This window comes from Mustela lutreola, chromosome 7 (genome assembly GCF_030435805.1).
Source record: "Mustela lutreola isolate mMusLut2 chromosome 7, mMusLut2.pri, whole genome shotgun sequence".
NCBI classification, from domain to species: Eukaryota; Metazoa; Chordata; class Mammalia; order Carnivora; family Mustelidae; genus Mustela; species Mustela lutreola.
In genome coordinates, this window is record NC_081296.1 from 29,462,140 (window position 1) to 29,705,932 (window position 243,793).

Genomic DNA, 243,793 nt, shown 5'->3' on the forward strand with positions numbered 1-243,793 from the left:
CTATTTCCACCTGAAGCTGCTCTTTTGGAGCTTTTTTTTATTTTGCACCACACCCAGTGCTCCATGCAATCCGTGTCCTCTATAATACCCACCACCTGGTACCCCGAACTCCCACCCCCCCCCGCCACTTCAAACCCCTCAGATTGTCCATAGTCTCTCATGATTCACCTCCCATTCCAATTTCCCCCAACTCCCTTCTCCTCTATAACTCCCCATGTCCTCCATGCTATTTGTTATGCTCCACAAATAAGTGAAACCATATGATAATTGACTTATTTCACTCAGCATAATCTCTTCCAGTCCCTTCCATGTTGCTACAAAAGTTGGGTATTCGTCCTTTCTGATGGAAGCATAATACTCCATAGTGTATATGGACCACACTTTCCTTATCCATTCGTCCGTTGAAGGGCATCTTGGTTCTCTCCATAGTTTGGCGACCGTGGCCATTGCTGCTATAAACACTGGGGTACAGATGGCCCTTCTTTTCACGACATATGTATCTGTGGGGCCAATACCCAGGAGTGCAATGGCAGGGTCATAGGGAAGTTCTATTTTTAATTTCTTGAGGAATCTCCACACTGTTCTCCAAAGAGGCTGCACCAACTTGCATTCCCACCAACAGTGGAAGAGGGTTCCCCTTTCTCCACATCCCCTCCAACACATGTTGTTCCCTGTCTTGTTAAATTTTGGCCATTCTAACTGGTGGTTTTAATTTGAATCTCCCTGATGGCTAGTAATGATGAACATTTTTTCATGTGTCTGATAGCCATTTGTATGTCTATTCATTGGAGAAGTGTCTGTTCATATCTTCTACCCATCTTTTGATATGATTGCCTGTTTTGTGTATGTTGAGTTTGAGGAGTTTATTATAGATCCTGGATATCAACCTTTTGTCAGTACTGTCATTTGCAAATATCTTCTCCCATTCCATGGGTTGCCTTTTGGAGCTTTTTTAAAGCAGTAGACTTGGTAGATGCAGAGGCCTGTGTTGGTCTTCTGAAGGAGAGGTCTGCTTGGTTAGTTTCCAAGCTGTCTTTCCCTTATAAAGATCACCCTGCCAGGCACAGGAGTCAGGGTTTATTCTAGGGGACTACAGCATCCACTGGAACTGTTCCATTTCTCTCTGAATTCTGTGCTGGTGGGTGGGAGGAGGGAGCTGTAATGGAGGAAGAAAAATACGGTGTCACATCACCCTCTTACCCATGGAAAGAGGATGGCCTCCGCCGGTCAGGAGACCCTCTTAGAAAAGTGAATACCCTGCCATGTCCTGGCCTATTGTCAGTTACCTTCCCTTACCTCTCTATGCCTGGGCCATTAGTGCACCCAAAGCTGCAGATCTCATATATTTTATCTCTGGACTGTGGCTGGTATTCAAACCTCCAAGTTGTTTTTTTGTTTGTTTATTTGTTTGTTTATGTTATGTTAGTTACCATACAGTACATCATTGGCAAAACTCCAAGTTTTAAAGGGCATGGTAAGGTGAAGGCTCACCCCGTCTCCTGAAAGAGAGGCTCAGGGTGTGCACAGCAGTGGCCAACCTGAAAAGCAGTTGTGAAGTGCCCACCCAGAGTTTAGAGTTAATTGATGCTCAGTTAAAAGCTGGAACCAGGTTATCAGCTGTCTGCACATGACTCAATTCCTTACTCCATTCTGTCCCAGAAAAGCAGTTGCAGAGGCTTAAATTTATTGTGACAGACAGTAAAAAATGGTGGTCCAGTTATTTTCAATCTGGTACTATCTCTGCTTTCTGCTCAGTTCTATCACAGAAAAGCAACCACAGGCATGCACACAGAGTTTTAAGCCCACTGTTGCTCACAGTGAAAAAGTTAGGAGGTTTTCTGGTCTCTGTGTGCACCTCTGACCTGCTTTTGAACACTGCTCAATTGCCCCCAGCTAGCCTTTTATCCTTGAAGTGGCAAAATACCCTCCTCCAAATGTCCTCCAGGAAAGGGAGCAATCTCTTGTGTACAACCCCAGGGGTCTTATCACCACGGTTTATTGTGTAGTTCCTACCTGCTGGTATCTCTTCCATTTTCTCCCTCTCCTCGACTTTGCTCCACAAAAAGTGTTCCCCCTTCCTTTTGGCCATGAAGCTTCCTCACCTGCAGTTCACTGCTCCAAATCACACACCTGCCATTGCCATGTTCTCTCTCCTATTTTGCAGATTGTTTCCTTAATCCTCAGATCTTCTTCCTAGTTGTTCAAAATAGTTGAATGTTGACCTAGCTGCATTTGGAGAATGAGGCAAGTTCAGTGCCACACTACTACTCTAACCATCTGGTTTTATTTTATTTGGGGATTTTTTTTTTTTTTTTTTTTTTTTTTTTGCTTCTTGGACTTGAATATCTGTTTCCATCACCAAATTCGAGTAGTTTTCACCCATTATTTTTCTAATAGGCTTTCCATTCTTCTCTTTCTTTCTCCCTTCTGGGACTCCTATAATGTAAATGTTAGTAAATTTGATGTTTTTCCAGTTTTTTTTTTAATTCTTTTTCTTTTCCCTCTTTCAGGGGGGTGATTTCTGCTACTCTGTCCTTAAGATTGTTGATCCACTCTTCTGCATCATCTAATATGCCCTTGATTCTCTGCGGTGCTTTTTGTTTGGTTTTGTTTTATTTTCAGTTACTATATTCTACAGCTCTGGTTGTTCTATATATAGAGCTGTAGATACACTTTTTTCCCTATCTAAATTCTCCTTATTTCCATTCATTTTCTTGAGTTTGGTGAGAATCCTTATGATTACTACTCTATGTTATTTATCTGATAAATTATTTTCAACCACTTTATTTAGTTATTCCCTGAGTTTTTACCTTATTCATTCATTTGGAACAAATACTTCTGTAGCCTCATTTTGCCTAATTCGCTGTTTTCTTTTTCTATGTAAATCAGTAATCTCTCTTTTTTTCATTAAAAATATTTTTTTATTTAAAAGAATTTTTTAATTTGCTTTAGTGAATTTGAATTTCCTTCAGTGAAATTTATGTGAAATTTGTGACTTAAATTTTAACACATCAGGATGTCATTTACTTTTGTTTGTATTGTGCTAAGTTTGTTTTCAAACATACAATTTTTAAAGTGTTTCTTTTTTTTTTTTTAATTTCTTTTCAGCATAACAGAATTCATTGTTTTTGCACCACACCCAGTGCTCCATGCAATACATGCCCATTTTAATACCCACCACTGGCTCCCCCAACCTCCCACCCCCAATCTCTTCAAAACCCTCAGGTTATTTCTCAGAGTCCATAGTCTCTCATGGTTCACCTCTCCTTCCAATTTCCCTCAACCCCCTTCTCCTCTCCATATCCCCTTGTCCTCCATGTTATTTGTTATGCTCCACAAATAAGTGAAACCATATGATAATTGGCTTTCTCTGCTTGACTTATTTCACTCAGCATAATCTCTTCTATTCCCGTCCATGTTGCTACAAAAGTTGGGTATTCATTCTTTCTCATGGAGGCATAATACTCCATAGTATATATGGACCACATCTTCCTTGTCCATTCATCCGTTGAAGGGCATCTTGGCCATGGTCACCAAACTGTGGAAAGAACGAAGATGCCCTTCAGTAATGTCTCTTTGTCTTAAAGGAGTTAATCTATGCAGAAGGTGTCTTGTGGGACCCAGTAGCACAAATCACCCAGGTCACCCAAAGATGTCCTATGAGCCTCCCCTGTATGACCTACATGAATCCTCCAGTTGTGATTAGATCATAATAGGTGTGGATTCAGGTATACAGGATTGTCAATCACAGCTGTCTATGAGGTCAGGCCATGACTGTTGTGGGAGTAATGATGAGTGAGACTGGCCCTGGCGCATCTTGCTGAAAAGAACTTAATAGCTGTTGTAGGCATCCTGGTGTGTGGGACATCACTGGGCATAGCTGGATGCAAGGCCCAGCTACAACATCTGTGAGTGTGCTTGTGGGCAGAGCAGGTTTCCTGCATGTTTTACAATGAGGTTTAGCTGTAACCATTATAGACATTCTAATATTTTAGTCTGTTCCCTCAAGGTGTGATACTTGGGAGAGGCTCCAGTGATGGCTGACAGTGTCCATAGGGACACGAGAGGGTCCACAGGGCCAGCTGAGAGTGCCTTCTGAAACTGCTGGTGTAGATAACTGTCTGGGAAGGCTCTGGGCCAGCTGAGCATGACCACAAGAAATGCCAGGATATAGAGCCATCTAAAAGGGCTCCACTTAGCTGAGGATGTCCAATAGGAGTGTAGAGGTGGGGAGTCACCTGGGAGGGGCTCAGGGACCGCTTAGGGTGTCAGCTGGGTAACAGTGTGGGGATCCACCCTGAAACCACCCTCAATCCACCAATACCAGTGTGGGGAAACCCCTGAAAGGTTTCAAGGCTAGGAAGGCAAGTTGGGTGGTGTAAATCCACAAAGGAATGTTGGGGTAAAGTGAGCAGTACTATCACTATACATGAAAAGTGTCAGAAATTGCATTTATCAGTTGGACCAGCTAGGTAGAAGAGGGCAAGAAACACGGCAAATGGCTATGGTTCCATCCCCAGAGAACTCTCAAAACAGCTCCCATTCCCTGCCTCACGTACCCTAAAATTAGTCAGGAAATCTCCTTTATGTGTAATTCAGACACTTCTCAAACTGCTTTCTTTGCTCTATGATTCCTAGTAAGTGAGATTGTTTTTAAGCCTTTAAGAGCATAATTTTGGTTTATAACTGCTCTCCCACCATCCCAGACATAAACCATGTTGGTTTTCAAAGCTGGGTATTGTGAATGTTCATTTTCTTTGGTTCATATCCCCTGGCTTGTAGAGCTCAATGGGGGGTTTGAATCTCGTGTTCTTCAAGGAGGATTTCTAAGCTTGTGCTATCTTTCCACTTAAGGTTCACTATACTAGGGGTGTGGGTCCTAAGTTAAACATGTCTGCACTCCTCCTACCTATCAAAATGTGGGTTTTTCTTTTTATCTTTAGCTATATATGAGTTTTTCTGCTAGTTTCAAGTTAATTCTTAAATACAGTTGTTCTGATGTACTTATATTTTGCTGTGCCTGTGAAAGGTGAGTTCAGGTTCTTTCTACTCCACTTTGATTCCACTCAAAACTTTTGGTCATTTTTGACAACCTCCCATAATCAAATTATAATTATAGCATTTTTTCACATTAAAAATGAACTTTTAATGGGATAAACATACAGCTATTTCTTCTTTTTCTTTTGTTTTCTTTTAAATCCAAAACTTTTTTTTTATTATGTTCAATTAGCCAACAATATAGTACACCATTAGGTTTTTTTTTGTTTGTTTGTTTTTGTTTTTTAAAGATTTTATTTATTTATTTGACAGAGAGAGATCACAAGTAGGCAGAGAGGCAGGCAGAGAGAGAGGAGGAAGCAGGCACCCTGCTGAGCAGAGAGCCCGATGTGGGACTCAATCCCAGGACCCTGAGATCATGACCTGAGCCGAAGGCAGCGGCCCAACCCACTGAGCCACTCAGGCGCCCCACCATTAGGTTTTGAGGTAGTATTCAATGATTCATTAGTTGCATGTAATACCCAGTGCTCATCCCAACACATGCCCTCCTTAAACCATGACCCATTTATCCCAGCCTCTCCAAAATCTTTCCACCAGTAACCCGAGTCCACTTCCTGGTTTACCTCTCTCTCTCTTTTTAATATGTTAATCTCTTTTCTTTCATAAATTCCACATGAATGAAATCAGATAGTACTCCTGTTTCTGACACACTTATTTTGCTTAGCATAGTAATCTAACTCTATCCACATCATTGCAAATGACAAGATTTCTTTTTTTTTTTTAAATGGCTGAGTAAAATTCAATTGTGTGTGTGTGTTTGTGTGTGTATAACACTTCTTTATCCATTCATAGGTTGATGGACATTTGGGTTCCTTCCCTAATTTAGCTGTTGTTGATAATGCAGCTATAAACTGGAGATTGAATGATAAAATGTTGTTATGCAAAATCTATAAAGAGCATGAATCCATTTGAATCAGTACTTTTGAATCATTTATGTAAATATACCTAGTAGTGTTACCATTTGATTTAGACTGTTCTACTTTTAGCTATTTGAGGAATCTTCATGCCATTTTCTCCAGCAGTGAACCAGTTTGCATTCTCACCAATGGTGTAAGAGGGTTCCCCATTCTCTACATCATGGCCAACACTTGTTTTTGTTTTTATTTTCCTGTAGGAAATTGCTAATTTTTGCCATTTTGACTGGTGTAAAGTGGTATCTCATTGTAATTGTAATTTGTACCTCCATGATTATGAGTGATGGTGAGCATCTTTTCATTTGTATGTTATCCATATGTCTTCCTTGGGAAAAGTTCTAAACATATTTTCTGTCCATTTTTTCCACTTAAATTTAATTTAATTAACATTTATGTATTAGTTTCAGAGGTGGAATTTAGTTATCATTAGTTGCATACAACACCCAGTGCTCATTACTTCAAGTGCCTTGTTAATGTCCATTACCCAATTACTACATCCCCCCGACCCACCTCCCCTTCAACAATATTCAGTTTCTTCCCTATAGTTAAGAGTCTCTTATGGTTTACCTCCCTCTCTGTTTTCATATCATTTTACTTTTCCTTACCTTTGCCTATGCTTATCTGTTTGTTTTCATAAACTCCACGTAAGAGTGAAATCATATCATATGTGTCTTTCTCTGACTGACTTATATCGCTGAGCATAATACCACCTAGTTCCATCCACATCAAAAGTTAAAAGTTTATTCTTTTTGATGGCTGAGTAATATTCCTGTGTGTGCGTGCATGTGTGTGTGTGAGTATACCACTTCTTCTCTATTGATTCACCTGTCGGTAGACAGGTGAATGGCCTCTTTCCATAGTTTGGTGATTATGGGCATTGCTGTTATAAACATTGGGATTCATGTGTCCCTTTTAATCACTATATTTGTACCATTTGTGTAAATACCTAGTAGTACAATTGCTGGGTCTTTGGGTAGTTCTATTATTAACTTGTTGAGAAATCCACATATTGTTCTCCAGAATGGCAGCACCATTTTATGTTCTCACCAAAAGTGTAAGATGGTTCCCCTTTCTCCAAATGCATGCCAACATCTATTATACCTTGACTTGTTAATTTTAGCCACTTTTTTTTTTTCAGTCTTCCAAGATCCATTGTTTATGTGCAACACCCAGTGATCCATACAATACGTGCCATTCTGAAAGTTGTGAGATGGTATCTCATTGTGGGTTTGATTTGTATTTCCCTGATACCAAGTAATGTTTAGCATTTTTCTCATGTGTCTGTCATTTGTATGTCTTGTTTGGAGAAATGCCTATTCATGTTTTCTGCCCATTTCCTAACTAGACTTTCTGTTTCTTCTTTTTAATTTAATTTAATTTTTTCAGTGTTCCAAGATTATTGTTCATGCACCACACCCAGTGTTTCATGCAATACATGTCCTCCTTAATACCCACAATCAGGTTCGCCCATACCTCCACTTTGCTCCCTTCAAAAATGCTCAGTTTGTTTCTCTGAGTCCATAGTCTCTCATGGTTTGTCTCCCCCTCCAATTTCCCCCAATTGACTTTTCCTTTCCCTCTCCTAATGTCCTTCATGTTATGTTCTATGCTCCACATGTAAGTGAAACCCTATGATAATTGACTGTCTGTGCTTGACTTATTTCACTCAGCATAATCTCTTCCATTCCCATCCGTGTTCACACAAAAGTTGGGTATTCATCCTTCTGATGAAGGCATAATACTTCATTGTATATATGGACGATATCTTCTTTAGCTATTCGTCCATTGAAGGGCATCTTGGCTCTTTCCACAGTTTAGCGATTGTGGCCATTGCAGCTATGAACATTGGGATACATTTTCTTCTTTTCACGGCATCTGTATCTTTGGGGTAAATACCCAGTAGTGCAATTGCAGGGTCATAGGGAAGCTCTATTTTCAATTTCTTAAGGAAACTCCACACTGTTTTCAAATGTGACTGCACCAACTTGTATTCCCACCAACAGTGTAAAAGTGTTCCCCTTTCTACATATCCTCTCCAACACTTGTTGTTTCCTGTCCTGATGATTTGGGTCATTCTAACTGACATAAGATGGTATCTCAGTGTGGTTTTGATTTGAATCTCCCTAATGGCTAGTGATGATAAACATTTCTTCATGTATCTTTTAGCCATTTGTATGTCTTCTTTGAAGAAGTGTCTCCTCATGTCTTCTATTTTTTGAAGTGATTATCTGTTTTTTTTTGGGTGTTGAGTTAGAGGAGTTCTTTAGAGATCTTGGATAGCAGCCCTTTGTTTGTAGTGTCATTTGCAAAAATCTCCCATTATGTGTGTTGCCTCTTTGTTTTGTTGACTGTTTCCTTTGCTGTACAGAAGCTTTTGATCCTGATTAAGTCCCAAAAGTTCATTTTTGCTTTCATGTCCTTTGCTTTTGGAGATATGTCTTGAAAGAAGTTGCTGTGGCTGATGCCAAAGTAGTTACTGCCTATGTTCTTCTCTAGGATTTTGATAGATTCCTGCCTCACACTGAGGTTTCTCATCCATTTCAAGTTTATCTTGGTGTATGGTGTTAGAGAATGGTCAACCTTCATTCTTCTATACAAAGCTGTACCATTTTCACAGCACCATTTTTTGAAGAGACTGTCTTCGTTCCACTGGATATTTTTTTCTTGCTTTGTTGAAGATATATGACCATACAGTTGTGGGTCCATATCTGGACTCTACTCTGTTCCTCTGGTCTATGTGTCTGTTTTTGTTCCAGTACCATGCTGTCCTGGTGATCACAGCTTTGTAGTAAAGCTTAAAATCAGGCAACATGATGCACTCTGCTTTGTTTTTCCTTATCAATATTTCCTTAATAATTCAGGGTCTTTTCTGGTTCCATACAAGTTTTAGGATTGTTTGTTCCAGAACTTTGAAAAATGCTGGTGGAAATTGGATCAGGATGGCATTCAAAGAACAGATTGCTCTAGGCAGTATAGACATTTTAACAATGTTTATTCTTCTAATCCATGATCATGGAATACTATTCCATCTTTGTGTGTCTTCATCAATTTCTTTCATGAGTGTTCTGTAGCTCCTCAAATACAGATCTTTACCTCTTTTGTTATGCTTGGTCCAAGGTATTTTATGGTTCTTGGTGCTATAGTAAAGGGAATGGATTCTCTAATTTCCCTTTCTATATTTTCATTGTTAGTGTTTAAGAAAGTAATTGATTTATGTGCATTGATTTTACCTAGATAATTGTTAGCCTGAATTCCCTTTCCAACATACTATTTATGTCCATATCCAAAAGCTCTGATGGAAAGGGCCCAGGCTCTGAAGTTTTCCTCTGTCGGACATTCCTCCTCCTAGTGAGAGGTGAGAGATGGCTGAAGGGATGTGTAGCTGTAACTATCAGCTGTGATGCAGACAAGGTGCACTCTGGAATGCTTCTGAGCAATCAGGAGTCCCCACCAATAAGAAAGAAAAAAATAAAAAAGGGAGAGAGAGTGATAGAGAGACAGAGATAGAGAGGGAAAAAAAAAAAGAAAAGAGAAAAGAGAAGATCCAGCCTGAATGGGCCTCAAAGGTAAGATTTATAAAGTATACAAAAAAAAAAAAAAAAAAAAAAAACACAGACAGACAAAAAGACCAACAAAAGTAAATGACAATTTACTAGAACCACGTTTTTCACTCTGCACGTGTGCTGTGTAACTGGGGGTCTGAGTTGCACTCTACACCCTCTCCTGAGAGAGGTCTGTGAAGGCACTAGCAGGTGCTCTCTAGGACCAGGAGAGTCTCAACACTCCCAGCTTGGCCAAGCTTGAAAATCTCAGTGTTCTATCTCTTATTGGGACCTCTCTGGATGTCTGGACCTGCCCAGACAGCTACCACAGAGGCAGCCACTGGAAGTGAGCTCTCTGGACTAGATCTTCTTGTGGTTTGGGGTAAAAGCAGGAGTTCCTATTAACCCTGAGGCCATGACTGGGGACAAGCTCTGCCAGTGGCAGAGCAGGGAATATATGTGCTCTGGAGCACCCAGAGGGGAACAGACTGAGGCTTCTCTCTGAGACAGAGGTCTGGGTGCATTTTGCTTTCCTCTAAACCTCCAAAGAACCACCAAAAGCTTCCAGGGGGAGAAAACAAAATAAAACAAAACAAAAATCCTCCAGAGAACAAAAGCCTGAAAAACCAATTTCCTCAGAGCCCAGCCCCTTAATAGGGGCAGGAGGACTCAACTCTATCAAGACTCCCTGAAAAACCACGTGGCAGACCCCTGCCTTAGAAAGCCAGCCAAAACAATACAAAACAAAACAAAACAAACAAACAAACAAAATACCCACAAGAGGACAACCACCACTACTTCATAGATTCAACTTTTATTTTTAATTCTTCCCCACTATTCTGGTTCTTTTCATTTTTTTAAATATAACTTTTTAACTTATTTACCATCACAATGAGATGTTCAGTACAACAAATTCCATAATAACCTTTTAACCTGAACTTTTTTGATATATATAGCTATGTTTTACTTTTGCTTTTCTATTTTTTAAAAATTTTTAATTTTATTTTTTAATATTTATATAGAGATAAGCTTCAAGGTAATCCCCTTTCCCCAATCAATGCTACCCCTATATGTAAACCAGCTTTAATCCCCCTTTATCTCAGGAAAGTTGAGTCCTTTAACAAAGATATCAATATATATCCAGGAAGAATCAAAATAACCTTCTTTGCCCACACTGACAATTTATAACCACCCTCCCATATTTTTCTTCTGTCAGTGTTTCTGTGTATTTTTTTGTTGTTGTTCTAGTAGTATATAAATCTTATACTTGGGGTTCATTAGGCTGGGTTCTTTTTTTGTTTTTTTTTTTTTGTTTTTTTTTTTTACAATTATCCACGCAATGGCTAGAATGGAGAAAGCCTTTGATGACAAAATGGAATTGATTAGGGCAGAAGTGAAAGCCACCAGGGATGATGTTAACAATGCTCTAAATGAGTTCCAATCCAATCTAAATTCTCTAATAGCTAGGGTAACTGAGGCAGAAGATAGAATTAGTGATCTAGAGGATAATAGATAGAGAAAAAGGATCAGGAGGAAGCCTGGATGAAACAGCTTAGAAGCCATGAAAACAGAATTAGGGAAATAAATGATGCCATGAAACGTTCCAATGTGCTAATTATTGGAATCCCTGAGGGGGGAGAAGAAATAAAGAAGACTAGAAGATATAGTTGAACAAATTCTCCATGAAAATTTTCCCAATCTGGTGAATAGAACCAGTGTTTTTGTTCTAGAGGTAGAAAGGTTTTCCCCCTGATCATACAATATAGAAAGACCTCAAGAAACCTGAATTCATTGCTTATGCACCACACCCAGTGGTCCACAGAATACATGCCCTCCATAATACCCACCACCAGGATCACCCAACCTCCCACCCTCTTCCCCTTCAAAACCCTTAGAGTTTCTCAGAGTCCACAGTCTCTCATGGTTCATCTCCCTCTCCAATTTTCACCAACTCTCTTCTCTCCAGCTCCCCATGTCCTCCGTGTTATTCCTTATGCTCCACAAATTAACAAAACCATATGATAATTGACACTTTCTGCTTAACTTATTTCACTCAGCATAATCTCTTCTGTCCTGCCCATGTTGATACAAAAGTTGGGCATTAATTCTTTCTGATGGAGGCATAAATTCTCCTTTTTGATGGGGTCTTTTACTAGTTTTCCTAGTTTGGCTTTATATAAAGAGTCTGGAAGTTTTCTTTCTGTTTTTATTTTTTGAAACAGCTTCAGGAGAAGAGGTATAATTTCTTCTTTGAATGTTTGGTGGAATTCCCCAGGGAATCAGTGAGGTCCTGGTGTCCTGTGTTTTTGGGAGGTTTTTGATGACTGCTTCAATCTCATTACTTGTTATTGGTCTATTCAGGTTTTCAATTTCATACAGTTTTATGGGGACCCTGTGGTGGTTTTATTCTTGTTCTTTTCCCTTGTCTTCTGGGAGAAGGTCCTGCTGTGTTGTTTTTCAGTTAGTCCTGCTTGGGCTGAGTCTCCCCGCCCCCTACCAAGGGGCTTGGCTCTGTGGAAACTGGTTTTTAAGTCTTTAATTCTCTGGAAGGTTTTGTTTTTTGGTTGCTTTTTGTGGCATTTCAGAGGTTTAGTAGAAATTAAACTGTCTGCACCCAGACCTCTGCCTCGGAAAGAAGCCTCAGTTTGTTCCCCTCTGGGTGGTCCAAAACACACAGACTCCCCATCTGCAAACTCCGCTGAACACTGCAACCTCCCATAGGCAGCTCACACCTCTAACCACCAACTCAGTGTTCATCCAGGATCCGGCTTGTCTTTGCACCACCATGTCACTAAAACTGTGAGCGATATTGGTCTGGGTGAGCACGAACCTGGGTGACCACCACTGCCAGGACTGCTGTCTGGGGTCCACACCCATGCCAGATGCAGACCCCAGAAGTTTGCAGGCTGAGGGACCCCAAGCGGAGTCTAAGCTGGGTTCCCTCTCACACATGCTACATGCACTCAGGCCCTGTGGTCATGCAGGTCACAGAAGACTGCAGTCTGAGGGACCCCAAACAGAGACTACTCTGGGTTCTCTCAGGTGTGGTCTGGGTGTACACAGACCCAGCAGACAGTTACAGAAGGCTGCAGACCTAGAGACCACCAGCTGATCCCACACCAGGCTCTCCCAGCCCTAGTGGTGGTGCAAGCAGCAGAAAGTCACGGACTCAGGGACCACAAACAGCAGGCCCTGCTGGGCTCTCTTTGGCATGCTTGGTCTCCAGGAGTGACCATCCTGGGAATGTGGGCTTAGGCCATGCCCATGACCACCTGATCCACCAGTTGCCCCTTAAGATCTTTTCCTCTTTTTGAGTGCTTTTGACCAGTCTCCAAGTTAATGCTTGTCCCCAATCACAGGGCACTTTCGTATTGGGGTATTACTTTCGAATAGGTCACTTCTGGTGGCTCTTTCCCTCTTCTGTTTATCCTCCAATATAATTCCGAGCATTTCCACTCTGCTTTATATGTCCACTGGTGTCTTGTGCCCCGCTAGAGATCCAAAAGTGTATAATCTTACATCTCAGACTGATTTCATGCGTGTTTGGAGTATTCTGGTAGGTATTTAGCTCACTGTAGTGGACCAGTTGAAACAGAGTCTCCTGTTTCTCCACCATCTGGCCCCTCTTCCCTGGCTTTTTTTCCCCCCTTAATTAGACTATTTGTTTTTTGGGTGTTGAGTTAGAGAAATTCTTTATAGATTTTGAATACCAACTCTTTAGCAGATATATCGTCCCAGAATGTCTCCCATTCCATAGATTGCTTTTTAGTTTTGTTGATCATTTCCTTCACTGCGGAGAAGCTTTTTGTCTTGATGATGTCTCCATAGATTATTTTTGCTTTTGTTTCCCTTGCTTTAGCACACATATCTAGTAAGAAGGTATTCCAATTGATGTAAAAAGAGATTACTGCTCATGTTCTCTTCTAGGATTTTATGGTTTCCTATCTCACATTTATGTTTCTGATCCATTTTGAATTTATTTTTGTTTACTGTGTAAGAAAGTCATCCAGTTACGTTCTTTTGCATGTTGCTGTCCAGTTTTCCCAACACCATTTTTTTTTTAATTTTTTTTTTAATTTTTTTTTATTTTTTATAAACATATATTTTTATCCCCAGGGGTACAGGTCTGTGAATCACCAGGTTTACACACTTCACAGCACTCACCAAATCACATACCCTCCCCAATGTCCATAATCCCACCCCCTTCTCCCAAACCCCCTCCCCCCGGCAACCCTCAGTTTGTTTTGTGAGATTAAGAGTCACTTATGGTTTGTCTCCCTCCCAATCCCATCTTGTTTCATTTATTCTTCTTCTACCCACTTAAGCCTCCATGTTGCATCACCACTTCCTCATATCAGGGAGATCATATGATAGTTGTCTTTCTCTGCTTGACTTATTTCGCTAAGCATGATACGCTCTAGTTTGAAGCTAATCTTTTTCCCCATTGGATACCCATGCCTAATTTGTCAAAGATTAATTGAATGTACAGTTATGAGTTCATTTTTGGGTTTTCTATTTTATTACTTTGATCTACATATCTGTTTTTGTGCCAGTACCACACTGTCTTGATCACTAGATCTTTGTAATAAAACTTGAAGTTTGGATTTGTGAGGCCTCCAGCCTTGCTCTTCATTTTCAAGTTTGCTTTGTCTGTTCAGAGTCTTTTGTGGTTCCATACAAATTAAAGGATTGTTTTAGCTCGTGAAAAATGCTTGTGGTATTTTGACAAGGATTTCATTAAATGTATAGATTACTTCAGAGAGTATAGATATTTAAACAATATTTGCTCTTCCAATCCATGAGTATAGTTTTTTTTTTTCATTTTTTCTGTGTCATCTTCAATTTCTTTTATCACTGTTTTATCATGGGGTACATGTCTTTTACGACTTTGGTTAGGTTTCTTCCTAGATATCTTATTAAGTTTTCATTCAATTGTAATTAGAATTGATTTCTTGATTTTTCTTTCTGCTGCTTCATTATTGGTGTTTAGAAATTCAACAGATTTCTGTACAGTGATTTTTGTATCCTATGATATTACTGAATTTGTATATTATCTCTAGCAACTTTCTGATAGAGTTTTTAAGGCTTTCTGTATTGAGTATCATGTCAATTGCAAATAGTGAAAGTTTGACCTCCTTTTTAATTTAGATGACTTTTATTTCTTGTTGTGGGTAGTACTTCCAGTACTGTGTTTAAATATCAGTGGTGAGAGTGGATATCTCTGTCATGTTTCTGACTTTAGGGGAAAAGCTCTGTTTTTCCCTATTGACAATTATATTAGTTATGGGTTTTTCATATAGAACCTTTATTATGTTGAGGTGTGTTCCCTCTTAACCTACTTTATTGAGGGTTTGTATCATGAATGGATATTGTACTTTGTTAAATGCTTTTTCTGCATCTATTGACAGGAACATGTGATTCTTTGCTTTTCTTCTATTCAGGTGGTGTATCAGGTTGATTGATTTGTGTATACTGAATCACATTTGAAGCTCAAGAATAAATCTTACCTGACTATGGTGAATACTTCTTTCATGTATTCTTTTTTATTTTCTTTTAATTTCATATTTTTTATTATGTTCAATTAGCCAGCATATATTACATTATAGTTTTTGTTGTAGTGTTCAACGATTCATTAGTTGCATATAACACCCAGTGCTCATCCCAACATGTGCCTTCCTTAATACCCATCACCCAGTTACCCTATCCCCCACCCCTCTCCCTTCTTTAACCCTCAGTTTGTTTCACAGGGTCCAGCGCTTCTTATGGTTTGTAATGTACTGTTGGATTCCATTTGTTTGTATTTTGTTGAGAATTTTGCAATCCATGTTCATCAGGGATATTGGTCCATAGTTCTGCTTTTTTAACAGAGTATTTACCTGGTTTTGATATATGGGTAATGAGGGACTCATAGAATGAATGAGGAGGTTTTCCTTCCTTTTCTAACTTGTGGAATAGTTTGGGAAGAATATATATTAATACTTTTGTAAATTCTTGGTAGAATACTGCTGGGAAGCCACCTGGCCCTGGACTTTTGTTTGTTGGGAGATTTTGGAATGATTCAATTTATTTGCTGGTTATCACTCTGTTCAGGTTTTCTATTTTTTCCTGTTTCAGTTTTGGCAGTGTATAGGTTTCCAGGAATTTATCCATTTCTTCCAGAATGCCCAATTTTTTGCCATATATTTTTTCATAATATTGTTATAATTGTTTATATTCTGTGGCATTGGTTGATATTTCTCCTTTCTCATTTTTGCTTCACCTATTTGACTATTTGATTCCATTCTCTTTTCTTTTTGTAAGTCTGGTTAGGGGGTTATTAATTTTATTATTTTTTTTCCTTAGAAGCAACTCCTGGTTTAATTGATCTGATCTATTGTTTTGTTTTGCTTAGTTTTTGTTTCTGTTTCTATATGAATTATTTTGGTTCTAATCATTATTTTTTCTGTTTTCCTGATTTTAATCTATGCCACTCTTTTTCTAGCTCCTATAGATGTAAGGTTAGGTTGTTTATTTGAGGGTTTTTTTTTTTTTTTGGTTTGTTTGTTAATTTTTCAGATAGAGCTGTATTCCTATATATTTCCTTCTTAGGACAGCTTTTGCTGCATCCCTAGGTTTGGGGCCATTCTGTTTTCATTTTAATTTGTTTACTTATACTTTTATTTTTTATTAAACATTTTAAATTTATTTGCTCAAGAATGAATTAGGATTGGGAAGAATCCTTGTACTTTTAAGTGCATTCTTTGATTTCCTGATTCACACATTTATTCCTCAGTAGCATGTTGTTTAACCTGCATGTATTTGTGGCCTTTCCATATTTTTTTCTTGTGGTTGAGTTTATGTTCCACAACATTGTGATCAGAAAATATGTGTTATATTATATCAATAACTTTATGCCTTTGAGGACTGATTTGTGACCTAATGTGTGACATATTCTGAAGAATGACCTATGTGCACTTGAAAATAATGTGCATTCTGCTGCCTTATGATGAATTGTTCTGAATATATGTTAACTCCATCTGGTCCATTGTGTCATCCAAAGCCATTGTTGCCTTGTTGATTTTCTGCTCACTTTATCTGACCATTGATGTAAGTGGGGTGTGAAAGTCCTCTACTATTTTTGTATTATCATCAATTAGTTCCTTAATGTTTGTTATTAATTGTTTTATGTATTGGGTATTCTCAAGTTGAGGACATAAATATTTGCAATTATTAGATCTTCTTGTTTGATAGTCCCCTTTATTATAGTATAGTTCCCTTCTTCAACTCTTGTTACAGTTTTTGGTATAAAATCTAGTTTGTCTGACATAAGTATTGCTACTTTGTCTTTCTTTTCATATCCAATTGCATAACAAATATTTATTCATCTCATTACTTTGAACCTTCAGGTGTCATTAGGTCTAAAATGAGTCTCTTATAGGCAGCATAGAGATAGGTGTTGTGTGTGTGTGTGTGTGTGTGTGTGTTTATTTTTTTAATCTATTCTGATAAACTTTGTCTTTTTTTAAAGATTTTATTTATTTATTTGACAGAGATCACAAGTAGGCAGAGAGGCAGGCAGAGAGAGAGAAAGGAGGAAGCAGGCTCCCTGCTGAGCAGAGAGCCAGACACGGGGCTGGATTCCAAGACCCTGGGATCATGGCCTGAGCCGAAGGCAGAGGCTTTAACCCACTGAGCCACCCAGGTGCCCCAACCTTTGTCTTTTGATTGGAGCATTCAGTCCATTTACAGTTAGAGTACTTACTGATAGATATGTATTGAGTGCTGTTTTATTACTTGCTTTGTTTTTGCTCCTGGAGATATTTTTTTAAAAGATTTTATTTATTTATCTGACAGACAGAGATCACAAGTAGGCGGAGGCAGGCAGGGGGTGGGGTGGGGAAGCAGCCTCCCCACTGAGCAGAGAGCTCCATGTGGGGCTCAATCCCAGGACCCCACAATTGTGACCTGAGCTGAAGGCAGAAGCTTTAACCCACTGAGCCACCCAGGCACCCCCCCCCCCTTAATAATTCTTGCAGGGCTGGTTTAGTGGTCACAAACTCCTTTCATTTTTGTTTGTTGGGAAACTTTATTTCTCCTTCAATTCTGAATGACAGTCTTGCTGGATAGAGTATTCTGTGTTGCATATTTTCCCCATTCAGCACCTAATTATATCATGCCACTGTTTTCTGGCTTGCCAAGTTTCTGTGGAGCCATCTGCAGCTACCCTAATGGGTCTTTTCTTGTGTGATAGGAACTTCTTTTGTTTTGTTACTTTTACAATTTTTTTCACTTTTTTTTCTTTTTCACTTTATTGTGCAAATTTAATGACAATATGTCTTGGTGTTGGCTTTCTTTTGTTGATTTTGATGGGAGTTCTCTGTGTCTTCTGGATTTGGATGTCTTTTCTCCTTCCCTAGATTAGGGACCTTTTGAGCTATTATTTAATCCTTCTGAGCCTTTTTGTCTCTTCTTTTTCTGGGACTCTGATGATTCAAATGTTATTACATTTGATCAAGTCACTGTGTTCCTATGTTGAGTTTCATGATTCATACTTTTTCTTTTTCTGTTTTGTTCAGCTTCATTATTTTCCATAATTCTATCTTCTATACCATGTATATGGTCCTTTGTTTCTTCCATCATTGTGGTCATTACATCCAGTCAGTTTCAAATTTTTCAGTTTCCATTATTGAATTTTTCATTCCTGCCTGATTGTTTTTTACTTCTTTTTTCTCTGAAGTAAAGATCTCTCTGGTTGTTTATGCTTTACTCATGCCCAGCTAGTATCCTTATGACAGTTGCCTTAAATTCTCCATCGGCAGAATTACTTCTTTCTGTTTCAATTTGATCTCTGGCTGTGACATTTTCTTGTTCTTTCTTTTGGGATGAATTCCTCCTTGGCATTTTTCTAGTCCTCTGTCTTCTTCTGTGTGTTACAAAAGACTTACTTTTCCTGCTCTTGAAAATAATGGCTTTATGAAGAAGATGCAATATTGTGTTCAGGGTCTCACACTTTAGGGAGTGCCTCTAGTGTTTTCTGCATGCACACTGCTGCTCTTTTTTGGCTGTTCTTTTAGGTCAGTCATCTGCAGAATCTCTCCTTGCCTGCAGTAGGCAGGGCTGGGACCTTGGACAGAGTGTGTTGAGTTCTAACTAAGTGTGCTCCAGGCCACTGTTAAATAAAACCTAATGCTACTTTCACTAGAACTGAAGTCTTCCAGAATAGTATGGCTGGTGGATATGGTGTGTGATGATGAGGTTTCTTCTGGATTTCTGGGGATGAAGCCTACTGCTGTTGTCCTTAGACTCACTTGCCCAAGAAAAGTACCAGCAGGGCACAGGGAACTGGACTTGGTAAAAGCATTTTAGGAAGCCCATGTTGATGCTTTGTTGTTTACTGAAGTTGGTTTATGTTGAGGAGTGGAGGATGGAAATGGTGCCAGTAGGTCCCCTTTTTCCCAGAGAGGGGACTCTGCTTGCTGCTTTCAGGGAAGCACTACCAAAAGAAGTAATAATCTCCCACTTATGTATTGAAGGCATTTCTCAGATAATTGATCCACGCTATCTCTCTCCAGGTTGCTTGCCTGCCTGTAGCAGGAGAGTGAATATTTAGTTCTATACCAGCCAAGCCTACTGACTTTTAGAACTCCAAACTCAAGGAGCCTGGCATGGGGATCTGTCCTGGTCTTCTGGTAAGGGTTTCACCATGCTGGAACTGATACAGGTTTGCCCAAGAAGGGTAGTCATGCCAGAGTTTGGAGGCATGGGATTTGGAACAAAGCAGGCTATAGAGTCATTGTCAGATTTAGTCACCCTCAACAGGTACTGAGGGGTGGGGTTGGGAAATGACAATTGCCAAGTTTTTTGTCCCCTGAAAGATGACTCTGGAGACTGCTACATATCATAGATGTGAACCAAAAAGAGCACTGTCTCTCACTGTGCACTTTAAGTGATCCTCGGATCACTTAATCTGTCCCTGGGTTGTTTTTCTGCCTTCACTCTAGGAGTATGGTAGCACCCTCAGTGTTCTATCTCAGCCACACCTGAGGACCTCTAAAACTCCAGTCTTTGAGTTCCACTAGTTACAAAAACTCATGAAAATCAACCCCTCTTGTTTTCCCATTCACTGGATTTGGGGGAAGTGGTCTTCTTGTGCATAAACCCCTGTGTGGTCCACTCTTTTTCACCTTTCTCCATGACCAAGCCTCTCCTCTACAGCACCACAATTCCTTCATCAAAGCACATCTCTGCACTTCTTACCTTCTTCAGCATGGCCTCTTCACTCCCTCTAGTTGTGACGTTTATTCTATCAGTCCTCAGGTCAATTTCTTGAGTATTTGTAATGATTTTATAGTTATCAGGCTGTGTTCAGGGACAAGGCAAGCCTGAGGTCTTCCTACCATGCAGCCATATTTGCTTTCCCCATAATTGCAGTCTTTTTGACCTCAAACTAACAATCACATTTCCTAGAAAATCACAAATAATTTCTCACCTACATTATAAAAAGGAAATGGTAAACTAATTAGATATATTTACATGTTAAATTATGTAGGACATATTGTGAAAGATATGAAAATAAACCTTCATAGTTTATATGTGGCATAATATATGTTACTAATGTAGCTATTGCAGAAATAGTATAAAGTTCATAGACATTTGTCAATGTACTCATTGGTTATTATAGTAAAATGTTGCAAGTGCAAAATAACTAATTTTTTTTCATCTAAAAAAACTCTTATCAGACTTTAACTCTGGTTATTTGCCATTCACAATTAATTACTTTTTTAGATTTCATATCTTTCTGCAAGTGTTCAAAATCAGCCAAAAGCATCAAGGATCCATAATTACATTACTTGAAAGTTTGAAAATGTCCCTTTGAACTGAATATGAATTTCCAGATATAATAAAAAAGTTGATATATTAATAAAACAATAAGAATTTAATCCATGAACCTGAAGAAGCTGATGGAGATGGTTAAAATTTTATGTGTTTCTATTTGAAACACTACATTTCCTTACTAGTTTTCCAAAATTAAGAAAACTTTCTTATCTTAAGGTACAGCAACTTACAGCTATTTATAAAGTACACATTTGTGACTTAAAATGGAACAATTAGTTTTTTCTTCCTATATAATCCCTCAAGAACTTGAAAACTTTATGGAGTATTCTTAACTTATGACACTATAGTTATTTATATAAGCTCAATAAGAATCCATTAACCTTATAACATGACATAATTGGAGATAGGGTTTATATTAGAAAAGCTTTCACTAGAGTCTCATATTTGAGAATAAAGTGTATCAAATCATATATGACCACACAGCTTCAGGAAATGTATATTGACTTTAGGGAGCCAATGCCTATAAGGCCACTTTTAGAATAACTCATCTATAATGGTATAATGCAGTTTCCTCTTATAATTAACAAAGAAATAAAGCATCTTGGCATGTCCAAAAACCTCAGAATACTATGGGGACCTTAAGAACAGAAGAATTTACTCAAATATGTAAATATTAAAAGCAAAAGCTGGTGGCAAATTATTGACTTGGCTTCATAGTCTTGAGTGGCTTTGGACAATATGATCTGAGTTTACTTAATAAAATTTCCAGCAAAGAAAACTCAAGAAAGTAATGTGGCTAATCACTAATATTGCTGTGCTATTTAAGTTATCAGATCAAATTTGATGATACTTGACTTATTTTGTAAATTAATCAGGCTGATTTTATTCTCTGATAGAAATATTGCTGATTAAAGAAAGAAACATATTTCTGTGGAAAATTGCAGCATACCCTTTTGTTCCTCCCTACATATTTTGCCAGTTTTTGACAAAATCTAAATTCTTCCAGACAACTTAATATAAGGCTAAAACTGTCTAAATTAACATTCCCTGTTTCTCTTCTTCTACAAAATACTGTTGAAACTATATCTTTCCTGTTCCCAAAGCCCAACATGTTGAAACTGGATGACTTGCTATTAATGTCAAAGAAATCATTACAACAGAATATGGATGAGAAACCCTTTTTTCCACTGTTGTATTAGTTACTCAGAAGGTTCCCTAGAATCCCTGATGCCATCACCAGAGACATTCAAATTGGAAACAAGGAAATCCACTTGGAGATGGCAGAGTAAGAGGAACCTAAGCTCATCCTACCTCATGTTTATAACTAGATATCACTCACATATGAGTCAAGTAAAGTGGAGAACAAACTCCACAACTAAATGTAAAAAGCCACATCTGAGGGGCGCCTGGGTGGCTCAGTGAGTTAAAGCCTCTGCCTTTGGCTTAGGTCATGATCCCAGCATCCTAGGATCAAGCCCTGCATCTGGATCTCTGCTCAGCAGGAAGCCTGCTTCCCCCTCTCTCTCTGACTGCCTCTCTGCCTACTTGTGGTCTCTCACTGTCAATTAAGTAAATACAATCTTAAAAAATAAGCCACATCTGAAAGGTTATGAAAGGTAGAAAGGGTGATCAGAAGCTGCCCCAAAGGAAGGGGAGGTGTGGTCACAGAAAGAGAGAAAAACCAAAAAACAAATGAACAGGGATCCCATACAGGGGGAAAGGAATCCTCATAACTTCTGGTCTTGTAAACCAGAGAGACTGAATTCCATGACATTCTATAACCAGCAGAACTTTCAGCCTTGGGCCCTAATGTTACCTGATTCATCATTGGGAACCCCTGGAGAGCTAATGATAGCTGGGTCCCATACTTAAAGAGACAACAGCTGGAAGAGAGGCAATATACAAGTGACAATTTACACAACTGGAAGAAATATGTTTATACTGATTTCAGGGTGTGTTGGGTGATTTGTCTAGAAACAAAGGAGCTTGCTGGTGCCATTTCTTCTCCACCTCCCAATATACACTCAGAGCCATATATGGGAGACAGTGCTGTACAAACACTTGCTACCTAACCTGCTAGCTGTGCATCCCACCCACAAGTTCTCCTGAAAAATTGCCCATCCAAGCCTATTGGCCTTGGCCCTAGACTTACTGCAAATTTTGTCACAGTTGCTGTCTCAATGTACCATGCTGCTGCAGCCACCATGCTTCAAGCAATCTGGCCAGGCCTAGTGTCTTAGTGTAAATTTTGCTAATGCGGCATGCACCACCTCTGAATAGCTACTCACATACACCATGTGTCCCAGTCACCTTACTCAGTGTCCAGTTACTGCACACAGATGTAGGGGTCCGTTATCAAAGGAGTGAGACTGATACAAACTGAAAGTAAGGCAAAGCTTTATTTTTATGCCAGGCATCAGAAGTCAGACCTGCCATGGCCACCTCCAAAGAGAGCGACCCCCTCCTGATCTCACAGTCTGGTTTTATAGGGCATAACCACAGACCCAAGGTACGTGGCTTCTATTGTTAAGGCATTTACTCCCAGAATCGATACCCAGAACCATACCGGGAACTACAAGGGCATTTATTCCCAGAATGAAGTCCATGGATGTAAACAACAATATTAGCCATAGGCAATATGGAGTTGCTCTGGCTAAGCAGGCCCTAATAGTTAAACAAGTTTTAACATTAAATTGGCCTCAACATCCTCCCCCCCTTTTCTTTGGATATTAGTCAATTCTTTGACTCTTCAGCCAGTTCTTGAGGGTGAAAACAGGCTGACCTGAGGTGTCATTAACCTTGAGTGTTGTTCCATCTGCTGTTTTTCTGATTTTCTACTGGGCTGTTTTAGGCCGATGAGGTGTCCCCTGGCTGCTACTGAGTAGGAGCAAGGTTAAAAGTGACCAAGTTATGAAACCCTTTTGAGTCTTAGTTTTAGTCAACAGTGGGGTCCACTGGCTGTGGCTCCCATTTCTGCAGGGTGTCCTTGTTTTCAGCTCATTTGACGTGACACACATGAATCCAAGCCGTGATGCCTTCTACTTTTACTGCTGTGGAGGTGGTCAGGATGACAGTGAATGGTTCCTTTCAGCAAGGCTGCAAGTTTTTCATTTAGTGGCGATGTATCCAAACCAAGTCCTCGGGTTGGTAAGGATGCGGTTTTATTTCCATCTCTGTCTCACTGTAGGCAGCTCAGATCCCTGTGTGGGCTCTTTTAAAGACAGACTATAGTGCCTACAGTGACTGGAGTACAAACTGATCAGTCATTTGTGTTAGGGCAACCTCTTGTAGCCATGGGCAGAGTGGAGGGGGTCTTCAAACATTATTTTAAATGGGGTAACCTTGTTTAAGTAGGGTGTATATCATGCCCTAAGGAGGGCAAAGTGAAGAAGGTCCACATCTCCATCGCCAGTCTCCAGAATTAACTTTGTCAAGGTCTCTTTAAGAGTCCAGTTCATTTTTTATTTGCCCAGAGTTCTGGGGCTGGTAGGCACAGTGTAGTTTCCAATTAGTGCTCATGGCCTTGGCCAATGCCTATGAGACTGAACTCACAAATGCAGGGCTGTTGTCTGACCCAATTGTGAGAAGCAACACAAACCTAGGGATTATTTCCTCTAGTAGCTTTTTGGCTATCATTCCTGCCATTTTATGTTTGTCTGAAAAAGCCTCTACCCAGCCTGAAAATGTATCCACAAAAACTAACTTGTGCCCATACTTTCCCTGTTTCATCGCTGTAAAATCTACTTCCCAATAACTGGTTCCCTTCCTCTTTCTCTTTTTCCTCTTCCCATCCGAGTTCCTCCTGCATTTACCACCTGACATTGAGCACATCTATCAACCACATCCTGAGCCATATGCCCTAATTTAGAAACCTGGAACTGTTTACCCATGAGCTCTTTAAGCTTGCGTGTCCCTAAATGAGTGCCCTCATGTATTTGGCTTAATATTTTTTTTTCTAGTCTTTGAGGAAGAATTAACTTTCCTGCCCTAGTCTTAACCCAATCCCCTTCATAGTCTAATTTAGTCCACTTTTGTAAATATTTTAAAACTTCCTCCGAATAATCTGTTTTTTTCTGGTAGGGCTGAAGCCGGGAGTGTAACCAGTTCTTGAGCCATTTCCCTGTCTGCTTGCTTTGCTGATCCATCTGCTAATTGGTTTCCTGTTGAAACTGGATTAGTACCCTTTTGGTGCCCCAGGCAAGGCATAACAGCCACCTCTTTTGGGTTCCAAATAGACTGGAGGAGAGCCAATATTTCTTTTCTGTTTTTAATTTATTTTCCTTCTGCTATTAATAGGTCCCTTTCTTTTTTTTTAATTTTTTATTTTTTATAAACATATATTTTTATCCCCAGGGGTACAGCTCTGTGAATCACCAGGTTTACACACTTCACAGCACTCACCAAAGCACATACCCTCCCCAATGTCTATAATCCCACCACCTTCTCCCAAACCCCCTCCCCCCACCAACCCTCAGTTTGTTTTGTGAGATTAAGAGTCACTTATGGTTTGTCTCCCTCCCAATTCCATCTTGTTTCATTGATTCTTCTTCTACCCACTTAAGCCCCCATGTTGCATCACCACTTCCTCATATCAGGGAGATCATATGATAGTTGTCTTTCTCTGATTGACTTATTTCACTAAGCATGATACGCTCTAGTTCCATCCATGTTGTCGCAAACGGCAAGATTTCATTTATTTTGATGGCTGCATAGTATTCCATTGTGTATATATACCACACCTTCTTGATCCATTCATCTGTTGATGGACATCTAGGTTCTTTCCATAGTTTGGCTATTGTGGACATTGCTGCTATAAACATTCGGGTGCACGTGCCCCCTAGGATCACTACGTTTGTATCTTTAGGGTAAATACCCAGTAGTGCAATTGCTGGGTCATAGGGCAGTTCTATTTTCAACATTTTGAGGAACCTCCATGCTGTTTTCCAGAGTAGCTGCACCAGCTTACATTCCCACCAACAGTGTAGGAGGGTTCCCCTTTCTCTGTATCCTCACCAGCATCTGTCATTTCCTGACTTGTTGATTTTAGCCATTCTTACTGGTGTGAGGTGATATCTCATTGTGGTTTTGATTTGTATTTCCCTGATGCCAAGTGATATGGAGCACTTTTTCATGTGTATGTTGGCCATCTGGATGTCTTCTTTGCAGAAATGTCTGTTTCATGTCCTCTGCCCATTTCTTGATTGGATTATTTGTTCTTTGGGTGTTGAGTTTGCTAAGTTCTTTATAGATTCTGGACACTAGTCCTTTATCTGATATGTCGTTTGCAAATATCTTCTCCCATTCTGTCAGTTGTCTTTTGATTTTGTTAACTGTTTCCTTTGCTGTGCAAAAGCTTTTGATCTTGATGAAATCCCAATAGTTCAATTTTGCCCTTGCTTCCCTTGCCTTTGGCGTTGTTCCTAGGAAGATGTTGCTGCAGCTGAGGTCGAAGAGGTTGCTGCCTGTGTTCTCCTCAAGGATTTTGATGGATTCCTTTCGCACATTGAGGTCCTTCATCCATTTTGAGTCTATTTTCGTGTGTGGTGTAAGGAAATGGTCCAATTTCATTTTTCTGCATGTGGCTGTCAAATTTTCCCAGCACCATTTATTGAAGAGGCTGTCTTTTTTCCATTGGACATTCTTTCCTGCTTTATCGAAGATTAGTTGACTGTAGAGTTGAGAGTCTATTTCTGGGCTCTCTATTCTGTTCCATTGATCTATGTGTCTGTTTTTGTGCCAGTACCATGCTGTCTTGATGATGACAGCTTTGTAATAGAGCTTGAAGTCCGGAATTGTGATGCCACCAACGTTGGCTTTCTTTCTCAATATCCCTTTGGCTATTCAAGGTCTTTTCTGGTTCCATATAAATTTTAGAATTATTTGTTCCATTTCTTTGAAAAATATGGATGGAACTTTGATACGAATTGCATTAAATGTGTAGATTGCTTTAGGTATCATAGGCATTTTCACAATATTTATTCTTCCAATCCAGGAGCATGGAACATTTTTCCATTTCTTTGTGTCTTCCTCAATTTCTTTCATGAGTACTTTATAGTTTTCTGAGTATAGATTCTGTGCCTCTTTGGTTAGGTTTATTCCTAGGTATCTTATGGTTTTGGGTGCAATTGTAAATGGGATTGACACCTTAATTTCTCTTTCTTCTGTCTTGTTGCTGGTGTAGAGAAATGCAACTGATTTCTGTGCATTGATTTTATATCCTGACACATTACTGAATTCCTGTACAAGTTCTAGCAGTTTTGGAGTGGAGTCTTTTGGGTTTTCCACATATAGTATCATATCATCTGCAAAGAGTGATAATTTGACTTCTTCTTTGCTGATTTGGATGCCTTTAATTTCCTTTTGTTGTCTGATTGCTGAGGCTAGGACCTCTAGTACTATGTTGAATAGTAGTGGTGATAATGGACATCCCTGCCGTGTTCCTGACCTTAGCGGAAAAGCTTTCAGTTTTTCTCCATTGAGAATGATATTTGCGGTGGGTTTTTCATAGATGGCTTTGATGATATTGAGGTATGTGCCCTCTATCCCTACACTTTGAAGAGTTTTGATCAGCAAGGGATGCTGTACTTTGTCAAATGCTTTTTCAGCATCTATTGAGAGTATCATATGGTTCTTGTTCTTTCTTTTATTGATGTGTTGTATCACATTGACTGATTTGAGGATGTTGAACCAACCTTGCAGCCCTGGAATAAATCCCACTTGGTCGTGGTGAATAATCCTTTTAATGTACTGTTGAATCCTATTAGCTAGTATTTTGTTGAGTATTTTCGCATCTGTGTTCATCAAGGATATTGGTCTATAGCTCTCTTTTTTGATGGGATCCTTGTCTGGTTTTGGGATCAAGGTGATGCTGGCCTCATAAAATGAGTTTGGAAGTTTTCCTTCCATTTCTATTTTTTGGAACAGTTTCAGGAGAATAGGAATTAGTTCTTCTTTAAATGTTTGGAGGAATTCCCCTGGGAAGCCGTCTGGCCCTGGGCTTTTGTTTGTTTGGAGATTTTTAATGACTGTTTCAATCTCCTTACTGTTATGGGTCTGTTCAGGCTTTCTATTTCTTCCTGGTTCAGTTGTGGTAGTTTATATGTTTCTAGGAATGCATCCATTTCTTCCAGATTGTCAAATTTATTGGCGTAGAGTTGCTCATAGTATGTTCTTATAATAGTTTGTATTTCTTTGGTGTTAATTGTGATCTCTCCTCTTTCATTCATGATTTTATTTATTTGGGTCCTTTCTCTTTTCTTTTTGATAAGTCGGGCCAAGGGTTTATCAATTTTATTAATTCTTTCAAAGAACCAGCTCCTAGTTTCGTTGATATGTTCTATTGTTTTTTTGGTTTCTATTTCATTGATTTCTGCTCTGATCTTTATGATTTCTCTTCTCCTGATGGGCTTAGGGTTTCTTTCTTGTTCTTTCTCCAGCTGCTTTAGGTGTAGGGTTAGGTTGTGTACCTGAGACCTTTCTTGTTTCTTGAGAAAGGCTTGTACCGCTATATATTTTCCTCTCAGGACTGCCTTTGTTGTGTCCCACAGATTTTTTTTTTAAAGATTTTATTTATTTGTCAGAGACAGAGGGAGAGAGAGCGAGCGAGCACAGGCAGACAGAGAGGCAGGCAGAGGCAGAGGGAGAAGCAGGCTCTCTGCCGAGCAAGGAGCCTGATGTGGGACTCGATCCCAGGACCCTGGGATCATGAGCAGAGCCGAAGGCAGCTGCTTAACCAACTGAGCCACCCAGGCGTCCCTGTCCCACAGATTTTGAACTGTTATATTTTCATTATCATTTGTTTCCATGATTTTTTTCAATTCTTCTTTAATTTCTTGGTTGACCCATTCATTCTTTAGAAGGATGCTGTTTAGTCTCCATGTATTTGGGTTCTTTCCAAACTTCCTTTTGTGGTTGAGTTCTAGCTTTAGAGCATTGTGGTCTGAAAATATGCAGGGAATGATCCCAATCTTTTGATACTGGTTGAGTCCTGATTTAGGACCGAGGATGTGATCTATTCTGGAGAATGTTCCATGTGCACTAGAGAAGAATGTGTATTCTGTTGCCTTGGGATGAAATGTTCTGAATATATCTGTGATGTCCATCTGGTCCAGTGTGTCGTTTAAGGCCTTTATTTCCTTGCTGATCTTTTGCTTGGATGATCTGTCCATTTTAGTGAGGGGAGTGTTAAAGTCCCCTACTATTATTGTATTATTGTTTATGTGTTCCTTTGATTTTCTTATTATTTGGTTTATATAGTTGGCTGCTCCCACGTTGGGGGCATAGATATTTAAAATTGTTAAATCTTCTTGTTGGACAGACCCTTTGAGTATGATATAGTGTCCTTCCACATCTCTTATTATAGTCTTTGGCTTAAAATCTAATTGACCTGATATAAGGATTGCCACTCCTGCTTTCTTCTGATGTCCATTAGCATGGTAAATTCTTTTCCACCCCCTCACTTTAAATCTGGAGGTGTCTTCGGGCTTAAAATGAGTTTCTTGGAGGCAACTTATAGATGGGTTTTGCTTTTTTATCCATTCTGATACCCTGTGTCTTTTGACAGGGGCATTTAGCCCATTAACATTCAGGGTAACTATTGAGAGATATGAATTTAGTGCCATTGTATTGCCTGTAAGGTGACTGTTACTGTATATGGTCTCTGTTCCTTTCTGATCTACCACTTGTAGGCTCTCTCATTGCTTAGAGGACCCCTTTCAAGATTTCCTGTAGAGCTGGTTTGGTGTTTGCAAATTCTTTCAGTTTTTGTATATCCTGGAAGCTTTTAATCTCTCCTTCTATTTTCAATGATACCCTAGCTGGATATAGTATTCTTGGCTGCATGTTTTTCTCATTTAGTGCTCTGAAAATATCATGCCAGCTCTTTCAGGCCTGCCAGGTCTCTGTGGATAAGTCAGCTGCCAATCTAATATTTTTACCATTGTATGTTACAGACTTCTTTTCCCGGGCTGCTTTCAGGATTTTCTCTTTGTCACTGAGACTTGTAAATTTTACTATTAGGTGACGGGGTGTGGGCCTATTCTTATTGATTTTGAGGGGCGTTCTCTGAACCTCCTGAATTTTGATGCTCATTCCCTTTGCCATTTTGGGGAAATTCTCCCCAATAATTCTCTCCAGTATACCTTCTGCTCCCCTCTCTCTTTATTCTTCTTCTGGAATCCCAATTATTCTAATGTTGTTTCGTCTTATGGTGTCACTTATCTCTCGAATTCTCCCCTTGTGGTCCAGTAGCTGTTTGTCCCTCTTTTGCTCAGCTTCTTTATTCTCTGTCATTTGGTCTTCTATATCACTAATTCTTTCTTCTGCCTCATTTATCCTAGCAGTGAGAGCCTCCATTTTTTATTGCACCTCATTAATAGCTTTTTTGATTGCAACTTGGTTAGAATTTAGTTCTTTTATTTCTCCAGAAAGGTCTTTTATATCTCTCAAGAGGGTTTCTCTAATATCTTCCATGCCTTTTTCGAGCCCGGCTAGAACCTTGAGAATTGTCATTCTGAACTCTAGATCTGACATATTACCAATGTCTGTATTGATTAGGTCCCTAGCCTTCGGTACTGCCTCTTGTTCTTTTTTTTGTGTTGAATTTTTCCGTCTTGTCATTTTGTCCAGATAAGAGTATATGAAGGAGCAAGGAAAATACTAAAAGTGTGGCAACAACCCCAGGAAAATATGCTTTAACCAAATTAGAAGAGATCCCAAATCGTGAGGAGGGAGAAAGGGGATAAAAAGAGGTTCAAAAAGGAAGAAAGAAAAAAAAAGAAAAAAGAAAAAAAAGAAAAGAAAAGAATTTAAAAAAAGAAAACACATAAGAAAAATATAAAAAAGAAAAAATATATATATTAGATAAACTAGTTAAAAAACGTTAAAAAAGAAAAAGGTAAAAGTTAAAAAAAAAAATTTTACCCGAAGGCGAGAAAAAAAAACAAAAAATGAAAAAGAAAAAAATTAAATTAACTGCAAGACTAAAAAAAATCACAGGGAAAAAGCCATGAGTTCCGTGCTTGGCTTTCTCCTCCTCTGGAATTCTGCTGCTCTCCTTGGTATTGAAACCGCACTCCTTGGTAGGTGAACTTGGTCTCGGCTGGATTTCTTGTTGATCTTCTGGGGGAGGGGCCTGTTGTAGTGATTCTCAAGTGTCTTTGCCCCAGGCGGAATTGTACCGCCCTTACCAGGGGCCGGGGTGAGTAATCCGCTCGGGTTTGCTTTTAGGAGCTTTTGTTCCCTGAGCGCTTTCTGTAGAGTTCCAGAGGATGGGGAATATAAATGGCGGCCTCCTGGTCTCCGGCCCGGAGGAGCCAGCCGAGAGCCCAGGGCCGCACTCCTCAGTGCGCCCTCAGAGAATAGCTCCCAGTTACTCCCGTCTGCCTGACCTCCATCCGCCCTCCGAGCTCACCGCGCCTGCGACCAGTTCAAGGTAACACCGAGCTGTGAGCTTACTGTTGGCTCTGTCTCTGAAGCCGGCTTTCCCGTTCCAATACCCACAAGCTCTGTGACACTCAGACACCCCCGATCCTTCTGTGACCCTGCGGGACCTGAGGCCACGCTGACCCCGCGTGTGCTTCGCCCCGGGTAGCCTCTGAAGCGATGTCCCTCAGCGGAACAGACTTTTAAAAGTCCTGATTTTGTGCGTGGTTGCTTCACCGCTTGCCGGGAGCCAGCCCCTCCCCCCGGGGTCTATCTTCCTGTCGCTTCTCCTCCAGTCCTACCTTTCAGAAAGTGGTTGTTTTTCTGTTTCCAGAATTGCTGTTCTTCTCTTCAATCTGCCGATGGATTTGCAGGTGTTTGCAATCTTTAGATAAGCTATCTAGCTGATCTCCGGCTAGCTGAAGTAGTCTCAGTCTGCTACTTCTCCGCCATCTTGACTCCTCCTCCTAGCTATTTTATTCTTTTAGAGACAATTGAAAATGGATTTTTTTTAATTTTCCTATCTGTTACTTCGTTATTAGTGTAGAAATGAAACATTTCTCTAATTAATATTGTAGTCTTACTTTACTGAATTTATTTATTAGTTCAATAGTTTTAAAAATTATTTTAAAATATTTATTTATTCACTCTAGTAGTTTATTGGTGGAGTCATGTATATATAGTATCTATTATCTCTCTCTCTATATATATATATATATATAGTATTATGTCATCTGCATATAGTGGTTTTACTTCTTCCTTACCAATTCAAGTGCCTTTTATTTCTTTTTCTTTTCTGACTGCTATAGCTGGAACTTCCACTACTAATGTTAAGTAAATGTTTTGAAAGTGGACATCCTTTTTCCTTTTAGTGCTTTGAATATATCATGCCACTTTCTTCTAGTCTATAAATTTTCTGCTGAAAAATCAGCTGATATCTTATAGGATTTCCTTTGTATGTAATTTTCTGTTCTCTTGATACTTCTAAAATTCAACTCCTTATCATCACTTTTTTGTCATTTTTTTTTAATTTTAGGTACAAATAAATGCACAGTTCCTTTAATTTGGAAGGTCACTCATGCCAACCAATATTTGTATGTAAACTTAATTTACCATCAAATCAGAAAAGGTTTAAAAAATCTAATATTTTTCAAAGAATTTTAGCAGCAATGTAACTCGTGATTTTTTTAATTACATTTAAGTATTCTATTATTTTCTTTCTCATACAAGTGATTAACCATCTGTTCCTTGTGTTTATCCAACTTTTTTGGAAATTCAAAAGGGCTCCACATGATCTTATCTCATTATCAATGGTTCTATGAAAGAGAAAATATTATCCCTATTTTGTAATAATAATATTATTACCACTTTATATTTCCTTATAACGTTGAAGGTACTTTTTTTTTCTAATATAGGTGAAGAGTATAAAATGTAGTAAAGCTGTGGCTACATAAGACTTACAGGAAACCTCAATTTCTGACTGTAACTTTGGAAAGATTAAATAAGTTTTTACATTTTAAATATTAAATGTCTTCATGTAGTCCTCCTTAGCTTTATCTTGTTAGGGGCTCCCTGTACTTCCAGTACTGGGGTGTTTGTTTCCTTCCCCAAATCTGGGAAGTTTTCAGCTATGATTTCTAAAAAAAAAAAAAAAAAAAAAAAAGTTTTCTGCTCCCTTTTCTCTCTTATCTTTCTGGAACCTCTATAATGCAAATGTTATGTTTGTTGATATCATAGAGGTCTCTTAACCTATTCTCCATTATTATTATTATTATTATTATTATTAATTTTACTACTACTACTACTACTACTACTCCTACTACATGATATACAGGTTGTTGGTTGCTTTTATTTACACTGTGTTCCTGATTGCTGATTCATTCTTCTGCATTCTCTAATCTGCTGTTGATTCTCTCTAGTGTATTTTCTTTTCATTTCAGTTATTGAATTCTTCAGCTCTGCCTGATTCTTTATATATATATATATATATATATATATATATATATGCATTTCTCTATTGAAGGTTTCACTGAGTTTCTCCACTCAAAAGAGTGGACTCAAGTCCAGTGAGTATCTTTATGACCATTACTTTAAACTTTTTATCAGACTTATTGGTTATTTCTGTTTCATTTGGCCCTTTTACTGGGATTTTTTCCTAATTCTTTCATTTAGGACATTTTCTTCTGTCGCCTCATTAAGTCTAATTCTGTGTGTGTTTCTATATATTAGGTACTTTACCTATGTCTCCTGGTCTTCAAAGTAGTGACTTTGTGTAGAAGATATCATGTGGTGCCTTATAGTACAGTAGCCTCTAGCGCCAGGACCAGGTGCTCCAGGAGTGTCCCCTGTGTGGACTGTGTATGCCTTTCTGTTATAGCTGAGCCACTCTTCCATTTGACTTAGTTGGCTGCAATGACCTGCATTTGCCTGCTATGGGAGAGGGTCAGGGTTTGCCCCCTTGCACTTTTGAGAGACTTGTCTGCTGCTGCCATGGGCCATTTGTTGGGCAGGTTCACATTCAGTATGGCTATAAGCAATTACCTTCTCTGCTACAGCTGCAGGTGCACTTAAGGCCAGAACTTGCTTCCTGCATAACCAGTTAAGAAGTATGGCTATAGGAATTGCAGTGTGCTGGCATGTATGGTTAACCCACATACACAAGGTGGAAGTCAGTTCACAGTGGTGTTGGTCCAGGGTAAGACTGCCTGCTGACTGGTGAGAACTGAGAAGAAAATTGGAGGAATGATGTCAAGGCAGGCAGTTTGGGTGAGGTGGGTCTGCAGGGTAACACTGGAGCGTGGCATGTGGTTCTACAAAGTTAGATGCAGAATGTTAGAACTGGTTCTCACAAACCTCTGGCTATCTAAACTGGGGGAGGCAGGAAAAATGATGTCCAGCATCACTTTTGTTCTAAAACAAATCTCCTGCAGATTCCTGATCCTCCAGCACACATTCTGAGATTAGCCAATAAACTTCCTGTATACCCCAGGCACATGTCAAACTGCTTCTATTTTGCTGTGTCTTAGGCTGTTATTTAGTTTGCTATCTCAATAATGACATGTACTTGGTTTCCTATCTATCAGCCTCAGATTCTCCTGGAGATGATGCGAATTTTTAAAGCTCCCTGAGTCAAGCTCCACATCAATGCCAGACATTACAGAAACTCATATTCCCAGTGTAGACCCTTAGTGCTGGGAGTGCCCTATAGAGGGTCCAATTTCCTTGCTTACTTGTGCATGTGTTGTTCCCATTTGTGATTAATCATGGTGATGAGTTGGTTCCCAAATGTCCTTTTGATGTGGTCTATCCTTCACCCCTTCTATCCTTTTGATGTGGTCTTCTCTCTGTAACTAGCTGTGGGTTATCTGTTCTGCCAGTATTTAGGTCATTTTCAGAACTAGTTGTATAAATTCAGCTGTTGCCTTGGTATGCCCATAGAACAAGGGGAGCTCAGAATCTTCCTACTCTGCCGTCTTCAAAATATCTGACTTGTGGTGTTTTTTTCTGCTTTTCTTAGAATTAGGACATGATTTTTTTTTCTTTTAATCTATTTGTAAGTTACAGAATTTGTAAAATGTATTTCTGTTACCTAAGATTAAACCATCCCCCCCAACTAAACCCTCCAGAATATGAAAACTCCTAATATTCTTGGATTTATGACACTACAATTAATATATGACCAGAAATTTTTAAATGACTAAGGTTGATTTTAAGGAGCCAATGCTAACTAGGCTACTCTTAGAGGGGGGAAAACAGCCCATAATAGTCATAAAGGGTTCCCTGATATGTAAGGCACAAATAAATGTCACTGCTTGCCACACTCATGAACATCAGGATATTTGGGAACTTCAAGAGAGGAATTTATCCAAATAGGTTTTGTGGGCAAAATCTAATGGTAAGTTCTAGGTGTGACTTCCTATCCTCAAGAAACTATAAAATCCAATTTTTTAAACTTTATTTTATTTTTGTGTTCCAAGATTCATTGTTTATGCATTATACCTAGGGCTCCATACAATATGTGCTATAAAATCCAGTTTTATGAAAAGTTCCATCAAAAAATAAAACCCTCAAGAGACCTACAAGTGTTGTCACTACTCTTACTGCACTTCTCTGAATAATCAGACCAACTTTAATAACTGGATTTATTTTGCAAATAAATTAGTCAGATTTTTATTCTCTTTGATGGAAAATGAGAAGCAAAGAAAAATTCATTTATATTTTTCAAAGAAAAGGGTAATATCTCTCTTCTTTTCTTGCATAAGGGAGGGGCTGAAGAAGATTCTTTGTTTGACAAAACTTATTTTTCCTTTCAAGATTTTATTTAAATTCAAGTTAGTTCACATAGAGTATAGTATTCATTTCAGGGGTGGAGTTTAGTGATTCATCAGTTCCATATGAACACCAGTGCTCATTACAACATGTGTCCTCCTTAATATTCATCACCCACTTACGCCATTCCCCCACCTCCTGCACAACAAACCTGTTTGTTCCCTATAGTTAGGAGTCTTATGATTTGCCTCCCTCTCAGTTTTCCTCTTATTTTATTTATCCTTTACTTCCCCTATGTTCATCTGTTTGGTTTCTTAAATTCCACATATGAGTGAAATCATATGGCATATTTCTTTCTCTGGATAACTTCTTTCACTTAGTATAACACCCTAATACCATTCTTATCATGGCAAATGGGAAAATTTCACTCTTTTTGATGGCCAATATACATATATATATGTATAAATATTAATGAATATATAATATAATGAATATATAAAATGAAATATATGATATATAATATATAGTTAATGTATGTGGAATATTATATATATATATATATATATATATATATATATATATATATAACTTGTTCTTTATCCACATTTGTTGATGAATATCTGGGTTATTTCCATATTTTGGCTATTGTGGAGATTGCTGCTATAAAAATTGGGGTGCCAGTGCCCCTTCAAATTAATATGTTTGTATACCTTGGATAAATACCCATTAGTCTCGATTGCTATGTCATAAGCTAGCTCTATTTGTAACATTTTAAGGTACCTCTATACTGTTTTCCTGAATGGCCGTAACAGTTTGCATTCCAATCAACAATGTAAGAGAGTTCCCCTTTCTCCACGTCATTGTCACCATCTGTTGTTTCCTGACTTGTTAATTTTAGCCATTCTGACAAGTGTGAGGGGGAATCCCATTGTGATTTTCATTCGTATTTCCCTGGTGATGAGTGATGCTGAACATTTTTCCATGTGTCTGTTAGATATTTGTGTCTTCTTTGGAAAAAGTGTCTATTTATGTCTTCTGCTAATTTCTTAACTGGATTTTAAATTTAAATTAAAAATTTTAAGTCAACTGGTGTGTTGACTTTGACATGATCTTTATAGATCTTGGATACTAACCTTTATTAAATATATCATGTGGAAATATCTTCTCCCAATCCATGGGTTGCCTTTTAGTTTTGTTGATTTTTCCTTATGAAGTGAAGAAAAATATTATATTAATGAAATCCCTATAGTTCAGCTTTGCATTTGTTTCACTTGCCTCCTGAGATTTGTCTAATAGGGAATTGTTAGAGCCAATGTCAAAGAGATTGCTACCTGAGTTCTACTTTAGTATTTTGATTATTTCCCTTCTCACACTTAGGTATTATATCCATTTTTAGTTTATTTTTGTGTATGCTGTAAGAAAGTGGTCCAGTTTCATTTTTCTGCGTCTTTGTTGTCCAGTTTTTCACAGAGCATTTGTTGAAGAGATTATCTTTTTTCAATAGGATATTCTTTACAACTTTGTCAAATATTAGTTAACTGTATAGTTGTGAGTAAATTATTGGTTCTTTATTCTATTTCATTGATCTATATTTCTGTATCTGTGCTGATACCATACAGTCTAGATGATTACATATTTTTAATAGAGCTTGAAGTCTGGAATTGTGATACCTCCAGATTTGGTTTTCTCTTTCAACTTTACTCGGGCTGCTCAGGGTCATTTTTGGTTCCATATAAATTTTGAAATTGTTTGTTCCAGTTCTGTGAAAAATACTCATGTTATTTTTTTACATGCATTTTTTAAATTAATTAATTAATTTTTTCAGCATAACAGTATTCATTGTTTTTGCACCACACCCAGTGCTCCATGCAATCCGTGCCCTCTCCAATACCCACCACCTGGTTCCCCCAACATCTGAATCCCATCCCTTCAAAACCCTCAGATTGATTTTCAGAGTCCATAGTCTCTCATGGTTCACCTCCCCTTCCAATTTCCAACAACTCCCTTCTCCTCTCCATCTCCCCTTGTCCTCCATGCTATTGGTTATGCTCCACAAATAAGTGAAACCATATGACAATTGACTCTCTCTGCTTTACTTATTTCACTCAGCACAGTCTCTTCCAGTCCTGTCTCTATTGCTGCAAAAGTTGGGTATTCATCCTTTCTGATGGAGGCATAATACTCCATAATGTATATGGACCACATCTTCCTTATCCATTCGTCCGTTGAAGGGCATCTTGGTTCTTTCTACAGTTTGCAACTGTGGCCATTGTTGCTATAAGCTTTGGGGTACAGATGGCCCTTCTTCTCACGACATCTGTATCTTTGGGGTAAATACTCAGTAGTGCAATTGCAGGATCATAGGGAAGCTCTATTTTTAATTTCTTGAGGAATCTCCACATTGTTCTCCAAAGTGGCTGCACCAACTTGCATTCCCAACAGCAGTGTAAGAGGGTTACCATTTCTCCACATCCCCTCCAACACATGTTTTTTCCTGTCTTGCTAATTTTGGCTATTCTAACTGGTATAAAATGGTATCCCAACGTGGTTTTTTAAAAGATTTCATTTATTTATTTATTTATTTATTATTTATTTATTTGACAGACACGGATCACAAGTAGGCAGAGAGGTAGGCAGAGAGAGAGGAGAAAGCAGGCCCCCTGCTGAGCAGAAAGCCTGATGTGGAGCTCTATCCCAGGACCCTGGGATCATGACCTGAGCTGAAGGCAGAAGCTTTAACCCACTGAGCCACCCAGGCACCCCTTCAATTTGGTTTTGATTTGAATTTCCCTGAGGGCTAGTGATGATGAACATTTTTTCATGTTTCTATTAGACATTTATATGTCTTCATTGGAGAAGTGTCTGTTCATATCTTCTGCCCATTTTTTGAGATGAGTATCTGTTTTTTGTGTGTTGAGTTTGAGAAGTTCTTTATAGATCTGAATATCAGATCTTTGTCTGTATTTGTCATTTGTGAATATCTTCTCCCATTCTGTGGGTTGTCTCTTTGTTTTGTTGATGGTTTCCATTGATCTTGATGAAGTCCCAAAAATTCATTTTCACTCTTGTTTCCCTTGCCTTTGGAGAAATATCTTGAAAGAAGTTGCTGTGGCTGTTGAAGAGGTTACTATCTGTATTTTCCTCTAGGATTCTCATGGATTCTTGTCTCACGTTGAGTCTTTTATCCATTTCGAGTTTATCTTTGTGTATGGTGTAAGAGAATGGTCAAGTTTCATTCTTCTACACATTGTTGTCCAATTTCCCAGCACCATTTATTGAAGAGACTGTCTTTTTTCCACTGCATATTTTTTCCTGCTTTGTCGAAGACAAAGAGTTAAGGGTCCATGTCTGGGCTGTCTACTCTGTTCCACTGGTCTATGTGTCTGTTTTGTGCAAGTACTATGCTGTCTTGGCGATCACAGCTTTGCAGTAAAGTTTGAAATCAGGCAAAGTTATGCTCCCAAATTTATTTGTTTCTTCAACATTTCCTTAGCAATCTGGGATCTCTTCTGATTCCATACAAATTTTAGGATCATTTGCCCCACCTCTTTGAAAAATGCCAGTGGAATTTTTATTGGAATGGCATTGAAAGTATAGATTGCTATAGGCAGTGTAGACATTTTAACAATGTTTATTTTTCTGATCCATAAGCATGGAATGGACTTCCATCTTTTTGTGTCTTCTTCAATTTCTTTCATGAGTGTTCTGTAGTTTGTCGAGTACCAATCCTTTACCTCTTTGGTTAGGTTTATTCCCAGGTATCTTATGGTTCTTGGTGTTATTGTAAATGTAATTGGTTCTCTAATTTCCCTTTCTGTATTTTCATTGTTAGTGTATAAGAAAGCCACTGATTTCTGTACATTGATTTTGTATCCTACCACATTGCTGAATTGCTGTATGAGTTCTAGTAGTTTGGGGGTAGAATCTTTTGGGTTTCCTGTATAACGAATCATGTCATCTGTGAAGAGAGAGTTTGACTTCTTCATTGCCAGTTAGAATAACTTTTTTTCTCTTTGTTGTCTGAAAGCTGTTGCTAGGACTTCTAATACTATGTTAAACAAGAGTGGTGAGAGTGGACATCCTTGTCGTGTTCCTGATCTCAAAGGATAGGCTGTGAGCTTTTTCCCATTGAGGATGATATTCGCTGTGCGTTTTTCATAGATAGACTTTATGAAGTCAAGGAATCTTCCCTCTACTTGAAGCATTTTAATCAGGAACAGAGGCTGGATTTTGTCAAATGCCTTTTCTGCATCAATTGAGAGGACCCTGTGGCTCTTCTCTCTTCTCATATTAATTTGTTGTATCACATTGATTGATTTGCAAATGTTGAACCATCCTTGTAGCCCAGGGATGAATCCCACCTGGTCATGGTGGATAATCTTTTCACTGTACTTTTGGAACTATTAGCTAGGATCTTGTTGAGGAATCTTAGCATCCATATTCATCAGGGATACTGATCTGAAATTCTCCTTTGTGGTGGGGGAACAGGTTTGCCTGGTTTGGGGATCAGGGTAATTCTGGCTTCATAAAAGTAGCCTGGATGTTTTCCTTCTGTTTTGATTTTTTGAAACAGCTTCAGGAAAATGGGTTTGTGATCACTGCTTCAATCTGGTTACCAGATATTAATCTATTCAGGTTGTCAGTCTCTTCTTGATTCAGTTTTGGAAAGTTATAGTTTTCCAGGGATGCATCCATTTCATCTAGGTTGCTTAAACTGTTGATAATGATTTCAGATATTGTTTCTATTTCCCTGGTGTTAGTTGTGTTCTCTCCCTTTTCATTCATAATTTTATTAATTTGAATCTTCTCTCTTTTCTTTTGGATTAGTTTGGCCAATGGTTTAACTATCTTATTGATTCTTTCAAAAAACCAGCTTCTAGTTTTGTTGATGTGTTCTACTATATCTCTAGTTTCTATCTCATTGATTTCTCCTCTAATCTTTACTATTTCCCTTCTTGTGTGCAGAGTTGGCTTAATTTGTTGTGATTGTCCTGTTCTTTCAGGTGTAAAGACAGCTGGTGTATTCCAGATTTTTCAATTTTTTGAGGGATGCTTGGATGGCTATGTATTTCCCTTAGGATCACCTTTGCTGTATCCCATAGGTTTTGACTGAAGTGTTTTCAATCTCATTGGTTTCCATGAATTGTTTAAGTTCTACTTTGATTTCCTGGTTGATCCAAACATTCTTAAGCAAGGTGATCTTAACTTCCAAGTGTTTAAATTCCTCCCAAACTTTTTTCTTGCAGTTGAGCTCCAGTTTCAAAGCACTGTGATCTGAGAATATATAGGGAATAGTCTCAAGTTTTTGGTATCAGTTGAGCTCTGACTTGTGACCTAGTATGTGTTCTATTCTGGAAAAGGCTCCATGTACATTTGAGAAGAATGTGTATTCTTTTGTTTTGGGGTGGAATGTTTTATATATATATATGAGGTCCATCTGGTCCAATGTCATTCAATGCTCTTGTTTCTTTATTGATTTTCTGCTTGAATGATCTATTACTGAGATTGGTGTGTTAAGATCTCCTACTATTAATGTATTCATATCAATATGACCCTTTATCTTGAACAGTTTTCTTATGTAGTTGGCTGCTACTGTACTGGGGGCATAAATATTTGCAATTGTTAGATCTTATTGGTAGATAGACCCTTTAAGAATAGTGTCCTTCTGCATCTAGTGTCCTTCTGTATCTCTGACTACAGTCTTCAGTTTAAAATCTAATTTATCTGATATGAGAACCACTACCCCAGCCTCCTTTTGAGGCCCATTGGCATGAAAGATACTTCCCCATCCTTTCACTTTTAGTCTGGGTGTATCCTTAGGTTCTAAATAGGTCTCTTTTAGACAACATGTGAATAGGTTCTGTTATTTTATCCAATCTGCAATCCTGTGCCATTTTATGGGCACATTTAGTCCATTCACGTTGAGAGTGATAATTGAGAGATACGTTTTTATTGACATCGTGTTACCTGTAAAAGCTTTGTTTCTATAGATTGTCTCCATAAATTTCTGTTCAATGATACTCTTGGGTTTTTTCCTCTTTTATAGAACCACCCTTAATATTTCTTGCAGTGCCAGCTTGGTGGTCACATACTCTTTTAAACCTTGTCTTTCTTGGAAGCTCTCTATTTCTCCATCCACGTTGGATGTCAGTCTTGCTGGATAAAGTGTTTTTGGCTGCATGTTCTTCTCATTTAGTGTCCTGAATACACCTTACCAGCCCTTTCTGGATTGCTAGATTTCTGTGGACAGGTCTGATGTTATTCTGGTGGGCCTTCTTCTGTACCTAAGGAATCTCTTCTCCCCAGCTGCTTTCAAGAGCTCCTTTCTAAAATTATGATTTATTGGGGCACCTGTGTGGCTCAGTGGGTTAAAGCCTCTGCCTTCAGCTCAGGTCATGATACTGGGGTCCTAGGATCTAGCCCCACATCAGGCTTTCTGCTCAACAGGGAGCCTGCATCCCCCTCTCTCTCTGCCTGCCTCTCTGCCTACTTGTGATCTCTCTCTGCCAAATAAATAAATAAAAATATTTTTTAAATAAATAAATAAAATTACAATTTATCATTCTCACAATCAGGTGTCTCGTGGTCTTTCTAGATTGTATGATCTTGGGGGAAACCTTTCTGCCTCTGGGACACAAACGCTGGTTCTATTCACTAGATTGGGAAAATTTTCATGGAGAATTTGTTCAACTATATCTTCTAGTCTTCTTTATTTTTTCTCCCCCTGAGGGATTCCAATAATTCTGACATTGGAATGTTTCATGGCCTTCCATCTTTTTGTCTTCCATCTTTGGAATGTTTCATGGCATCATTTATTTTCCTAATTCTGTTTTCATGGCTTCTAAGCTGTTTCTTCCAGGCTTCCTCCTGATCCTTTTTCTCTGTTATCCTCTAGATCACTAATTCTATCTTCTGCCTCAGTTACCCTAGCTGGTAGAGAATATAGATTAGATTGGAACTCATTGAGAGCATTGTTAACATCATCCCTGGTGGCTTTCACTTCTGCCTAATCAATTCCATTTTGTCATCAAAGGCTTTCTCCAACCTAGCTATTGCCTGGATAATTGTTAACTTGAATTCCCTTTCCAACATACTGTTTATGTCTATATCCAGAAGCTCTGATGGAGAGGGCCCAGGCTGTGAATTTTTCCTCTGTTGGGAATTCCTCCTCCTAGTCATTAATGTGAGAGATGGCTGAAGGGATGTGTAGTTGTAAGTATCAACAGTGGTTCAGGCAAGGTGCACTCTGGCAAGCTTCTGAGCAATCGGGAGTCCCCACCAATAGGAAAGGAAAAAAAGAAAAGAAAAGGGAAAGGGAGTGAGAGGGAAAAAAAAAAGAAAAGAAAAGAGAAGACCCAGCCCGAATGGGCCCCAAAGGTAAGATTTATAAAGTATACAAACAAAAACAGACAAACAAAAGAACGGGCAAAAGTAAATGACAAGAGTAGAGGGAAGGACAAGATGGTGAGGAAGTAGGAGGAGGCGCCTTTTAAACCTGTACCCTAAAGTGAGCGGATTACCAACCAAAGAACTCCAATCACCCATGAAATCAGCCTGAGATCAGAATTATACACATTTGGATCTCTACAGGAGCAGAAAATGCCAGTGGGCAGGTAAAGCGGAGTGGGAACAGCAAACTGATATTGGAAGATAAACAAAAGGGGGAGGGACCCACCAGAAGTGACCAGTTGGAAAGTAATACCCCTAATACAAGCGAGAGCACCCTGCTTCTGGGGCCAGCATTCACTTGAAGACTGGTTGAAAGCACTTCAAAAGAGCAAAAGATCGCAGGGGGAAAATTGTGGCAATTGGGGCGGCTAGAGACAGGGGCTTAAGTCCCTGGTCTCAGGACAGCCTCCCCTGGCGCTAAGCCAGGGAGAGTGCAGCGGAGAAGCCAGGTCTTGGGCCTTAAGCCAGTGCACCCCAGAATGCATGGGGTCCATCTCCTGTGAGGGGCTGGGAGCCTTGCCAGAGGACAGAACGCACAAGCCCTGCTATACAGCCTGAGATGCGCGTGCCCCTCATTCTCCCCTGATAGAGGTACACAAAGGCCCAGCCAGTGCTCTTTGACCTGTGCCATTGCTTCAGAGCCTAAGACGTGTGCCCCAAACTCTCCCCTGAAAGAGGTGCGCGAAGGCCCAGCCTGGTGCTTTCAGGCCTGCGCCCCATTCTCAGAGCCTGAAATGTGTGCGCGACCCACAGCCTCCCCTGAAAGAGGTGAGCACAAGCTGAGTGCTTTTAGACCCAGAAAGACCAGGCACTCCCAGCCCGGGCCAGCGGGAAAATCTTAGTGTGCAATCGCTGCTTGGAACCTCTCTGGCAGCCTGGAGCTGCCGAAACAGCCGCCGCTGCCGCTGTCGTGGTTTTGGGTACAAGAAAAAGATCCTGTGTCCTCAGGGACTGTGACATGGAACCTCCTCTGCAAGTGGCCAAGGGGGAACTTATGTGGGCTCTGCAGCCAGACTGAGGCTTCTTTCTGAGAGGCAGGTCAGAATGCAGTTTTTCATCTAAAACTACAAAAACCATCAAAAGCGGTCAAGGTGAGAAAAAAAAAAAAAAAAGAACAAACATAAAAACCGCCAAAGAACAAAAGCATGAAAAAAACCAGTTTCCTCAGAGCCCACCCCTTTGAGGGTGATGGGGGGACTTAACTCAGGGAACATCATTGACTGAAAACCCACGTGGCAGAAAACCAACCCCAGAAAACCAACCAAGAAAGGAAGAAAAAAAAAGAAAAAAGACTACAAGAGAACAACCACTACTTCATAGGACAACTTTTATTTATTTTATTTTTTTAATTAAATTAATTTATTTATTTTCAGAAAAACAGTATTCATTATTTTTTCACCACACCCAGTGCTCCATGCAATCTGTGCCCTCTATAATACCCACCACCTGGTACCCCAACCTCCCACACCCCCGCCTCTTCAAACCCCTCAGTTGTTTTTCAGAGTCCATAGTCTCTCATGAATCACCCCCCCTTCCAAATTACCCCAACTCCCTTCTCCTCTCTAAGACCCCTTGTCCTCCATGATATTTGTTATGCTCCACAAATAAGTGAAACCATATGATAGTTGACTCTCTCTGCTTGACTTATTTTACTCAACATAATCTCTTCCAGTCCCGTCCATGTTGCTACAAAAGTTGGGTATTCATCCTTTCTGATGGAGGCATCATACTCCATAGTGTATATGGACCACATCTTCCTTATCAATTCGTCCATTGAAGGGCATCTTGGTTCTTCCCATAGTTTGGCGACCATGGCCATTGCTGCTATAAACATTGAGGTACAGATGGCCATTCTTTTCACGACATCTGTATCTGTGGGATAAATACACAGGAGTGCAATTGTAGGGTCAAAGGGAAGTTCTATTTTTAATTTCTTGAGGAATCTCCACACTGTTCTCCAAAGAGGCTGCGCCAACTTTCATTCCCACCAACAGTGGAAGAGGGTTCCCCTTTCTCCACATCCCCTCCAACACATGTTGTTTCCTGTTTTGTTAATTTTAGCCATTCTAACTGGTGTAAAGTGATATCTCAATGTGGTTTTAATTTGAATCTCCCTGAGGGCTAGAGATGATGAACATGTTTTCATGTGTCTGATAGCCATTTGTATGTCTTCATTGGAGAAGAGTCTGTTTATATCTTCTGCCCAATTTTTGATATCTTTGCCTGTTTCGTGTGTGCTGAGTTTGAGGAGTTTTTATAGATCCTGGATATCAACCTTTTGTCTATACTGTCATTTGCAAATATCTTCTCCCATTCCATGGGTTGCCTGTTTGTTTTTTTGACTGTTTCCTTTGCTGTGCAGAAGCTTTTGATTTTGATGAAGTCCCAAATGGTTATTTTCACTTTTGTTTCCTTTGCCTTTGGAGACATATCTTGAAAGAAGTTGCTGTGGCTGATATCAAAGAGATTACTGCCTATGTTCTCCTCTAGGATTCTGATGGATTCCTGTCTCATGTTGAGGTCTTTTATCCATTTTGAGTTTATCTTTCTGTACGGTGTAAGAGAATGTTGCAGTTTCATTCTTCTACTTATAGCTGTCCAGTTATCCCAGCACCATTTATTGAAGAGACTGTCTTTTTTCCACTGTATATTTTTTCCTGTTTTCTCGAAGATTAATTGACCATAGAGTTGAGGGTCCATATCTGGGCTCTCTACTCTGTTCTACTGGTCTTTGTGTCTGTTTTTATGCCAGTGCCATTCTGTATTGGTGATCACAGCTTTGTAATAAAGCTTGAAATCAGGTAACGTGATGCTCCCAGCTTTATTTTTGTTTTTCAACATTTCCTTAGCGATTTGGGGTCTCTTCTGATTCCATACAAATTTTTGGATTATTTGCTCCAGCTCTTTGAAGAATACCGGTGGAATTTTGATCGGAATGGCATTAAAAGTATATATTGCTCTAGGCAGTATTGACATTTTAACAATGTTTATTCTTCCGATCCTTTCAAAGAAGAAATAACACCTATTCTCCTGAAGCTGTTTCAAAAAATTGAAGCAGAAGGAAAACTTCCAGACTCTTTCTATGAAGCCAACATTACCCTGATCCCCAAACCAGGCAAACACCCTACCAAAAAGGAGAATTTCAGACCAATATCACTGAAGAATATGAATTCTAAGATTCTCAACAAGATCCTAGCAAAAAGGATCCAACAGCACATTAAAAAGATTATCCACCAAAAAAAAAAAAAAAAAAAAGATTATCCACCATGATCAGGTGGGACTCATCCCTGGGCTACAAGGATGGTTCAACATTTGCAAATCAATCAATGTGATAAAACAAATTAATGTGAGAAGAGAGAAGAACCACATGGTCCTCTCAATTGATGCAGAAAAAAGCATTTGACAAAATCCAGTATCTGTTCCTGATTAAAACGCTTCAAAGTATAGGGATGGAGGGAACATTCCTGAACTTCATCAAATCTATTTATGAAAGACCCACAGAAAATATCATCCTTAATGGGAAAAAGCTTGCAGCCTTCCCGTTGGGATCAGGAACAAGACAAGGATGCCCACTCTCACCATTCTTGTTCAACATAGTATTAGAACTCCTAGCAATAGCAATCAGACAACAAAGAGAAATAAAAGGTATCCAAATTGTCAATGAAGAAGTCAAACTTTCTCTATTCGCAGATGACATGATTCTTTATATGGAAAACTCAAAAGACTCCACCCCCAAACTACTAGAACTCATATAGCAATTCAGCAACATGGTAGGATACAAAGTCAATGTGCAGAAATCAGTGGATTTCATATACACTAACAATGAAAATACAGAAAGGGAAATTAGAGAATCAATTCAATTTACTATAGCACCAAGAGCCATAAGATACCTGGGAATAAACCTAACAAAAGAGGTAAAGGATCTTTACTTGAGGAACTACAGAATACTCATGAAAGAAATTGAAGAAGGCACAAAAAGATGGAAGACAACTTTTATTTTTAACTTGTTCCCACTATTCTGGTTCATTTTTTTTATATAGATAATTTTTTTAAAGATTTTATTTATTTATTTGACAGAGAGAAATCACAAGTAGATAGAGAAGCAGGCAGAGAGAGAGGGGGGGAAGCAGGCTCACTGCTGAGCAGAGAGCCTGATGCGGGACTCGATCCCAGGACCCTGAGATCATGACCTGAGCCGAAGGCAGCTGCTTAACCCACTGAGCCACCCAGGCGCCCTATATAGATAATTTTTAACCTATTTACCATCACAATGAGATGTCCAGTAGTAAATCAAATTCCATAATAACCTTCTAACCTGAACTTTTTGGTACATACACCTGTGTGTTTATTTGGATTTCTATTTTTTGAATTTTTTTTTAAATTTTAGTTTAGTTTAGTCTATTTTATGCCTTTTTATTTTTATTTTCTAATATTCAAATAGAATTAAACTTCAAAGTAATCCCCTTTCCCCAATCAATACTAACTCTATAGGTAAACCAATTTTTAATCCCCCTTTATTTTAGAAAAATTGAGTCATTTAACAAAGATACCAAGATACATCCAGGAAGAATCAAAACAACCTTCTTCACACACACTGATAATTTATAACCACTCTCCCATCTTTTGCTTCCACCATTGTTTCTGTGTTTTTGTGTTTGTCCTGATAGTATATAAACCTAACACTTGGGGTTCTTTTTGATGATGTTGTTCCTTTATTTGCATATATATATATTTTTTCTCTTCTCATATACTTTTATCAGTCTTTGTGTTTGTCTGTTTTTGTTTGTATACTTCATAAATCTTACCTTGGGATCATTTTGGGCTGAACATTCTCTTTCATCTTCCCTTTCTTTCCTGTATCTCTCTCTGTCTCTCTGTCTCTCTCTCTTTTTCTTTTTTTCTTTTTCTTTTCTTTGTCTCTCATATGGGTGAGGAATTACTCAGACCACGGTGCACCTTGACTGCACCACAATCAATAGATACATCCAGCTACATCTAGCTACATCTGTTCAGTCATCTCTCACCAAAATGACTAGGAGGAGAAATGCCCAACAGAAGAAAAATACAGAGGATGGACCTTCAGCAACAGAGCTAATGGCTATAAACATAGACAATATGAAAGAGAATTCAGGCTAACGATTATACAGGTAATAGCTAGGTTGGAGAAAGCCATGGATGCCCAAACAAAATTGATTATGGCTGAGCTGAAAGCAGCCAGAGAAGATGTTCAAAATGTTAGGGTGGAGTTAAAAGCTACCAGGGCTGAGGTTCACAATGCTCTCAATGAATTCCAATCAAATCTAAATTCTCTCAAAGCTAGGGTAACTGAAGCAGAAGATAGAATTAGTGATCTGGAGGAAAAACAGATAGAGAGAAAGGATCAGGAGGAATCCTGGAAGAAACAGCTTAGAAACCATGAAAACAGAATCAGGGAACTAAATGATGCCATGAAACGTTCCAATGTCAGAACTATTGGAAACCCAGAAAGGGAGGAGAAAGGAAGATGTCTAGAAGATATAGTGGAACAAGTTCTTCATGAAAATTTTCCCAATCTCACGAATAGAACCAGCGTTCATGTACTAGAGGCCAAAAGGTCTCCACCCAAGATTATACATTCCAAAAGAATGTCAAGGCACCTGATAGTCAAATTGAGGAATCATAATTGTAGATATAATCTCTTGAAAGCAACTAAGACAAAGAGGCTCCTTACCTACAGAGGAAAGCCCATCAGAATAACATCAGACCTGTCCACAGAGACCTGGCAAGCCAGAAAGGGCTGGCAAGATATAGTCAGGGAATTAAATGAGAAGAACATGCAACCAAGAATACTTTATCCAGCAAGACTGACATTCAAAATGGATGGAGAGATAAAGAGTTTCCAAGACCTGCAAAGCTTAAAAGAATACACAACCATCAAGCTGACACTGCAGGAAATATTAAGGGTGGTTCTATAAAACAGGAAAAATAATAAGAATAGCATTGAACAGAAATAAAGAGACAATCTACAGAAAGAAAAGACTTCAATGGTAACACAATGTCAATAAAAACGTATCTATCAATAATCACTCTCAATGTGAATGGCCTAAATGTGCCCATAAAATGGCACAGGGTTGCAGATTGGATAAAATGGCAGGAATCATCCATATGTTGTCTACAAGAGACCCATTTTGAACCTAAAGATACACCCAGACTGAAAAGAAAGCTGGGGTAGCAATTGTAATATCAGATAAATTAGACTTTAAACTAAAGACTGTAAACAGAGATACAGAAGGACACTACATCATTCTTAAAGGTACTGTCCACCAAGATTATCTAACAATTGTAAATATCTATGTCTCCAATATGGGAGCAGCCAATTACATAAGAAAACTGATAATCAAGATAAAGAGTCATATTGATATGAATGCACTAATAGTAGGAGATCTTCACATGTCTTTCTCAGAAATAGATAATCAAAGCAGAAAATTAATAAAGAAACAAGAGCATTGAATGACACATTGGACCAGATGGACCTCATAGATATATACAGAACATTCAACCCTAAAACAACAGAATACTCATTCTTCTCCAGAGCACATGGAACCTTCTACAGAATAGACTACATACTGGGTCACAAATCAGGACTCAACCAATACCAAAAGACTGAGATTATTCCCTGCATATTCTCAGATCACAATGCTTTGAAACTGGAGCTCAATCACAAGGAAAAGTTCCAAAGGAACTCAAACTCCTGGAAGCTAAAGACCACCTTGCTTAAGAATGCTTGGATCAACCAGGGGATCAAAGAAAAACTGAAACAATTCATGGAAACCAATGAGAATGAAAACACTTCGATCCAAAACATATGGGATACAGCAAAGGCGGTCCTAAGGGGGAAATACATAGCCATCCAAGCCTCCCTCAAAAAAAAATTAAAAATTTAAAAATCCAGAACTCAGCAGCTGTCTCTATCCCTTAAAGAACTGGAGGATCAACTACAAATCCAACTAACTCAACAGATAAGAAGGGAAATCATCAAGATTAGAGCTGAGATCAATGAGGTAGAAACCAGAGATACAGTAGAACGTATCAATGAAACTAAAGCTGGTTTTTTGAAAGACTCAATAAGATCAATAAACCATTGGCCACACTAAACAAAAAGAAAAGAGAGAAAGCCCAAATTAATAAAATTATGAATGAAAAGGGAGAGATCACGACTAACACCAAGGAAGTAGAAATAATCATCAGAAGTTATTATCAACAGTTATATGCCAATAAGCTTAGCAACCTTGATGAAATGAATGCATTCCTGGAAAACTATAAACTCGCAAAATTGAACCAGGAAGAAATTGACAACCTGAATAGACTGATATCTAGTAACGAGATTGAAGCAGTGATCAAAAACCTCCCAAAAAACAAGAGCCCAGGACCTGACGGATTCCCTGGGGAATTCTACCAAACATTCAAAGAAGAAATAACGCCTATTCTCTTGAAGCTGTTTCAAAAAATTACAGCAGAAGAAAAACTTTCAGACTCTTTCTATGAATTCAGCATTACACTGATCCCAAAACCAGGCAAAGACCCCACCAAAAAGGAGAATTTCAGACCAATATCACTGATGAACATGGATGCTAAGATTCTCAACAAGATCCTAGCAAAAAGGATCCAACAACACATTAAAAAGATTATCAAAAAATAAAAAATTTAAAAAAAAAAAAAAAAGATTATCCACCATGGCCAGGTGGGATTTATCCCTGGGCTACAAGGATGGTTCAACATTCATAAATCAATGTGATAGAACAAATTAATATGAGGAGAGAGAAGAACCACATGCTCCTCTCAATTGATGCAGAAAAAGCATTTGACAAAATCCAGCATCCGTTCCTGATTAAAATGCTTCAAAGAATAGGGATAGAGGGAACATTCCTGAACTTCATCAAATCTATCTATGAAAGACCCACAGCAAATATCATCTTCAATGGGAAAAAGCTTGCAACCTTCCTGTTGAGATCAGGAACAAAACAAGGATGCCCACTCTCACCACTCTTGTTCAACATAGTATTAGAAGTCCTAGCAACAGCAATCAGACAACAAAGAGAAATAAAAGGTATCCAAATTGCCAATGAAGAAGTCAAACCCTCTCTCTCACAGATGACATGATTCTTTATATTGAAAACCCAAAAGACTCCACCTCCAAAATACTAGAACTCATACAGCAATTCAGCGACATGGCAGGATACAAAATCAGTGTTCAGAAATCAGTGGCTTTCTTATACACTAATAATGAAAATACAGAAAGGGAAATTAGAGAATTGTTTCCATTTATCATAGCACCAAGAACCATAAGATACCTGGGAATAAACCTAACCAAAAAGATAAAGGATCTGTACTCGAGGAACTACAGAAGACCCATGAAATAAATTGAAGAAAACACAAAAAGATGGAAGACCATTCCATGCTCTTGGATCGGAAGAATAAACATTGTTAAAATGTCTATACTGCCTAGATAGATCTATACTTTTAATGCCATTCTGATCAAAATTCCACGGGTATTCTTCAAAGATCTGGAGCAAATAATCCAAAAATTCGTGTGGAATCAGAAGAGACCCCTAATCTCTAAGGAAATGTTGAAAAACAAAAATAAAACGGGGGGGGGGGGGCATCACGTTACCTGATTTCAAGTTTTACTACAAAGCTGTGATCACCAAGACAGCATGGTACTGGCATAAAAACAGACACATAGACCAGTGGAACAGAGTAGAGAGTCCAGATATGGACCCTCAACTCTATGGGCAAATAATCTTCGACAAAACAGGAAAAAATATACAGTGGAAAAAAGACAGTCTCTTCAATAAATGGTGCTGGGAAAACTGGACAGCTATATGTAGAAGAATGAAACTCGACCATTCTCATACACCATACACAAAGATAAACACAAAATGGATAAAAGACCTAAACGTGAGACAGGAATCCATCAGAATCCTAGAGGAGAACATAGGCAGTAATCTCTTCGATATCAGCCATAGCAACATCTTTCAATATATGTCTCCAAAGGCAAAGGAAACAAAAGTGAAAATAAACTTCTGGGACTTCATCAAAATCAAAAGCTTCTGCACAGCCAAGGAAACAGTCAAGAAAACAAAGAGGCAACCCACGGAATGGGAGAAGGTATTTGCAAATGACAGTACAGACAAAAGGTTCATCTCCAGGATCTATAAAGAACCCCTCAAATTCAACACACACAAAGCAGACAATCATATCAAAATTGGGCAGAAGACATGAACAGAGACTTCTCCAATGAAAACATACAAATGGCTATCAGACACATGAAAACATGTTCATCATCACTAGGCACCAGAGAGATTCAAATTAAAACCACATTGAGATATCACCTTACACCAATTAGAATGGCCAAAATTAGCAAGACAGGAAACAACATGTGTTGGAGGGGATGTGGAGAATGGGGAAACCTCTTCCACTGTTGGTGGGAATGCAAGTTGGTGCAGCCTCTTTGGAGAACAGTGTGGAGATTCCTCAAGAAATTAAAAATAGAACTTCCCTATGACCCTGCCATTGCACTCCTGGGTATTTACCCCCACAGATACAGATGTCGTGAAAAGAAGGGCCATCTGTACCCCAATGATTATAGCAGCAATGGCCATGATCACCAAACTGTGGAAAGAACCAAGATGCCCTTCAACGGACGAATGGGTAAGGAAGATGTGGTTCATATATACTATGGAGTATTATGCCTCCATCAGAAAGGACGAATACCCAACATTTGTAGCAACATGGACGAGACTGGAAGATATTATGGTGAGTGAAATAAGTCAAGCAGAGAGAGTCTATTATCATATGGTTTCACTTATTTGTGGAGCATAACAAATAGTATGGAGGACATGGGGAGAAAGGAGAAAGGAGTTGGGGGAAATTGGAAAGGGAGTTGAACCATGAGAGACTATGAACTCTGGAAAACAATCTGAGTGTTTTGAAGTGGCGGGGGGATGGGAGGTTAGGGTACCAGGTGGTGAGTATTATAGAGGGCACGGATTGCATGGAGCACTGGGTGTGGTGAAAAAATAATGAATACTGTTATGCTGAGAATAAACAAATTTAATTAAAAAATTAAAAAATAATTAAAAGAATAAAATTTAAAATAAAATAAAATAAAATAAAATACCATGGCAGTAGAAAACTCATTCCATAAGTATGAAGATGGTAGTATTGATTGAAGTATCACATGCATTAAAAATATGTTTATATCCAAATGAAGGATGTGCTCAAGTAAGGACAAAAGCTGCCCCTTCCTTCATGGAAGCATAGGAATATAATTATTCTGCCAAAAGGCAGCAAGTTAAACACCTCAGGTGTTATATCAGGAAATTAATGCTATGTCCATTGCTGGCAGATTGGTCATTCAGACTTGGTAAGTGTATAATACTGCTTTTGAGTCCATGCATAATGTCTGTTGCTTACCATGGCCTCTTTGTTCATGAGCATGTTGGGCAATGACAGAGGTAGCTGGGGAAAGAATCTCACTGATATCTACAGTAATATTTCATCTTACCCACTTGGTTGTTGAAATCTTCCTATCCCAAAGTCTTCATTTAGTAACCTTTCACATAGGACACAAATATTTTCATGTCTCTTTGCCCAATAGAAATGCTCTGTCCGTATTTTTACCCAAATGTCATTATCAACAATTTTACATTTATTTTTCCTTCAAAACTCTGACCATTCGCCAGAGCTCATAAATTAATATATAATGACATATTTAGTCATTTCTCCTTCTAAATTAAGAGAACAATCATGTGAACTTCTTGATGTCCTGTCAATGGATGGATTTCCTTTTACCATTGTGCTTCAGAGATGTCCCAGAGATGGGTAGTAGCATACTTTGGGGTGGTATATGCATCTGGTGCAGAACTATCTATAATCCAGCCCCACATTTTTTCTTTTGTGAGTTGTCACAGGAAAATCTCCATGATGGACTAAGTATAAGCTAGGAGAGAAAAGGATGTACAGGAGGACTAAGAATCAGATGCATACCGCCATTTAATGAAATTATTTGTGAGGAATATAGAGTATTCAAAATCTTAAAAAGCCCACCAGCAGTGTGCCTTTTCTGATGTAGGTGGGGTATGATGCAAAAAAAAAAAAAAAAAATTTTTTTTTTAAATTTAAAAAATCATTTACCTTTAAAGGGTTATCTGGACATGTATTACAACACTGCACTGGACTCAGAAATTTCACTGAGGTAGAGGGCCTCTGAATTTTTTTTTTTAAATATTTTTTTTTTAAAGATTTTTTATTTATTAATTTGACAGAGAGAAATCACAAGTAGATGGAGAGGCAGCCAGAGAGAGAGAGAGAGGGAAGCAGGCTCCCTGCTGAGCAGAGGGCCCGATGCGGGACTCGATCCCAGGACCCTGAGATCATGACCTGAGCCGAAGGCAGTGGCTCAACCCACTGAGCCACCCAGGCGCCCAGGGCCTCTGAATTTTAATCAGACTTATTCCATACTCTCTGACATGTAAATATGTTGTCAGTAAGTGTGGAGAAGTTGAAAATCATGTTCTAGACGTTCTATCAGCATATCATTAATGTGATAATTTTGCAATGTATATTGTGGGGAAAAAAAAAGTAATCAAGATCCCTAATATCAGGATGCCTGAGTGGCTCAGTCAGTTAAGCATCTGCCTTCAGCTCAGGTCATGATCCCAGGGTCCTGGGATTGAGTACTACATTGGGTTCTTTGTTCAGCAAGGAGACAGCTTAGCCCTCTGCCTGCTGCTACCCCTGCTTGTTCTCTCTCTCCCTCCCTTTCTTGATCTCTCTCTAAATAATAAATAACTAAAATCTTTTTTTTAAGATTCCTAATATTTAAATTGATACATAAGGATGAACGTTTACACACCACTGAGGTAAGACTGTACAGGTATGTTGCTGGTCTTCCAGCTGTAATAAAAATTCTTCCAGTGGGCCTCATGGAAATGTATAAATAAAAAGCACTAGTCATATCAATAAATGCACACCAGTGCAGGGATATGTGAATTTGCTCAAGCAAAATAACTACATCTAGTATAACAGCTAGAGGTGGAATAACAAGTTTGTGCTGAGCTACTGATATAATCTTGGCTAAATTTATGGTATAATCCACTGCCCTTTTCCATCTATCTTCTATCTCAGGCAAATTGAAGACTTGAATGAGGATGTGGGTAAGAATTAATATCTCTGCATCTCAAAAGTTCTTGTTTGTGGTGCAAATCTCTGAAATACCACCAAGAAAGCAGTATTACTCTGTATTCACTATATTCTTACATTACTATATTCTTACATACAATTATAATAGCTTATATGTGGCATTTCCTACCATTATAGTCCTCACTCTTCAGGTCAGAAACCAATATGAAGATTGTTTCAGCTGCAAAATATTTTTTATTCCAATTATACATTCTAAAACTGGGGGAAGAACCATAGCATGTGTTCATAAACCAACTGGACACAATGTGAGATAGATCTGTGCTAAAACTCTATTGATACTCTGAATACCATGAGCTCCTAATCTGACTAGAGGGCTATAATGATGTTTTATTTACCCTGGAAAGAGTGTGCATTCAGAGCAGCATCCAATAGTCCGTGAAGGGTCTGATTATTTCCTTTCCTACAATGCACGGTTATCCTGGTATAAAGCCATAGGTTACTTTAGGGAAAACTCAAAGAGAAATTAACAGTATACATTTTGATAGTATTCCAGGGTCTTTTATCAAGGCCTCCCATTCATTCAGGAGTTCAAGGTCTGTAAACTGGTTCAAGTTGAATAATTGATTGAAAGGTGGTGACTCGCAAGCAGTTGTGCCTCTTTCTAGATTGTAGGAAGACCCAGGCGCAAACTTATTCTAAAATTTAAAAGAGATGTCTGGATATACCCCAAAATCAGTGGACTCCTATAATTTTCATTTAGGTAGAATTCCCTAGGTTTTATTTGCATTAATTATACATCCATTCACATCCATTAAACGTCTTGCTATTAAGTCCAGAGTACTTGTTACTCTCATTATTTCCATTTAGCATAATGTCATCAATGTAATGAGGAGTATAATATCTTATGGGAGGGAAAATTGATCAACATTCCTACAAACTAAACATGCAAATGGAGTGTTGATATACCCTATACTTAAGATATTCTTTAGTTCATTCATGACCTGTGACCTTTTGGTATTGTCTCATCAAGCTTGCTAATCTTTAGCAAGACTTTGTACAACTGTAAATGTCAACTACAGCATTACTGTGTCTTTGTAGAATAGTAGTATTAAATAAATGGTTTAAGCTATGTTTCCGTTCAGGCAATTGCACTTTCCATTTATGACTGCTCAGTGCCTGCCACAGGTAGAGTGAATTTAGTCCAAATAATGTCGAAACAACCAAATGATTCAGCAGTTTTCACAGGATAAAATATATTAGGTGTATGTGCCTACTTTAATATTTGAGGACTTTTGTTGCATTAAAAATATAGGATGTTACTCAACCACCAGAAAGGATGAATACCACTCAAAGAACAAATAATCCAATCAAGAAACGGGCAGAAGACATGAACAAACATTTCTGCAAAGAAGACATCCAAATGGCCAACAGACACATGAAAAAGTACTCAACATCCCTCACCACCAGGGAAATACAAATCAAAATCACAATGAGATACCACCTCACACCAGTCAGAAGCACTAAAATTAACAAATCAGGAAAGGACAGATGTTGGCGAGGATAAAGAGAAAGGGGAGCTCTCCTACACTTTTGGTGGGAATGAAAGCTGGTAGAGTGACTCTGGAAAACAGTATGGAGTTTCCTCAAAAAGTTGAAAATAGAGCTACCCTATGACTCACCAATTGTACTACTGGGTATTTACCCAAAAATTACAAATGTAGTGATCTGAAGGGGCACATGTACCCCAATGTTTATAGAAGCAATATCCACAGTAGCCAAACTATGGAAGAGCCTAGATGTCTTTCAACAGATTAATGGATAAAGAAGATGTGGTGTATATATACACTGGGATATTAAGCAGCCATCACAAAAAAATCTTGCCGTTTACAATGATGTGGATGGAATAAGAGGGTATTATTTTGGCATAATAAATCAATCAGAGAAAGACAATTATATGGTATCACTGATAGGTGGAATTTAAGAAACAAGGCAGAGAATCATAGGGGAAGACAGAAAAAAATGAAACCAGAGAAGGGGACAAACCATAAGAGATTCTTAGTCATAGGAAACAAACAGGATTTCTGGAGTGGAGAGGAGGTGGGATGGATGGTGTGGCTGGGTGATTGACATTGGGAGGGGTATGTGTAGTGGTGACAACTGGGTATTGTGTATGACTGATGAATCACAGACCTGTACCCTTGAAACAAATAATACATTATATGCTAATTTTTAAAAAAGCATAAATACCTACATTTACATTGACAGAGATGGAACTGAAGGGTGTTGTTAAATGAAATAAATCAATCAGAGAAAGACAATTATCATATGGTTTCATTCATATATGGAACATAAGAAACAGGGAAGAGAGGGAAAACTGAATGGGAAGAAATCAGAGAGGAGACAAACAATGAGAGACTCTTAACTCTGGGAAGCAAACTGAGGGTTGCTGAAGGGGATGTATGTGGATGGCTGGGGTAGCTGGGTAATGAGCATTAAGGAAGACATGTGATATGATGAACACTGGGTGTTATACACAACTGATAAATTTTAAACTCTACACCTGAAACTAATGATATTCTATATGTTGGCTGATTGAATTTATGAATTAATTATTAATAATAAATAAATACAGGATTAAGCATTTCAAATGTTTGCTAACCTACATATCATGTAATATCTCTCCTAAAATTTGTTTTTCCTTTAGATTGAATTATTAAATGTCTTACAGGTTATCTTGATCTATAGATTAGTTAGTATGTCTATCATCTGGACATGGTTTTGCTATGTAGTTCTGATAATAAAAATTCTAATTCCTCAAATTTTAACTTTAAGTTACACATAAAGAACATTAATGAACTATCTATAATGTACTCAGTTCTGCAAACCAGTATTTTAATAAGCGTATTACCTAATTATCTTTGGAAATGTGACAAGCCTTTTAAACTAGAAATTTTTGACTTTAATAGAGTATTCAAAGTAGAGTAATTTATATGTTGAAATGAATGTATGCTCTGGAGACAATGATGAGTAAAGTTCTTACAAAGTACCTGGAATATCTCATCTAAAAATCAAAACTTTTCTGTTAAAAAAAAAAGGCAGTGAAGGTATATTGCTACTATGGCACCTAAAAAGGGATTTTGGTGGCCCTGTAGACCATTTGCATAAGTGGGAAAAAAAAAGACTAAAATTTACAAGCTCCAAGGAGGGGCAAGATGGGGAGAAGTAGGAGATCCTGTTTCAACTGGTCCCTTGAATTGAGCTACATATCTACCATATCTACATATCATGGTTTCTGAAAAAACATGAAATCTGCCTGAGATATAAGATTATACACTTCTGGACCTCTACAGAAGCAGAAGATCATCACTGGAATAAGGTGTACCTCTCCTGGATCATGGTTGATATTTTCAGGTATACAACTCTCAACCACCTCTTACCAGAATGACTAGGAGGAGAAACACCAAACACAGGAAAAATCCAGAGACTATGGCCTCTGCCAAAGAACTATTGGATATGTTTATGGACATAAACAATATGTCAGAAATAGAATTCAGGGTAACAATTATCCAGGCAATGGCTAGGTTGGAGAAGACCATTAGGGCCAACATAGAATCTCTAAGGGCAGAAGTGAGAGCTTATCTGAACGAATTTTAAAATGCTATCAATGAGATCCAATCTAATCTAAATACTGTAAAAGTTAGGGTAAATGAGGCAGAAGATCGAGTTAGTGATTTAAAAGACAAACTGATAGAAAAGAAGGACCAGGAAGAGGCCTGGAATAAATGGCTTAGAAGCCATGAAAACAGAATTAGAGAAATAAGTGACGCCATGAGATGTCCCAATGTCAGAATTATTGGGATCCTTGAGGGGGTGGTGGGAGAGAGAGGACAAGAAGATATAGTTGAACAAATCCTAGATGAGAATTTCCTTGATCTGAGGAATGTAAAAGTGTTCATGTCCTAGAGGCATAGAGGGCACCCCCCCCCCAATATCAATGAAGGTAGAAAGACGACCAGACATGTAATTGTAAAATTTGCAATCATAAATTCAGAGAAAATGTCTTAAGGGCAGCTAGGGGGGAAAGATCCCTTACATACAGAGGGAGGAACATGAGAATAATGATAGACCTATCCACAGAAACCTGACAATCCAGAAAGGGCTGGCAAGACATATTCAGGGCACTAAATGAGAAGAACATACAGCCAAGAATACTCTATCCAACAAGGCTGATATTCCAAATAGATGGAGAGAAAAAGAACTTCCAAGATTGGCAAAAACTAAAAGATTATGTGACTACCAAACCAGAACTACAAGAAATATTAAGAGGGTTCTATGAAAGAAGAAAGAACCCACAAGTGCTATAGAACAGGAATTTATAGAGACAAGCTATGGAAACAAGGACTTCACAAGCAACATGATGACTATAAAAACTTACCTTTCAATAATCACTCTCAGTGTGAATGGCCCAACTGCTCCCATAAAACAGAACAGGGCTTCATACTGGATAAAATTATGGTACCCATCCATATGCTGTCTACAAGAGACCCATTTTGAACTTAAAGATACATCCAGGCTGAAAGTGAAATGAATGGGAACCATCTTTCATGTCAATGGGCCTCAAAAGCGTTTCTCATATCAATAAATTAGATTTTAAACTAAGACTGTAGTCAGAGATACAGAAGGTCACTACATCATTCCTAAACAGAAAGAAGATCTAACAATTGTAAATGTTTATGCCCCCAACATGGGAGTGGTCAACTACATAAGCCAACTGTTAATCAAAATAGTCATATTGATGAGTATGTTAATTGTAGGGGATTTTAATATGTCACTCTCAGCAACAGACAGATCATCCAAGCAGAAAATCTACAAAGAAACAAGAGCTTTGAATGACACATGGGGCTAGATGGGCCTCACAGGTAGATACAGAACATTCCGTCCTACAACAACAGAATACTCATTCTTCTCAAGCGCACATGGAGCTTTCTCCAGGATAGGCCACATACTAGGTCATGAATTGGGGCTCAACTGATACCAAAATACTGAGATTATTCCCTGCATATTCTCAGACCACAATGCTTTGAAACTGGGAACCAACCACAAGAAAGTTTGGAAGGAATTCAAACACCTGGAAGCTAAAGACCACCCTGCTCAAGAGCATTGACATAAACCAGGAAATCAAAGAAGAACTTAAACAATTCATGGAAACTAAAGAAAATGAAGACACATTGGAAATGAAGACACATTAGGCAAAGGAAGAAAAAGCAAAAATGAATTTTTGGGACTTCATCAAGATCAAAATCTTCTGTACAACAAAGGAAACAGTCAACAAAACAAAGAGGCAACCCACGGAATGGAAGAAGATATTTGCAAATGACACTACAGACAAAGGGCTGATATCAAAGATCTCTAAAGAACTTCTTTTCAATTGCATCCTGTCATAAGACCAGATTCTTATTGAAATTATGCAAATAAATATATTGCCATGAAAACATAAGAATCTTAAATTTACCAGAGACCATACTTGTCATAACAATGCAATTGAAAATGAAATTTTGTTTATCATAACTTATTTGACAATGTTTCCCAAATTATTTGACATACCAAGTAAACAAGCCTAAATAGTTAAAAAGACTTTATTTAAAAGTTATATTTTGGAACATTGGTAAAATCAGAAAGTTTTAAAACACATGTTTAAATTATATTAAAGATTATTATAAAACTCTGCCTTCAGCTCGGGTCATGATCCTACGGTCCTGGGATCGAGCCCCACATTGGGCTCTCTGCTCAGCATGGAGCCTGCTTCCCCTTCTCTCTCTGCCTGCCTCTCTGCCTATTTGTGATCTCTCTCTCTGTCAAATAAATAAATACAATCTTTTTAAAAACCTGTGTGTGTGTGTGTATGTGTGTATGTATATATACATATACACATATATATATACATATATATATACATATACACACACACACATATATATATATGTATATATATATATATAAACATATACATATGGGTATATACATATTATGTACATATATATACATACATATATGGGTAGAACTGACTAGGGAATAAGGACTACCTTGAAGCTTATAGCTATACATATTTTTAAAAAGGATAAAGAAACAAAGTTATATGTATGAAAAAAGTTCAAGTTTAAAAGTTACCTTGAAATATGTTGTATTAAACATTGAGTTGAAGTAGTAAGTAGGTTAAAAAAATTATAAGAATAATGAGAATGAATTTTTTAAAAAGAGAGAGAAAATGTTTATCTATGAACAGGCTGTAGACTGTTCATAGCAGGAACTTAATATTTTGTTTTCCCCTGGTGTTGGGGTTTTACAGTTTTATGGGAACCCTGTCATTGTTGTCCTCTTGTTCTTTTGGTTTGTATTCTTGGGGAGAACCTTCTGCATTTTTTTTGGTTGATCTTGCTTCAGCTGAGTTGCCCTGCCCCCTGTGAAGGGACTGGGCTCTGTGGAAACCGGTTTTTCAGGCTTCTGCTCTCTGGAGGTTTTATTCTTTGGCATCTTTTTGCACCTTTTTGGAGAGTCAGAGCAAAGTAAATTGTCCACACCCAGACCTCCACCTCAGAAAGAAGACATAGTCTGCTCCCCTCTGAATGGTCCAGAACATACAGACACCCCCTCTGCAAACTCTGTTGAATACTGCAACGTCCTACAGGTGGTGCACAGCCATGATCACCATCTCCATGGTTTCCCAAGGCCCCTGCTTGTCTCTGTACTCCCATACCACCAAAAGCATGAACAATAGCAGTCTAAGAGAACGTGGTCATTGTGGCTGCCACTCCAGGGACAGCTCTCTGGAGCCCATAGCCATGCAGGATGCACTTAGCCCCAACTGGGGTGGAGGCAGTGAATGGCTGCAGACCCAAGGACTGCCAAATGGAGCCTGCATCAGTCTCTGTCAGGCATGCGTGGGGATGCATTCAGCCTGGGTAGTGGTGGATGGACACAGCAGAGGTGGCTATGGTGGCTACAAACCCAAGAACCAGGGCTGCAGCTCATGCCAAGCTCTCTCAGGTGCAGCTGGCACTGGCTGTGGCCATCCTGGGACTGTGGGCTTAGGTCTGTGCCTGCAGCCATCCCATCCCTACAATTGTCCCTTAAGTCCCTTTGGGTTTTTTGAGTGTTGTTATTAATCCCTTCCTGTCTTGCATCCACCAGTCTCCAAGCTAATGCTTGTCCCTAAGTGCAGGACACTTTTATATTAGGGTATTATGTCCCAATGGATTGCTTCTGGTGGTTCTCTCCCTCTTTTGTTTATCCTCCAATATCAGTCCATGAACTCCCAACTCTTCTGTACCTCTCCACTGCCCCTGTAGAGTTCCAGAAGTGTATAATCTTACATCTCAGGCTGCTTTCGTGGGTGCTCACAGTGCCTTGGAAGATATTTAGCTCAACTTAGGGGACCAGCTGAAATAGGGTTTCCTACTCCTCTTACATCCTGACCCGCCTCCTGGAAAGAAAAATTGTAAATAGCAATTATCCCCAAAACTCTTTGCAATGAAAACTTGCATCCTTTCTCTGTCCCTTAAATTACCAATCTTATCATGTCTTGGAAATATGAACAACTCAAGAAAAAAGTATTGCACACAGAGACAGAAGGGGAAAAAATGATGGTGTGGACTGTTAAAAATGAAGACTGCTGGGTGCCTTGCTGCTCAGTTGGAGGAGCATGCAACTCTTGATCTTGGGGTTGTGAGTTCGAGCATCACATTGGGTGTAGAGATTACTTAAAAATTAAATCTGGGGTCACCTGGGTGGCTCAGTCAGTTGAGTGTCTTCTTTCAGCTCAGGTCATGATCCCAGAGTTCTGGGATGAAGCCCTGGGTCAGGCTCCCTGGTCAGTAGGGAATCTGCTTCTCCCTCTCCCTTTGCCTGTCGCTATACTTTTTCCTGCTCTCACATATGCTCTTGCTCCTTCTCTAATAAATAAAGTCTTTTAAAAAGAAAAATATACAATCATATCAAAAAATGGGCAGAAGATATGGACAGACACTTCTCCAATAAAGACATACAAATGGCTATCAGACACATGAAAAAATGTTCATCATCACTAGCCATCATGGAGATTCAAATTAAAACTACATTGAGGGGCGCCTGGGTGGCTCAGTGGGTTAAAGCCTCTGCCTTCGGCTCGGGTCATGATCCCGGGGTGCTGGGATCGAGCCCCGCATTGGGCTCTCTGCTCAGCAGGGTGCCTGCTTCCCTTCCTTTCTCTCTGCCTGCCTCTCTGCCTACTTTTGATCTCTCTCTCTCTCTGTCCAATAAATGAATAAAATCTTTTAAAAAAATAAAATAAAAAAATAAAACTACATTGAGATATCACCTTGTACCAGTTAGAATGGCCAGAATTAGCAAGACAGGAAACAACATGTGTTGGAGAGGATGTGGAGAAAAGGGAACCCTCTTCCACTGCTGGTGGGAATGCAAGTTGGTGCAGCCTCTTTGGAGAACAGTGTGGAGATTCCTCAAGAAATTAAAAATAGAACTTCCCTATGACCCTGCTATTGCACTCCTGGGTATTTACCCCAAAGATACAGATGTCATGAAAAGAAGGGCCATCTGTACCCCCAATGTTTATAGCAGCAATGGCCATGGTCGCCAAACTGTGGAAAGAACCAAGATGCCCTTCAACACATGAATGGATAAGGAAGATGTGGTCCATATACACTATGGAGTATTATGCCTCCATCAGAAAGGACGAATACCCAACTTTTGTAGCAACATGGACTGGACTGGAAGAGATTAAGCTGAGTGAAATAAGTCAAGCAGAGAGAGTCAATTATTATATGGTTTCACTTATTTGTGGAGCATAACAAATATCACGGAGGACATGGGGTCTTAGAGAGGAGAAGGGAGTTGGAGGAAATTGGAAGGGGAGGTGAACCGTGAGAGACTATGGACTCTGAAAAACAATCTGAGGGTTTTGAAGGGGCGGGGGGGGTGGGAGGTCGGGGTACCAGGTGGTGGGTATTATAGAGGGCACGGATTGCATGGAGCACTGGGTATGGTTCAAAAATAATGAATACTGTTATGCTGAAAATAAAAAATAAATTTTTAAAAAAAGCAAAAAATATGCTGATATAAGATTGAATTCTCTATATTAAAAAGACAAACTTTTGTGTGCACCTGGGTGGCTCAGTCATTAAACATCTGCCTTCGGCTCAGGTTATGATTCCAGGGCCCTGGAATAGAGTCCCATGCCCATCTCCCTGCTCTGCAGATAGCCGTCTTCTCCATATCCCTCTGCTGCTCCCCTGGTTAGACTCTCTCTCTCTCTCTGTGTCAAAGAAATAAATGAAATCTTTTTAAAAAGACAAAATTTTCTTGGATGATTGGTCTGCTCTTGATGAGAAATTATTAACAAAGAGGTTTTGTTTTTCTTTATTTACCCAGAAAAATTAAGTTTCTGTTTTACCAGGTGTATAAGAAACTCTCACCATATCTTTAACCATGGGCATTCTTTTTCTTTTAAGATTTTATTTATTTATTTGATAGACAGAGAGAGAGATCACAAGATGGCATAGAGGCAGGCAGAGAAAAAGGGGAAAGCAGGCTCCCTGCCAAACAGAGAGCCTGATATTGGGCTCTATCCCAGATCCCTGAGATCATGACCTGAGCCAAAGGCAGAGGTTCAACCCACTGAGCTACCCAGGGCCCCCTAACCATGGCTATTCTTGTCTTTTATTACTTACAGAGTATTATTTTCTCTAATGCTTTCACAAAAAGTGTTCTTGTAAAATTACTTCATATTCCAGAAGACTCATGGGAGACAGGTCATAACTAATAACTAAGGTCACTTTGCTTTCATGTGGAAGGGACAATGATAAATATTTCAAGTGCTCCCCCCAAAACTACCTGCATACCCACAGTATGTCGTGGGATGATAGTCTGGGATTTATCCCTGTTCTCCTTCCACACATCAGTGATATGAACCCATTATATTGAAAATATAATGTTGGGGCACCTGGGTGTCTCAGCTTCAGCTGAGGTCATTATCCCAGGGTCCTGGGATTGAGCCCCGCTTTGAGCTCTCTGCTCAACAGGAAGCCTGCTTCCCCCTCTCTCTCTGCCTGCCTCTCTGCCTACTTATATTCTCTGTCTGTCAAATAAATAAATAAAATCTTTAAAAAAATAAAGAAAATATACTGTTAACATGTAAAGAATTGCCTTTACTGCAGAACATTGTAGGCTTTCCTGGAGCATCTTCCAGGAAGAGAATTGGAAATGAACCCACAGAAAACTCAAAATACAGACACTGCTGTAAGGCTTTGGGTGTTGTCTGGTTGGATATGACTCATATTGTCCCCAAAGCTATGGTTAATAATCTGCCAGCCTATCCAACCCCTAAGAATGTGAAAGAGATGCAAACCTTTGTAGGAATTTTAGAGTATTGAAGGACTTTCATTCCCCACCTGGCACAATACATCCATCCCTTATGCTACCCTCTAAAGAAGGAGTAAAGGGGTTCAGGACAGAACCCCCAGAATTTACCACAGAATGTGGGTTATTTTGAGCTGAAGATACTTGACATCATATGGGCCAAAGAGAAACTTGTCTCTCCCTTAATCACACAGAAAAATATAAATTTGATTTTTTTCCTCAGAATAGAGTTATTAAAAGAGATACATTTTATGTGAATCTGCATAATAGAACAAACATCTAATGACCAAAAATATGTTCTTCTTATTTTCCTGTAAAGTGTGTTTTTTCTTCTGAAATCCCAGACCCTACCCCATTCTCCTTGGTTCAGAATGGCATATTTGCCTCATTTTTTTGACTGTTTTGGAATTTCCATGTCTATGTGAATTTCTCATACATATGCCTATTAAATTCCATTTTCTCCTATTAATCTGTCTCATGTCAGTTTTATTCTTAGGCCATCTAGATGGACCTTTGAGGAGACAGAGGTTGTCATTCCCCAACAGATGGTGTAGTCAGTAGGACATTTTGACTCACTGAACATCATTTGCTGGACACTGCTGCAGCTGAGAGATCCTGGGACATCTGACACCTGCTGTAATCTCTATCTGCAGAGAGAGTCCAATGGAGAAAGAATGTAGAGAGTCCCTTTTCTATCTTTCTAAATTTAGATTTGCAAAAGAAAATATGTGTGGAACTAGATCCTTGGGCCTGGTGATTCTTTGGTTGAATTTGGTACCAATGTTTTGATTACTGATCCATTTCTTCCATGAGACAGTCTTTGTTTTCCTTTCTTTTGTCCTTCATGTGGTATGTCTTTTTATTGCTAAGGGATATCTTGGAAACCAAAGCTACAAAGCTATATGGGTAAAGCACTTAAAAGTAGTTAGAGCACTTGCCACCTCAAGAAGACTACTGTGATAAGTTGGTCATGGAATGGTTTAGATTGACACTAGCTCTCCCACCAACCTCAAAAATACTTCTGTGTATTTAAGTACCTTGTAAAACTACAAACAGTCCCCAACCTGCAGCATATCTTTTTAGGTATTAGTGTGGCTCCAAGAGACGCAAGGCTTAGATAAAACTGTTATTTTTTTTTTTCCATTTGTCTCATTCTGTGTCATAAGAGCTTGGTTTTGTGACCAGTGAGAACATTCTTTTTGGTCTCTACAAGGTTACACCATGGTGGGCAATAATATAGACAGGGGATCTGAGTTTCATTCTCTGTCTGGCTATGCTAGCCCTCAGAGATGTTTGTCATGAGAGGTTCCAACTCATAGGCACTTTTGTCATTTCAACCTCTGTTGCTTATTAGTGTTTAAAATCCATTCTAGAACTCCCTGTCAAGTATCACTGAATAGCAGGCTTGTGGTTGGAAGTATGCCACAGTTTCATGGAAGCCTGGGGATACCATGTTCACTATACCATCTTTACCACCTGTACAACAAAGATTTTTGCTTTTTAGACTAATTTCAGGAATAAACTTTGGGATCATAGACACTGTGTCATCTCTGTGATCCCTGGACACCTCTTGCATCTTTTGTTAAGCCATTAAAAGATTTTTGGTTTTTTTGTTGTTCGTTTTTGACAGAAAGAATTTTTTAAATATTTTTTAGCTTTTGACAATTTTATTTTTATTTTTTATTTTGCTTATTAAATTTTATTTTGCTTTTTTAATGTTCCAAGATTCATTGTTTATGCACCACACTCAGTGGTCCAGGCCCTATGTGCCCTCCCTAATACCTACCAACAGACTCACCCATTCCTCCCCTACTCTGCATTAAAACCCTCAGTTTGTTTCTCAGAGTCTGAAGTCTTTCATGCTTCATCATCCCCTCCAATTGACCCCAATTCACTTGTCTTTCCTTCTCCTAATTTCCTCCATGTTATCCCTTATGTTCCACAAGTAAGTGAAACCGTATGATAGTTGACTCTCTCTACTTGACTTTTTTCACTCAGCATAATCAATCTCCTCCAGTCCTGTCCATGTTGTTACAAAAGTTGGGTATTCATCCTTTCTGATGGCTGAGTAATATTCCATTATATAAGTGGACCATGTCTTCTGTATCTATTTGTCGGTTGAAGGGCATCTTGGGTCTTTTCACAGTTTGGCAAATGTGGCCACTGCTCCTATGAACATTAGGTATATGTGGCCCTTCTTTTCAATACATCTGTATCATTGGGGTAAACACCAATAGTGCAATTTCAGGGTCATAAGGAAACACTATTTTTAATTTCTTAAGAAGTCCCCACACTGACCACCCCTGAAATTACTAGAACTCATGCAACAATTCAGTAATGTGTACAAAATCAATGTACAGAAATCAATTGCTTTCTTATACACTAACAATGAAAATATAGAAAGAGAAATTAGAGAATCAATTCCATTTACTATAGCACCAAGAACAATAAGATATCTTGGAGTAAACTTAACCAAAGAGATAAAAGATCTATACTGGAGGAACTACAGAGCACTCATGAAAGAAATAGAAGAAAACACAAAAAGTTGGGAAAACATTCCATTCTCAGGGATTGGAAAAATAAACATTGTCAAAATGTCTATACTACCCAGAGCAATCTATATTTTCAATATCATCCTGATCCAAATTCCACTGGCATTTTTCAAAGTCCTGGAACAAACAATCCTAAAATTTGTATGGAACCAGAAAATACCCCAAACTGCTAAGGAAATGTTGAAAAAGAAAAACAAAACTGGGGGCACCTCTTTGCCTGATTTCAAGCTTTCTTACAAAGCTGTGATCATTAAGACAACATGGTACTGACATGACATATAAACTAATGGAACATAGTAGAGTCCAGATATGGACCCTCAACTCTATGGTCAAATAATCTTCAACAAAGCAGGAAAAAATATCCAGTGGGAAAAATAAAGTCCATCTATTCAATAAATGGTGTTGGTAGAATTGGACAACTATGTATAGAAGAATGAAAGAATGAAATTCGACCATTCTCTTACACCATACACAAAGATAAACTCAAAGTGGATGTAAGACAGAAATCTTTCAAAATCCTAGAGGAGAACAAAGTCAGAATCTTTTTTGACATCAGCCCCAGCAACTTTTTTCAAGACATGTCTCCAAAAGCAAAGGAAACACAACTGAAACTGAAATTTTGGGACTTCATCAAGATAAAAATCTTCTGCACAGTAAAGGAAATAGTCAACAAAACAAAGAGAAAACACACGGAATGGGAAAAGATATTCACATGACACTATAGAAAAACCAGAGAAGATTCCAGATTGCTATGGAAATGTTTTAAAATGTTGAAAAAGAAAAACAGGGATGCTTTGGTGGTTCAGTGGGTCAAGCCTCTACCTTCAGCCCAGGTCATGATCTCAGGGTCCTGGGATGGAGCTCCGTATCAGGCTCTCTGCTCAGTGGGGAGCCTGCTTCCCCCTCTCACTCTGCCTGCCTCTCTGCCTACTTGTGATCTCTCTCTCTCTCTCTCTCTCTCTGCCAAATAAATAAATATAATTTTATTTTAAAAAAAAAGAGAAACAAAGCTGTAAAAAGTATCAGGCATCATTTACCTGATTTCTAGCTTTACCACAAGCTGTGATCACCAAGACAGCATGGTACTGGTACAAAAATGGATACATAGACCAATGGAACAGAGCAGAGAGTCCAGATGTAAACCCTCAACTCAATGGTCAAATAATCTTCAACAAAGCAGGAAAAAGCCATTAAATGTCTTACTGGTTTGAGTCACTATTAAGAGATTCTACTTCTCAATGACTGGATGACGGATCCTTTAAATTGCCTGTATTAAAATATATATTAGGGGTGGCTAAGTGGGTTAAAGCTTCTGCCTTCCGCTCAGGTCATGATCCCAGGGTCCTGGAATCGAGCCCCACATTGGGCTCTCTGCTCCGCAGGGAGCCTGCTTCCTCCTCTCTCTCTCTGCCTGCCTCTCTGCCTGCTTGTGATCTCTGTCTGTCAAGTAAATAAATAAAATCTTTAAATATATAAATATATATATATATATATACATATATATGTGTATATATATATATATATATATATATATATATATATATAAACTCTCAATTGTTCTATTGGTACAACAGCTAGTCTTAGGTATTGCTTTGACAAGATAAAAGAATAGACTTTATTTATTTTTTTAAAGTTTATTACTTGGGGCACCTGTGTGGCTCAGTCAGATGAACAGCTGCCTTTGGATCGGGTCATGATCCCAGGGTCCTGGGATCAAGCCTTGAATCAGGCTCCCTGGTCAATGGGGAGCCTGCTTCTCCCTCTCCCTCTGTCTCCTGACTCATGCTCTCACTCTCTCTATATCTCAAATAAATAAATAAAATCTTTAAAAATTCTTCTTTTAAATCTTTTTTTAAAATGATTTTATTTATTTATTTATTTGACAGGGAGAGAGGAGAGAGAGAGAGAGAACACCAAGGCAGAGTGGCAGTGGCAGGCAGAGGGAGAGAGAGAAGCAGGCTCCCTGATAAGCAGAAATTCCCAGTGCTGGCCTCAATCACAGGACCCTGGGATCATGACCCGAGGTGAAGGCAGACTTAACTTAACAGACTGAGCAAACCATGTTCCCCAAAAGAACATAATTTAGACAGAAAATAAAAAGAAATGCCCATAACCAATGTAAATTTGCTTCCTAAAATCTGACCCCATCTGCCAGTTTTTACTCTCTTTCTCAATAAAATTTACAAAATCATTTTGGCCTAATCTTTGGTTCAAGGTATACAGATTGCTAGTGTAAATGCTGAAGCCAGAAAACAAATTTAACAATAGCTTCCAAGACTGCCAATAAGGGTAACTTTGCTCCTATCTTCCAGGGCTCTGTAATCACACTCTTTCTAACCTTAGGCAAACCTATACATGTCTTTTGCAGTAGTATCTTAGACCCCTACAATGCTAAAAACAAAATAAAAAACAAACAAGAGAGTATCCCCTGGGAACAGTAGGGGTTTTAAATTTTAAGGCCCCTCTACCTCTACTTTCAGAGTCTCTAACTTAATTTAGAGAATTAGAAAGATTATTCAGCTATATTCACAACCTTCCCTTCTGTGGAAATAGATAACCAAAATTTCTCCTAGGAACTTGTACAAATGATTTGCAAAAGGCCAAATATTCACAGATTAATAAAAACCAAGGTTAAATTGTGTATCCAGAAAAAAAGGTTTTTGATAAAATGCTTTATACATATTTTACTAAGGCATAAATTATTTGCATCCCATTTTATTTAAAACTCTCTGATTTAAAAAATCAAATTTAGTTAAAAAGATGGGCAAGTCCCTTGATATTCAGGCTACAATACTGGTGTTTAGGGTATTAGGAAAAATTAAAGCCGGACTGTCTTTGCCAGTCTATAAACATCAGTTTTTCTTCTCAAAGTGTTTACAGATACTATTTTTAAAATCAGGATATTGTAACAAAATCATTCTATACTTTAAATAAAAGTAAATTTTATTTTATTTTGATTTTATTTATTTATTTGACAGTCAGAGATCACAAGTAGGCAGAGAGGCAGGAGAGAGAGAGGGAGAAGCAGGCTCCCTGCTGAGCAGAAAGCTTGATGCAGGGCTCGATCCCATGACTCTGGGATCATGACCTGAGCCAAAGGCAGAGGCTTTAACCCACTGAGCCACCCAGGCACCTCTAAAAGTAAATTTTAAATGGCAATTATCCTGCAACTCTAGAAAGACTTTCTTATTTTCCTTTTTTTCATTTTTTATCATTTTATTTTTTGTCATAATAAATGTACTCTTTTTTTTTGAAGATTTTATTTATTTATTTGACAGATCACAAGTAGCCAGAGAGGCAGGCAGAGAGAGAGGAGGAATCAAGCTCCTGCTGAGCAGAGAGCCTGATGCAGGGATCAATTCCAGGTCCCTGAGATCATGACCTGAGCTGAAGGCAGACGCTTAACCCACTGAGCCACCCAGGCACCCCTAAATGTACTCTTTAATCCCCATCCCCCATAACCAACCCACCTCCTCTCTGGAAACCATCAGTTTGTTTTCTGTAGTTAAGAGGTTAATTGTTTTGTTTTGCTTTTTATCCTTGGGGTACCTGGGTGGCTGAATCATTAGGTATCTGCCTTCTGTTCAGGTCATGATCCTAGGGTCCTAGAATTGAATCCCTCATCCATCTCCCTGCTCAGCAGGAGGCCTGCTTCTCCCTCTCCTACTCCCCTTGCTTGTATTCTCTCTCTCTCTCTCTCTCCGTTAAATAAATAAAATATTTGAAAAAAAAAAATTTTTTTTCTTGGTTACTCACTCTCTTTTTTTTTTTCCTGTTGCACAATTTTTTTTTTTTTTTTTTTTTGGTTTCTTAGATTCCACATATGGGTGAAAACATATACTATTTATCTTTCTTTAGCAGATTTATTTCACCTAACATTATAATATCTAGCTCCAGCCATATCATTGCAAATAAGTTTTTTTTTTTTTTTTTGCTTGATAGCATTTTGGTTTTCTTTTTAATTTTTTAGTTATTGTTATGTTCATCACCATACAGTTCATCATTAGTTTTTGATGTAGTGTTCCAAGATTCATTGTTTATGTATAACACCCAGCACTCCATGCAATACATGCCCTCCTTAATACCCATCACCAGCTTCACATATCCCCCACCCGTCTCCCCTCTTAAACCTTCAGTTTGTTTCTCAGAGTCCATAGTCTCTCATGGTTCATCTCCCCCTCTTCTCTCTCCCCTTTCACTTTTCCCTTCCTTCTCCTAATATCCTCCATGTTATTCCTATGTTCTGCAGATGATAATTGACGTTCTCTCCTTGACTTATTTCACTCAGCATAATCTCCTCCAGTCCCATCCAAGCTGATGCAAAAGTCAGGTATTCATCCTTTCTGATAGAGACGTAATATTCCATTATATATCTGGACAACATCTTCTTTATCCATTTGTCTGTTGAAGGGCATCTCAGCTCTTTTCACAGTTTGGCTATTGTGAACATTGCTGCTATGAACTTTGGGGTACATATGACCCTTAATTTCACCACATCTGTATATTGGGATAAATACCCAGTAGTGCAATTTTCAGGTTATAGGGTAGCTCTTTTTTTGAGGCATCTCCACAGTTTTCCAAAGTGGATGCACTTGTACTTACTTGCATTCCTACCAACAGTGTAAGAGGGTTCCCCTTTCTCCACATTCTCTCCAACATTTGTTGCTTTTTCCTTGTTAGTTTTTGTCATTCTAACTGGCATAAGGTGGGGATTTCATTCTTTTTCATAGTTGAATAATATATATATATAGCCATTATGACAGGCAAGAGGTGATATCTCGTTGAGGTTTTGATTTATATTTTCCAGAGATAAATAATCTTGAGCGTTTTGGGGTTTTTTGTTTGTTTGTTTGTTTTTAGGATTTTATTTATTTGTGAGAAAGAAAGATCATGAGCTGAGAAAGCTCACTGGAAGAAGCAGACTCCCTGCTGAGCAAGGAGCCTGATGTGGGACTTGATCCCAGAACTCCAGGATCATGACCTGAGCTGAAAGCAGTTTTTTTAACCAACTAAGCCACCCAAGCCCCCAATCCTGAGCATTTTGTACGTGGCTGTTTGTCATCGGAATGTCTTTTTTGGAGAAGTGTCTGTCCACGTGTTCTGCCCATTTTTAAATTGGATTAGTTGGCTTTGGGGTATTGAGTTGAATCAGTTCCTTATATATTTTGGATACCCTTTATCAAGTAGATCACTTCCAAATACCTTTTCCCATTCTGTAGATTGACTTTTCACCTGTAGATTGCCTTTTCACTTTTTTTTTAAATTGTTTCCTTCACTGTACAAAAGCCTTTTGGTTTGAAGTAGTCCAAGTAGTTTATTGATGCTTTTATTTTCCTTGCCTCAGGGGCCCTTTCTAGAGAAATATCACTACAGTTGATGTCACAGAGCTTATTGTCCCTGCTATCTCCTAGGATTTCCATAGCTTCAGGTCTCACATCTAGGTCTTTAAGGAATTTTGAGTTTATTTTCATGTATGGTCAAAGAAGGTGGACCCGTTTCATTCTTTTGCATGTTGTTGTTCTGTTTTCTCAATACTATTTGTTGAAGAGACTCTCTTTTTCCCATTGAATATTCATTCCTCTCTTTTCAAAGATTAATTGACCATATAATTGTGGGCTTATATCTCAGTTTTCTGTTCTATTTTTGTGCCAATATGATACTGTTTTGATTATTACAATTTTATAAAATAACTTAAAGTCTAGAAGTGTAATGCCTCCAGTTTTGTTTTTCTTTTTCAATATTACTTTGGCAATCTGAAATATTTAGAAAAAAAATCTTTACATTATTTTTCTTTCCCTTGAAATTTTAAATTTATCATGTCTTTGAAATGCAAACACAGCCCAAAATCTCCTGAGACTGAAGAAAAAAGAAGAAGGAGAAGAAGAAGGAGGAGGACGGCGAGGAGGAGGAGAAGAAGGAAAGCTGCAAGGAGGCCTTTTTAAAATATGAACTGTGGAAGAGCTTTTAGTCAAGAATCTAATGCCTCTAATAACAGGAAGATATGTGGCCAATATTTAACTTCAGAAAAGCATAGATAATATCACTCTGACTTTGATATACATTTTCTACTCCTATTTTCTCTGGGACCTAAGCACCAATTCTTGTCATTCAAATTTTAGAAAAAGGTGGGGGTTTTTTGTTGTTAAATAAATACATACATACATTTTTAAATTGTGTTTATAATATCCTCTCCAAAAACTTTAGTGGAAACAAAGTTAATATTTGTTAATGTCTCATTTATACTTGTGTGTGTGTGTCTATGTGTATCCATGAATACTATAAATTTGAGATATTTTCTCTACCTCTGCATTATACTGCTAAAATTATTATGTAAAAGAGTTCCATTCAGTTGTTTTGAAGGCAAGTGCTTGCAAGGATTGGACATTCTAAAATTCAAAGAAAGGGGGGCACCTGGGTGGGTCAGTGGGTTAAAGCCTCTGCCTTCAGCTCAGGTCATGATCCCAGGGTCCTGGGATCAAGTCCCACGCAGGCTCTCTCCTCAGCAGGGAGCCTGCCTCCTTCTCTCTCTGCCTGCTTCTCTACCTACTTGTGATCTCTCTCTCTCTCTCTCTCTCTCTCTCTCTCTCGCTGTCTGTTAAATAAATAAATAATATCTTTGAAAAAAAATTCACAGACAGGAACTAACCTAAATGATTTTCAAGTTCGTATATCTGGGATAACATTTGTTATTAAAGGTAATTTAAGGTTGTTGATTTGAAAGACCCTGGAGCCGCACCCAAGAATCAAACAGCACGCCTCCACTGGATGCAAATTGCAAGAGGTTTCTTGGTTACACAGGCACCTGCGGACTCATCAGCCTTTGTGGGCTGAGCGCGCCAGGCTAAGTTGGGGAGCAGATTATATAGGGCAAGGTTGGGGTGGCGGGAAGCGAGTTTACAGAAGCAGATGCTTGGTTACAGGGATCTGATTGGTTAACTTAAATCAAGCATTGTCAGGCACTGAGTTTAAGGCAAGGACACAATGGTTTGTTCTGGTGGGCCTTGGCTCAGCACTCTGGAAAGTCCCAGGTACACTCTATTCCTCATTTGTCTTTTCTCTTGACAGACTGGGTGATTACAAACAATAGACATCCTGGTATGTGTTGCCATCCGGCTATGGGGACAATCAAGCCTTCAGCAAGGGGAGAGGGGGTGCTGTGGGGACATCAGGTTGCTAAAACAAGCCTTTACCAAGGAGGAAGGGGGTCTTTCATTCCCCCCTTTTTCTTTATCATGGATAGAATCCTATATCCATTCACTTTGTTCATGAAGTAAGTCAGTTTGAGAGCCGGTCTATTTAATTAGTTGATACTGCTGTGTCAGCACCATTGTCTGGATTACTGACAAGCGATCTTTTACAAACTGTATGAGTTTATTTAAGATACAAGGGCCGATTGAAAATTGGGTTATTGATAAGGTAACTTCTTTGTTGTATTCTCAAGGACATTTGCAAACCAAGGGAGGCTCCTGTCTTGCAGGATTGTGATCTCAGCAAGTCAACTATTTATCATTTTATGGCAGTCAGGGGTGCCTGAGGAATGCTACACATATGGAGGGGAGCGGATGAAGGGGGGGGTGCAAGGCGCCAGCTTTTGCTTTGTCCTCAGCCAGCCTCCTGCTTCTTTATTCCCCCCTGAACAACCTTGACCCTTAAATTTTCAAGGTGGTTGAAGGTGGAAGGTCTCATCTTCTATAACTTCTGCATGCTGAATAGGGGCGTAGAGCTGTCCCTACCTACTGGGGTCAATATTGATCGAGGTAGGAATGTATAAGGGAGTTTTGAAAGGTGGAGGCAGTTGAATCCAGCGCTGACAGTAAAGAGGTGTCCTTGCGCGCAACAAGGATCGTCTGTCATGGTGTAGTCATTGTAGCAATGGAGTCTCGGCACCAAGTAGAGAAACATGGAACAAAGCAACATATTAAGGTTAATAAAGCGATAAGAATGAGAAGCCCGAAAAGGAGATTCGGCCTTAGTCCTCCTTTAAACCAGGAACTTAACCATTTACTGAGAGAGAGAGAAGGATCTTGTAGGGCCTTAATTTGGGTATTCATATCTTCTATTAGTCCTGTGACATTTTTGTGATAGTCTGGGATGGACACATAACATTCTGTCTTGATAATTGCACATGTGCTACCCTGGGCTGCTGTCAGGACATCTAAGGCCATCCTATTTTGTAGGACTGTCTTGCGTATCTGTGACACTTTGGTATTAAGCTGGGAGATGCTATTTAGAGAATCATTGAGTGCCTTTGTAGTATATTTATTAAGGACTTCTACATGCCACATGACATCCCCTAGTTCTGCAGATGGAACAAAAATGGATGCTAAGTGATTATACCATTTAAAAACAGATCGTGTTCATCTTTGTTTTAAGTTGGGGAGATTAACAGGAGTTGTAATGGTTTTAGTAATGCGCCCATGATTCCAGGAAAATCCCCTTTCCTTCCAAATAGCTCCATGGGCATGTGGTACCAGGAAGACATATTTGGAGTCAGTATAAATGTTAATTCTTAGGCTTTGGCAATTGCAAAGTGCTAGTGAGCACTATGGCACACCTAACTTTTCTTCTTCTTTCTATGAAAACTATTTTCATCAGAAAACCAACTGTCATTCGTAATTTTAACAGGGGCATCTTAAACCTGGCCATATAGAATAAGCTAGATTAATAATCTCTGAACATTTTTGCTCTATAGAGAAAGAAGTACAGTGGTCAGGTTCAGGCATACAGGTAACTAGGTTTAAAGTTTGACAAATTTTAAGTTTTATTTCTGGCATCTCTGTTAGTGTAGCCCAGTATTTAATAAGTCGGCCTCCATCATCCATTGGTGGCCTTTGGCTACTAAGACAAATCTGGACCTGATGTGACATTATTACAGTTAGGGACTGTCCCATAGTGAGCTTTGAGGCTCTTTTATGAGGGCTGTTTTAGGTTTGCTAAAGCATCTGTTTGCAATTGCACCTCAACGGAGGTGGCCTCTAGATAAATATGACTAAGGGATGAAACCAATAAGAAGACCTTTGAGTGGTCCAACCTTAACAATATCCTGATTACAGAGGATCATTGTCAAGTGGGAGAAGAGTCCGGTATGCTGGCTTTTAGGCAATTTCATTATTCCAGTTGTTTAACCATGTGCCGTGGGGTCTGCTAATATCCCCACAAAATAATAAGATTGACTAAAGAAGCTATTGTACAACTTCTCTGAAGTTTACCTCAAATTGTTTAGCTTAGGTAAATAAACATTTAAAGACGATCAAATCTAGAATTTAACATCCATAAAGGTGTGTTATTATAACAGAATTTTTCTCTCTAAAATAACCCTCATTTACAGAGATAGCCAAATCAGGACTAATTCACTTGTGAAACAAGTTCAGTTTTAACAAACTTGGCCTATTATTTACATAAGCTCAGCAAGAACAATGAGTGTGATCAATAGATCTTTTAGCATCTGCTTTGCTGGAAATTTTAATAAGGAATCTTTAGGTTGAACTTTTAGTAGCCTTTCCAGGCCAGAAGCCAAGCCCTGTACTGGCCATCAGGCATGCCTGCAATACCTGTCGATTTGGGCAAATTCCTCTTCTGAGACTACACCTACCAAGGAGTGACATTCTTTACTCACCTGGTGAGGCTGATGGGAACTCTATAAGCAAGGTATCAGGCCAACAGTCTCAAGGGGCTTTATGGCTCCAGGTTTTATAAAGTCAACCTTAGTTCCTTTAAACTGTCTGGTTATATCCGAGTCTTTTCAAATATGACATTCCAGTCAAAGCCTTGGTAAAATAACCCGTGTTTCCAATTCTTTCCTGTTACAAGGAGAACAGATTCTTATTGGACTTATGCAAATGACTGATTGCCATGGAAGAATGCTTACTTACTGAGACCTTTTGGTTTCAGAGGGTTCAGATAGAGAGAAAAGCTTGAATGCTTTGAGCTCTTTTATAAATGAGCACTTTTACATCTCTATAAGTTACAGATAACTAGGAGGAAGTATCTCTAGTCTGGAAGAGCAAACATTAGAGAGAACCAGCAATGTTTAAAGTAAGACAAAACATTAAGAGATATAACATTATAATTTTTTTAGTTCATTTAGTCCCATGTTACTAAATCTGGTGAATGCAGCTTTAGTCAGTTTTGGAAATTTTTACCCATTTAAGTTTTAGGATTTTCAAGTATATCAAATATCTGTATTTGTCCTGAAAGTCCTTTATAGGAATCTCTTTGAAAATAAAACTCATTTTACAAGAGAATTAAAACAATTATAAATGACAAAAACTCAGAATGGATATGGTTAAAGCTAAAGAGACACAGGAGTTTACAATTTAGCTGCAAGGAAATCAGGTTATTTTTGTGATACATAACATTTCCATAATTACAGTATCAAGCGATGATCTCTCAAAACATTAAAACTTTAGGAAGTGCGTAGAATCTCTAGAATAGTTATAGTATTTTCCCAAATGTAATCCAAGGTTTATCATCGGTTCAGTAGTATTTTATGAGCAACTTCATATATCAAGGAAAAGCCTGAGTTAAAGATATTTTACAATTTAAATCTTGTCAACATTTGTTAAGATCTTAGAAAGTTTTGAAGCACATGCCTAAATATAATTAGGGATGTTAAACACCTAATAAAATAAAACATAGAAACTGGTTTTTCTGGGCAGGCAAAGAGAAAATCACTTACATTATCGTAACAGGAGATCAATTAATCTAAGAAAACTTTATCCTTTGAACAGAGAATTTCAGAAAGACCCTTCATAAACCTTTTATAACTTTTCTTTGCATTCAGGTCTTGTCCTAAGCCATTTCTTTCCAAGCAACCATCTCATTTAGGATAAAATTACCTTCCTTTACCTTCAACAAAATGTATTCCCATTCCTTAAATCTTTCTTACTTATCATCTATTTTTCTATAGAGTTTCCCTTATTTCCATCAGTCTTAGTTACACTAAGCAGAATTTGATACTCTTAGAAACCCCTTAATCTCTAGTGAAGACTAAGTATTAACCAATTGTGAACTGTTACAACAGAATTCTTCAGGGGGCACATTTATGAATCAGTTAAGTGGCAAACAAGTTTACCAACAAATTTAAATACTCTTAGTTTCTTTGCAGTAAGAAGTCAAAAGTACAAACCTACAACCAGTAATTAATGACTTAGCATTTTATCCTGTTTGGTTAAGACCTAGATGTTCATAATTTAATTCCATTTGTCATCCAAGCAAAACTTTAAAGCTTTCAGATTATCAAAGACTTTGAAAGCTACTTCAGCAATTACCCATTAGAACTTTGAGACAGACAATTAACCATCAGTTTAGTTATTTCTTTGCTAACAAATTTTAATAAATAACATGAGTTTATTTGACCTTCAGTAAACTTCGAAGTTTCACATTTACTGCTGATAACTTAAAGACAGGTCTTATTTTAATTAAACCAACAAACTTAACTTAGTTCCAACATTGATTTACGTTCCACCTGAACCCATTCCACTTTGAATGTTTACCTGAGACATGGTTGGGAAGATCCAGAGTGTGGGGGGGGTGTTAGGTCAAGGGGATGCTCTTCTTGCTCCTTGACAGTGAAGAGAGAAGGAGCTGTGGTGCATGATCTAGAGGCCAGTCATGCAGGCTGCACACACGTTGGTACAGAAACACGTAAGGGGGAAACAGAAGAAACAAAGTGCTGCCAGGAGGCAGAGAAAGGATTCCCAGTTTTGGAGCTCCTAAGCTCCAACAGAGGAGCAGATGCCATGCTTTCCCATTAGCCAGGGGGGAGGGGTTAGGCAGTCTAAGTCAGGCCAGAGAACACAGGGAAACCTCCCCAAAACAAAGTGTTTTGGCAGCTGCTTGGGAATATTCCCTATAGTCTCTGTCCTGAGTCAGACCAACCCCAGTTGGCTCCAGTTAAAGCCATCAACACAGGAAGTGAGTAAGGGAGAAGCTCCCACATCTATTGGAGAAACGGAGAGAAATAAAGTTAGAGTCCCCTTTGCTAGAGATGGCCCAGCAACCTGGGTTTACTAGAAGAAGGCTTATTTACATAATTATCATCCAATATATCAGGAGGAAATTTACTAGCTGACTCACTGAATCTGGTTTTAGCTCTTAATACCTATCTTTTATATTTCCTTCTGATATGTACGATGTTGTAGACAAGGGGAGGGGGACCTTTCAGGTGCTGACCTGCTTGCGTCCCTCACGGGAACTTAGGAGCGTCTTAGCTAAGGTCTATCCGTATAAACCCCGGACCAGGCTACTCCATGGAGTAGATAACCGTTATGACGTATGACGCTCTGTGAGACTCAGGGTGCAGCCCACTCAGACTCTGTAGCCAAAGGCGGTGGAGGCACATAAACATTCATACAGTCAGGCATTCCTCAGATTCAAACGGATCAGACATTTTTTTTTTTCCTAAACAGAATGTTACCTTCATAACTGATACAAAGAACATATAGACACTTAGGATGTCGACAGGAAGCCTGGACACAAGAGACAAAAATAGAAATTGCTGTGCGGGTTCGGTTCAGAAACCGAGACTACGGGTTACGGTCAGGAGGAACGTGAGATCCTCTCTGACTGACAGGTGGCCCAAGATAAGGGACCTCTTCAGACACCCCGAGGTGTCCCCCTGGGTGTTACAGATCCCCGAGGCATCCCTCGGGGTGGCAGGGGAGAAGTCGAGTTCATCAACTCCTTCTCAATCCTTCCCCTACTACAGATCAACAACGTTGTTGTACAGTCGTGGTGCAAGAACACAAAGACAGGAACATACAAACAGACAAATAGAGAGATAGAGAGACAAGAAAAAGATGCTGGCCAGCTTACCTCCAGGTGGAGACCGGTTAGAGTCCTGGGTGGGACTTCAAGAGATCTCGATGGAACCTCCAAATGAAAGACCCTGGAGCTGCACCCAAGAATCAAACAGCACGCCTCCACTGGATGCAAATTGCAAGAGGTTTCTTGGTTACACAGGCACCTGCGGACACATCAGCCTTTGTGGACTGAGCGTGCCAGGCTAAGTTGGGGAGCAGATTATATAGGGCAAGGTTGGGGTGGCGGGAAGCGAGTTTACAGAAGCAGATGCTTGGTTACAGGGATCTGATTGGTTAACTTAAATCAAGCATTGTCAGGCACTGAGTTTAAGGCAAGGACACAACGGCTTGTTCTGGTGGGCCTTGGCTCAGCACTCTGGAAAGTCCCAGGTACACTCTATTCCTCATTTGTCTTTTCTCTTGACAGACCGGGTGATCACAAACAATAGACATCCTGGTATGTGTTGCCATCCGGCTATGAGGACAATCAAGCCTTCAGCAAGGGGAGAGGGGGTGCTGTGGGGACATCAGGTTGCTAAAACAAGCCTTTACCAAGGAGGAAGGGGGTCTTTTAGATTGAACAAAAATATATATGTATTTAGAGCTATCAGCATTAAGTATAAAACATTTATTGTGCTTGCTCAATAACCTAAACTTACACCTAAAGATAATAGAAAATGAACAACAAACAAAGCCTAAAACCAGAAGAAGGGAAGGAATAATAAAAGTTACAGCAGAAATAAATAACATAGCTTTTTAAAAAGATTTTATTTATTTATTTGACAGAGAGAGAGAGATCACAAGTAGGCAGAGAGGCAGGCAGAGAGAGAAAAGGAAGCAGGCTCTCTGCTGAGCAGAGAGCCTGACAAGGGGCTTGATCCCAAGATCCTGAGATCATGACCTGAGCCAAAGGCAGAGGCTTAATCCACTGAGCCACCCAGGCACCCCAAAAATATAGACTCTTAATAAACAATAAAGCATACCACTGAAACTCAGAGCTGATCCTGTGAAAAAATATTTAAAATTGATTCAACCTCTAGTCATATTTATCAAGAGAAAAAGAGACAGGACTTAATTTTACAAGTGAAAGAGGAAAAATAAAAACTAACATCACAGAGGGTGCCTGGGTGGCTCAGTTGGTTGAGCAACTACCTTCGACTCAGATCATGATCCTGGGCTTCCAGGACTGAGTCTGGCATTAGGCTCCCAGCTCCTTGGGGAATCTGCTTCTCCCTCTGACCTTCTCCTCTCTAATGCTCTCTCTCACTCATTCTCTCTCAAATAAATTAATTATATATATATTTTTAAAAAACTAACATCACAGAAATACAAACAAATTATAAATAATATTATGAAAAATATATATGCCAACAAATTGGAAAACCCAGAAGTGGATACATTTCTAGGATTGTATATACTATCAAAACTGAAACAGGGGGCGCCTGGGTGGCTCAGTGGGTTAAGCCGCTGCCTTCGGCTCAGGTCATGATCTCAGGGTCCTGGGATCGAGGCCCGTATCGGGCTCTCTGCTCAGCAGGGAGCCTGCTTCCCTCTCTCTCTCTCTGCCTGCCTCTCCATCTACTTGTGATTTCTCTCTGTCAAATAAATAAATAAAATCTTAAAAAAAAAAAAAAACTGAAACAGGAAGGAATAGACATTTGAATTGACCAGTTAGCAACAAAGAAATTGAATCAGTAACCAAAAACCTCCCAACAAATGAAAGTCCATGACCAGATGGCTTCATGGTGATTTTAACAAGCAGGATTTTTTTTTAAGATTTTATTTATTTATTTGACAGAGAGAGAGATCACAAGTAGGTAGGGGGGCAGGGAGAGAAGCACGCTCCCCCCTGAGTAGAGAGCCTGATGCAGTGTTCAGTCCCAAGACCCTGAGATCATGACCTGAGCCAAAGACAGAGGCTTAATCCACTGAGCCACCCAGATGCCCCTCTAACAAATGTTTAAAGAACAGTATATGCTTATTTTTTCTCAAAGTGTTCCAACCAATAGAAATGGAAGGAAAAAATATGAATTCATTCTATGAGGTTAGCATTAATCTGATACCAAAACCAGATTAAGACATCACAAAAAGAAAGTAATATAGGCCAATATCTCTGATGAACATAGGTGCAAAAATCCTCAACAAAATACTAGCAAACTTAATCCAAGCATATATTTGTAAAAATCATTCAGCACAATCAGTAGGACTTCTTCCAGGGTTGCAAAATGATTCAATATTCATAAATCAATCAATGTGATACACCACATTAATAAAAGAAAGAATAAGAACAATATGATCCTTTCAATAGATGAATAAAAAACATTGGACAAAGCACAACATCCATTCATGATTAAAAACCTACAACAAGGGCGCCTGAGTGGCTCAGTGGGTTAAGCCTCCGCCTTCGGCTCGGGTCATGATCCCAGGGTCCTGGGATCGAGTCCTGGGTCAGGCTCTCTGCTCAGCAGGGAGCCTGCTTCCTCCTCTCTCTCTCTCTGCCTGCTTCTCTGCCTACTTGTGATCTCTGTCAAATAAATAAATAAATAAAATCTTAAAAAAAAAAAAAACCTACAACAAAGTAGATTTAGAGGGAACATATCTCAACAAATTAAAGGCTACAATATGAAAAACACATTGCTCACATCATACAAAGATGGATAGCAGAAAGCTTCCCTTGAAGGTCAGGAACAAGACAAAGATCTGTACACTCTCATCACTTTAATTCAACATAGTACTGGAAGTCCTAGTCACAGCATTCATACACAAAAATAAATAAAAAACATCCAAATTGATATGGAAGAAGTAAAAGTTTTGCTATTTACAGATGACTTGATGCCATATATAGAAACCCAAAAAGACTCCACAAGAAAACTGCTAGAACTGACCAACAAGTTTAGTCAAGTCACAGGATACAAAATCAATATTCAGAAATCTGTTTATTTCTATACACCAATAACAAAGCAGCGGAAAGAGAAATTACAAAAACAATCCCATTTACAACTTCACCAAAATAATAAGGTATGTAAGAATAAACCTAATTAAAGAGGTGAAGGGTCTGTACTTTGAAAACTATAAAACACTGAAGAAATTGAAGAGGACACAAAGAAATGGGAAGACATTCCATACACACGGATTGGAAGAACAAATATTGTTAAAATGTCTTTACTCCTCAAAGCAATCTACACATTCAATGCAATCCTTATCAAAATACCAATAACAGGGCCACCTGGGTGGCTCAGTGGGTTAAAGCCTCTGCCTTTGGCTCAGGTCATGATCCCAGGGTCCTGGGATGGAGCCCCACATCAAGTTCTCTCCTCAGTGGGGGGGGGCTGCTTCCTCCTCCTCCTTCTCTCTCTCTCTTTATCTCTCTCTGCCTACTTATGATCTCTGTCTGTCAAATAAATAAACAAAAATTTTAAAAATACCAATAACATTTTTTACAGAACTAGAACAAAGAATGCTAAAATTTATATGTAACCAACCACAAAAGACTCCAAGGAACCATAGCAATGTTGAAAAAGAAAGGAAAAGCTAAATACATCACAATTTTAGACTTCAAATTATATTATAAAGCTATAATGATTAAAAGAGTATGGTACTTGTACAAAAATACACATACAGAGGTGCCTGGGTGGTTCAGTGGGTTGAGCCTCTGTCTTCAGCTAAGGTCATGATCTCAGGGTCCTGGGAGTGAGCTGCAAGTTGTTTCTCTGCTGAGCAGGGAGCCTGCTTCCACATCCTCTATCTGCCTGCCTCTCTGCCTACTTGTGATTGCTGTCAAATAAATAAATAAAAAATTTTTTAAAATACATGTACAGATAAATGAAATGAAATAGAAAACCCAAAAATGACTATATGGTCAATTAATCTTTGACAAAGTAGGAAAGAATATCCAATACAGAAAAGATTGTCTCTTCAACAAATGGTGTTGGCAAAGAGCAATGTGGAAAAGAATGAAACTGGACCACTTTCTTACTCCATAGACAAAAATAAACTCAAAATGGATTAAAGACCTATGTGTGACTTGAAACCATGAAAATCCTAGAAGAGAGCACAGTTAGTAATTTCCCTGACATCAACCACAATCATAAACAACATTTTTCTACAAAGACCCCTGAAGCAAAGGAAACAAAAGTTAAAATTAACAAAAGCCTCTTCACAGTGAATGAAACAACAAGAAATGAAAAGGCAACCTACAGAATGTGAGAAGATATTTGCAAATGACATATCAGATAAAGAATTAGTATCCAAATTATATAAAGTACTTATAAAACTCAATCCCTGCAGAGCAAGTAATCCAATTTAAAAATGGGCAGAAGACATGAACAGATGCTTTTTTAAAGAAGACACCCAGACAGGCAACACATATAAAAATATGCTCAACATCACTCATTATTAGGGAAATATAAATCAAAATTACAATGAGATGTCACCTGGTGCCTGTCCGAAGCTAAAATAAACAACATAGGAAACAAGAAATGATAGTGAGGATGTGGAGTAAAAGGAACCTTCTTGCACTGTTGGTGAGAGTAGAAACTGGTGCAGCTACAGTGGAAAACAGGATGGAGGTATCTCAAAAAATTAATTCAAGGGGATATATATACCCGTATGTTTATAGCAGCATTATCTACAATGGCCAAGATGTGGAAGTGGCCCAAGTGTTCATCCATAGATGCATAGATAAAGATTATATATATATATACACACAAACCACATTGTATGTGGGAACATTATTCCAACATAAAAAATAATGAAAATAATGAAATCTGCCATTTACAATGACATTAATGGAGCTAGAGAGTATAATGCTATGTGAAATAAGTCAGCTAGGGAAAGACAAATACCGCATGATTTCATTTATATGTGAAGTTTAAGAAACTAAAACAAATAATAAAAGGTTGAGAAGAGAGAGTGATAAACCAAGAAACAGATTCGTAACTATATAGAATAAACTAATGATTCCCGGGGGGAGGTGGGGGAGTTAAGGAGTGTACTTCTCATGATTAGCATAGGTGTTGTAGGGAATTGTTGAATCAATATATTGTACACCCCAAACTAATATAACACTGCATGTTCTCCATGTTATTCATTATGCTCCACAAGTAAGTGAACATGGAGCCCATTAGGAGAAGGAAAGGAAAAATGAATTGGGGGAAATCACAGAGGGAGATGAACCACGAGAGACTGACTCTGAGAAACAAACTGAGGGTTTTGGAGGGGAGGGGAGGGGTGGGTGTTAGGTGAGCCTGCTAGGTATTAAGGAGGGCACATTTTGCATGGAGCACTGGGTGTAGTGCATAAACAATGAATCTTGGAACACTGAAAAAGCAAATAAAATAAAAATAAAATAAAATAATTAAAATAAAATAAAATACTGTATGTTAACTAGAATTTAAAAAAAAAAAAAACTTTCCAAAAAACCTTTTTTTTTCCTGCTTCTGTTTATCAGAACTTAAATAAGTGTATTATATTCCTGTTTCAAAATTGGTAAATAAGAAATCTTAGGACAATTTTTTACTTTGTCTATATGCCCCATGGAGTTTTGTGGGTAGTCTAAGCACAAGTTTCAAGAAAAAGTAAATGAAATAGATGTAAATAAAATAAAAAAGATTTGTAGGTAAACTTTTATAAAGTTTCCTCTGTCTTTGGTAAGCTAAAGTTCGAAAGTTTTGCTAAGTTAAAAGATGAGTAAAATTGTTTGTTGATAATCTAGATTTTTTTCAAAACAAGATAAAGTAATAAAACATTAAGTACTAAACATGATTTATCTATTTTTGTCTTATTATAGAAAAACTAAAGATGAGTGTGTGTCTGTTAGTAAACATATTTTGTGCTTTATTTAATACTGTGCTATAAAATGTTTCTAAAAATTATGAAATATATTCATAAATTTGCCAATATAAATAAATATGGTGTAACATATAATTCACAATTGTTTACTACTTAGTTTACATTAAAAATCAAGGTTTTGGGGTACCTGGGTGGCTCAGTCAATTGGGCATCTGCCTTTGGTTCAGATCAAGTCCCGCATCAGACTCCCCGCTAAGACTCCTCACTTAGTGGGGTGTCTGATGCGGGGCTGACTCCTCACTTAGCAGGGAGTCTGATGCGGGGCTAAGACTCCTCACTTAGCGGGGAGTCTGATGCGGGGCTTGATCTGAACCAAAGGCAGATGCCCAATTGACTGAGCCACCCAGGTACCCCAAAACCTTGATTTTTAATGTAAACTAAGTAGTAAACAATTGTGAATTATATGTTACACCAGATTTCTTTATATTGGCAAATTTATGAATATATTTCATAATTTTTGGTTGCTTGTGCTCTCTCTCTCTCTCTGAAATGAATGAATGAATAAAATCTTTGATAAGAAAAAAATGAAGGTTTATAAGCATTAAAAATTCTTTTTTTAAGATTGTATTTATTTAGAGGCACCTGGGTTAAGCATCTGACTTAAGCTAAGGCCATGGGGAGGTTGAGAAGGAGAGGGAGAGAATCTCAAGCAGACTCCCTGCTGAGCATGGAACCCAATGCAAGGCTCTATCTCACAGCCCTAAGATCTGGACCTGAGCTGAAACCAAGAGTCAATGGCTCAACTGACAGAGCCACCCAGGCCCCTGTAAGGATTGAGGATTTTAATAAATATATAAGATTACTAGAAATAATAAGGGAAACAACTCTGTATGTGAGGAAAGTAAGATCTGTGTTTGGGGGGAAAAGATAAGGAACAAAATACCTATTTGTTAAGGGAAAAGAAAATAATGTCCTAAAGTAAGACGTTATTTATAGGGAAAAATTTTGGTCAAAAACTGAATATAAAAAAGAAAGTTGTAGAAGTTTTATGAAGATAGAACCTTTGGAAAGATTTCTTTTTTTAAGATTTATTTATTTGAGAGAGAGAGCATGTGTGTGAAATGGGGAGGAGAAGAGAGAGAGGAAGAGTGAGAAACCAGCAGACTCCACACTCAGCACAGAGCCCAGTGCAGGCCTCTATCTCACAGCCCTGAGATCAATTATGACCTGAGCTGAAACCAAGAGTGGGATGCTTAATTGACTAAATCATCCAGGTGTCTCCGGAAAGAAATTTTATGTGTCATCAGTACTAGCTAAAATTAGGATAAATTTAAATAATTGCATGAGTTTGACTATCAAAAGTACACTGGTGCAAATTTTCGTTTTCTCTTTGTTAAAAAGTTTTCTTAAACTTTTAGTGGCTTTCCTTAAGAAATCGTAAGCAAAAGTTTTTTTATATTTTTTTAAGATTTATTTATTTATTTGAGAGAGAGAGAGAGAAAATGGGGACAGAGGGAGAGGGAAAGAGAATAATTTTTTTTCCTAATGATTTTTCAAACTTATCTGTCAGAGAGAGTATGAGAGAGCAAAAGCAGGCAGAGGGAGAAGCAGGCTGCCTGGTGAGCAATGCCCACTGATGTGGGACTCGATCCCAGATCCTGGGATCATGACATGAGCTTAAGGCAGATGCTCAACAGACTGAGACACCAGGTATCTCCTAAAGTTTTTATCTTTTAAATTAAATGCCTGAAAAAAAAGAATAATTTATGTTTGTCAAAATAATTTACCATATTTGTCAGATCTCTGATTAAGGGATCTAAGACCTAATATTAAAAGAGCTAAATTTTTCTCACAATCATGTAACTTACATATTTGCTTTTGATACCTTACACTGGATAAGTAGAGAAATTTTATTTCATAATCAAATATTTGAAACTTTTAATATTTTTAAACATATTTCCCAAAATCGAATTCTCCCATCCAAGTACTAACCAGGCCCGACCCTGCTTAGCTTCTGAGATCAGACAGGCTAAAATCGAATTCTAAAATGAAGGTTGTGTTGTTGTTGTTGGGGGTTTGTTTTTGCTTTTTGTTTTTACCACAATCTAAATGAAATTCCTATCAAGTCCCTGGAACACTTCAAAAAAAAATTTGTGGAGCTACCTGGGTGGCTCATTTGGTCAATCATCCACCTTCAGCTCAGGTATTGATCCTAGAGTCTTGGGGTAGAGTCCAGCATTGGGATCCCTGCACTGGAATCTTTGCTCAGCGGGGAGCCTGCTTCTTCTTCTGCTTGCTGTGACCCCTGCTTGCTCTCTCTCTCTTTCTCTCTGACAAACAAAAAATAAAATAAAAAAAAAAAAACGTTGTGCATGTGGCTGTCCAATTTTCCCAACACCATTTATTGAAGAGGCTGTCCGTTTTCATTTGGGATTTTATCAAGATCAAAAGCTTTTGCACAGCAAAGGAAACAGTTAACAAAACCAAAAGACAACTGACAGAATGGGAGAAGATATTTGCAAACGAAATATCAGATAAAGGGCTAGTGTCCAAAATCTATAAAAAACTTAGCAAACTCATCACCCAAAGAAGAAATAATCCAGTCAAGAAATGGGCAGAAGACATGAACAGACATTTCTGCAAAGAAGACATCCAGATGGCCAACAGACACATGAAAAAGTGTTCCATATCACTCGGCATCAGGGAAATACAAATCAAAACCACAATGAGATATCCCTCACACCAGTCAGAATGGCTAAAACTAACAAGTCTGGAAATGACAGATGCTGGCGAGGCTGTGGAGAAAGAGGAGCTCTCCTACACTGTTGGTGGGAATGCAAGCTGGAGCAACCACTCTGGAAAACAGCATGGAGGTTCCTCAAAATGTTGAAAATAGAACTACCCTATGACCCAGCAATTGCACTACTGGGTATTTACCCTAAAGATACAAAGATACAAATGTAGTGATCCGGAGGGGCATGTGCACCCGAATGTTTGTAGCAGCAATGTGTACAATAGCCAAACTATGGAAAGAACCTAGATGTCCATCAACAGATGAATGGGTAAAGAAGGTGTGGTATATATACACAATGGAATACTATGCAGCCATCAAAAGAAATGAAATCTTGCCATTTGCGACGATGTGGATGGAACTAGAGGGTATCATGCTTAACAAAATAAGTCAATCGGAGAAAGACAACTATCATATGATCTCCATGATATGAGGAAGTGGAGATGCAACATGGGGGGTTAAGGGGGAGGAGAAGAATAAATGAAACAAGACAGGATTGGGAGGGAGACAAACCCTAAGTAACGCTTAATCTCACAAACTGAGGGTTGCTGGGGGAGGGGGATTGGGAGAAGGGGGTTGGGGTAATGGACATTGGGGAGGTATGTGCTATGGTGAGTGCTATGAAGTGTGTAAACCTGGTGATTCACAGACCTGTACCCCTGGGGATAAAAATATATTATATGTTTATAAAAATAAAAAAAAAAAAAGTTGTGTGTGTGAAAAATTAAACTAATTAAGCTTATTTGGCATATTGAATTACATGGAAAATGTTGTCAAAATGTGATATTAAACCTTCTTAGATTTTATTTATGTAGTTATGTTATTAAAATAAATATTCTAGGGATGCCTGGGTGGCTCAGTTGGTTAAGCAGCTGCCTTCAGCTCAGGTCATGATCCCAGCATCCTGGGATCGAGTCCCACATCGGACTCCTTGCTCCGCAGGGAGCCTGCTTCTCCCTCTGACTCTGCCTGCCACTCTATCTGCCTGTGCTCGCTCTCTCTCTCTCTGACAAATAAATAAATAAATAAAATCTTTAAAAAAATTAAAAAATTATTCTAAATTATATGAGACTCCTAGAAATCCAATGTTCCATTATGTAATTATCTGGAAGTGTTGCATGTCACAAAAATGGCCTAATTTCCTTATCAATTGCATTGTAATGAAGTCTAATCAGATCTTTAACCATGCCATTTTTAAGTCTTTTACCATTTATAAAAAGTTGTACTTTTATTAAATGCCTCTAAAAAAATTTTGCAAATATGCTTAATCTTCATTTAGGATTCATGGATAAGGAGCGCCTGGGTGGCTCAGCTAGTTAAGAATCTGCCTTTGGAAAATGAATTTTGGGGACTTCATGAAAATCAAAAGCTTCTGCACAGCAAAGGAAACAGTCAATAAGAGACAGCCCACGAAATGGGAGAAGATAGTCGCAAATGACAATAGAGATAAAGGGCTGGTATCCAAGATCTATAAAGAACTCCTCAAACTCAACGCACACAAAAGAGATAATCATGTCAAAAAATGGGCAGAAGACATAAACAGGTACTTCTCCAATGAAGACATACAGATGGCTAACAGACATATGAAAAAATGTTCATCATCATCAGCCCTCAGGGAGATTCAAATTAAAACCACATCAAGATACGACCTTACACCAGTTAGAATGGCCAAAATTAACAAGACAGTAAACAACGTATGTTGGAGGGGATGTGGAGAAAAGGAACCCTCTTACACTCTTATTGGGAATGCAAGTTGGTGCAGCCACTTTGGAAAACAGTATAGAGATTCCTTAAGAAATTAAAAATAGAGCTTCCCTATGACCCTGCTATTGCACTACTGGGTATTTACCCCGAAGATACAGATGTAGTGAAAAGAAGGGCCATCTGTACCCCAATGTTCACAGCAGCAATGACCACGGTCGCCAAACTGTGGAAAGAACCAAGATGCCCTTCAACAGATGAATAGATATGGAAGATGTGGTCCATATACACTATGGAGTATTATGCCTCCATCAGAAAGGATGAATACCCAACTTTTGTAGCAACAGGGACAGGACTGGAAGAGATTATGCTGAGTGAAATAAGTCAAGCAGAAAGAGTCAATTATCATAACATTTTTCTTATTTGTGGAGCATAAGAAATAACATGGGGGACATGGGGAGAGGGAGAGAAGAAGGGAGTTGGGGGAAACTGGAGGGGGAGATAAACCATGAGAGTCTGTGGACTCTGAAAAACAATTTGAGGGTTTTGGAGGGGCAGAGGGTTGGAGGTTGTGTGAGCCTGGTGGTGGGTATTGTGAAGGTCACGTATTGCATGGAGCACTGGGTGTGATGCATAAGCAATGAATTCTGGAACACTGAAAAGAAACTTAAAAAATAAATATTTTTTAATTGAAAAAAAATCTGCCTTTGGAGAGCAGAGAAGTAGGAGACCCTCTTTCAACCGGTCCCCTAAAGTAAGTTAATTATCTACCAGAACATTCTGAACACCCATGATATAATACAGAAGTGCCCCGTGATTGGGGACCAGCATTAACTTGGAGTCTGACTAAAAGCACTCAAAAAAAGCAAAAGATCTTAAGGGGCAACTGGTGGAATCGGGTGGTCATGGGCAAAGCCTAAGCCCACGGTCCCAGGTTGGCCACCACCAGTAGCCACCACCCATGACAGAGAGAGTACAGGGGAGCAACTGGGGTTGTGCAGCTTGCACCATGGCTTGGCCTGGGCACACTGACACCCCTGCATGAGAGAGTCTGGTGGCAGCACCAGCTTGCGCTGCCTAGAACTTTTGCATACTGTGCGACTGGGGTCTGACCCACTCCCCGTCAAAGACTGAGAACACTCCATGCAGGTGTCGACTTGTAGTCTCTAGGACTGGCTGAGTCCTGTAATGGTAATCTGAGGTCTAGACTCTAGACAGCAGTCCCGGCAAAGGCAGCCACCAGAAGTGGGCTCCCTGGACCAATATCACTCATGGTTTTAGTGGCACGGGGGTGGAGAGACAAGTGGGCTCTTCAGACAACCACTGAGATGGTGGCTGGGGACATGCTTTGCCTATGCGAGGTTGCACGGCTCAGCAGATTTTGCAGAGGGGGAGTCTGTGTATTCAGGACCATCCAGAGGGGAGCAGACTGAAGCTTCTCTCTGAGATGGAGATCTGGGTGCAGTTTGCTTTCCACTAAACCTCAAAAAAACCGAAAACACAACAACAACAACAACAAAGAAGAAGAAGAAAACAAAACAAAACAACCCTCCAGAGAACAAAAGCCTGAAAACCCAGTTTCCACAGAGCCCCACTGCCCCTTGATATGGGGCAGGAAGACACAACCAAAGCAATGCTGCCTGAAAAATAATGTGGCAGACCCCTCCCCCAGAAAGCCAGCCAGAAGAATGAGAGGACAACCACCACAGAGTTCCCATACAACTGTAAAATCACAAGCTCAGGGGAAAACAATATATTAAGCTCCTGGTATTGCCCTAAAACCTGTATATTTCATAGATACAACTTTTATTTTTAATTCATTCTCACTACTCCTGTTTTTTTTTTTAATTTTTAAACCTACTTACCATTACAACTAGAGGTTTAATATAACATATCCCATAATAACCCATTAACTTGAACTTTTTCCATACATCCAACTGTGTTTTTCTTTTTCTTTTCTATTTTTAATATACATATAGATATAAGCTTCAAGGTAATCTTCTTTTCCTAATCAACACTACCCATATATATATAATCCAGTTTTAATCTCCATTTTGTCTGGAAAGTTTAGTCCTTTTTTTTTAAGATTTTATTTATTTATTTGACAGACAGAGATCACAAGTAGGCAGAGATGCAGGCAGAGAGAGAGAGAGGAGGAGGAGGAAGCAGGATCCCCGCTGAGCAGAAAGCCTGGTGCAGGGATTAATTCCAGGACTTTGGAATCATGACCTGAGCTGAAAGCACAGGATTTAATCCACTGAGCCCTCTGGGTGCCCCAGAAAGTTGAGTCCTTTAACAAAGATATCAGGATACATCCAGGAAAATCAAATTAACCTTCCTTGCCCACATGGAGGATTTATAACCACCCTCCCATCTTATTCATCTGTCAGTGTTTATGTGTATTTGTTTTTGTTCTGGCATTATATAATCTTATCCTTCAAGTTCATTTTGGATGGGTTCTTTCTTTTTTTTCTTGTCATTTACTTTTGTGGGTCTTTTTGTTTCTCCATTTTTATTTATCTACTTTATAAACCCTACCTTTGGGGCCCATTCTGGTTGGGTCTTCCCTTTTTTTCTCTCTCTCTCTCCCTTTCTCTCTCTCTCTCTCTTATGCTCTTTTCTCTTTCTTTTATTGGTGACTTCTGATTGCTCAGAAGCATTCCAGCGTGCACCTTGCCTGGATCCTGGTTGATATATTCAGTTATAAATCCCCTGAACCACATCTCACAAAAATAACTAGGAGGAGAAACACCTAACAGAGGAAAAATTCAGAGACTATGCCCTCTCCATTAGAACTATTGGATATGGACATAAACAGTGTGTTGGAAAAGCAATTCAGGGTGACAATTACCCAGGCAATGGCTGGCTAGGTTGGAGAAAACCATTGGTGACAACATGGAACCCCTAAAGGCAGAAGTAAAAACCACCCAGGAAGAAGTTAAAAATGCTATCAATGAGATCCAATCTAATCTAAATACTCTAACATCTAGGATAACTGAGGCAGAAGATAGAATTAGTGATCTAGAGGACAAACTGATAGAGAAAAAGTATCAGGAGGAGGCCTGGAGCAAACAGCTAGAAGCCATGAAAAGAGAATTAAGGAAATAAATGATGCCATGAAACATTCCAAAGTCAGAATTATTGGGATCTCTAGGGGGAGGAGAAAGAAAGAAGACTAGAGAATATTGTTGAACAAATTCTCCATGAAAATTTTCCCAATCTGAGGAATGAAACCAGCATTAGTGTCCTAGAGCCAGAAAGAATACCCTTCAAGATCAACAAACCTAGAAAGATTTGGAGGTACTTCATTGTGAGACTGATGAATCATAATTTTAGACAAGAGCTTTGGAGAGCAGCTAGGGGAAAGAGACTCCTTATGTACAGAGGAAGGTCCATCAGAATAACATCAGAACTGTCCACAGAAACCTGGAAAGCCAGAAAGGGCTGGCAAGGTATATTCAGGGCACTAAATGAGAGGAACATGCAGTCAAGAATACTTTATCCAGGAAGGTTGACATTCAAAAGGGATGGAGAGATAAAGAGCTTCCAAACTGGCTAGGTTTAAAAGAGTATGTGACCACCAAGCTGGCACTATGAGAAATATTAACAGGGGTATTCTAAAAAGGAAGAGATAACCCAAGAGTATCATAAAATAGAAAATTACAGAGACAATATATAGAAACAAGGGCTTCACAGGCAACATGTTGTCAATAAAAACGTGTCTTTCAATAATCACTCTCAATGTGAACGACCTAAAGACCCCCATAAAATGGGACAGGGTTGCAGATTGGATAAAACGACAGGACCTGTTCATATGTTGTCTACAAGAGACCCATTTGGAACCTAAAGATACATTCAGACAGAAAGTTAGGGGATGGAGAACCATCTTTCATGCCAATGGGCCTCAAAAGAAAGCTGGGGTAGAGTTTCTCATGTCAGATAAATTAGATTTTAAACTAAAGACTGTAGCCAGAGATACAGAAGGACACTACCTCATTCTTAAAGGGTCTATCCACCAGGAAAATCTAAAAATTGTAAACGTTTCTGCCCCTAACATGGAAACAGTCAACAACATAAGCCAGGTGTTAATCAAAATGAAGAGTCATACTGATATGAATATATTAATAGCAGAGAATCTTAACACACTACTCTCAGTAATAGATTATCCAAGCAGAAAATCAATTAAGAAACAAGAGCTTTGAATGACACATTGGACTAGATGGACTTCATAGACAGATACAGAACATTCCACCCTAAAACAACAGAATACTCACTCTTCTCGAGCACACATGGAACTTCCTCCAGAAGAGACCACACACTGGGTCATGAATCAGGGCTCAACTCATACCAAAAGACGGAGATTATTCTCTGCATATTCTCAGACCACAATGTTTTGAAACTAGAATTCAACCACAAGAAAATGTTTGGAAGGAATTCAAACACCTGGAGGGTAAAGACCACCCTGCTTAAGAATGTTCACATCAACCAGGAAATCAAAGAACTTAAATAATTCATGGAAACCAATGAGAATGAAGACACATTGGTCCAAAACCTATGGGATATGACAAAGGCAGTCCTAAGAGGGAAATACATAGCTATCCAAGCCTCACTCAAAAAAACTGAAAAGTCCCAAATACACAAATTCTCTTTACACCTAAAAGAACTGGAAAATCAACAACAAACTAAACCAATCCCATGCACAGAAAGGGACATAATTAAGGTTAGAGCAGAGATCAATGAGTTAGAAACCAGAGATACAGTAGAACACATCAAGAAAACTACAAGCTTATTCTTTGAAAGAATAAATAAGTCCAATAAACCACTGGCCAAACTAATCCAAAAGAAAAGATAGAGGACCCAAATTAATAAAATTATGAATGACAGGGGAGAGATCATGACTAACAGCAAGGAAGTAGAAACAACATCAGAAATTATTATCAACCATTATATGCCAATAAGTTAAGCAACACAAAAGAAATGAATACATTCATGGAAACCTATAAACTTCCAAAACTGAATCAGGAAGAAATTGACAACCTCAATAGACCAATATCTAGTAACAAGATTGATGCAGTGATCAAAAGCCTCCCAAAAAACAAAAGCCCAAGTCCTGATGGATTCCCTTGAGAATTCTACCTACATACAAAGAAGAAATAATACCTATTATCCTGAAGCTGTTTCAAAAAATAGAAACAGGAGGAAAACCCCCAGGCTATTTCTATGAAGTCATCATTACCTTGATCCCCAAATCAGACAAAGACCCCATCAAAAAGGAGAAATTCAGACCAATATCCCCATGAATATGAATATCAAGATTCTTTTTCTCTTTTTTTTTTTTTTTTGGTTTTTCTTTTTTGAATATCAAGATTCTTAACAAGATCCTAGCTAATAGGATCCAGCAGTACATTAAAAAGATTATCCACCATGACCAGGTGGAATTTATCCCTGGTATGCAAGGGTAGTTCAACATTCACAAATCAATCAATATGATATAACAAATCAATAAGAGAAAAGAGAAGAACCACATGGTCCTCTCAATTGATGCAGAAAAACATTTGACAAGATACAGCATCCTCTCCTGATTAAAATTCTTCAAAGTATATGGATAGAGGGAATATTTCTCAACTTTATAAAATTTACCTATGAAAAACTGACTGCAAATATCATCCTCAATGGGGAAAAGCTGACAGCCTTCCCTTTGAGATCAGGAACAAAACAAGTATGTCCACTATCACCATTGTTATAGAACATAGTACCATAAGTCCTAGCAACAGCAATCAGACAATAAAACAAAATAGAACATATTCAAATTGGCAAAGAAATATCAAATTCTCTGTTCACAGATGATGTGATACTTTATATGGAAAACCCAAAAGACTCCACCCCCAAACTACTAGAACTCATAGAGCAATTCAGAAATGTGGCAGGATACAAAATCAATGTACAGATTTCAGTTACATTCTTATATACCAACAATGAAAATATGGAAAGGGAAATTAAAGAATCAATTCCATTTACTATAGCACCAAGAACCATAAGATACCTGGGAATAAACCTAACCAAAGAGGTAAAGGATCTGTACTTGAGGAACTACAGAACATTCATGAAAAAAATTGAAGAAGACACAAAAAGATGGAAGAGCATTTCATGCTCATGGATTAAAAGAATAAACATTGTTAAAATGTCTATACTGCCTAGAGAAAACTATACTTTCAACGTCATTGTGATCAAAATTCCACCAGCATTTTTCAAAGAGCTGGAACAAACAATCCTAAAATTTGTATGGAACCAGAAGTGACCCCGAATTGCTAAGGAAATGTTGAACAAGAAAAAACAAAACTGGGGACATTACATTGCTTGATTTCAAGCTTTACTATAAAGCTGTGATTACCAAGACAGCATGGTACTAGCACAAAAACAGACACATAGACCAGGGGAACAGAGTAGAGAGTCCAGATATGGACCCTCAACTCGATGGTCAAATAATCTTCAACAAAGCAGAAAAAAAATATACAGTGGGAAAAAAACAGTCTCTTCAATAAATGGTGCTGGGAAAATTGGACAGCTATCTGTAGAAGAAGGAAACTAGAACATTCTCTTACACCATACACAAAGATAAACTCAAAATGGATAAAAGACCTCAATTGAGGCAGGAATCTATCAAAATTCTAGAGGATAACATAGGCGGTAGGGGCGCCTGGGTGGCTCAGTGGGTTAAAGCCTCTGCCTTCAGCTTGGGTCATGATCCCAGGGTCCTGGGATGGAGCCCCACATCGGGCTCTCTGCTCATCAGGGAGCCTGTTCCCTCCTCCTCTCTCTCTCTCTCTCTCTCTCTCTCTCTGCCTGCCTCTCTGCCTACTTGTGATCTCTACCTGTCAAATAAAATAAATAAAATCTTTAAAAAAGATTAAACCAAAAAACATTAAAAAAAAAAAAAAAAGAACATAGGCAGTAACATCTTGGTCATTGGCCACAGCAACTTCTTTCAAGATATGTCTCCAAAGGCAAAGGAAACAAAAGTGAAATAAACTTTTGGAACTTCATCAAGATCAAAAGCTTCTTCATAGCAAAGAAAACAGTCAACAAAACAAGGAGGCAAACCACTGAATGGGAGAAGATATTTGCAAATGACACTACAGACTAAGGGCTTATATCCAAGAACTATAAAGAACTCCTAAATTCAACACACACAAAACAGATAATCATGTCAAAAAATGGGCAGAAGACATGAAGAGACAGTTCTCCAAAGAAAACATGCAAATGGCTAACAGACACGTGAAAAAATGTTCATCATCATTAGCCATGAGGGAGATTCAAGTCAAAACCACATTGAGATATCACTTTTCACCAGTTACAATGGCCAAAATTAACAAAACAGTAAACAAGTGTTGGAGAAGATGTGGAGAAAGGGGAACCCTCTTACACCATTGGTGGGAATGCAAGTTGGTGCAGCTACTTTGGAAAACAGTGTGGAGTTTCCTTAAGAAATTAAAAAATAGAGCTACTCTGTGGCCCTGCAATTGCACTACTGGGTATTTACCCCCAAAATACCGATGTAGTGAAAAGAAGGGCCATTTGTACTCCAATGTTCATAGCAGCAATGGCCACAGTCGCCAAACTGTGAAAAGAACCAAAATGCCTTTCAATGGATGAATAGATAAAGAAGATACGGTCCATACATGCAATGGAGTTATTATGCCTCCATCAGAAAGGATGAATACCCAACTTTTCTATCAACATGGATGGGACTGGAAGAGATTATGCTGAGTGAAATAAGTCAGTCAGAGGGAGTCAATTATCATATGGTTTCCCTTACTGTGGAGCATAAGTAGTAACACGGAGGACATTGAGAGAGGAGGAAACCAGAGGGCGGAGGCAAACCATGGCAAACTGTGGACTCTGAGAAACAAACTGAGGGTTTTGGAGGGGAGGGGGTGAGGCTTGAGTGGGTCAGGCTTGGGTGAGCCTGGTGGTGGGTATTATGAAGGGCACATATTGCATGGAACACTGGGTGTGGTGCATAAACAATGAATTTTGGAACACTGAAAATAAAATAAAATAAAGTAAAATTAAAAATAAATAAGAGACTGCCTTCTCCTGGAGTCATGATCTTGGGGTCCTGAGATCAAATCCTGCATCCTGCACCCTGTTCTTCAAGGTGGGGTGGGGGGGTTATTTCTCCCTCTCTCCCTCTCCCTCTGTCTGCCACTCCTCCTGCTTGTGCTCTCTCTATAATAAATAAATATTTTTTAAAGGATTCATGGGGACCCCTAAGTGGCTCAGTCAGTTAATCATCTGCCTTCAGTTCTAGTCATGTTTCCAGGTTCCTGGGGTCAAGTCTAGCATTAGCCTCCTTGCTCAGCAGGGAGCCTGCTTCTCCCTCTGCCTGCCACTCTCCCTGCTTGAAAACCTTCTCTCTATATATCTGACAAATAAATAAAGAAAGAATCTTAAGAAAAAGCACTCATGGATAAAACTATTGATTACAGGTTTCTGATGACCTTAAGATCATAAATGATCTTGGCAAAAATTTCTGCAACTATTGAAAAACTGTATTCAAGCAGAATCAGAAGTAATACTATAGAACTGAATAAAATTAAGGACGATAATTATACTTTTTTTATTTTTGTTTGAAGTATTGATGACTTTTTAAATATTTTATTTATTTATTTGAGAGAGAGAGAGAGAGCACAAACAGGGGGGAGCGCAGAAAGACAGAGCAGTAGATTCCCTGTCCAGCAGGCAGCCCAATCAGGGCTTGATGACCTGAACCAAAGGCAGACATTTAACTGACTGAGCCACCCAGGCATCCCCCAAAATTGATTACATTTTAAAATGTTTGCCTTTTTCCAAATTTAAGAAAATTTTTTCTCTGACTTGCAGCAATTTAACAAAATATACCTTTGTGAACAAATTGAATCATTGTTCTTTCTCTTTACCTTAACCTTCCAGAATTTGTAAAATCTCAATGCATATTCTTATATTTTACTATATAAGTTCAATAAGAATATATTCTCCTTGTAACAGGATACAATTAGAAACACTGGTTATAAACATTGGGGTACAGATGGCTCTTCTTTTCACTATATCTGTATCTTTGGGGTAAATACCCAGTAGTGCAATTGCAGGATCATAGGGAAGCTCTATTTTTAATTTCCTGAGGAATCTCCACACTGTTCTCCAAAGGGGCCTCTCCAACTTGCATTTCCACCAACAGTGGAAGAGCGTTCCCCTTTCTCCACATCCTCTCCAACACATGTTGTTTCCTCTCTTGCTAATTTTGGCCATTCTAACTGGTGTAAGGTGATATCTCAATGTAGTTTTGATTTGAATCTCCCTGATAGCTAGTGATGAGGAACATTTTTTCATGTGTCTGATAGCCATTTGTATGTCTTCATTGGAGAAGTGTCTGTTCATATCTTCTGCCCATTTTTTGACATGATTATCTGTTCTGTGTGTATTGAGTTTGAGGAGTTCTTTATAGATCCTGGATATCAACCTTTTGTCTGTACTGTCATTTGCAAATATCTTCTCCCATTCCATGGGTTGCCTCTTTGTTTTGTTGACTGTTTCCTTTGCTGTGCAGAAGCTTTTGATCTTGATGAAGTCCCAAAAGTTCATTTTCACTTTTGTTTCCTTTGGTTGCCAAACTGTGGAAAGAACCAAGATGCCCTTCAACATTCGAATGGATAAGGAAGATGTGGTCCATATACACGATGGAGTATTATGCCTCCATCAAAAAGGATGAATACCCGACTTTTGTAGCAACATGGACAGGACTGGAAGAGATTATGCTGAGCAAAGTAAGTCAAGTAGAGAAAGTCAAGTATCATATGGTTTCACTTATTTGTGGAGCATAACAAATAACATGGAGGACATAGGGAGATGGAGAGGAGATGGGAGTTGAGGGAAATTGGAAGGGGAGGTGAACCATGAGAGACTATGGACTCTGAAAAACAATCTGAGGGTTTTGAAGGGGTGTGGTGGGAGGTTGGGGGAGCAAGGTGGAAGGTATTAAGGAGGGCACCTATTGCATGGAGCACTGGGTGTGGTGCAAAAACAATGAATACTGTTACACTGAAAAGAAATGGACATTTCCAGGGGCGCCTGGGTGGCTTAGTGGGTTAAAGCCTCTGCCTTCGGCTCGGGTCATGATCCCAGGGTCCTGGGATCGAGCCCCACATCAGGCTCTCTGCTCGGCAGGGAGCCTGCTTCTCCGTCTCTCTCTCTGCCTGCCTCTCTCCCTACTTGTGATCTCTGTCTGTCAAATAAATAAATAAAATCTTAAAAAAAAAAGAAATGGACATTTCCATATTAATGTCCCTTACTTAATGCCTGGTTACTTGAACCATAGGCCTAACATTGAAAAGACACCTACATCCCTGCCTCTTGTAGTGAGTTTAATTAAGTTGACCTATTGTCAGAACCAAGAGACTGGATTGATAACATAAAATAACCTACTAGCTCAACTTTTAAGATGTAAAATTCCCAAGAAAGTTTCAGGCAATGAAACTGAGGGTTCTGTATAGGACCACCCCCCAGAATGTGCCACTCAGACATGTAGATTATTTTGAGCTAAAAGTCCTTGAAATCCTGTGGGCTCAAGAAAAAATTTTGTTTCTCCCTTAATCACACAGAAGAATCTAAATAGAGTGCCTTTCCCAGAATAGGGTATTTAACAGAGATAAATTTTATCTGAGTAAACCATATGTGTGGTAGAGCAAACATCTGATGCCTAAACATCTACTCCTTATCACCCTTTGAAATGCATTCCTTTCCTCTGAAATTCCAGACCCCTACTTCCTTCTCCTTAGTTCAGAATGACATATTTACATCAGTTTGCCTGTCTCTGCAATCTCCATGCCTATGTGGATTCCTCATATATACGACTATTAAATTTTATTTTCTCCTGTTAATCTGTCTCATGTCAATTTGATTCTTAGTCTAGCTAGAAGGACCCTTAAGGGGAGAGAAATTCTTGCAAAACAATAAGGACACATGGGACTGGGGATCAGGGTAGCAAGCCATCTTTGAGAAAGCAAAAATACTACTGAAATAGATGAAAGACCTGGGTAGTTCCCAAATACGGTTAACATTTTAATTAAATATGTCTTTGACTCCAAAAATCATGAATAGGCACCACAGTAGAAACAACAGAAGGGAAGAATGCCCTTAGGTTTTTGGTCCCAGTTCTGAAATGAGACAACTGATATGCCATCATAGAGCAACAGCTCCTCTCAGTGGACACAATATTTCTCCAGGTAGGGCCTCTCCCACAGCAGACAGTGTATCAGCTGAAGGGCTGAGCTCAGAGCAGTGGGGCTGGTGATTATTATGAGCCCTGGAAGTTAACCATTTGCATTGGCAGCCAGGATGCTCTAATGAGATTAATTCTATTGCTCAAACAGTAGAAAGCTAACTGATGGATGATTATGAATAAACCCATGTGGGGTCAAGACATGAGAGATATTTGGGTCCATATGCAAGAGCCTATATGACAGCCCTCACTGTTTTCCATGTCTCAGTTCATAAGGCATTGATGCCTCCTATCAGGAAACTGATGCCTTAGCTTGGGCATAAGCCTTAGTTAGCTACTGACCCAGCAGGTTGAGTACAGAGAAAGAATGGCTGTTGAAATGCCCTAGTCAATTGGCATGTTCTCAAGGATGTCAGATTGCCCTTAAAATACAGTGACTTGGTTAGTTCAGTAATAACTGTGGGTTTGTTTGTTTGTTTGTTTGTTTTTCTGTCCTGTGTGTTCTAAACAAGACCTAAAGTAACTGCCAAAAGAATCTGGGGCCATTCATTAGAGTTCCAGACCAGAGAGGAATAAACAAATTTATTATATTTGCCCTGTCCCTTGAGTGAAGGTTCTAAATATGTTCTGATTTGTATGGACACAACATCTGGCCTAACACAAGCTTTCCCCTACTGTCAGGCAAACCATGCTGCCACCATTGGGGATTTGAGAAATTAAGTACTATGCATGGATATCCTCATCAAATAGATAGTAATTGGGGGTCACATTTAAAAGGTCAATCTATGTAATACTGGAAGAAAAAAAAATTGACATTAAATAGAGGTTTCATCTCCCCTCTAATCCACAAGTGACAAGGTTAATAAAAGGAAAAAATATAACAAAATGTTAAAACATCAGATTAAATTGTTAGCAAGTAAAACCACTTTGGTCAGGGGAGAAGAGTTAAGATGGAGGAGAAGGGGGACCCTAGGTTTGTCTCATCTCTCAAATACAACTAGAGAGCTATCAAATCAATCTCAACATCTGAGAAATCAATAAGAGATCTGAGAAAACCAATGCTGCAAGTCTTTAAGTAGAAAAATGAACACTGTTTCAAAGGTATAAGGTGCAAAGACTTCAATGTCCTGTGATATAGCTGCAGATATGTGGACATGGCAGAGGGAGGAAGCCTGCTTGGGAGGCTACTGCAAAGTATTATAAGCAGAGGAGCACAAAATCTGAACTTTCAGTAGTCTTCTACATTAAATGTTAATTAAGCTAATTTAAGTAAAAAAAAAAAAAAAGAAAAAAGGAGAAGAAAGGTGCTTAGATGCTAAAGTGGGGATGTGTGACAGCATGGTCTCAGGATCCCTGGGGTCACAAGAAGAACCAGTGGAGCCTGACTGCAACAGACTTCTCAGGCATAGGAGTGGGGAAGCCAGGTGAAAATAGAATCTAGGTGTTGGTTTTCTACTGTGTTGACATAAATTGCAAACTGCCACATAGTCAGGTGACCACTTTCCTGGGAGGGGTCCATCAAAAAGCAGAAGCATGGCAAGACCCTCATGTCCACCACTGAGCAGAACAGTGTGGGTGTGTGCCACAGGAGTCCATTAAATTTGGAGTTGTAATTCAGTCACGTGTCTGAGATAAAAATGCTCACTCACAGACTGGGTGAACAAAGAGTTTAGAGGGAAACCAGGGAGACAAGAGTGATTGATCACTTTTCTGGGAAGGCTCACTGAAGAGCAGGAGGCTCTAATTTTCAGCTCTGGGGCTAGAGAGGAAGGTACAGCCATACTCATCCCACCCATAAGTGCTGAAAGTCTCTAGAGAGACAAAGATCATTACACACTGGAAACTGGAGCTCTTTACTCTGAGACCTACCTCTGTACATGGGAGACACATCTGCACTAGGGCAAGTATACATAAGAATCAGAGCAATAGACCCCACCCACAGAAGAACAACACAAAAAACTCCCTGGCCAGGTTTACTGATCATAGACAGCTGCAAAAGCTTAGCTCTTGGGAAAAACTGTATTGCATTGTTTGTATTTTTATTCTTTATTATGTTAGTATTATTTTCTCAGTTATTTTCTTATATTTTCACTTTTTATTGTTTTCTTATTGTACATTATGTACTTTTTAAAATTTTTGTCTCCTTTCATTGTATTTTATTTTCTTCTCCTTTTTTCTTTTTTTTTACTTAAATTAGTTTAATTAACATTTAATGTATTATTAGTTTCAGGGGTAGAATTTAGTGATTCATCAGTTGTATTTACCACCCAGTGTTCATTATATCAAGTGCTCTCCTTAATTCCCATCACCCAGTTATCCCATCCCTTCACAAGCAACCCTCAGTTTGTTTCCTGTAGTCAAGATATCTTATTCTATTTTTATACACATAAGTTTTTCTTTCTTTTTTATTTTGGTATCTAGTCTCTTTTAACAAGCAGAACAAAGCACATCCAGGATCTAGATTTTTGTTTTAATCTTGTTTTTTTGTTTTGTTTTGTTTTGTTTTGTTCCTCTGTTGTTGTTGTTGTTGTTGTTATTCTCTCTCTCTCTCTCTCTCTCTTCTTTTCTTTTCTGAACAAATGACAAGAGAGAGAAATTCACATGAAAAATGGAACAGGAGATAGTACTAACTTCCAAGGATTTAAATAATACAGATATAGTAAGATATCTAAACTAGAATTTAAAACAATGATTATAAAAATACTAGCTGGGCTTGAAAATAAACATACAAGACATTAGAGAATTCCTTACTGTAGAGCTAAAATAACTAATATCTAATCAGGCCAAAATTAAAAATATAACTGAGATGCAGTTCCAGGTAGAGGCCATAAAAAATGTGAAAGTATGAAGTGGAAGAGTGAATGAGTGATATATAAAATAAACTGAAGATGGACAGCCACATGCAGAAAAATGAAATTGGACCATTTCCTTACACCACACACGAAAATAGACTCAAAATGGATGAAGGACCTCAATGTGCGAAAGGAATCCATCAAAATCCTTGAGGAGAACACAAGCAGCAACCTCTTCGACCTCAGCCGCAGCAACATCTTCCTAGGAACATCGCCAAAGGCAAGGGAAACAAGGGCAAAAATGAACTATTGGGATTTAATCAAGATCAAAAGCTTTTGCACAGCGAAGGAAATAGTTAACAAAATCAAAAGACAACTGACAGAATGGGAGAAGATATTTGCAAACGACATATCGGATAAAGGACTAGTGTCCAAAATCTATAAAGAACTTAGCAAACTCAACACCCAAAGAACAAATAATCCAATCAAGAAGTGGCCAGAGGACATGAACAGACATTTCTGCAAAGAAGACATCCAGATGGCCAACAGACACAAAAAGTGCTCCATATCACTCGGCATCAGGGAAATACAAATCAAAACCACAATGAGATATCACCTCACACCAGTAAGAATGGCTAAAATCAACAAGTCAGGAAATGACAGATGCTGGCGAGGATGCGGAGAAAGGGGAACCCTCCTACACTGTTGGTGGGAATGCAAGCTGGTGCAGCCACTCTGGAAAACAGCATGGAGGTTCCTCAAAATGTTGAAAATAGAACTGCCCTATGACCCAGCAATTGCACTACTGGGTATTTACCCTAAAGATACAAACGTAGTGATCCAAAGGGGCACGTGCACCCGAATGTTTATAGCAGCAATGTCCACAATAGCCAAACTATGGAAAGAACCTAGATGTCCATCAACAGATGAATGGATCCAGAAGATGTGGTATATATACACAATGGAATACTATGCAGCCATCAAAATAAATGAAATCTTGCCATTTGCAACAACATGGATGGAACTAGAGCGTATCATGCTTAGCGAAATAAGTCAAGCAGAGAAAGACAACTATCATATGATCTCCCTGATATGAGGAAGTGGTGATGCAACATGGGGGCTTAAGTGGGTAGAAGAAGAATCAATGAAACAAGATGGAATTGGGAGGGAGACAAACCATAAGTGACTCTTTTTTTTTTTTTAAGATTTTATTTATTTATTTGACAGAGAGAGATCACAAGTAAGCAGAGAGGCAGGCAGAGAGAGAGGAAGGGAAGCAGGCTCCCTGCTGAGCAGAGATTCCTATGCAGGACTCGATCCCAGGACCCCGAGATCATGACCTGAGCCGAAGGCAGCGGCTTAACCCACTGAGCCACCCAGGCGCCCCCATAAGTGACTCTTAATCTCACAAAACAAACTGAGGGTTGCTGGGGGGAGGGGGGTTGGGAGAAGGGGGTGGGATTATGGACATTGGGGAGGGTATATGCTTTGGTGAGTGCTGTGAAGTGTGTAAACCCTGTGATTCACAGACCTGTACCCCTGGGGATAAAAATATATGTTTATAAAAAATAAAAAATTTTTTAAAAAAAGAAAATAAACTGAAGAAAGACAAGGTATCTGAAAAAAGGAGAGAAATAAAACTATTAGATCATGAAGAAATACTTAAAGAACTCCGTGAGTCCATAAAGCAAAATAATATCTGTATTATAGAGATCCCAGAAGATGAGGAGTGAGAGAAAGGGGCAGAAGGTTTATTTGAACAAATTATAGCTGAGAGCTTCCCTAATCTTCTGGGGAAGGAAACAGGCATTCAAGTCCAAGAGGCACAGAGAACAACCTTAAAGTCAACAAAAATAGGTTAGCACCTCAACATATTACACCGAAATTTACACATTTCAAAGATAAAGAGAAAATCCTGAAAGCATCTTGGGACAAGAAGTCCTTAACCTAAAGGGTAGATACAAAAGGCTGACAGCAGAACTGTCCACAGAGACCTGGCAAGACAGAAAAGACTGACATGATATATTCAACATGCTAAATGGGAAAGACATGCAGGTAAGAATAATTTATCCAGCAAGGCTGTCAATAAGAATACAAGGAAAGATAGTTTACAGGAAACCAAAACTAAAGGAATTTGTGGACACTAAACCCTTCACTAAGCCCTGTATGAAATATTAAAGGGAATTCTTTGAGTGCAAAGGGAATCCAAAAGTAACAAATTCCAGAAAGGAAGAGAGAATCTATAAGAACAGTGAATTTACGAGTAATACAGTGCACTAAATTCACATCTTTCAATAAATACTCTGAATCTAAATGGACTAAATGCTCCAATAAAAATACTTAGGTTATTAGAATAGATTTTTCAAAAGACATTAATATGTTGTTTAAAAGAGACTCATTTTAGACCTAAAGACATCTTCAGATTAAAAGTGAGGGGGTGTAGAACCATTCATCATGCTAACAGACATCCAAAGGAGTAGTAATACTTATATCTTACACCAGACAAACTAGATTTTAAATGAAAGACTGTGATAAAAGATGAGGAAGGGTACTATATCATAATAAAAGTGTCTATTCAACAAGAAGATCTAATAATTATAAATATTCATGCCCCTCCCTAATTTGGGAGCAGCTGAATATATAGACCAATTAAACAAACATAGAGAAACTCACTGATAATAATACAATAATAGTAGGGAACTTTGACACCCCACTCACAGCAATGGACAGATCATATAAGCAGAAGATCAACAAGGAATTAAGAGCTTTGGATGACACATTGGACCAGATGGACTTAGACTTATTCAGAGCATTGCATCCAAAATCAGCAGAATAAACAGTCTTTTTTGAGTTCACATGGAACATTCTCCAGAATAGATTACATACTGGTCACAAATGAGGTTTCAATCAGTACAAAAGATTGAGATTATACCATTAATATTGTTCAGACCACAGGGCTATGAAACTTGAAGTCAACCACAAGAAAAAACTTGGAAGAAAACAAATACATGGTTAAAGATTAAAAATGAAAGGGTTAATCAGGAAATTTAAGAAGAATTTTTTTAAAGATTTTATTTGTTTATTTGACAGAGAGAGATCACAAGCAGGCAGAGAGGCAGGAAGAGAGAAAGAGGAGAAACAGGCTCCCTGTTGAACAGAGAGCCCAATGTGGGACTCAATCCCAGGACCATGAGATCATGACCTGAGCCAAATGCAGAGGCCTAACCCACTGAGCCAAACAGACACCCTAAGAATTTTCCTTAAAAATACATAGAGGAGGAATGCCTGGAGGGCTTAGTTGGTTAAGTGGCTGCCCTTGGCTCAGGTCATGATCCCAGCATCCTGGGATCCAGTCCCACATCGGGCTGTCTGCTCAGCAGGGAGCCTCCTTCTCTCTCTGCCTCTTCCTGCCTCTGCCAGTCTGTGCTCGCTCTTTCGCTCGCTCTCTCTCTCTCTCTCTCTCTCTCTGACAAATAAATAAATAAAATCTTTAAAAATACATAGAGGCGAGAGCCAAGACAGCAGGGAAGTAGGAGGAGGCGCCTTTTCAACCTGTACCCTAAAGTGAGCTGATTACCTATCAAAGAACTCTGATCACCCATGAAATCAGCCTGAGATCAGAATTATACACGTCTGGATCTCTACAGGGACAGAAGATGCAAGAGCAGAAGTGTTCCAGGGTGCACCTTGACTGCACCACGGTCGATACATCCAGCTACATCCATTCAGTCATCTCTCAGCAAAATGACTAGGAGGAGGAATGCTCAGTAGAAGAAAAATACAGAGGATAGACCTTCTGCAACAGAAATAACAGCTATCAACATAGACATTACGTCAGAAGGAGAATTCAGGCTAACAATTATCTAGGCAATAGCTAGATTGGAGAAAGCCATGGATGACCAAACAGAATTGATTAGGGCCAAACTGAAAGCGACCAGAGATGATGCTCAGCATGTTAGGGCAGAGCTGAAAGCTAACAGGGATGAGGTTCACAATGCTCTCAATGAATTCCAATCAAATCTAAATTATCTCAAAGCTAGGGTAACTGAGACAGAAGATAGAATTAGTGATCTGGAGGACAAACATAGAGAGAGAAAGGATCAGGAGGAAGCCTGGGACAAACGGCTTAGAAGCCACAAAAACAGAATCAGGAAAATAAATGATGCCATAAAATGTTCCAAAATCAGAATTATTGGAATCCCTGAAGGGGAGGGGAAAGAAAGAAGTCTAGAAGATATAGTGGAACAAGTTCTTCATGAAAATATTCCCAACCTCATGAATGGAACCAGCGTTCATGTACTAGAGGCTGAAAGATCTCCACCCAAGATTATAGATTCCAAAAAAAATGGCACCTGATAGTCAAATTGAGGAATCATAATTATAGATATAATTTCTTGAAAGCCACTAGGAGAAAGAGGCTCCTTATTTACAGAGGAAAGCCCATCAGAATAATGTCAGACCTGTCCACAGAGACCTGGCAAGCCAGAAAGGGCTGGCAAGATATATCCATGGCACTAAATAAGAAGAACATGCAGCTAAGAATACTTTATCCAGCAAGACTGACATTCAAAATGGATGGAGAGATAAAGAGTTTCCAAGACTGGCAAGGCTTAAAAGACTATGCAACCACCAAGCCGACACAGCAAGAAATATTAAGGGGGGTTCTATTAAAAAGGAAAAATCCCAAGAATAGCATTGAACAAAAATATAGAGACAATCTACAGAAAGAAAGACTTCAAAGGTAACATGATGTCAATAAAAACGTATCTATCAGTAATCACTCTCAATGTGAATGGCCTAAATGTGCCCGTAAAATGGCACAAGGTTGCAGATTAGATAAAATGACAGGACCGTCCATAAGTTGTCTACAAGAGACCCATTTTGAACCTAAAGATACACCCAGACTGAAAGTGAAGGGATGGAGAAGCATCTTTCATGCCAATGGACCTCAAAGGAAGGCCAGGGTAGTGATTCTCATATCAGACAATTTAGATTTTAAATTAAAGACTGTAGTCAGAGATACAGAAGAGCACTATGTCATTCATAAAGGGACTATCCACCAAGATGATCTAACAATTGTAAATATCTTTGCCCCCAATATGGGAGCAGCCAATTACATAAAAAAAAAAAAAACTGTTAATCAAGATAAAGAGTCATATTGATATGAATACATTAATAGTAGGAGATCCTAACACGCCTCTCTCAGAAATAGACAGATCATTGAATCAGAATATCAATAAAGAAACAAGAGCATTGAATGACACATTGGACCAGATGGACCTCATAGATATATACAGAACATTTCACCCTAAAACAACAGAATACTCATTCTTCTCAAGTGCACATGGAACCTTTTCCAGAATAGACCACATAATGGGTCACAAATCAGGACTCAACCGATACCAAAAGACTGAGATTATTCCCTGCATATTCTCAGATCACAATGCTTTGAAACTGGAGCTCAATCACAAGAAAAAGTTCAGAAGGAACTCAAACACCTGGAATCTAAAGACCACCTTGCTGAAGAATGCTTGGATTAACCAGGAGATCAAAGAAGAACTGCAACAATTCATGGAAACCAATGAGAATGAAGACACATTGGTCCAAAACCTATGTGATACAGGAAAGGCAGTCCTGAGGGGAAAATACATAGCCATCCAAGCATCCCTCAAAAATAAAAATGAAAAATCCAGAACACAGCAGCTGTCTCTACACCTTAAAGAACTGGACAATCAACAACAAATCAAACCAACTCCACACGTTGGTTTTTTGAAAGAATCAATAAGATCGATAAACCATTGGCCACACTTATCCAAAAGAAAAGAGAGAAAGCCCAAATTCATAAAATTATGAATGAAAAGGGAGATATCACAATGAACACCGAGGAAGTAGAAATAATCATCAGAAATTATTATCAACAGTTATATGCCAATAAACCAAGCAACTTAGATGAAATGGATGCATTCCTGGAAAACTAAAACTCCCAAAATTGAATCAGGAAGAAATTGTCAATCTGAATAGACCGATATCTAGTAACAAGATTGAAGCAGTGATGAAAAACCTCCCAAGAAACAAGAGCCCAGGACATGATGGATTCCCTGGGGAATTCTACCAAACTTTCAAAGAAGAAATAACACCTATTCTCCTGAACTGTTTCAAAAAATTGAAGAAGAAGGAAAACTTCCAGACTCTTTCTATGAAGCCAGCATCACCCTGATCCCCAAACCAGGCAAAGACCCTACCAAAAAGAAGAATTTCAGACAAATATCACTGATGAATATGGATGCTAAGATTCTCAACAAGATCCTAGCCAACAGGATCCAACAGCACATTAAAAAGATTATGCACCATGACCAAGTGGGATTCATCCCTGGGCTACAAGGATGGTTCAACATTCGCAAATCAATCAATGTGATAGAACAAATTAATATGAGGAGAGAGAAGAACCACATGGTCCTCTCAATTAATGCAGAAAAAGCATTTGACAAAATGCAGCCTCCATTCCTGATTAAAACGCTCCAAAGTACAGAGATGAGGGAACATTCCTGAGCTTCATCAAATCTATGAAAGACCCCCAGCAAATATCATCCTCAATGGGAAAAAGCTTGCAGCCTTCCCATTGAGATCAGGAACACGACAAGGATGTTCACTCTCAACACTCTTGTTCAACATAGTATTAGAAGTCCTAGCATCACCAATAAGACAACAGAGAAATAAAATGTATCCAAATTGGCAATGAAAAAGTCAAACACTCTCTCTTCACAGATGACATGATTCTTTATATGGAAAACCCAAAAGACTCCACCCCCAAACTACTAGAACTCATACAGCAATTCAGTAATGTGGCAGGATACAAAGTCAATGTACAGAAATGAGTGGCTTTCTTATACACTAACAATAAAAATACAGAAAGAGAAAGTAGAGAATCGATTCCATTTACTGTAGTACCAAGAACCATAAGATACCTGGGAATAAACCTAACCAAAGAGGTAAAGGATCTGTACTTGAGGAACTATACAGAACACTCATGAAGGAAATTGAAAAAGACACTAAAAGATGGAAGACCATTCCATGCTCTTGGATCGGAAGAATAAATATTGTTAAAATGTCTATACTGCCTAAAGCAATCTATACTTTTAATGCCATTCCAATCAAAATTCCACCGGTATTCTTCAAAGAGCTGGAGCAAATAATCCAAAAATTTGTATGGAATCAGAAGAGACTCCAAGGGGCACCTGGGTGGCTCAGTGGGTTAAAGCCTCTGCCTTCAGCTCAGGTCATGATCCCAGGGTCCTGGGATCGAGCCCCGCATCAGGCTCTCTGCTCAGCAGGGAGCCTGCTTCCTCCTCTCTTTCTCTGCCTGCCTCTCTGCCTACATGTGATCTCTATCTGTCAAATAAATAAATAAAATCTTTAAAAAAAAAAAAAGAAGAAGAAGAAGAAGAAGAGACTCCAAATCGCTAAGGAAATGTTGAAAAACAGCAAAAAAAAAAAAAAAACTGGTGGTGTCACGTTACCTGATTTCAGGCTTTACTACAAAGCTGTGATCACCAAGACAGCATGGTACTGGCATAAAACCAGACACATAGACCAGCGGAACAGAGTAGAGAGCCCAGATATGGACTCTCAACTCTATGGTCAAATAATCTTCGACAAAACAGGAAAAAATATACAGTGGAATAAAGACAGTCTCTTCAATAAATGGTGCTGGGAAAACTGGACAGCTATATGTAGAAGAATGAAACTCAATCATTCTCTTACACCATACACAAAGATAAACTCGAAATGGATAAAAGACCTAAATGTGAGACAGGAATCCATCAGAATCCTAGAGGTGAACATAGGCAATAATCTCTTCAATATCAGTCATAGCAACTTCTTTCAAGATATGTCTCCAAAGGCAAAGGAAACAAAAGCGAAAATGAATTTTTGGGACTTCATCAAGATCAAAAGCTTCTGCACAGCAAAGGAAACAGTCAACAAAACAAAGAGGAAACCCACGGAATGGGAGAAGATATTTGCAAATAAAAGAACAGACAAAAGGTTGATATCCAGGATCTCTAATGAACTCCTCAAACTCAACTCACACGAAACAGGCAAAATATCAAAAAATGGGCAGAAGATATGAACAGACACTTCTCCAATGAAGACATACAAATGGCTATAAGACACATGAAAAAATGTTCCTCATCACTAGCTATCAGGGAGATTCAAATCAAAACTACATTGAGATATCACCTTACACCAGTTAGAATGGCCAAAATTAGCAAGAGAGGAAACAACTTGTGTTGGAGAGAATGTGGAGAAAGGGGAACCCTCTTACACTGTTGTTAGGAATGCAAGTTGGTGCAGCCACTTTGGAGAACAGTGTGGAAATTCCTCAAGAAATTAAAAATAGAGCTTCCTTAGGACCCTGCAATTGCACTCCTGGGTATTTACCCCAAAGATACAGATGTAATGAAAAGAAGGGCCATCTGTACCCCAATGTTTATAGTAGCAATGGTCACGTTCACCAAACTGTGGAAAGAATCAAGATGCCCTTCAATGGACGAATGGATAAGGAAGATGTGGTCCATATACACTATGAAGTATTATTATGCCTCCATCAGAAAGGATGAATACCCAATTTTTGTAGCAACATGGTCGGGACTAGAAGAGATTATGCTGAGTGAAATAAGTCAAGCAGAGACAGTCAATTATCATATGGTTTCACTTATTTGTGGAGCATAACAAATAGCATGGCAGACAAGGGGAGTTAGAGAGGAGAAGTGAGTTGAGGGAAATTGGAAGGGGAGGTGAACCATGAGAAACTATGGACTCTGAATAACAATCTGAGGGTTTTGAAAGAGCAGCGTGTGGGAGGTTGGGGAAAACGGGTGGTGGGCATTAGAGAGGGCATGGATTGCTTGGAGCACTGGCTGTTGTGCAAAAACAATGAATACTGTTACACTGAAAATAAATTTAAAAAATTAAAAAAAATACATAGAGGTTAGTGAAAATGAAAGCACTACAGTTCAAAGCCTTTCAGATGCAGCAAAGTCAGTCCTAAGGGAGAAGTATATATGACACACTTTCCGCAAGAAAGAAAAAAAATTCTCAAATATACAGTTAACCTTACACCTAAAATATATAGACAAAGTACATCAAATGAAGCCATATCAAGCAGAAGAAGGAAAATCATAAATATTAGAACAGAAACCAATGAAATAGAAATCAAAAGAACAGTAGAACAGATCATGAAACTAGGAGAGTGTTCTTTGAAAGAATTAATAAGTTGGATAAACCTCTAGCCATACTTATCAAAAAGAAAAGAAAATGGACCCAGATAAACAAAATTATGAGTGAAGGAGGGGAGATCACAACTAACACCACAGATATATAAACAATTATAGAGAATATTATGAGTAATAATATGCCAACAAATTAGGCAATCTAGAAGAAATGGATACATTCCTAGAAACATACAAACTACCAAAACTGAAAAAGGAATAAATAGAAAACCTGAACACACCCAAAATGAGCAAGGAAACTGAATTGGTAATCAAAAATCTCCCAAAAAACAAGGAAATTCTACTAAAGATTTAAAGAAGAATTAATATCTATTCCTTGGAAACTGTTCCAAAAAAAAAAAAAAAAACAGAAATGGAGAGAAAATTTTCAAACTCATTCTTTTTTTAATTTTTTTTTTTTTTTGGTCAGAGAGAGAGAAAAAGGAAGCACATGCAGAGGGAGTGGCGGGCAGAGGGAGAAGCAGGCTCCCCACTGAGGAAGGAGCCTGATGTGGGACTTGATGTCAGCACCCTGGGATCATGACCTATGCCAAAGGCAGATGCCTAACTGATTGAGCCACCCAAGTGCCCCTCTAAACTCATTCTGTGAACCCAGAATTACCTTGATCACCTTGATTCCAAACCTAGACAACGACCCACTAAAAATGAAAATTACAGACCAATATCCCTGATGAACATGGATGCAGAAATTCTCACCAAGATACCATCTACTAGGATTCAACAGTAAATTGATAGGATTATGTACCACAACCAAGTGAGATTTATTCCTGGGCTCTAGAAGTGGTTCACCATCCACAAATCAGTCAACATGATATACCTAAATGGGTGAAAGAATAAAATGGTACAAACTTCCAGTTATAAAATAAATAATTCAGGGGGATATAATGTACAGCATAGTGATTATAGTTAGTTATACCATATTGCATATTTGGAAGTTGCTAAGAGAGTAGATCTTACAACTTTTCATCACAAGAAAAGATTTTGTAACTATGTATGTTATAGATGTTAACTAGACATTGCAGTGATCATTTAATAATATATACAAATATTGGCTCAATATTGTACAACTGAAACTAATTAAATGTTATGTGTCAAAAATAAATAAATTAAAGGCAAGAACCATATGATCCTCTCAATTAGTGCAGAAAAAGCATTTGACAAAATACAGCATCATTTCTAGATAAAAGCCTTCTGCAGTGTAGGAACAGAGGAAATACACCTCAATATCATAAAAGCCATATGCAAAAGACCCACAGCAAATATCATCCTTAATGGGGAAAAACTGAGAGCCTTTCCCTAAGGTCAGGAACACAACAGGGATGTTCACTCTTGCCACTATTGTTCAACATAATACTAGAAGTTGCAGCCTCAGGATTCAGACAACAAAAAAATATAAATGGTATCCAAATCAGCAAAGAAGAAGTCAAACTTGTACTATTCACAGACAGCATGACACTCTATGTAGAAAACCCAAAAGACTTCACCAAAAAAATTGTTAGAACTAATACAGGAAGTCAACAAAGTAGCAGGATATAAAATCAATGCACAGAAGTCAGTTGCATTTCTATACACTAACAATGAAGCAGAAGAAAAAGAAATCAAGGAGTCAGTGCCATGTAAATTTGCAACAAAAACCATATGATGCCTAGGAATAAATATAACCAAAGAAGCAAAGGATCTGTATTCTGAAAGCTATATAACACATGAAAGAAATTGAGGAAAACACAAAAAATTGAAAAACATTCTATGCTTATGGACTGGAATAAAAATATTTTTAAATGTCTATGCTAACTAAAGAAATCTACAAATTCAATGAAACCCCTATCAAAATACCATCATCATTTTTTACAGACCTGGAATACATAATCCTAAAATTTTTATGGAACCAAAAAAGACTCCAAATAGCCAAATTAGTGTTGAAAAGTAAAACCAAAGCTGGAGGCATCACAATTCCACTCTTAAAGTCATATTATAAGGCTATAATCATTAAGACAGTATGGTACTTGCACAAAAACAGACACATAGATCAATGGAACAAAATAAAGAACCCAGAAATGGTCCCTCAACTCTATGATAAACTACTCCTTGACAAAGCAGGAAAGAATATCCAATGGAAAAAAAAGAAAAAAAATCTTTGACAAAGCAAAAACAAATATCAAATTGAAGAATATCTTCAAAAAATGGAGCTGGGAAAATTGGACAGCCATATGTAGAAGAATGAAACTGGACCACTTTCTTACATCAAACACAAAAATAAACTCAAAATGGATGAAAGACCTAAAAGCAAGATAAGAATCCATCAAAATCCTAGAGGAGAAAACAGGCAGCACTTCTTTGACCTCTGCTGTAAGAAGTTCTTGCTAGACATGTCTCCAAAAACAAGGGAAACAAGAGCAAAAATGAACTATTGGGACTTCATTAGAATAAAAAGATTTCGTACAGCAAAGGAAATGGCCAACAAAAATAAAAAGTAATCTACAGAATGAGAGAAGATATTTGCATTTATCAAATAAAGGGCTAGTATCCAAAATGTTTGAAGAATTTATCAAAGTCAACACCCCAAAATTTTAAAAATCTAGTTAGGAAATGGGCAGAAGACATGAACAGACATTTCTCCAAAGAGGACATACAAAGGGTTGACAGACACATGAGAAAATATTCAACAACACTCAGCATCAGGGAAATTCAAATCAAAACCACAATGAGGGGCACCTGGGTGGGTCAGTTGGGTTAAAGCCTCTGCTTCCAGCTCAGGTCATGATCTCGGGGTGCTGGTATTGAGCCCCACATTGAGCTCTCTGCTCAGTTGGAAGCCTGCTTCTCCCTCTTTCTCTCCCTGACTGTCTGCCTGCTTGTGATCTTTCTCTGTCAAATAAATAAATCAAATCTTAAAAAAAAAATACACACACACACAATGAGTTAGTACCTCACCCCAGTCATAATGGCTAAAATTAACAAGTGCTTCATGCCCCCTGGGTGGCTCAATGGGTTAAAGCCTCTGCCTTTGGCTCAAGTCATGATCCCAGGGTCCTGGGATCAAGCCCCACATCGGGCCCTCTGTTCAACAGGAAGCCTGTCCCACCCCCCCACCACCCCCCCGCCACCTGCTTCTCTGCCTACTTGTGATCTGTCACATAAATAAATAAAATCTTTAAATAAGTAAATAAATAAAATTAACAACACAGCATATGTTGGCAAGGATGCAGGAAAAAAAGGGGTAACCCTGTTACACTGTTGGTGGGAACGCAAACTGGTACAGCCATTCTGGAAAACAGTATGGAGGTACCTCAAAAATTAAAAATAGAAGTACTCTACAACCTAATAATTACACTACTATGTATTTATCCAAAGGACACAAACATAATAAACTGAAGGGGTACCTGTACCCCAGTGTTTATAGCAGCAATATTCACAATAGCCAAACTATGAAAAGAGCACAGATGTCCCTTGACAGTTGAATAGATAAAAAAAGATGTGGTATATATATGCAATGAAATATTATTTAGCCATCATAAAGACTAAAATCTTGCCATTTGCAGGGATGTGGATGGAACTAGAGGGTATTATGTTAAAGAAATTAGTCAGAGCAAGACAAATACCATGTGATCTCACTTACATGTGGAATTTAAGAAAGAAAACAGATGAACACAAGAGAAGGGAAGGAAAAATAAAATAATATGAAAAGAGAGAGGGAGGCAAACTGAGGGTTGCTGGATGAGAGGTGAGTGGGGGCATGGAGTGAGTGGGTGATGGACATTTAAGGAGGGTATTTGATTTGTATGCAACCAATGAATTACTAAATTCTAAACCCCTGAAAGTGATAATACAGTATATATTAACTAAATTGAATTTAAGTAAAACATTAAAATAAATAAAATAGCCCAATTCGGTCAGGGGGATTAAAGTACTGTCCCAGGCTTTCCTACATTTGCATAATCCACCAGTAGGGCCTGTTGACCCATATGGCGGTCTGGGAACCCCTGTCAATGTAACCAAGAGTGAAAAGGTGTAGAAGTCATGGGAAACAGTACTTTCCCCAGTTCACACCATGGATCAACATGCTATAATGCACCAAACTCCAAGCCCCATAATACTTCATAAAGGCATTATTAACTGGAATTTTCAAATGGACAGCTCAGCAGGATTGGTAAGTTACTTTACCAAGTTCCTATGTAAGGGGAAACTACTCAGTCTTCACTGGGACCCCATTGTCTTGCCTCAAAGCTGGACTTATGAAAATAAATTATGCCCGAGATAGAACATCCACCCTGAGAGAGGGGAGAATATGGGTCTCCTACTCTAGCACAGCCCATCCCCAGTTCATCTTCTCATGCCTGATAATGCTTCCTCCCCTGGACAATATGCATGGTATTTACAACCAAGTCAAGTTTTTAAGCTGCTGAACTTGCTTTCCTTACACCCTTGTAGATAGTTTTTTTCACTGGTAAGATCATTTGGTCACTGCCTTTGTTCCCTCCATAGGCCTAGAAAATGCCATAGCACACATAGAAGCCCTTACTAAATTCATTCAGCAAGCCCTGTATGATAACCAACAAAGCCTGGTCTGACTAAACACTGAAATAACTCTAACAGCCTCCTAAATAGGATCACCTTAGACTTATTGCTGCCTCACAAGAAGGCACCTGTACCATTATCCAAACAGAATGATGTATGTTAATATCTGATGTGTCTGTTAATGGATCATCTTTATTGAATCACATGAAGACACAAATAAATGTCCTGAGTGACCCAACCCCCAGCCTAGTAAATTTAATAAACTAATGATTTGGAGCTTTGGCTCTTGGTAGAAAAAGTTTTTACTAATTATAAAAAATATTGTCTTTAGCTATATTTTCTCATGCATGTGCCTATGTTATTGTTGTGGCATCTGTTTCCAATGCAGCCAGATAACCACCACAAGAGCTACCTCTATGCTAATGAAATGCCTTGCTGACCACTCAGGTCCATTGCAGAAAAGAGAGGTACCTGGGTTACTCAGATGGTTAAGCATCTGCCTTTGGCTTAGATCAAGATCCCAGGGTACTGGAATCAAGCCCCATATTGGGCTCCCTGCTCAGCGCGGACCTACTTCTCCCTCTCACTTTACCCACCACTCTCCTTGCTCGTACACTCTCTGTCAAATAAATAAATTAAATCTTTTTTTTTAAAAAGAGGGTCACATGATATTGTAAGAGCCAGCCACAAGGGGTAGAATGTTGGGGAATGTGATCAAAAAAGATATGACCACTAATTGAACAATGAGCTGGACCCAGGAACTTAGAGGTTCCTCCCTACCCCTTCTCCCCTGTTCTCAGAATATAGATTCCACTTGCCTTTTTTGCTCCAAAGGCTGTTACAAGAACATGGGCTTTGAATTGGTGATATAATGTTGAAAACACCTTCATCTTTAAAAAATATATATATATTGATTTACTAGACAGAGAGAGATACAGTGAGAAAGGGAACAGAAGCAGGGGAGGAGGGAGAGGGAGAAGCAGTCTTCCCACCAAGCAGGGAGCCTGATGGAGGACTCCATCCCAGAACTGAGCTGCATCCCAATGACTAAGCCACCCAGGTTCCTTGAAAACACTTTCACCTTAAAAGCGACTGTGCCCTTATGAAAAAGATACTCAATGTCACTCATCATCAGGGAAATACAAATCAAAACCATGATGAGATATGTCCTGACACCTGTCAGAATGGCTAAAGTCAACAACACAAGAAACAACAGGTATTAGGGAGCATGTAAAGAAAGGGTAACCTTCTTGCAGTGTTGGTGGGAATGCAAACTGGTGAAGTCACTCTAGAAAAGTTTGGAGGTTCCTCAAAAAGTTAAAAATTGGGGCACCTGGGTGGTTCAGTCAGTTAAGTGTCTTTCTTTGGCTCAGGTCAAGATCTCAACATCCTGGGATCAAGGCCCACATTGAACTCCCTGCTCAGCAGAAATTATGCTTCTCCCTCTCTCTCTCTCTTCCCCCTACTTCTCCCTCTCCCTCTGCCGGCCATTCCCCCTTCTTGTGCTCTCTCTCTCTCTCTCTCTCCCTCTAATAAATAAAGTCAAAAGAAAAAAAAGTTGAAAAATAGAACTACCCTATGATCCAGCAATTACAATACTAAATATTTCCCAAAAAACACAAAAATACAGATCCAAAGAAGTACATGCACCCTGATGTTTAAAACACAATTGTCAACAATAGCCAAACTATGGAAAGAGCCCAGATGTCCACCAACTGATGAATGGATAAAGAAACTGTGGTATTTATATATAATACTCAACCATCAAAAAAAGTGAAATCTTGCCATTTGCAACAAGGTAGATGGAGTGAGAGTGTATTATGCTAAGTAAAATAATGCAGTCAGAGAAAGAAAAATACCATATCTCATAAATGGAATTCAATAAAGAAAACAAATGAACATATGGGAAGGGGGAATATAACAAAAGGGAGAGAGGGAAACAAACTATAAGAAGTTTTAACAATAGAGAACAGAGTGTTGAGGGAAGGACAGAGGTCGGTGATGGGCTAGATGGGAGATGGGTATTAAAGAGGTATTAAATAAATAAAATAAGGAGGTATTAATAAATAATGAAGTATTAAATAAATTAATTAATAATTAAATAAAGAGGTATTAAATAAATAAAATCTTTTTAAAAATGGGCACCTGGGTGACTCCGTGGGTTAAGCCTCTGCCTTCGGGTCAGGTCATGATCTTGGGGTCCTGGGATCGAGCCCCACATCGGGCTCTCTGCTCAGCAGAGATCCTGCTTCCCCCTCTCTCTCTGCCTCCCTCTCTGCCTAGTTGTGATCTCTTTCTCTCTGTCAAATAAATAAATAAAATATTTTTTAAAAAGAGTCACTGGTATACTGTAAGTGCTCAACAAATGCTACCATTATAACATAAAATAAATAAAACGGAGTATCATCTGAACAGATGAACAGATGAACCCTTTAAAGGGGTACTAGGCCATCTCTGAAACTCCTGCATGCTTGGATGTGGAATCTAAGGTCATCATCAAAGAGGGGAAAATATAGCAACTTATTGATTAAATTCATGATATCAGTGCAATTACAAAAGGTTCAAGATTTATCATGTTGTCTTTTTTTAAGATTTTATTTATTTATTTGATAGAGACATCACAAGTAGGCAGGCAGAGAGAAAGGGGGAAACAGAGTCCCTGTGGAGTATCTCTGATGCAGTGTTGGATCCCAGGACCCTGAGATCATGACCCAAGCCAAAGGCAGCAGCTTAATCCACTGAGCCATCTAGGCACCCCAAAATTTATCATATTATCTTATGCAGCTGGTGAAGGCTTGAACAGTTTGCTCCTGTGAGAGTTTAACTGCCAGAGATATGGTGTTATGATTTACCATAAAATGGGGATGTCCCAGAAACAGAACATTTCAGCACACGGGGATCTATGATAGCAGCTAACTGATCAGAGAGATCAGATCTAGAACAAGATGGGAAACCTACTGGAGTATTTTTTGATCTATCTTAGAGGAAAAGTAAAAAATGTAACAGATTTCTACCTAGCTTCCAAACGTAAGTCAATTACAAACTCAAAATGGCATTAGATATACCATGAAAAGAACACTTTTTTAAAAACAGTATCAAAGCTGAAATAAAAAGACAAGTCATCTTGTTTGATCTTAGCTGGGAACATGCTCTCAAAGAATGACCCAAATTTTTCATCACACTTCTGTTTTCTGCAAAGGACCCTAAAAGTGCCACGAATACTGACTTTGGTGTTACAAATAAAATTTAGTAAGTAGATTTGCAAATACTGAATCCACAAATAATGAGGATCAACTTGTACCTTAAAATAAAGTGAGATGTGAACATTGGTTTCTGGAGTAAAATAATGAGTGACTTCATTCTTAGAGGGTGCACAGAACTTAGAAAAGGACACACAAGCAGAAAGGAAAATTTGCAAGTATAAGGAGGCAAGAAGAAGCAAGGCACACCGACAAATTATAAAACAAACAAACAAAAAACAGAATGACCTGTTCCTAGAGTTGTTAATGGAGGTTTGGAGAAAGAGATGGGACAGAACAGCCAAGGAGGACTGGTATCATTTTTACCTCTCCACAATTAGAAGAAACCGAGAAATTTTCATGTGGGAGAAGCTCTAATCATATTTTTGGACTTTAGGGTGGTACTATTTAAGTGCTAAATTATGCTTAAATTGGGGAAAGGTAGACGGATATAAGGAAACTGCTGCATGTATGCAAACAAGTTTAGAGTGGCAACCGCATGGCATCCACTTTGTCACCTGTAGTGGACGAACAGATGAATGAAAAACATAGTTCTCCTTGGGTATTCAGCAACAAAGGAGTGGGGATTCAAATAAATTAACAGGCAATTAAGTTGTGAATAGTGACAGGGCTGGGGATACCACCCCAAAATATGATATATTGGCATATTATTTTAAGCTGAAGGAATTTGAGAAAGAGTAGTTACTGAAAGGACTTGCTAACCTTCTTCCTTGAAGCAAGTGCTAAGACCCTTTGGTGACAGGTGCCCTCCCCAACCTTGGAGAGGAAAGGAACATCCTCATCTCCTAGGAGAGAGAGACACCAAGAGGAATATGAATGAATAGACCTTGTGAAATTTCCTTCAGTTTACTATATTTAGCCCTTACCTTTCCATCCTATCACATTTTTCTATGACTTTATGCTCTTATCAAACCTTATGTAAAAACATTTAGGTTTAATGTTCCTCTGAGTCCCCTCATTTCATTATGAAAGCTCCCATATCATGTAAAACCTAAATAAATGTTTATACTTTTCTCTTAATCTGGCTTTTGTTACAGTCCCAGTGGAGAATCTAGAACTGTAAAAAGAATTTTTTTTTCCTCTCCTACAGTAGAAAAGCTATGATTTCGGCTGTGCACAGTACTGGAGGATTTCAGAGGAAATATGAGCCTGTAGTTGAGATTTAAGTGGTCAGGGAAGGCTCACTCCCTGGAGGAAGCATGACTAGAGACACATACAGGGTAAGTAGTAGAAAGTCAAGGAAAATAGAACAGGGAAGACAAAATTAAGATTTTTGTTCCAGGAAGGAAATAGGGTGTGACAAATAGGGTATGACAAAATATTTGAGGTACCACAAGTAGAAAACATTTCATCTACTTGAATCAAGCAAATAGATCAATCATGCAGGGGCTAAATTTTGAAAATGGTGAATGACACTTCGATTACTTGATTGTATGCTGTTCTTATATTCATTAGCTACACTTGACATCTCAATAGGGAAGTTTCCGGTGTGCCTATAAATTAGGAATTTTGGTTTCTTGCTATCCAAAAACACTAATTCAAACCCTTGGTTTTAGAGAGAGTCTATGAAGACAAAAGGATAAAGGGTTTAGAAGAGAGAGAAAAAAATTCCAAAATCCAAGGAGAAGCTTATGAAGAATTATGGTTTATGACTCACACCATTCTCTTCACCTACTTAGAATTTCCTGTGTTAGATTCCAAATCAGTCTGTGAATATTCCATGCACAAGTTATTTGGATGCCTTTATTGCTCATGTTTCAGGAATAGAAACTTTGTTTCATGTATAGGATTCAGGATTGCAGCACCATCTGGCATCAAGACAATGAGAGGACAAAATCATTCTCGTTGAAAAGCTCACAGTATGTTGTTTATCAGCAGCTGCTGGGGATAATGCAGAGTTGTGATGGGAGGGATCAAGTCTCACAAAGCTGAAAGAAGAAAAAGTCCTAAGAAGGAAAAGATGGGCCCAAGAATCAAAGATAACTGCATTCACTTGAGTAGGAATCTGTTTTTAAATCCTTATTTCAAAACTGAAACATAATGGTATGTTTTGCCTCCAGGGAAACAATACAAGTCAGAATTATTTAACGACTAAAAACACAGGGAAGCCTGGCTCCATATCGACTTTTTTTTTTTAAGGTTTTATTTATTCATTTGACAGACAGAGATCACAAGCAGGCAGAGAGGCAGGCAGAGAGAGAGAGAGAGAAAAGGAAGCAGGCTCCCTGCCAAGCAGAGAGTCCAACATGGGGCTCGATTCCAGGACCCCGGGATCATGACCTGAGCCGAAGGCAGAGGCTTAACCCACTGAGCCACCCAGGAGCCCCATGCCTACTTTTTAACACCACTTTCTGTAGTTAACTATTGTTCAGGTTGGTGTGAAGCCCTATTAGGCTGATGGATTTCATTTATATATTTGGATTTCAGGAGTGTGCTTCCATGGACACACATACACAGTTCGTGTTTTATTGTAAAACTTGTTCACAGTTGTGTTTGTCCTGTGTCAAACTCATCCTTCCCTAAATGTGTGTGTGTCATTTTCCTCATTAATTGCAAGGTGGTTTAGAAGATAAATGTAATCCCAAAGCCTAAAGCCTTGGTAGGTTTTTTTTTTTTTTTAAGTATTCCAATATGATTGAGAAAAAATTATCACTTTATATCTACCTTGTTGGAGTTTCTTTTACCATACTTGTGCATTCCTTGATTTGCTAATTTTTCATTTGAAGAAGTCCACTTATTAATTTAGATTTTTCCTATTCTTCTAACAACTAAAGTTTTGTTAGCATTTTTCTCCTAAGTACCTGATGTCTTTATTTTATCCATTTGTTTTCTATAGTTCTTTGAAATCATTGTCATATAGTCAAAATTATATAGCAATATAATTGTTAACTTACAGAGCATTTAAAATTTTAAAACAGGATAAAACTGTCTTGAAACCTGTGGTTTCCTGATAGCATGTTGTTACATATTGAGTTTTGGTTTATAATACCTTTACAGAAAATTGAATTTTATGTTATGCAAATTTTGAATTTTCTGCATTAAACTGAGAATCTTATTTTTGGACTCACTGTAGGGTCGTGGGAAACCAGAAACAAATACAGCTGTTGTCCCAAAGCCTAGAGGCTGCGAGTTTTCACTCCAGGTTCCATCATCGTGCCAGACCTGGCACTATGTCCAGCAAAAAATTGCACAACTATTCTGTCCTGCTGGGTCTCCCCAACACACCAGGAAAGGTCAAGTGGATGGCCTGGAGGACAGTGGCCCACATGGGATGATCCAGTGAGCCTTTGCACTGCATGGGGGTGCAGCACCCCTTGTGACTTCCTTCTGGCTCCTGGTGTCTGTTTTCCTGACTCCTGTGGGATTCTTCCTTTAGGGGAATTTCCAACAGTAGTTTGCTCCAGGGAGAAAAAGACCACCTAGGAAGGTGGGGGAAAGGAGGTGGACACTCTTGTACTTTCAGATTTATGCATATACAGTAATAACCATTTACTTAGAAAAATAAAGTGGTATTTTTATGTCCATAGACTTTTTGTTTTATAATTATTGTCTGTAAAACATCACATAAGCATTTATAATACTTTTATTTCTCTTTAAGTTCATTGGTCTGAATTTTCAAATACTTTTAAAATTATATGGATACTATTATTCTTCATTTGTTTATGTAAATAGAATGCCATTTTAATAAAGTAAAATTTTAGATTTTGCTTTACATTTTTTGACACTTTCCTTAAAAAAAAAATTAGCTGATGAACATTTGCTTGACTGGGACAAAATTTCAGCCAAGTTTCAAGATTTACGTAAAAATAACGAAATTTTGACTTTTAAAAACATCCTTACTTTGACATTTTTTGTGTTTTGCCGAGTTTTGAATAAATAACTCAAAATTATTTTCAAAGTAGCTATGAACTTTGATTATTTTCGCCCCTATTGAATGCATCCTTTCTCCCTTTCTTTCTTCTCACCAGCTTGCACTGGGATTCATTTTTCTCCCTCAACTTTATTGTCCAATGGACCCATTTCCCCAGTGCTGGGCTCCACTTTCTGGTTTCAATGTATATTACAAAAATATAGCATAAATTTATATCTGTTGCATTCCACAATTTAGCGAGTCAATACTCCAAACTACTCCAAAAAAAAAAAAAAATAGGATTCCTTACTTCCTTTATTCTTATTTGGAAGCTGACATATTTTTAAATTATATTAATTTTTTATTATGTATTTTTAACATAATGATAGGAAATATTAGGACCACAGAAAAGGTAAGGGGGAGGCAGGGAATAATTTCAACAAATTAACACTCAGCTATGTCCAGTTTTTTTTTTAATAATCAATTTTTATTAAGTAAATATTTTAAAAATTAAATTATAAACATAAATATGGTGACTGTTTCAACGTGTTTCATTTTGACTACATATATATTTTAATGTTATTTTTTTCGGTGTTTCAATATTCAGTGTTTTTATATATATGTGTGTATATATATATATATATTTTTTTTTTTTTTTTTAAGGAGGGATGTGTGCTAACGTAATTGAAAGAATAATCAAAAATTAGGAAATAAAAAGTCTACCTCGGCCTTCTGAGTTGTGTGGCTACACAACAATGCAGTTTGGTTTCTTTCTATTCAGTTATCCACTTAAGAAATACCACCATTGTATTCTTCTACATGTGTTCTATTGTATACGTGTATGTGTATTACATAGATTGTGTTAATATTAAATATGCATTTGTTCAGTACATAATATATGCCAAGTACGAACTTTTAAGAATTTTTGAAGGTCACAAATTTCTGAAAAATGGGAACTTTATTGCTGAAAAATGAAATAAAGGAAAACTTCCTTTGAAATAATATGTAGTCTTTTTTTTTAATGATACAATTTTCTAAATCAAACACTTTTTTTTTTACATTTATTTATTTATTTATTTATTTGACAGAGAGAGAGTGAGATCACAAGTAGGCAGGGAGGCAAGCAGAGAGAGGAGGAAGCAGGCTTTCCATGGAGCAGAGAGCCCGATGTGGGGCTCGATCCAAGGACCCTGGGATCATGACCTAAGCCGAAGGCAGAGGCTTTAACCCACTGAGCCATCCAGGCGCCCCTGAATCAAACACTTTTTAAATGGACTTTTTTTTTTTTTTATCACAGTGTTATGTGGTCCTTATTATTTAAAACTCACGCCTTTGGAGCATCACTGAATGAACTGAAGTAGTGATTTTGAAGTACTTTTTTCTCAAATCAATGTTGACTATCTTGAAAACTAAAATCGTTAAACAAAGAGGCAACCCACGGAATGGGAGAAGATATTTGCAAATGACAGTACAGACAAAAGGTTGATATCCAGGATCTCTAATGAACTCCTCAAACTCAACACACACAAAACAGACAATCATATCAAAAAAATGGGCAGAAGACATGAACAGACACTTCTCCAATGAAGACATACAAATGGCTATAAGACACATGAAAAAATGTTCATCATCACTAGCCATCAGGGAGATTCAAATTAAAACCACATTGAGATATCACCTTACACCAGTTAGAATGGCCAAAATTAACAAGACAGGAAACAACATATGTTGGAGGGGATGTGGAGAAAGGGGAACCCTCTTCCACTGTTGGTGGGAATGCAAGTTGGTGCAGCCTCTTTGGAGAACAGTGGAGATTCCTCAAAAAATTAAAAATAGAACTTCCCTATGACCCTGCTATTGCACTCCTGGGTATTTACCCCAAAGATACAGATGTAATGAAAAGAAGGGCCATCTGTACCCCAATGTTTATAGCAGCAATGGCCACCGTCGCCAAACTGTGGAAAGAACCAAGATGCCCTTCAACGGATGAATGGATAAGGAAGATGTGGTCCATATACACTATGGAGTATTATGCCTCCATCAGAAAGGATAAATACCCAACTTTTGTAGCAACATGGACGGGACTGGAAGAGATTATGCTGAGTGAAATAAGTCAAGCAGAGAGAGAGTCAACTATCATATGGTTTCACTTATTTGTGGAGCATAACAAATATCATGGAGGACATGGGGAGTTAGAGAGGAGAAGGGAGTTGCGGGGAATTGGAAGGGGAGGTGAATCATGAGAGACTATGGACTCCAAAAAACAATCTGAGGGGTTTGAAGTGGGGGGGGGGGGATGGGGGTGGGGGGGGTGGGAGGTTGGGGTACCAGGTGGTGGGTATTATAGAGGGCATGGATTGCATGGAGCACTGGGTGTGGTGCAAAAATAATGAATACTGTTATGCTGAAAATAAATAAATAAATTTAAAAAATAATAAACTTCAAAGCAGATGAAAAGGATCTCTGCAAACACACACACACACACATACAAAACCATAAAAGTCACTTCTAGATGAACTACAGACATAATTGTGAAAGGTAAAACAATTATGTCCCCAGAAGATACCTTAAGAGATTATCTTCATGACTTTTAAGCGAGTATTCTTCAATGGGATGGAAAAAGTACCACCATGAAGGAAAAGAATGATAGGCTGGACTTTATTAAACAAAGACTTCTGTTCATTAGAGGACAGGATTAAGACAGTGAAGAGTCAAGCAGTCAGCAGAATGTATTTACAACACACAGAGCTGACAGAGCACTCATGCAGAATACAGAGAACACGTGTGCAAATAGATTAAAAACAAATGAAATCACGTACTTGAAAAATGAGCTTCATGTACTTGGAAAAGAACTTCACAAGTTAAAACCACAGTGGGATACTATTATACACCATAGGGGGAAAAAAAATTAAAGACAACGACAACAGTACCATCAAATGTATGCAAGGACATGGAGCAATTGTGATTTCCTAGTCTGGAGGAACCAGCCCCAGCAGGACTCTCCTCACTGGTCTGAGTGTCAGTTCGATGGGGCTCCCTGCTGCGGGCACTCATCCTTATCTCAGGGGGTCCTTTTTTGCCTGTTTAATCCTTTAATACCTGCTCAATGAATTCCCTCTATTAAATTCTTTTTTCTTTCTTTAAAAGAACCTATAATTATTATTAAAAATTATTATATTATAAGATACAGTATCTCTAGAGTTTCCGCGCCTACCAGTCCCTTCCCGCGCCAGCCCTTCTCCGCAAACCACCCCAGGGGAAGTGAACCCAGGCCGCCAGCGTGGCTCCGACCCCATCACGCCCTGCTGGAGGGCGACTTAGCCCATGGAGACCTGCAAGGATCAATCCTCCTGCTTCTGCGCTTTTTCCCCTATGGTTTTCTTTTCTGCCGCTGTGGAAAACCTACCTGTTTCATATTTGAGTTCTTGGGTTCTTTCATTATTTTGTTTAAGATTTAGGTTTTTAAAACATGAATTTGAGCAGCAGCAGTCTTAGAAATGTATCCTATATAATACACACTTTAATCTAATTTTCACCATTTATATTTTACTTTCTTCCTTTAGTTCTGGCTTTACAAATGTGCCCTGAAGAGAGCTTTGGATTTTATAGAGAATAATATAAAACTATTTTTGCATTAATTCTATGGCTACAGAAATCATCTGTGAGAAAATTTGCTTATGTGCCTTTCTTTCAAAACAATTATATTGTGTTGTTTTTAACATGTTTGTCAAAACATTTGAGGTATTTTTGAGGAAGTAATGGTAAAGTTAATTTTGTTTTTATTTTCATGAGACTCCTATTATTAAAAATACTCGGAGTTTTCTTTTAATTCCGTCACTCTATTACTTTTCTCTAAGGTCTCTCTGTTCACAGAGGACAGAGACGACAACAACAGCTTCTTAAGCAAATTTGCCACAGTTGCACTTACTTTATCTTAAAAGATTATGTGTGTTTGTATATCAGTATATAGTTTTTTATTTTGGTTTTGTGCATGCAGGGAATCAAGTGTGGTGGTGTAGTTTTATTATTGTTGTTTAATAATCTCTATACAGCAACATGAGACTTAATTTTATGGCCCCAAGATCAAAAGTTGCACACTCTAGACTGAGCCAGACAGACACCCTGGAAATCAAGTGGTTTGTTTTTGGTTTTTTTGTTTTGTTTTTTTTGTTTTTTTAAATAAAATGTTCCCTCTCTTTCTTCTGTATCTCCCCTTTCCAAGGGATACAAAGCATATGATCACATTATTTTTAGACTAATATACTTGTGAACAATGTGATACAGCTTTTCTCTTTGTAATTCTCAACTTCAGTGCATGTGAAGCTGTCTTAGAATTTTCTGCCCCTTTAACCAGTCACCAAAGGTACTTTCCCTTATGTGAGTAGAAATCTTATATATCTCTAACTTCTCACTCCTTACTCTCTACTTGCATATATGTCCTGTCAAGTTCTCCACCTCCTCTCTCTGTTAGAGATGCTTAGAAATTTTATCTTAACTTAGTATCAGAAATATTTGGGGGACACCTGGGTGGCACACCCAGTTAATTGGCCAACTCTTGGTTTCAGCTCATGTTGTGATCTCAGGGTTGTAAGTTCAAGCCCCATGTGAGGCTCTGTACTCAGTATGAAGGGTGTTCGAGTTCTTTTTCTCCTTCTCCCTCTGCTCCTCCCACCCACGCTCTCGGTCTCCTTCTCAAATAAATGAATGAATCTTTTTTAAAGATCTTATTTATTTTTTTGACTGAGATAGAGAGAGATCACAAGTAGGCAGAGAGAGAGGGAGACACAGGCTCCCTGCTGAGCAGAGAGCTGATAAGGGGCTCACTTCCAGGATCCTGAGATCAGGATCCTGAGATCATGACCTGAGCCAAAAGCAGAGGTCTAACCCACTGAGCCATCCAGGTGTTCCAAATAAATGAATCTTTAGGGGTGCCTGGGTGGTTCAGTGGGTTAAAGCCTCTGCCTTCTGCTCAGGTCATGATCTCAGGGTCCTGGGATCAAGCCCCGCATCAGGTTCTCTGCTCAGCAGGGAGCCTGCTTCCCTTCCTCTCTCTCTGCCTGCCTCTCTACCTACTTGTGATCTCTGTGAAATAAATAAATAAAAATCTTAAAAAAAATAAATGAACCTTTAAAAAAAGAAATACTTTTTCATATCAATAAATCAATTACCATTTCAATTTTAATATTGTGCAATTATGAATATAACGTTTGGATATTTTATTTTTTCCAGTGGTTCTGCTTGACTCTGCTATATCACCTTGGCAAAGGCAATTGTCTTCCTACTTGAGTGTGTATCAGCATAATCTGAAAGCTTATTAAGACACAGAGTGGGAGCACCTGGGGGCTCAGCCATTAAGCATCTGTCTTTGGCTCAGGTCATGATCTCAGGGTTCTGGGATCAAGCCCTGCATAGGGCTCCCTGCTCAGCAGGAAGCCTGCTTCTCCCTCTCCCCGTGCTTGTGTCCCCTGTCTCACTGTGTCTCTCTCTGTCAAATACATAAATAAAATCTTAAAAAAAAAAAAAAAGACATAGAGTGAAACCCTCCACCCAGGTTTCTAATCCACTAGGTCTGGTTTGGGTTCTGAGAATTTGTTTCTAATAAATGCCAGGGTTGATCTAAGGACCACACTCAGAATAACGCAACCAGTGACTGAGACTGGGGTTCACTAACAAGGACAGAGAAAATCACTGAAACGTACTAAATCTGGGAGTACAGAACTAAAGCTTAATTTAATATGTAAATGAGTGTTTTACATACTCAAACTCCATGAAGGCAGACATGGGAGGGGGTTAATCATAAACCCAACTCTGAAGGGAAAGGACTTGTTCAAGACCCTACAGCAGTTCAGTTAAAATTAGGATTCTATCTAGATATGTCTCCCTGACAAGTACAACCTTAAGCAGGATGCTTAATCTTTGTTACTCTGAGGTTTGTGAACAAGCACAACTGGCATCAGCTGGAGTCTTGTTAGAAATACAAATCTCAGCTCTCACCTCAGACCTACTGAATTAGAATCCATATGGTCTCTAGTGATTCCAAAGCTCCTTATACTTTGAAAAGCACTGGGTTAGGCTCCCCTCCAAATCTTAAATCCCTGAAGCAGAGCTCAGCTCAGAGAGCATTTGGATAGCTAATGCTTTGGGGCGATGTAAGTCAGTTGCTGTTTGAAATTTGTTTGTGAGGGGCACCTGGGTGGCTCAGTGGGTGAAAGCCTCTGCTTTCCGCTCAGGTCATGATCCCAGGGTCCTGGGACCTGGGATTGAGCCCCGAGTCAGGCTGTCTGCTCGGCAGGGAGCCTGCTTCCTCCCCTCTCTGCCTGCCCCTCTGCCTACTTGTAATCTGTCAAATAAATAAATAAAATCTTAAAAAAAAAAAAAAAGATTTGTTTGGGAGAGTTACCCAGGTGTGGCACCCTTCCAAGTAGGGATTTAATGAGCATGCCCTAGAAATACATTATCAGCCTTAACATCTCAGAACAGCTTCTAATTGACAGAGCAGAGATTATCCACAAATTGCCTGGTGGGGAAACTCACAAATTCTGTCATTAGCATAGATCCAAATACAGTTAACATATTCCAACTGTAATACTCTCCTGAAAGGATTGCCTTAGTGCAAGACTGGATGTGATCCAAAGTCAATGGAACTGGAACTACAAGTTCAGCTTGGAGTGGAGATTTCTGATGCAGCTGTAGAAGATTGATATTAGCAGGTGAACAGAGTTTGCCCTGAGGCTTATTTGGGGGAATTAATAAGGAAACAGGTGCATGCATTTATGCACTTGAAAAACAATGTTCCTGGAGGAGTTGTAGCCACTTCGGGGACATATTGCTGCAGGGTTAGCTGGGAATCAAGTCTATTTGCACTCAAGAATAAGTCTTTCTTCTATTAGTCTATGGATATCCCAACTAATTTTCCAGGTAAGGGAGTGGAAGTAACAGTGATATAGAATCTCAAGGGAAAATCCCTAGGTTTCTCATGACCATTGGGTATCCTTTCTCAATCCTGTTTTTTGCAGGGTGGGGAGGGGTAGTTACAGCATTTATTGAAGATCTTCATATACTATTAAACAGGGAAAAAAAGGAAATAAATACAAAGCAAGAATTTTCAGCAAAACTTCTTTGATATTTTTTTTATTTTAAGGACTGAATAGTTTTCAAGCCTACTGAGGACACATTTGTTAAAGGATTAACAACTGTGATACAGGAAGGGAAATTTTCCCCCCGTAAAAAGATTTATCACCTTCTTTCTCCATCCTAATCTTTTTTTTTTTAAAGATTTTATTCATTTATTTGTCAGAGAGACAGAACACAAGCAGGGGGAGCAGCAAGCAGAGGGATAAGCAAGCTCCCCATTGAGCAGAGGACCAGATGCGGTGACCTTAGCCCAGGACCCTGGGAATATGACCTGAAGGCAGATGCTTAACCAATTGAGCCATCCAGACATCCCCATCCCTTCCCAATCTTGATATCCTCTTCCAGTGGAGATGGATCTGTCATGGATCTTTATAGTTTTATCCCTTGAGATTACATATTTAAGTTACAGAGTTTATGGAGTTTACTTGCTCTTAACTGAATATTTTTTGTTTTCTCCCCCACTTACAATAGGCATACCTCATTTTAATGTGCTTCACAGACATTGCATTTTTTAGGTTTATTTTATTTCTTTTAGTAATCTCTACATCCAACATGGGGAAACTGGAACTCACAACCCCAAGATCAAGAGTTTCATGCTCTTCCCCTGAGCTAGCCAGGAGCCCCAAACATTGCATTTTTTACAATATGAAGATTTGTGACACCCTGCATCAAGCAACTGTAACTGTGCCATTTTTCCAACAGCACTTGCTTACTCCATGTCTCTGTATCACACCCATAAAATTTTAAAACTTTATCTTTGTTATGATGATCTATGACAGTAATTATGACTCACCAAAAGCTAAGATGATGGTTAGCATTTTTTAGCAATATTTTTAAATTAAGGTATGTACTTTTTTTTAGACATAATGTTACTGCATACTTAAACTATAGTATGGTGTAAACATAACTTCTTTTTTCCTTTTTTTTTTTAATTTATTTACTTGACAGACCGAGATCATAAGTAGGCAGAGAGGCAGGCAGAGATAGAGGAGGAAGCAGGCTCCCCACAGAGCAGAGAGCCCGATGTGGGGCTCGATCCCAGGACCCTGGGATCATGACCTGAGCCAAAGGCAGAGGCTTTAACCCACTGAGCCACCCAGGCACCCCTGTAAACATAACTTTTATATGTACTGGAAAACCAAAAAAATTCATTTGACTCACTTTATTGTGATAGTCACTTTGTTGCAGTAGTCTGGAACTGATCCCACAATATTTCCAAAGTAAGGCTATTATGTTTTCAATATTTATCTATGTTGCATGTAGCACCAATTGTTCATTTTCATCTCTAGACAATATTCTATCATTATCAGTATCTATTACCACTATATATCAAGTACCAATAATTACGCATATCTATGTATATAGTGATATTAAATATATCTGTATATGTATGAATAATACCATTTTATATGATATATGAATAAATACCTTCTATACCTGATGATTATTTGGGTCCAGTATAGTGTACAATTATTACCAACACTGCTGCCATGAACTTCTAAGTGTGTGCATCCTTAGACCCTTATACTTAAAAGCAAGACTAGATGAGACCCAACCATTATACTCTGCAATGTGAAAACTGATAAATGACTATTGTCTGTAGATCTGTTCATGGCTAGCAGGAGGCTTGGGTGCAGATTGAGGGAGAGACCTGTGGTTTACCTGTAGTTATTTTCTCACTATTTAAATTCAAATTTTATTAACTAGTTCTAATTCTTCATTGGACTGTGAATACAGTAAGGGAAAAATCCACATGATTATTTTCTTTGTTGACTTCAATAGAATTGTGTTTGAAGGCTTGTGCTGAAGTTATTCAGGTTGAGGCAGGAAAAGCTAAAATTTCAGCTTTTTTTTTTTTTTTTTTTTTGCCTATGCCACTTAGTGCATGGTACATGCATTATTAAGTTTATAAAAGGCTCTGGAGAAAGGATATTTTCAGTGTTTTATATCAATCATGGGTAAAGCATCTATATATACCTACTGATTATGTAATTATTTGATTCTCAAAATTAGAATTCCAGGGCTTTCTTATGCACCCCCCACTCTCTGCCACCTCAATAGTCACCTTTCACTGCTATCATTTCTGCCAGGCCATGATGTTTTCAATATTGTCCTCTTGGAGTCTTCCTTTGTGTATTAATTTTCCCACATCATTTAGGAGGAGGGCTGACAGAGGGAGGGGCTGGAAACTGCAATCCAGGTGAAAGTTAGGTGGCTTAAAACATGAAAAACCAAATGTTTAGAATTAGTGAGTCTAGGTGAATTCTTTTTAATATTCTTATAATTTCTATATATGTAAGCTTGATTCAAAGTAAAGGTAATAATAGCATGTATATACCAGTTTCTTTCAAATAAAATAAGTAAATAAATAAACAAACAAACAAACAGGTGATGCCTGGATGGCTCAGTTGGTTAACCATCTGCCTTCAGCTTGGGTCATGGTTCCAGGCTCCTGGGATCTGAATTCCCCATCAGGATCCTTGTTCAGGAGCTTCTTCCTCTGTCTGCTGCTCCCTCTTCTTGTGCTCTCTCTCTCTTTCCCTCACTCTCTCTCTCCCTTTGACAAATAAATAAAATCTTTAAAAAAAAAGGGGGGTGCCTAAGTGGCTCTGTGGGTTAAAGTCTCTACCTTGGCTCAGGTCATGATCCCAGGATCCTGGGATCGAGCCCTTTATGGGGCTCTTTGCTCAGCGGGGAGCCTGCTTCCTCCTCTCTCTCTCTCTGCCTGCCTCTTTGCCTACCTGTGATCTGTCAAACAAATAAATAAATAAATAAAATCTTTAATTAAAAAAAAAAAGAAAAGGATACTGGGTGGCTCAGTCAGTTAAAACTTAAAAAAATTATATATGTATTTACTTGTATACATATGTATATATGTATTTACTTATATATAACACAGGTGACTCTTGTGTCTTGAGGTGACAACATGGTGAAGGAGGAGAGTTCCAAGTAGAGTATCTGTATAATTTATCATCCAAAATAGCACACTTCTGAGAGAAAGAAGGGGGTATTCCTTAGTATCTCAGAACAGTGGTTGTAAAATGAGTCTTCAGGAAAATGGGGATATATGGTCATCAGGTGTGGAATACAGGCTTTACATGGTATGTCATTTTGTACATTTTGATGTTTTAACATGTGACTGTGTTAGACACTCAAATTCATAAATTAAAAAATAGGCATAGAGTAAAAAGTGTTTAGAAAATAAGGTATCAGTGCTACTAATACTGCTTTTATGCCCTTTCAGATAAAGATATATAGATATAGCTATGTACATAACTATATGTGTATAATTATATGTAGTTGTATATAAATACAATAGTCCCCAATTTTCAATAGTTTGATTTATGATTTTTCAGCTTTACAGTGGCATAAATACAGTACTCATTTAGTAGAAATCATACTCAAAAATTTTTTATAGTATAATTTCCATCTTGCTTTTTTTCCTAGAATAGTTTTTCTTCAGATCTGAAGGACTTAGCTCCTTAAATGGACTTTGGTGGAGATGGTGGGGTAGCACCTATGAATCTAAATCAGAATGGGCGTGTTCAGTCCTTCCATGCTTCACCAGAGCAATTCCTGACCACCTTGCTGTGAATGGCACAGCTCACACAGTAATGGACTTTCACACACAGCTTGGGAAGCACATAGACATTGAAGACACTCGCTTTGGAAATGTTCCTGATGGCAGTGGCCTCTACTATGTTCCCAATAATGCACTTCTCAATGGCCTTGTCCTCCTTAGGCTTGCAATGGTTAGTTGCCGATGGTATGGATAATGGGCTGTATGTGGCCCTTTTTGGCATGATAACGATTCCTTCTTTCCTTGGGTGTCTTGGAAGCAAGAACCTGAGAAATTACTTTAAATTTTAATTTTTGATCTTTTCTCAGTCTAGTGATACGAGGCATGATACTCTCTCATAATGCAGGACAGTGGCTGGGAGTCACAGCTACCAGTTAGCCATGCAGTCTGAACCCATGCAACCATTCTGTTTTTCACTTTCACTATAGTACTTAACACATTACATGGAATAGTCAACACTTTGTAAAATAATTTTTGCATTAGGGGATTTTGCCTAACTATAGACTATGTAAATGTTCTGAGCATGTTTAAGGTAAGCTTGGTTAAGCTATGATGTTGGTAGATTAGGGGTCTTAAAGATCACAATATTTTCAACTCAGCTTTATAAGGACATAACCCCAATATAAGGTGAGGAAGATTTGTGTATAGAAATATAGACATATAAAACTGTGTGTATGCATGTATTTTTTCCATGTATTTATAATGATACTTTCAATCCCAATCTAGTCGCACAGGTTTTGGTTTGCCTTCCTGCATTCCCTATTTACATACTGAGAACCCTCTTTTCCAGAGTCATCTTCCCTGTTTTGGCTTCTCTTGTCCTCTCTTTTCTCCCTCCCTTCTCATCTCCTGTTCTCCTTTCTTCTCTTTGGTTGACACACCAGAGGAGCACAATACAGGCATCATAGGTTTAATATCAAACTTTAAGAAAATGTCAGAAAATGAAAGCGCTTTTCTGGAAAGTGAAAGGTGCTTGGTCTAGGGCAATGAGGAATATTTGCAAACACCCAGGGCCTGAAGTGACCCTGGCTTAGGGAAGCTGCAGAAATCCTGTCACGTGGCTGTCCCTTCATGAGGGTGACAACTTTAGTGCTTGAGATTTGTCTTACAGAATAATCCCAGAGCCCTATGCCAAGGCCCTGACAACCTTCCATGGAGCTGCCACACAGTTTTCTATAAAAGGCATATATGTATTTTTTTTTTTCCAAGCTGGGTCCAACATTTCTTTTCCTGTGGAAGAGTGAAAATGAGGTCAGGGTCCATGTGATAAATTTTTATGTCAGCAACCAGTCTCTGCAACAGGAGAAAAATACATATTTTTCAAGTAAAATGATTAAAGGAGGTAATAAATTATATTGTTATATTGTTTTATTTAAGAGGGAAAAGTATATTTTATAAATAGATATGTTTCTTTCATTCTCCCTATGTCCTTAGTTTAAATTCTCAGAAGACAGATCACCAATTCCAGAAATTTCTGAGTTGTCCTATTTATCTACACATTATCAGAAATGAATTTTTGTCAAGATCTTATTTATTTGAGAGAGAGAGAGAGCATGAGCACAGCTTAAGGGAGGGGTAAAGGGAGAAGAAGAAGCAGACTCCACTGAGTAGGGAGCTGGAAGGACACGGGGCTCCATCCCGGGACCCCAAGAGCATGACCTGAGCAGAAGGCAGCCACTTAACTGACTGAGCCACACAGGCACCGAAGAAATAAAATATTTTTTAAAAGATTTATTTATTTTGAGAGAGAAGAGAGATCACAAGCAGGAGGACAAAAGGAGAAGGAGAGAGAATCCTAAGGAGACTCTGTGCTGATTGTGGAGCCTAACACAGAGCTCGATGTCATGAACCTGAGATTAGGACCTGGCCTGAAACCAAGAGTTGAACACCAAACCAGTTGTGCCAACCAAGTGCTCCAGAAATGAAGTGTGGTTTTTTTTTTTGTTTGTTTTATTTTGTTTTTTGTTTTTTAAGTGTTCATTTAAATTCCAGTTAACATAGTGTGATATTAGTTTTAGGTGTACAGTATAGTGATTAAATATTTCAATATAACACCTGGTGTTCATTAACAAGGGGGTACATGTATCCCTTTGAATTAGTATTTTTGAATCCTTTGGGTAAATGCCTAGTAGTACAATTGTTGGATCATAGGGTATTTCTATTTTTAACATTTTGAGGAATCTCTGTACTGTCTTCTAGAGTGGCTGTACCAGTTTGCATTCGCACCAGGAGTGCAAGAGGGCTCCTCTTTCTCTGCATCCTTGCCAAAACCTGTTGTTCCTTGCATTTTTTATGTTAGTCATTCTGACAGGTGTGAGCTGATCTCATTGTAGTTTTTTTTTTTTTTTTTAAATATTCATTTTCATTTTCTTTTTCTTATGATTTTTATTTATTTATTTGACAGACAGAGATCACAAGTAGGCAGAGGCAGGCAGAGAGAGAGAGAGGAGGAAGCAGGCTCCTCGCTGAGCAGAGAGCCCGATGCGGGGCTCGATCCCAGGACCCTGGGATCATGACCTGTGCGGAAGGCAGAGGCTTTAACCCACTGAGCCACCCAGGCGCCCCTCATTGTAGTTTTGATGTGCATTTTCCTCATGATGAGTGATGTTGAGCATCTTTTTATCTGTTGGAGGTATAAATATAAATATCTATATATATAAAATATTTCATCTGTTGGAGGTATATATATATATATATATATATATATATATATAATATTTATATTTATATTTCCTAAATGTAAGAGTTGATTACTAAATGGAACTTAAATACATTAAAAACTGTTGAAATTTAAATGGAAAATATTACATTAGCAACATCATAAATTAAAGAATTTCAAAAAATATTGCATGAAGGTAAATTAAGTATCTTATAATGATTAAGACTAGAATATTTTTACTTTCATTCTTGTCCATATCGTTTAAAATTCTAAAGCGCTAACTGAATGAGAGAGAACCATTTCAAAATAATTTAAAATAAATAATAGTTGTGGCAATACGTTTTATTTAAGGTTTATTTATTTATATTTTATTTATAGGGTGCCTGGATGGCTCAGTCATTAAACATCTGCCTTCTGCTCAGGTCATGATCCCAGGGTCCCTGCTCAGTGGGAAGTCTGCTTTTCCTTCTCCCACTATCCCACTTAGGTTCTCTCTTTTGCTATGTCTCTCTCTGTCAAATACATAAATAAAATTAATAATATTTTAAAGAAAAAATTTTACTTATTTATTTGACAGAGAGAGAAAGTGCACACAAGCAGAGAGAGAGAAGCTGGTTCTCTGCTGAACGGGGACTCTGATGCAGGGCTGGATCTTAGGACTCTGGAACCATGACCTGACCCAAATTAGACTTTTAATCAACTAAGCCACCCAGGCGCCCCTAAGATTTCACTTTTCTGTAACGTGTCCACCCAAAATAGTGCTTGAATTTACAACCCAGCAATCAAGAGTCACATGCTCTACTGTCTGAGCCAGCCAGGTGCCTCTGTGGCACATTTCATTTTAATGATAAAAGGAATATTGCGTATGTGCTTTGATTTACAAATATGTTCTTTATCCAAGTAGTTCAGGACTTCCATTATCCTTGAATGATAGGATTCTTTAAGTACTTTGTGAAAAAGAGACCATCCTTTCACTGCTGGAATGTTTCCAATCTTATCTGGGTTGGCTCTTCTGCATGTCTCCAGGCAATTCCATTAAGTAAGGGCAGTTCAATATAAGACAGCCAAATGGAATCACAAATTTTGATGCAGATAATGTGGAACATCTATTTATATGAATCTGTAACATTTCACAGTGCTGTCAACTGTGCAGTTGATTTTTTTTTAAGTTTATTTATTTCTTAGTAATCTCTACACCTACCATAGGACTTAAACCCCTGACCCCAAGATCAAGAGTTTCACACTCCATATGAGCCAGCCAGGTGCTCCTATGCAGTTGATTCTTGAATTTTTTTTTCTTTTTAACATTTCTGTTGGGTAGAGGAAAATGGTCTTCTATACACTCAAAGTAATCAAGAGTATCTCCTATTCTTGTAATCATTTTTAAAATTTTTTTTAGTTTTTTAAAATTTAATTTATTTAATTGACAGAGACAGTGAGAGAGGGAGCACAAGCAGAGGGAGTTGGAAAGAGAGAAGCAGGCTTCCCTCTGAACAGGAAGCTGGATTTAGGGATCAATCCCAGGATCCTGCTGGGATCATGACTTGAGGCAAAGGCAGAACCTTAATGACTGAGCCACCCAAGGCAGAACCTTAATGACTGAGCCACCCAAGGCAGAACCTTAATGACTGAGCCACCCAAAGGCCCCCTAATCATTTTTTAAAATTAGGCTCTACTTCCAACATGGGGCTTGAAGTGATGGAAAATAAAAGTCACGTTCTCTACTGATTAAGCCAGCTAGACGACCCTCTTTTAAATATTTTTATCATCAACTTATTGAAAGTTCTCAATTCAGAAAATGTCACTATATGATGCTTCAATTTGTTTTGTAGTACATTAAGAGATTGCAGTATCTGTTGCTATTTATCCAACACTTTTTTCCAAATCTTCCATAATTTTTTATTTGTTTATTCAAAATAATATATTATTTTATTTATTTATCCAAGTCTTCCTTTAATTTTTCCTTCTTTGACTAAATGGTAGACAGTACCATTTCAAGATCATGTCTCAATTTTTGGAACTCTTCCTTATGTTATCAGAACATCTTCATTCAGTGGAATTATTTCAGGAGTTTCTGTCATTAACTGAGCTCAGTGGTCAAAGATTTCACCTGCATAACTAATAATAATGATTGAGCCTTTGAATCAGTGACCCTCCCTATAAACAAGTGATAAGTTATTCTAACATTCCTTCCTATCATTTCATGTTCTTTCATCTTCCTTTTTTAATTTTTTTTAAGTGGGACTTGAACTCACAACCCCAAGATCAAGAGTCATGTGCTCCACTAACTGAGCCAGTCAGGTGCCCCTCTTCACAATCTTCAGTAATTTCTTCTTTTTTTTTTTTAAGATTTTATTTATTTGACAGAGAGAGAGTAGGCAAAGAGGTAGACAGAGAGAGAGAGGAGGAAGCAGGCTGCCGGCTGAGCAGAGAGCCCAATGTGGGGCTTGATACCAGGACTGTGGGATCATGACCTGAGCTGAAGTCAGAGAGTTTAACCCACTGAGCCACCCAGGTGTCCCAAAAGTTAACAGCTTCTAAAACTTCTAAGACTAAATAAGCAACAAGTTTGAAGACAATTTTGAGAAAGACCAAAGTGGATGCAGAAGTTTGCATCTTAATATCTTCCACATTTGTAGTACCATCTGGATCTAAACCTTGATGATTCACTAGCATGTGCTTGTGATTTTCTTAACTTTATGATAATAATGGAGAAAAAAGTGTGGGAACACAGGTAAGTCACTTAAATTGGCTGTGATTCTGTTTCCTTACTCTTTTCAGAGAATGTATTAGAAAATAAGCTCAGACAAAAAAAAATGTTTGAAGTACTTGAAGGGAAGCCCACAAGTTCACCAGCTCTTTCCCCACCTCTTTGTCTTTCTCTCCTAACCAGTGGAGTTCTGAAGTTGTTGTTGGTGTGGGAGCTGGAAGAGAATGGTACTCATGCTTGCTGAATGTTGAGTATTACATTCTCTGCATTCATTTTTACTGTGTGGGGAGTTTTGCCCCATACCTTGAACAAATCTCGGGCATGAGCTGGGCAACCTATAATACAACTACATTCTGACACCATCTCTGCAGATATAGGATCAGATTCCACAGGTTATGGATTCTGACCCACAAGACTGTGCTCTAATTCATATGCTGATTGCCATCTCCAGGTTGTCACCTGTGCTTCTTACCAACTGGCTATACATCAGAGATTCCTATGACCTCCTCCCTGGGTTGGATTCATTTGCTAGACTGACTCACAAGACTCAAGAAATCAGTTTATTGGGGCGCCTGGGTGGCTCAGTGGGTTAAGCCACTGCCTTTGGCTCAGGTCATGATCTCGGGGTCCTGGGATCGAGTCTCGCATCAGGCTCTCTGCTCAGCGGGGAGCCTGCTTCCCTCTCTCTCTCTGCCTACTTGTGATCTTTCTCTGTCAAATAAATAAATAAAATCTTTTAAAAAATTGGTTTATTCACTAAATTTCCATTTTATTACAAAGGATATAAAGAATAGAAATCAACAGCCAGATGAAAAGACCCATACCGTGAGGTCCCAAACACAGAAGTTTATTTGCCCATGGAGTTTGGGCCCAGCACAGTGGCACATGGAAGCATTGTTTCAACAGCCTGGAGGCTCTCCTAACACTATCTTTGTGGGGTTTTATGGAGGTTTTATTATATAAGAGTGATTTATTAAGTCATTGGATATTGGAAATTGATTCTATTTCCAGACTGTCTCTCCTCCCACAACATTAGGAAGATGGGACTGAAAAATCTAACCTTCTAATCACATGATCCTCCTGGCAACCAAACCAGCCCCCATCCTTCCTGGCCTTCCAATGTTACCTCTTTAACATCACAGACAATATTTTTATCAATCTCATTACAGAAATTCTAAGGAATTTAGGAGCTCTGTGCCAGAAAGGGGGATGAAGAGCAACTATATATTTCTTTACTTTTTTAAAAAAGATTTTATTTATTTATTTAACAGAGAGAACACAAGTAGACAGAGAGGCAGTCATAAAGAGAGGGGGAAGCATGCTCCCTGCTAAGCAGAGAGCCCCATGGGGGGGGCTTGATCCCAGGACCCTGAGACCATGACCTGAGCCAAAGGCAGAGACTTAACCCACTGAGCAACCCAGGTACCCTTATTTCTTTATTTTTTTAAGATTTTATCTATTTATTTGGCAGAGAGAGTGTAAGTGGTGGGGGTGGGGAGCAGACTCCCTGTGGAGCGGGGAGCACAATGCAGGTCTCTATCCCAGGACCACCATGGGATCATAACCTGAGCTGGAGGGCAGATGCTTAACCATCTAGAGCCACCCAGGTGCCCCCTGGGTGGCTCTAGATGGTTTCTGGTGGATTTCTTGTTCCAAATCGTAGTATCATAGGTAGCTAGTTCCCTAGAGGTAAGGCTCTCACCTTTGGGGTTGGAGCTCCATATTCTGTGAGCCAGGAGCCAGCCCTGCTAACAAGGTTCAGTTATTATGGCACTCTTCCCAGCCCATCTGTTAACAACACAGAGCCACTGCTGCTTCTATCCCTTAGTTTTGCCAAGTGATACCCTCTCCTAAGTGTACTTACTATATTATACTTAGTCCTGGTCTTATTAGCAATGATGTCACATATACCAAATGATTTCCAGTGTATTTCAGTTTTCTTCTACTTTTTTAAAGTATATTGTGTTTCCCAGCAGTGAGAATCATTGGTTATATAATGGTAATTGAACCTTCACTTTTTGCCAGCCCATTTGTGGAATTGTTGGTACAATATCTATGCTCTGGTGGGGAGCAGATTCAGAAAAGAGAGAAGGTAAGCAATCAGACAGCCTGCTACAGGACAGTGAGCAAAGTACAGCATATTTGGGAATGTAGTGTTTGTGACCCTAGCAGAGGGTAGCCAGGTTGGGATTCTTAGGGAAGACATTGATTGGGTTAGAGTTCCAGGGTACAGAAAGTGTTGGCTTTGATGGAAGTTCCACAGAAAATTGAAATACACTGAACCTTCCTCCTCCTTCCCACTGAAAATTTTCATGAGTATCCTGTGAATTGTGTAATAATGAATCTCTTGCTTAAACATGTACTTATTTTTTTTCTTATTAATTTTGTTTAAAATTTGTCTCTAAGAATCAGGGATAGCTTAACATGCCCTTTATCATCAGAAGTTGGAAGGCCAAGTTTGATACCATATTAACTTTCAGGGAGCCCAGATTCCTGATATCTGGTAAGAATAGTGAGGGTGTTAGGAACCAGAATCTCAGTGGGAGGGGAGTCAGATTTGAATATAGTATAGGTATGGATCAATGGACTAATAATGGTTGAGGCCAGGGGAGTGGGAACCAAAAAAAAAAAAAAATTACTTATTTTTAGTAATCAACGGAATTGTTGATAAAAGATAAATATGTTTAAGTAGTAATTTATAAAGTATTTAGTAAAACCAAAACAGTTTTCCTTGGACATGTATAATATACTGATATTTTTTAGTACTTTTAAAATTTGGATCTGGACTTGATTTTCAGGAATCTAATAATTTGGGATGCCTTGGTGGCTCCGTTGTTGAGCATCTGCCTCTGGTTCAGGTCATGATCCCAGAGTCCTGGGGGTCCTTGGATCGAGCCCTGCATTGGGCTCCTTGCTCAGCAGAAAGCCTGCTTCTCCCTCTCCCACTTCGGCTGCTTGTGTTCCCTCTCTCACTGTATCCCTCTTTGTCAAATAAATAAATAAAATCTTTATATAGGACGCCTATGTGGCTCAGTGGGTTAAGCCTCTGCCTTCTGCTCAGGTCGTGGTCTCAGGATCCTTGAATCTAGGCCTGCTTCGGGCTCTCTCCTCAGTGGGGAGCCTGCTTCCCATCTCTCTGCCTGCCTCTCTGCCTACTTGTGATTTCTCTCTCTGTCAAATAAATAAATATTTATAAATTTAAAAATTAATTAAATAAAATCTTTACATAAAAAAGGAATCTAGTAATTTATTTGTGTTTTTTTCAATATTATTTATTTTTATTTATTTATTTATTTGACAGAGAGAGAGAGAGTGAGAGAAAGATCACAAATAGGCAGACAGGCAGGCAGAGAGAGAGTGGTGGGGGAAGCAGGCTCCCGCTGAACAGAGCCTGATGCGGGGCTTGATCCCAGGACCCTGAGATCATGACCTGAGCTGAAGGCATAGGTTTAACCCACTGAGCCTCCAGGTGCCCCCATTCTTTTTGATTGTTGAGGAATATTCCATTGTATATATGTATATATCACATCTTCTTTATCCATTTATTAGTCGATGGACATTTGGGCTCTTTCCATAATGTGACTATTATTGATAGTGCTGCTTCAAACATTGGGTTGCATGTGACCCTTGGAATCAACATTTTTGTACCCATTAGACTAATACCTAGTAGGGCAGTTGCTGAATTGTAGAGTAGCTCTATTTTCAACTTTTTGAGGAATCTCCATGCTGTATTACAGAGTGGCTGCAGCAGTTTGCATTTCCACCAATAGTGTAGGAGGGTTCCCCTTTCTCGGTATCCTCACCAACATCTGTTGTTTCCTGACTTGTTAATTTTAGCCGTTCTGATAGGGTGGTTTCTCACTGTGGTTTTGATTTGTATTTTCCTAATACCAAGCAATGTTCAGCATTTTTTCATGTGTCTGTTGGCCATTTGGATGTTTTCTTTGGAAAAGCATCTATTCATGACTTTTGCCCATTTCTTTTTCTGTTTTTAAGTTTCTTTTCAGCGTAACAGTATTCATTGTTTTTGCACCACACCCAGTGCTCCATCCAATCTGTGCCCTCTCTAATACCCACCACCTGGCTCCCCCAACCTCCCACCCCCTGACCCTTCGAAACCCTCAGATTGTTTTTCAGAGTCCATAGTCTCTCATGATTCACCTCCCCTTCCAATTTCCCTCAATTCCTTTCTCCTCTCCATCTCCCCTTGTCCTCCATGCTATTCGTTATGCTCCACAAATAAGTGAAACCATATGATAATTGACTCTCTCTGCTTGACTTATTTCACTCAGCATAATCTCTTCCAGTCCCGTCCATGTTGCTACAAAAGTTGGGTATTCATCCTTTCTGATGGAGGCATAATACTCCATAGTGTATATGGACCACATCTTCCTTATCCATTCATCCGTTGAAGGGCATCTGGGTTCTTTCCACAGTTTGGAGACTGTGGCCATTGCTGCTATAAACATTGGGGTACAGATGGCCCTTCTTTTCACGACTTCTGTATCTTTGAAGTAAATACCCAGGAGTGCAATTGCAGGGTCATAGGGAAGCTCTATTTTTTAATTTCTTGAGGAATCTCCACACTGTTTTCAAAAGTGGCTGCACCAACTTGCAACAAAAAAACTGAATAACATTCTGTTGCATGTATATACTACATATATATGCCACATCTGGTAATTCTGTCCTTTTGTTTTTAGGAAACACTGTTTCCCATAGCAGATGTACCATTTTACCTTTCTTTTTTTTTTTTTTTTTTTTTAAAGATTTTATTTATTTATTTGACAGAGAGAGATCACAAGTAGGCAGAGAGGCAGGCAGAGAGAGAGGAAGGGAAGCAGGCTCCCTGCTGAGCAGAGAGCCCGATGCGGGACTCGATCCCAGGACCCTGAGATCATGACCTGAGCCGAAGGCAGCGGCTTAACCCACTGAGCCACCCAGGCGCCCCCCATTTTACCTTTCTAACTGCAAAGTGCAAGGGTTCTAATTTCTCTATATCCTTGCCAATACTTGTTATTCTGTTTTTGTTATTGTTTTTTAATTCAATAATCACTCAAAAGGGTGTAAAGTGGTATCTTGTATGCTGATCTTTTACTGATTGGTTTATCTTCATCTTCTTTGGAGAAATGTTTATTCCAGTCTTTTTACCATTTCTTAACCAGGGTAATTTGGTGGTGGTGGTTGCTGAGTTGTAGGAATTCTTATATATTGTAGATATTAACCATATATCAGATATAGGATTTGAAAATATTCCCCCATCGTGAAGCTTGTTTTTGTTTCATATTACTGATACACAGAGGTTTTAAAATTTGATGTACTCCCATTTAATCTATTTTTTGTTTGTTTCCTGTGCTTTTGGTGTCATCAAAGAAATCTTTGACAAATCAAATGTCATGAAGATTTTATCTATGAGATTTATAATTTTAGCTCTTAAGTTTAGGTCTTTTATACAAATTATTGTTTTGCATATGGATATTCAATTTTCCCAGCACTGTGTGTTGAATAGATTATCTTTTCCCCCATTGAATGGCCTTTGTATTCCTGTTGAAATCATTTGAGCTGTAGGCAAGTTTATTTCTGGGTTCTATTCCATTTGTCTATGTGTTTTGCATTTTCAAAAAATATTTCTTAGGGTTTACATTTCAAAGTTAGCATTCCTAGTAGATCTTGTAAGAATAAATACGATGAGGAAGATTTTAAATCACACTATTCTGACTAGGAATCTCTGACAATTTTCATGATATAGGCCATGTGACCAGGATACAGATCAGCAAACCTTTTTTCTAAAGGGCCAGTTTATTAAGGACAGAGAGATTTACTTTTAGAAATTGACTCATGTAATTATGAAGATTGACAAGTCCAAAATCTGCAGGGTAGGCTGGTATATTAGAGACAAAGAAGAGTTGCAGATTTTAATCCAACACCAGGCTGGAGACAGAATTTCCTTCCCACCTTCCCTCCCTCCCTCTCTCCCTCCTTTCCTTCTTTCCTTTTTTCAAGATTTTATGTATTTATTTGACAGAGAGAGACATAACAGAGAGAACAAAGGAGGGGGAGTGGGAGAAGCAGGCTTCCCACTGAGCAGGAAGCCTGTTGTGGGGTTCAATACCAAGATCCTGGGATCATGTCCTGAGTTGAAGGCAAAGACTTAAAGACTGAACCACCCAGGTGCCCCAAATTTCCTCTTAAGAAACCTCACTCTAGTCTCTCTCAAAACTTTCAACTAATTGGATAAGACCCACCCACAAAAGAAGTTAATCCACATAACTAATGGTATATTTAGTTGTTGATCTCCTCCAAAAAACACCTTCACAATTGCATCCAGGCTGATGCTTGACCAAATATATGGGTGCTGTGGCTCAGCCAATTTGACACATAAAATTAACATCATAAATTCATCTCCTGTCAACTTGGCATTCATATATATTTCCTTAAACCATCCTAATCTCCAGGGGCGTCTGGGTGGCTCAGTCAGTTAAGTGTCCTGAGATCAAGCCCCCATTGGGGGTATTCCCTGCTCAGCAGGGATTCTGCTTCTTTTATCTATCCCTCGACTCATGTTCTCACTCTCACTTGCACTCTCTTTCAAATAATCTTGGGACCCCTGGGTAGCTCAGTCGGTTAAGTGTCTGCTTTCAGCTCAGGTCATGAACTCAGGGTCCTGGGATCAAGCCCCATATCAGACTCCCTGCTCAGCAGGGAGTATGCTTCTCTCTCTCCCTCTGCCCTTATTCCCTGCTTGTGCTCTCTATCTCAAATAAATAAATAAATTTTAAAAAATTAATTTTAAAATTAAAATAATTGAGCCTGGGTGACTTAGTGGGTTGGACCTCTGCCTTCAGCTCAGGTCATGATCTCAAGGTCCTGGGGTCGAGCCCCACGCCAGGCTCTCTGCTCAATGGGGGACCTGCTCCCCCCCCACCCGCCGTCTGCCTCTCTACATACTTGTGATCTCTGTCAAATAAATAAATAAAAATTTTTAAGAATATACTTTTTAAAAAATCAAATAAATAATAAATATAATCTTAAGAAAGAAAGATTTTTTTTCTCTCCTTCTGTCCCTCCCTCTCAAAAAAACCCAAACAAGCAGGGGGAGAGGCAGAATCAGAGGGAGAAGCATACTGCCAGCTGAGCAGGGAGCCCTACATGGGGCTCAACTGCAGGACTCCAGGATCATGACCTGAGCTGAAGGCAGATGCTTAACTGACCTAGCCACCCAGGTGCCCTAGTATCCTTCCCTTTGGAACAAAAATCTCTAGGCCAGAAAAGCATAGGTCATAGGGACAAGAAGTAAAGCTTTGCTTGTAGGTTGCTAGGATTAATAAGTAAAAGGGCCACTCCCATTTCTACCCTTTAATTCCTGAATCCAAGAATCTTGACTACCTGAGAAACTGTATCATATTGAATGCAGATTCATGGCATATGCATCCTCCTTGCCTCAGCTATACGAGATATTACCACTAGCTGATACTGCATCTGAGTCTTTCAAAGCCCATTTTACCATTCTATAAGCCAGCAACTTTAGGATGGTGGGAAACATGGTAAGATGAGTGAATTCCCACCAGTGCTGTACCAGTGCTGTACTTCATTTCCTGTTATTGGGGAGAAAAAAGTTTTCCTTGACCCTTGTAGGGCCTCTGGCTGGATCTGAATATTTTTTTAAGATTTTATTTATTAGAGAGAGAAAGATCATGAGTATCAGGGAGGAGCCAAAGGAGAGGGAGAAGCAGACTCTCCACTGATGGGCCCCAGGGAGCCCAGTGGTTATGAGGCTCAATCTCAAGACCCTGACATCATGACCTGAGCTGAAGGCAGACTGACTGAGTCACCCAGGTGCCCCTGGATCTGAATATTCTAAAGGAAGATTAACAGGAGAAAATCATGCAAATTACTTAATGTAAATTTTATGTAACCTGGGAGCCTTAAAGAAATGAAGACCCAGAGAAACAGACCTGAGTATATTGATGATAGGTTTTTGAAAAGTGGGCAGTCATGGAGAAATATGCTAAGGAGTAGGAGTAATTGTAGTAAATGTGGGGAAACATAAAAGGTCTTGTTTGCTCAGATTTTTCTCAGTATCCCTTTTTGTTCAGAGATAAATATGTTTACTTTTTCTGGATATTGGGAGGGTATCTTTCATATGAGGTTTTATGGCCTGTTTTAGGGTGAGGTGGAGGGTAGAGTATGAGTGAACTTCCTGATTCTGTTTTTTTTTTTTTTTTTCCCTCAAACTCCTTTATTCTCAAATATCCAATATGTTAAAGTGACACACTTGGGGGTAGCTGGTCCTAGACCCTATCACTCTGAAGTGAGTTCCTTGATGAGAAGGATACATGTCAGTGGATATGATATGCTGTAAGACCATGGGTGGTACTTTGACAGTGTGGGCAGAAGTACTGCACTCAGGGAAGGCAAATACATATCCAGAGTAGGTAAGTAAGTTTATTTCAGTAAGAACAAAATGTTGTCTTTTCTAAGATGGAACGGTCTAATGTGATCAGCCTTCCACCAAGTAGCTAGCTGAATACCCCAAGGAATTGTGCCATATCAGAGACTCAGTGTTGATCTCTGCTTCTGCCAGATTGGGTTCTCAGCAGTGGCTGCATTCAGGTTTACCATGGTGAGTGGACGTCCATGTTGCTGAGATCATGCATAACCTCTGTCCCTGCCACCATCGTCTCTCTGTTCATGGGTCTGTTGAGTGGTGATGGGTAGCTGGGGAAATGGGGTGACTGGTGTCCACAGAATAGGTCATACTATTCACTTGATTATTAAAATCCTTCCCTTCTGAGTTCATCCTTTGCTTAATATCCACAGGGAAAAAAATGTCTTCACAATGTTTGCCCATTCAGAATAGTCTATCTGTATACCTCTTTACCAGACCTCCTTATTGCCAATTTCCCAATCATGTTCTTTCTAAATCCCTGGCCAAGCCATTGGCTATAGCATAACAATCAACAAATAATCACATGTCTGGCCATTTCTCCAAAGCAAAATAAACAATTAGGTGTACTGCTAGAAGTTCTGCCCACTGGAAAAGAATTTACCACTTTTTTGTGTTCTTTCAGGAATATCCCAGAAAAGGAACATAGTGCTGCAATTATGTATTTTTGGGTGATGTCTGCATATTCTGCAGGCTTGTTTTTTCTTACTCTCTCATATGACCATAGGAAACCTATAATTAGGCAATATAAATTTATTTGTTTGTTTAAGAAACAAATTGAGAGCCTTATGTACACAGTCACCCACAGTCTTGCCTCCTGTAAGTGTGTGATTAGGGTGCCCAAAGTTTGTATTTTGCATATCTCCATTGCTACATCATACCATAGACTATCCATGTTCTCTTTACTAATATATATGGGATCCCTTTAAGCCTAATCAGCTAAAAGAACCAACTGCACAGGGCACCTGTGTGGCTCAGTTGGTTGGGCATCTGCCTTTTCACAGTTCATTATCCTAGGGTCCTCAGATCTAGGATCCTGAGAGTCTTGTATCAGGCTCCCTACTTGGTGGGAGTTGGCTTCTCCCTCTACCTCCCTCTTTCTCTCTCTGTCTCTCATGAATAAATAAATAAAATCTTAAAAAGAACCAATTACAGAAACCCTAGAACGAATTCCAAAAATTCATCCTTAATATTTTGTTCCTCTAGAGCCACTCTATGTACCAAAATCTGTATTAGCATTCTCCTGAGAAGCAGAACCAATAGGGTATGTATATTGGTCCGTCAGTCTGTGTGTGTATGTGCATATGCGTGTGTGTGTGTGTGTGTCTCCCCTTTATTTTGAAAGGGAGAAAGACATTGATTTTTTAAAATATTTTATTTATTTACTTGACAAATAGAGATTACAAGTAGGCAGAGAGGTAGGCAGAGAAAGAGGAGGAGGCAGGCTCCCTGCTGAACAGAGAGCCTGATGTGGGGTTTGATCCCAGGACCCTGGGGGATTGTGACCTGAGCCGAAGGCAGAGGCTTTTTAACACACTGAGCCACCCAGGTGCCCAAGACATTGATTTTAAGAAATTGACTCACATGGGGTACTTGGCTGGCTCAGTCAGAAGAGCATGTGAACCTTAATCTCAGGGTTGTGAGTTGGAACCCCACATTGGGTGTAGAGATTACTTAAAAATAAAAAATCCGGGGTGCCTGGGTGGCTCAGTGGGTTAAAGCCTCTGCCTTCAGCTCGGGTCATGATCTCAGGGTCCTGGGATCCAGCCCCACAACGGGATCTCTGCTCAGCGGGGAGCCTGCTTCCTCCTCTCTCTCTCTGCCTACCTCTCTGCCTACTTGTGATCTCTCTCTGTCAAATAAATAAATAAATCTTTAAAAAAAAATCTTTTTTTTTTAAATTTGACTCATGTGGTTATGAAGGCTGGCAAGTCCAAAATCTACAGGGTGGGCTAGGAAGCTGGAGGTCCAGTGAAGAGTTGATTTGCAGCTTGAGTCCAAAGTCAGTCTACTGGCAAAATACCCACTTAGGGAACCTCTGTTTTCTCATAAGACCTTCAAATGGGGGTGCCTGGTTGGCTCAGTTGGTTAGGCTTCTGACTTGATTTTGGTTCAGATCACGATCTCACGGTCATGAGATTGAGCCCCAAATCAGGTTCTGCTGAGAGTGGAGCCTGCTAGACATTCTCTGTCTTTCTGTCCCTCCCCTTCCCCCCACCCAGCTTTTGCACATTTTCTCTACCCCCTCTCATAAAAAACAACAAACAAACAAACAAACAAAAAAAACATGACAACAACAACAACAAAAACCCTTCAGTTGATTAAGTGAGGCTAACCTACATTATGGAATGTAATCTGCTTTATTCTAAAACTATTTAAATATTAATCCCATAAAAAATATGTTCACAGAAACACACAGGTTGATGTTTGATCAAATATCTGAGTATTATGGCCTATTCAATTGACACACAAAATTACCATCATTATCAGATAGTAAATATTTTTGTTTTGTGAACCATCTGGTTTCTGCTATGTAGGGAAGGAAAAGTTTTCCTCAAGCCTCTTTAGGGCTCTGGCTGGGTCTGAAAATTAATGTAAGTTTGATTTTATTCTATTTTAAATTGTTTATTTATTTATTTGATGTAAGTTTTATGTGACCCAGAAGCTTTTATTGCTAAGGAAATGAAGCCCCAAAGAAACAGAGATGATTATTTTTTGCCAGGTTTGTTGAAATGTGAGTAACCATGGAAGAATGTTAGGTCAGAAAATTTGAGGTTAGTGTAGCAAACTGGGAGAAATTTAGCAAGAGCTGTTTTTTTCAATTCTTGGCATCTCTTTGTCTTTAGAGATAAGGATACATCTTTCTAGGCATAGGGAAAGTACTTCTCAAAGGAGGAGTCTATGTCCTATTTCAGAGGAGAAGGGTGGGGAGGGAGATCAAAGTGAACTTTTGTTTCAGAGAGCCTGGTAGAGTGGGGAGGAACAGAGGGAGAGGAAAGAGAAAATATTAAACAGGCTCCAGGCCTAGTGCTCAACTCAGTGTGGGGCTGTATCTCACAACTCTGAGATCATGAACAGAGATGAAATCAAGAGAGGCACTTAACCAACTGAGCAACCCAGGTGCCCCCAAAGTGATTTTTTTTTTCTTTTATAATTTTCTCAAACTCCGTTGTCTTAAATATTCAATATGCCAAGGTGCCATATTCTGGCTTAGTGTGGACTGAACCCCATCAACTGTAACTATTCAGCTGTGAAGTTGTAGCCATAGATAAATATATAAACAAATGGGCATGGCTGTATGAGATAATAGAAAAAATATATATGTATCAGCAGCTATAATTTAATAAAATTTATATATATATATGTATATATTTATATATATATACATATACATATACATACACACTCACAGTTCCTGGCACAGAGTTCCTAAAATCCTTGTGATTTTTTTGATTGATAAGAACACTAAGAGCAACTCTTATTTTAACTGTTGGTCTTCAACCCCATCCCTGACACAGAACTCCTAAAACACTTGTAAATTCCTTAGTGGTAAGAACACTAGGAGGATCTCTTGTTCTGAGTAGGTAACTCTGGTTGGGTTCCTGGATGGCTCCTGGATGGGAGCTGACCACCAGAAAGGTGAAGTCATGATTAGAAGCTTGGAGTTTTTCAGACCCACCCCCACTTATGTAGAGAGGAGAGAGGGACTATAAATGGAGCTAATAATTGATCATGTCATCCTAGTAAAGTCTCCACAAAAAAAAAACAATGTATGGTACTAAGCTTCCAGGATGGTGAAAACATCCATTACTCGGAGGATGTAATGGGACAAATGCTTCTGCTCTTTGGAGCCTCTCAGACTTTGCCTGGGTCTCTCCTCATATGGTTGTTCATCTATATCCTTTTAGCATGTCCTTAATTAAACCGGATTAAACTGGTCCAGTTGACCTTCAAACAATGTGGGGATTAGGGGTGCCAATTCTCACACTGTTGAAAATCTATGTATAATTTTTTACTTCCCCCCAAATTAACTACTAATCGCTTACAATTAACCAGAAGCCTTACTGTTAACAAATAGTTGATTAACACCTATTTTGTATGTTACATGTATTATATACTATTTTCTTTTTTTTCCTTTTTTTTTTATGTCGGTTACCATACAGTACATCATTAGTTTTTGATGTAGTGTTCCATGACTCATTGTTTGCATTATAATACCCAGTGCTCCATGCAATCCGTACCCTCTTTAATACCCATCACCAGGCTCTTACAATACTTTTTCTTTCTTTCATTTTTTAAACACTTTATTTATTTATTTGATAGAGAGATCACAATTAGACAGAGAAGCAGGCTGAGAGAGAGGGAGAGAGGCAAGCTGAGAGGGAGAGAAAAGCAGGCTCCCCGCTGAGCAGAGAGCCTGAGGCAGGGCTTGATCCCAGGACCCTGAGATCATGACCTGAGCAGAAGGCACAGGCTTAACCTACTGAGCCATCCAGGTGCCCCTCAACAATACTTTTTCTTTTCTTTTTTTGATTAGAAAGCATTGAAATACATTTATTTAGTTAGTTAGTTCAATTAGCCAACATGTAGTACATCATTTGTTTTTGATATAGTGTTCAAGGATTCATCTGATGTGTATAACACCCAGTGATCATCATATCACACACCCACCTTAATAACCACCCCCCATGGGTTACCCCATATCCCCACCGCCTCCCTTCTATAACCCTCGTTTTGTTTCTTAATTTTTTCAATATTTCTAGGCTACATAGTTCACCTGCAAAATTTTTCAAATTGTTACAAATCTCCAAAAATCTTTCTAATTTATTTATTGGAAAAATTTGACCTTTAAAGTGGACCCATGCATTTCAAATTTTTGTTGTTCAAGGGTCAACTGTGAATGTTTCCCCAAGTTTAGTGAGCCTTAATTAAACCAAAAGGCGTAGAAGGTCACATAAGCCTCTGATTTGTAGCCACTCCAGACAGATGTTATGGGGAACCTCTGGACCTACTACTTGCAATTGGCATCTGAAGTGGGTAGGAGCAATCTTCTGAGACTGAGCCTTAACTTTAGGATCTGACACTACCTCCAGGTAACATATTATCAGAATTGAGGTAAATTTACAAACCCAGCTGGTGTTGTGGAGAATTATTTGGTCTTATTACTACTCATAAATTTGGTGACAAAAGTATCAGAAGTGAAGTATTCCAACTGAATGGGGTAATAGTGTGAGAAGGAGAAACATACAGGAGTGGAGAGCTGGATTTTTCCCATTTAGGAAGGAAAGACTGGGATTTTTCTATTCAGCTGTGTTCTAATTACATTTTATGTATGGATACTGAAATTTGAACTTTATGTAATTTTCATGTGTTACAAAATTGCCTTTCTTTTGATTCCCTCCCAACTACTTAAAACATAGGCAGTACGTGAGATTTAGTGTCATTTTCTGACCACCTAGAGGGTTTTTGCCCAAAGCCTGGATATGGTGAGAATGTATACAAAAGCCATGGGTGAAAGACTCTCTTTTTCATTACTTGTGACCTGCTGGAGTATTCTCAAGAGGAGTAGGCATTTCCTCCCCCTGCTCAGCCTCTTCTGGAGCTAGTCTTGGGATTTTCAAGAATGTGGTTCCCCAGATAGGGGGAAGGGAGCCTAAGGCAAAAATATCTCCTAGTCAGTTCTCCTGTGAATGGATTTTGCCTGTAGGGAAAGGCTGCCACCCAGTGCCTTGAGCAAATTGCCTGTAGGCACTGTCTTGGGCTTTTGTGCTCAAAGTGTGTGTTCTGTTTTGTCTTTTCACCCAGTTTACTCCTTGGGCTTTAGGTTTGTGGAATCAGAATTATAAAGAGAGTCATTGCCCATAATAGTTACTGCAGGGTAGAGTAGTGGTTAAGAGCAAGGGCAAAGTAAACAGAGAGCTGGGCTTGAATCTGGGTTCAACTGGTTGTGAGCTGTGTGACTTTGGGTATGGTTCTGGACTTCTCTGGGGCTCAGTTTCCTAATATGTGAGAGGGTTGGAAATATAAAGAAACTCAAGGGGTAGTTATTTGGATTAATGGTAAAGTACCTGGAAAAATTATCTGACACATTGTAAGCAGAATATATGTCTGCAAAATAAATAAATGAATAATGAAAAATAGCTGCTCTGCATAGAATGCAGACTTCAAACCATGCAGTCTTTATTGCCTTGAACTTCTGCTTCTGAATTTTAAATTTTGTCATAAAAAGGACTCTAGCCTCTCTGCTAGAGAGTATTTTACCTGTATCTCAAAATGTTTGCCTCTTATTTTATAATTTTATCTTTTGTATTTGTTTTAGTTCTGATACATTGGAATAAAATTCCAAAAAAGTGGTTTTAGTGGGTATGGCTTTCCTTTTCATATTAACAAAAATGTTTTTACAAAAAAGATAAGTAATCATGTTTTAAAGACTCCTCCACAGAAGTCCTCCTAGTGGCAGAAAAGAAGACTGGAGATTGTCTAATTGTCCCACATATAAAACTTTATAATATTTTATGTTTAAACATTTTATAACTTGTTCTGTTATATAGTTATATTTATTTTATTTTAAAGTTTTTTGTTTTTTGTTTTTTTTTTTTTAACTCCCTACAAGAGGAATTTTACTCAAGTAGAAGGACATCTTATTTTCAAACCTGGGCAGGATTTTTTACTTCCCTCACATTCAGCAAATACAAAACAATTTATATGAGTCAAAACCATCACAGTCTATCACTCACTTAAAAAAAAAATAATTAATTTGTTTGAGAGTGATCGTGAGAGAGAGAGAAAAAAGAATGAGCAGAGGGAGTAGCAGAGGGAGAGGGTGAAGCAGTTTCCCCGCTGAGCAAGGAGCCAGATGTGGGGTTTGATCCATGAGCCCCGGGATCATGACCTGAGCTGAGGGCAGATGCTCAACCGACTAAGCCACCCAGGCATGTCCATCATTCGTTGTTCTAAGAAAATTTATTAGCGTTGTATTAATTATATACATTTTCGCCACATAATAATTTCACAATATAACAAATTCAAAACCAGAAATCCACTTTCAAAACACTTTTTCTTTGCTTCGTCCTGTCCTCAAGCTTTTTTCCTAATGTGACTGGTTTACTTTAGAAAACATCAAGGGGTACTTGGGTGGCTCAGTCATTTAGCATCTGCCTTTTGCTCCGGTCCTGATCCCAGGTCCTCAGATGGAGCCCCACATCAGGCTCCCTGCTCTGCGGGAAACCTCCTTCTCCCTCTCCCACTCCTGCTTATGTGCCTGCTCTCACTATCTTTCTCTTTGTCAAATAAATAAATAAAATCTTTAGAAAAAAAAAAAGGAAAAGTAAAGAAAACATTAAATCTGTATATTTTAATTTTTCACTGTCTATTTGGATTATTTCAAAATGGAAGATAATTCAAAATAATGCTGTTGGGATTTATGTAGAACTTGCCCAAGGAGCAGAACACCTGTGTGTAAATTGGAAGACCTCATGAATAGAATCCAACCGTTGTCTTTCGGCTGGCTGCCTTTTGACTTCTTCCTATTTACCTGCTTGGGCCCTACTCCTCCGGAGGGTATTCTTGGGTTTTGTAATGGCTTGGGGGAGAGGGGTGGGCTCCATTGCTAGGAAGGGAGCCTATATTCTTTGTTCTTCACCTGCCAGAGGAATTAGAAGGGCCAGAGTGGGGAATCTGTGTGCTTTGTAGGTTTGATTGTGGCCAAAGCAGAAGGTAAGAAGGACCGCCTAGGTAGAGAGAGATCCGCCACAGTTGCAAAGTAGAGAGATCACAAAGAACAAATACTTTTTAATGACTAACATCTTTGCCCTTTTTTCTTGGAAATTCTCTCTTCCTTATTGATTTCTGTGAGTTCTTGATGTAATGGGTATGTATTAAGTGTATTCCAAAGGTATTCTCCTCTCTTTTAACCTTGTTTATTATATACTTTTGCCATACACGTGTCCTTAAACAACTTTTTCTGTTTTATTTGATTGTTTGCTTTTGATTTGGTACAGTTCATAAATTCAAATGATAATTTAAAAAAATATGCTTACGGGGACGCCTAGGTGGCTCAGTTGGTTAAGCGGCTGCCTTCGGCTCAGGTCATGATCCCAGCATCCTGGGATCGAGTCCCACATCGGGATCCTTGCTTGGCAGGGAGCCTGCTTCTCCCTCTGCCTCTGCCTGCCACTCTGTCTGCCTGTGCTTGCTCTTGCTTCTCTCTCTATGACAATTAAATAAATAAAATCTTTTAAAAAAAATATGCTTACAGAGATGCTTCAGTGGTACCTCTCCTTTCTGCCCTGTCCACCAACCTGCTCCCTTTGTAGGTGACCATGTCAGGACACTTCTGTATATAATTTCTGATCAGTTTATTCTCTTAACTTTTTATCTCAGAACAGCTTTATACTTACATAATTACTTCAAAGATAGTGCAGTTATTGTATATTTCACACATATATTCCTCAACATTTTACATTAGTATGGTGCATTGGTTATAATTAATAAACCAAACTGATGTTTAGACTTTATTTAGATGTTCTCATCTCTTCATAATGTCCTTTCTCTGTTCTGGATCTCATCCAGGATAACATTACATTTAGTACTCCTCTCTCAAGGCTCTTCTGGGTTGTAACAAAACTCAGAAAGTTTCTCAGACTTTCTTTGTTTTTGACAGTTTTTGGATTACTATTCAGGTATTTATAAAATGGCCCTCAATTGGAATTAAAAAAATTAAAATGTACACACTGTAATATCCACCTTTTAAAAATTGTACAATTCAGTGATTTTTAGCATATTCACAATGTTTTATAAACATCCCTACTATTTAATTTCAAACATTTTATCATCCTATAAAGAAACCCAATAACCAGTAGCAGTCAATCCCTACTCATCCTTCCCCCATTCTCTGACTACCGCTGTCTGGCTTTCTGTATCTATGAATTTGACTATTTTGAACATTTTGTATAAGTGGACTCATATCAAATGTGGCCCTTTATGTTTGAATCTTTTCATTTAGCATAACATTTTTCAAGCTTTATCCATTTTATAGCATGAATCAATACTTCATTCCTTTTTATGGCTAAATGATATTTTAATATAGATATGCCATACCACATATTTTGTTTATCCATTCATCAGTTGATAGACATTTGAGTTATTTTCTCTATTATAATAAGATTTCTATGAAAATTCATGTACATATTTTTGCATACATGTGTGTTTTCATTTCTTTATGGTTATATACTTAAGAGTAGAGTTTAGATCATAGGATAACTTTATTGTTAAAGTTTTAGGTATTCAAATTTTTTTTTCTAAAGTGGTTGCACTAATTTACATTTCTATAAGCAAGGTATGAATGTTCCAATTTGTCCACATCCTCCATAACACTTGTTATTGTCTTTTTGATTATAGCCCTCCTACTGAGTGTGAAGTGGCACCTCATTGAGATAATCTTTTGCATTTCCCTAATGACTAATGGTGTTGAACATCTTTTCATGTGCTGATTGGCCGTTTGTTTATATCGTTTTTTTGGGGGTGAATTATTTATTCAAATCTTTCATACTTTATTCTATCTTTTGTTGAGTTGTAAGACTTTCTTTATAGGATATTTGCAAATAGTTTCCACCATTCTGCTGGTTGTCATTTTATTTTCTTAATGGTGTCCTTTGAAGCAAAAATTTTAATGTAATTGTGGTAAAGTCTACTTTATTTTTTTTGTATCCTTTCTAAGAAAATGTTGCTTACTTAAGTCAATGTCACACAGATTTACACCCATATTTTCATCTGAGAGTTTTATATTTTAAACTCTTATATTGAATCTTTAATCCATTTTGACTTAATTTTTATATATGATGGAGGAGTTCTGATCAGTTTTGCAGATTCTTTAGCTTCAGTTGTATACAGAATTTTTTTAAAAAAAATTTTGAGGATAGTTTTACTCCAGATTTGTTGTCCCATAGGTGTATAACTATGAGTATATGGCTTGGGGATAGGTCTAGACTTTGGGAAAAATGGAATTGTTGGGAGACATATGTGGGTCTAGCAACACAGTCCTTATAACAAAGTGTATTGGTAAAGTCCCTCTCTCACTCTCTCTCTCTCTTTTTTTTTGTATGTTTACTTCCCAATTGCAGGGAATGCTCAATCAGACTTATAAACTGATATAAATTATACTCTTTAAGTATATGAATGATCCAATATGTCAGCTTTCTTTGGAGTGTGTATAAGGCTCAGGGAACTTATCACGCCTTCTTTGGCATCTAAAGCCAGTTTCTTAAGGTGGTAGAACAGCCAGAAAACTATCAGGAGTGTGGTCAGAGTTGTCAAAAAGAGCAGGCTGGAAAAGGATTTGGAAGCTGGGTCAGTAACTAGACAATCAAGTATATTAGAGCTGCGAATTAAGTATAATTTTATCTTAATATTTATTTTTTAATTCTAAAAGTAATTAATTAACATTGTACAAAGTATAAACATGGTAAAAACATTAAAAAAAATGCACCCAAATTTTTACAGACAACAGGAGCCTAAAGGGACATGACTCCTGAAAAACACATATGGTATCTTGCAACAAGAAAAATGACATAAAGAAAAATCTGAGGAAATATGAATAAGGTACAAATTTTAATTAACAACAATAACACATATACCAAATTTTTATTTTCTAGTAGAAGTTATCACTGTAGTATTTGGGGCTGTTTGAAGAGCTAACACTTTTATAGAGTTTTTGGTCTGAAACAAACTCTACTCTATATAGGCATATAAACTCATTTAGCTGTCAGATCATTGTGTAAGGTAAGTACAATTCCTCCGTATTTTACATATTTAAAAAAATTAGGCACAGATGGGGCGCCTGGGTGGCTCAGTGGTTAAGTCGCTGCCTTCGGCTCAGGTCATGATCTCAGGGTCCTGGGATCGAGTCCCGCATGGGGCTCTCTGCTCAGCAGGGAGCCTGCTTCCTCCTCTCTCTCTCTCTCTGCCTGCCTCTCTGCCTACTTGTGATTTCTCTCTGTCAAATAAACAAATAAAATCTTAAAAAAAAAATTAGGCACAGAAAGTTAGATAATTGCCTCAAGTAACGTTGCTGTCAAGTTTCAAAACTAGAATTTGAATCAAATGATTCTGAGTCCAATGATAGTTTTCAACAGTATAGTGGTATGTATTCGTTCATACATTTTTTTTAATGTGCAGGTAACATATATTTACATAAAATATTCACATAGCATTAATTTTACATAATATTTTACTATTTGCTCCATGATCAGGGTTGACTTTCTATTTATAGGGGAGTAACTAAAAATAGTCAGTATGCCAGGGTGGCATATTTTAGGGTAGTATATTATGAACTCCTTCATATGTTTCTCCACAAGAATGTGTCAAAATGATCTATTAGTGAAATTTTGTAGATTAAAAATCTGTTTAATATTGATAATTTCAAATGATTCTTTATATGAGCTGTATTATATTTCTATATATCAGCCTAATATTATTGTTTGTATACATAGGTAAAATTTACTTAGCCTATATATCTTTCATGAGGCACATTACATAGTTTTCAAGATTTTATTATGATAGATGTCTGCATTGACACGTCTCTTCACACTTATTTGTAAAGTATAAAATGATTGGGAACAAAGCACTAGCTAAAGGGAATGGGGAGGGGATTTTGGCTATTTAGTCACCATTAGCCCACCTTCCCCCTCAGTTCATTGACATGGAGAATAGAGAAATTACAAAGCTATGTAAAATTCTATGCAAATACAGCTTCAGGATTATTCCCTTAGCTTTCTGTCCTTAGCATTGTTTTTCTCCATGTTCATGTATGCAACAGTTTTGGAGTTAACCAAAGTGTCTCTTAAATCTGTAAAGGGTATTATAAAGAAAAAAAAAAAAAGGAAATCATTCTATCTACTTGCTCATCCCTGTTGTATGAAAGTATGATTTTCCCCACTCTAGCTATCACTGATTATTGGTAAAAATTTCAATATACCCATGTAAACGTTTTGTTTTTTGTAGGAATCCAAGTTCATTTTTCGTTTTATAGAAATTGAGTAGACAACTTTTCCAACTTAATTACTGATACATTCTGTGTTTGAGAGGTTAATTACATTATGATGGTTTTAGCATAATTTTCAAAATTTGCAAAGAAAAACAAACCAAAACAAAACAAAACAAAACCCAAAACTGTAGAAAGCATAAAAAGAGGGAAAGAAATCTAACCAAATTCAAATAATGGAGTATCTTTTTTTTTTTTTTTTTAGGATTTTATTTATTTATCTGACAGAGAGAGCATAGCAAGAGAAGTAACACAAGCATGGGGAGTGGGAGAGGGAGAGCCCAATGTGGGGCAGGATCCTAGGACCTTGGGATCATTATCTGAGCCAAACGCAGATGCTTAATGACTGAACCACACAGGCATTCTAATACAGTATCTTTTAAAAGGGATTTTCTCCTAGATTGGGTTTCAATGATCTAGCAATACTGCACTGACTGCGGTTTTGCATCAATTTAGCTTTTCCAAATCAACATTTTTTTCTTTTCTTTCTTTTTTTAAAGATTTTATTTATTTATTTATTTGACAGAGAAACACAGCTAAAGAGGGAACACAGCAGGGGGAGGGGCAGAGGGAGAAGCAGGCCTCCTGTGGAGCAGGAAGCCCCATGCGGGGCTCCATCTCGGACCCTGGGATTGTGACCTGAGCCGGAGGCAGATGCTCAAGGATTGAGCCATTCAGGCGCCCCCCAAATCAGCATATCTGACATGGTATAGGAAAACACGAAGATGACTGTAAATCAGGATTTTTGGCCCACGGTGCCTGCAAAGATTTGTTGGGGAACCAAGAATTATTTCCTCAAAATTTTATATATATTTAAGAAAGAGAAACGTTGCCATTGAACCCCAGGGTGGTGGTGCCGTCCTTGGAGTCCCCCTCCTAGGGCGCTAATACTTTGGGTACTTGGAGTCAAGCAAACATCACACCCTGGTAATGCCAGTTAGCAGAGGCGCTGGCACGCCTGCAGTGCGGCAGGACCTCAGCACTGCGGCAAACTGTTGCGGATGCGCAGCCAAAGACGGAGAGGCGGTTTGCTGCGCATGCGCAGGTGGAACTGGCGTGATTAGTTGGTGTTGCTGCAGTGACTCAAGCGCAGAGTGGAGCGGTCGCTGGAGATGCCTGACGGTCTGTTCTGAGGAGCGGGTAGCAGCGCGATGGAGCGGGCCAGGTTAGCTGTATGGATTTCTTCCCTTAGAGACAGCCTGGGGAACAGTCCTTGTTGTTTGTTCAGTGTTCCAGATTTGCAGAACTTAAAGTATTGTTGTATACAGTGGAAATCCGGGCTCTAAAGTTCTTTGTTCTGGAGAACTGAACGAGATACTTTTGAAGGTTTGGGGATTGGTTGTACCTCCCTGGATGGTGCTCTGACCGTGTCGTGTCGTATTGCAGCTGGTATATGCCACCGTATCGTGTCCTGTCAGATCCTTTCTAAAGTGGCCTTTTGTCCTTGAGATCTGAGGCCATGACTGTGGTTGAGGAAGGTATATTGTGATGACTGTGGTGCAAAAGACAGGGGTGGAATCCCTGGGGAGCCCGCAGTACCAAGGAGGGGTTGACAGGGTAGGGCATCTGGTTTTGGTGACAGTGGTATCTCACGGGTAGCCGCGTGCTTGCAGTGGTGATAAGGAAGGATCATTAGGGTGAGATATTCACTATGTGTGATAGTGGTGTAGCAATGGTGGCCACCATGGTGGTCGTCATGGTGGTGGTGGGAGGGAGTAGAGGATAGGCTGTTCTTGGTGATGGTAGTGAGGGGGAGATACGGTGGTTGTGCTGGTGGTTTGGGGGATCAGTGAGGTGGACACAGCAGCAGTGATACAGAGATGGCGGGGTGACTAGCAGGGTGATCATGGTTGCCACGGAGGGGGCAGTGAAGTGACTGTCATGGTGGTGGTAGGGAGGGGCGGAGTTGGTAAGCTGGGGTGGCTGTCATGGCGGTGTTTGGGAGGTGGTGGCAGGGAGGCCACTGTGAGGGTGCTACAAAGTGGGCGGCCCTGTGAAAGGGGTGATCCACCTTGGATATGCTATGTGTGGGGGTGGCGAGGCAGCCATGATGGTGGTGACGGGAGGGGCGATAGGGTGGCGGTGGGTACCTTGACAGAGTGGCCGCCATGGCAGTGGTTGAATGAGCGCGTTAAGAGGGGCGGGAGCAGTGGACCACGAATCTGGTGGTGGGCTGAGGGAAGAGGCGAGGGGTCCACACCTTTAGTTTGAGGAAAAGGGGAGAACGTTCAGTTGTTCTCTGCAGTCTTAAGAGTCTGCATCAGGGCGAACCTACTCTCCATTGCTCACCTAAAGGAATAGCTGCAGAAAAGTTTGTCTTCAGATAGTTAACCCCTGTATAATTCCTTGCTTTTGAGGTTTTGGTATAAGATTAGGGGTATGGTGTGCAGAGCTTGTCTTATGAACTTGTGAGAGTTGTGCCAGGTTCTGGGATGTAACACTGCAGAGGCGTGTCTTGTTTGTATGGATCTTTCCTTGCCTTCGGAGTGAGGTTTACAGGGGTCCACTGCCGCGTCACTACCATTGTGAGCCTCGCCAAGATGGCTGCCGTTGCAGATGTGCCGATCTGCGCAGGCGTGACAGGGTGGGGGGCAGCCTACCCCTCGCCCGTGCCGCAGTGGGGGAAGGGTAATGCATGAGGTTTCTCCCAGGCAGCAATTTCCGCGGCACCTTCAAACCGCAGCGCTGAGGGGAGGAGTTTGGCAAAGTGGGCAGCTGCCCCCTCCCCAAAGTGCCGCAGTGGGGAAGGGTGCGGGATTTGGGGTGCGCAGGCGCAACTGGGAAGACAGCGTCTCCGCCCCGCAGTGGGGCGGGCACTAGAGGAGGGGGTTTGCGCAGTATCCACTTGGTGGGGCTGGTAGCTACCCCCTTCACCTGTATGCTGTAATGACTGCTCCTTTCCTCTTGACTGCCATGGGTAGGCAGAAGGAAGACATGGATTTGTTGAGCTGGTACCTTGGGCCGCCCCTTACCCATAAAGCCACACTGGAGTGGAGATGGCAACGGGGCAATGGATTTGTACATTCTAGGCCTGCGTAGACTGGCAGCCATGCTGTGCCCCTGCATTTCTGTTGCACCATAGAGGAGGGAAATGGGGGCCTGCAGGCAGGGAAGGAAAGGCGAAGTTACCCATGATCTGCAGTGCTACTACTTGAGGCCATCTTTATCAGTGGTACTGATTTTAAATGTTTTCTCACTTAAAGAGAGCCCCACCTTTTCACTTTTGTATTTTATTTGTATTTATTTGTATTGTATTATGACCAGTCTAATTATTTTTAATATTCAAATGGGATTCGTGACCCTTTAGAAAATCCCTTACTACATTTGATTTCCCCTTTATAGATTTGATAATTGTACGACTGCATCACCTTTAAGAGTCTCATATTTCTTAATCTGTGGATGTTCGTTTTGTGACGCAACCTTTATATACAGTTTCATTAAATTGGGGGTCAGGGCTCCTCCAGGGTTCTTAGGAGCTGAGACCTGTAAGTATTGTTTGCTGAAGAGGAACAGAGCAGAGAATCAGAAAAGTAGAATGCTACACGGCTGTAAGTACAGGTTGGATAAGGGAATTCTTGCCCCAGTTTGGTTTTTAAAGTGATGCTTTTGATCCATCATTTTTGGAATGGCAGCTACTGTGAAAATTTGGTGAGAATATATAATTAACAAAGTAACTATTCTGTATTCTGTATTCCACCTTTGGAGGGGAGCATTTTAAAGGACTTCATTTTTTGCAGAATGCTGGTGGGCAGGCTTTTCTCTTTCCCCGCCCAACATCACAAACAAATATGGTTGTGCTAAGTTGGAATGTAATTAGGGAAAACAAACCCAGAAGTCTTGGAAAACTTTGTTATGGAAATTGTTTCTTTTTGAGTAGTTTTTAAAAATAGCAGGAGTTTGGAATTCTGCCATAAGTACAGTTTGCTCATTTTTTCCTACTCATATACACTTACTATTTCAAATATACTTTGCTTAACTTCTGATCATTTTGGATATTTAGAAAAGGAGCGTGTATTACCTTGGTCAGCCATTTTGTAGTTTTACAGGCAGGCTCAGGATGTCAATATGGTGGATCTCTTTGGAAAGACCTCTGAAATTTCAAGGTCTCTGCCCTGCCCACTGAATATTTGGCTTAGTATCAGGACTTTTAGAAAATGATGAGGCCTTGTGAACCCTTTCTGTGATCTAGTGAAAGGAAACAGTTCAGGGATGGTTGTATTGCTACTTAAGGCAAGGTAGTATTTAGTTTGGACTTATTCAGATTATTTTGTATTATCTTCATTTGCCCAGTGCATCTGTCCCGTTTCATTGCTGAAATCCTTTCCTCATATGTGGTGATGCAACATCTTTATTCCTGTCCTTTCCTCTGAATGTGCTCAGATTTTTTTTTTAACTCCACACTTAAGATGTCAAAGTCTCAAAGTTAATCTTTTTATTTTTTTATTGGAGTTTAGTTGATACGCAGTGCTTCATTAGTTTCAAGTGTACAATGTAGTGATTCAGCGACTCTGTTCTGAAGTATTCATAAGTGTAGTTACCTCTGTCATCATTCAGTGCTGTTAAAATACATATCATTGACTATATATTCCCTATTGCATCCCCAGCCTGTACCTCCCACTTCCCTTCACCATTTTGTCCATCTACACCTTCTCTTTGCTGGTAAAAACCACTTTCATCTCTACTTTTGGGTGCCTGTTTCTGTTTTGTTGTTGTTGTTGTTGTTGTTGTTGTTCTTTTTTTTATTCCCCACGTAAGTGAAATGGTAAGGTATTTGAATTTCTCTTACTTATTTCACTTAACATAGTACTCTCTTGGTCCATCCATCTTGTAAAAACTGGCAAAATTTTCTTTATAGCTGATTAATATTTATTTATATACTGCATCTTTATCCATTTATCTATTGACAGACACTTGGATGGTTGCTTTAATGCCTTGGCTATTTTACATAATTCTACAGTCAAACCCAGGAGTGCATGTATGTTTTTGAATCAGTGCTTTTGTTTTCTTTGTGTAAATACTCAGAAGTAGAATTACTGGATCATGTGCTATTTCTATTTTTAATTTTTTGAGGAACATATATACAGTTTTCCATAGTGATTGAAAAAGTTTACATTCCTACCAAGAGTGCGTGAGTTTCTTTTTTCCACATCCTTACCAAGACTTATTTCTTGTATTTTTTAAAGGTTTTATTTATTTGACACACACACAGAGAAAAGGAACACAAGCAGGGGGGAGTGGGAGGAAGAGAAGCAGTCTTCTGTCACCAGGGAACTGAATGTGGGCCATAGTCCCAGGACCCTGGGATCATGACCTGATCCGAAGGCAGATGCCTAACGACTGAGCCACCCAAGGCGCCCAGTTGTCTTTTTTATACTAGGCATTCTGACTGGTTTGAGGTGATGTCTCGGCACGTTAATGATTTGCATTTTCCTGATGATGAGTGATGTTGAGCATCTTATGAGTATGTTGGCTCTCTCTATATCTTTTGAATAAAAAAAAAAAAAATGTCCGCTAAGTTACTCTGCCCATTTTTAATGGGATTTGTTGATTTGGGTGTTTTTGTACATTCATGTGTTGGGTTTTATGTTATTTATATATTAACCCCTTATCAGATACACTATATTACATAAACACCTTATCAAATATATCATTGGCAAATAAATACCTTTTCCTGTTCAGTAGGTTGCCTGTTTGTTTTGTTGATGTTATCCATTGCTTGCAAAAGCTTTTTTTTTATGGTTTTTATTTATTTGACTGAGAGAAAGATCACAAGTAGGCAGAGAGGCAGGCAGAGAAAGAGGGGGAAGCAGCCTCCTTGCTGAGCAGAGAGACCAATGCGAGGCTCGATCCCAGGACCCTGAGATCATGACCTCAGCCAAAGGCAGCGGCTTAACCCACTGAGCCACCCAGGCACCCCACAAAAGCTTTTTATTTTCATGTAGACCGTATAGTTTAGTTTTGTTTTTGTTTCTCTTGCTAGAGGAGACATATATATATATATAGGAAAATGTTGCTAAGGCCAATGTCCCAAGAAATTACTTTTTATATCTTATTTAAGGAGTTTTATGGTTTCAGGTTTCACATTTAGGTCTTTGCATTTTGAGTTTAATCTCTTACTTTGACACTGTACTATACTACTTAGCTATGTATAGAAAGAATCCTTTAATTAATAAGCAGGGTATGGATATTTTCTCAATATGACAGGGATAATGAGACTTGTTTCTTTCTTCAGTATACATTAGGATTTTATTGCTTGTATCCTTTTCCTCTTCTTTTGTGGCCCAGAGCTGTAAAGCTTAAGAGTTGTTGATGGTTAAGGTTGCCTCTCTCTCTAGCAATGGTTTTGTAAGGGAGTCCATTATTTTGTCTTCTAGTTCCTGAATGCTGGCTGGCTTAGGATTTTCTTTTTGATGGTTCAGAGGTTTTGGCTTAGAGACACTGATTTTCTCATGATTATGGGAAGATCTGTAGACTAAGATTACCTCACATTTTCTTTTTTAAATTTTTTGTTCTTGAGATCTTAGTAATTGAATTTTTATTAGTTTATTTGGGCAGAACGTAAGGCATATTATATATTTGAAAGAATGTTAGGTTATTTGGCAAAACATTGTGTTGATCTCATCACTTGTTTCTCAGTGTATTTCCAAATTAGTATTTTTTTTTAATGGAAAGCAATTTTGGAGCAAAAAAATTAACATTGTGCCCATAGAATTTTTTCCATTTTTTCATTAACTTTTTAAAAAAGTTTTATTTATTTATTTATTCATCTATTTATTTATTTATTTGACAGAGAGAGAGAGAGATAGCACAAGTAGGCAGAGAGGCAGGCAGAGAGAGAGGAAAGCAGGTTCCCTGCCGAGCAGAGAGCCCGATACGGGGCTCGATCCCAGGACCCTGGGATCATGACCCGAGCCGAAGGCAGAGGCTTTAACCCACTGAGCCACTCAGGCGCCCCTTCATTAACATTTAAAAGTGTATTCTCTGTCACATGTGGGGCTTGAACTCACAACCCTGAAACTGAGTCACATGCTCTACCAACTGAGCCAACAAACACATCACTTTTTCCTTTATTGTTTACTTATTTATTTAAGATTTCATTATTAAGTAAGTTCTTCACCCAGTGTAGGTCTTGAACTCAAGAGTTGCATGTTTCACTGACTGAGTCAGCCAGGCACCTCTCTGTTTTTCCTTTAAATGCTTATTTTCCCTTTAAATGCTTATTTTCTGAAAGCTGGTTACTAGATTAGGAATGCAGTAGAAGATTGTAAATGCATTCATATGTGTGTATATTTAGAACACACTTTCTATATTGTGAAAACGATGCTGCTCTTTGATTATTTTACATGTAGCTTTAAAAATGGATTTAGGGGTGCCTAGGTGGCTCCGTCAGTTGAGCGTCTGCCTTCGGCTCTGGTCATGATCTCAGGGTCCTGGGATAGAGTCCCGCATTGGGCTCCCTGCTCAGTGGGGATCCTGCTTCCTCCTCTCCCTCTGCCTGCCTCTCTGCCTACTTGTGATCTCTGTTAAATGAATAAATAAAATCTTCAAAAAAATAAAAATAAAAATGGATTTAGAAAATTGAATAATTCCATGTGCTGTTTCATTTATCCCATGAACTCAGACCTTTTCATACTGAGCAACTGCTATGAAGGAATAAAAGAACTGAAGATTTTTATTTCTTTAATTTTTTGGTAATGTAATATTTTCAATTATACGATTTGATCAATCATAATTGATGGCCTGTGAGCCATAAAGGTTTATGATGGTTCTTTTTATTACATAATTTTATTATATTAACACATACATTTGTGAAGTTATGTTTAATCAATAAATACTTCATTCCTTTTTGGCACTGAATGACGTTTCCATTGTATTGACTTTACCATACCACACCATATTTGGTTTATCCATTTTTTTAGTGGTTATACTTTGGGTGGTTTACACTTCTTGGCTTTTATTATAAATGTTGCTAGGAACATTCACACTCAAGCATGCATATATATATATAAATATATAAATATAAATATATATATATATATATATATATATATATATATATTTACTCCCTCTTATGTTCATTTTGGCAGTACATAATTTTACTCCCTCTAGGAGTGGGATTAGTGTCATATGCTAACTCCATGGTACACATTTTTAGGAAGTGCCAGAAGCTCCACCATTTCACATTCCCACTACCTGTTTCTCCACCTCCTCCACTCTGGAGATATGAAATGGTATGTTTGTAGTGTTTATTTGCATTTCCCTAATAACTGTAATGATGTAAAGTATTTTTTTAGTGCTCATATAAATGTCTGTTCCAATCTTTTCATCCATTTTTAAGTGGAGTGTTTTTTTTCATTGTAAGAGTCCTCAAGCTGTGTGAATTACAAGTATTTTCTCCCATTTGTCTGGCCAGCTGTACATAAAGTGTCCTTGAAGCAAATACATTTTTTACTTCAGATGAAATCCAACTTATAGATTCCTTTCTCAGGTACTTCAGATATCTTAAGAAAACCATTGCCTAATCAAAGGTAAGGAGAATAGTAAATTATATACTTTTATCATTTAAAAAATCTGATATGTACATATATGTTTTTTAAATGATTTCTATTGCTTGATTGAAACAGTAAAGCTTTTTTTTTTTAAAGATTTTATTTATTTATTTGACAGACAGAGATCACAAGTAGGCAGAGAGGCAGGCAGAGAGCGAGAGAGAGAGAGGGAAGCAGGCTTCCTGCAGAGCAGAGAGCCCGATGCGGGGCTCGATCCCAGGACCCTGAGATCATGACCCAAGCCGAAGGCAGCAGCCCAAACCACTGAGCCACCCAGGTGCCCCAAAACAGTAAAGCTTTTTTAAGCAGTAAAACAACTTGGGCTTATTGGAAAGCTATTTGATTGGGTTACTTTGCATAATCTAATATGAATTTGAAAATAACAAGGGTTCAAAGAATTAGTTTGTGAGATGCTTCTTTTGAATTCTGCCATGGAAATATTACATTGCATGACTTTTGTAAAATCCTGTTTCTGCTATCCTCTCTGATTAGCATTGTTAAATTGCAGTTTTAAGAGTAGTTCCTGTAGTTTCTAACATGGATGGATGACCTGGGTGGGAAATTTACATGCTCACTTCCTTTGAGCAGCCATTTTGTGAGCTGTTCTGTCGATCATCAGACAGTGGTAGATATGTTGGTTTTATGTATTTATTTTTTACTTAAGCATCCTTTTTATTTCTTGTTTTATAAATCCTAGGAAAATAGCATTTGCACAGGGGGTTGCTTAAGTAGAAATTTTATAATTTAAATGTGACGCTTTTTCCGTTTTACTAAAAGATCTGTCCCAATTAAATATTTTCAGACCAGGGGCACCTGGGTGGCTTGTCAAAGTGTCTGCCTTTAGCTCAGATCATGACCTCAGGGTCCTGGGATCAAGTCCTTCTTCTGACTCCCTACTCAGGGAATATGCTTCTTCCTTTTTGTCCCCCTTTTCCTACTTCTCTCTCTCTCTCTAAAATAAATAAATTCAAAGTATCTTTAAAATATTTTCAAGCCAGTTTTGGAATCAACATTGCTGTTTTTTTTTTTTTTTTTTTCAGATGATGTAGGTATGGGTAGGAGGTTAGTGCATATCTCTGTAAATGTATAGCTTTATATCTGCATATATAAAAATACGTGAAAATAAATATTTTCCTTTTGCTTATTTTTCTGATATATCCAAGCCCCCAGTTTTCTGATATCTCATGCTGTCAGGGTTTTTTTTTTTTTTTTAAGATTTTGTTTATTTATTTGACACACAGAGAGAGAGAGAGAGACAACAGAAGCAGCAGCAGAGGGAGAAGCAGACTCCCCACAGAGCCAGATAATGGGTGGGACCTGATCCCAGGACCTGAGATCTTACCTGAGCCAAAGGCAGACGCTTAATTGACTAAGCCGTCCAGCCTCTTGCACCTCGGAGGGCTTTTTTTTTTTTTTTTTTTTTTTTTTTAACACAGATTTATTTATTTGAGAGAGAGTGAAGGGGAAAGAGACAGGGTGCTTGTGAGTGAGGGTAGGGACGGAGGGAGAGAAACCAAGCTGACAGCCTGCTGAGCACAGAGCCTGACAAGAGGTTCCGCTCCATCTACCCACCTGAGATCATGACCTGAGCTGAAATCAAGAGTCAGATGCTCAACTAAGATACTCAGGCATCTAGGACGTTAAGGGGCTTCTAAAGGAGGGAGGAAGTGACTAGGGTAGATCCTGACTACTGGAGGATATAGTCATTAAATTTTGCCTCCTTTCTTTTCCACCATTTTTATTGAGATATAGTTGGCATACATTATTACTGTACCTTGTTTTAATGGATTATAAGCACTTTTTTTTCTTTTTAAGATTTTATTTGTTTATTTGACAGACAGAGACCACAAGTAGGCAGAGAGGCAGGCAGAGAGGAAGAATCAGGCTCCCTCCCGAGCAGGAACCCAGGACCCTGGAATTATGACTTGAGCCGAAGGCAGAGGCTTTAACCCACTGAGCCACCCAGGTGCCCCAATTATAAGCACTTTAAAAACTCTGTCCTATTAAATAGAGTTTTTAAATACAGCCTTTAGAGGCTCAGTCGGTGCTCTGGTCTTCAGCTAGGTCATGGTCCTGGAGATCTGGGATCAAGTCCCACATTGGGGTCCCTGCCAAGTGGGGAGTCTGCATCTTCCTCTGCCCTTGCTTGTGCTCTCTCTCACTTGCTTGCTCTCTCAAATAAAACACTTTAAAAATAAATATAGCCTTTAAGTAAGTGTGGTTATTTTAAAATTGATGAAGTCTTATCAAATAAATTATTCTTTCTGCTTTAGGGACCGCTTACACCTGAGACGGACTACAGAACAGCACGTGCCAGAGGTGGAAGTCCAAGTCAAACGTAGGAGGACAGCCTCACTGAGCAACCAAGAGTGAGTAGTCTCGTTTGAGAACCAATTTATAGAAGATACAGCAAAGCAGTCGAATCAATCTTAACCAGGTAGTACTAACTTATGTTAATAATTTCAATAAAAATGCATTTTTTCCTAAATGTGTAGGTGGTTTTATCAATAAAATTCTAAATCCTTCAACTTTGAAATTAAAATTATTTAATTTATGTTGTTACTAAATTCACTTCTATGTTTGCAATTTTTTTTATTCATTGACCAAATGTTAATTTATGTATTCATGCATGTGCTGCATTATTCAGATTTTTATTTTTCATTAGTACATTTATCCAATTAAAAACTTGAAATGTGGGGTGCCTGGGTGGCTCAGTGGGTTAAGCCTCTGCCTTCTGCTCAGGTCATGATCTCAGGGTCCTGGGATCGAGCCCCGCATCAGGCTGTCTGCTCAGCAGGAAGCCTGCTTCCCCCTCTCTCTTTGCCTGCCTCTCTGCCTACCTGTGATCTTTCTCTCTGTTAAATAAATAAAATATTAAAAAAAAAAAACTTGAAATGTAAGGAACCTGGGTGGCTCAGTCAGTTAAGCAACTGCCTTGGGCTCAGGTCATGTCCTGAGATCTAACCCTGCATTGGGCTCCCTGCTCAGCAGGGAACCTGCTTCTCTCTCTCCCTCTGTTTCTCCTGCTTCTGCTCTCTCAGTCGTGCTCTCTCTCTCAAATAAAATCTTTTTTTTAAAGATTTATTTACTTTTTTATTTGACAGAGAGAGAGAGAGAGCACAAGCAGGCAGAGGGAGAGAGGAGAAGGAGGCTCTCCATTGAGCAGGGAGCCTGATGCAAGGTTCGATCCCTGGACCTTGGAATCATGACCTGAGCTGAAGGCAGCTGCTTAACCGACTGAGCTACCGAGGCACCCCTCAAATAAATAAAATCTTAAAAAAAGATTGAAGTGTATACATCTGTTCCTCTTTTTTTTTTATTTAAAGATTTTATTTATTTGACAGAGAGAGATCACAAGTTGGAAGAGAGGCAGATAGAGAAAGAGGGGGAAGCAGGCTCCTTGCTGAACAGAGAGCCCAACATTGGGTTCAATCCCAGGACCCTGAGATCATGACCTCAGCCAAAGGCAGAGGCTTAACCCACTGAGCCACCCAGGCAGCCCCATTTGTTCCTCTTCTTACATAGGAAATCTACATAGGATATACACACTTTTATTTTTTAATTTTTTCAAAAGATTTAATTATTCATTTTAGGAAGAAAAAATGTGAGACGGAGCTGGGGGAGGATCAGAGAGAGAGAGAGAGAAAATCCAGGACCCCAGATCATGACCCAAGCCAAAATCAAGAGTTAGACACCTGACCAACTGAACCACCCTGATACCCTTCGACACTTTTCAATTTAGTTTCCAAAAGGGGGATTTTAACAAAATATACCAACATTTTGAATCACCTGATACATAATACTTATTGGATCTTCCATTTTGTTATCACAAATCTTGACAGAATCAGTGTGTAGCATTCTTTTTTATTTTCCTAAAGCTATTTTAGTTATTATCCAAAATTACACATATTAAAAGTACAAGAATATTGTCTCTTTATAAAACAGGTAACTTTGAGATAGAAAGTATCTACTTCAACTTGCCATCTGTCCTTTCCCCTTCCCTCCCTAGAGAGTATCCATAGATATGTAGATGTCCATACTTTCATACCTTTTCCTGTTTGTTCATGTGTATGCACACATGGAAGGAGGGAGAAGAATGGTGGCATACTTGTGATCTCTGTACATATGCAATATTTATTGTTCTGCAACAATAGGTCTTAGGGATCTTGCTTGTCAGTACATATAAATATTTTAGAAATTGTAGAATATGGGGCGTCTGGGTGGCTCAGTGGGTTAAGCCGCTGCCTTCGGCTCAGGTCATGATCTCAGGGTCCTGGGATCGAGTCCTGCATGGGGCTCTCTGCTCAGCAGGGAGCCTGCTTCCTCCTCTCTCTCTCTCTGCCTGCCTCTCTGCCTACTCGTGATCTCTGTCTGTCGAATAGATAAATAAAATCTTTAAAAAAAAAATTATGTTTCAAAAAAAAAAAAGAAATTGTAGATTATGGGTGGTTTAATAATTTCATTTATCATTAGCTTACTGATAGGTTTGCATTTCTTAGCTATTATCAACAAAGATAAGGGCAGTCAATTTGAAAGTTAATATTCTTTAATATTATTTACATTTTATTTCAGTTCCTCAAATACAAAGCTTTTTTTAAAAAAAAAAGGCTCTTATAAAATGGAGGTAAGGGCACCTGGGTGGCTCAGTGGGCTGAGCCTCTGCCTTCGGCTCAGGTCGTGATCTCAGGGTTCTGAGATCGAGTCCCACATAGGGCTCTCTGCTCAGCAGGGAGCCTGCTTCCTCCTCTCTCTCTCTCTCTGCCTGCCTCTCTGCCTACTTGTGATCTCTCTCTCTGTCAAATAAATAAATAAATAACATCTTTAAAAATAAATAAATAAAATGGAGGTAAAATTTTGTCTTCTATTTCTGTTATTTTCTTATTTTATATGGGAAAATTGCAATATATTCACTTGCACATTTTGAATTACTGGTGAGGCTATTCTTCTGAGCTCATTATTCTTTTATTACATTTTTAGTTTGGGAACTTCTTTAAAAGAAGTATCTTCTGAATGGATATTCTATATAATTTGTTCTATTTTTTAAAAGATGTATTGGTGATGGATATTAAGGAAGGCAGAGATTGCATGGAGCAGTGGGTGTTCTACACAAACAATGAATCATGGAACACTACATCAAAAATCAATGATGTACTGTATGGTGACTAACATAACATAATAAAAGTAAAGTAAAATAAAATAGGTTCTAACCAACAACAAAAAAATAAATTAAAAGATTTATTGAACAAGGGAGAGATCATGAGCCATGCGCAAGTGAGAGGGGATGGGACAAAGGGAGAAAGAATTCTCAGGGAGATTCCCTGCTGAGCGTGGAACAGAGCTCAACCCCACAACCCTGAGATCCTCACCTGAGCCAAAATCAGAGTTTGGCCACTTAACCAACTGAGTCATCCAGTTGCCCCTATAATTTGCCCTTTATAATAGCCTTTTGCCATATTAATTTTCTCTTGTATGGTAATATCTTTTGTAACTTAAAAGCCTTTTTAAAAAATATTTTATTTATTTATTTGACAGAGAGAGGCACAGTGAGAGAGGGAACACAAGCAGGGTGAGTGGGAGAGGGAGAAGCAGGCTTCCCACTGAGCTGAGAGCTCAATGCAGGACTCAGTCCCAGGACTCTGGGGTCATGACCTGAGCCAAAAGCAGATGCTTAATGACCGAGCAGGCCAAGCATCCCATATAACTTCAGAGCTTTAAAAAGTGCCATTTTTGGGGCACCTGGAAGGCTCAGTGAGTTAAAGCCTCTGCCTTTGGCTCAGGTCATGATCCGAGGATCCTGGGATGGAGACCCACATCTGGCTCTGCTCAGCAGGAAGCCTGCTTCCCCTGCCCCCTCTCTCTCTCTCTCTCTGCTTGCCTCTCTGCCTACTTGTGATCTGTCTGTTAAATAAGTAAATAAAATCTTTTTTTTTTTTAAAGTGCTATTTTTACCCAGATCCTTTGGAATTATCTTAAGGTTGTTTAGAGATTGCAGTTGAGGGGTGCCTGGGTGGCTCATATGGTTAAGTCATGATGTCTAGGTCCTGGGATGGAAACCTGAGCTCTGCATCAGGCTCAAGCTCAGTGGAAAGACTGCTGCTCTCTCTCCTGCCTCTCTCCCTCTTTGTGCTCTGTCTCTCTCTTAAATGACTAAATATAACCTTTAAAAAAAAAAAAAAAGATTGTAGTTGAGGTATGGGGGATTCTTTTGAAGGGAGACTCTTTTGTTAGTGGATAATGGTTTTATCGTAGTTAAATTTTGTTAGAGCCTTTATCTTGCGCAGGACTAGTGTGAACCAGCATAACAAAATCTCATAACTATCTCTAAGCCCTCTTGTGTCATTTTCTTTTCCAAATCTATGGAAACATTTTATTGCTTTCAAAGAAGAAAAAAGTTCATTTCCAAACCTCTGCTGTTTATATCATGTATAAGTACTCTAGGGTGCTAAATGGGGAAGGGGAGTTTCAAATTAGGAAAATAATGTAATTTCCCCAGTCATTTCTCTCATTTTGAGAGTAAGTGTATTATAAAATGGGGAAGCAGTATTGTTACTTGCTAAGCTTTGCATACTGATACGTATGCTCAGAATTCTCTCAGTATTTTGGATAGTTAATAGCTGTAGTCTGTTTATTTTAATGATAACTCATCAATATCCCACATTTTACCAGACCATAGTGCTAAAAGTCAGTATTCCAGAGAAATTGTGTGGTACTGGTTCTAATGCTAGTAAAGATTTGCTATTCATGTTCCATCTAAGATACAAAGCAAAATGAATAAAAGCCAAAACGAGGCAGACAAAACCTCTCGTAGACCAACAGTTATTATTAATAGAAGCTTATTGGTTTTTATTCTTGGAATTTATGGTTATACCATCTTCCAATAAATCTGTCAAGTAAATCAGGTTTTGATCTTTGGGGCTGGTGAATGTCTTAACCATTTCTTGATGTATTATAAATTTGAGAGAATTTGGAGATGGGGGCTGGAGAGTCTCCTGGAGAGTATATTTTATGCATCCTTTTCAGTGTCTTTCTAAATTATATTTGCATTTTTTGAAATGAAATCTGTATTGCATTTTATTTTCTCAATTCTAATTACAGCTGGGTTTCAGGTTAACCAAGAGGAACACTCTAACAGGAGTTTTAAAATTCCAAAGAATATATTTTTTTTCTCTGAAACACTTTTAGAATCATATTAGGTGAGACTCTTAGTTGCCTTTTGGAAATAAATAAGTAAATAAGTAAGTAAATTAGGTGAGACTCTTAGTTGCCTTGTGGAAATAAATAAGTAAATGGGACAATAAAAATGGGACAGTTTAAAAGCATGAGCAGTGTAATTCCGATTCTTAATGGAGCTAGTGCAGATCTGACATGTTAAGGGTACAGTTCCCTCCCTAAGATTACCTTCAGTGCAGTTACCAATTGCAAATCCTCGAGTTTCCAGGCCGTTTGCACTTCTGAATGTCCAGATAGAGATTCAGGGTTTCCATTGTTTCTTCAGGTTCCATAGTTCGTTGGATTGATTCACAGCACAAAAGAAAAGCTTACGTTTACTATTAAGGTTCCTATAGAAGATAAAAATCAGGATAAGCCAAACGTAGAGACTCCTAGGACACGATCCATAACTTCATGACCTTAGGTTGTAATTCTCTCAGCTTCATCAGTGTATCTATATCACCAACCAGGAAGTTCACCAGAACTTTGGGTACCTTCTAGAGGCTTTTTTTTTTTTTTAAAGTATTCATCATCACTAGCCATCAGGGAGATTCAAATTAAAACCACATTGAGATACCACCTTTCACCAGTTAGAATGGCCAAAATTAGCAAGACAGTAAACAACCTGTGTTGGAGAGGATATGGAGAAAGGGGAACCCTCTTCCACTGTTGTTGGGAATGCAAGTTGGTGCAGCCACTGTGGAGAACAGTGTGGAAATTCCTCAAGAAATTAAAAATAGAGCTTCCCTTTGACCCTGCAATTGCACTACTGGGTATTTACCCCAAAGATACAGATGTAGTGAAAAGAAGGGCTGTCTGTACCCCAATATTCATAGCAGCAATGGCCATAGTCGCCAAACTGTGGAAAGAACCAAGATGCCTTTCATTGGATGAATAGATAAGGAAGATGTGGTCCATATATACTATGGAGTATTATACCTTCATCAGAAAGGATGAATACCCAACTTTTTTTTTTAAAAGATTTTATTTATTTGACAGAGAGAGATCACAAGTAGACAGACAGGCAGGCAGAGAGAGGGAGGGAAGCAGGCTCCCTGCTGAGCAGAGAGCCTGATGCGGGACTTGATCCCAGGACCCTGAGATCATGACCTGAGCCGAAGGCAGCAGCTTAACCCACTGAGCCACCCAGGTGCCCTGAATACCCAACTTTTATATCAACAGACGGGACTGGAAGAGCTTATGCTGAGTGAAATAAGTCAAGCAGAGAGAGTAAATTATCATATCCTTTCACTTATTTGGGGAGCATAAGGAATAACATGGAGGACATGGGGAGATGGAGAGGAGAAGTGAGTTGGGGAAAATTGGAGGGGGAGATGAACCATGAGAGACTGTGGACTCTGAAAAACAATCTGAAGGTTTTGGAGGGGCAGGAAGTGGGAGGTTGGGTGAGCCTGGTGGTGGGTATTATGGAGGGCATATATTGCATGGAATATTGGGTGTGGTACATAAACAATGAATTCTGGAACACTTAAAAGAAAAAAAATAAAAATTGAAAAAGAAAAGAAAATTTCATGTATTTATTTGAGAGAGAGAGAGACAGCATGGGTTGTGGGTGGAGGGAGTGGCAGAGTGAGATGCAGACTCCCTACTAAGCAGGGATCCTGACGAGGGGCTTGGGGCTTGATACCAGGACCACCAGGACCCTGGGATCATGACCTTAGTTGAAGGCAGATGCTTAACCAACTGAGCCACCCAGGCACCCTGTCTTCTAGAGTTTTTATTAAAGTTTCATTATTTAAACATGATTGAATCATTCAGCATGGGGTTGAACTCCATCTTCCTTGAAGCCATCCCTTCATCCATGGCCCTACACTCTAATCACATACTTGCTCATTGTGGCTTGACCAGTGCCTATCCTGAATCCTCTTGTTAGCATTAGCTCAGGTGTGATCCAAGGGGCCCATCAAGAATAATGAAGATATTTTTATCACTTGGTAAATTTGAGAAATTAAGAGAGCACCTCCCACGAGCCATGGACAAAGTCCAACCTAATTCGTTATTATATAACAGAATGTTTAAAGTGTATTTAAAAACTAAAAAATAGTGGAATACCTTTTTTCAGGCCTATTTCCAAATGTGACTACTATTGAGTAGTTTCATAAATAGACACATATATATAATGCACATGTGCGTGATACATACATACACACTTAACAGGAGCAGAATAGCTGGTGATTTATTTTTACGCTTGACTTGTTAGCCAGCAATACTTCTGAATCATTATTCATAGAATCAGATTCACAGCCAAATAACTGATCCATAGAGATATGTTGAGAACTTTTGTCTGGAATTCCCTTCCAACTAATAGGTAGGTAGTTTATATAGTTTGAGAACCTAAAAGATTGGGCTCTGGTATTTCCTTGTTTTAGATGGTTACTCCTTGGAGTATTCAGTATGGCTAACAGCATTAATGTCTTGCTGGAAATTCTTTAGCAAATGCCTCCTTCTTGCTAAGGGTTAAAGAATTGTTTTCAGATTGAAAAGTGAGTGATTCATAGGGTTTTTTTAAAACAAAAGAACTTTTTTTTTATTTTAAAGTTTCTTTGTATAGTATCCCCAAAGTAGTAAGTGTCCTTCTGTTCCTTGCATGTTCTATGTACAGAGACTCCTGTTTCTTCTTATAATATCTTTATAAGAGAATGGGAAGCTCTGACCCCAATTGAGGCTCTCCTTAAATGTAAGGATCTACACATTTTCTTTCATATTGTTATCCTTTTAATTTTCTCTTTCCATTTATATTCATTTTAATGTATTGTGCTCTGTTCATAGGTGTCAGCTGTACCCAAGGAGATCTCAGCAGCAGCAAGTACTTGTGGTGGATTTCCAGGCGGAACTGAGACAGGCATTCTTAGCTGAGACACCGAGAGGTGGTTAAAGCAGTTATTGGAACATCCAGGTAGCTGATTTCCAAGTGAAAAACCAGGTTAGAATTAATTGAGTAATGGTTAAAAATAAATAAATAATGTGTTTGGAGGTCACTTAATTATTTGGGATGTGTTGAAATAAGATTTTTTCTTAAAAATTTCCTAATTAAAATTAAATTAAAAAGTTCTTATTGTAGGCACATTGAGGAAAGATCAAAAAAGTAAAATCAAGCAATAGGACCTTGGTCGTCTTAATCCAACCTTAGTTTCCCAGTCATTCTAGTTCATGCTTTTTAGGTAGTTCTATTTGTGTCTAATTTCTGTTCATTTTCCAATTAATATTATATAAACATACTGCATTATAAATAGCTGCTGAATGTCCTGCTAGTGAATGCTTTGTAATTATCATTTGTGAAAAACTTAATCTTTTTCCTGGTAGATTAGAAAAAGATTCAGTGAACTGCTGAGCATAACATATTAGGATCATCTCAGATATGCAGATGTGAAAATAAACTAAATAAGAAATACAAGCTTAGGTACATTTTCTAATTTTATTATGAATTATTAGTCACTGTTACCCTGAAAAAAGGGAATACTAGTTACGATATACTTTTGCCTGCATTGATTATTTTAATTACATTATCAGTTTGCCTGCTGAATTATAAATACATACCACATTCATAATCAAGTAAGTTAAATAACTTCCCATGCATATTTACTAATTATTCCTTTTTTGTTTTGTCTTTTTCACTTTTTTAAACAATGTATTTGAATCAGCTGACAGTGTGTCAATGTATTTGATTCAGCTGACAATGTAATAAATATCCATGATATTTTCAATGTGATATAGATTTATTTACAGTCTGTCTTTTTTGTTTTATGTGACCTTTTTTAAATTTTAAATTTTAAAATTGAAATACTATCTTTTCCCTTAAAAGAAAGTTCTCGGGCATCTTTCTTAGAGAATCACATTTAAAGATGAAACACCAAATTGGGACAAGAGGGGATCTAGTGATACTATAGAAGGTGGTGAAGAGAAAGGGTTTATTAGGAAGGAAGGTATATGAAAGTAAACATTAAAGGGTAGGGAACCAGATAAATTTCTAGGATGAGGGTCAAGTCTAAGAATCATGTTAAAGAATTATATCTAAAGAGTAAATGTAGATTGGGTAGTTTTTAAAGATGTTTTGACAATTGTTATGTTTCCTTTTTTACAATATAAATCTAAAGCTTCCAAGTGATAGACAAGAAAAATGGGGAGGTAAACCAAAGATTTTAAAACCCATGTATAAACCATAGCATAAGGTTGAATTGAAAAAGAAAAAAATTATTGAATTTTCTTTAATTTTGCCCATTTGCTTTTTTTAGTTGGAATCATGCTTTTAAATAAATTTATTTTGTATTTATTTCACTTAAATGTATATCACTAATATTTTTTCATTTTATTATAGTTACATAATTATCATTTGTAATTAATAAATGATAGTTCATTCATGATTTACTTTTCCCTTGTACTTGTTTTTTTTTTTCTAGTTTGCTATGCTTTATAAATACTCTATATTTTAAAGATACATTTGGTATCCTAAATTTATTAGGATAAGGATCCAGTTGTGCAGTGCAGGATATGCGTATTAGTATGACTCTTAAATGTTTTGTGACATTGCTTTGTGACAGAAGCATAAGCATTGTTGCTTGTTATCAAGGATAATTACTACTAGTGCTAGTTTCTCAGTACCATATTTGTGTGTCTTTTTCTTTAATAAACAGTTACAAAAATTGAAAATCTGTGTGTGTGTGTGTGTGTGTGTGTGTGTGTGGTTTTAATTGGCATTGCTTTGTGGGTGAGTACTTTCCCATTTATGTGTGTTTTCTCCTTTTAATTGTTTAACTTCTATGCACATTTTCTGTGAGGGGTGATACTTTACCAGTTTTGAGTGAGCACTAATACATTACCATTATTATATGATTTCTCATTTGTTGTATGTATCTTGGCCAAGTTTGAGCATCTTATCTTTTCACTTATATTTTTCACTTATATTTTTATAAAGTTTAATCATTTGAAAGTCCAGACTTTCTAAAAATTTAAGAATTTTTCCTATGAGGAACCTGTGGGCCCCAGTCAGGGACCTGGGGCCATTTATTTGCTTACATGGCTTTTTGATATAAGGAGATTTATCATAACTGCTAATTCATCAGTGCGGTGTTATGTTGCTGCTCTTATGCTCTATTTCATGAAGGATTTTACTGTCATTTGTTAGGGAGATAAATTTGATCAATCTCTTCAGTGAAACATCCTTTCCCTTATAAGGGTTCAGGATTATGGTTTGCTAAGTTTAGGGAACTTCTAAATCACTTCAGTCAACCTTTAATCTGAGTTGTGTGTAAAATGTGTATCTCTTATATAGAATATTTTATTTTATATTACACATCGTGTACCCAGTTCTTTAGGTTATGACTCACATCTCTAGGTACATTTTTATACTTGGTAACTGGCTAACAACATCTAGTAGGAATGTGGGAAGGGTTTGGAAACTCAAACAGTTTAGGTGATGAACAGAAACAGCACTGACCGGCCTTTCGATTTTACTCTTATACTATATAAGGAAATTTTTTTTTAAGATTTTATTTATTTATTTATTTGACAGAGAGATCACAAGTAGGCAGAGAGGCAGGCAGAGTGAGAGGAAGGGAAGCAGGCTCCCTACTGAGCAGAGAGCCTGATTCGGGAATCCATTCCAGGACCCTGAGATCATGACCTGAGCCGAAGGCAGCGGCTTAACCCACTGAGCCACCCAGGCGCCCGGAAATGTTTTTTGAATTTGTTGGTTTCTTATAGTTAAACTATGAATTAGGTCTGATGGTTATGTGTTCACTGAAAAGCCAGTTGGGACAGAACATTTAAACTGAAGCTGATAGGGAAATCTGTACTCAAATTTTTTTGGCATTTGAAGGTAAAAGTCTTGTTTCTGAATTTTAAATTTTCATTGGAAAGGTGACTGACTACAAATTTTACCTTAAATTCGCACATTTCATGCTGGGTCCCATTGCATAAGAAACTTATATTTACATAAGAAACTTTTTAGTGATTACATTTTTTCCCTTAAATGAAATCTTAAAATCTAAACCTACATTTTTTTTCTTTTGTTGTAATAATCATGGTCTTGTGGCTTAGTGTCTGGTAGCATGTCTCCATTGTTGATGGTAGAGGGGATGTACTCCAGTAATAGTGTCTTGTTGAATGGTTAGCATTTTTTGTTTTTGTTTTATTTTTTCAATAATGACGATGTAAAAAGTAATGTTACAGACTTTGTATATTATGTGAAGGTTTTCACTTTTTACATTTTAAGAACAGCTCTATTGATATATATTTTATATGCTTTAAAATGTACCTAATTTTTTCATAAATTTACTGACTTTTGCAACTATTGCCAGGTAGTTTTAGGATGCTGCATTACCAAAGTAAGATCCTTCATGCTCATTTACATACATTCTCTGTTTCCACACCCAACTTCAGGTTACCATTTAATTTACTTTCTGTTTCAGTGTTTATTTTTTTTCCATTTCTGTAGATAATTTACTTTCTTCTATAATAGATTGCTGAAGACTTTATATCGTAATAGATACATATTATAAAAATGAAAATTGCTAAAAGAGTTGCTAACTTAAACAAGTATATGATTGTAGACTCTGCTTCCTAGATAATGCCCTCAGGATTAAGAACATCTATATTATAGGCCTTAAACTACTCCTATGTTGGCTAATTGAATTTAAATTAAAAAGAAACTACAATTATTTGGGGAGGGGAGCATGCATTAGTATGATGATTTGAATAGATCTTTTGAGATCTTTACATGCGAGTTTTATGCAAAATGTTAATTCATATACAAATACTGGATGCTACAAAATGGGTTATCACTGATGTCATTGTATCTTTAAAGATGTAAATTAGGTAGATGGGAGAAGAAAAAAGTGTATAGCTATTATTGTCAGTTAAGATAAATGTTAAGAGGCATTGTTGGGTGGCTCAGTCTGTTGAGCATCTAACTGGCTCAGCTGGCATCAGGCTCCCTGCTCAGTTGGGAGTCTGATTCTCCCTCTGCCCTTCTCTACCCCCCTCACCCTGCTTATGCACGTGCATGTGCACAGTTTCTTTCAAATAAATAAATCTATTTTAAGAAAGAGAAGCATGGACAGTGTTGAGGATATAGGTAGATTGTCTTTCAGAAAAAAGGCACAAATGGTGCATGGCAGTTTGCACTTGGAGAACAAAGTTTAGGAGATATTCTGAGTAATGATGAATTTATTTTTTAGACAATATGGTACTCCAAATTTTCATAGAAATGTATTTAACTACCATCACATTTTTGTAATTATGGAGAAACATCTACATCTTACCACTTTAACGGAGTTACTTCTTTCATACCATTCTGTTACCTTCTGATCTAGTGTCCTATAGTTCCACATGGAAAACTGTATCCTCAAAACATTTCTTTAACTTTACTGTTTTGATGTTACAGTTCACACTATATTTTTTTCATATTCTGAAATAGATAATTCATAATTTACTTAAGCAGTGTACATTGTTGTTTGAAAAGTGCCTTAATTGGAAACCGAACAGTTTTACTAGAAATGTCTGTATTGTTAAAAGTAAAATTATATCAGATTCTGTTTATGATATGGGGTTGCTTCTATGCATAAAACCAAATTCCTATTCAAGTCTAATTTGTGTATTCACTTTTCAGATAAGTATAATTAGTAGTCTGAGGCCTTTTCCAGTTTTGACTCTCTTGGTTGCCAGACTTAAGAGCATTTTCATTAGTATATTGGGAAAAACAATTTTTATCATAATGCATATTTTTGACTGCTAAGAAAGTTGCCCAGATAGGCGTATAAACAAACGGGGGAATTAAGGTGTGGGAATAGTGAAATTTGGTATTCACTTGGTGGGTGTAAGAACATGGGAAGTGTTTTGAACATGTCTGTTATGATTTTCATGAAAAATTATCTGCCTGTTTTTAAACATGGTATATTGCAATGCAGCTAGATCATGCTTTCCTCTGCAGGCTCCATCTCCTGTTTGAAGCTTCTGCCCCAAGCTTGCATTGTTTATAGGAGAACCTGCGTCATACCTTTATCTGTAGCCTTCCTTAGGTCTTAAGGATCCTGAAACCTTCCTGTGGACATTGGATTTGGTGGAACAGCAACCATGGTAAGGTGTATATTAAGACAGGAGGGTGAAAAGCTACTGGAAAGACCTAGTATAATGGTTTACCAGAGTGTGGGGTATCTTTGGGTTCTTAATGTTAGAAATAAGAAATCAGTCTTTAAGAGATGGTATCTCATTGTATGAAGTATCAACTGAAGAACAGTTATGTCTGTCATCCTATAGTAGTGATAAAGTGGTTGAAAATATCCTAAGGAGGGATATTACATGTGAGAAAATACAGAAGAGTTTTCCTTATGACCTAAAATAGTAAGGGACCATCCAGTGGATAGAAGACTCAGGTTATAATAGACATAAATTCTACATTAAAGATGGAGGGGTTTAGCAATTCAGGGCATGAGAAATGCATAATAATAAACAGTTTTATATCTTTAATAAAATACCCTAATAATCTGTTTTGTGGTTCTGTTAAATTTTAGGTTACTTATAGTATGTATTCCCAGCAGTAAAGATACCTTAAGGCAGCAAAAGTTGATTTGGAAAGTAGAAGGAATATTAGATTTTATGATAGCTTGTGGTCTTCTTAAGGACTACAGTATATAAATAGAGATACAGTATTATCAGCATATTGAAATTTCAGTAGAGTGAATGATTTAAGGTAAAAATATTTTTAGAAGTGACTTAGTAGGTTAAATCAAACTGAAAAAGGTTTGAGAAACAACTGTTCCAAACTCTGAAGGGGAGGGGATGTGGGGTGTGATATAACTAGGATAAAGGTCTTTGGGGAACTAAATAATAGTTTGTGTTTGCATTGGGTCAATGGGAATTGGAAAGTTTCTGATGGAGGTAGAAATTTCCTACTGTTTGGCTACAGGTCTAGGAGAAAAGAAGTAATCCATAGTGTTGAGTGTTCTGAAAGAGAGTGGGATTTGGGAACAAAATTGGGAAAGGAGACTAATTAGAATGATAGAATACTAACATGAAACTGGGTTTGTGACTCTGTTGGGGAAGAAATGTAGTTAGGGAAATATAATTAGGATGATGGGAGACTACACTTAATACATTCTGAGAAGTAGAGGGTTCCATAGAAGAGCATAGTTGCTCTGGGCCTAAATTGGGTCCAGTATCTTGAGACTGAAGGGATTTTTGGAGAAAATAAGGGAGGCAGGATGTGTTAAGGAAACAAAGTTTGGATTGACAAAGGAATAGGGAAGACATGGTGGGAAGGTTATAACATAATTACAAACTGGCTTATGAGTGACTGACAACTTTCTTACTTCTTTCAGACTGTGGGAAAGAGCAGCAAGATGCTGCAGCACATTGACTATAGAATGAGATGTATCTTGCAAGATGGCCGAATCTTCATTGGCACCTTTAAGGCTTTTGACAAACATATGAACTTGATCCTCTGTGATTGTGATGAATTCAGAAAGATCAAGTAAGACTATTTTGGGTTTGGTTGGTGGGAGAATGAGGGAGAGGGTAATAGGTATAAGGAGTTATAGAGGGTAACTGTTAAGAGAGGAGGAAAAATGTGGTAGGGCTAGTCTATTGCCTTACAACCTAAACCATTACTGAATTGGATTAGGGTCTCCCAGTCATAAAGTCGCTGTATTTACACTACTGTTTTAAGTTTGCAAACATACATGAACTTAATTTGAAATAGAACTCACAGTATGAACAGAGTATCTGCATTTATTTAAAAAGTTATGAGATGGGGCATCTGGGTGACTTAGTGGGTTAAGCCTCTGCCTTCAGCTTAGGTCATGATCCCAGGGCCCTGGGATCTAGCCCTGCATCAGGCTCTGCTCCACAGGGAGCCTGCTTTCCCCCTCTCTATGCCTGTCTCTCTGCCTACTTGTGAGCTCTCTGTCAAATAAATAAAATCTTAAAAAAATAGTTAGAAGATGTTATTAATAGGTTTGGTTCTGCAGCATTCCTGAGGGAATAACATTTTTCGGTTTTAGTGGTAGAGGAGTTGGGATATGATTAGAATACTCCAGGCTAAGTTCAACATTTGGTTCTACTAGCCTCTTTGCATGTTCCTTGTGTTGGCCAAATTCATCATGTCCAGTGTTGATTTGGTGTCCATTCTTAATCCTTTTTGCTTATTGTATTTATCATTTGCCCACTTCATTTCTTCAGGAATGACCTTTATGTTTATGCCTTACCACATTAGGCTACCATCTTTATACCTGTGACCAGGGAGCTTGCTTTCATAGGGCGCTGTTGACTATCTGCAGCAAGATCACAGAAATTGGTGGATCTTAGTGGCATCCTACTTCCACTCAGTTGACTTTTCATTCAGAGGAGTTGAGTTGGTGCTTGTAATACCTCTGGACATTCAAGATGGCTTTGTTTTAGGCTTTTATCTTGGGGTAGAACTTGTGAGGCATCACCCTGGATTCTTGGCTTGATTTACTTTATTTCCACAGTTGGTGATATCCAGAAGTTTAAATTGCCTATTTCATATAAGTTTTATTAAATATGCAGAAAAGATAATTTTTTTAAAGCTTTTATTTATTTATTTGACAGACAGAGATCCCAAGTAGGTAGAGAGGCAGGCAGAGAGAGAGAGAAGAGGAAGCAGGCTCCCTGCTGAGCAGAGAGCCTGATGCGGGGCTCGATCCGAGGACCCTGAGATCATGACCTGAGCTGAAGGCAGAGGCTCAACCCACTGAGCCACCCAGGCGCCCAGAAAAAGATAATTTTCAGCATGAGTTGTCTGCTGTACTCTTTAAAGTCTTTTCCTCTCAGGCAAAAAACATATTCAAAAACATATTCCACATCTTTCCCTTTTCATGTATTCTCCATCTCCCTGCACACCAAGTAGGATTATTTCAGATATTCTAGGATGATGGCATGTTTCAGTGCTTTTTCTTGTGTGTAAATAATGTAGATTTTTCCCTAAAATACAAATTCTAAAGGTATTTGAGAGTTTTAGGCATATTAATTTCTCTGTTTCACTTTTCTCACTAAGATACAAGGATAATTTCACATGCATAATGCTTTAAACTGTGCATTATTCTCTGATAATATTTAATGAGGATTGTTCAGTGACATTGTCAGTTGCTTTTACCCATATTACATAGTATATATATGCCTCATGAATTTATGATTTTTTGCTGTTGACAGTTGTGACTACACAAGTTTTTTTTAAATTTTGTTTTTATTTATAGTTATTTTACTTTATTTTATTATGTAAGTGGTAATGCCAATAATGCATAGTCATGCCTTATTCAAATCCTTTTTTTTTTTTTTTTGCCTTTATCTTTTGGAATAAAAAGACTGCCTCTTATTATTACTATTTTAGTTGTCTGTCATCCAGATTTACTTAAAATATGATTTAAAAAATGTTACTTCCCATGTTAACATGAAAACACATTACAATTAACTTGTCTTAAAAGTTTCAGCTGCATAATTTGCATTTTGTTTAACAAAGCAGAAATTAATCTTGCTGAATAAAACATTGAGGTAACATTCTTAAAAATTTTGATAGGAAAGGGGTTTACCATTTTTCCTTATATGTCAGTGAGTCTAGTGTTTTTGTATTGGTCTTTGTTTTGTTATAACTTAGTAATAACTTAGTAACTGAGCATGAATATTTTCATCAATTATTGTCCTAGTTGATACCTAACTTAAATTTTAGTGAGTGACCACTAATTTAATCTCAACAATGTTTACTTTTGATTTATAGGCCAAAGAATGCTAAGCAGCCAGAGCGTGAAGAAAAGCGGGTTTTAGGTCTGGTATTACTACGTGGGGAGAACTTGGTATCCATGACTGTGGAAGGACCACCCCCCAAAGATGTAAGGAAGCTGTAGGGTAGGACAGAACATTAATGTGGAAGGACATTAGATTATTTGAGATGTTTGCTAAATGAAGGTACAATAAGGCATAATAATAATATACATTTGTCAAGTAAAATATGCCCAGCACTTAATGTCCGTGCTTACTTGTCCATATATGGTGATAAAGGACTTTTCAGTGAATTATTCTATGTGCTGGAACTACCTATATAAGGGTGGGAGTGGTAGATTTCTGTGTACTAAAAATTCTATGTACTTGTAATGTGTTGAATGCCTCCATGGTGTACTTGCTTATTCCTTAGAGTATGGAACTAATACAAACTAGATGATGTAAGAAAATAGTGGGAGGTAGTGATATTTTAGGAATAAGATTATTCGTGACATTGGTAAATAATTTGATTTCAAATAATTTTTCTTGTTTCAGACTGGAATTGCTCGGGTACCACTTGCTGGAGCTGCAGGAGGTCCTGGGGTTGGCAGGGCAGCTGGCAGAGGAGTGCCAGCTGGTGTTCCAATTCCCCAGGCTCCTGCTGGATTAGCAGGCCCTGTCCGAGGGGTTGGGGGGCCATCCCAACAGGTGAGGAGATAGGAGAAGGTTTTATATTATTTAGAGAATATGTCTAGAAGCTGAATAGATTTAAAAGCCTGAGTGCACATCCTATAACTATGTAAGCAGCATATGTTGTAGAAGGTAATGAAAGACAAATACACATCAGGAGGGGAAAGGATTAAAGCCACCTTGATAAGAGGAACTTATCAGAATGGGTGAGTAAAGAGAAATATGGATTGGTAAACCAGAGTTGATGGATGCCTGGGTGGCTTAGTGGGTTAAATCTCTGTCTTCAGCTCAGGTAATGATCTCAGGGTACTGGGATCGAGGCCTGCATCAAGCTCTCTGCTCAGTGGGGAGGCTACTTGCCCTCTCTCTCTGCCTGCGTCTCTGCCTACTTGTGATGTTTCTCTGTCAAATAAACAAAATCTTCAAAAAAAAAAAGTTGAAAAAATGTGAAAGGACTTAGTAGGTTAAAATAGGGAATGTATTTGGAGAACAGTGTGGAGATTCCTTAAGAAATTAAAAACAGCAACGCTATGACCTTGCAATTGCACTATTGGGTATTTACCACAATTATACAGACGTACTGAAAAGAAGGGCCATCTGCACCCCAATGATCATAGCAGCAATGGCCATAGTCACCAAACTAGAAAGAACCAAGACGCCCTTCAACAGAAATGGATAAAGAAGATATGGTCCACCTCAATGTGAGAAAGGAATCCATCAAAATCCTTGAGGAGACCACAGGCAGCAACCTCTTCGACCTCAGCCGCAGCAGCTTCTTCCTAGGAACATCACCAAAGGCAAGGGAGGCAAGGGCAAAAATGAACTATTGGGATTTCATCAAGATCAAAAGCTTTTGCACAGCGAAGGAAACAGTTAACAAAACTAAAAGACAGCTGACAGAATGGGAGAAGATATTTGCAAATGACTTATCAGATAAAGGGCTACTGTCCAAAATCTATAAAGAACTTAGCAAACTCAACACCCAAAGAACAAATAATCCAATCAAGAAATGGGCAGAGGACATGAACAGACATTTCTGCAAAGAAGACATCCAGATGGCCAACAGACACATGAAAAAGTGCTCCATATCACTCGGCATCAGGGAAATACAAATCAAAACCACAATGAGATATCACCTCACACCAGTCAGAATGGCTAAAATTAACAAGTCAGAAAATGACAGATAATGGCGAGGCTGCGGAGAAAGAGGAGCTCTCCTACACTGTTGGTGGGAATGCAAGCTGGAGCAACCACTCTGGAAAACAGCATGGAGGTTCCTCAAAATGTTGAAAATAGAACTACCCTATGACCCAGCAATTGCACTACTGGGTATTTACCCTAAAGATACAAACGTAGTGATCCGGAGGGGCACGTGCATTCGAATGTTTGTAGCAGCAATGTGTACAATAGCCAAACTATGGGAAGAACCTAGATGTCCATCAACAGATGAATGGGTAAAGAAGGTGTGGTATATATACACAATGGAATACTATGCAGCCATCAAAAGAAATGAAATCTTGCCATTTGCGACGACATGGATGGAACTAGAGGGTATCAGGCTTAGTGAAATAAGCCAATCAGAGAAAGACAACTATCATATGATCTCCCTGATATGAGGAAGTGGAGATGAAACATGGGGGTTAAGGGGGTAGGAGAAGAATAAATGAAACAAGACAGGATTGGGAGGGAGACAAACCCTAAGTAACGCTTAATCTCACAAACTGAGGGTTGCTGGGGGGAGGGGGGTGGGGTTATGGACATTGGGGAGGTATGTGCTGTGAAGTGTGTCAACCTGGTGATTCACAGACCTGTACCCCTGGGGATAAAAATATATGTTTATAAAAATTAAAAAATTAATTAAATTAAAAAAAGAAGATATGGTCCTTATATACAATGGAATACTATGCCTCCATCAGAAACGGTGAATACCCAACTTCTCTATCACTGTATAAACATGGATGGGACTGGAGGAGATTTTGCTGAGTGAAATAAGTCAAGTAGAGACAGTCAATTATCATATGGTTTTGCTTATTTGTGGAGCATAAGGAATAATAGGGAGGACATGGGAGATGGAGAGAAGTTAGTTGGGGGAAATTGGGAGGGGGAGATGAACCATGAGAGACTGGACTCTGAGAAACAAACTGAGGGTTTTGGAGGGGAGGGTGGTAGGAGGTTGGGTGAGCCTGGTGGTGGGTATTAAGGAGGGCACGTATTGCATGGAGCACTGGGTGTTGTGCATAAACAATGAATTCTGGAACACTGAAAAGAAATGAAAAATAACAGTAAAAGAAAATAAGGAACATGGGGTTTTAGGAGGATGTATGAGTGTGTTAAGATTTTTGAAATGAAAATGGGAGAAATACAAAATTATTATATCATATTTAATAGGCCATGGTATCCACTGATTACTTTGTTTGAATAATGTGAGAATATGCCTTACCTTTACATATCTGACCATGCCTTGTCAGGTAATGACTCCACAGGGGAGAGGCACTGTAGCAGCTGCTGCAGTTGCTGCTACTGCCAGCATTGCCGGAGCCCCAACTCAATACCCACCGGGACGGGGGACCCCACCCACTCCTGTGGGCCGAGCAACACCACCTCCAGGTAAGAAAATGATAATAGAAAGTAAGAATTTGTTATTTATCTATATAGATATTAAATACATATGTGTGTGGGGTGTGTGTGTGTGTGTGTGTGTATGTGTGATGTTACGTGAAAAATTTGTATTTTCTGGAGGAAGTGACGACAAAAAATATTCTAAAAACATACTGAACTAAGAAACAGCCCAATTATCTAACTAGTTGCTTAGATTATGGTTCCCACTTTTAAACCTCTTTTTAAGTAGTTTTTAATGGAAAGCTGTGGACTCTTATTAATGAAGTTGGGGATGGGCTTACATGGTAATGGTCCAGGAGAAATTGTTCAACCCTCTACTTAGTATCTGGGCACATTTCCTTAAATATTATCTTGTATTTTATTCTATCATCTTAGCTGAGCTTAATTATGAGGTCTTTATTTCTACCATTTTTTCTTCTCTAGGCATTATGGCTCCTCCACCTGGTATGAGACCCCCCATGGGACCACCAATTGGGCTTCCCCCTGCTCGAGGGACGCCAATAGGCATGCCCCCACCAGGAATGAGACCCCCTCCACCAGGAATTAGAGGTGAGTGGCTACACTTTTGTGCATTGGTGCCAGCTGGGCCCTTTAATATTTATGTGACGTTTTTCTAATGGTCCCATGGAATTTTGCTTTTTTTCCTCCCCAGGTCCACCTCCCCCAGGAATGCGTCCACCAAGACCCTAGGATACTGTTGATCATTCTTAAAAAGTCACTTTTTCCCCTGCGATGTGTCTTGTGAAATTGTGTAGAGTGTTTGTGAGCTGTTGTTCCCTCCTTGCTGCATTAATACTAGCTAATAAATGCACAGAGCAATTAAACTGCGAGGTACTGTTGTATGTTGTACTTTTTTGCCTGTTGATTTTGTTGTTTTCAAAGTGAAGACTGGGATTTTTCTGGTTTTGAAGTTATTATGGATAAGGTGAATTCTGTTAAGCAATGCATTTAAATAATTTTCTCTCTGATTCTTAAGATAAAATTGTTCTGATACTTGATGAAGCTTCCTAACTTCCACTTTGTGCATTGACTGGTATTAGTTTGCAACCATGACACCAAAGAAAACCCTTAACCAGGGGGTTAAGTAGATAGGTTGAAACTTACATATGGCATCTTCCTCTTTGCTATGTCATACATACCCAAAAGGAAGGAGGGGTGGGATGAAAGGCCATGTAAGGCCACCTATGGAAAGAAACTGGTACTGAAACAAACTTTGTTCATTAAATCAAAGCATTTGGAATTGGATATACTCCTTTTCATGGAAGTTTGTATCAGGTGATGAGCTTTTACAGTGCCCTTGGGCCTTGTGTGATCAGAATAGATGATACAATACTGGAATAATCATCACTGTCTACCAGTAAGTATTTACTTATACATTTTTTTTACTTAGTTTATTATTTTTAAAGATTTTATTTCTTTTCAGAGAGAGAGAATGAGAGAGAGAGAGAGCAGGAAAGGGGAGAGGTCAAAGGAAGAAGCAGAATCCCTGCCTAGCAGGGAGCCTAATGTGGGACTCCATCCCAGGATTCCAGGATTATGACCTGAGCAGAAGGCAGTCGCTTAACCAACTGAGCCACCCAGGCGCCCCTTACTTACATTTTTTTTTTAAATGAATGGAAAAGGCTGGGTACGGAACCAGGGAGAGTTCATTATTTGGGCTAAGTTGTGTTATTAGTTGATAACTCTTGAGTACAAATTATCCAATCACATCACTTAGTGGTGTACTGGAAATGTTTAGAGGAATGGGAAATATCTTCTAGTTAAATAGCTGAGGGATGCCCACATATCTGGGTCTATTTGTGATGGTTATGCAACAATGGTGAACTCACTTTTAAAAGGGAAATAGTAGAATTTTTTAGGTTTTACTGCTAAGCTTTCAACTGGGCAATGAGTCAGTCCTTATCGATTTTAATTGTGGCTTATAAAATATGAGTTAAAGATGGTTTTAATTCCTTAGTAACTTCAAACTTCAGTAGATCGATCATGTCTTTTCCATTGATTTTACAAAAAAATGTGTGTATATCACCATTTCCATCTTTTAGTTTTAATTTTTTTAAAGATATATTTTTTAAATAATCTATGCACCCAAAGTGGAGCTCCAGCTCATAGCACTGAGAGCAAGAGTCATATGCTCTACTGAATGAGATAGCCGGGTGCTCCTTCAATTTCCATCTTTTAAATCATGGCCTTTCAATTAATAGTCTCCCAAGGAAAAGGGACCCTTAAAATTACTGCAGTTGTTGTCACCAAATCTGTGTGGTCTCTCCCAAAGTAGTTTTTTTTTTTTTTTAATTTTCTTTTTTTTCTTTAATGCTTTTTTTAAAAATTAATTAATTTTTTATTTTTTATAAACATATTTTTATCCCTAGGGGTACAGGTCTGTGAATCACCAGGTTTACACACTTCACAGCACTCACCAAAGCACATACCCTCCCCAATGTCCATAATCCCACCCCCTTCTCCCAAACCCCCTCCCCCCAGCAACCCTCAGTTTGTTTTGTGAGATTAAGGTCACTTATGGTTTGTCTCCCTCCCAATCCCATCTTGTTTCATTTATTCTTCTCCTACCCACTTAAGCCGCCATGTTGTTTTTAATACTGATGGCCGCTATTAGGAAGGGAACGTAAAGTAGCCAGGTCCACCTCTGTTTAGTTAGTTTATATAAGGCAGGTGTAATACTTTAGAGATTGTAAATGTTACAGTGGAACTTCTTGGTTACTAGAGCACCAGGCAAAGTACTTGATGGGCTGGATCTCTGAAGGCAAAGCAATTCTGTTAAGATAAAATTGACTGATATATATGACTTAGAACTTCTTAAAATTGTGTGTGTGATATGCAAAGAGCATTGTTTTCTATGCAGATGGCCTTTCTGGACCAACTTTTGAATAATTTATGGTACTTTTTCCTGTTTTGAAAGGAAAACTTTCCTACTTGCATAGACCTGCTAATGTGGATGATCCTTAGATTTTGGCATGAGTGATTGTGCATCATATTCAAAGAAAACCTGTTCTCTCATATTTCCTTAAATAAAAGTTGATGGCTACTTTTGCAAGGTAGAGGTAAGTGACAAGAACTCTAGATTCTGCAAGATGCTTACTTCTAAATCGTGTTTTGATTTGGTGGTAATATTCTTTTCCTAGAACTTCTCTAATTGTTCGATAACCTTGATTGTGGGAACACATATTGAAAAAGATACTTGGTACAGATACTCCTGTAATTGCATGTGGAGTGTAAGATGAATGTGGGTCTTTTGTTATGGATTGCTAGATCTGAGCTGCTACAGAGTTCCGTTGTAAACACATAATAACAGTTTTCAAACATTCATGGCAGTAATACTTGTCCCTTATGGTTTTATCCCATTCTGTATTCACATGAAGTACACATTATATCTAAAGCACAGTTGGGCAATGACTTCTTGATTTCCTGATCACATTTATTAGCAGTAATTTCATAAATATATACACATAGCACATCAGTACAGATTTTTCATTGTGGTTTAAATAATAATTTTAAATAGAATTCTGGGATTTAATAGTTAATGTTACCTTAAATCTTCATGATTTTGAGTTATTTGTGGTATTTGTGTTTATATGATAGGTACACTGGACTTCATATAAAAATGATGTGGCTTCTTGCCCTCATACACTCATTACTCTTCTGTCATGTAAAATTTTATAAGTCTTGTAATTTTCTTCAGCTTTATCAATATATAATTGATAAATTATACTATGTAATTTTTAGGTATGATACATGATGATTTACTATACACCACTATTGTGAAAAGATTTCTACAACAAGGTTATTTAACACATCCATCACCTTGCATAGTTCCATTTTTTCTTTTTTTTTTTTAATTTTATTTATTTGACAGAGATCACAAGTAGGCAGAGAGGCAGTCAGAGAGAGAGAGTGGGACAAAGCAAGCTCCCTGCTGAACAGAGAGCCCAATTGGGGGCTCGATCCCAGGAGCCTGAGGTCATGACCTGAGCTGAAGGCAAAGGCTTTAACCCACTGAGTCACCTGGGTGCCCCTTCCATTTTTTTTTTCTTGTGATGAGAACATTTAAGATTTACTCTTGGCAAATTTCGAATATTATAATACTGTTAACTATAGCTCCCATGCTGTGTATTAGATCCTTTGAACTTAGTCATTTTATAATTAAAATTCTATACCCTTTGATCAGCATCTCCATTTTACACACCCCATCAGCCCCAGGCAACCACCATTATAGTCTGTTTCAGTGAGTTTAACTTTTTCAGAATTCACATGCAGGTGATACCAGAAGTCTTTTTTTTTTCTTTTTTGGGCAACAATACAAGGTTTATTGAGTGATAACAAATGGTAATACAAAGCTCCTAAGGAGGGAGGGGACCCAAGGGGGTTGCCCAGAAGTCTTGTAATTTTTTTTTAAAGATTTTATTTATTTATTTGACAGAGAGAGATCACAAGTAGGCAGAGAGGCAGAGAGAGAGAGAGGAGGAAGCAGACTCCCTACTGAGCAGAGAGCCCGATGCGGCACTTTGTCCCAGGACCCTGAGATCATGACCCGAGCCTAAGGCAGTGGCCCAACCCACTGAGCCACCCTGGCGCCCCGAAGTCTTGTAATTTTTTTAAACCTAACCGGTGTTTTATTTCTTGTAGATCTTAACTTGCATTATAATAATAACGTAGTAGAAACTAACTTACAGAGTTATGTGATAATAATAATACTTGTCTGGAACTTATATAATCTGATTTCAGTGATCAGGAAAACAATTTATTGTGTTCATTTCCAATAAAACTTAATTGATTTCAGCCAGTAGTCAGTTATACCCTCTGTAAGATTATATGAAGTTTTCAAATACATGTTATCCAATTGATAATACATTGCCAGATTCTTACTCATCTTTACATTCCAGTTCCCTGCGACTGGCCATTCATATAATAAAGCTCAATATTTGAATTATAGTAAATAAGTAAAGCAAGATACATTTTTTAAAAAATTTAATTTAATTTTTTATTTCTTCGGGGTCATATTCTAATCATTTTTCTTTGTATTACAGTTTTTTTGGTCTTAATAAGGTCTTTTTGCCCACATAGTTGATGACTCTGAAACGAGGAGAGAATTTAACCACTCAGTTTTCTGACATGTCACTGGATCCTACCCAGTAGTATCGGAAGGAAGCTGAAAATGGTGTTAGCTGCACTTAGGACAAACAAAAATCATTCCAGGTAAAATAACCTTGTAAAGAAAAGTTATAGTGTATTATAGAGGCCTTGGCTAGGTTCATGATGACAAAGGACCTTGTCTGAACATAATGATTTCAAAACTTGAGCTTAAATGACACTCTGAAATCTAGTCAATGTGCCTCAGTAGACTTTTCATAGAACATTATTTTCAACAGCTATTTTGACTTACTGTGGAACTTTGAATACTTAGAAATGTCAGGTGTAAATTGGCAGTATACATTGCCAATTCTTCAGACATCTTTTTTTAAGTTTTCATAAGATATTCTGAGCTCATTATTTTTCCCTTCTTTTTAAACATGTATGCTGTTGAAAGCAAAAAAGGAAACTCAGCCTTAAATCCCAGAAGGTACACACACATGCTGAGATGGAAGCAAGGACATGTAAAAGGGAGACGACCACCTCTTCGATAAAACATAGAATGCCAGAATTAGTGATGTCCAGGAAAGAGGGGAACTCATATTTATGGAACATGTATTATAAAATGCAGTGAGTATGGTAAGTGTCCTTACATGGACACCACTGGTGTTTGAAAACAATTTATTTTGGTTTTGTTTTTCTTCAATTGTCTGCAGTGAACAGTGGGCATAGACCCTATCACATGGAGGGAGACAAACCATAAGAGACTCTTAATCTCACAAAACAAACTGAAGGTTGCTGGGGGAATGGGGGTTATCGAGAGGGAGTTTGGGTTATGGACATTGGGGAGGGTATGTGATATGGTGAGAACTGTGAAGTGTGTAAGCCTGACAATTCACAGACCTGCACCCCTGGGGCAAGTAATACATTATATGTTAATAAAAATAATTTTAAAAAATGTGTCAGCATTACCAATTTTTAAAAAAATGTTAGGGTGCAAGTTCTTAAGATTTATTATAGTTCCTTCCATGTAGTGGAATGTCTGTGATTAGAATCTATGCCTAACTAATAACTAGCTCCGTATTTTTTTTAAGATTTTATTTAATTATTTGACAGACAGAGATAACAAGTAGGCAGAGAGGCAGGCAGAGAGTAGGAAGTAGGCTCTCCTCAGAGTCATTTTTGGTCAAAGAGTGGAAATAAGAAAATTCTATTTGATTTTACAGGGGTGAGAGGATCTCTCCTGCTTAATTGAGATGATGAAGGACCAATAAGAGAGCAGTTTTTGAAATCCAGTTCCAAGGATATATTTGTTTTAGATGTGAATGTTGATTAATGACTTCAGGTGTTAAATGCAGCAAGTCCATCTATGCCAAAAGTGAGTAGAATGTGAAGGGAAGCAGCTGGGTGTTGGCTCCAGTATACTTCATTCGACTTCTTAAATGATCGATGAGGAAACCTCAAGGGACTTTCCTTGTATTAAAAGTGATGTGCCGTTTGCCCCTGGTATCCTCTGTTGGCAGGGGTGCAGACCAAAAAAAAAAAAAAAAAATAGTCCCAGTGGGTCTTCTGCATTCAATGTCACCTCAGTTTTGCTCTGGAGTCCATGTTGCTAACATCAATGGTTTTTTTTCCTCTAATTTAGGAAGTTCTAATGTAGAATAGAATTGGTTAGTAGAAGTCTGGACTGGATTAATTTTCTTTGGTGGGCAAAATAATTTAAAAATGAGGTGAGGTAGCCAAGATGTAATAAAAAGCCTCAAAGACCAGCCAGATATTTGATGATTATGAATCATTTGTATTAGATTTACTGTTAACAAGGGTAACACATTGACCCATGCGTGAGATATTTGTACATCTGCAATAATTGGACTGTCTGTTCCCATATGTTTAAGTTAAATTTAATTAGACAAGCTATAGTACATCATCAGTTTCAGAGGTAGAGTTCAGTAATTCATCAGTTCCGTATAATACCTAGTGTTCATCATATCACATGCCCTCCTTAATGCCCAGCACCCAGTTACATTCCCCTGCCCATGTCCCCTCCAGAAAACCCCAGTTTGTTTACTGTAGTTAATTTGAGCCTCTCTTGGTTTTTCTCCTCCTTTGATAAGTTCCAGTCCAGTTTCCCTCCCTTCCACTATGATCCTGTGCAGTTTTTCTTATATTCCACATGGTGAGTGAAACCATATGATAATTGTCTTTGTCAGATTGACTTATTTCGCTTAGCATAATACTCTCCAATTCCACCCATTTCAATGTAAATGGTAATATCTGTTCTTATATAAAATTTATTTGTACCCCTAGTTACATTTTTTTTCTATTTAAAAAAAAAGTTTTTATTTAAATGGTATTTGGTTAACATATAGTACACTTCTATATAATACCTGGTACACTCATTAATCGTCCATCACATATTTAACCCAACAAAGAAAGAAAGTTAAAAAGTACAGTTCTTGATAGGAATAATTTATTGTCTATTAGGAGATCTGTATCAGGAAAAGCAGTGTGTGCTCTCTTCGTCCCATGATAATTTCGATTGTATTATCATCTCACTGTGTTCTTTGTATTAGAAATGTTAGACCTCCTTCAGAATCCTCAACACCATGTATCAGTGGACTTGTTGGACTTTGTGTTTTATTTATTTGATTTTCCTTAATTTTATTTCACCATTTACATGGATTCTAATTTAATTCGAATATTTTTGTAGGTGTTTTCAATGTAATCTAGATCCTTAATATATTCGAATATTTCATTTTTTTAAATTTGTTAGGTGATTTGCTTGTAGAAGCAGATTATAAACTATTATATTTAGTTCTAAGACAGCAAAGATCTTAATATTGTTATGTCACATTGCTGTCTTTTAATTTTTTTCCCATACTTTTACCTTTATTCTGTGTCAGTTGAATGATATTGCTGGCATTTAATTTACCTCATTACATGAAGACGATCGTTTGTTTTCCTAAGCTAGAAGATTTTGCATTAGTAGAGATATACTGTCTGCAGATATCAGTTCCTTTACAGAGTTGTAGTAGTTGTTGGAAAAGACATTAACTGGGTTTGTGATGAGTTATGGAAACTGAGCATGATGAAATGAGGCTGAACATGATTACTCTGAAGTACAGCCTTAGTCAGTCCCCAGCTACTTGGGACACACATATCCTGACCGTAAGTTCTTAGCCTGTAAATTTCATAAGGTATTGCAGCAATATTGTACAGGTTAGGGAATATGGAAGTGTAGGTTTTCCCAGAGATGTAAAGGGAAGTGAATCCTAAATTCCACTACTGCAGTTTCCTTTTATAGAATGTCTTCTATGTTTGTAACATTTGTATATCTGATCTTTTTAATTAGGAATTTCAAGTGAGTAATGATGTGGTAGATATTTTGCTGTTTTTTTTATATTACTATCATCATTCAGTTCGACCTTTACATCTGTTTCCCAAGAGCATGTCCCCAAACTATGAGGCAGCTCCAGTTAACATATGAGTAAGAAATTTCTAGTTTGTTGTTGAGATACTGCTTTGGTTTGAAATGAGTTTGAAATTAGAGTTACACCTTAAGCAGAATGCTAAAGATACATCAGGTGGATTACTCTAATTCTCTTAATAAACTACTACTTTCTGCATCTTTATTAAGTCCTAAATGGAGATGTAGAAGTTTGGACTGTGATTTAAGGAGATGAAGGTGACATTTCGTAGTTGTTAATATTGAGCTCTAGAGAGGAACTGATTTGCTAAGTACCATACGTTTTCTTTTGAATCAGGACCTTAATCTCCCATTACTCTTTGTTATTTATGTTTACTTGAGTGAGTAATGGACCTTTTGTTATCTGTGATTGGCATTCTATGATAGATCCTTCTGATTTGCTTATTTTAGTTATGAGGGAATTGAGTAATTAAACAGGTAATTGGGAAAAGCCTTTATAGAAATGTACTATGGATAGTTGAATATACCTGGATATAATTCTTAAATAGCTATCTTAATTTTTTAAGGAGTGTGTGTGTGTGTGTGTGTGTGTGTAAATAACATGGGTATTGATACTATGACAAGTGGTAGTTTATAGGGAAAAGCTTTTTAGGTTCAGAAAAATTACATTCCTTTTTTTTTTTTTTTTTTTTTTAAAGGAGCAGGGAGGGTAAGTCTTTTCACAGATATTTCTCTTAAGTTCTTGTTTCCCTGCCAGAAATTTTAGAATATTCATAACCTCATATTTTGTTTGGTTACTTTCAGTGTTCTGATTGTGCCACCTGGGTGCCTGCAAATAACCACACTGTTGTGTTGTCTGCCTATTGTCTGCTTTTGGCTCAAGTCATCATCCCAGGGTCCCAGGATCAAGCCCTGACTCAAGTCAGGCTTCCTGCTCAGCAGGGAGTCCACTTCTCCCTCTGCCTCCCACACCCCTTTGCAGCATGTACATACTTACTCACTCACTGTACCCCAAATAAATAAATAAAAATCTTTAAAAAATTTACAAAATGAATTACGAGGAGGGCTTGTGTAGTTTGAGTGAGGGATTCTGGATCAGCAGTAGGTCTAGGTCTGAGAAGCTGACAGATGCTGATTTTAGTACCACATGTAGAAAACAGTTGGATTTTCTTCAGAGAACAAATAGTATACATTTAAATTATGTACATCATTTGAAGAAGTGAATTTCTTTCTTTTTTTTTTTTTAAAGATTTTATTTATTTATTTGACAGAGAGAGAGATCACAAATAGGCAGAGAGACAGACAGAGAGAGAGATGAGGAGAAGCAGGCTCCCTGCTGAGCAGAGAGCCCCATGCGGGACTCAATCCCAGGCCCCTGGGATCATGACCTGAGCCGAAGGTAGAGGCCCAACCCACTGAGCCACCCAGGCACCCCTAAATTTCTTTTTTTTATGATTTTATTTATTTATTTGACAGATCACAAGTAGAAAAGAGAAGCAGGCAGAGAGAAAGGAGGAAGCAGGCTCCACGCTAAGCAGAGAGCCTGACGTCCGACTCAATCCCAGGACCCTGGGATCATGACCAGAGCTGAAAGCAGAGGGTTTAACGCACTGAGCCACCCAGGCGCCCCATATTTCTTTTTGATAATGAATTAACTATACAAATTTTCACCTAACTATACAAATGTAAATGATCAATAAACAAAAATCTAAAAAAAACCCGAACAAACATATTTTTTTTTTTTAACTAGACATAATCTCAGTGAATTGTGTGATTTCCAGGACATGGTAATTTCTGTATAATAATTCTACTTCTGGGACAAGGTTTATCTGGTTTGTGTTCTGTTAATCACACAACATCATAATTTGAATTACTTTGCATTTGGGCATTTTTTTAAGATTTTATTTTCAGGTAATCTCTACACCCAGTGTGAAGCTCAGACTTAACAGTTATCCCCCAAATCAGGAGTTGCACATTCTAATGACTAAGACAGCCAGGTGCCCTTGTTTTGTTTTAAGCAGCCACTTGGGGATCATCTTAAGTAGGCCAGAAACTGGCAATACCAATGGATTTCTGGGTGTTGATATTGGGATTGAGTTTGTTTTTCTGGGGAAATTTCAACCACTGTGCTATAGCTTGGCTGTAAATACTCTGGTGGCTCTATATGGTTATTAAAATCTAGGGCTGTTTTCTAATAGTGCTTCTTAATGGGAATAATGTTAAAATGGACTGTCTACTTCTACTTAGAAACAATGAAAATTAGCCAAGGATTTCACTAGGATATAAAGTCTGGAGAATATAGATGTAGGTCAAATCAGAGCCATTCCTCCATGCGATAGGAAATAAGGAACCCACAATTGAAATGAGGGGACTTATTTTCTGTGGCTTGGAGTAAGTAAAATAAATTACAGAGGATTTTTTAATATTATAACTTACGACTTCTGAAAATAAATTATTGCAGTGAAACTGGTTTTCTTATTTTTGAAGAACGGCAGAATTTTTTTTAGATTTTTTGAAAAATTTATTTGACAGAGAGAGAGGGATCAAAAGTAGGCACAAAGGCAGGAAAAGAGGCGGGGGGCAGAAGGCTCCCAGCTAAGCAGAGAGCCCGATGGGGGGCTCGATCCCATGACCCTGAGATCATGACTTGAGCCAAAGCCTGAGGCTTAATCCATTGAGCCGCTCAGGAGCCCCATGGAAGAACATTTTGCACATTGTATTTTTCTTACTTATGTTTTGTATAATGTATAATCTGCTTTGGTGAGCTTCTCTAGACAATGGCTTTGTATTCTAGATAGATGGGGTATTTTATCCCTCTCTTTTTTTTCAAGCTTTTGTTTATTTGCCAGAGACCAAGAGAGACAGAATGAGCACAGAGCTCAGGCACAAGGAGAAGCAGAGTTCCTGCTAAGCAGGGAGCCTAGTGGGAGATTGGATCCCAGGACACTGGGATCATGAACTGAGCCAAAGGCAGACACTTAACTGACTGAGAACCCAGGCATCCCAGATGGGGTGTTTTCTCAACTCAATGACTCATGTTATCAAAGTAACAATAGAAATATTCATTTCCTCTAAGATTGGTGAAGTCACAGTGGAGAAATAATGCATAAAAGCCGTGACTTACCAAACAATATTTGTATGTCTAAGGTTACAATATGGAAGATTCATTAAAATAGTTGCATGGGGACGCCTGGGTGGCTCAGTTGGTTAAGCGGCTGCCTTCGGCTCAGGTCATGATCTCAGCGTCCTGGGATCGAGTCCCACATCAGGCTCCTTGCTCCACAGGGAGCCTGCTTCTCCCTCTGACTCTGCCTTCCACTCTGTCTGCCTGTGCTCGCTCTCGCTCGCTCTCTCTCTGACAAATAAATAAATAAAATCTTAAAAAAAAAATAAAATAAAATAGTTGCATGAAGCCATAGATTTAACCCTTCCCTTATAAGGAGAACAAAACATTAATAATTGGAATCTTGTAGGAGTTTGGAAAGGTAGCAATTTTTGTTATATTGATATTAACACAGGTATTGGTGGAATTAATACATAAATGAGCAAATGGCACAAGAAATTTTCTTTATGTATAGACAAAACTTGGCTTCAGTTTAAAACTCAGATTTCTCATTCTTTATAATTTTTTTGAGTCATGAAATGTGGACATATTATTATGCACAAATTAAGTGATAATATCTTTTTAAAAATTTTTGTTCTATTTTTTCAGTGTCTCAAGATTCATTATATATGCACCACACCCAGTGATCTGTGCAGTATGTGCCCTCCTTAATACCTACACTACACTAACCCATCCTTCCAACCCCCTCCCTTCCAAATCACTCAGTTTATTTCTCAGAAATCACAGTCTCTTACGGTTTGTATCCCCTGCTGATTTCCCCCAATTCACTTTTCCTTTCTTTTTCCTAATGTCCTCCATGTTATTTCTTATGCTCCATGAATAAGTGAAACCCTAAGATACTTGATTTTCTCTGCTTGACTTCTGTCACTCAGCATAATCTCCTCCAGTCCTATCCATGTTGATGCAAAAGTTGGGTATTCATCCTTTCTGATGGAGGCGTAATACTCCATTGTATTTATGGACCATGTCTTCCTTATCCATTCATCTGTTGAAGGGCATCTTGGCTCTTGGCACAGTTTGACTAGTGTGGCCGTTGTTGCTATGAACATTGTGGTACATATGGCCCCTTTTTTCAAATGTCTGTATCTTTGGGGTAAGTACCCAGTAGTGCAATTGTCAGGTCATAAGGTAGCTCTATTTTTAATTTTTTGAGGAATCTGCACACTGTTTCCCAAAGTGGCTGTACCAACTTGCATTCACACTAGCAGTGTAAGAGAGTTCTTCTTTCTCAATATCCTCTGCAACATTTCTCATTTCCTGCCCTGTTTATTTTTTCTGTTCTAACTGGTGTAAGGTGGTATCTTAGTGTGGTTTTGATTTGAATGTCCCTGATGGCTAATGATGATGAACAATTTTTCATATGTCTACTAGCCATTTGTATGTCTTCATTAGTGAAGCTGTTCATGACTTCTGCCCATTTTTGACATGATTATCTCTTTTGGGTGTTTAGGTTGAGGAGTTCTTTATAGATCTTGGGTATCAGTCCTTCATCTATAGTGTCATTTATGAATATCTTCTCCCATTCCTTGGGTTGCCTCCTGGTTTTGTTGACTGTTTCCTTTGCTGTGCAGAAGGTTTTAATCTAGATGACTTTCCTGAAGTTCATTTTTGCTTTTGTTTCCTTTGCCTTTGGAGACATGTCTTGAAAGAAGTTGCTGTGGCTGATGTTGAAGTTCTCCTCTATGTTCTCCGGGATTTTGATAGATTCCTGCCTAATGGGGAGGTCTTTTATCTATTTCAAGTTTGTTTCTGTGTATGGTGTAAGAAAATGGTTGAGTTTCATTCTTCTATATATAGCTGTCCAATTTTTCCAGCACCATGTATTGAAGAGGCTCTTTTCCACTAGATCTTTTTTTCCTGCTTTCTCAAAGTTTATTTGACCATAGAGTTGTGAGTCCATTTATTATCTTAAAATCAACTTGTCCATTTTGTCATTTAGAGAGTGCCACATTTTAATTTGTGACCTTGGTAGAAATGGAAAATGATGTTCCTTAAGGTTGTCTTCTCATATTGGATATTTCTTCCTGTTTCAGTACAACTGAAAGGAGAATAAATCTTCCAAGTTTATATATTTTAAAAAGTCTGCATTCTGTTGAACTTAGCCCTTTGTGCATATCTCTTAGAAATCAAGAGAGCATTGTTTTTGAGTATATGACTTGTTAGTAGGTAATAGAGTAGTTGGGCACATAAAAACATGTGAAAATGTGTCATCATTTCAGTTGGCAAAATATATCAGTTATTTATTTTCTTGGTTTTTGTAATGTACATAAACATTTGTACAACTCTTAAAGACTTGGAATGATTGTATTCAAAATGACAAAAACATGTACAGATAATTCAAAGAAGAAAGTATTGGCAAGTAAAATGAAATGTCTGAAAATCACTCATAAACATCCTTTAGATATCATCATATGATATATTTGTTTATCAATTTTACATAGACATAAAAAGGTGATGCCAGCTAGGTTAGGAAGTGGCTCTCATTCATTGATGTGAATGGAGGCTAAGAAACAAGGACAAGTATTTCATCCGGAAGCTTAGAAAACTTATTGGACAGTAGATGCTGTATAAATTCCATTAGATGGTTGTTCTGGAGCTGCCTTCTAGATTAGTTTTGTTGTTACTGCTGTCTTTTATCTGTATTAAAACTTCTAATTGATCCCCTTACTTCTAGCTTCAGATTCTCTAATTCATCTGTCTGCCAGAGCAGTCTTTTGGAAAGATAATGACAAATATCATCATGTTGCTTCAAAAATCTGCAGTTGACATGTTTCAAGAGTGATAGAAATAAGCAATAATCAGAGAAGAGGACAAAGATTATATAAATTGATAATATTTAGAGCATCTTTTGACTCTGACAGAACTGGAAGTTCTACTTTCACTCCCTGAATAAGATGCCCCTGATAAGAATCTGGAGAAATTTTTGCAGCAAGAAACAATGTGATTAAAATCCAGAATGATAGAGGATAATGTGCAAACCTTTTTTTCCATTAACATGGACAGGGAAGGATAGTTTGAGTGCCTCTGCATTGATAAAATTGTAGTTCTCAAGTTATTCTGGGGTATCCTGTGCAATTTTACTTATGGACTGCTATGGAAGTCTAAATCTGATGTTGATTTAAGGGGTCACTGACCAGGACCTTCCTGTAGAGACAGTCTAGATCTTCTGCTCTATTTCATTGTCCAACATGATCAGCACAGCATCTCTCCTTCCAAATTATTCCCCAAAATGCAAGTGTGTGAAGGTGTCTACTGAATTGAAAATTATTTCAAGTGGTCTAGTGTTGACAATCTCAAGTACATTTATGCCAGCCTTCTAGGAAAATATGAAAAGAAGGGGAAGGACAATACATCATGAATTAATCTAGAAGCTTCATCAACTACAAATAATCACAGACAAATAAAGATGCACACAGTCCTGAGATTCATCTTGCCCTTCAAATATTTATATTTCATTGATAGTCTTTGAATTTGGAAAAAAAAATCTCACTATTTTGCTTTTTATGGAGTATCAACTTGCCATCGAAATATTTACTAGTGAGAGCCTTGCATATGTGATATTGATTGCATATGTGATAAACACAAGTAGTAGTTTTCTTTTTTTCTTTTCTTCCACTGCCTGCCATTTTAAAAGAGCTAGGAACCTCATCTATTAACTATTTTATTGGATATAGATAGCTTAAGAATTTATCTAAATACTTATAAAAATTGTGATTGGGTAATGGTATTGAAATGGAAATATAAAGAACTCAGTAAATGATGAATATGCATGAACTGTTCATTAGATATTTGGTGGTAAAGGGAATGAAATTAAACATGTAGTAATTTTCTATGTATTTTATTTGTACTTTGTTTAACCTTTTTTGGAATCTAATGCTGAAATGCAGAGGCCCACATTTATAAACAAATCTATTGTTTTTAGGTACTTTTAAAAATGGTTGCTGTGATAATAGAGGTTTCCTAGGGAAGTTTATAAAAACAAGTTTGGTAAAACTGCCTTCTGGAAAATATTTTAGAAAGAAATGGGCCATTTTGTTAAGATGTACTGAATTCTATATTGGTTGTTCAAGTGCTTATGTTAAAGCAAAGAGGAAATGGGCATGGGAGCGTATACTACATTAATCAGGAAAAAAAGTAAGGCAGTGGTTATTTATGTGCATTTTGAGACTGTTGTATATGAAATAACCAAATATAATTGCTTTGTGACCTTAAGGCACTGTGATTGCTAAGAAGGTAGTTGCTAACATATGTAGAAGAAATATTTTTTAGTAACATGACTATAGAAATAGGAGTTACCTCTGAATGATGGATATTTAATATCATATGATGGGATTGCTGTGGCTTTTTTGGGGGTTGGGGTAGGGATTATTCTGTATGCAGTGGTCATAATAAGAAATTTTTTTAAAGCTGCTATATATATATGGCTGTGGATGTTATCCTCTAAATGCTCTTTATGTTAATATTTGTATGGTACAGGATTTAATTCTCATGATGGAATTGCTGCATAAGAGGCCAGTCTCTATGCATGTTTGATGGACCAGGATATAATGGACTTTTTTATTTCTCTGTATATAATAGAAAAAAAGTACTGTTAAAACACCCTTTTAAGAACGGTGATGGCTGACATTTCGTCATTTAAATTGTTCGAATGTAGTTTCGTTGGATTACAGAGAGGAGTTTCTAGATTGCCTTGTTTGTTTTAAACAAATAAAAGCAGAATTTAGAAGATAGAGAATAAGAAATTTTTGAGGGCTATATGAGTATGCATATGTACAGAGACAGTTCTGGATCAGCCAGGCTTTACTCCATGTTCAGATGTTGGGAATCTTACATGTATTTTACTAATATTATAATGTTAAACTGGTGTGTGTTTTTGTTACTCTTTTAACCAGTAACAAAATGGAATTGTGGAATTGCCTCTCAGTTCCAAAAGTTAATTCCTTTTCAGTTGATAATGTTACATATTTTATTACAGTGTTATATATAATGTAACTTTTTTTAACATCTAATTTTTTACATGTATAGACCTAACTGTAAATATTACAGGACAGACATTTTTATTTCCCAAAAGTGATATTATATCTAGCCTCTTCAGATATTTAGTCTCAATTTTTAGGTGTGGTAAATGTATAATATCTCATTGTTTTATGTAAGGTTCATCATGGTGGAAATGTCATATCTATTGGTCTGACTCTGTTCATGGTTTTGAGATGTTTATTTTCTGTTTATATCAACAGAAAATACAGTTATTAGATAAATCCTACATGTGATTAAATGTAACAGGTTAGAAAAGTTTTCATGTCAGTGGAATTCCACATTTAATAATAACCAAATTGCTCTTGTTTTAATATATTTACATCTAATTATATAGGTATAGGTAATTGTAAGTTTTTTGGGGGGATGTTCACAATTATCTATCAAACCTATGGTCATTAAAGGATGGGATGATCCAAGAAATATTTTATATAATGTGTATATAATAGACACAGTTACTACGTTTTATTAAAGCCAAGGAACTATTATATCAGCATGTTTTGTAAATATATTAATTATAAATAGAGTGAAAAATTATTGTAACAGTTTTTAGATTATCTCTTAGTAAATACTTAGGCAGGTTAGGCAGGTGAAGTTCATGGGATTTTGTTACATTGTTCTGTGTGAAATAGTTAGGATATATAATAGTTTTTGCTTTAAACTTTTAATCCTTGATTTTACAGGGTTTCTTTCATGTACACCTGTGTAATATACACACAGCTGTATAGTAAACAGATCTATAAAATAAGTGTTTATTAAAAATCATAGCAAAGAAACGTTATCACTCAGGTTTAGTCTGTTCTTCAAGTCATTTTGTGGTTCATAAAGGAGAGTGATAAAGGGAGTTGCAGTTTGAGCTTTAGTTGCTGAATATATTGTTAGATTGCTAGCTAAGTCAATAGACCAGTGCTAGTTTTTGTTTCAGAACATCTGCATAAGATTTGCTGATAGGCACTTATTTTTTTAATACAAATCTGAGAGACATTTTATTTTGGCAAGTTGAATCACTATACCATGTCTGTTTAGGATGTATTTGGTACTGGAGATTGTATTACTATTTTTTTTTTTTTGGCATATAGAAGATCAGTGTCATTTTCAAAAACATTGCTGGATATATAATTTCTGTCAATAATTTTAGAAATATATTTTCATTGAAACATTAGAGGTAGAACATTGAGTGTAGATAGAGTGAGCATCTTCATGAGTTAGGCTTGATTTTGATTTTTTTAAAATATTTGTGTATTTTATGAAGTTTTTATTTAAATTTCAGATAGTTAACATACAGCATAGTAATAATTTCAGGTGTACAATATAGTGATTCAGCACTTCATACAACACCTAGTCCTCATCACAAGTGCACTCCTTAATCCACATCACTTAGTTAATCTATGCCCTCACCCACCTTCCGCCTCTGGTAACACTATTTCTTTATAGTTAAGAGTGTTTTCTTGGTTTGCCTCTCTCTTTTTCTCTCTCTTTGTGTTACTGAGATTTTTTTCAACAATTTTTGTTAAAGTACAGAAACTGTCATTCATATTTTTAAATGTGAAACTTGAATAGTATCAATAAAAATTTTGGATGTTAAATGTTGAGAACAGTGCAGGGAATCCTCTCACTACCTTATATAACATCTTAATTTCTAGCTATATAGAAATAACCTCTCCACACATAAACACACAGCATGCATACACGTGCATAGCAAACCTATTAATGTTGAACAACTAGGGCAAAAACAGAACTGTTACAAGACCACTTCTGTGTTTTTACCTGGTGTCTGTTGGGTTGTTACTAAGTAGTTATGCACATGTGATCAGATGTTTTTTTTTTTATACCATAATTTTATAGATGTTCAGATATTGCTGTTCTATATTTGAATATATTTCACCTAAAATTAGAGCACATAAACTTTATTAAATGCTTGTAGACATGATAAAATAACCTTCTGTTGTTAAGAATAATGTCTAGAATGCTGTGTATGTAATTATTTATAAAACACTTGTTATTTCTAGATATATAACTATTGCTGCCAGAAATACTTTTAAATATCATACTTTTAAAAATCAGTATAGTAATTAGATTTTCTGCATGTTCAGTGGTTTGTTGTGAGGGATATGGGTGGAGGGGTGAATGTTTTCCAATCTCATCTATAATGTATGATTTTTTGATTGTTAACTATTCCTTTTGGTTTAAAGAGATGGTGAACATCTCATATATGTTGCAGTCATGCTATTGATAAAATGTAAGTTTGACATGGTTAGCATTTTCACATTATTCTAAGAATTCTGTATGGGTAGCTTTTTGGTTTGTTAAAGAATGGTATTTATAGTGGCTACTTTATAACATTTGACTAAGGAAGTACATAGAATTGCTGATAAATATGATAGTGGAAGAAACAGTTTTCTTTTGATACTGTTACTTTTGTGTAGAATTGCCTGGATTGAGATTTTTAAAGACAGATTATTTAAAAATTGAGTTAAAGGATTATGAGTCCTATTTTTGTTAACATTAGTGTTCTTATACACATGCACACGAATGTATACAGTCAGAGAGGACAGAGTGGTCAAAATTTTTTTGTCTCCAGTTTTATTTAGAAGAAAAGTTAGACTGCAGTAATTAAATTGTACCCATTTTATATAAAAATATTTCTGTCAGTTTAAGGGACATGCAGATATATCTTATTTTCTCAGATGTACTGAGGTTCTTGATGAAATTCATTTTGCTAAAGAACATTTTGTAGAATCTAAATTAGAAAATTCTGTGTATATCTGTTGAGTGGCAATAGGACAACTTTGTAAATAATGAGCAAGTGAAATATTTATTTTAAAGATGTAATATTTCTAGATGTATTGAGTATCACAGTATAATTTAAATGTTTTCATTGTAAATGTGTTAGGATTATTGTCCTTTAAAATCAGCATAGCAAAGAAATTGATCATTTATGTATAGGCTCTTAGAGCTGTAAAACATTTATCTATTTATTTGGTTGTTAAGAGGAGAAATAGATTGTACTTTATTCCACTCTTATAGTAAAATAGTGTGCCATTAAACTTACACCATGTAAATTCATTTGACGTTTCTGAATGTATTGTGATGTATTTTATTAGGATTTTCCTGAATATATATATATCTTATTTTTTTGTTAAGACTTTTTTATAGCAGATTTAGGTTCACAGCAAAATTGAGGGCAAGGTACAAAGATTTGCCAAATAGCCCCAGCCCAACACTTGCATAATCTCCATCATTAACCATTCTGCACAAGCATAATAACCCCCCATTATCAACATCCCTTATCAGACTGGTACATCTGTTAATACTGATGAATATTCATTGACATAATCATTATAAGCCAAGGTCCATGTTTTGTTATGGCTAACTCTTGGTGTTGTACATTTTGTGAGTTTGGACAAATGTATAATGCCCTGCATCCTTCATGGTATTATACAGACTATTCTGTTTGTCCTAAAAATTCTCTATGCTCCACCTATTCATCCCTCTCCCATATTTGTTTTATTGTTATTTAGATTGGATATATAAATGACTTTCTTAAGGAGATTTTTATACTACCTCATGGAACAATATACAGTTCTGTATGTGTTCCTTTGGTTGCATGACAATATTCAAGACAATTGTAAATAATGGGCAGATACAGATTTTTTTTTTTTTACTTTTTAACATCTAGTCTTTCTAGATGTGTAGAGTCTCACAAAGTATAATTTTGTAAATAATTCATTGTAAAATTTCATAGTCGTTATCAAAGGTTATAATAGCATTGCAACTGATAACAATTTTAGATTTCTTGAGCTATACATATTTTGGTATCTGTTTATGGAGTTGTTAGGGGAGGAAGAAAGTTAGAAGGGTTTACTACCACTCGAATTCTCTCAGAGAAAATTTTACATTTTAATCACTGTTTAGTCCTTGTATTTATTAAACATTAAGAATCCAAAGTCATAATTTTATAGGTATATTGCTGAAAGGGCATTATGTATTTAATCATAGAAAATATGCGACATAAGAAATTTTATTCCCTGTCTTAGAACTATTCAGTTTTGTATTTAACTGGACAGTATGACAGCATTCAAGACAACTTTGTAAATAGCAGATGACTATATTATTTATAAATACCTAGTTTTTCCAGACATGAAATTTCACAATGTATACATTTATAAATATTAAATTGTCAAGTACCATAAATTTTTTTATAAATATTTTCTCAGTGTAATAAGTAATAATTGTTCTATAACATTTGATTTTTGTTAGGTAGGTTTTTGAGCAGAGGGATAGATAGATCATCAAATCCTCAGACTGCTTCCTTTTTCTTCAGATTGTTAGCTTCTCATATAGAAGAAAAGATTAACTTTTATACTTAAAAAACAAAGAAGGGGTGCCTGGGTGGCTCAGTGGATTAAGCCTCTGCCTTTAGCTCATGTCCCGATCTCAGGGCCCTGGGATTGAGCCCAGCATCGCATCAGGCTCTCTGCTCAGTGGGGAAGCTGCTTCCCCCACTCTCTCTGCCTGCCTCTCTGCCTACTTGTGATTTCTCTCTCTGTCAAATAAATAAGTAAAATCTTAAAAAAAAAATAAAAAACTCAGAATGTATGTTATCCTTAGAAAAAGGAAGGCATGAGAAAGGGAATTGTTTAAAATCACAGGTCTGTTCATAGTTAAATGATACTTTTATTGCTAAGTAATTGTTTTTTTACTGTGTTATATAGATCTACTATGGCAAATTTATATGTATATATACATACACATGCATAATATAAATGTTAAGCACCTGTATACAGAAAAACTACTTTTAGGAGTATAAACCTGATATTATTCTCTTTCTCATTTATTACCATATTGCTTTGCATTTTATTTTTTGTGAAATTTATGGAAATATTTCAAATCTAAGCTTAAACATTTCTATAATTCCACTTCATGATATATCTAAATGTATATTATTTTTAATATAAAATGGTTAGCTCTTGTGTATGTTTTCTGTTACCATGTATATATACATCTAAATGAAAATAATTACTTTAATTATGAATATTTTATTATTCTAAGAACTTATCAAAAATATCTAGTGTGTAGTTATATTTGTATGTTATGCATAGTCAAACAAATGTAAAAAGTATTACATCTTGGTAGTCTTTTAAGAAATAAAGAATATAAATGAAAATATAAATTAATATATTTTTTGAACAGCAGTTTGGCAATAATAGTTGAAATTAAAGTATGTAAACATTTGAAGTGGTATAACTTGTTGCTGGGATTTTATCTATTCCAAAGTCTCAAATTTATAAAGAAGAAAATATGTTATATATTAAGTATTAAATAATTGGACCATCTGAAATAATACATCCCTAAAAGATCATAATGGTTATATCTTATTCATCATATGAATACAATTTAAGCACTGGAGGATATTCTGATATGAATGGGTGTTTTAAGTGAATATTTTTAAATTATGTTATTTTTCAAACAAACATCAGTAGTATGTTTACAGAGGTGTATCCATGTGCTTCTAGCTGTTCTGACGAAAGTGTTAATGTTTACTATTCCCAAGGAATCTAATTATTCTGCCATGATGTATAGAGTTAAGTAACGCTTAGTCATTAGAGTTGATATAATGGTGATTATTTAAGCATTTTTTATAAGATTTTTGTACATGTTTAAGTTAAATGGTAAAACATTGTTAATCTGTATATTGCTGCTTGACAATCTGAAATATATGAATTGTTGAATAGAAAGTTGTCTAGAAGATCATATGGCAAAAATTTTACATTACTGTATAGAGAGTTGGGAATGGAAGGGCTGCTTCTGCTTTTGGCATTTGAAATTGTGAAGATACTTCAAAAGGAACATTTAAACAACAAAAGGGGATTTAAAAGATAAAACCAACTTGTGCCTTTCTGTATCCTTGCCTGTTGACATCTTGAGAGTATTGGGCTGTTATATCGAATTTTGTATTCCCAGTGGCCATTATGAATAGTTTGTGAGTGATCATGAAGAACGTGTGATTTAGAGACTAGTACAGCAGAGTTTTACACACTGAAACAGTATTGTGGGATACACGAAAAGAATATGGGAGAAGATGGGATATGAGGTAGGTGCTAAAAAATTGTATTTGGGTTTACAAACACATGAATGATTAAAATTAACTGAAGTTTTTATTGTATTATATTAGTCACTACAACATTACATCATTAGTTTTTATATAGTGTTCCACTATTCATAGCGTGTAACACCCGGTGCTCCATGCAATACATGCCCTCCTTAATACTCACCACCAGGCACACACTTCTTCCCTCCCTGCTACACTCTGAAAACCTGTTTGTTTCTCAGAGTCCACAGTCTCTCATGGTTCATCTCCCCTGCTGATTCCCACAATTCACTTTTCCTTTCCTTCTCCTAATGTCCTCCACGTTATTCCTCAAGTTCCACAAGTAAGTGAAACCTTATAATAATTGACTTTCTCTGCTTGACTTATAACAGTCATCATAATCTCCTTCAGTCACAACTGTGGTGATAAAATTTTCGGTATTCAGCCTTTCTGATGGCTGAGTAATATTCCATTGTATATATGGACCACATCTTCTGTATCCATTCATCTGTTGAAAGCCATCTTAGCTCTTGGCACAGTTTGGCTATTGTGGCCATTGCTGCTGTGAACACTGGGGTATATATGGCCCTTCTTTTCACTACATCTGTATCTTTGGGGTAAATACCCAGGAGTGCAGTGTCAGGGTCATAGAGTAGCTCTATTTTTAATTTTTTGAGTAATCTCCACACTGTTGTCTGAAGTGGCTGCACCAGCTTGCATTCCCATCAACAATGTAAGAGAGTTCCCCTTTATCCACATCCTCTCCAACATTTGTCATTTCCTGTCTTGTTAATCTTTGCCATTATAACTGGTGTAAGGAGGTATCTCAATGTGGTTTTGATTTGAATTTCCCTGATGGCTAATAATGATGAACATTTTTTCATATGTCTGCTAGCCATTTGTAGGTCTATATTGGAGAAGTTTCTGCTCATTAGGGTAAATTTTCATAATTCACTGCTGTATTTGTGGTTACTCTCTAGATCACGTTGTTTGAGGGAGAGGTTATTGGAATAAGTTGGAAGTTACTCTTAATTAATGGGAGTAATTAGAGAATGGTTTCATCACTTTCTTTTGTGCTAGTGACAGGCTTCCAGAAGGTTTTCAAGTAGAATTTCACATTTTTTAATATTATTCAGAATAAACATGAGAAACATTTCAATAAATTTGTGTTAAAATTTCACTGATAAGGTGAGAAAATTTTTAAAAAGTTACTGTGCTATTAATTGCTTATTTATCTCCCTTCATTATACCTGATAATTTTGTAGTCCTCCTAACTTGTGTGTACTTGTGTCTCACTTGTAACTGTCTATATTGTATCCTTACTTATCAGAAGTACATGATGAAAAGAAGAGATTTATAGATAACCTGAGGACAACTGACATCAGGAATATTCCTCATGCTATGGACTTCTTTAATGTAAAAGTGTTAACTGGGAATAATAGGTAAGAAGTTCTGGACCAATAAGTAGTGTTTTAATACAAGGCTTTGGCAAGACTCAGGAAAATATCATTGAGGCAGACTTTGGAATATTGAATGGTGTCTGAGAATTGGTGAGAAAACCAATTCTTTCCAAAGATAATTTTTGCTGAAATAGAGATGTGGATTAGATGTAGAATGTAGGAGATTATTTGTGTATTCTTTCAATTAATGACCTTATTTATAATATATCATGACATAATATTATAAAGGTAATGAGCAATTGTTCATTAGTTGGACATAATTTTTGCAGGTAAATTTTGTAGTGTGTTAAAGGGAGAAGTTCATGGAAACCAAATAAAGGGGAAACCTCTTGCACTATTGGTGGGAATGCCAACTGGTTCAGTCACTGTGTAAGCGTGTGGAAGTTCCTCAGAAAGTTAAAAATATGATAATAGCTATTGAATCATGAGGCATTTACCTATAGAATACAAAAATACTAATCGAAAGGGATGCATACACCCCAGTGTTTATGAAAGTGTTGTCTATAATAGCCAAACTATGGAAATAGACTAAGTGTCCATCAGCTGGTGAATGGATAAGGAAGAAGTGATAAATAAACAATGGAATGCTATTCAGCTATAAAATAACAATGAAACTATGCCATTTGCAGTGAGGTGGATTGCAGTCATATAGTTGTCAGTAAAGAAAGACAAATACCATATATTTCATGCATGTGAAATTTAAGAAAAAAACTAGCAAAGGAATGAAAAAGGCCGAGGCAAACCAAGAAACATTCTTAACTACAGAGAACAAACTGATGGTTATCAGAGGGAAGCAAGTAGGAGGCATGGAGAAAATAGGTGATGGAGATTAAGGATGGCACTTGTGAAGAGCAAGGGTTATTGTATGAACGTGTTGAATCACTAAATTGTACATCTGAAACTAGTACATACAGTGTATGTAACTAGAATTTAAAAACTTAAAAGTATGGGTAAAGTAATGGCCGATGCTGAAGAGTTGCATCAACTATGGGATTAATCATCATTAATCATAATGATGAATTGTTTCTAAGAATTTAAGGAGTTCTAAAAAAGTTTAAGATGAGTATCCACTTAACCTGCTGCTTTAGCTATTCTATAAGAATGTTCTATACCTTATCTTACTGTGTTTCTTTTTTTCCTATCAGGAGGTGATAGTTTCATGAAAACACACTTCCGCCCTCCTGGTTTGTAATTCCAAGAATTGGTATCATCAGACCTCTCTCTGGCAGTATTATTCATTCAACGTTTCTTCATCTCTGATCTCTGTTTCCACAAATACCCCTTGGAGAAATTACTGTAAGAACAGATAAGTGCTCATTTGATTCAGGAAGGGACACTTTGGTTAGACAGGAGCTAATATTATGCTTTTATTTTTTATTTTTTAAAAATTTATTTGTTAGAGAGCACGAACACAGGCAGACAGAGTGGTAGGCAGAGGGAGAAGGAGAAGCAGGCTCCCTGCCGAGCAAGGAGCCTGATGCGGGACTCAATCCCAGGATGCTGGAATCAATCCCAGGATGCTGGAATCATGACCTGAGCCAAAGGCAGCCGCTTAACTAACTGAGCCACCCGCGTGTCCCAATATTATGCTTTTACTAAGATTAATGAATTTATGGTGATAGCTAGTGGGAACTGAGGTCTATTCAGGTTACATAATGTACTTCCTCGAAGAAGTCCTTAATCTTCTATTTAGTAATGATTAATACTAAGAAAAAAATACTTTATGATTAACGTCTTCACCTTTAAGGTTATTCTGGGTTAGGGTTAAGACTTCTTGGAGGAAGTGTCTACTCAACAATTTTTTGATAGCTTGAATAATGGGTTAGGATATAAATTGAAGGATTTATTTCTAAGTTAGATCTAAGTTAGACCTAAGGATTTAAGATCTAAGTGCCATTATCTCTATATCTTACAGATACCATTATTCTCCCCAAACGTATTGAGGTCCATTTGTTATTTTGGGGGGAATTTTTTGGCGTTGTTACCCTGTGTACAGAAATGCATGTAGATTATGTCAAATAATTATGTATGTGAATGAACAATCTAGGGATATAGGCAATCCTTCAAATACATAGCTGAACAGAAACATAACATGAGAACTAGAAAGGTATGAGAAGAAAGAATACCAGTAATTGGCTTTTTTTTTTTTTTTTAAGATTTTATTTATTTATTTGACAGAGAGAAATCACAAGTAGGCAGAGAGGCAGGCAGAGAGAGAGAGGAGGAAGCAGGCTCCCCGCTGAGCAGAGAGCCTGATGCGGGACTCAATCCCAGGACCCTGAGATCATGACCTGAGCCGAAGGCAGCGGCTTAACCCACTGAGCCACCCAGGCGCCCAGTAATTGGCTTTTTTAAGTTGACAATGTTAACATCAGCTTCACGTGTATCAGTAGTGAATAGTGATAGTGAATAGATAATTCTGTGCATTATGTAATGGTCAACACAGTGAGTATAGTTACCATCTTCAGCCTTATTAGAAAATTCCAAAAGTAATTTTTATCCATCTGTTTTTTCTTCACAATTTAATGGATGTTGCATTTCATTGTACATAATTTTATTAGCTCCTAGTGATAATTACATAAAAGTATGTTTCTGATTTTTAACCATTCCCCAATATGTCTCTCAGGTGGTGACTAAACAGAAAAACTGATGCTATTGCTTCTGCCACCATCTTCAAATCCAAAAAACAGTCTTAATAATGTATGGAGACTTCTGTTTCATGTGTTAGAGTGGATACTCCTCGCAGATCAGAAAAAATGGACTGAGAAAACTCAAGTTTGAAAATTACTAGAGTGTCATTGGAGGGAATTGTAACCAGGCATGTTGACTGTTTTCATAATGACATTGGACTAAATCTCAGGAGCTTGAATGGTGGAGATGTTATTACCTAGAGAGGTTCAGTATGATCTTAAATAGTACAAACATTACATTTCGGAATTTTAATCTTTGACAATGTGGTGTTACAAAAAACTGCTTTTATTCTCTTAAACTGTTCAGTTCAGTCATCTTCATATATCCTTAAAACTTACTAGTCACTTGTTTTTTCATTTTCCTCTGTTGTTGTTTTTTTTTTTTTCATTTCCCTCAGAATATTAGTGTTTTTGTAATGGTTTCTAAGATGATTTATGACTAAGTATGTTAGTATGTTAACCATTTGTCATGCATTGCAAATTTCATACTGTATGTTCTCATCACCATTTTACTGTGATGTTTTGGTTGTACAAAAGTTGTTTTCAAATATAATGCTCTGCTTTATGCCTTTTGAGTTCTGTGTTTTTATTCAGATATGTGTCCATCACTCTCATGCATTCTTTGTATTCTGTTTTTTGTCACTCTGTCATTTCATTTTTTCCGTTAATTGTTACTGTGGTTTTAAACCATTACCCAGTGAAATTATTTACCTTGATTTAAGAAGTTATCACTTAGCTAAATGCTACCATAGTTACTTAAAAATTCCCACATAGAATCATCTGCATCTCTATTTGTTTGCCTTACTGTCCTTTGATACTTTAAAGTTACTGATGATTTTGTCTATTCCATTGAGATCTATCTCATTTCTCTTTTTTTTCCAGAATATTCCCTTTCTATAGTCGCATTTTTTTCTCTCAATTGATGCTTAAAATTATTTTGCAAGTTGGAAAAAAATGCAGTTTTAATTTCATTTGCACCAAATTTAATAGATTAATTAGGAGAGAATAGATGTCTTTCAAAGTGAGTCTTCCTATCAATCTGCAAGGTATGTCTGTCTTTTTTTTTTTTTAATCAAATTGTTGGGAAACTGCTGGTGTGGTTTTTTAAAATCATTCCCAGTCATTTCATAATTTTGTTACTGTAGTTACGGGAATAGTACTACTAGTTTATTTTCATAAAGAGCCATTTTTGTTTACTTTCCTAGTGACATTTCATTAAAATTCCAGAATTTTGCCTTTCTTTCCTAATTCATGGTTCTTATAGAAATATGGAAGCAGAAACAGCTCTAGCTTATTTGACAGTGAATATTAGTCTTACTATTTTAAGGTTCATTTACTTATGGGTCATTTTAGGTAACTTTCCTATCCTGGGCATTTATGCAAAATTTGATGACAGTTTAATAAAATGCTTTATATTTGTCACATATTATAGGTAATTATAGGTGATCACACATGCCATTATAATTATTGATAATGCTAAAAATTAACTTCCTAAAAATGAACATTCTTGAGCTATACTTTGTGTATGTATGAACGTGGAGGTCTATTTGTTGTGCATATATATCCGTAAATATTTCCCTATTGTTAGAATTTTTCTTTGCAATTTCTGAAAATATCCTACATAAATAGCTTATATTCTGCTTTTGTCAGGTTTTTGTATTTGGTTTACCTGTTCTATCTATATATTTGTAGTATTATTTTTTTATCAACTGAAAACCAGAAGTATTAGCAATAATTTTTTAATTTTTATTTTCAATTAGCAATAATCGTGCCTCGGATAAACCTCATTGGCTATGATACTGCCACTGCGCAAAGCTTAATTTTTATTTTCAAATAACTTTCAGCTTACAAAAATGTATATTGTTCTCTACCCTCCTCTTGTATTAAATCTTTCATATGTGTTACACAGTTACCTATACTAGGAAATTGGTATAGTTCTGTTAACTGATATTTTTATAATCCATGACTGAAAGTGGAATCCTGCACTGCAGATAGTTGTCATAGTCTCCTTAATGCCACTTTGCTTGGGGCAGATGCCCAGTTTTCTTTTATTTTCACAATGTTGATGTTTTTGAAGAGTCTACAGAATATTTATTAACATAACTCCATATGGGTTTGTGTGATTTTTGTCATTGAAATTGAGGTTGTGCATAAGATTACTACAGAAATGGTACTCCCTTCTCAGATCATCACTAGAGATCACATAATGCTGATACGCCTTGTGACTAGTGATGTAACTTTGATTACAGTGTTACGTAGCAAGTATGTTGGAGAAGATACTATAAATACTGTTATACTTATCTGCAAATTTTAGACTATTGTTGCTTGTAATAATTAATACACAATGGTGTTTGACAAATTGTGATTTCTTTTGACAAAACACTTTTTTTCCTTTTAGTTTCAGAGGCAGAATTTAGTTTAGTGGTTTGTCAATTACATGTAATACCCAGTGCTCATTACATCTTGTGCCCTCCTTAATGCCCATCACCCAGGTACCCCATTCTCCTACCCAACTCCCCTCCAGCAACACTCAGTTCATCTCTTAGAGTTAAGAGTCTCTTAGAGTTTGTCTCACACCATGATTTTGTCTTATTTTAATTTTCCCTAACTTCCTCTATGATCATGTTTTATTTCTTAAGTTACACATACAAGTGAAATCATGATATTTGTGTTTCTTTGACTTTTACTTGGCTTAGCATAACACTTTTTAGTTATATCCACATTGTTGTCAATCATGAAATTTTAATTTTTATTATGGCTGAATAATGTTCCATTGTATATATGTACCACATCTTTATCTGTTTACTTGTTGATGGACATTTGGGCACTTTCCAAGTTTTGGATTTTGTGGACATTGTTACTATAAACATTGCAGTGTTGGTGTACTTTCAAATCTCTCTGTTTGTATCAATTGTATAAATACCTAATAGTCCTAATAGTCCCATTGCTGGGTCATAGTTCTATTTTTAACTTTTTGAGGCACATCCATACTGTTTTCCAGAGTAGCTGCAACAGCTTAGATTCTCATCAACAGTAGGAACCCTTTTCTCCCCATCCTTGGGAACATCTATCACTTTCTGACTTGTTAATTTTAGCCATTGTGGTGGGAGGTGGTATCTCATTGTGATTTGGATTTGTATTTCCCTGATGCAGAGGGATGCTGGGCATTTTTTTCATGTTGGCCACTTATATATCTTCTTTGGAAAAATTCTGCCCATTTCTTGACTGGATTTTTTTGTTTTGGGTGTTGAGTTTGATAAGTTTTTTACTTTTAAGATTTTATTTATTTATTTGACAGAGGGAGATCACAAGTAGGCAGAGAAGCAGGCAGAGAGAGAGGAGGAAGCAGGCTCCCTGCTGAGCAGAGCAGAGAGCCCTACTCAGGGCTCGAACCCAGGACTCTAGGATCATGACCTGAGCCAAAAGCAGGTGCCCCTGATAAAGATTTTAATCTATTTATATGACAGACAAAGAGATCACAAATAGGCGGAGAGACAGGCAGAGAAGAGGAAGCAGGCTCCCGCAGAGCAGAGAGCCCCATAGAGGGCTCAATCCCAGTACACCAGGATCATGAACTGAGCTGAAGGCAGGCTTTAACGCACTGAGCCACCCATGTGCCCCAAGTTTGAGAAGTTCTTTATAGGTTTTAGATACTAGCCCTTTATCTGATAAGTAATTGGCTAAGAGGACCTAACAGTATCTTAAAAGGATTATTCTCCACAACCGCGTGGGATTTATTCTGGGGCTTCAAGGGTGGTTCAACATCTGCAAATTAGTCAATGTGATAAAAACCACATTGATAAAGAACAAGAACCCTATAATCCTCTCAATAGTTGTAGAGAAAGCATTTGACACAATACAGCATCTTCTCTTGATTAAAACTCTATAGTGTAGGGATAGAGGGATCATACCTCATTATCACAAAAGCCATATAGTTAAATTCCATGATCTATGCAATTACCATCCTCAATGGAAAAAACTGAGAGTTTTTCTCCTGAGGTCAGGAACACAACAGGGATGTCTACATTCACCACTATTGTTCATCACGGTATTGGAAGTTCTAACCTCAGGAATCGGACAACAAAAACAGTTACATCCAAATCGGCAAAGAAAAAGTCAAACTTTCACTCCTCTAAGATGACATGATACTATGTTGAAAATGCAAATTTCGATTTTTAAAAATTTGTCAGTCCTACATTTTATTAATTAGAATTGAAATTTTGTACTATAATTAAGAGTTAATCCTTGTCCCCCATTTAAGTTTGGATTATTCAATTCAGTGTGGACACATGGACATTTCTCACTCGTCATTTGGGTTAAATTCATTACTCTTGAATCAAATTTTCCCTCATTTGGCAAGTCAGGTCTCTCTTTAGTTGGCCTCGGTCTTAATTTGGCTTCTGGATCTATATGTCCTTTTCTGAGGACCATATACTTTCTGGCCATCTAACAGTATCCGGGTTTATTTTTTCTCTTGTTCTAGTTATGGGAACAGTAATTTCTCTGAGGATACCTGGTTCCTTATAGGGAATGGTAGTTAGGAAATAAGTTATGCCTCAGAACTTCATTTATTGTTGTGGCCCAGTAATATTCCAAAGTATATATATGTCCAGTTTTACTAGTTTTTTTTTTTTTTTTAACACTTAGATAATAGTTCGGCTTATGGTTGTCCACTTTGAATAATGCTGATAGGAATATTAGTGTGAAAATGTCTTGAGTCCCTGTTTTCATTTCCTTTGGGTATATATTTAAGGAATTTGCTAGGAGTCATGGGTATTATCATGTTGAACTCTTTGAAGTTTGGGTTCTTTTTATTATAAAAATTTTCATATTCATGGGCAGCTGGGTGGCTCAGTTGGTTAACCTTCTGCCTTCAGCTCAGGTCATGATCCAAGGGTTCCGGGATTCAGTCCTCCATTGGGCTCCTGCTCAGCAGAGAGCCTGCTGCTCCCTCTCCCTCTCCCTACCACTTTGCCTGCTTGTGCTCTCTTTGTGTCTCCTTCTACCTCTGCCTGCTATTGCATCCGCTCCTGTTCTCTCTCTCTGTTCATAAAATAGATATGATCTTGGAAGAAAAAATTACATATATATATAAAATCATAATAATGAACTTAAACATGCTGAGCAACTAAAATGAATAATTTTCAATATTTTGCCATATTTTGAAAGTTACAAATTCCAAGAAATTTCAATCTTGAATTTGCTGCATGCAATTAGAAAAGAATTTTAAATAACTATAATATAATATGTCTATTATTGTGTTATTAAGTAGAATCCCTTAATGAGTTTAAAAATAAATTCTCATGTAAATGTGTGAGTGGGTCCCAAGATACCATAAGAATTGGAAAATCTGGATCCAAGCTGGGACTGTGCATTTTTATCTAGGCCATTTTTATCTTATATTTGGTTATTTATAGTAATCTAGTCTTCATATTAAATCTTTTTCTCTCTTTTAATATAGGACATTTTCTCTTGCTTTTTTGTTTCATGTGTTAAATATGTTAAAGATACTTGATATTTTGTAATTCATTTCATTCAGAAGTGAAGACTTAAGACAGGAACTTAATATTTCTGTTTCTTTTATATTCCTATTGATTTTATCCACTATTTCTAGTGTATTAAGTTCATTGTTATGACTAATACACATGTTATTTCTACCTTGAGGTATTCTCTGTCTCTTTCCTGTATTCTCTGGCACATACCTATGTAACTATCTATAAACATTACAGAATTATATAGACTATATATAGAATATTATATACATTTTTATATTGTATATAGAATATAGACATATTATATATATAGAATATATATATGTATATATATGTATATGTATATATAGTATACCTTAGATATATATATCTGTGTTAGACCATAGCAAAAGTATAGCTCAGACTTTTAAATACATGACAGGTACATGGAAAGAGGAGTCTCCTATGTACAAAGCACTATAAGTAATTGTGACAGGTTCACTATGGTTATAGGTCTGTATCTCTATCTCTAATAGGGACCATCTTAGTCTTATTAATATGACTTGCTATTGGTGTCCTAACCTCAATTTTCTTCTTGTTTCTTTTCATGTTGAATATTTGACCATTCTGTCAATGTTTCATGATCATTTCTTAACTATGTCGAAAATAGAAGGTGAATATGTACTTAGATTTTCTCATGTCTTATACTAGAAATAATAATTAAGGCTTACATCGCTTTTATAATGTCTTCTCAATGTATTTTGTTGGGTTTCCTCATTTGGAGGTCCCATTACTTCTAAAGGATGATCATTATGCTACCTGGTGAAGAATATATAGTAAAATCATTATAGTGTATCACAGGGGGATATAAAGTACTTTGAGGTATTTATAGATAAAAAAAAATACTATTCAGGGATGTCTGCGTGGCTCAGTATGTTAAAGCCTCTGCCTTCTGGTATTGAGCCCTGAATCTCTGCATTGGCAGGGAGGCTGCTTCCCACTCTCTCTCTGCCTACTTGATCTCTGTCAAATAAAATAAAATCTTAAAAAAAATACTATTCCTATGTAATGTGTTTTTATTTTTTTTTTATATTTTTTCTTTATTTATCTGACAGAGATCACAAGTAGGCAGAGAGGCAGGCAGAGAGAGAGGAGGAAGCAGGCTACCTGCAGAGCAGAAAGCCCGACGCGGGGCTCGATCCCAGGACCCTGGGATCATGACCTGAGCCGAAGGCAGAGGCCTAACCCACTGAGCCACCCAGGTGCCCCTGTAATGTGTTTTTAAAATAGTTACATTCAAATCAGCACTTGAATAATGATGCATTCCATTCCACGTGGCTTGTAATGTGTAATTCCTTATAAAAATAATCTGTTCTATTTATATTTGGAAAATATCAGGATACTTGCCTTTTGAAACTATTACATTCCTAGATTATTCAACTAGTATATGACATCCTTGTAATAGGCTATAATGTCCTCCATTTGCTATGATAGCTAGGTGTAAATGACATACCATATTGGATTTATTAATTCTTTTGTCATTTTTGACAATGTTTTTTGATAATATTTTATTTATATATTAATTTATTTGAGAGAGAGGTGGAGAGAGGGAGAACAAACACAATCAGGGGGAGTGGGAGAGGGAAAAGCAAGCTTTTTGCTGAGAAGGAGACTGAGATCAGGACCTGAGCTGAAGGCAGATGCTTAATGACCGAGTCATCCTGGTGCCCCTCATTGGTTATTTATTGCAGGAATATTTTCTATGGTAGTACAATATAATTCATTTACTATAAGAACAGTACAAATTTTTATTTTTTTATTTTTTTTAAAGATTTCATTTTATTTACTTGACAGGGACACAGTGAGAGAGGAAACACCAACAGGAAGTGTGGGAGAGGGAGAAGCAGAGGGAGAAGTTCCCCACTGAGCAGGGATCCTGATTTGGGACTCAATTCCAGGGCTCTAGGATGATGACCTGAGCTAAAGGCAGACACTTAACCACTGAGCTACCCAGGGGCCTGAACATAAGAATTTTTAAATTTGGATTCCTGTATAGTTAAGGTACAGTGTTAAATTAGTTTCAAGTATCCATATAGTGATTCAAGAATTCCAAGTATCCCCTAGCATTCATCACAAGTACACTCAATTCCTATCCCCCCCACATCATTTATAATAACCATTGGGTTTTTTTTTTTTCTCTAGAGTTAAGAGTTTTGGTTTCTCTCTTTCTTCTGTTTGCTAGTTTGTTTCTTAAATTCCACCTTCCACCTACGAGCGAAAGAATATGGTATTTGTCTTTTTATGACTGACTTATTTCACTTAATACAGTACTCTCAACCTCAATCTGTGTGGTTGCAAATGACAGTTTGATTATTTTTTTATAACTTAGTAACATTCTGTCATATATATGATATAAACACAAACTAGTTAAGTATCCATTCATCAGTCAGTGGACACATGGCTGCTTACATAACCTGCCTGTTGTAAATAATGCTGCAATAAACTTAGGGGTGGATGTACTACTTTTAGTTAGTGATTTTGTAATATTTAGGTAGATTTACAGTATGTGATTCATAGGTCATAAGGTAGTTCTATTTTTTTAATTTAAATTTTTTTTTTGTATTTCATATATGACAGATAGCCTTCCAGAAAGGGAACATAAGCAGGGGGAGTCAGAGAGGGAGAAGCAGACTTCCCACTGAGCAGGAAGCCCAATTCAGTACCCTGGGATCATGACCTGAGCCAAAGGCAGATGCTTAACAACTGAGCCTCCCAAGGACCCCTATTTTTTAACTTCTTGAGGAATCTTCATACTGTTTTCCAGAGTGTCTGCACCACTTTGCATTTCACCAAAAGGGCAAGAATATTCTGTTTTCCCCATATCTTCCCCAACCCTGCTGCTTCTTTTGTTGTTTATTTTAGCCATTGTGACCCCTTTGAAGTGATGCATTATTGTAATTTTGATTTGCATTATCCTGATGATGAGTGAAAAGCATCTTTTCATGTGTTCTTTGGCCATCTGTATTCTTTTTTAGAGAAATGTCTGTTCATATATTTGCTATTTATTATGATTTTTGAGTGTTTAGTTATATGACTATATATTTAGAGTAATGAATTCTTCATCAGATGTGTCATTTGCAAATATCTTTTTCCATTCGTTATGTTGCTCATTAGTTTGTTGATTATTTCCTTTACTGTATGGAAGCTTTCTATTTTTTTATATTTTATTGTTTTTAGAGCAGGAGAGTTAGAGTGAGTGGAAGGGAAATGGAGAGGGTGAGAGAGAGAATCTTAAGCAGGGTCCATGCTCAGCACAGATCTGATGTCCCTGAGACTATGACTTAAGGCAAAATTAGTAGTTGGAGGCTTAACCAATTGAGCCCCATAGGCACCTGAGAAGCTTTTTATTTTAATGTGTTGTTTTATTTTAATGTGTTTATTTAAATGTGTTTTAATGTGTTTATTTTAATGTTAGTTTATTCTTTCTTTTGTTTCCCTTGCCTCAGGAGACTTCCCTAGAAAAACAGTTGCTTCAGCTGATATCAGCAGATTTATTGCCTGTGTTCTCTAGAATTTTTATTGTTTGAGATCTCACATTAAGGGATTTCATCCATTTTGAATTTATTTTTGTGTACAATGTAAGAAAGTTGTCCAGTTTCATTCTTTTGTGTGTTGCTGTCTACGGTTTCCCCCATTATATTTATTGAAGAGACTTTTTTTGCCATTGGATATTATTTCCTGCTTTGTTGATTAATTAATCATATAGCTGTGGGTTTATTTTCTTTTTAGTTCCACTTTTCTATGTGTCCATTTTTGTCTAACACCACAACCTTTTGATTACTAGAGCTTTGCAGTGTAACCTGAGATGTAGAATTGTGATGCCTCCAGCTTTGCTTTCTTTTTGCAAAGTTGCTTTGTCAATTCAGGGTCTTTTGTGCTTTGATACAAATTATACGATGTTTATTCTAGCTCTGTGAAAAATACAGGTAGTATTATTTTTTTAAAGATTTCTTATTTATTTGATAGAAAGAGAGAGAGAGATCAGAAGTACGCAGAGAGAGAAGGAGAAGCAGGCTCCCAAGCTGAGCAGAGAGCCTGATGCGGGACTCAATCCCAGGACCCTGAGATCATGACCTGAGCCAAAGGCAGAGGCTTACCCCATCGAGCCACCAACATGCTCTAATATGAGTGGTATTTTGATAGGGATGGCAGTAAGTGAGTACATTGCTTTGGATACTGTATGCATTTTAACAATATTTGTTCTTCCAATCCATGAGTATTGAATGATTTTCCATTTCTTTATGTTTTCATCAGTTTCTTTCATCAATATATTATAGTTTTCTGTGAATAGTCTCTCACCTCTTTGGTTAGCTTTATTTCTAGTTATGTGGTCTTTTGGTGAAGTTCTAAATGGGATTGATTTCTTAATTTCTCTAGGGTTACTGCTTCATTAATGACATAGAGAAAAGCAACAGATTTCTGTACTTTGATTTTTGTATACTGTGACTCGACTATTTGAGTTTGCATCAGTTCTAGCAGGTTTTTGGTGGTGTCAATTGAGTTTTCAATATAGAGTATCAAGTCATCTGCAAAGAGTGAAAAGTATTTGCCTTTCTTTCCACTTTGGATTCCTTTTGGTTGTTTGCTGTTGCTAGGACTTCTAGTACTATGGTAAATAACATGTGACAGTGAGTAACCCTCTCTAGTTCCTGACTGTAGAAGAAAAGTTGTTTTTACTGACGAAGGTATTAGCTTTGGGTTTTTCCTGTATAGCTTTTATTATATTGAGGTATGTTTCCTCTAAACCTACTTTGTTGAAGGTTCTTTTTTTAGCATGAATGGATGTTTTACTTGGTCAAATCATTTTTCTACATCTGTTGAAATGATAATATGGTTCTTCTGTTTTGTCAGTGTAGATTTATCAGTTTGATTAATTTATAAATTTTGGACCAACATTGCATCCCAAGGATATATCCCATGTGATTGTGGTGAATGATTGTTTTTTTTTTAATTTATTGTTGGGTTTGTTTTGCTACTGTTTTATTGAGAATTTTTGCATTCATGTTCATCAGGGTAATTGGCCTGTAGTTCTCTTTTTTAGTGGGGTCTTTGTCTAGTTTTGTTACCAGGATGATGCTGTCCATGGAGAAGGAATTTGGCAGTTTTGCTTCTTTTCTATTTTTTTTTTGAATAGTTTGAGAAGAATAAGTATTAACTCCTTAAAGATTTTTTATTTATGCATTTGACAGAGATCACAAGTAGGGAGAAAGGCAGGCAGAGAGAGGAAGGGAAGCAGGCTCCCTGCTGAGCAGAGAGCCTGATATGGGGCTCGATCCCAGTACTCTGGGATCATGACCTGAGCGAAGGTAGAGGCTTTAACCCACTGAGCCACCCAGGCACCCCTAGTTTTATGTTCTTAAAGATTGTAGGCAACGTTCATCATAAACTCAGTATAAAGGTCAATACATCATATGTTACTGGAAGATTGTAGGTTGCATGAATATTTTCATATGTTTAAGAAGAGGGAGGGCATTAGCAAATAAAAATTAATAAAATGTATGAGAATCAAGTAAATGTGTTGGCTGTTAGTTAATCCAATACCATTTTTGCAGTGGCAATTTATTGAATTATTTTCTGAAAACTAGTTCTTAAGGATAGTAGAGGATCTTATTTTGTCATTTTGTGTTTTTCTGTGGTCCATATGTTTTATCAAGTGGCACCCAGAAAGTACTGTTTAATTTCTTCTAGTTATGGTTGATAGCACCTTCTCAGATTTCTTTCAGAGTACAAGTCACATAATATTCTATACTGAATGTGCTTTTCATCTCACATATCTGGTCTTCATGGATAGAAAATGCATGAAAGGTTTTGATTAGGAAAAAGTTCAGGAAGACCTAGTCATTTCTTCATGGGAAACAATTTCTAATGCAGATAAGTGATGAATAGGGGAAAGTAAAAAATTTTCAGGTGTATTCATAAGTTGCCTTTGGTTAGCTTTTAAGTGTAATTTTTTTTTGGATTTTATTTATTTATTTGACAGACATAGATCACAAGTAGGCAGAGAGGCAGGCAGAGAGAGAGAGAGAGAGAGAGAGAGAAGCAGGCTTCCTGCGGAGCAGAGAGCCTGATGCGGGGCTCGATCCCAGGACCCTGAGATCATGACCCGAGCCGAAGGCAGCAGCCCAAACCACTGAGCAACCCAGGCGCCCCTAAGTGTAATTTTTTATTCAAGTGTAGTTAACATGCAGTATTATACCAGTTTCAGGTGTACAATATGGTGATTCAGTAATTCTATATATTACTCATTGCTCATCCCAATAAGTGTCCTCTTATTTGCCTTCAGCTATTTCACTATCCTCCTACCCACCATCCCTCTGGTAACCAACGATTCTCTAGGTTTAAGACATTTTTTTTTCTGTTTATCCCCTCCTTTTTTTTTCTTAAATTGCACATATGAGTAAAATAATAATGACCTTGTTAGCTTCTAAAAAAGTTAACAGTATGATTTCTTCGATTATTGTTTTCTTTTCATCTTCTGCTCTATTAAATAATCACATGTCTGGTAATCATTTAAGCAATATTTATTGATATTAAGGTGAAACAGAAGACAGAATTATTAAGGAAATTTGGAATAGGTCTGTATTTCAAATAAAAGGCTCTTCTAGGCTAAGGATAGCATTATATTTATAAGAACATATAAATATACAGGCTGTCTGTTTCCTCTAGAGTGATTTGGATATTTATTTATTCATTTATTTTTAAAGATTTTATTTATTTGAGAGACAGAGATCATAAGTAGGCAGGGAGGCATGCAGAGAGAGAGAGAGAGAGAGAGAGAGAGGAGGAAGCAGGCTCCCTGCTAAGCAGAGAGCCAGATGCAGGCTCGATCCCAGGACCCCGAGATCATGACCTGAGCCGAAGGCAAAGGCTTCAACCCCTTGAGCCACCCAGCGGCCCCCAGATATTTATATCTGCAATAAATATGTCACAGAAGAATCTTGTTCTCAATAGATCTGTTCCTTATATCTATTACTGCAAATGATAGAATATTGAGAGTTGAGGTCTTAAAATTGGCAGTAATAACTGCCACCAAGTTTATCTTAAGATTGAACATCAAAAAGAAGAAATGTATTACACATGAATGCACAGTAATGCAATAGTACAGAAAATCAAGAACTTTACAGGTTCATTAGGACATAGAAAGTGCAATATTATTACCTGCCATCACTGGAGGGAGTTGTTAGCCAAATACAGAAAAATGAAGTTTGATGCATTTCTTCCAGTATAGAGCAGGATGGATTTTTTTTTTTTTTTAAAGATTTTATTTATTTATCAGAGAGAGAGGGGGAGAGAGCGAGCACAGGCAGACAGAGAGGCAGGCAGAGGCAGAGGGAGAAGCAGGCTCCCTGCTGAGCAAGGAGCCTGATGCGGGACTCGATCCCAGGGCGCTGGGATCATGACCTGAGCTGAAGGCAGCTGCTTAACCAACTGAGCCACCCAGGCGTCCCGAGCAGGATGGATTTTATGTGACTCAGAGGTTTAAATTAAACTGAGGAAATTACAGAATTACAGAACATGCTGATTTTCTTAACCTAGGAGTGAAGGATATTTAAATCCTTATTATTAAAATTCTAGAATTGTTAAGAAAAGAAGTGATGAATTTCATAATGTTAAAATAACATAATAGGCAAAGCAAACACCAAATGATAATTAAGAAAGGATATGTAATATAAGAATGCCGAAATCTTCTAATACAGATAGATCCTAATATAGGGTAGAAAACTACCAAAAAAATCTAAGGACAACTCATTTATTTTTTTTTTAATATTTTATGTATTTATTTGAGAGAGAGTGGGGAAGAGTGAAAGCATGAGAGGGTAGAAGGTCAGAAGGAGAAGCAGATTCCCTGCAGAGCTGGGAGCCCAATGTGGGACTCAATCCCGTGATGCTGGGGTTGAGCAGCCCAGGCACCTATGACTAAATAGTCATGGAAGGAGTAAAAATTGATATGGAAGTATCCTTGGATTTGTTTATATTAAGTATAATTATAATTAACAATACAAACAGGATATAATAAATGTCTCAGCTATTAGATTTCCAGTAAGTCCAGATATTTGACAACATTCTCTTTCAGCAAGCTGAAGGGAGGGGAATCTGGTAAAACCATATGATGGTGGTAGTGTAGAACGTAAAACTTACATGGATAGGGATTGAGTATTTAGTGAATTTATTTAATTTGTGGCAAATTCATTATACATCTTGTAGTAATATGTAATCTTAAAATTGATTGGTAAGTACATATAAGGTACTATGGAATAATTTTTGGGATATAAGTATAAATAAGATACAAGTGTCGGGATGTAGGAAGTGATGATTACAAAATGATGGCTTATAAGAAAGATTTTACTTATTTATTTGAGAGAGAGTGTGTGCACTTGTGTGGGAGGGAGTAGGGAGGGAAGGACAGAGGGAGGAGGAGACTCCAAGGTTTATTCAGGAGCTTGACTCAGAGCTCCATCCAGGGACTCTGGGATCATGACCCAAGCCAAAGACAGCCACTTAACCAACCAAGCCATGCAGGTGGTCCAAAACAATGATTTTTATCATCACAACTATGTGAATGTTCTTTGTTCCTGTTGCCTGGGTAGTATCTGAAAACAGTTCAGGTCTTTTGTAAGAATTAAATAGAATTTGTAAATTCTATTTACAGAATTTTATGAATAGCTAATTCTTATATTCAATGTCCTACAAAATAAATGCTGTTTTAATGGAATAAGTTAGAAATAAAAGGATTGGATACATTTTGATTTAGGTAACAATTCAAGCGATTGGTGGTTTTGTTAATATTCTAAAGAAAAGATTTGATATTTCTTTAAAAGAAATATGCTGAAGATAAAAAAAAAGTATAAATATAAAGACAGCATTTTTTTTTTGGTACTGGGGATAATGAATATTTCCAAAATCCTGAGCTCTTCTCTCCTTTTGTTTTCCCTCAGAATGATTTTTTTAAACACTTTAATTTTATCTTATTTTTTTCAGTGTTCTAAGATTCATTGTTGATGCCTCACACCCAGTGCTCTATTCAAATATGCCCTCCTCAATACTCACCACCAGGCTCAACCATTCCCTCCACCCTCTTCTCCTCCAAAACCCTCAGTTTGTTTCTCAACATCCAGTTTCTCTTGCTTCATCTCCCACTCTCATTTACCCCAATCCCTCATAATGATTCACAGTAGCTCTTGAAGCATTTGGCCAATACTGCAAAGTCATAATAGAGGTACCTGAGGTTCTATGGAAATATTTCATTTTATTTTATTTTTACGTACTGATTTTAATTTTTTTTTTGTTTTTTTGTTTTTAGAGACTTTTTTTTTTTTTTTATAAACATATATTTTTATCACACAATGGAATACTATGCAGCCATCAAAAGAAATGAAATCTTGCCATTTGCGACAACATGGATGGAACTAGAGCGTATCATGCTTAGTGATTTTAATTTTTTTAAAGATTTTATTTATTTATTTGACAGAGAGAGATCACAAGTAGGCAGAGAATCAGGCAGAGAGAGAGAGAGAGAGGAGGAAACAGGCTCCCTGCCGAGCAGAGAGCCCGATACAGGACTCCATCCCAGGACTCTGAGATCATGACCTGAACCAAAGGCAGCGGCTTAACCCACTGAGCCACCCAGGCGCCCCCTGATTTTGATTTTTATTTAAGTTCCAGCTAACATACAGTGTAATACTAATTTCAGGTATACTATATAGTGATTGAACACTTATATACAGCACCCAGTTCTTATCATAACTTTGCAAATATTATAAAGTAGAGATGTCATTTGAGGTTAATCCTGTGGTCAGACTGATTTGATGCACATTTTAAGCAAATAATTTAGGACCTATTTACTACTCTCAGTTCTGATGTGAGAGTGGAAGGGAGTATGGATAAGAAACATGTGGATATACACTGATAATGTGAAATGAACAGATGAATAGATGGTTATAACGATGAATGATTTGATGGATATATCCCTGAAAGAATATATGGGTAGACTGATTCAGGCAAGGTTAATTCATAAATTTCGGTTATGTTAAATTACGAGGATGTATTCTTAAAGACTGTTGCAACAAGAATTTGCTAGGTGTCCTGGGTTCAATAACAGTCACTGATAGGCCAAATACCAGAAAGACCATGATTCTCTCATGTCACTATGATCACAACATAAGAGTTTATTGTCACTTGGAGATGTTTGGAAAATTACATAACTTGAGAAATAATATTTTAGATTTTGTTTTGGGTAAAATCAATCATATACACGTCTGTAAACTTAGAGGATTTACAAACTATTTCTCCCATGTCTTCAAAGGGAGAGTAGAAAGAACATGAATCAATAGTAATATCTACTATAGGACACCTCTCAGACTTCAGATAATGAGTTTACTTTGTATTTACACGTAAAATTGTGTGTCCTTCTCATTGATTCATCTAGCTCAAAGTCCAGTATTTCTCAGTTGTGCGCTCTTATCCGGAGGTGATTTCTACTGATGTGCGTGTTAGATCTCACTTATCCTACTCTTGATAAATAGACGTAGGAACTTCCTTTTTTTTTTTTAAAGTATTCATTTTTTTAAAGATTTTATTTGTCAGAGAGAAAGAGCCTTTAAGAAAGCAATGTAGGAAATATCCTCCAAGGGAGGTACAGAACTTTTCTATTTATAGAGAGTTGTGCCTAAAATTCATTTTAAGTCTTAAACACTCATGCATTTTTTCGTTCCTTAGGTAGTAAAACTTAGATTATGTCATGGGGGGGTGCCTGGGTGGCTCAGTGGGTTAAGCCTCTGCCTTTGGCTCAGGTCATGATCTCAGGGTCCTTGGATTGAGTTCCACATCAGGCTCTCTGCTTGTAAAGGGAGCATGCCTCCTCCTCTCTCTCTACCTACCTCTCTGCCTATTTGTGATCTCTCTCTGTCAAATAAATAATATCTAGGGACACCTAGGTGGCTTAGTGGGTTAAAGGCTCTGCCCTCAGCTCAGGTCATGATCTTTAGGGTCCTGGGATTGAGCCTTGCATCAGTCTCCCTGCTCAGCAGGAAGCCCACTTCTCCCTCTCCTACTCCCCCTGCTTGTGTTCCCTCTCTCACTGTGTCTCTATCAAATAAATACACAAATAAAATAAAAATTAGTGGATGAAGGAATGTAAGATGGGATACTTTAAAAGTCAGCTGTGAAAGTAGATATAATGAACTAATGCTTTATGTAACTGAGGGTACAGCAATGGATGAATCAGTGCAGAATTGAATGACTAAAAGAATGAATCAAAACTAGAATATTAAGTGGATTGTTAATACAAGAATAAAGAATTAATGTTTCAGAAAGACGGAGGTATATATGGATTGGTGGACTTAATGTTCAGTGAAGGTATAGTTGTTCAGATACATAGATGTTAGAATCTAAGTGGTTTCTAGAATGGATTGTTGGATGCAGGCATCATCTGCAAATAAATGGGTGTTTAGATTCATAGGTGCACATATGGCTGGCTACATTAATGATGAATGTAAGGATCAATGCATACGTAAATGGTTTGTGTGAGTGTGATAATATCATTGATTCTTTCAGTGTGGATTAATAGATATACGGATGCATGGATGGTTTAATTCAAGAAGGGATGGTATAGGAATTTTGTTACTGGAAGAATAGACTAATATCATAAAATGACGTATCTAAATTTGGATTAAAAAATGGAGCAACTGTTGAGGGATATAGGCTAATTTGTTTTTTACAATTTTTTACAAAAATTTAGTGATTGCGCTCTCAAAGTATTGTGATAGTCGTATTTTTAAAGTACCAAACAAAACAAAAAGAAACCTAAAACCAACTATAGTGAAAATATGAGAGTTGTTTTCTATGATTCCATTTTATATTTTAATAATTGGGGGACTCTTAAGAGATTGATCCAAGAGTCAACTTTACCATCAGTATTTTATGTTGATCATGGTATATGACAATTTTCCCATATTTTCCACAGTTTTAACTGAGGTGTTACCAGCTTAAGAACTGAGACATTTTAGATGCTTCAATATCTGACATTTCTATATCAATCCAAATTCTTGTACTTATTTCTCATTTCTGTGGACTTCGTTCTTCAAAAGTACTGGTAAGAATCACTAACACTGGTGTATTATTTGTTTGTTTTTTGATGTAGAATAAATTGGTAATATTTTAAGGTCCCAAACCATATATAAATTCCAGAAAATCATAGGTTTATCAAATTGTGGAGTGATTGCCAATTATATGGAATGGAATAGATTTAAAAAGGCATTAAATTTTGATGCTGTGTTGATACATAGATTGTGTAGATTTTGATTTACTACTTTTAATATACTCATCATAAAATGTGATGTTGTGCAGAGACTATAATCTCTGTCGGTATACTCAGTAAATGTTAAATTCATTTATTTATTTATTTATTTTTTTTTAATTTTTTATTTTTTATAAACATATATTTTTTATAAACATATATTTTTATCCCCAGGTCTGTGAATCACCAGGTTTACACACTTCACAGCACTCACCAAATCACATACCCTCCCCAATGTCCATAATCCCACCCCCTTCTCCCCAACCCCCTCCCCCCGGCAACCCTCAGTTTGTTTTGTGAGATTAAGAGTCACTTATGGTTTGTCTCCCTCCCAATCCCATCTTGTTTCATTTATTCTTCTACCCATTTAAGCCTCCATGTTGCATCACCACTTCCTCATATCAGGGAGATCATGTTAAATTCATTTAAATATTACATGTTTTGAAGTACATGCATTAGTGATGGATGGATAAATGGAGACAAGGAAGTCAGGCAGGTGAGGAATAAAGTGAAAAGAGGATAAAATGGCACTAGAAAGGAAAGCCATTAGGAAGTACAATTTGCTGCAAATAATGTGGGTCTTAATGATAGCAAAAAACTAAAATACTTTTCCAGATGAATAATTTAGTGTATTGGTAATATTATCAGTGTTTAGGTAAGGTAGATAGACAGGAGTTGAGGAACATTCTATTCTATTATTAATGTTAAGAAGTTATATCCTTAACACCCTTTCATTTGATGAATGAAGATATTTTTCAATTATTTTTAAGCTTCTCTCTCTCTTTCCCCTCCTTCCTCCCTTTCTCTGTTCTTTCTTCATTCCATGCCTGCCCGCCTGCCTTCCTCCCCTTTCTTCCTTCCTTCCTCCTCCCCTTTCCTTTCCTTTTCTTCCCTTCCCTTTCCCTTCTTTCTTCTTTCCCCTTTCCCTTCCCCTTCCCTTTTTCCTTATTCCTTTCCTTTCGTTTTCTAGCATGTTTCATAAGCAAGGATCAAAGAAACTGTCTACAGGTAAGGACACTGAGGTGTATATTCTGATCTTTAAGAGATCTTTTTTGGCTATATTGATAGTTAAGTTTTTGAGTTATTTGACAGTAAATTTCTTTTTCATCAAACCTCATAGGACCTACATGATTATTTTGAGGTTATAGTTTAACTTAAAGTTTTAGTGTTCTCAATTGTATGTAAGCAACACTTAAGGATGTAGAAGTTTTCTTCTAGTTAAAGCTATCAAAAGCAGCACAATAAACTTCTGGGAAAGCAGGAAGAATAGATAATGTGGGTACTGCGATAATGGGGTTTGGTTTTTGGAAAGATTCCTATGAAATTTACAGGGCAGATTATTAGTATTTTCTTGTACCATTATCTTTTATTTTTTAACCTTTGACTGGTATATGAATTAACACTGTGCAGTTAACACTAGAAATGGTTGTTCAAAGAATGGATGTATGGGTGTGTAAATGACATGAAAATAATTTGGAATACAATATTGGTACTTAAATCACAGTAAATGCGCTGAGGAAGTAAAATTATGTTTTTGTTGTTTTCCTACTGTAAATATATCTGGTTTTTGTAGTTGGAAGATACTTAGTATCTGGCTCATAGGAATTGTTTTTCATGGATACAGTAGAATACTTGACTGGAAGGGTGATATCCTTCTGTCCTGATGCATGGCTTTGTGATAACTTGTTTATTTCCATTTGTAATCAACCCTCTGCACTATCCCAGGTGTTGAACATATGTACAAGAGGACCATCAATACCTTCTGCAGTGGTACCATGCACAGCATCACCTATTTCCTGTCATTATGTCCACTTTTGGAAGCTCATTGCATCTTTATATCTCAAAAGGCACAAGTTTTATATATGTACCACCAGGAATAGAAGTGATCTTCTTTTTGGCAAGTAATTGCCCAGAATGTTAAGTACTTTTTTGTTCTCTGAATATATCTTACGCTTTCCTCTATTGTTGTTTACCTCATTGATTTTTTTCCCCCTCTATGTTTTCCATTAGAAGCGGGAATAAGATTTGTGTGTAGTAAATATAATTAGTGCAATCCCATGGACATCTTGGTCACACTAAAGCATTCTAACCAGGCTTTGTCACAAGCCTGCCATAGGCCAGTTTGGATACTATTTGTAAAATACTTTATTTCTCATTTGAATCATGAGCCCACAGTTTTTAGAGAGGTCCCCACAATAGATCCTTTTAAAACATTTGTGTTACATGGAAATAGACCATTTATAGTTTGACTTTTTATGGCACCTACTAGGTCTCCCTCTAGAACAGGATCTGAGCCTGATTATAGTTGATGTTTTCCTTAGCACCCTAATTTAAGACTCAGATGCTATCACAATTCCAGCTATGTAAGGAAGATCGAGACTGTAGAACACACAGTTCTATCATTTTATTGCCATCACTGGAACTGCACCAAAAAACTCAAGCCATGAAGATATTTTACTTTCATTCACATTATTCTGATTTTCATTTGTTTTCTGTTTAACCTAAATGGGCTTAATATAAATGGTTGTGTTTTTTGGAAGTTTTAACTGAGTTTTCTGGAGCATAAACTACACTGTCATCAGAGAACTACTAAGTGCATTGCCCAGCCTGTCTCAATAGACAAGTTTGATCCCTAGTACATTGAATCAGGGCCATAAGGGATGAATTGGTTATTAAGCAATTTAGAACAAAATGTGGTCATTCATCCTCTTTCATTCCTACTTGTTCTTTTTTTTTGGAGTTATTTTTTTAATTAATTTATTTATTTTCAGCATAACAGTATTCATTATTTTTTCACCACACCCAGTGCTCCATGCAATCCGTGCCCTCTATAATACCCACCACCTGGTACCCCAACCTCCCACCCCCCCGCCACTTCAAACCCCTCAGATTGTTTTTCAGAGTCCATAGTCTCTCATGATTCCTATTTCTTAAGTGTGTCGAGTTAATCAGTTGTGCTAGTGGTTTATAACATTTCTAAGCTTATATAGAAGTTTATCTGGAACATATTTTATAAATATGATGTCATTATGGTTTTGCAATTATATTTTTTCTTTAATATATTGTAGACATATTTCTAAACCAGTAAATGAAGCATACCTACAAACATTTCATTGGTTATAAAGTAGATATAATGGGTTTATCCATTTTTCTATCTTGGGAAATGCAGATTAAACCATTATTTTTGCTGCTACATAAAATGTTTTAATGTATATAATTATATATATATATATATGTACATATATATGTATATATCTATAATATTAAAACACTTGGGCTTCCATTTCTGTAAGATAGATTTCTAATTGTGGCATTGTGGAATCATCAGCTCTGCTTACTTTTAATTTAAGTAGATACTCTGAAATTGCCAGCACATAGCTATGGTGTAGTGGCTGTGGTAATTTTCATAAAAACTTATATAGGATATATATTATCAATCTATTAAGTTTTCAACTAATCTAATAGGTGAAAATCATATTTTTAACTTAATTCTTAAACAGTAACCGGCCATGGATTAAAATAAAGACCATAAATGTTATGGTTTTTATTTAAGAAAGAAATAAAAATAGTACACATTTCCTCCAATCACAAGAGTCATCCTGTTTGTTTAGAGGTAGAAACCATTGACCTTTTCTTGGTGGAGGGGTTCTTGGAGGTATATAAGCTTCTTTTTTTTAAGAGAGAGTGCACAAGAAGGGGAAGTGACAGGCCAAGGGAAAAGCATGCACCCAACTATACAGGGAGCTTGACACAGGGCTAGATCCCAGGATGCTGGGATCATGACCTGAGCTGAAGGCAGACATTTAAACGACTGGCCACCCAGGATCCCCAGTACATAAGCATACTGTCTTAAGCATACCTTATACCAGTAGTATTTTTTTTATACTTTTTAAGTTTGAAATAATTTTAGATTTAGAGTTGCAAGAATCATAGAGATCTCTTTCAGATGCTCTTACCCAAACTTTCTTTCTACATTGTTTGTTCTTTATTTTCTTACTTCCCTGCTCTTCTCCTTCCCTCTTTTTTTCTGTCTCTTCTCTCTCTCTCCCACCTTATGTTATTCTTACTTTATTAAGTATTCGTAAGTAAGGTAGAGATTTTATGTAATTATATCCTAAAATGTCTCAGAATCGACTTTCTGAGAGCCTGCAAATCCTCTTAACTCTGGTACAGTTTTTTTAAATCAGGAAATTTATTAATAGTACCAACATATTACAGTAATATATAGTCTGCTATTAGATTTCACCAGTTCTAGTACTGTTCTTTATGACAATTTCTTTCATCCTTCAGGACCTGGAAAAAAGATTCTATATTGTGTTCAATCAAGTGTCATGTTTCTTTAGTCTCACTTAATCTAGAGCAGTTTCTCATTCATTTTTGTGTTTTGATGACATCAATATTCTTTAAAAAGTATTGGCTAAGGGGCGCCTGGGTGGCTCATTGGGTTAAGCCTCTGCCTTTGGCTCAGGTCATGATCCCACGGTCCTGGGATCGATCCCTGATCTAGCCCCGCATTGGGCTCTCTGCTCAGCGGGGAGCCTGCTTCCCTTCCTCTCTCTGCCTGCCTCTCTGCCTACCTGTGATCTCTGTCAAATAAATAAATAAAATCTTAAAAAAAAAAAGTATTGGCTAATAGTTTTTTAATAGATCCTTCAAATTTGAATTTTTTTGTTTCCTCCTAAATAGGTTTAGGTTCTACAATTTTGTCAAGCATATTTCATACTTCTGTCTGTCCAATTCAGTGATTCACAACAGGTGGAAAATTATACCTCTTTTCCTGTTATTAATGACATTAATTTTGATCACTTTTTTCAGTTGATGTCCACTAGATTTATCCACTTTACAGTTAACATTCCTTTGTAATTAGTAAATATTCTGTAGGGAATCTATGTAAATTTCCTATTTATCATCAAACTTTTATGCTAGTAGTTTTAACAGTTACAGGTGATTCTTAGGTAGAATCATTGGTGATTTTTCAAAATCTTTTATTGGTTGTGTATCTTATTCTCACAGGAGGAATTTGTGTGTAATGGCTTGTGGGAAATTTTCAACAAAATGTTTATTGAAAATATGTAGTGAAAAAATGAGATTGTGATCTACAGGACAAAGAAGGGAATGAGTTAATTAAAGGATTTGGTGAAGCTCATCTCTAAACTATGGTCTGAAATGCAGGTGATAGGTAGAACTTTTTTTAGGCATGGTTAATGAAATGCATTCACATCACAGAGAAGAGTATATTACTGTTTTGTTGTTGAAAGTTTTTATTTATTTGACAGAGAGATAATGAGCAGGGGGAGTGGCAGGCAGAGGGAGAAGGATAAGCAGGCTTCCTGCAGAGTAGGGGGAACCTGATGCTGGCTCCATCCCTGGACCTGAGGATCATGACCTGAGCTGAATGCAGACACTTCACCAGTTGCACCACCCAGGTGCCTGAGAAGAGCATGGTTTTTAGCAATAAGTTCCATCAAGGAAATGTGATGGTAGTATCATTATTGGCAGGGTGTTCAACAGTGTTTTTTGTTTTTGTTTTTGTTTTTAATTTGAACTGACTGTGAGGCAGGGCAGTGGAGTTGGTTCAGATGCATCTGATATTCTGTGTAGATGTAAATCAATAGTTTTTCTCCTTTGTTGTCATTTTTTTTTTTTTTTTTTTTTTTTTTTTTTTTTTTTTTTTAGATTTTATTTATTTATTTGACAGAGAGAAATTACAAGTGCACTGAGAGGCAGGCAGAGAGAGAGAGAGAAGGAAGCAGGCTCCCTGCTGAGCAGAGAGCCCGATGCGGGACTCGATCCCAGGACCCTGAGATCATGACCTGAGCCGAAGGCAGCGGCTTAACCCACTGAGCCACCCAGGTGCCCCGTTGTCATTTTTTTTTTTAAGTTGCCATAACCTTTTACGGAGTCTGAGATTGATGGTGAATGAACTTTATTTGAGGTGCTATTTGAAGATGTACCCTCAGCTTTCTGAGCTTTTATTATTCATGTTATAACTCATTATTTCCCCATCCCTCTGTAGTGGTGTCTGTGCAGATG

At 37.8% G+C, this 243,793-nt stretch overlaps 2 protein-coding genes, 1 long non-coding RNA gene, 2 other non-coding genes and 2 pseudogenes across 15 annotated transcripts; 5 read left to right on the forward strand and 2 right to left on the reverse strand.

The window, feature by feature from the left end:
- Positions 1-62,072: 62,072 nt before the first annotated feature.
- Positions 62,073-163,268, reverse strand: LOC131837091 (centromere protein K-like; annotated as a pseudogene).
- A 7-nt stretch (positions 163,269-163,275) lies between these two features.
- On the forward strand, positions 163,276-186,076 carry SNURF (SNRPN upstream open reading frame). 5 transcript variants are annotated; one of them, XM_059180219.1, is made up of 5 exons: positions 165,101-165,146; positions 170,385-170,460; positions 173,052-173,147; positions 180,778-180,931; positions 185,936-186,076. In XM_059180219.1, the coding sequence occupies exons 1-4, from the start codon at positions 165,116-165,118 to the stop codon at positions 180,881-180,883; spliced, it is 309 nt and encodes a 102-aa protein (XP_059036202.1). In that variant the 5' UTR covers positions 165,101-165,115; the 3' UTR covers positions 180,884-180,931; positions 185,936-186,076. The 5 variants fall into 5 exon arrangements, with proteins under 5 accessions (XP_059036206.1, XP_059036202.1, XP_059036205.1 ...); XM_059180222.1 differs by lacking the exon at positions 170,385-170,460 and adding an exon at positions 170,718-170,757; XM_059180221.1 differs by having other exon boundaries at positions 180,778-180,904; positions 185,936-186,074.
- SNRPN (small nuclear ribonucleoprotein polypeptide N) lies at positions 185,941-193,851 on the forward strand. The gene is made up of 7 exons (XM_059180218.1): positions 185,941-186,081; positions 187,323-187,474; positions 189,734-189,845; positions 190,270-190,422; positions 192,873-193,011; positions 193,447-193,572; positions 193,676-193,851. Exons 1-7 carry the CDS (start codon positions 186,079-186,081, stop codon positions 193,711-193,713), a joined length of 723 nt encoding a protein of 240 aa, XP_059036201.1. The 5' UTR covers positions 185,941-186,078; the 3' UTR covers positions 193,714-193,851.
- A 4,074-nt stretch (positions 193,852-197,925) lies between these two features.
- Positions 197,926-243,397, forward strand: LOC131835721 (uncharacterized). 7 transcript variants are annotated; one of them, XR_009355345.1, is made up of 11 exons: positions 197,926-198,747; positions 199,335-199,486; positions 200,223-200,284; positions 215,658-215,787; positions 217,115-217,226; positions 218,390-218,540; positions 219,871-220,980; positions 227,260-229,620; positions 237,428-237,556; positions 238,731-238,768; positions 239,486-239,722. It is a non-coding gene; the product is annotated as an uncharacterized LOC131835721 (long non-coding RNA). The 7 variants fall into 7 exon arrangements; XR_009355344.1 differs by lacking the exon at positions 200,223-200,284 and adding an exon at positions 242,774-243,397 and having other exon boundaries at positions 197,928-198,747; positions 239,486-239,661; XR_009355342.1 differs by lacking the exon at positions 200,223-200,284 and having other exon boundaries at positions 197,934-198,747; positions 227,260-229,043; positions 229,432-229,620.
- Positions 198,287-198,359, forward strand: LOC131837300 (small nucleolar RNA SNORD107). The gene has a single exon (XR_009355962.1). It is a non-coding gene; the product is annotated as a small nucleolar RNA SNORD107 (small nucleolar RNA).
- On the forward strand, positions 201,165-201,231 carry LOC131837793 (small nucleolar RNA SNORD64). Its single transcript, XR_009356376.1, has one exon. It is a non-coding gene; the product is annotated as a small nucleolar RNA SNORD64 (small nucleolar RNA).
- LOC131837340 (U4 spliceosomal RNA) lies at positions 221,640-221,751 on the reverse strand (annotated as a pseudogene).
- Positions 243,398-243,793: the final 396 nt, after the last annotated feature.

Excerpts from the sequence above, each read along its gene's own strand:
- SNURF (XM_059180219.1), top strand. The coding sequence starts at position 165,116 with ATGACTGCTCCTTTCCTCTTGACTGCCATGG. Across the intron at positions 165,147-170,384 it reads TTTCCTCTTGACTGCCATGG|GAAGTGCCAGAAGCTCCACC; the intron begins GTAGGCAGAAGG and ends ACACATTTTTAG. Across the intron at positions 173,148-180,777 it reads GCCTCACTGAGCAACCAAGA|GTGTCAGCTGTACCCAAGGA; the intron begins GTGAGTAGTCTC and ends CTCTGTTCATAG.
- SNRPN (XM_059180218.1), top strand. Across the intron at positions 187,475-189,733 it reads GATGAATTCAGAAAGATCAA|GCCAAAGAATGCTAAGCAGC; the intron begins GTAAGACTATTT and ends TTTGATTTATAG. Across the intron at positions 193,012-193,446 it reads CCGAGCAACACCACCTCCAG|GCATTATGGCTCCTCCACCT; the intron begins GTAAGAAAATGA and ends TTTCTTCTCTAG.